This window comes from Gobio gobio, assembly GCF_949357685.1.
Source record: "Gobio gobio genome assembly, chromosome: 12".
NCBI lineage: Eukaryota > Metazoa > Chordata > Actinopteri > Cypriniformes > Gobionidae > Gobio > Gobio gobio.
This window is the reverse complement of record NC_137105.1, coordinates 39,188,982-39,456,592: the sequence shown is the minus strand read 5'-3', so window position 1 is coordinate 39,456,592 and position 267,611 is coordinate 39,188,982. Positions and strand designations below refer to the sequence as shown.

The 267,611-nt window shown below is 38.5% G+C and overlaps 10 protein-coding genes across 16 annotated transcripts; 6 read left to right on the top strand and 4 right to left on the bottom strand.

The window, feature by feature from the left end:
* Window positions 1-21,318: 21,318 nt before the first annotated feature.
* On the bottom strand, window positions 21,319-35,106 carry sirt5 (sirtuin 5). 4 transcript variants are annotated; one of them, XM_079831221.1, is made up of 10 exons: window positions 34,409-35,106; window positions 32,897-33,022; window positions 32,682-32,815; window positions 29,545-29,616; window positions 26,990-27,143; window positions 26,709-26,796; window positions 26,544-26,597; window positions 24,354-24,477; window positions 21,784-21,899; window positions 21,319-21,571 (listed from the first exon to the last, which is right to left on the bottom strand). In XM_079831221.1, exons 2-10 carry the CDS (start codon window positions 32,994-32,996, stop codon window positions 21,499-21,501), a joined length of 915 nt encoding a protein of 304 aa, XP_079687347.1. In that variant the 5' UTR covers window positions 32,997-33,022; window positions 34,409-35,106; the 3' UTR covers window positions 21,319-21,498. The 4 variants fall into 4 exon arrangements, with proteins under 4 accessions (XP_079687347.1, XP_079687348.1, XP_079687349.1 ...); XM_079831222.1 differs by having other exon boundaries at window positions 32,897-32,981; window positions 34,409-34,807; XM_079831223.1 differs by having other exon boundaries at window positions 32,897-33,044; window positions 34,409-34,643.
* A 13,194-nt stretch (window positions 35,107-48,300) lies between these two features.
* On the top strand, window positions 48,301-60,790 carry ftr85 (finTRIM family, member 85). The gene is made up of 6 exons (XM_079831210.1): window positions 48,301-48,826; window positions 51,180-51,275; window positions 51,410-51,643; window positions 51,719-51,878; window positions 58,288-58,347; window positions 58,427-60,790. The coding sequence occupies exons 1-6, from the start codon at window positions 48,491-48,493 to the stop codon at window positions 58,957-58,959; spliced, it is 1,419 nt and encodes a 472-aa protein (XP_079687336.1). The 5' UTR covers window positions 48,301-48,490; the 3' UTR covers window positions 58,960-60,790.
* A 4,598-nt stretch (window positions 60,791-65,388) lies between these two features.
* LOC307135333 (transmembrane protein 205) lies at window positions 65,389-71,428 on the bottom strand. The gene is made up of 4 exons (XM_079831685.1): window positions 71,310-71,428; window positions 69,252-69,396; window positions 67,764-67,927; window positions 65,389-66,269 (listed from the first exon to the last, which is right to left on the bottom strand). Exons 2-4 carry the CDS (start codon window positions 69,349-69,351, stop codon window positions 65,967-65,969), a joined length of 567 nt encoding a protein of 188 aa, XP_079687811.1. The 5' UTR covers window positions 69,352-69,396; window positions 71,310-71,428; the 3' UTR covers window positions 65,389-65,966.
* An 11,546-nt stretch (window positions 71,429-82,974) lies between these two features.
* On the bottom strand, window positions 82,975-95,042 carry dhcr24 (24-dehydrocholesterol reductase). The gene is made up of 9 exons (XM_079831684.1): window positions 94,583-95,042; window positions 92,886-93,044; window positions 92,557-92,662; window positions 91,132-91,250; window positions 90,774-91,037; window positions 88,515-88,658; window positions 87,243-87,440; window positions 83,715-83,893; window positions 82,975-83,567 (listed from the first exon to the last, which is right to left on the bottom strand). The coding sequence occupies exons 1-9, from the start codon at window positions 94,811-94,813 to the stop codon at window positions 83,414-83,416; spliced, it is 1,554 nt and encodes a 517-aa protein (XP_079687810.1). The 5' UTR covers window positions 94,814-95,042; the 3' UTR covers window positions 82,975-83,413.
* Window positions 95,043-99,967: 4,925 nt separating this feature from the next.
* On the top strand, window positions 99,968-101,566 carry LOC307135334 (uncharacterized protein; the record flags this gene model as incomplete). The annotated part of the gene is made up of 2 exons (XM_079831686.1): window positions 99,968-100,248; window positions 101,214-101,566. The coding sequence occupies 2 exons, from the start codon at window positions 99,968-99,970 to the stop codon at window positions 101,452-101,454; spliced, it is 522 nt and encodes a 173-aa protein (XP_079687812.1). The 3' UTR covers window positions 101,455-101,566.
* Window positions 101,567-112,026: 10,460 nt separating this feature from the next.
* On the top strand, window positions 112,027-128,794 carry LOC307134632 (uncharacterized protein). The gene is made up of 3 exons (XM_079830516.1): window positions 112,027-112,389; window positions 112,883-113,326; window positions 126,306-128,794. The coding sequence occupies exons 2-3, from the start codon at window positions 112,998-113,000 to the stop codon at window positions 126,478-126,480; spliced, it is 504 nt and encodes a 167-aa protein (XP_079686642.1). The 5' UTR covers window positions 112,027-112,389; window positions 112,883-112,997; the 3' UTR covers window positions 126,481-128,794.
* A 355-nt stretch (window positions 128,795-129,149) lies between these two features.
* On the top strand, window positions 129,150-133,218 carry bsnd (barttin CLCNK type accessory subunit beta; the record flags this gene model as incomplete). The annotated part of the gene is made up of 3 exons (XM_079830447.1): window positions 129,150-129,326; window positions 129,463-129,545; window positions 132,951-133,218. 3 exons carry the CDS (start codon window positions 129,150-129,152, stop codon window positions 133,216-133,218), a joined length of 528 nt encoding a protein of 175 aa, XP_079686573.1.
* Window positions 133,219-138,547: 5,329 nt separating this feature from the next.
* pcsk9 (proprotein convertase subtilisin/kexin type 9) lies at window positions 138,548-151,761 on the top strand (the record flags this gene model as incomplete). Its single annotated transcript, XM_079830913.1, has 12 exons — window positions 138,548-138,721; window positions 140,850-141,041; window positions 141,197-141,320; window positions 141,528-141,661; window positions 141,765-141,906; window positions 143,513-143,709; window positions 143,802-143,985; window positions 144,287-144,463; window positions 146,984-147,132; window positions 147,257-147,419; window positions 147,711-147,883; window positions 149,023-151,761. The coding sequence occupies 12 exons, from the start codon at window positions 138,548-138,550 to the stop codon at window positions 149,209-149,211; spliced, it is 1,998 nt and encodes a 665-aa protein (XP_079687039.1). The 3' UTR covers window positions 149,212-151,761.
* On the bottom strand, window positions 151,651-231,778 carry usp24 (ubiquitin specific peptidase 24). Of its 4 annotated transcripts, XM_079830909.1 has the most exons (68): window positions 231,289-231,778; window positions 219,136-219,304; window positions 218,981-219,048; window positions 218,713-218,856; window positions 217,401-217,523; window positions 216,970-217,005; window positions 216,782-216,847; window positions 210,834-210,899; window positions 210,131-210,205; window positions 207,910-208,068; window positions 207,713-207,827; window positions 205,632-205,735; window positions 204,180-204,287; window positions 204,013-204,108; window positions 202,585-202,746; window positions 201,888-201,983; window positions 199,650-199,757; window positions 199,377-199,526; window positions 197,889-198,020; window positions 197,469-197,580; window positions 197,183-197,259; window positions 196,945-197,085; window positions 196,790-196,843; window positions 196,591-196,706; window positions 195,412-195,478; window positions 193,469-193,579; window positions 193,051-193,149; window positions 191,365-191,415; window positions 189,109-189,282; window positions 188,099-188,184; window positions 187,103-187,211; window positions 186,094-186,252; window positions 184,255-184,352; window positions 184,039-184,134; window positions 183,405-183,633; window positions 183,158-183,320; window positions 181,855-182,010; window positions 181,695-181,765; window positions 181,440-181,600; window positions 181,246-181,307; window positions 178,767-178,958; window positions 178,555-178,669; window positions 178,337-178,481; window positions 176,637-176,756; window positions 175,736-175,861; window positions 174,774-174,872; window positions 174,603-174,685; window positions 174,327-174,468; window positions 174,125-174,244; window positions 171,750-171,970; window positions 169,368-169,492; window positions 168,460-168,601; window positions 168,237-168,387; window positions 167,554-167,649; window positions 167,365-167,468; window positions 166,219-166,332; window positions 164,512-164,719; window positions 163,608-163,697; window positions 163,036-163,138; window positions 160,228-160,349; window positions 160,034-160,147; window positions 159,760-159,825; window positions 159,605-159,671; window positions 159,440-159,518; window positions 157,021-157,096; window positions 156,853-156,939; window positions 154,994-155,104; window positions 151,651-154,864 (listed from the first exon to the last, which is right to left on the bottom strand). In XM_079830909.1, exons 1-68 carry the CDS (start codon window positions 231,565-231,567, stop codon window positions 154,802-154,804), a joined length of 7,929 nt encoding a protein of 2,642 aa, XP_079687035.1. In that variant the 5' UTR covers window positions 231,568-231,778; the 3' UTR covers window positions 151,651-154,801. The 4 variants fall into 4 exon arrangements, with proteins under 4 accessions (XP_079687035.1, XP_079687036.1, XP_079687037.1 ...); XM_079830910.1 differs by lacking the exon at window positions 191,365-191,415; XM_079830911.1 differs by lacking the exon at window positions 201,888-201,983.
* A 381-nt stretch (window positions 231,779-232,159) lies between these two features.
* bloc1s2 (biogenesis of lysosomal organelles complex-1, subunit 2) lies at window positions 232,160-243,116 on the top strand. The gene is made up of 5 exons (XM_079830908.1): window positions 232,160-232,718; window positions 233,094-233,210; window positions 233,297-233,416; window positions 238,179-238,283; window positions 242,487-243,116. Exons 1-5 carry the CDS (start codon window positions 232,541-232,543, stop codon window positions 242,516-242,518), a joined length of 552 nt encoding a protein of 183 aa, XP_079687034.1. The 5' UTR covers window positions 232,160-232,540; the 3' UTR covers window positions 242,519-243,116.
* The last annotated feature ends 24,495 nt before the right edge of the window (window positions 243,117-267,611 follow it).

Genomic DNA, 267,611 nt, shown 5'->3' with positions numbered 1-267,611 from the left:
AATATTTACAATAATATATTGAATTTGATAGGTGTCTCTCACATTGTCCCACAGCAACATTACAATAGTGTACATTAATGTACAATGTTTTATAATAATAATGTATTCTATTTAGTGTCCAATTCATTCATTTAACATATTTAATATTGGGGGCATCAAGTTATTTGACATATTTAAACATTTAAAAAAAAAAAGTAACACATTAGTTACTTTCCCTGGTAATTAGTTACTTTTATAATGATGTAACTCAGTTACTAACTCAGTTACTATTTGTAAGAAGTAACTAGTAACTATAACTAATTACTTTTTTAAAGTAACGTGCCCAACACTGCTTACTTTAATGTTCTCCGTGTTTACTTCCATATGACAGCATGCTTCTTGACTTTTTAACGTTCTTTTATTCACACTGGAATCTGATATTGGCCACATTTAAAACAACGTTGCTATAAAGCTATACAAAAAAATTGTATCGGAGCAACAAATCGAAATTGAGCACTAAGGCTCGCAGTGTGAACGTAGCCGTAGTGGATCAGTAAATCTACACTTTGCTGGACAAGCATTAATAATCTCAGTATTTTGAGCAGCACAAACAGTCCTAATAACTTGCCTTTGTTGTTTTGGTTGTCAAGTACTTGCGCATTTCTTATAGACACTGACACTTTAAAGTGAAGGCACTATGGAGCCATGTGCTTTTTAAACCATTTTCATAGGTTTAATGTTACATTATCAGCTCGGAAAATATGCTAAATTGACTAGAAACATCAGAGACTGGAAATGTAAAGGATAATTCCGCTATGAGTTGGGCAAGACTTCCGCATTCAGGTAAAAGGTGGATATAGTGCTGTAAAAAAAGCAGATGAGATAAGATATGGCTGTAGCAGTCTGCTATGCGGTGGTTGTTAGGTGGTTGCTAGGGTGTTGGTGGTTATTGGGGGAATTGCTAGAGGTTTGCTAGTGTGTTCATGTGGTTGTCAGGCCGTTGATAGTTTCTATGCAATTATCAGGGCATTGCTGGTGTGTTCGTGGTTTGTTAGTGTGTTCTATGTGGTTGTTAGGGCATTGATAGGTGGTTGCTAACATTTCTGGGTGGTTGCTATGGCATTGTTAGGGTAATGGAGTTTTTTGGGGCATTACTATAGGTTTGGTAGTATGTTTTGGGTGGCTGCTAGGGCATTCCTATAGTGTCGATGGTTATTAGGGCATTTATAGACATTTGATAGTGTTCGGGTGGTTGCTAGGGTGTTGCTATGCAATTACTAGAGTGTTGCTTGGGTTTTTGTGGTTATTAGGGCATTCGGGTTTGTTTGTGTGTTCTGGGTGGTTGCTAGGGCATTTCTATGGTGTCCGCCCTCCTACGTACTTCCGCTCAATTTTCATTTTCCTTCAGTACTCCGTCTGGGACTGCGGTATATTCTTAGGTTTTCTCCGGACAAATTTTTACCAGTCCAATCAGCGAACAGAGGGAGCGGCTGAGAACGATGACGTTGATGTCGTGCGCTAGTTTGAGTTGTAATTCAGTAATGGCGGCGGAGAAAGATGCGACAAAGTCATTCATTCCGTGGCACCGCTGCCGAATATCCAGAAGTTAAAGCCGGAGCAACAATCTTTTCTGAGTTTTGTTGGTGGCCATGATGTTGTGGCCCTCCTCACCACAGGGTTCGGGAAAAGTTAGATTTTCCAGCTCGCTCCGTTAGTGGTGAAGGAGTTGGCTGAAGCCCTATTTGGACGGTAATTGTTTCTCGTGGGGTCGGAAGGTATTGTCATCATTTACAGGGGCTAGTCAGTGATTTTATTGCCGTCCGTCTCCCACCACCCGCGTAAAAATTCCCGGTCGAATTACCTACTGTTTTTGACAAACACCAAGGTCGTGTAGTAATTTAATTGCTGTCCGAATCCACATCTCTGAGTTTTCAAGAATATATCACTTCAAAATGTACTGTTTATATCCTTTTTGACCACTGCAGAGCACTGTGCGGTTGCGCTTCGCTGTAATTTGGATGCATTTCTAGACTTGTATTTCTTTAAATGCTGGCAAGTATTTACAAGAGCAATATATTTCATCACCGCTCTAAAAATAAAAAGAAGAAATGCACGTAAATATTTGAATTGGGCCGTTATTTACAGCAGCATTTATTCTTATCATACCAAGCATATGACATTTTATTTACAGCATACAATCATGTTACGGACCACGTGAGCACCGTGTTCCTGATCACAAAACTCTCCCCTCCACCGTGAATAAATCACAATCCGAATGCACAAGTTTTAGGTTTTATCACTGAGGTGACGTGCACAATCTGCACAGTTATTTTTACCGACTTCCATGTGAGAAACAGAGGCGAACGGCGCATGACATATGTCACGACCAAACGTTAGCGATAGGTTATGGCAGATCCAGAGTGGCTCTGGGCAGATCCAATAGTTTTAAACTACAACAGAGTTCCCGCCTTCAAGGAAGTAAACGCTTGTCAATGGAGAGTGGCCAGACTCTCTGTACAAATGAAATATACGAGAGTCTGGTAAGACCAGGCTAGCTTTACTAGGGTGTTCTGTGTCATTTCTAGGCCAGTGATATACAGTTGCTACGGTGCTGTTTGTGGTCGTTAAAGTACTAAGGCATTGCTAGTGTGTTGCTAGTGTTTTCTGGGCACTCACCTAAGGGCCAGATTTACTAAACAGGGCAAATTAGCGTGAGACCGCAATTCCAAAAAAGCGCAGATGGGAGTGGAAAGTTCCGCGTGTGATCTACTGATGATGCGCAAATTAAAGAACAGACGCAACAGGATCATTTCCATAATGACCAACGCAATCTACCAAAAGCAGCGCAAATTAGTGTCTGGTTAAAGACATGCTTTTTTGGGCCGGTAAATAACGGCACAAATACCAGTAAATTGATTAGCACAAATCCTAGTAAATCACATTGCATGATTGAAATACTCTCCTCCCATAAATTTTGCATCTGAAAGGGAAACTCCTACAAATGCATATATGCAATAAGGTCAGCTGCAAAGATAACCCTGTCTATAATAACCCTTGTCTTTAGTAAATCCTGACAGTCGTTTTTTAACGCCAAAAAATGGTTTTGCACTGGCGCAAGCTGTTAGTAAATCCGGCCCTAAGTCTTTATGATATTCTGATTCCTAGATATGTGTGAGGACTGTTTAAAATGGAAGTGGAAATGATGGTTAAAAGGCAACATTTTGTCCTTAGCAAGCACCACTAATATATATGTCTTATATTTTCTTCCCTCAGATTTATAAGCAGTATTTACAGTGGCATTCCCTGCAGTGTCGTGCTCCCTGCAGGGCTCTCGGAACTGATGAAGGGGTATTAGCATAATTAGCTAAATGTTAGCTGCTAGCCAGAATGATGGTCCCTCGATTTGGCCAACCAACAGTACCAGTCTCATCCAGGCCAAAGAGAGGATGAGACAGTTTCCAGAAGAAAGGTAGGGGGAGGGGAAGAAAGAGAGAAGGGTTGTATAGGAAAGACGGCTGGAAAGATGCTAAAAACACATAAGCGGACAAGCAAGGAGGACAGTGGTAAGGAGTGAGTGATTAGAATGAGCAGAGGAAGTGAGTTAGAGAGAGAGAGAGATTAAGGCAGTCAGCAAGGGAGAAGCCATCTGTACTTTGAATATGTGGAATTGGTTTTGGGTCTGGAATGTCAGAATAAAGTGTGGATATGCAATGCCTCTGTCTGTACAGAGCTCGAGGGTTCGTTTAAATGTGTGTGTGTGTGTGTGTGTGTGTGTGTGTGTGTGTGTGTGTGTCAGCTTGGGTTTTGGTTCAAAATCCCACAGGGATGCAGTAATCCGCGAATGGCTCCGAGATTTGAGTCTCTAAGCAAAGCTTTTTTCTCTATTTATAAATCTCTTAATCTGCACAAAGGGCCCTGTGAGAAACACACAAACCCAAGCAGACATGTGTGTGATTCTGTGTATGTGTAATACATGTTTTTGAATAGAGCAGTGTGTTAGCTCTGACACACACACAAAGGACATTTGTAGTACACGCCACCTGGATTCAATAAGAAATGAGGGTCATCTGGGTCACAGGTCCTGCTCAAAAGTGGGATCAATAATTTTGTATGTGTGCTTCCACTTGATGCTCAGAGTCAGAAGCGGATACATAAAAGCAGAATCAAGGTGACCTTTAGAGGGGCCTTGACCACTTGACCTGTAACCTCTGAGCTAAAGCATTAAAGAGAGGAGAAAATCTAAAGCATAATTTATAAAATGACAGAGCTTGGATTTTCAAGATGCAGGTGAAAAACGTGTTCTATGGTTCTCGTTCTACAGTATCTGTTCTACTGAAGCTTCCTCAATAGTAAAATAAAAAACAAAACAATAGTCAGACAGTTTAAAATAAGAAAGGCACATTGTGTGATATAAAGTTACAATTATGTGATATAATGTCACCATTGCGATTTTCACAATTAAGAGAGATATATTCAGTCAACTGCTAAATTTATAGACATAATCATGATAAATAAATGAGCAATTCAAAAAAATAAAGATGCAATTACTAAAAATGCTAAATATAGTCATATTATGAGATATAAAGGCGCAATATTTATAGGTGCAATTATGAGAAATTAAGTCTCAATTGTAATAATTTATAAATAAAGTTGCTGTTGCGAGATAATGCGAAATGGAAAGTCACATTTTAAGATTTAAAATCGTACTTGCTAGATACAAAGGTGCAATTCTGAATATATGTGAACAATTCTTGTTCTATTTGCTGCACGTGACATGCATTTACTTGCAAATCAGTTTTATAAAGAATATAACTGTAAATTTAAATAAGGGCGACACTCTGTCCATGGCTCATTGGAAGTGTTGCCAGTGGGTTGGATTTCTCTGTCATTAGCTAAGCCTGAACGAGCTGTTGCATTTTTTCTCCCCTAGTCTAAGATCAGGACACATTTTGATCATTTTAGGCTAAAAATATAAAATTTTTCCAACCCTTTGCACATATTAGCTTATGCTATCAGCTCGATATGCGATTTGACTGTCTGACTGAACAGATTACTCATTTTATATAACCATGTCAGAAGTAGTGAGATCAGTCTCTCATTGTCTAAGTAGAGAACAAGAGGGAATATGCAGGCTCTCATTCACATTCACACATATGCTGTGATCAAAAATGGTGCCAAAATAGTCATGCCCCACTTGCTTATGTTGCATCAACTATTCAGTACAACCCTATCCTGAACTTGTCAGTTCTAAAATGCAAACAAACAGCTCAATCATCCAGACTTCACCAACATCATCATGCTTTTCCTCTGTCTATCAGTTCTCTGCTACACAGAAAGCTGCCAAACATCTTGACCTTGTGTTTACTTGAAGCCCCCACCCCCCACCCCACTCCCTCCAGTCACTGTGACTCTTCTTCATGTCGGCAATGTTTTATCTCGGTCCCACACTCTCTCCCACTCACCACCTGCCCTTTCCCACCAGATCCGTGATAGAATTTCACATGCTCTATTCATTTCTTCAACCATTGCCTCACTTTTCTCTCTTTCTTCTGACTGTGTTGGATTATGGCTTGTAAAAGGACTGTGGATTGTCACTGCCTTAGTTCTTTTAATGCTAATGGCCAATGACTTACTTCCTTTGTCACATTTAAGTATTTTCTGTCTCCATGTTAAGAACAAAGTGGTCATGAGAGACTCTTTGTTGAATGCATGTGTTAACCCCCCAAAAAGTCAACAGTATGAACATAAATTAACAGACAATAAAGTGCCTTTTTCAAGATTCCTAATAACCTGCACGGTAGAAACCAATTTTTTAAATGAATATATATATACATATTTCCACAATATATTTGTGGAGTGGTTTGTGGCGAGTTGCGGTTCTCCATTCACCATCTGGCCTGCTGAGAAAGACACCACCAGCCCCACTCCAGACTCAGAGCCCAGCCAGTCCAAGCATGGACTGTCTGCCCAAGCCCACCGCAGACCCCGAGCCAATGCCTCTTCATCCCAAAGCCCGTGCACAAGATGGAGTCTGACCAGGTGTGTGAGCCTGCTACATCGTCAATCCCTGTGGGGTTGCTTGTGGAATACGAGGGAATGTAGGGAAGCCCCGCCCACACCCCCGTCGCTGAGTGAGCCTGGCCTCTGAAAATTATTTTGAGGAATTGGAGGAGGTAATTCCCCCAAGTCTCCCGTCTCTGCTGGTCCTGCCCAGCTCCAAGTCTCTTGTATCTGCACTGGTCCTGCCCAGCTCCAAGTCTCCGTTGGTCCCACACAGCTCCAAGTCTCCTTTATTGGAGATGGTACAACCCAGCCTCCCTCTCCCACCCCCTACTTAATCTAGCCAGTCCTTCGTCTTGCCTCCTTTCAGTCTCTCGTCTTCTCTATGGGCTCCACCCTGCAACTCGGATGCGTCTTGGGTCTTCCAGTCTCCACCTGGGACCGTCATCCTTATGGCTCCACTGGGACCCCTCATCCCTACGGCTTCGCCTTGGTCAGTCGTCGCTTTGCCTATGCCACTAACATACTGGCTTCAGCGGTGCTTCATCCATCCACCCCTTCGACTCTGTCTTGGTCCTTAGTCCCAACAGCTACGCCTCAGTCCTCCGGCACCTAGGTTCCACCTCGGACATTTGTCGCTGCAGCTCCTCCATGGCCTCAGAACCAACTGTGTCGCTAGGTCTCTCTGTCTCCTCGATACCGCCTGGGTTTATACACCTGGCTCCACCATTGGTGTTCGGCCAGCTGACACCACTCTGGCTCCATCCAACATCCGTTCCACCATGGGCCTCAGTCCTGGATAGGCTTTGGATCATCCTCCTGTCTTCGTCCCTGGTTCCTCTGGTCGTTGTCTCCATGGTGTCTTCTTCAGTCTGCTCCCCGTCCTCCTCCTCTAGAGCCACCGCCCTCCCTCTTACTCCACAGTTTGGATTCTCATCGGCGCAAGGATGCGTCATCCCGGGTGGGAGGAGCTACTGTAACAGTTACGTTCTGTTTTAGTTTCATTATATTTTGGCTTGGTTCTGTTACCTCTCATATTAAGTTGACCTAGTTTCCTAGTTACTGATTAGATTCACATGCGTTTAATTTAGCTCCCTTTGTTTGCCCTGTGTATATACAACCCTTAGTTCCCTTGGTTCTTTTTTCAGTCTCGTTGATGTTTATATGGTTGTGTATCTTTACTTCTTGTGATTCGTCTGCGTGTTTTCTAGTTTTTGATTTTTTGATCTAGTTTTTTAGGATTTTGATTAGACTTCTTTTTGTGGATATTCCTATTCACCTTAATTTGATCATTACTGCAACAGCCACAACTCGTTACATTTCCATAATATATTGCATTACAATCAGTCACAAGACACACAAGAGCCGATAGCATTTTAAAAGTGATCACTGTAAAGCTGCTTTGAAACAATTTGTATTGTATAAAGCGCTATATAAATAAAGGTGACTTGATCAAAGCTGACGTAACGCTTCTTCAGGCAGCAATTTTTTAATGTGTTTGTGATTTGAGCATTACGGCTGAATTGGGCGGATGGAGACAGTAATCATTTTGGGTCTGTTCATCACAAAAATCAATTATTTGGTGTTCGAAGTCTTGTAATATTTGTAATTTTTTAATAAATTGTGGCCGTAGTTGCATCTGCTTGCCTAGTTACATCCTGTGTTTTATGTTTGTTTTTTAATTGACAAATAGTTAGATTTAGGGGTATGAATCAGGTTAGGTAGTTATAATATAAATAAAATTATTGTGGATGTTTAACTCATACCCCAACATATAGTCATAATAGCAAAATTATACCCCAATATATAATTTCATGACAATACAATTCTATGTCATTCATGTCTATGGATTGACGCCAAAGGTTTATATTTTATACTTTGTATTAATTATTATTAGTTGCACTATTCTGCCAATCCTAAATAAATGTATTGCTCTTATCTTTAATGTTATTAAAAACGCCTTAATACAACAATCCATCAGAATAGCATCACTGAAAAAGGGTGAGAAGTGAATTTTTTTTTCAATTTCCAGGCTGACAAAAAACTGCATGTTTCACCAACCTCTAGCTGAGAGCCACAGTAAAGTGTTGACTCCCTCCTGCTATTATACTGAAGCCACATCCACCAGACTGCCCTTGGTGAAAGCCTAACCAAAAAAAAAGCTCCATTACAGTACAACAGTCATTTATGCCCATTCTGTTACTCTCTATACAGCGAATGTTTTTGAAGCAAAGGTTGTCTTTCTTAAAAGTACATTAATAGTACTTTAATTGACTGCAGACTTGATTTCATGAACACATTGGCCAACTGACATCCCTACTTTGAAATCTGAGAAAGTATTAATAGTTTGTCTTCTGATTTGAACAACATTGAATTCTGTCAGGCTGAAATGAGGGCAGGATTTTATACTTTAAACTAAAAATGTCTTTTATATTTAGCTGTGTTGAGGCATGGTGAGAACAGTAGGTGGTTCACCCCAAGAAGATTGATGGAGTTGACACACTCCCACCCCCTCATAGGACAACTTAATGCTTGCAACGCTGTAGACTGCAAGGATTGATTCCAATGGAGAGGACTAAAAGCTTCAGTAAGAAAATGTTTAGACCCTTGGTTGCACTACTCTTCATTAATGTGCCCTCTTAGTGTACTAAGATGGGTCCACGTAGGTCTGCAATTAAAGTACACCCAGGGTCATGAATATACCATGGCTCTCCTTGATTATGCCACCCTCAAGGCAGCACTAATTCTTCCCTGGAAAGCAACTTCTAAAAAATATTGTAAAGGACCAAAGCCTGTAGGGGATGATGTCAAAGGTGATGGCAGTTGCTGGGACCTCATGATCCTGTATGTCCTACTTGGCATTAAAAAGAAGTGGCCCAGATGGCCACCAATTTTTCTTTTGATGCTACTATTGTACTTGGTGATCTAATAGAGGGCTTTTATTGAACCTACAACCCAAAAAAGGATTCAGGTTTGGCAACATTTCCTTACAAACGGTCAATGTTAAGACTGTGAAACAGTTGCCACTTCTTCAAATATTTGCAAATCCATTTCAGGGTCAATAAGTGGATTGCACAAGTGCCAAGGGGACACCACAGTTTGTTTGTTTTTTGGATGTGGAAAACTGTTTTTGCTCACTGTACTCTTCTCATTCACTATTGGGGAGCCCCTATCACCTTCTTTTAGATCAGGGTAGGCCTACACATTTCACTGCCATCATTCTGAAGGGCAACTTTAAAAGAACAGCCAATTCAAATTTGTGGGCACCACAAAAATAACTTGGGGGTAGGTATAGGAAGGGGTCAGTATTTGGCTGGTTTGCTTCAGTTCCCTTTCGAGGGAACTCGCACTGCATCGGGACGACGCTTTGGGGATGCTCCCTTAGCATCAGCGAATCTGAAACCAGAATGCCAACTAGGCCAATCCGATTGGCGTGCGTGATGACGTCATCGTGACGGCATACCCGGAAGTATAAAAGGGTTGCTGGAGCGTAATGGCGGTAGTTATTGCTCTTCAGCATAGCGCTATCTGTTACTGTCTGTCTATTTACTGTTGTTTGTCAGTGAAAGTGTGTGAGAAAAGTGAAATGGAAAGTGTGAGAGTGAATGAATTCAAACAGTGTGTGCATCCGTGTCCCAGGTTCATGTCGGGCTCGGATACACACCTGCTTTGTGTGCACTGCCTGGGCGTCCAGCATGCCCAAGCGGCTCTCGAGGGAGCCGCTTGTGAGCATTGCGAAAAACTGACGCTCAGGGTGCTTCGCTCTCGGCTGGCTGCGTTTGATGAGGCCGGCCAGCCTCGTGAGCCTCGTGGTTCTGGACCCGCAGTCGCTGAGGCGGCTCGGCGTCGCAGATCATGGGGCTCACAGCGGGATTTGTCAGAGGGTTTCGGGACTGCTGCGGCACTTTCCCGATCCTCCTCTGACAGTTCCGAGGATCTTCCTCCCCGTGTGGAAGCCCGCGCTGCGGCTTCTTCCCCCGGGGTGGGAGGTCCGATGCTTATTCTCTCCGGTTCCGAGGAGCCGGAGGAAATAGGCACCGAGGCGGGGGATGAAGCAGGAATTGTTTCATCGCTTCATCCACCCGCCCAAGAGGAGCTGGTCGAGGTGTTGGCCCGGGCAGTGGTCAAATTAAATATAAGTTGGCCACAAGAGGCTCCGGAAATCCAGCTACCCAGCAGGCTGGATGACCGGTTCCTCTCACACCGGGTTCAAACACCTCGCCGGGGCCTGCCTTTTTTCCCGGATCTACACACCGAGGTGTGTAGATCATGGAAACGGCCCTATTCTTCGCGTGTTTGCAATCCCCCAGTATTGGACTATTCCAATGTTCTGGGGGCACGCGAAGCGGGCTATGGGGCGATGCCTCGGGTGGAGGAAGCTCTCGCGAGCTATCTTTCACCCGACTCTGCATCGTCCCTTAAGGCTCCGGTTTTGCCCACCAAACCCTGTCGGGACACCTCATCTTTGGTGGGCAAAGCATATATGGCGGCTGGTCGGGCTGGTGGTTCCCTGCACACATTATCAATTCTGCAGGCCTACCAGGCCGACCTCCTTAAAGAGTTGGACGAGGGAGATGGTCCCTCTCCGGAGGACATTCTGGAACTGAGGAAGGCTGCAGATTTGTCTCTCCGAGTCACCAAGGAGACGGCCCGCGCTATCGGCCGCTCCATGGCTTCCATGGTGACAGTGGAGAGACATCTCTGGCTGAATCTGTCGGGGATAAAGGAGAAGGATAGAGCTTTTCTCCTGGACTCCCCGATCTCGCCTTCTGGGTTGTTTGGAGACGCGGTTAACACCGTCGTTTCCAGACACCAGGAGGCGAAGAAACAGTCAGCAGCCTTCCACCAGTATCTCCCTCGCCGCTCTAAACCTGGGAAGGCTGGCCCTAGCGGGCAGCCTCAGCCGTCATCCAGCTCCTCGCACCGAAAGGTGCAAAAGGAGAGCGTCGCTTCTAGAGCCCCTCCCCCGGGAGCCTGGCAACAGAGGCGGCGCTCTCAGCAGCAACCTTCAGCCCCTAAAGGCGATCTTCGGAACGTCCTTCAGGCGCGGAAGGCTGCTGGGAAGAAGTCCTAGCCACGGCTGGGCTTCTAAGAGCGGTCCCCCCCGCGGAGAAACAACCGAGGTTGTTTCCTCCGCGGCGCTCTGGGAAAATCGATGTGGTAATCCCGCCGTCTATGACGCTTCGGGCCACATCGATTTCCCGCGAACGCATGCTGCACCAGCCGCCTCTGGAAAGACCTGCGGCTGGTCAGCTCGCGCGTCCGCACACGGAGAACCGTTCCCAACTACTTCCTGCCGGTCAGCCGCTTCAGGAGGTTGGGAACGGGAACCGTGTAACACCCGACGCCAGCCTCGAGAGGCTGGTTCCCTTAGTAGATTATTTCGGCGCATGGAAATGCCTTCCGAATATTTCTACATGGGTCCTGCGTACTGTAGAAAAGGGGTACAAACTGCAGTTCGGTTTTCCTCCTCCACAATTCAGGGGGTTATACTGGACAGCAGTGATACCCGAGCAGGTTCGGGTAATGGAACTAGAAGTAAAAACTCTTCTAGCGAAGGAAGCCATAGAGCGTGTTTCTCCGCTGGAAAGAGAGTCCGGGTTCTACAGCCGGTACTTTATAGTTCCCAAAAAGGATGGAGGGTTGCGTCCAATTATAGATCTGAGGGTTTTGAATCTGTCTCTGAGGAGCTTCAGGTTCAAAATGCTCACTATTCCCATGATCGTGAGTCAGATCCAGTCCGAGGACTGGTTCGTCACGATAGATCTAAAGGACGCATATTTCCATATCTCCATCCTTCCATGTCACAGGAAGTACCTGAGGTTCGCTTTCGGGGGCGAAGCGTACCAGTATCGAGTGCTTCCCTTTGGCCTAGCCCTCTCCCCACGCACGTTCACGAAGTGCATGGATGCAGCTCTGGCTCCAATGAGACTTCAGGGCATCCGTGTGCTGAATTATATCGACGACTGGCTCATACTGGCCCAGTCGTACGAGGTGGCGGTTCGGCATCGAGATGTCGTTCTGAACCACATGAAATGCTTGGGGCTGAGACTCAACACGAAAAAGAGCGTGTTGACGCCGTCCCAGAGGACTACGTTCCTCGGGGTCGTGTGGGACTCGACAACGATGCGGGCACGATTGTCTCCCGCGCGAGTCGAGACCATACAGGCGATGGTCTCAGGAATAAGGCTAGGCCACAACATCACTGTGAAGCACTTTCAGAGAGTGCTGGGTCACATGGCAGCAGCGTCCAACATAATACCTTTTGGCCTGCTATACATGAGACCCATCCAGTGGTGGTTGAAAACCAAGGGGTTTTCCCCCAGAGGGAATCCTTTCCGTATGATCAGGGTAACGCGCAAATGCTCTCGTTCCCTAGCCATATGGAAGAAACCTTGGTTTCTGTCCCAAGGGCCAGTGTTGGGAGCGTCTTGTTGCCGGAAATCCGTTTCAACAGACGCCTCCCTCACTGGCTGGGGCGCGGTCATGGACGGCCGCTTTGCGAGGGGCCCATGGGAGAGCCGTCATTCCTCCTGGCATATAAATTGCCTGGAGATGATGGCGGTATACAAAGCTCTCAGGAGCTTTCTCCCGCACCTCCGAGGCCAGCACGTCCTGGTACGGACAGACAATACGTCTGTCGTAGCGTACCTCAACCGCCAGGGAGGACTGAGGTCGCGCTTTCTGTACAAGACAGCACGCCAAGTCCTCCTGTGGACCCAGGGGAAACTGTTGTCCATCAGGGCAATGTATGTCCCGGGGGTCCAAAATCAGGGAGCAGACATCCTGTCGAGGCAGGGGCTGAGGCCCGGGGAGTGGCGACTCCACCCAGAGGTGGTGGAGGCCATATGCAAGAGGTTCGGCCCAGTGGAAGTGGATCTGTTTGCGTCTCGAGAGACGTCCCACTGTCCACTGTGGTTTTCCCTCACGCATCCAGCTCCGCTGGGGCTGGATGCCATGGTGCAGACGTGGCCGAGGCTGCGTCTGTACGCATTTCCCCCGATTGCTCTGCTCCCGGGAGTCCTGGAAAGGGTCCGTCGACAGGGGGTCAGTCTACTTCTGGTAGCACCCCGTTGGCCGACTCGAGTTTGGTTCTCGGATATCATAGCTCTGCTAGCAGGTCAGCCGTGGGAGATTCCTCTGAGGAGGGATCTCCTATCTCAGGCGGCGGGTACGATATTTTACCCCCGCCCGGAGATTTGGAACCTGTGGGTCTGGCCCCTGAGGGGACCAGGTTCATAGAGGCTGGCCTATCGGCAGACGTGATAGAGACCTTACTCAGCTCCAGGGCTCCGTCTACGAGGAGACTGTACAGCCTCAAGTGGAATGTATTTTCCACTTGGTGCAGAGAACGTGAGGTGGACCCAGTTAACTGCCCAGTGGCTTCAGTGCTGGAGTTCCTCCAAGATCGTTTCTCTGCAGGGCTTACCCCGTCCACACTCAAGGTGTACGTGGCTGCCATTGCGGCTTTCCACACTCCTTTGGGTGATGGGCCTCTGGGTAGGCACCAGCTGGTTGTACAATTCCTCCGTGGGGCTCGGAGGATGAGGCCTGCGGCTCGGTCCAGAGTTCCAACCTGGGACCTGGCAGTGGTTCTCGAAGGATTGGCTGAGGCCCCCTTCGAACCATTGGAGTCGGCTGGACCGAAGGATCTGACCCTTAAGGTGGCTTTTCTCCTTGCCATTACCTCTCTCAGGAGAGTGGGAGATCTCCAGGCCTTGGCGGTAACGCCAACCTGCCTGGAGTTTGCCCCGGGAGGAGTAAAGGCCATCTTACACCCTAGGCCGGGCTACGTGCCTAAGGTGCCATCAAGGGTGGTCAGGTCATTGGTCCTGCAGGCATTTCATCCTCCGCCTCATGTGACGGCGGAAGAAGGGAGGCTTCACCTACTCTGCCCGGTTAGGGCTCTAAGAGTTTATCTGGCGAAGTCTGCACAGTGGAGGAGATCACAACAACTGTTGGTGTGTTTTGGCTCACCTAAGAAGGGATTGCCTGCGTCTACTCAGACAATCAGTAATTGGATTGTCCAGGCGATTACCATGGCCTATCAGGTGCGCAGTTTGCCTTCACCTGTGGCTGTGAGGGCTCATTCCACCAGAGGCATGGCCTCTTCGGTGGCCCTTCTTTCTGGGGTCCCCTTGCAGGATATCTGCGAGGCGGCCGGGTGGGCTACCCCACACACTTTTATCAGGTTTTACAGCCTGGATCTCCCTACGACGCCTGGTGCGAGGGTGCTCCAGTCCTAGCTGTGCCCGGTCTCCGGCTTCACACTAGGGCAGGCGCTACCCTTCGGTGTGGCCTAGTGGGTACTCGTTCCCCAAAGCGTCGTCCCGATGCAGTGCGAGTTCCCTCGAAAGGGAACTGCTCGGGTTATGTATATAACCCTTGTTCCCTGAGAAGGGGAACGAGCACTGCATCCCGACGCCACACCTTGGCGCGCCTGGAGCGCATGCTTCAGAGCAATTACTACCGCCATTACGCTCCAGCAACCCTTTTATACTTCCGGGTATGCCGTCACGATGACGTCATCACGCACGCCAATCGGATTGGCCTAGTTGGCATTCTGGTTTCAGATTCGCTGATGCTAAGGGAGCATCCCCAAAGCGTCGTCCCGATGCAGTGCTCGTTCCCCTTCTCAGGGAACAAGGGTTATATACATAACCCGAGCAGTTTTCTTGTTTGCAGCACACAGGTCTGCAACACCTGGAGAAACTTAACAACAATCCTGATTCTCCCAACCTTGCTACTAACTTTGCTTTAACCCTAACAGATACTCAGTTCTTGACACATTGTTTAAACCTACCACCCATCCTGAGCTAATAATTCCTGATGACTAATAATAACATGATTGGCTAAAGAAATTGTTTCTGGAACTGATATGAACACTAATGGATCACTCTCTCCAGGTTTATTAGACCTCCTTGGTTATGGGTAACTGCAAGGGCATGGGGATGATGGAGACAGCGCCGAAGCCTGAGGGGACAGTAGTCCAAGACAGATGTTAAGTACACTCATGAGTACATTGGTCATTTGGGTCTCACATTCCTTTAGCTAAACCTGAAAGCTAAGCTTCAAATGAGTAGCACCTCTGCAATTAGCCAAAACCTAGACAGGCGAAGCATTATTGAGAGGTTGCGAACACCAAGGGTTTGGAGTAGAGGTTAAGGCTCAAGCCTGGTAACTGGAAGGTTTCTGGTTTGATTCCCATTAGTGATGTGTCGTTCATTTTGAACGAATCTTTTATATGACTCGAGAACAACGGGTTGTCTCAGAGAGCGATTCGTTCTTTTTGTGTTGACTGCGCATGCGCAACATCCCAAATGCTCTGTACAGGAAACAGAATTTCTGTTTCTCTTGAGTCTTCGGGTTTGAGTCATTCACTCATCAAGTGCCAGCCCCATAGGCAAGGCTATATATGCAGTCACCGGAAACAGAAAAGAATAGTTCATCTCTCGAGTCTTAGGGTTTGAGTAATTCACTCATCAAGTGCCAGCCCCATAGGCAAGGCTATATATGCAGTCACCGGAAACAGAAAAGAATAGTTAATCTCTCGAGTCTTCGGGTTTGAGTCATTCACTCATCAAGTGCCAGCCCCATAGGCAAGGCTATGCAGTCACCGGAAACAGAAAAGATTAGTTAATCTCTCGTTCAACGACTCGAACGAGAAGACTCGATAGGTGAACTATTTTTTTCTGTTTCCAGTGACTGCATAGCCTTGCATATGGGGCTGGGACTTGATGAACAAATGACTCAAACCTGAAGACTCGAGAGATGAATTAATCAATTCTGTTTCCGGACGCATGTAGATCACATATGAGGCTGTCACGGCCCAGATCAGACATGATGACGGAACTAACGGCTCATACCCAAGACACGAGAGGTGAACTAAACTTTTCAGGGAACAGACGTGTTTAAATGTGAAGTGACAAAGGAAAGAACGATTTGGATCGGGAGGTGAGGTGAACTAACAGACTGCATACATAGCCTGAAGACCCAGCTTAAGCAATGAATTCATCTTTTTTATTTTCTCAAACTTTTCTCAAAGTTTGGCCATGGCTGCATAAGCTTATAGTTCATTTTTTTATTCCAAAAGTACTAAATGTGTTGAAAAATGTAGCATGTAACATTTTAATTAGATTCTGCTGAAATGAACGAAATGACTTGGAAAAAGATTTGTTAATTTTGCTGGACGAGATTCAAAGATCTGAGTCGGTAAAATGATCTGAACTTTCCACTACTAATTCCCATTAGAAGAGACCCATGAGTCATCCCAATTGTGCCCTTGAACAAGACACTTAACCCCAAGTTGCTCCAGAGGGACTGTCCCTGTAATAAGTTGCACTGTTTTATGGCCACAGAACGTGACAGTAATGGAAATAAATTCCACTGCTCCTTGTTGTGCAGAAATAAATAAAAAAATCAATTTGATTCATTCTTCCTAAATGATACCCTTGTGGCTCAGAGAGCCATTTAATTTAAATAAAAGGAACATAAAACATGAAATAGGAAAACTAAAGTGTCCCCTAACATTCCCTTGTCAGGCCCCAGGGAAGTTGAGATCAAGAAGTCACCAGAGTGCATGTGACTGCAAGACCTCGTCCTAACCTGGACAACACCATTCTCTGCACTCACCAGTCATCACATATATCCCCCATGGACCCTTTATTTTAATGTTTTATGGTTATTTTATTTATAAGAAAACACCTTTCTGAGGCCTCATACTGCATCCAGGGTTTATTTTTCAGTCCACCACAGCTCTCTAAAAATCCTTAAACTTCACAGCTCTCCAGTTCCCACAATATTTTACCAATGAATTTCCATGATTTCAGCCGCTTATGATTACTTGGCAAGGATTTTTAAAGTTGGCAACTTGGCATGAATGGAAATTGCGGCCAATTTAACTTCCATACTTTGACATGTGTCCGAGTGAAAGAGATTATCAAATAAGAATTATTATTTTTTTGATTGGTTATTGATTGGATTGGGAGCATTGCATATCGGAATTGAGACAGATATGAATGCAACTGGCTTTACTACAATGTGGCCTTGCGAACGTCAACAGAGAAGTTACATGTCATTAACATTTATTAAGAAAATAAACAGTTCATTTTGATTTCTTGCCAGCTTTAAAACCATGTTACTGCACTCACACACAACTATTTTGGTTCACTCAATTTCTAGCTGATTAAATATTTTTGGAGCAGATAATATTTCACAATAGAAATTTCAATTGGCTTTCCAAGGATTAATAATACGACTTAAATGTTTATTACATTAGCAGTGTTTTATGTTACTTCAAAGGGTTTCCTGTAAAACGAAACTAAAATGGTGTATTTAGAGACCATGTGGGTATGGGAAGCTTTTACATTTGGGTAGGCCAAATCCAAGTGGAAATGGTCCCAGAGAAATGTAATGTAAATAAGTTACTTTGTGTAAAACAAATGCAAAAGTCCAGAAACTAGACATTCTAAGCTTTCAAATGGTACCACATATGAAGTCAGAGCTCCTCCACAGACTTTTTAAATTTAAAGTATATACTTGATGATGTCATTCCGGACCCTTATCAGGGCCCTTGGTTTAAGAGGTTAAATAATAACTTTCCAGGCCAACAAATTATACATTTAAATTTCCAGGTTTTCAATGATGTGGGACCTCTGTAGATTTTCTAATGTGAAATATGACAAAAGTTAAATTATCATGCAGAAAAACAACAAGATTCGTATCACGCCATACATCTCTCCCACATGCCTCATCCTTCTATCCATCACTCCATCCCTATCCTCCTGCTCCCCCCCCCCTGCATCACTCCATCCCTGTCCTCCGACAAGCCCAGACTGGGGAGACACTCAGATTGGTGTGAAATCGATATTTAATGGGACCGTGCGTGTATGTGTGTGTAGGATTGATGTTGTGGGTCTCAGAGGATTTTAGAGGCTAAGCGTATGTCAGGGGAGATATTTATTGTGCATGTGCGCGCGTACGTCGTTAAGCTCAGATTGGTGTGAAATTGTGGTTTAATGGACAGGAAATGGTGTGTGTTATTTTTGGAGCAGACCTCTCTCATCGCCTCAGAAACTAATGAGCCACAGTCTCTCCAGGAGACCAAATGCACACACACCAACAGCGATCGGTTACACACCTCAAAACTACACACTCATTTATCATTTACAAACACAGATCCCCCATCCCCCCATCCATCTCTGACATATAAATACCAACCAAAAAAATTTGTAACAGTGTCAGTCTGTGAAGACGCATTCAATTTCTTATTCACAAACATGCATTCTGTTGCACATTTGCAACTCACTCAGCATTATTCCACAGTCCTGTGTTAAAGGAACACTCCACTTTTTTATAAATAGGCTCATTTTCCAACTCCCCTAGAGTTAAACAGTTGAGTTTTACCGTTTTCGAATCCATTCAGCCGATCTCCGGGTCTGGCGGTAGCACTTTTAGCATAGCTTAGCATAGATCATTGAATCTGATTAGAAAGTTAGCAGCTCGCTCAAAAAAAAGGACCAAAGAGTTTCGATATTTTCCCTATTTAAAACTTAGTACATCGTGTACTAAGACCGACGGAAATGAAAAGTTGTGATTTCCTAGGCCAATGTGTCTAGGAACTGTACACTCATTCCCGCGTAATAATCAAGGAACTTTGCTGCTGTACTTTGGGTGCAGCAGGTGCAATGATATTACACAGCACCGTGACAACCTGCTTGCACATGGAGTGTGCTGGGGACTATTTTCAGGTGCTGCGTAATATCATTGCGCCTGCTGCAATGATGTATGCTAAGCTATGCTCAAAGTGCTGCCACCAGACCCAGAGATAGGCTGAATGGATTCGAAAATGGTAAAACTCAACTGTTTAACTCAAGGGGAGTTGGAAAATGAGCCTATTTTCAAAAAAAGTGGAGTGTTCCTTTAACATTTAAGGGTGAATTTGTATACACAGGTAATCAGAACACACTAGTTAGACCAGGAGGTGTAAAACAAAATGCTGCTTGGTTGTACAAGTAATGACAATAAGAGACAGAGACAGAGACAGAGAGACAGAGAGACAGAGAGACAGAGAGACAGAGAGAGAGAGAGAGAGAGAGAGAGAGAGAGAGAGAGAGAGAGAGAGAGAGAGAGATTTCCAGCTGGAAATCATGGAATCTGGCATTGGACTAGACAGAATCAAGGTGACCCAATGCCACAGGGTGCATGCGCTCTAACAGACACGCAAACACACACAGACTCACTCAAACTCGCATATTGACAAACAAAATAAAACAGAACGAAACCTTGTTCTGCAACATACTGTACGCATTCCAATGCCAGAAAGAGCTTTATTTAAATTTTAATTTACTCTTTTTTTATTTTACACTGATATATTACAATAGTAATATTACTTTATTTGGTAGTTTTATTTAGTAATAATAATCATTTAAAATTAAATCCTCATCAGGATCAAATTAAATATTCTAATTTATTTTATTATAACCATAATAAAATATTATTATTATTATTATAGACTTGATCAGAGGCGTAGCAATATTTTCAAAAGTGTTGGGGATGGATGTGGTTTGTTTGTTAACAATAAAAACGATGAATACAATGACAGAAGGGTACAAAAGGTATAACATACAAGATATATAATAAATATATTATACATACCTCATTTTTTTTAACCACGGTGTTTGGTTGGGTTCTGATGGCTAGTCACATCAGTTTTTTGCTATTCTATTCTTAGGTGACGGGAACAGAAAGAGGTTAAGGAGAAAAAAAAATGCTAATTTTTTATTTTACTTAAAAGACTTGAAAAACCTTACTTAAACTTAAATCTTTACTTAAAAAAACCCTGTACACATTCCTAGTGTATAGTATAATATAAAATAAATATATATAAAGATTTACACTGGCAGCTCAGAGCTGTACAGCAGCATTTAAGTATGAAATTTAATGAATAAATGTAAAAATAAAACACTACATAGACTTCACTATAAAATAAATTGATTCTTATTAAAGCAACTGTATTAATGTTTTTCAGTCAAGAACAGAGAGTGCTTTTCTATGTCTTTTGTAGTTTTATTAACATTAAAGTCCCCATAGTAGGAAATAATATGGAAGTCAATGGCTACCATCAGCTGTCTCTGTTCAACAGAAGAAATTAATACAGGTTTGGAACAATATTAGAGTGAGTAAATAATGACATAATTTTAGAGGTGAACTGTCCCTTTAAGGACAGCGTTTTCACTAGGCTGCGCTGCTGTCAATTTAAGACGTGCATCTAATATACAGACACGCACCGATTTTACTTTCACTTTAGACATAACCGACTGTGTTTATGTTAACCTTGTGTGTATTTGACAGTATTAGCGCAGTAAGACTACTTAGTCCAGTAATCACGTGTTTGACAGGCGTTTAGTGCGCGCGCTCTGCGCGTTAAAATGGTGCATTAGCACGCGAATAACCGGCAAGGCTTTAAAACGCATGCAAATAATGAACTTTCGTGACTGTGAATAACTATAGTGTTCTGTGAGTATAACTCTCTGACACCAGCAGTGCAAGCGTGTCTAGCACTGTGTATAGTGATTGGATATTTGCTCATATCAGCGCATAGACTCACAGGCACACTGCAAAAAAAACACAAAAAAAAACAACGCAATTCACAAGCGCGTATTGAACCGTGAATGCCGTACCAAACGGTTTAATATTATAATGAGAATTGTGGCATCCCTAAAGCGTTTGTGCAAAACTGCAGAAAAAGTGTGGGTGTTGAACCCTCTCACCGGGAAAAGTCTGGGTGTTAAAACACCCACATCCCCCACGGGTGCGACGCCCAATCATACATTTAATTGACCAAATTGTGCAGGCCTACAAACAAATACAGCAAACCTAGAGCTTTAAAAAAAAAAATCACTTTTTAAATTGCAAATCACATTTTTTTATCTGAAGAATCGTAATCATAATCAATCATCATGTGCCCTTGAACACTTTATTTTATGGTCATTTAATTTAAAATAATTTAAAATTGACTGGTCTCTAGTCCTACAGAGTTCTCACAACATTTGACCAATGAATCTTCATGATTCAGCCAGTTATTTCTTGATTATTCCATATTTTACAGCGGATCATAATCAAAAATGTACTCATGATAGGACTTTCCATAAGTTTTCACGACTATCAACTTCCATGACTTTTCCATGACTGGAAATTACAAGGTTTTTTCCAGGTTTTCCATGACTGTGGGAACACCGTAAATGATCTACCTAGAAGTTATTCAACTAGAACAAATCTACTAAGAACCTCCACCAAAAACACAACTTTCACAAAATTCTGACACAAAGGCCAAGCACAGACATTTTGTCTTATTTAATTTCGGACAGATTTTGCTGTAAATCTTCATAGTTGAGCACACAAGCCATAGGGAAACCAATCACAAAAAGGCATGAACCAATCTCAGCGCCTGTTCATGTGCTCTCAATTAAAGTGCTAAATGCAGTGGGCATGAACGGATGGGTCATGCCTTCTTTCTCCTTAAATGGCCTCGCTCTCGTGGCGTTCCAGGGCGGGAGGCAGTGTGGCGCCACAAGGACCCTCAAAGTGATATCTGTTGGTGAGAAACACATCTCAAATAAACCACACGCAGGTGTTCAATTTGTCTGGTGAAATCTATGGTTCAGTGTTTGCTCAGATGTGACAGTGAAAGACGTCACTTAGAGTCCGTGCGCATGTGGAGGCTTGTGCGCAAGAGCAGCTATGCCTTTTTCTTCTTAAATGGGCTGACAGAGAGGCATCTCTATGTGTATTTGTATGTCTTACTTAAAACGCTTAGTAGCAGGTGTGCTTTCCATATTGAATTCAGCTACAGGCACTCCTCTACCCGCCACCTGAGGAGCGAACATGGCCGCTGGGTAAACTATGGAGGAGGTGCCCACCTGGAGACAGGAAAACAATGTGACGCACACAGAATACAGTTGGAGGTGACAAATTCTTTACGTAAAGCTGTCAAAACACACAAATCGGTGTGCGGAACTGATTGTGTAGTAAATGTTTTAGGTAGACACTTATGCTCTGTTCTAAAACCTAGTGAGCTGCCTTGTAGCCTAAATAGGCAGCTACCTTCTTAGGCGGCATTCTATCACAGCATCTCGCAAACAGAAGTGGGCAATATACTGGTTAAAACAATAAACCAAGAGAGAGTGATATGTTAACCAGTATACATTTTGAGAATCATTTCAATTGAGGTTATGCCAGTGTTACCTGCGATTCACAAATGACTCATTTGAGCAGCTTCATTAAATGAATCATTTTCACTCATGTTACTGGTTTGAATCCTTCCAGCATTGTCCATTTTGAAATTAAACTTTTTTTGAAAATAGAATTCCAACTCCCCTAGAGTTACACAGTTGAGTTTTACCGTTTTCGAATCCATTCAGCCGATCTCCGGGTCTGACGGTAGCACTTTTAGCATAGCTTAGCATAGATCATTGAATCTGATTAGACCGTTAGCATCGAAAAATGACCAAAGAGTTTCGATATTTTTTTACTTCTGTAGTTACATTGTGTACGAAGACCGATGGAAAATGAAAAGTTGTGATTTTCTAGGCCGATGTGGCTAGGAACTATACTCTCATTCCTGCGTAATAATCAAGGAACTTTGCTGGCGTACCATGGGTGCAGCAGGCGCAATGATATTATGCAGCGCCTGAAAATAGGCTAACTTCCGTCAACATAACCAACGTGACAACCTGCTTGGAGCATGCTGGGGACTATTTTCAGGCGCTGCGTAATATCATTGCGCCTTCTGCACCCATGGTACGGCAGCAAAGTTCCTTGATTATATTAGGCCTAGAAAATCGCAGCTTTTCATTTTCCATCGGTCTTAATACTAGGGATGCACCGAATCCAGGATTCAGTTTCGGATTCGGACGAATATTTTACAGTTTTTTTTTTAATTTCCACCAAACCGGACCCTAGGCTTGCATGACGTACGTAGGTCGAACGTAATGACGCCACCATTGATTATGGGAATGTGTTTACTAAGTGGACCGTGCGAATACAGGCTGTGAGAAAGTGAAAATGGAACTCGTGAACAGAAAACGTGTTTGGCAGTACTTTCAGTCAAAAGAAGGCGATTCAAGTCGAGCTACATGTTCAATTTGCAATGCCGATTTGTTTCGTGGTGGCAAGGACCGTTAAAACATTTGCGTGTGAAACATTCGAAAGAATACGAGTTGTGCATGAAGGAATCTACAGACAGCAGCCAAAAACAACTTCAGGTACGGCAAAGGAAGGACAGTCATCCTGGCATATGTTGCTTATTCTAAATTAAAATTAAATTAAAAATACACTGCTGTGGACGTTGTTAACTTCATTCATGTGTTTACTGTGATAATGGACTGAGGATGGGAGTAGGATTTGGTATTCGGTTTTGGATTCGGCAGAATCTTAACCAGTGGATTCGGTATTCGGCCGAACCCCAAAAATCTGGATTCGATGCATCCCTACTTAAAGCTGATGCTCTAACGGTTTACAAACAGAACTGCATGTGTCTCGCGGAAGAACATTGCAACCGGATCTACTTCTCTCTGTTTATGTCTATGGCGAGTCACGCAGGGACGGTTGAACATTCTCATTATATAATTTTTGTAAATCTTGAACACAAAAAAGTTACTGACAGCAGCTTTAATACACAATGTAACTACAGAAGAGTCAAGTTTTAAATAGGAAAACTATTGAAACTCTTTGGAATTTTTTGAACGAGATGCAAACGGTCTAATCAGATTCAATGATCTACGCTAAGCTATGCTAAAAGTTCTACCGCCAGACCCGGAGAGCGGCTGAATGGATTCGAAAACGGTAAAACTCAACTGTTTAACTTTACGGGAGTTGGAAAATAAGCCTATTCCTTTAAGCAATTTTTGCATACTGAAGGCACATGAAACTTTACTTAATGTAATTTCTGACTATAACTGATCGCACTAATTGCAGTAGAGTCTGATGTTAGCCCGTTGCTGAGCTAACAACTAAATATTTCAGTAAGCTAAAAATGCTAATTTTGGATTTCTTCAAAATAAGGTTTTATAGAAGGCAGAATAATGTTGAAGCTTAAAGTCCCTGTAAAGTCAAAATTAAATACGTGTTCTGAGTTTGTCACACTGCATTAATGGTGAAAAACTGTTTAACGGTCTAACTCCACAATTCAGTACTACACAGTTCACAGTCTTTTACACGTGTTTCAGCAATACATTTCTCACATTTATAATGTGTTAAGAAACAAATCTCAGACACAGTCACATTCTGACACAGTCTTGATGCTCAAAAACGCTTTCTAGGTATGCAGCTGAGCTCACTAGGTAGGTTTTATGCATTCATGTATGATCACTCACCACTAAACAGAGATCACACTTTTCCAGCTCCTGCTCCACAGCGGTAAGAATATCTGAATCTAAAGTCTCTCCGAACCAAACCACATGAGGCCTCAGCAAGCCGTTACAGTCCCTCCTTTCACACCTAAAACACAAAGTACAAAACTAACTAACATCTTTGAATGTGAAGCGTTAGACACATGGATATCTGCTGCCCACTGTTGGAGAAAAGGTGTTACTATTCCGAAAATCTTGATTACATGATTTCTATAGCAGGGGGGACAATAAACATAACATTTCTCAAGAGCAATTTTTGAAATAAAACAGCCAAAATCATACTTGTAAGGATATGTGTACCACAAAAAAACATGTTGTACTTATTTGGCGTTTTGGTGCACTGAAAAATTATCTGATGTCCGTTTTTCTTTTCTCGTCATTTTATCTGACCAACAACAACACAAAGCGATAGTTGTTTAAATATGAGTAAGGTTCACCACACAGTCATATTATAATTATTAAATTATATTGCGTCCTCAACATAGTATTTTTTACTATGATATTCAGATATTCAACTGCAGCAAGCCCTCTGATCTGCCACGTATTATCATATTGAGCAAAACCCAACACAGATATGACAGAGCGGCCATGCGTATATACTTTTAAGTTTAGAATTAGCACCAATTCGGGGGCGGGTTGCTTGAATTTTGGATTCATTAGTCATTGAAAAACACAGCAAGAAAACAGTACAATGACACACTCCTTTAAATAGGTGCTTTTACATTTAGCTTAGAAACCAAAGCTTCCACGATTTACGCCCCTGTTCTATAGTGATCTTTATGTCTTTTTTTAATTTACCCCTGAAGTCTGTAATGTTTGTTGAGGTTTCTTGCACCAAAACCTAATTTCGTATTGCAGATACGTATTACAGATACTACCCTCCCTACATCTCTCTCTACATTTAACAGCCTTACAGTATGTTTACAGAGAGCAAACTGCTGCTGGTCTGCATTCCAGCAGCATCGGATTAGATTTGTTGTGGCACAAGACATGATTCATGATTAGTAGGCAGGAGCGGGCGATGTTCCTAGGAGTTTTTAGTGGAAGCAATCTAAGAGTTAATAATGCCAAATGCACTACACAATTTTTTTTTTCAGAATAATATTGTGTAATATTATTACAACTTAAAAATTGCTGTGGTTTTTTTTATAATTGTATTTTTATTTACACTGAAATATTACAATAGTAATATTACTTTGTTTGGTAGTTTTATTTAGTAATAATAATAATAATTTTAAAATTCTATTTTATTTAACATAATACAATATTATTTTTATTTATTATAATAAAGAAAAATATTTGTAAAATGTATTCCTGAGGGCAAAGCTGAATTTTCAGCATAAATATGCTGATTTGGTGCCCAAGAAACATTTCTTATGATTATAATTAATGTTTAAAACAGTTGCTTAGTGTTTTTGTGAAAACCATTATGCAGTTTTTCAGGATTCCTTGATTAATCAAAAAAGCTTTTTTGTTGTTGTAACTTTTGATCAATTTAATTTGTCCTTGCTGGATAAAAGTATTAATTTCTTTCAAAACCCCAAACTAACTAGCAGTGTAATTCTGAACAAACCCATGCAGAAGGTTTTGCAGACTTCCACACAACTGTGTATATTAAACATCTACACAAAATATTTCCCCAAATAGCTACATTTTACAAGGTGCCACAATTTCTGACTTATCATCACGCTCTACTGATTTGCATTTAAAGGTAGGGTAAGCATTTTTTTATCAACAGTTTTTGTTATACTGGTATAAACTCTCTTCACTTCCTGATAGCGATTAATAATAGAAGTGGTATAAATATTAAAACGTACATACACTGATCAGGCATAACAGGTTGACAGGTGAAGTGAATAACACCGAGTATCTCTTCATCACAGCACCTGTTAGTGTGTGGGATATGTTAGGCAGCAAGTGACATTTTTTCCCTCAAAGTTGATGTGTTAGAAGCAGGAAAAATGGGCAAGCGTAAGGATTTGAGCGAGTTTGACAAGAGCCAAATTGTGATGGCTAGACGACTGGGGACTGTTCCCGGTCTGCAGTGGTCAGTATCTATCGAAAGTGGTCCAAGGAAGGAACAGTGGTGAACCGGCGACAGGGTCATGGGCGGCCAACGCTCATTGATGTATACTCACAAACACACTCACAAACCTGGGTAGGTGCTCAACTGGTATTCTGGCATCCTTGGCATTTGGGTCAGGCTCCCTGAGGATTGAAAAAAAAAGAAAGACAATAATAAGCATATATGGAGAGTGCAGTCTCTTGTGGTTTAAATATTTGATAAAAGAATGGTGATGTGTTTGCATGAGCTTGTACCCTTTCCCCTCCAGAGCAGGACAGATTGGACTCTTGTGGTTGGCTTTGACTTCTCCACAGCTCATGCAGCGAGTTTTAAATAGACTACCTAGAGAGAGATAGACAAAAGAGAGAGAGTTCGGTTGAAGAGAAGGATTGATTTTATGGAAAGAAAGATGGGATAGGGACCCACCAATTAGATGACCAATCATTTTCAGTTCTGTTAAACAAATTTTAGCCAATAATACATGTACTATAACGGTGCCATGATCCAGTCCTGGTTTAAGTAGCCGTTGTCTCACCGTGGATCTCATAGACGTGTTTGGAACCAGCACGATGGTGCAGTTCATCGATGTTCTGAGTGATGATCACAACAGAGCGCCCCTGCTGGCTGAGACGGGACTCACACTCCGCTATAGCCAGGTGTGCTGGGTTCGGCATCTTACTGCGCATTACCTGCATATAATGTTATTGGCATGCAACTTTTATTTCATGATAATTATTAGCGATTTAATTGCAGCTCCAGTGTGTAAATATCTACAGGTTACTTAAAGGTACACTATGTAACTTTTCCGTCCACTAGAGGTTGCCTATTCAAAACAAAGGCGTAGCTTGATGACACCAAGTTTGAGCGCAGAATCTTGGGACATGTTGTCTTGGGACATGGATGTGATTATTAACGTTAATGTACGGAGTGTTGTGGGAGGTGAACAAGGCCGCTGGAGCGATTGTTAATAAAATGAACGCAACACACGCCTTGTGAGCAGCGGGACTTTTATTATGCCACAGTCGCCGGCGCCATTTCCGCTTTTCCAGTCATGAGTATGAGGTAACGCAGCTCTGTTTATCATATTAGATACATTTGAGTGTTGAAAATTATGTTATGACGTTACTCTGTGCGTTCACTCGGCGGCTGCTATAACGCTTGTTGCAGTAAGAGTAAAGCGTTTCTGCAAAATAAAACCGGAAACCGAGGGTAATGCAGATATGACGCAATTGACAGGAGACTCCCTCACACGTCCCGGTTCCTTGGTTAAAAGAGCAATTTCTAAAGATTTACTTAATTCAACTGAACAAAATATATAACACTGGCCTTGTGGTTTTTGGGATATTTTACTGAAAACTTTTACATAGTGCACCTTTAATTACATGTCATGTTGAAAGTATTATATATAAGAAAAAAGTTACTTTATTATAATATAATCAATTAATTAATGTGTATTAATATTTAACCTTACACAAAAAAAGTTACACGGATGATGTTTCACTGGTATTGGTACCTACAACTGAATTTAATTGTGGTGTACACTAATAAAGCAAAAAATGCAAGCATGCAAATCATAACTGATCTACTATTCTAGTAGTAACTCCACCCCCATGTGGATGCTGTTTTAATTTCATGGTCAGAAACAAACACTACCATTCCTGGATCTTTGAGATTCCTCGCTGCAATTCTAAGCATGCAAAACATGCATAAAGGAAAACAAAAAAAAGTCTCATTTAACCCTAATCCTTCCCTCGCACTTTGTAACAAATCCTTCCTTCTCAGGTCAAAATGGCCCAAAGCCCTAAAATTATACTTTGTCCAGAAAGCTTATTTCATTTAATTTTGATAATATTTTTAATGCAATTTTTTGAGGAGATTTTGTGTTATATTTTATTTTATTTACCTTTAAATTACTAGATTTTTACAAATAAATAATGGAGCACATTCATCACATTCTTTCAACTTGAATTCAAAATTACTCAATTTCATGCGTAATCTTTTAAAAAAAAGCTCAAAATACCTACATTGGGTGTCTTTGTCGAACCTCTTGTGGAAAAATAATAATATAACATAATTTTTCATGACTCTTGCCACTAGATGGCATATAGCTCTATATGGAGCAAGCCTGCAGCACTCTAAAACTGAAGTGTATTGGTCCCAGTATCATAACCCCCGCCCCTCCGTGTATTCTAATGGAAGCAAGACAAACAAAAAAATCAAATTAATTAATTTTTTCCCAAAGTTTGTTTCTGTAATTTTTAGTTAGTTATTTGATGCTATAAAACGGGGGGTGTGACGTCATGATTGACAGCTGAGATTGACGGCTTCTCTGAGTGAAGTTGTCACTGAGGCACCAACTGACTTTTTGGGGGATTTTCGGGAGGAGATTAGAGCTTTAGCTTTAATTTCTACATTTCCATAAGTGTAGGCGGGCAATTGATATCGCGGCTCTACTTCCGGCTCTCTACTGCGCAGACTCAGTCCCAAATCTGCGCAAGATGTCAGCGCCATATTCGGACCTCCGGAGGCTTCAATTTTCTTCATCGGAAGAGAATGAAGTTGTGTCGTCCATGTTTTTTTTACAGTCTATGATATGAAGCAAATGAGCTGTTCCGCTGGGTCCTTAAGGGAGTTCTTCAGAATGCATTCAGATACACATGTAGACATTATACAATAATTTCTTGGTAAAGTTTTAGCATTTTTAGTTTGAATTTTGAGAATGTTTAGGCTTTTCTATGTGCATTAAAGCATTCCTCGCAGTCCATTCATTCCTATGGGGGTCAAATTGACCCGCTAGGGAAGGATTTGTTACGTTTTTTAAATTTCAACCACAAAACTCCAGTCAATTCTTTTTTTGTGTATTTGTGGCTCAAGTGCGACAAAAGTCATAGGGTCTTGGACTACTCCAATTGAACACTCAATTTTAAAATGACCCGAGGGAAAGATGAGGGTTAAGAATGAACCTAATTCAAATATTTATATTTTACCACATTATCAAATGTATGAATGCTACAGTGAATTGATAACTGAAAGGGAAAAAATGGCATTATGATATTGGTAGCCATTTAGTCAGTAATGTGTCTGACCCACCTCACGCCTGTAATGGTAAAATTCCCATACTAAAGAAGGATCTCGAGAGAAAGCTTGAGGGGTTGCCAAATCCTGAAAGACAAAGAGAGGTGAAAGATCAAGAGATGGTCCTTTTAAAGCAATACCAAAAAAAGTTACATATTCCACAAATAAATGTGTATTATTATTATTATTATTATTATTATTAATGTTTACTTGCGTACATGTGTTGAAAGTTTACAGTCATTATTTACAATGTAACATGTAAACTTTATAGTTTTACAGCCCCATTTGTATATAATTCTGAAACATAAATTGAAGAAAAGTTATGCAGTTGAATATACAACTTTACTACTGCAACTTTTCCATTACTTTTCAAAGTCTCACACAGATTCAAGAAGAAGAAGAAGAAGTCAAGTCAAGAAGACTGAACCAATCTCTTCATTAAGAAGTGCGTACTTTAGGCTTATTTATGTTGTGAAATAGAGCTTGGTTACTCATTGTACTTGCACTGTTACTCAAGCCTCAGGCACATATATTGTACAGATTATAATGATTTTTTTGTGGGGTTTTTTTTTTGGAAAATGTCTTTTTAGAGCCTTCAAAGTTAATGTGTGCCCTTAGATTAATAAAATATGTTAAGTTAATTATTTTTTACATTTACTAAATTCATTCTGATTCTGATATTTTGCTTATATATATATTTTTTTTAAAAATATTTTTAAAAACTTATAATAATTTTAAAAAATATATATATTTTAAAATATTCAACAAATATGTTTTTCAGATATATCTTTTTTTTAAATGTAGTATAATGATTGTTATTTCATTTTGTAAACAATTTTTACATTTAGTTATCTAAATATTATTACATTTAATATTTTCCTCACATAGTATAAATTACATTTTTACATATAAAAAATATACTTGGTATACTTGGTAAAAGTCATATATTGTAAGTAGGAGGTTAAAATAGCTTGCTGTTAAAGAAACTATTTTAACCTTCTTTTGTATATTGTCTATAGATGCACATTGCAAACATCGTGTGTGTGAGGAATGTGTGGGAGGTTCAGGTAATCCAAATGTTATGGGAACAACATGTCCCCACAAAGACGGCAATATCTGAAATCCTTGTCGTTGTTGTGACATTTTTTGATCCCCATGAGGAAAACAGAAAATGTTTCGAAACTTAAAACGCATTTTTTTGTTCCGTTTGCGTTTGTATTGTTTTACTACTTACACATTTATTTTAAGTATATCTTGTTATATTATTTACAATACTCAGCATGTTTTTTAGGGGGGGGACAGCCCTCAGATTGGGGGGGTCCTGTCCCCCCCGTCCCCCCCGCGATTTACGCCCCTGGAGGGGCGGGATAAATGGTTGTCTTTCAAATTCCCTCTGCACGCAATAGAGTGCCGAAGTAATGACGTCACTTTGTAGGCCAAAACGCAGAAGTGAGTTAGCATTTTAGCCCTACCGGTTCCCTCGCCCTAAAGTCTATGGGTTTTTTGAATGGGTTTTTGCTAAATCGCCTGAAATAAGGTCTGTGGTTAACAAAGCTTCTAAATATTTTCACGTTTTGATCTATGACATAAAACACATTAGTTAAAACCTGCTTGTGATTTTTTAAAACTTTATTGTGTCTTAAAAACGATGGTTGCTAACAAGTTGCTAAAAGGGACTACATCCTTTGGCGGGGACTTTAGACGTCATCGTGACAAACAGGCAATCTCTCACTAGCCCGCGTTTCAGCCTAGAACTGAAGAACTTATGTGGCGTGAATAAATCGCGCTATTCGCGCAAAGTTGGATGCTTGAACATTTGGAGTTTACTCTCTTCACATGTTCGTCTCGTTGAGAAATGGCTGACACGGGCTGTGTTTACACGTCTTTTTGTGTTAAAATCTACTGTTAATGTGTGACAAAACGTAGTTTTAAGACTTTTTCAGTCGATAATGTAGTTGTTTAAAGCTCAAATCTGTGGTTTATTTATAAGAAGAGTGCCTATTTAAACATTTTATCTGGTGTTTTCGGAGTTGTGAGCTCCAGTGAGTCAGCGGCGGTCAGCGCTTGTTTAGCCAGCGAGAGTTGACTTTCCTCGGCTAGTCCTTCTGACGTCTGCCGCTGGCTCTGATGTCTCTGTGGCGTCTCCAGCTATAATTAGTCTTGTGGAGATTTAACGGCCCATATTTGCTCTCATGGATCTATAATTTGTTCCCTGGCAAATCGTTTAGGCTGAGTGCAAAGTGAAGTTTCATTACTTGTTTATGTTTAGGCTATAACTGTACGTTACCGTTGTAAGTTAGCCGACTAGCACTGACTTTGAATGTTTGACTGAATTGTTTGCTTTATTTCATGTGTAGCTTATTATACGTTTTGTATTATTGATCATACATAAACTTGCGGTTGTGTTTCATGTCATTTAATGTTATCACAGTGATAATCATATTGTCTGAAAAAACATTAACAAAAGATAAATCTCAGAGAGGCACGCATAAACAAAATTAGTTTCTAACATTTTTGGAAAAAACGAATGGGCAATATTTCTCATGAAAAAGTGGATAAGTGTTCATACACAGCGCAGATCATAATGAGCGAGCGTGCTTTTAAATAAAGTTTGTGAAGCTTGATGATGACGTTGATCCGCGACCATGGTGCGCTACAACCAACCAGAGCGCTATCAGTGGTGACAACAATCACAAGCGGGTTGTGTCTGAGATGTGTTTCCCCACTAGCGGAGCTAGTTGATAGATTAAACTTTTGCCGTATCCGGTCGGCAAAACTCAGAACACATCTTCCATTTTTTAAGAATGACTTCAGTGCTGTTCTTTGTTTTTTTCTCAAAGAAAAGCTTAACTCAAGTCTTTCAGAGTCGCGGCCAAAGCCGATTCGAAATCCTGTTTCCTAGCAGCAACTGCTTTATGTTAAGCCCGCCCAACGACTCTATCCATGATGTGATTGGCCTGACTAGAGTTTGGTTTTTCAAGCTCCCAAGCCAACGGAGAGTTGCTAGACGACCCTGGCTGCAAATTACATTTGCTGCCGCTAGGGTGCGTCTAAATTTCTAGGCTAGCGATTGGTAGGTTTAGTTTCATTATATCTATGCAAAGTCCCCATAAAACATGGAAACCCAACTTGTGTGTGTGTGTGTGTGTTACCTGTGCCTGCCATTTCCTCCAGTAGCCCCCCTGCCCTCTAAAGGTTGGTACGCCACTCTCTGCACTCACTCCAGCCCCCGTAATGATAGCAATGTTCTTCGCTTTAGCAAAGTCCTTACGAAATTGTGTTAAATCTGCAAATAAATACACAGTTAGTTCACAGGCATTAACACAACATCCCCAAAAATCTCCACTTAAAAGTGCTAGTGTCCTACTTGAGCTTGGTCTGGCCATCTTTGGAGATGTCCAGTTCGGTCTGACTGCCGCACACAGATGAGAGGTCAAACCCCTACACGCCAACTGCCGCACAATCATTGAGGGTTAAAAGTCACGCTGCACAGCTAGAAAATCAAAAAAGTATACCTATAAAATAACCCAAAATGCAATGTACTCACCAGTTGACATAAACTGAATCAGAGAATGAGATTTCAGAACTTCCTCTTTCTGCAAGTAGCTGTTCATTTACTAGAAAAGGAGGCGTGTCCTAAAACTAGTTTTACAGGTTGGGTAATTCTGGAATGATATCCTTCTTCCATTCATATTCTCACAAAGTGAAAAAATGCTATTACGGCCCAAAATAAAAGGTTTGGTTTAAAGAAATTATGACAGAAACATAACTATATATACAGTTGCATGAAAAAGTTTGTGAACCCCTTGCAGAATCTGTGAAAATGTGAATTATTTTCGATATTATTTTAGATAGATTAAGAGTGATCATACAAAATGCGTTTTTTTTTTTTTTTTTTAGTACTGTCCAGAAGATATTTAGATAACACTCCAAATAACCTAATATAAATATTGTTTTCTTTTATATTGAATTTTAATTTCCATCATTTTATTTTTATGTAATGAAACCATCCTTTAGGTGAAGTATATTTTATTTGAAACAACAACAAACATCTGTAAGTATTGATTTAATTCTGATTACATAAACCCAAAGATATTACTTTTGAAATTTTGATAATATCAAAATTAACTTAAATTTGACCCTCCAATGTAAGCTAGGAACGATGTTCTTTGTGTTCTTGCCAATAAGTTAATAATGAATTATAAAAAATGTTTTTTTTAATATATAAAGTTATAGTCAATAATTCAGTGCCTGAGCTTGACCTGAGCATATTTTTGAATATGATATACTTCTTTAACATGCATACTTCCCTAATAACACAACACAAGCATATTAATTTTTAAAGTTACAGTTATCACATAACAGGACTGAGTGACCCTCATGCATAAGACTCATGGCTATGGAAGCCCATTTCCACCATATAAGAAAACAAAACCTGCTTTGTTAAATCATGATTATGAGATCAAAATTATGACATATGAGATGAAAAGCAATAATGTCATAAAGTCATACTTATGACATACTTATTAAACACACTTATGAAATTATGACATATACTAAGTCATAATTATGACATAACTTTTTATCTCAATTGACTTTTTAATATCATAATTATGACTTAGTAGGTATGTCAAATATGAGTCAGTACTACAATGTCATAATTATGAGAGTATGACATAATGTGCATAAGAAAAGCAAATGTTTGCCTTTTTTGTCTCATAATTAGATTTAACAAAGCATTTAACATAGCAATCACTATGGGACACACATCAACAACAAAGCAGCAGAATGTGTGTGTGCAATACTTGCTAATGCTTTGCTACATAAACGTACACACACAGCTCTCGTCTTACAGAATGAAAGAAGGCTTGACAGTTACCTGCGTATGTTGCGCTGCCTTCTGTCACACAAATTGTGTAGAAGTGGAGCAGAAGATGAGACCTGTATCCACTCAGTTTCTGTCATGGGTCAGTGAAAGACGGGTGCGCTGCCATCGGCTTTGAGACAAAGCTGCACGCACAACACGGACCATGACCACAGCAAATGTTACTATAACTTTCACATTAGATCACCCTAAGGGGTGTGTGGTGGTGGCTCAAACTGCTCAGTCGCCCAATGAGTCACGTTCAAATCCGTGAATTTGTTTTAGTTATTAACGATACATCTACACTATGAAATATTAATGTTTAAACAAATTAATTTCAATGATTGTTATCTGACAAAAACAAAAAGAAAAATCCGCCTACAATTATTTCTATAAAATTACTTTAGAAACGCCATACCAGTCATTACATTGGACTGTGATTGGTCCATCCTGACCATCGCGGAGAAAAGTAACTGCTACCACGAGTCGCTGTTTCAGCTGCGGTCTGGACACACTGGGAAACTAATAGCCAATTGATATTACAAAGTGGAGATTTAAAATATGAAAATTATTTTTTGTACATATTGTACTTGACCAATAATAGAAAACGTCTGGGCTGCAACACCCCGCCCATTTAATTCATTCATTTTTTTTATTTTTTTTAGAAGAACTCACCGGTAGTGACGACAGCAGCCTATGGTTATGATGAGGGCGGCCTCTAGTGTGGAGTAGAGATTACTGTATGTGCAAAAAACGTGTGCAGCGGACATTGTTGTTGTTTAAATTAACATTTTAAAAACAACTTTTCTATTTTAATTGAAGAAATGTATAAGATGATCCATGTATTTATTAAGATTAGAAAACATTGCTCTTATAATGGTAAAAATGCCCCTGGACATTAATTTAAAGGGACAAAGATAGTCCTGTAATGGGAAAGTCATAATTGGAATGAATGTGTGTTATTGATCAGAAAGTGCTCCTAAATTTTTGACTGTGCTCCTAATTTTTTTTAAATTAGGAGCACATGTGCTCCTCAAGAAAAATGTCAGCGTAGAGCCCTGAAAACATATTTTTCAGTTCATGTGAGTACGTGGTTCAATACTACTATTGAACTAGCGACGAGGATATTTTTGGTGCGCCAAAAACTAAATAAAGACTTATATAGCGATGCCCGATTTCAAAACACTGCTTCATGAATTAAATTATTAATCGTTAAGCGTTATTAATCAGCGTATCGAATCAGCGGCTCGGAGCACCAAAGTCACGTGATTTCAGCAGTTTTTGGCGGTTTGACACGATCTGAAGCATCATGATTTCATGGTTTTTATTTTCAAAAACATCATAATGAATAAGTAATAGACTAGTTTCTGCCATGGTTTTGAGGCTCGCTCAAGAAACGCTCGGTTTTAACTGGCGTGCCGCACTGAAGACTTGGAAGTAAACGCCCACGGCTAGGATTGGATAAGATTTGCATATTTTATGAGCTTCAGCTCCCGTCAGTGAAAGCGTGTGGGGGAACGGCAAATGGAATGAATCGCCCACAGGGCTCGCAAAATCTTTATCAAACAAACACAATGATTTATGTTTCATCCACCCGCGATTGATTGGAATGTTATTTTTTTATTACTTGGCCGGCCCGATCTGTGAATATAACCGCGAACCGTACACACACATACCCACACACACACACACCCTTCAAGTCAAGAGAGTGAACAACGCACATCAAGAAAGGAATGTTATTTCACCATTTAAGATAACCAGTCGGCAGGCCGGGCTTACGTTTTGGTAGCCCGTCTGGAAAACACATAGCCCCGGGCATTGGGCTTTGCGAGCCCTGGTCCATACATGTCCGAGTCTGATCCCGAATCCCAATGAACCAACAACACCACAAATAAAGGATTCTCCAGCCTGTGACAGCATGCTAAGGTATGTTCAGTTGGACACATACACATAATCAGTACGATTTGTAACAATGCAATACTATCACATAAACTTTTTTTACTCACATTAGTGTGTTGCTTCATTCATTCATGTTATCTCATCCTGTCTGCAAAACCAGTCTCTTGTTTACAAACAAATCTGTGGTTAAATGAAGGAACAGACGCGCAATGTCTTCCCCACGTGAGCTGGATATTCATTAAAAATAAAGTTCATCCATGCATTCATAATATTTGAATCCGAATGAAGCTTATGTGGTATGTTTATTTCTTAAATGTTCGATGCGGTTTAGCTCTATATGTAGGCCTATGTCATGTCAGGCACCAGTCGGTGGGCGAGGCTATAGAATCAGGCGTTGTTGTTCTTCTGTTGAGGCGGTGCTTCACAAACAATTGTTTGCTGGGCCTGGTGTCAATAAAAGCTTTTCTTTGACTAACAAGGAAGTTTTCAGCTCTGAAACTTACAGGATATTCTTATATTACCATGACCTTGTATAAAACAAAAGCTCAAGGGAAAGTTGATTTCTCAATTCATCACCCCTTTAAGTATGTTTTTAGTACATTAATGGATCTTGAGAGAGGAAATGTGCTGGCTATGCACTATGCAGGCCTCACTGAGCCTTCGTATTTACCGGTAAACAAAAATATATTAATTTGTGTTCTGAAGATGAACGAAGGTCTTATGGGTGTGGAAAGGCATAGGGATGAGTAATAAATTGATTATTTTCATGGGTGAACTAACCCTTTAAATGTTTTAGAACGTCTTAGTGATTGAAATGCTGAAATACAGGTGCTATGTGGATTAAAACATGCCCAAAACGTGCATCTTGTTCACATATTTTTGTTTTAAAGGGTAACTAAACCCTACAACAACTTTTTTTAGTTAATGATCTGCAAGACTGGGGTTTTTGACAGGCTTGTGCTGCAGTTCAATGGAGTTCTATGGCGGTTTTTACCCTCCAAGGCACCGCGACCGTGTCACGTGACTGAAAACTATGAATATCCCGGTATTTTAAAGTTATTTTAATATTTACATTTTGGTTAGACATGTGGAAAAAGTCTCACCGTGCCTACCTGATCCATTCCCATTACAGGGCTCTCAAGTGTCACGCATTGAGCGTGACAGTCACTCATTTCGGTCTTTTGTCACGCACTCCCGCCACACATTGTATTTCTCACGCAGAAAAACTATTTATCAATCATATATTTAATATGCCGCAGCGCCCAAAATGTATCTGGCCGCGCCGCTCTGTCTATGGAACCGGGCAGGAATCAAGGCGTGTCTCCCCTGGAGTTCTTAGTCGAGCCTGCCACTTATCAGCCAATCAAAAAAAAAAAGAAAGAGGCTACACAATAGCCAATCAGAAAACAGCATTATTGTATCTGGTAAGATTTAATGCAACAACCAATGAAAAAAAGCATATCCTCGTTCACCCACAGAGAAACCACTGGAGCTCCGCCTCCGAGCATCACTTTGAGCACAGAGTAAGTCATGAGCTCCTGTTTTAATGTAACAACGAATTCACAACTTGTTTGACACAAACAATGACAACTTGACAGCTGTTAGAGAATGTTTCCCAGATAATCATAATCATAACAATAATAAAAGTTTACTCTAAAATTACTATAAAATCAAAGCCACATGTCTAACCAAGTTGTGTTCCAAATTTGAAGTTGATATCACAAAAATTGAAGTCCCCATGAGATTTTGTTTAGGCGCTGTACCAAAAATAGCAACAAATGTGTTATCAACATTTCATTGGTAGTTTTTTTGATGCAGTTTCCTGTACATTTCTGTCCAAATATCACTTCGACAACAAAACAGTCACTAGACCTTTCCGGTGATATGTGTTTTGTCAAGATTAGAAAGGTTAAAATACATTTTGTAACGCAACGTCCGATTTCAAAACGGTTTTCACAGGATTAATTTTGAGTTCGTAAGCTTTCGAAGCTTTTCGTAAGCTTTTTTTTTTGATACCCAATTTAAGATAATTACTCAAATGTATGATACGAAAAAAGGCGATCAATAAAAGAGCGCCAGGCGTCCCGCCAATTGTGTTCAGTGATCCTTACCAAACACAACAACACTCCCATTGTTGTGTTTGGGTGGGGGGTTATTTATTCCTTATAATTCATAAATTGTGCGTTTTCTTGGCATTTCAAATTTTTTGAATTTTTTTTACAACCCTTAAAGCTGGTTAAAAAGGCCTTAAAATGCCCCAAATGCCTTAAACATCTCTAAAGTGCTGATAGATAGATAGATAGATAGATAGATAGATAGATAGATAGATAGATAGATAGATAGATAGATAGATAGATAGATAGATAGATAGATAGATAGATAGATAGATAGATAGATAGATAGATAGATAGATAGATAGATAGATAGATAGATAGATAGATAGATAGATAGATAGATAGATAGATAGATAGATAGATAGATAGATAGATAGTGTTGGAGATTTTCAAAGGTTAATATATGTCTTTTTTGTCCTTTTAGTAAAGAGCACAGTTAATATAAAAATTAGGTCTAATATGTGTTGGGGAATTTCACCTGAGAATATGATGATACTAAGAGCATGTGAGTGGAACACAGAGTATGAGAATGTATGAAAAAGCAGGTCTGTCAGATAAGAAGCCTTAAGATGATACTATTAAGTGTGGGATTTTCCACAATTAAAATAATTGCAGAAATAAATTGGCTTATACGTGTTTGGAGGCCTCATGTCCTTCATGACTGAGAAAAGTCTCATGGGAAAGGATAGGATTTTATCTGAAGTTGCTTGCATTTGCCATCTGCACTGATAGTGAGTTGCTCTTTTGGTTCACGTGGCCTTGGATGTGTTTTTCTCTTGATAAAAATAATGAGGCAAAAATCACTGTTTGAGACAATCCAAAAATGTTGGCCACCATTACAAAGAGATAGCTTATGAATGGTTTGACCTTGATGACGATGTTGGAGTGCTTGGTAGATTCTGGGAAATGAGAGGGAGAACAGCACCTGCAGATGAGATCACTTGTCAAAACTGTATAAAAGTGTGAGCTACAAGTGGGGAGATTCAGATGTTCAGCTGGCATCTCCCTTTGTTGTTCTGACAATAAAGTTAACCTTCTGAAACCTGGAACTTCGCCTCTGAGAGATTTTCTTCTTCACTGACTGATCTGAGGGGACACTTGGTACTTCGAGATTTGCCACGACATAATTGGCGTTGTCGGCAGGATTCGGGAAAGGCGGGCAGATCCTGTGGTGGGCGGATTGGCAGGAGGCCTCACAAAACAAAAGGGCGCCATAAAAACAAGGTAAGCAAATTTGCTTATATTTTGTTTTGTGTGGTCCCTGGTGAGCTGCTGCCTAGGGAGTCTGCCTAAAAGCCTTGCCAAAACGAATAAATTGGGGTAAGACTAAAAAGTATGCATTGTTGTTGATAAAAAGGTGTAATTTCCAGGTCTCAGAAAAGCGCGCAGAGTTTTTGTATTTAATCAGGCCCAGGGAGAGGCCAGCACAAGAGGTGCAACTGCCCAGAGAGAGGCGGCCCAGGGAGAGGCCAAGCGCAAGAGGCGCTCGCGCAGGGAGACGCGTTATATGCACAAGAGGTGCATGCGGCCCAGGGAGAGGCCAGCACAAGAGGTGCACTATTTATAGAGTGTGTGTTTGTGTGTATGTAGCGTAAAAGGAGGCTGTGTGGAAAGAAGCCTGCATAAAATTTGTGTTTTTTTGAGAACTATATTGAAAAGCTAGCAGGTGGAAGTATTGAAAAGGCCTTGTAAAATTGTAAATTTCACTGTATAAAGTAGAATAGAATTAGTTTCATATAAGGACAGGTGGAAAATAAATGACTGAAAGTGTTTGCATACCTTGGAAAAGAGTTGTCCCAATTACAGTGGAAGAACAGGGATTAGGAAGAGCAGTTTGCTCCGGTGGGAGTACAGTATTGCCTGAGGCTTTTGGGAAGAGATAAAGGGAAACAAATTGAACAAGTAATAGCAACAGATCCAGCCATATTATCAGTGGTTGCAACCATGAGTAGAAGGTCACCATTAAATAACGGGCAGACAGTTATATTGATTTTTAGTGCCCCACGCTGGAGACCATATTTGAATAGAGAAACAGGAAAACTCAGTTAAATTTTAACCAAATTGTCATATGAGCATTTGCATTCTGCAACAGCAGGATATTGTGTAAATTTATAATTATAAATGAGTGAGAAAACACAAAGTGTACAGAATAAGATAAGTCCAATAAAAACTAAAAATAGTCCAAAAAGTTGTCTGTGCCGTCTGTTTGGGCATTCTCCAAGCTGTAAGTGGTGTGATCCGGACGGAGAGACATAACCTCCGATAGTGAAAAACAAAATTAAAGACAGTCTCGCTCTTCTCAGAAGTCATCAGAAAATACACAAAAGGGGTGAAAAAGTGTGAATGTTGGCCCGGGCCTGAATGAATGTGTGAATGTGGAGTGAAGAAACATTTTGATCTAAAGTGTGCGCAGAAAAAGGCATGTATGTGTGTGTATATGTGCGCGCGTAGAGTAAAGGAGCATCTGATCTGAAGTGTGTGTGGAAAAAGACATGCTTGTGTGTGTGTGACTGTGGGGAGGGAACTCCCAGGCTGTGTGAGTGAGTGTGTGTATTTTTAGCAGAGGGCCCTGTGTGCTTGCAGGCAAGCAAGGAGAGGGGCAGAGAGAAGGGTGAGTTGTTGGAGATTGAGAAGCAGCTAATAGATGAGAGGGAAAGGAGTTAAATAAATTGTATTGTATGTGTGGCATGGCTGGAATATCAACATATATGCTTATGAATGACCACGAGCATGATCAAATGAGAAGAAGAGGCTGGGAATTAGAAGATCTGTCAAATTTTGAAGATGTTTTAGCAGAATCAAAGGGAATTAGAAATCACTTCTGGCTAGAAAAAGAATATATAGACAAAAAGGGACAAAAAAGAGAATTAACAGAGGGAAAGAAGGAAGAACTATTGAGAAAACTCACTAAAGTTACAAATTTATGACAAATTGAAAAATAAAGACCTCGGATAGAATTGGTTTTATGAGGTCAGACAATATATGACCCTGGCATTGGTAAAAATTATAAAGGTCAAAAGAGTGAGAAGGGAAAAGCAAAAAGGGAAGAACAACAAGTACAGACCTAGTTTATATCAAAGAGAGAGAGGGAGAAATATTTAAGAAACATATTTAAAAATTGGAAGATGTAAAAGTGAGATATAATGACAAAAAGAGAAATAAAACAGAAAGATGCACCACCCTATGACACTTTGGAGGAGCAAATGTCTGTCATAACAGGAACAGTAGAAGGAGGAGGTAGGACTGCTTGACACTGAAGATAAATTGATTAACCTATTAAACCTGTTAAATCATGCAAATATTATATGAGACATAATATTGATTTAAGGATGTAAAATAAATAAATTATATTTTAAAAACTAAAATGATATAACCTAATGTGCTTATATGAATACTCGCCAAGATGAATTTTAATGTCAAGCTAGTCACACATAAGTAACAGTCACATGCCCACAGTGCTGTAAGGGTGGATCACCAACAGTGGTTCAGACTGCAGGGTTGCGGAATGACTAAATAAACATCAGCAAGATTCTAGAAAACTGTACATTTCTCATCTGGAAATAAGCGCAGTTACAATAGCAAAACATATGGGAGAGCGTTGTTATAATGTGACAGTATTGTATTGCAATAAAAGCCAAGACAGAATCAAAACTAGTTAGCACATCATTTGTCAGAGAAAGCAAAAGGTGTTTTTTAAAGGTTAAATAAATAAATAAATAAATAAATTTAGCAACAAGAGAGAACAATGATCAAACTAGGAAAGTAAAGCAACTCCATGAGCCATGTATGCCAAAAACTGATTTTCTTTTAGTTTAAAATTTTTTAGACCTTTCCAAGTCAGGGGATTATGGTGACAGGTCACATCTTTTTCAGTTGGCCTAATATAATTTTGATTAATTGGATTTTGTCAATTGTGGCAACAGTCTCTTACCAGGCTTGGTCTGAAGTGGTGTGTTGAACTGGAGGAAGAGTGGTTTGACGAACTGTGTTTTTGGTCTAATCGAGGGTTTTGAAGTGTGGTGATATTTTTTATCTCTCACTGTCCCAAGAAAAAAAAAAAAAAAAAAAGGCAGTCTTTTGTTTTTGGGACTTGTTTAGCTAACACATTTTTTTTTACTTCAGCTTCACTGTGAGAAGTTTCCGGTCTCCGGTTGGGAGTTTTGTGGTGGCTGGTCACGTCTGGATTTTTATTTATTTTTTGGTTGAGTTTCTGTGAATAAAATGTTGTCAGTAGTGGAGATTCAGTTTGGCCAGTCAATGGGGAGTTTTAGATTGGAGGGGCCTGCAAATTTTTTGCAGTGTTGATGGATTGACTGTGGACAGTTGGAGGTGTTCAGTGAAAAATAGGTTTTGATTTTGGGTGAGGATCTTTGGCTGTGATTGGTGAAATGCATCTTTTTACATGAGGATGGTTGTTTGAAGGTCAGTTGTTGAGCCAGTGTGTGGTTGTCAGTTTCCACAGATTTTTCTAAAGGACACAAAAGGGGCAGGAAGTCCTGTTAATTGAATAATATGTAATAATAGGCCCACAGGGGCAGCAAGTAAGTTGTAATAGGACATTTAATTGAAAAATAATAATAAAAATTCCAAATGTATTTCCACATGTCACTTAGTATGTAAGTAGAGGATGCTACTTAAAATATTTAGGACCAGTGATCAAAAAAGCAGGAAAAAAAAGTAAATTGGAATCCATAGACAAAACTCTCAAAATTGTATTCAAAAACAGCCGAAGTACTTCGAGAAATGGAAAAAGTATAGATGTAGGATTTAAAAAAAAAAATGCTAAACTAGTTAGAATTAAAAATATGCCAATTGAACAATTGCCAAGAATTGATTAGAAATTAACCTGAATGAAAATTATAAAATAGCATGCATGTTAGTTGACCGGTCTATTAGATAATTCAATTAATAAGCAGGCCTGCAAACAGGGATTGATCCGGAGGATTGCACAAACTGGTGGCCACCAAAAACACTGGAGTTTTCTCCTTAGTATAAGTGGTTTGTGCAGTTCCCTGAGGAAATCCAAATAATTAACAAAAAGGATTATATAAATACTGATATACAGAGATGCAAATATATGGAGAGAGAGACAAGCTATAGGTACTATGACTGTATTATACATTGACCTGTTATATGAAAATACAATTTTGAAAGTCTGAAATTTTTATCTCGTTATCCCTGGGAGAAATACAATTTTATTCATTGCATATATTCAGATATTTTTTGATTATGTTAATTAAAATAACTTTTGCATTATGTTGGATGAGCAAGATTGGGTGACCAAGTTAAACAGACATTTTTAACAAGACATAATATACACATTTTACAATAATGAGAGTCATTGATTTAATCCTAACAGGGTTTGAGAGAGTAGGAATCAATATAACGAGAGATAAAACATTACAGTATATATGAGACTGAATATAAGGCACCCCAGACAGACTGAAAAGCTGCTATTTCCTGCATTCTGCAAAGAAGAAAAATGCTTGCTCTTTTCTGCAAAGAAGAACTTGCTTTATTAAAATAGCATGGGGAAACTGTTGTTATCAACCAGATGATAAATCTAAGATTAAGAGACGTTTAAAAGAGATGGTTGTAGAATTTATAAAAAATAAATCTGATTAATGCGGATCTCTGAGTGTTCAGTTTCAGGATGACACCAGATGACTTCTGGGCAGCTGCCTTGACATACTAAATGAAAGCAACTGGACAGTGCATATGGCTGCAGAGAAAAGAGGAGGCATTGATAGGCCTTCATCCTCGCTGCAAAAGAAAGTTGAAACTTCTGAGGGGCTGGTACGGACAAAAACTGAGTCAATGCAGAAATGAGGAAGAAAACATGCTGTCATTATGCAAACTGCATCCTCCATGGCTTGATCAAAAGTCAGATTGAGGAGAGGCAAAAGGACAACAGCATCCAGAGTCAAACCACTGTTACACCATGACACCAGGCCCGTGAATGCCATCAGACCAAATGCATCGGATGAAGAGGGAAACACTCAAACAGCAGCCGAACGAGTTCAAACTGATCGCTGATCCAAAGCAGGACTTCATCCTGGGCACAGGTGATACCTTTTCAATGATCACTACGGAGACCGCTTCAGATTTTACTGATTGGCAACAGTAGGATTTGATTATTCACTGGTCCAACAGCAGTTCTCTGTATTCTGTAAAGCTAACACTCTCTATCTGCTTACAACTGGGACTGGACTTACCACATGCAGTAAGGGACTATTGTATTAACCAATTAGGGGTAAACACATCATTAGATCATTGATGATGTCAAATAAAGAGAGAGATTTTGGGATCTGCTTTCAAGACAGAACTGATAAGCTTGATATGATAAATATAAGTATAATACTGAGCACTCAATCAGACATGGACTGGTCACTCCATCTTGGTCATTAGTTCATTTTTAGGGCTAGATCTTAAATAATAATCAAATTTCAAACTGATAATGTCACAAATACTGTCATTACCAGGGATTACGTGAAGCTAATATTATTGGTCATGAATTTGAGATAGTGTTGAGATCTACAGTCATAAAAAAGGCGTCTCATAAGTAAAAATAATTAATTAATTAAATGAACAAATTAATGGCAAATTAGATTTGAGAAAATTTAAAATTGCGAAATGTCCAGAGCAACCAGATCATTTGTTCTATTAGAAACTGAAAAATTTGGGGGTTACATCAGCTGTGTTTAACACAACCACATGGCAACTGATATTAGCCAGCAGTATTATTACAAAAATGTAGACACTGTCGCAAGGGGAATGCCACATTGCATATGTTCAGTAGCTTTTGTCATCAGAGTTGTGTATGGACAATTGAACATAAAAATAAAGCCATATTGATAAATCAATTAGAAGGCATAAACAGACCACTTCAACTTTTGATCGATAGACAAATGAGATATAAAAGGGCACAGGAGGACATCAGCAACACTTTTTACTATCTTAATTTTAGATGCGCATGGTTGACCATTGCGCAAGGGGGGAAAGTGGTTAGAAGAATAAAACCAAAACCGATAATTTTTTTGCCGAATGTAACATTTGTATTCAAAACAATGTCAGAAAATGTGTGTACATCGATTTGAGTGGTCACCCAAGGGAAATACCAAATGAAATTAAGTTAGAGATTAAGTAAAATCAGGTTTTGAGTATATTTCTGTGGATAATTTGAAAAAAAATTATGAATTACATTTAATGTGATCAACAGAAGCTCATCAACCACGCTGAAGATGCATAGATAGCCTAGGGAGAACAGTTGGGGACCTATAAGCAAAATGACATGGCAAAACAGACAAACATCAAATTGGTCATTCGCAGGAGAAAGGGGGTGTTTGTATAGTATTGTAACTGTTGTACTTATGTTCCAAGTAATACAGCACCTAATGGATCCTTTACTAGAGCCATGAAGAAACTGAAGGCCCTCAGAAAGGAAGTCACTGAGAATGCAGGCAGTCCAAAAACGTGGGACAATGGTTTGATTCGTTGCTGGGGACATGGCAAGAGTGGTTAATGAAGGTGGGAGTAATTGCAGCAATAGCAGTTGGTATTTTTGTTTTGTTGTTTTGTTGTGTTATGCCTTTCCTCAGAACAATGATGTCCAATGCTGCAGCCAAACAGATGATCAATATATCGGTAAAGAGATCAGGGGTGGACATTGGAGCCAATTCCGGAGTGTACCCCATAGGCCCGGAAATAGATGAGCAGGATGACTTCCTGTAATGGGCCCATCATGAAGTTAAGGAAAGGGGAGCCGCTTTTATTTTTCAATTTTATGTTGATGTTTAATACTATGTTTTTGAAGGGTTAGGGAGTTAGCCCCACTGTGTATTTTATTTTGGGAAAATAGAAAGTGATCAGAAAAAGGATAGAGTAGGCAGGTAGACTAGGATGCATTTTAAGGCCCCCTTTCCAGAACAATATATTTCTTTATGTTATGTACTCACATTTATACTCATATTTACTCACTTTATTCTGTGAATGAAGGGAATGATTGAAGGAAACAGGGCACTGTTTGTGAATGTGGCAAAAGCCAGAATTTAAGGGAATGTAAAGAAAGTTTATTTCTCCATATAAGCATGTTTTCCAAAGATATTGATAAACTGTGAATGATGAAGTAATGTGAAGTCTTATGAGAAAGCCAAAGAAGAAGAGGATCGACGAGCACAACAGTGCTTAGCAACTGGGCTAGACTCTACTGGTGGTTTAAAAACCCGCTGTCAGCCCCAACACCAAGTAGCACTCAAAGCAAGACTGAGTACACTTGGCAACGGTGGAGCAGCCCAGATAGCGCTCCAGGCCACCGGAAGCGCCTGAGAGTTCCTCTGGCATCGTGGGACATATAATCGAATCACTGATAGTACTAATCACTGAAGTATAGTTCACTGAAATGATAATCTACTGAAGTAATGCTATAACGACATACTAATTTACTTTGATGAGTGTATTACACTGAAATATTGGCTGATTTTCATCCCCATAGAGATTCTCTTAGGAAAGGGAGGTGAGGTCTTTTACTCCTCCCTAGCTAAGAAAGGGGGGAGATGTTTGGCCTCACACTCCAGTTAAAGTATGCTCACATGAGAACAGGTGTTTGGATAAGAGATGTGTGGCTACATTGGCCATAACAGAAGGAAAGGCTGGAAGGGCCTGGACTTATGGGAGAATACTTTACCATGAGGGCATAGATGTGGGACTTTTTAAGTCCCAAAGGGGGGATGGATTATGTCGTGGCAAATCTCGAAGTACCAAGTGTCCCCTCAGATCAGTCAGTGAAGAAGAAAATCTCTCAGAGGCGAAGTTCCAGGTTTCAGAAGGTTAACTTTATTGTCAGAACAACAAAGTGAGATGCCAGCTGAACATCTGAATCTCCCCACTTGTAGCTCACACTTTTATACAGTTTTGACAAGTGATCTCATCTGCAGGTGCTGTTCTCCCTCTCATTTCCCAGAATCTACCAAGCACTCCAACATCGTCATCAAGGTCAAACCATTCATAAGCTATCTCTTTGTAATGGTGGCCAACATTTTTGGATTGTCTCAAACAGTGATTTTTGCCTCATTATTTTTATCAAGAGAAAAACACATCCAAGGCCACGTGAACCAAAAGAGCAACTCACAATCAGTGCAGATGGCAAATGCAAGCAACTTCAGATAAAATCCTATCCTTTCCCATGAGACTTTTCTCAGTCATGAAGGCCATGAGGCCTCCAAACACGTATAAGCCAATTTATTTCTGCAATTATTTTAATTGTGGAAAATCCCACACTTAATAGTATCATCTTAAGGCTTCTTATCTGACAGACCTGCTTTTTCATACATTCTCATACTCTGTGTTCCACTCACATGCTCTTAGTATCATCATATTCTCAGGTGAAATTCCCCAACACATATTAGACCTAATTTTTATATTAACTGTGCTCTTTACTAAAAGGACAAAAAAGACATATATTGACCTTTGAAAATCTCCAACAATAGATAGATAGATAGATAGATAGATAGATAGATAGATAGATAGATAGATAGATAGATAGATAGATAGATAGATAGATAGATAGATAGATAGATAGATAGATAGATAGATAGATAGATAGATAGATAGATAGATAGATAGATAGATAGATAGATAGATAGGCCTACTGCACTGCACTACACTTACCCTATACGTGCACATTATCCAATATCCACACCCTTATTATGTCCCATAAATGGTGCAAACTTAATCCAGAAAGCATCTTGTGAGACGTAGTCATTACGCATTCATCAGTGGACATGAACAGACATGCACTGTAACAACCACCACGATCCCTGGATCATCTTTCCAGACGCTTTGCTTGAGTATTCGAAGCTGTGAATCATTGCTTTTTAAAGTAAAGATGAAAATATTATTTTCAAAACAACAATGATATAATGACTTAATGAAGCCTATGACTCCTCGGAAACATGGCCACAGTATCACATTACACAATGAACTCCTCCCTTTACAACCTCATATACTAGTGGGAGGCACAAAGCAAAGCAAAGCAAACGCCATACTCTCCTCAGAGAATCTGTGTCTTTTACTTTAACTGTAAGATATGGCAGAAGAAGAGGCTGGTATTTTTGTCAACCAGGAGCAGTTCAGCTGTCCCATCTGTATGGAACTCCTGCGAGACCCCGTAACCATTCCTTGTGGACACAACTACTGTATGGAGTGCATTAAGAGCTTCTGGGAGCAGAAGAACCAGAGGAAGTTGTGCAGCTGTCCACAGTGCAGGCAAACGTTCTCCCCGAGACCGGCGCTCAACAAAAACACACTGTTTGCTGAAGTTGTTGAGAAACTGAGACATACTGGAATCCGTTCCCACAACATACCTGGAGCTACGAATGATGAAGACCGTCCGGAAAATCAGTACCTCGTCATGTTCTGTGAGGTGTGTCTTACTTCTCATCTGATGCTAAAACTTTGTAATAACTTCCTAATATGAGAATGAACTTTTCGATAACACTTTACAATAATGTTACATAGTTAACATTAGCTAACGAAATGAGCTTCTACAGCATATTAATCTTAATAGCCTAAATGTTGTTATTTTTATTTTAACATTAGCTAATACATTTTTAAGATCAAAAGTCATTTCTGTTAACATTCTGTGAACTAACATGAAGTTCATGAACAGTTGTATTTTTATTAACTAACATTAACAAAGGTGAGTAAATGCTGTAAAAACGTTGTTAGTTAATGCTTTAATGGTAACAAATGAGACCTTATTGTGAAGTGTTACCATTTACCAACGTTTCTGTTAGTTTTTTCAAATGCTTACACAGTTTGCATTTGTAATCAGTTTGCATTTGTAAAACAAACTTTTTGCAAAATGCTAAACACAGTTCTCTACATTAGACACTCAAAAGCGACTGCTCTTTGATTTAGATAACACTACCATTTAAATGCCACAATCATTTCCCAATTGCATACACCAAAACAATCTTGTGTTTAAACACTTATACATAAACGGATCACTTAGAAATCAAAACTCAATGTTTTCAGAAAGAAATACATTCATTTTTAGCCTCTTGCATTTCTGTTTATAATTTAAATATACCTAATTTGATCACTTAGAAATCAAAACTCAATGTTTTGAGGAACAAATACTTTTTTTGACCCTTGCATTTCTGTTTATTTTGTAAATATATACCGAATATGCATACAAGTCAAGTCACCTTTATTTCTGTAGCACTTTACACAATACAGATTGTTTTAAATCACAATAGTAACATTTAAATTCTGCTGTAAAGCAGCTTAAATAAGCCAAAAGTGTCATTATACAGTCAGTTCAGTGTTGATTCAGTTCAGTTCAATAACTGTAAAGTTTATCAATTGTGCATAAATACTGTATATATACAGTGTATTTGTGCACATACATTTACATGTGACAAACTCCTGTAACTCCACTACACACTGAACAAGCAAAACACACAATAGAGTAGTGTTATACATTTTTCACATCTGTGTGTAGTTTGGTGTGTATGTTTCTAATCAATTAATAGTGTGTGTGTAGACTAAAATAGTTAAAATAGTTTTGAATGAAGCAAGAGATGTGTGATGTTTTGCATCTTGTGTGTATATTATGTGGGTTTGTGTGTAGAGTTTTGAGAAATGGAGCCAAAGTTTCAGAAATTGTGTGTAAGCAATTAAAAAAAAAACGTAACTTTCATGAATAAGTCAGTAGTAAACTGATAAAGATCAGTAGTTTATACACACGCATGGTCCTTCATACTTCAACCTGAATGCACACACAGACTCATGGGGACTCGTGTCACAGAGAACCTTAAATTGAGGTCCCCAATGAGGAAACAAGCTTATAAATTACACAGAATGAGTTTTTTGATAATGTAAAAATGCAGAACGTTTTCTGTGATGGGTAGGTTTAGTTGGTGTAAGGGGATAGAATGTACAGTTTGTAAAGTATACAAATCATTACTTCAATGGAGAGTCCCCACAAAGATAGTGAATGATGAATCATTCATTTATAGCCTAAATATCATACATTTTTGTCGGGGTGGGAGGAGGAAGTCGCACCAAAGACTGATTACTTTATCTTGGCATAAAACGGTTAAATTATCTGATATGTTTAAAGACTTGTAGACACACAGTCATGAGGGTCTGCAGGAATTCTCTCAATATTGCATAATTTCCTGTTTTATGTTCTTTTGTGCATGTTGGTCATACCACGTGACTTTGAAAGTTTCTCAAATATTTATATTATTTTAAAAACTGCTTCACTGCTTTTTTCCCCTTATAAATAATAATAATAATAATAAAAGAGTTTCGTCCTTTTTATTTAGTCTTTTTTTTCTTCATTATGATAAAAGGACATCTTTTGATTTTTGATGTTATGCCTCAAAATATATCAAAATGAATTTTAATCAGAAATGAAAAAAGGTGTGTTCCAACAATAAGTTATTGTACACTCTTAAGAAAAGGCACTTTATATATAGACCCTTTTAGGGGATCTCAACATGAGATATTCTTATGGATTTATATTTAATTAATTAATTTAGTTTAAAAAAATCATTTCAAAAATTCATTTTATGAATTAACAAGCTTGTAAACATGTATCATTATAAAAAATGAAATAACAATTAGGCCTAAACATGACATTTCCCTTTATAAACTTTTTGGCAAACAAAGTCATTTAAATGTTTTTAAAATAGAACCCCACTGAACCTTTTTTTCCTAAGAGTGTATGAATGTTTCTTTATGTGTGTATCACCTCTGGTCTGCAGCAAGAGCTTAAGCAATCACAGAAGAGATTCCAGCAGGTCATAAAGGAGCGCGAGACGGAGCTACAGGATCTGAGTCACGCCGTACTCTCCCTCAGGGTGAGTCCATTACTGCCAGGAGGACGTGGAAAGTCCTGATGGAGAAGTGGGATGGCGTGGGTTATCAATTATGGGCAGAGAGGTTCTGCAGTCTTGGACTCATCACTTCTCTGGTTCCGTATGTTGTCAAACAGAGCTCTGCCCTGGCAGCGGTGGAGGATACGGAGAAGTTCTTCAGTGAGCTGATTCAGTCGATTGAAGCGCTGTGTTTCGAGGTGACAGAGATGATCAAAGCGAAGGAGCAGAAGGAATTAGACGAGGCACATGGATTTATAGAGAAACTAGAGCAGGAGATCTCAGAGTTCAAGAGGAGAGATGCTGAATATGACGCGATTGCACGCCTTGATGACAAAACTCAGTTCCTCAAGGTAACATCAGCGCTTTTGGGCAACTAAGTACTTGTCATCTGTGATTTAGGTCTAAGATTTCATTATATTCCTCAGAGTTATGAAACACTGTGCAGTCTGCCAGAGTTGGTGACCTCTCCTGCAGTTCTAGTCAATCCAGACTTCTGTTTCGAGATGGTGTCAAGAAAGCTCGCAGTTCTGAGTGAGGACATTAAAGATCTATGTCAGAAAAAAATTGTGAAATTATCAAAAAAAGGTGAGTCATCAAATGAATTGGTTTGGAGTAGCATGCTAACTATACTTTTCTTACTGTTCCTGCAGTATGCACAGAATACTTGGATGATATTTTATATTTCATCCTCTGGTGCTCTTCGTTTAGGGGTGGCATTGGTTGTCTTCCCGGTCATAAGTGACCGGACACCAAAAAATGTAACTTCCTCCACCCCAGTAAAACCAATGCAATTTATTTTTCCTCAATAATATTTTTTATTTTTATTTTTGTATTTTGAGATGATTTGATGGTATGTTTTAATATTTATGCAATAATTATGGTCTATTTTTGCCATTGAAAAAAAAATATATATATTGCAGTATTTCAGGTTAAAATAGAGACTAGGCCTTCGAAATATTTTTTTTGAAGGCAGATTAGCGCCCTCTTTCGGAATTATTTAAGAAATCATGCAACCATGGGTGTAGTCACTAGAGGTCTCTATGGAGAGGCTTGAGAATTCCCTAGTTCTGTTTTGAACACATTTAATGATTTTTTTTTTTTTTGATGGATTTGAATATATATTTAAAAAAGCTCAAAGACTATTTATTATAAAGTTTTAGATATTTTTTTGTTTTTGTTAGAAATATAGATTTTTTCTGTGAATTTGTGTTTTTGAAAAATTCCAAATGTGGTTCATAGGTTCAGATTTTCATAGGTGTGTGTGTGTGTGTGTGTGTGTGTGTGTGTGTGTGTGTGTGTGTGTGTATAAGTGTGCGTGTGTGTGTGAGTGGATGTGTCAATATCACACTCTTGATGTTTTAGAGTGTCACCCCTTTACTGCTGTGTACTTTTTTCAGCATTGTGGCCGATTTGTAGATTGTACACACACAAATTCTGTGAATTTTTGTGTTGTTGCAGATTTCCCATTCATTTCCTATGGGGGTCATTTTTGACCGAAGAGCACTCAATTTTTTTTTGTGTTAAAGGGGCTATATGCAACTTTTTCCCCAAAATAAACGTAACAATAGCCTTTTTATTTTACCATTTATGACTCAAACATCTCCTGATGAGCATACTGACACCTTGTCCGCTCACAGTGGGTGCACCTATAAACCTGTATCCTATTTTTCCTATTTTCTGGCGGGTAGGTTTTTCCCGCGCTGTCTGCGGATGTGACGTCACCACCGCTGCGAGAGCGAGCAGAAAATAAGAGCAGTTCTATTTTTTGGCCACAGGTGTCAGTCGCGAGTTTAAATTTCAGAAAAACGCATATAGCCCCTTTAACATACCTAATGCTAGAAAATTCACCAAGTTTCATATTTTTCCGATGAAGCTGTGATTGAAAAAAATTCAAAATGTGGTTCATAGGCTCAGTTTTTCATAGGTGTGTGTGTGTATAAGTGTGCGTGTGTGTGTGAGTGGATGTGTCAATTTCACAGCATGTCAATATTTCAGCATTGTGGTCGGTTTGTAGATTGTACACACAAATATTCGGTGAATTTTTGTGTTTTTGCCGATTTCCCATTCATTTCCTGTGGTCAGTCATTTATGACCGAAGACAATGAACGCTACTTTTTTTTTTTTTTTACGACCAATTAGCATGCTCGAATCATGACCCCAATTTTTTTTGTGTGTTTACATACCTAATGCAAGAAAAGTCACCAAGTTTCACATCATTCCGTTGAAGCTGTGATTTTTAACATTTCAGAACAGAAAATTTTCTGGTCAGAAATGACCGAAGAGCACCAGAGGGTTAAAGGTGCAGTAAGCGATTTCTGAGAAACGCTGTTGAAAGTGGAACGGACTGAGATGCGATGCCAGGCATGACGCAAGTGTTTTTTGGTAGTTTCAGCCTGACGCAGTTATCATTTTCACGTCCAGCGCCACGTTGTTTAAATAGCAAATGGACACCCATATGTTCGCCCATGGGTGTGGTGTGCTGGTCTGAAAACAAGGTGTGTTCATATGCATTGTTTGCGCGTTGCTATTTTGTCATGGAAAAATAGGTGTGCTCTAGACAGTTTGGCAGCATGTCTTGAGGAGGTTCATTTCAAGTTGTTGTTTTTGACCCTTCAGAAACCAGGCCAAAACATGACCTTGACCTTGGATCTCTAGATCTATCTATCTCTCCCCAAGTACGGAATTTAGGTGTAGTTCCCTCAAATTTGATAAGCAAATTAGTAGTGTCATTGGATCTAGCTTTTTCTATCTTTCTATCTTTCTATCTATCTCCCAAGCGCTCGTTGGAGACTGCGATCCATGCTCTTATCACCTCGCACCTGGGCCCGGTTTTTCAAAAGTAATCCACTAGGATTTTGGATAACGGATTGGATCAAATCTTGAAAATGTGTTTTTCAAAAGAAAAAACGGATTACATAATCGGATTAGATCACGTAATCCAATCTTGGTTTTGATCCGGATCAAACCTTTAGTTTGGGTTTTTCAAAACTTTCTTGTAGGATTTGGATCACTTTGATCCAAAAAATCTGGATTAAACTGATCCCATCAGAAGGGTGGATTCAGCGTGGATTTCATGCCCAAAATGTAATGAAAACTTAAAAAATGTATCAAATAATACTATATTTGGATCATGCAGTATCTTACAAGATATCCTTTTATTCAAAAGGTTTTAATTTTATCTGTTCATCCGTCAGGCTACAGTGATTATGTAGGCTTTAACGTATTCAGCCTTTCAGTATAGGCCTACAGCAAAGTAGAAAGAGTTTGGCCTTATAAAATAATCCCCCAAACAGCTGTTAAAATTGAGCAAAAACAATACATTTTATTTTGTCACTAATTGATATATATATATTCACTACAATCGAAAATATTTTTGTTTTTAGAATATTTATTAGTGATGCATGCAATGATTACAGAATAACCCAAAAAATGCAAAGAATGGCAATCACTGATTTTTGAAATCCAAAACAAATCCAAATCAGAAATAGTGTCTAACTATTGCGTCCCTTGTTGCACGTCCTGTTTGCTCGTTCTGGCAGAATGCAGGAGGTTGGTTAGGGTCTCCAAGGGGCTCAGGTGCATCATTGTCAGCACAGAGAGGGACATTGCGCTTAATAGCGATGTTGTGCAGGACAATACAGGCAAGGTTTTTTTTTGTTTTTAGTTTTTTTTAAACTGGCTATTCTACTTGTTGCTCTTTACATATCTATAGTTCTACATTGTGATTTCCTATCCTGTTTGAGCACTGGTTATCCAGCACTGGTTATCCAGATTTGGTGATCCTAAAAAGTTCCTATCCGGATCAGATTGATCTAATCCGATGTTGCTTTAAAAAACTGGCTCCAAAAGTAAGATGGATTACGTGATCACGGATCGCAAAAAAAGGATTACTAAATCCGGATCAATTTTATCCGGATTAAACCTTTTGAAAAACCGGGCCCTGGACTACTGCAATTCCCTTTATTTTGGTATATCAAAATCCCAGACATCGCGCCTGCAGGTTGTTCTAAATGCTGCGGCTAAATTCCTGAAGGGAAAGAGGAAATTTGATCATGCCACCCCACTTTTGAGATCCCTCCATTGGCTTCCAATAAATTACAGAATTGAATATAACATATTATTACTGGTATATAAATCTTTAAATCATTTAGCACCTTCTTATCTGTCGGACTCAATTTATATTCTCCCACTAGAAGTCTTAGATCTGAAACGAAACCTAGAACCCGGTTAAAATCAAGGGGCAACAAGCTTTTGAAGTGGCAGGCTTCCACTGTATATCAGATCGACTTCCTCTCTGTCTGAGTTCAAGTCATGTCTTAAAACGTATTTATTTTCTGTTGCTTTTAGCTCATAAGAAGTATTGAACTGTGTTTATTTTTTATCTGTGTTTCTAGTTACTATTGGCTCTGTTTTATATGTGTACAGCACTTTGGTCGGCCAGTGGCCGTTTTTTAAATGTGCTCTATAAATAAACTGAACTGAACTGATTTTGAGGCAACTGAAATTGACTGTGCCATTGACCAAGAAAAACCTGGTCTAAAGTCAATAGCACTGTATTCTTTGTGTTATTTAAAGGGCGCGTTATTAAAATGCGCCTATAGGCGGGTGCGCAATGCACATACACTCTGCTTGGTTTATAGCACATTACGCCCAAAACACACCCATGACTCATTAAGAGATTAGCTACAATCCTTTTGGACGATGCGCCTGGTGCGCTGTAGCCTGGATGCCAGCCGAACTTAGCCCAGCCCACAACATTTTTACTCGGGCAGTTCGGTCTGGACTTGATCCATAGAGAAGTAATTATGCCCCGAACAGAAACTGTTCGGACCAATGAAATTGTCAGGGCGGGCTTTAGACGATGATGGACAGATGATGAACAGTAACGTAATCATCCACGTCATCAAAGAGCGCTTGGGTTGAGTTTGTTCTAATCCTAAACTGAGAACTTGTTCGTATATGCATTCACCTTTACTATTTCTCTCAGAAATGATGATCGTGTTGGAAAGTACTCTGTGTATCCTTAAATAATTTTTTTACAACACCGGCAAAGATCGTTTACACTCATCTTTTTTTCTGACGTTAGGCTACTTATTCCAGCGTGCGTGCAGGTACAGGGTTGCCAAGTTTTTACAACAAAACCCGCCCAATTGCTAACGTTCCTCAAAACTAGCCAAAAACAAGCCCAATAGCTTTCCAGGGGGGGTTCTCCGGGAAAAAAGGCATTTGGGGGGTAAAATATGTGTTATTTTGGCAAGGCTGGCAGCTAAAAATCGCATTCCTGGGTCTGTATCACATAATTGGGGTTGCTTCAACCCGCGGACATGGCAACACAGTGCAGTTGAGTTCTGTTGACATTTGACAACTAACGTTATGCGTTGCTCCGTTGCTCTGATTGGTTGTAGGTCTATCCAATTGAGGTCTTTCCTGGTTCGGTTGAAACACGCCCCCATAATCACAGCCCAACGGAGCAGTATCAGACTCATATTCTGACTAGAATTGAGTATGACGACGTCAGGCTAGGTGCGCTGACCAATTTTCAACACCCTGAGTGCACCTGCGCCATGCGCTTCAGACCATTTGCTCAGATCGTTAAAATAGGGCCCATGAGCAAGAGGGAGATTTGAAGAAAGACCGCAGAAAGAGAGATGGCTGAGAGACATTTCAAAAGAGAAAGGTCAGAGTAATATCACTGGAAAAAGAGTAATATCACTGATCTGTAGGGATGGGCGATATGGACTTCAACTAGGCTTTATCCTTATTATCGCCGGAAGACTGATTCTTATCGTGGGGAGAATATTTACCGGTATATCGCAAACGATAAGATATCGCCCATCCCTAATGATCAGGCAAGATCTTTAGGACCCGTGTTAATATTAGAAAACTTTCCATCCCTGGAGAGACCTAAGCGGGAAGACCTGAACTTGGACGCAGAGGTTGCGTTGTATCTGCTCCATACACGAGTAACATGTTTCACATGCTGTTTCACAGAATCAAGATATGTTGTAATGTTGTTGTAATGCTAGCTATAGTAGGACAGTTTTGAGTGTCATTGTTTGGCTGGAGCTGCTGGCGACTAACAACCAAATCTTGTGTACTGTATGTTACATTTTTTTTTGTTCTTCCTTGTCGTTCGTTAGTCATCTTCGCTTTATTTTTGCCTTGCATTGTGTGTTGGTGCATTTTGGGAGCGGAGCAATGAAAGGAGGGGTGTGTTTATTTGGGTTAATTTCAAATATCAACAGTGTTTCTTACCGCACCTTTAACAAAACAGGCAGTTTACAACAGACAATCCCACAATGCACGACTTGATCGTACATTTCCAATGTGACAAATGAACCAGAATCCTATTTTATTCATTATTTGATAATATAAGTAATGAAAGGAGGGGTGTGTTTATTTGGGTTAATTTCAAATATCAACAGTGTTTCTCAGAAATTTCTTACTGCACCTTTAACAAAACAGGCAGTTTACAACAGACAATCCCACAATGCACGACTTGATCGTACATTTCCAATGTGACAAATGAACCAGAATCCGATTTTATTCATTATTTGATAATATTGGCATAAGTCTAATTTGATTTTACACATTTTTTAAACTTACAAACATTAAAAATAACTCCTTATTTACCAGATGAAAACTGGATGCCACATGTGATGAGGTCATTTGACCACAATGGTGCATACTATTGTTTGAAACAATTACCATACACTAATGTGTTTATTTATTTACAAATTAAATGAAAAATGATTGACAGCTGAATGCTAAATGTGATGAGGTCATGTGACGACTGTAATGTTCGAAATGTTTATAAAGGGTGTTTCTCTTACTATAACTTTAGAATAATTGTCAGTATCTAGTTCATACTGGATTCAGTAAATACATGCAAGTATTCCAAACACTATAAATAATAAAAGACGCTGAAATAAGTTGAAGTACAATATGTATGAATGTTAAAAATGCATGCACTGATTACATTTTGTCTTAATAGTGACAGACCTCAAGTTTATTCCTACCCCTGAACCCAAAGTCAGGGAGCAGTTTTTGGAATGTAAGTTACAGACACAGACACACACACACACGCAGCAGAAATCTGTACAATTGAGTTAATTTGCGTCTTCGAATTTCAGATTCGGGTCCCCTGACTCTAGACCTGAACACCGCTCACAAAAACCTCAGCGTTTGCTCAGAGAGTGGAGAGGTGACTTTCATCAAAACATCTCTGTCCGTTCCTGACCACCCAGAGAGGTTTGACGGCTATTACCAGGTCCTGTGCAGAGAAAGCGTGACCGGCCGTTGTTACTTCGAGGCCGAGTGGAGCGGGAAGGTTCCTGTGCACATTGCAGTGTCCTATGAGGACATCAGCAGGAAAGGAAAGAGTACCCAGTGTGCATTTGGACACAACGCCCAGTCCTGGAGTCTGGTGTGCTCTGAGGATACCTACACATTCTGGCACAATGGAAGGGAAACTAAAATTCCCAAAATGCAGGGGGCTCACAGGACTGGCGTTTATGTCGATATATCGGCAGGGATTTTGGCATTTTACAGCATCACAGACTCAATGAATCTCATCCACAAAATTCGGACTGCATTTGCTCAACCGCTCTATCCTGGCTTCAGGATTAACACTGGGTCCAGTGTGAGACTTTGTTATCCACTTTAATGGCACAGAATTAGTTTATTCAGTGCCTGATCAGTTATTAATAGTGTGTATTATAGCAGTTGGCAGTGTGTAGTATTTATGAGGATCTATTGACAGAAATGCAATATAATATACATAACTATGTTTTCAGTGGCTTACATAATGAATCGTTATATTTTTATTACCTTAGCATGAGCCATTTCTATCTAAATACACCGCGGGTCCCCGTACAGTGAAATCACCATTTGGCACCCCCATTTTTGTACTGTAGCCCTAAACGGACAAACTGCTCTACAGAGCGCAAGCTACTCTCTGCTGTCTCAAATGACGACATTTTTGTCCTGTGTCGGCCACCTTAGCTTCTCTATGTGCTTTGAAAGGGAGGGGTGAGCGGCGGGCAGTTGCAGTTCGCAACCTAAAATTTACTCACTGCACCTTTAAGTTTGCTTGTATTGTGAAATCCATCTCCATATACCGGCACTATATACAGGGATGGACCGAGAATCAAATATAAATTAATAACACACTATTATGGCATTTCATAACGATTTTACATTTTAGCGAATTTGTAAAAATTTGTATAATCATATTTTAAAATTTTTGCATGATCTGCTTACACTCCACAGACGGTTAGGATTAGGGGTGGACCTTACGTTTTTATGTTTTTAAAGTCACCATGAAATCGAAATTAGCCATTTTTATTTCTTATGGAATATTGCAATCATAATTTTAATTTATGTGCCCTCGTAATCTTTAATCAAAATAACTTCCCCTCCCTCTTGCAGTGACATCTCTTCTCTGTTGACGTGTTTACTGGCGCGAGGGCGGGACAACACGTTACTCAAATGAGATCGACCAATAGCAAACCATCCAATCAATTCCCCATGGACAAAATCAAGTCCTGCCAGACATTTTTTCTTGTCTGATAAGTTGTTGCACGCATTCATCACAAAAGGGAAGAAATGACTATCGCAACTTCCGTTTTATGTTGAGTTTAAATTAATCACATTATACGAATTTATACAAAATAATGTTTTATTAACAAAGTTCGGGAGGAACACAAATGATCTATCCAATCATGATGTCATTCTAACCAGCTGTCTACCCAATCAGCACAAGTGAAGGACTATATAAATACCCAGTCAACTCACTAATGTTCATTGACAGTTTTTCAGCATCCCTCCACCACCCCATCTTCCTCACACTCACCTGGTAACTTTCCTAACCAGAGATACGGGGGGGAGTACTCTGGGTTCGGGCCAAATACCGAGCTCGGAGCCCTCTCCTCGGACAGCACGCCAAATACACATATTACTACGCATACTATTTACTATCTGATTATGTGTAAGGGTGAACTTGTGAAATCGCCTCCTCGTAAAAAAGGTTACATTTTCCCAAGAGACCAGGTTGTAAATTAGCCTGGTCTTACCAGACTCTCGTACATTTCATTTGTACAGAGAGTCTGGCCACTCTCCATTGACAAGCGTTTACTTCCTTGAAGGCGGGTACTCTATTGAAGTTTAAAACTATTGGATCTGCCCAGAGCCACTCTGGATGTGCCATAACCAATCGCTAACGTTTGGTCGTGACGTAAGTCGTGCGCCGTTCGCCTCTGTTTCACACATGGAAGTCCGTAAAAATAACTGTGCAGATTGTGCACCCCACCTCAGTGATAAAACCTAAAACTTGTGCATTCGGATTGTGATTTATTCACGGTGGAGGGGAGAGTTTTGTGATCGGGAACGCGCTGCTCACATGGTCCGTAACATGATTGTATGCTGTAAATAAAATGTCATATGCTTGGTATGATAAGAATAAATGCTGCCGTAAATAACGGCCCAATTCAAATGTTTACGTGCTTTTCTTCTTTTTATTTTTTGAGCGGTGATGAAATATATTGCTCTTGTAAATACTTGCCAGCATTTAAAGAAATACAAGTCTAGAAATGCATCTAAATTACAGCGAAGCGCAACCGCACGGTGCTCTGCAGTGGTCAAAAAGGATATAAACAGTACACTTTGAAGTGATATATTCTTGAAAACTCAGAGATGTGGATTCGGACAGCAATTAAATGACCACACGACCTTGGCGTGGCGTGGAAAACAGTAGGTATTTCGGCCAGGGATTTTTACGCGGGTGGTGGGAGACGGACGGCAATAAAACCACCACTGTAAATGATGACAATACCTTACGACCCCAAAGGAAACAATTACCATCCGAATAGGGCTTCAGCCAACTCCTTCACCACTAACGGAGCGAGCTGGAAAATCAAACTTTTCCCAAACCCTTTGGGGAGGAGGGCCACAACATCATGGCCACCAACAAAACTCAGCAAAGATCGTTCTTGCTCTGGCTTTAACTTCTGGATATTCGGCCGCGGTGCCACAACGGAATGAATGGCTTCGCTTGCATCTTTTCTCCGCCGCCATTACTGAACTACAACTCAAACTAGCGCACAACATCAACATCATCGTTCTCAGCCACTCCCTCTGTTCGCTGATCGGACCGGTAAAAATTTGTTCAGAGAAAATCTAAGAATATGCCGCAGTCCCAGACGGAGTACTGAAGGAAAATGAAAATTGAGCGGAAGTACGTAGTAGGGCGAAGCCAGGCTAGTTGTAAATGCCCACGAATATTAGACTTGGTTGGGTGTGCAAATTAGCCTAGAAATCTAGACGCACCCTAGCGGCAGAAAATGTATTTTGCCGCGAGTGTAGTCTAGCAACTCTCGGTAGACCTGAGAGCTGGAAAAACCAAACTCTGGTCAGACCAATCACAGCGTGTGTAGAGTCGGTGGGCGGGCTTAACATAATGATGGCACGTCACAGAGTTGCGGAGGTTCTGCGTGCTACTCGTAAACGAAGAAGCTGACGAACAGCGGCCTTTTGAATCGGCTTTGGCCGTGACTCTGGAAGACTTGGAGATAAGCTTTTCTTTGAGAAAGGAACAAAGAACAGCACTGAAGTCATTCTTAAGAAAAGAAGATATGTTCGAAGTTTTGCCTACCGGATACGGCTAAAGTCTATCAACTAATGTTAGCTCGGCTTCACCTTCTTCTTTGCTCAGGTTGGTTGTGGCGCTCATGGCGCTATTTAATTGCGTGCAGAGGGAATTTGAAAGACAACCGTTTATCCCGCCCCTCAGATTGAGCCCTGTCAAAGGTGAGTTTCCAGACCCAACATCTTGATGTGGTCTGGCTTGTCAGGCTATATGCAAATGTGAAATCTGTAAAAAAATCAAATTAAAAAATAATTCCAACATCAACGTTTTTTCCCCCTTGATATCTCTGTTAATGTGTTTTTGTATTCATCAGCATTACTGCCCTTCTTATGGTCATAAATATGGAGATAAATATCTGTTTCACATGATACCAATCAGCATCTGGGAACAGAACTATTGGTTAAGTGAACCGATATTTATCATATGTTCAACATGTTCTTTTGTAGTTGTTTGTGGAATATATTTGCATTTAGATACCAGTAAAATATTGTAAACTCCAAGTACAAGGTCTCCTTGATATCTTACATTTACAGTGTGGCCTTGTTAAGAACAAAACACATAAGAATCTAAACAATTTTAGAGTTTATTTGGGGGGGGACATTCAACACATTTCCATACAGTACACAATATAACTGCCACAGCTTTACATTCATCACAGATTCAGACATTAATCTTCATTCTTGAAGGTGACGTGTAAATTACAAAAGGAATAAACATTTTTTTTGCAATTGCCCTCTATTCAGACAGAGCCAGCTAACAAAAATGTTCTAAAATATTTTGCTAACGTTTAAAAATAACGTTTTTATAGCTTAATGTTTTAAAAATGTTTTTTTCATTGTTATGTGAACATTAAGGGAACATTCAATTTAATCATTTTGCAAACATAACTGAATCAAGTAGTAAGATTTAAACAATTGTCCTAAATTAATGAACTAAAAACATTCTATGAACAATGTTTTTTTGTGAACATTATTAAAGTCAAGATAACTTTGTAAGAATGTTTCATTACTATAAGAATGTTCGTTCATAACTTTGAGAGAACCTTGCCACAACGTTATCTAATATTCTGAGAATGTTACCTGTTAGCGGAGCTGGTAATGCAAACATTTCTTACTTCATATCCAGACAAAAATGAAACTTCAGCTTAAAGTCCATGGAGCTTCAATGACACAGTATAAGCACAAAGCTGGTCTGTATTTCATTCCTTTGACCATGTTATACTAGATTATATTTAAAGCCTTCATAATTTAAACACACTAAATATAATCATTAACAGGTTCACTGGGGCTGTTATAGCTGCCGGTTCATTTGCATTGATAAAATATAGTCAATACCTAAAAAAGCCTTTCCTGGGCACTGTCTTACAGTACTGAAAAATGGAAGATATCGCTATGCAAGGCACTGTATAGTAACTGATATAAACATACACAAATATGATGGACAGACAGCAGAAGTGTAAAGCGACTGAACACAGACGCTACATTCCATAGCAAGGTGTAGACATTATAACAAAGGTGCTTATTATCTGAATGCACATCATTTTATATGACTAACACATTAGTGAGGCGCATCACTTGTTTCCCATAAAAAATGACTGTCAATTTGTTGTGTACACCCAGTCCGGTTTGCTGTTGCTTAACACTTGCAAAAGGCAAAGGCACAGGGTGCAAAAGTGGTCAAACAGGAGATAAACTGGTTTCTGTTGAACCTGCCTGTCATGACAAAGGTCAATTTGATGGTTTCAGATAGAGGGCATCGACATCTGTAAATGTCTCTGAACAGCAAATATGAATAAAACAATGCCTCATTTTAAAACATTGAACATACTTCATGAACCCAGCTGACATAAATATAGCGCGCAAAAGTTTGAGGGTGGTAGGATTTTTGAATGCATAGTCTCTTATACTCACAAAGGCATTCCTTTGATCAAAAATACAGAAAAACAAACATATTGTGAAATAGTTACAATTTAAAATAGCTGTTTTCTATTTTAATATATTTTAAAATGCTGCTCAAGAAACATTTCTTATTATCATCAATGTTGAAAACAGTTGTGCTGCTTAATATTTTTGTATAAACCGTGATATGTTTTTTTTCAGGATTGTTTGATGAGTGGAAAGTTTAAACGAACAGCATTTATTTGAAGTAAAAACTATTTTTAAAACATTTTAAATGTCTTTACTGTCACTTTTGATCAATTGCATTCCTGCTGAATCAAAGTATTAATTTCTTTAAAAAGTTAAAAAAATTAATTAAAAAAACTGACCCCAAAAAGTAGTGTATATTTGACATATATGTATGTATGTGTGTGTGTGTGTATATATATATATATATTTATTGGTGGCCAAAATTATTAGAACACCTGACAGATCTGAAAATATTTACCTTTTTTGGTCTGGTCAAAACATGATTTAATTTCATAATGTTCATGAAACATGCAGATGGTTGCTCTGGATAAAAATATTATGACACACTTCATCTGATATGTGTTGTATATCAGATGAAGTGTGTCATAATATTTTTATCCACTTTTAACTTTAATATTTTAATATTAAAGTTAATATTAAAATAATTAACTATTAATTTTAAATATATTTATTTTAAACTGATATTAAATATTAATATGTAATATTAAAGTTAATGTTTTAATATTAAAGTTAATACATACATGCATACGTACGTACATACATACGTACATGTGAACCTACATACGTAAGTAGTCATACATACATACGTACATAATGCATACGTAATGCATACATAATGCATACGTATATGTATGTACATGTGTACATACATGTACGTAGTCATACATACATACATACATACATACAAACATACATACATACATACATACATACATACATACGTACATACATACATACGTACATACATGCGTACATACGTACAGTCATACATACGTACATACATAATGCGTACATACATACATACATACATACATACGTACATAAAGCATACATACGTACATAAAGCATACATACATACATACATACATACACATACATACATAAAGCATACATACATACATAATGCACGTACATGCATAGGATGGCTTTATTCTATGGTTTATAAAGCATAATCATGATTTTGTAGATATTTCATTAGTTTTATGGTTATTGTAATGGCCAATTCAAGAAAAACAACTGAAACCTCTTAAATATGCCAAGTGTTCAAATAATTTTGGCCACTATATATTATATCATATATTTTGTGTGTGTGTGTGTGTCAAATATATATACATATATAATATTAAAAGTATGTATAGGTACACAGACTATATTAGTTCTTAGCAGATTGTCATAGCTGTAGTCAGTGCACTAATAAATACTACACTGTATACATCGCCAATCAGTATAAAATAAGAGTATTTGTTTGTGAGTCTGCTGAAAGTCATTAAAATACTTGTATAACATGCATGACCACAGTCTGTGGTACAAATGGTGCTGGGCACATTTTATTTTATCTCTATTTCAACATTTAGGTGAGAGTATAATTAGCAAATTCATCCATTAAAACGTAGAAGTGAAAGATTGTGTGCGAACAGAACACGTTGATATATATTCACACCCAGTCCAGGAGAAAAGGGTGAGGCTGGCTGTTGAAACAGAGAAATCAAATCATTTGATAAATCAATTTGTTTTGTGATAGAGTGAGGTTGCTTTTGTTCATTTTTGAAAATATAACTCCACTTCCCATTTTTTTTTCATTTCAACTCTCGTGTCATTTTTTCTCATTCCTCAAGCATGCAGTGTAACATCTTTTCATTTAAATATGCAAAGCCATCATCTATAACATTTACAAAAAATATTCTCTATACATCATTAATCTATGCTGAAACTAGCACAACAAAGATTAAAAAAGGCAATTCATAACAAGAATGACCAGATTTGTCAGGAAATAATCCAGTACCTGAGAGCAGGCTGTCGCTGCTGGAGTCTTACAGACACTAACCGAAGGTTTTGCATTGCACTGTGGGAGGAGAGCTCCACTATAAGGCAGGAAGGTCATCAGAGTGTGGTGAGGTTTTCTGCCAGGTAATATAGGCTGTATCCGTTACATATGATACAGCAGAGGTTACAAAGGGAGGACAGCATGTGGTACAGCCACAGCCGACCACTCAGCTTTTTATACTTGTGGTCCGTCTCGCAGAGCTTGGCGTAGGCTTCCCGATTGGACGAGAGTCCGATGTCCTGACCCAATCCACAGGCCTGCTCAATCAGGTGCATGTCCGCCATTATTTCCGAGGTCATCTGACCGAACCACTGGGCATTTACTGCCGCCACAGTCACACACACAAAATAAATGAAGATCTGGGGAGAAACCAGAAAGCTGGAGTCAAGAGAGAGTCCGTCACCTTACATAAAGGTGAGTTTACCCAAAAATCATTACTTATTCACCATCATGTCTTCCATTTGTCAAAAAAGAACATATTTTGAAGAATGTGCTGGCCGCGCTTTTACATGCAATGAATGGACACAAAAAGGACACAATAGCATCATAAAAGTACTGAATGAGAGTAGACTTTTATGGTTTCAGAAGAATATACTGTGGCACACAATAGCTTTGTGTGAGAACCAGAATTTAAATCTTAACCTTGAATTTAATTGAGATGCTCGATTCATGAATTATTGTCAATCATTCTTATGACTTTTAGTCAATAAATCAGCTGAGACGGTTCACAAAACAAATGATCTGTTAATGAATTCAGTTTAAGTGTCGAAGATTCAATCACAGCGGTTTTCGGCTCACTAGAAGGGAAGATTATCAATGATGTGCTGTGTCACTCATAATTTTTTAAGACATACAACGATCAGGCATAACATTATGACCTAATATTGTATTGGTCCCCCTTTTGCTGCTAAAACAGCCCTGACCCGTCGAGGCATGGACTCCACTAGACCCCTAAAGGTGTGCTGTGGTATCTGGCACCAATATGTTAGTAGCAGATCCTTTAAGTCCTGTAAGTTGCGAGGTGCGGCCTACATGGATCACACTTGTTTGTTCAGCACATCCCACTGATGCTCGATTGAATTGAGATCTGGGGAATTTGAAGGCCAAGTCAACACATCAAACTCGTGTTCCTTAAACCATTCCTGAACCATTTTTGCTTTGTGGCAGGGCGCATTATCCTGCTGAAAGAGGCCACAGCCACCAGGGAATACTGTTTCCATGAAAGGGTGTACATGGTCTGCAACAATGCTTAGGTAGGTGGTACGTGTCAAAGTAACATCCACATGGATGGCAGGACCCAAGGTTTCCCAGCAGGACATTGCCCAAAGCATCATCGCCGGCTTGCCTTCTTTCCATAGTGCATCCTGGTGCCATGTTTTCCCCAGGTAAGCAACGCACACGCACCTGGCCATCCACGTGACGTAAAAGAAAAAGTGATTCATCAGACCAGGCCACCTTTTTCCATTGCTCCGTTGTCCAGGTCTGATGCTCAATTTGGAAATCACATTTTTTCTGCTTCTAACACATCAACTTTGAGGACAAAATGGTGGCGTGATGAGGAGATAATCTGTGTTATTCACTTCACCAGTCATAATGTTATGCCTGATCGGTGTATATAAATATCATGCTCAAGTCTATGGTGATCTTGTGTCCTTTCTGAAGCTTAAACGCTGCAGTCGCCATTTATTGTAATTAAATGGATAAAAGTGACAAGCACATTTTTCAAAATATCTTCTTTTTTTGTTCCAAAGAAGAAAGGAAGTCATACATGTTTGGAATGCCATTCATCATTTTTGGATGAACTATTTAAGTAACATCTTTTCACATATCTGGGATCATTTTGTTCTGAATACCTGGAAGGCCTCTTTGTCATCCAGCATGTTGCTGGGATGGTACATGGCAAAGATGGCGAGGTTGAAGAAAGCGCAGGCTGAGCCGATATGCAGGTAAAACGGGAAAAGCCGGCTCTGGATGAAGCCAAATGTGTGTCGGTTTAGATGGTTGTCCATCACAAAGCCTGAGCAAAATAAAAATCAAGTGAATATTATAAATCTTGTTTATATTTGCATAAATGTATTCATGTATAAATCTACCCATGTGAAAAGGAAGTACACTTAGCTTGCTTTTAAAAAGAGTACTTATTACAGAAATCATATCCTTTCAGAGAGTATACTTAAAGCTGCTGTCCGTAACTTTTTTTGTGTTCAAGATTTACAAAAATGTACAACATGAATCTATTTTCCAACCCGTGTTTTTGTCTTACCCTGAATCATTATGGTACACTTATAATAAGTGTTTATATTGGGTCTATTTCAGACCGGTCTGGTAGGAACCGCTGCGGAGGAGCACAGTCCCTGCGTGACTCGCCATAGACATAAACAGAGAGAAGTAGTTCCGGCTGCAATGTTCTTCCGCGAGACGCATGCGGTTCTGTTTGTTAACCGCTAGAGCGCAAAAAATTACGGACTGCAGCTTTAAGTGTAAACTGAATGTAATGTTTTAAGACACTTGACTGCATATTATTTACAATTAAATAATTTTGTTTGGTTTAAAAGGTGCACTGTGTAAATTTTAGCAGCATCTAGCGGTAAGGTTGCGAATTGCAACCGCCCACCGCTCCCTTTCGAAGCACATAAAAAAGCTACGGTGGCCAACACAGGACAAAGATGTCGTCGTCTGAGACAGTAGGGAGTAGCTAGCGCTCTGTAGAGAAGTTTGTCCGTTTGGGGCTACTGTAGAAACATGGGGCGCAAAATGGCGACTTCACTGTAAGGGGACCCGCGGTTTATGTAGATCGAAATTACTCATTCTTAGGTAATAAAAACATAACGGTTCATTATGTAAGGTCTTTATACACCACTGAAAACATAGTTATGTATATTATATTGCATTTCTGTCAACGGAATCTCATAAATATTACACACTGCACCTTTAAATGTATATTAAATGCAATTAGCTGAACTTTAGAGTGCTTTATGATCCACTTAAGTTGGACTTAAGTACATCTTTGTGTAATTTCATAATTACTTCTACTGTCTTTGAAATTATTGCAATTTAGTCAATTTAAAATATTTTAAACTTGAAACATAATATTGAATAGCATAGTCAACATATAAAAATAAGTGTACTTCTTCAAAGCACTAAAAATAAAGCAATGATTCAAAATGTAAAACTCTAAAGTAAAACTTTTAATTTGACTATTACAAAGTGCATTATTTATTAATCTATTTTTAAGTGTGTTAAGAAACAGTCATGAAAGTGTACTCTCTTTAAGTATCTAAGTGGCCTTTTATTTCCTTAATAAATTAAACAGTGAAAAAAGAAACAGTGGCCACACCTACCCGATATGAAGGTGACCCATATCTGCATTCCCCAGAAGGTGGAGAGAAACATGAGGTGAAGGAGTTTAGCAGTGACGGGAGGCTCTCTGTCTGTAGACATTGTCACGGGCACACTATCGTCTTTCACCCCCCTCACTCACTGTCTCTGTGATGTTTAAAAGGTGTGATGCCAAAATGTTAGTTTTTTGTAAGACAGTATGTATTTTACAAGTCTTAAATCATGTACTTGACACTCAGCACAAAACTATGGAAGCTTGTTTCTGCCACAGAATAAAAAAAAACTGATGTTTTTTGTTTTGTTTTGTGTCATTACATTGTTTAGAGCATAAGGAAAAAAAATGGAAAAATATTTTTTTTTGCAAAATTATATTTTGTTCATATGTTATGCCATGTCCTCTGTAGAGGACTGTATATTTTTCATAAAAAGACATGAATAGACATGAATAAGCAAAAACAATGGGATTTTTTTTAATCACCAATCAATTTTTAGGTTGCAGTATTTTTTTTTATTTCAAACTTTGTATAAAGATTATTCTCAATTATGTTATGAAAGATATAACAGAATGATTTGATATATCATTTTGATTTATGCAATATGTGTGTGTAAAATGGAGGGGTTTCCCATTATACATTTTATGATATAATTTATCTTCCTATTCACTGAAATAAATGCCCTGTATCGTAACAGAATGTCATATTTTGATTTGAAACCGGGTAACATTTTCCTGAGATGTTGATTTATGACAGACAATTAAAAAAGTTGTCCGATTTAAATGATAATTACAAAAGATTATCATATTTCCATAAGTGTTAAATTTGATCACTAAATTAATGTCAGTCATTTTTAAAGTCCAATGAGAGGCAGTTGTCATTGTGAAACTTCCAAACAGTATCCCTGAAAAGCCATGAATGTGCTCTTTACATGACATCCAGACTTAAAACTGACATTTATGGTGTCAGAAATTCATTTAAAAAATATATATATAATGTCCACTACAGAGGATGACCAACGTACTATTTCTTGGTCCCAGGGGGTTAAAAACGTCTTTTTCCTCAGAGAATTTGACTTTATAACTCACATTGCGAGTCACAATTCTGAGAAAAAAGTCAGAATTGCAACATATAACGTTAAACTCGCAAATGCCAGATGTAAACTCGCAATTGTGAGATTAAAAAGTCGCAATTTCCTTTTTAAATGTTTTATTCTGTGACGGAAACAAGCTTGCATACAAAACACACTCTGCGTTGGAAACAAAAGAGGTGGAGGCGCTCACCTTTCACCCACATGAGTAACAGAGCATACAATAATGGAACAAACTTTCTTAAAATAATATCTGCCAGTGCCATCTAATATAAATCATATCAGGCACACGCACTGTGAAAGGTAAAACAACTTAAAGGGATCGTTCAACCCCTCCAAATGAAAATTGTCACCTCACTAAATTATTCCACCTAACCCAGAATGACAACCCCAGTCACCATTCACTTCGATTGCATAGAAATGTACGCCAAGAAAGTGAAGGGTAGCCTAACTGAGGCTTTCAACCTGCCTACATGTTTTGCGTTCCATAATGAGGGTAAATAACTGGCACATGTTGAGTGAGCTGTCCCTTTAAGAATCGTGAGAGTGTACTGCACTGCTTGTGCTCTTTTATTGTGCAAAGGCTGATTCACTAACGCCATGTCCAGAATGAAGGCTGTCTCAAAACCTACTGAGCTCGCTGCCTACCTAGACTGCAGTTTCGGTTCGTTCCGAGCATGCACGCATAAACGCGTCTATATGACCCAACAGTGCTGAATATGTAGGCGGCTCACTAGTTGTTGAGACACAGCCATGGTGTCCAAAAACCTCCAATGCTTCCGATTAAGCACCGCGACTCTTTCCAACTGAGGGAAATCCCTTAATTTTTGAACTGGCACCAATTTGACAGTACAAGACATACAAGCTCTCGCAGCACGTACTTTTTGTTGCGTCATGTGGAAGCTACAGCTGTAGGGTTATGAAAGGCTGGATATCATTACAGCTACATGCTGTCACCATGATGTCGATCTACTTACCGGACGATCACCCGTCACTATGTAAATCGTCGCTGGCCGGTTGCGGGTCACGGTGGGTAGAACACCATAAATGTACGATAAAGGAGGAACCGGTCTGCAGCTGTAGTAACTCTCGTACTGGCCAATGGGCGGGGTTTACGCGATCGGAGTGGTTTGATGGGCGTGGTTTGTGTATGTTCTCGTTATTGCTGGGCGTAGTTTTGTATACTGGAGGGCGTGCTTTATACGGATGCTTTTGGTAATTCTTGATTAAGGATCAGGATTTTACACACACACACCTTAAGCTATGGTGACATTCCATAGACTTCTATTGTTTTATATACAGCTAGTTATAGCCAAACAAAAAATGTACTGCATTTTGAAAAACAAACAAACATAAAAAAAACTCTAAAATCCTAAAACAAAACTAAAAACTAAACACCTAAAAGCTACATTAAAGGGTTAGTTCACCCAAAAATGAAAATTATGTCATTAATTACTTACCCTCATGTCGTTCGACACCCGTAAGACCTTTGTTCATCTTCGGAACACAAATTAAGATATTTTAGTTGAAATCCGATGGCTCAGAAAGGCCTCCACTGGCAGCAATGTAATTTGCACTCACAAGACCCATAAAAGGTACTAAAGACGTCGTTACGAAGTCCATCTCACTACAGTGGTTCTACAATAACTTTATGAAGCGACGAGAATAGTTTTTGTGCGCAAAAAAATAAAATAAAATAACGACTTTATTCAACAGGTGCTTGTCTTCCATCTAGGCCTCTGATGTGAACTCACAAAGCACATAGGCGGCATTCTGACACATGACCCAGAAGCGAGGAGCTTTGTTTACAAACAGAGGAAGACGCGCCATTTCTAAGCCAAGGGGGTAATCCAGCACCCGGAAAGCATACCTTCCATAGGGGCAGCCATTGATAACCTAGCCATCACCTGCTGTTAGCATCCCATTGACTCCCATTCATTTTGGTGTCACTTTGACAGCGAATGACTTTGCAACTTAGGCATTTAAAGACTCCATTTGTCCATTGTTTATTTCTAAAGAAACACGACAATGTATAAAAGGCTCCATTACCTTGTAGCTTACACTATCGACACATAGAAGCTGTTTTTGTAAAAAATAGGCTAACGATTGCGTCATAACCACGCGACTCTCGCCGTGCAGTAGATAAATTACCGTATAGACAGGAGGAGAAGCTCGCAGGCAATCTTTTACTATCTATGAGGCATTCGGGGGGACGTGGAGGCATAAAGTCCGATAAAGGGTAGGGAGAAGCATGTGGAGAAGCCCATAGAGAGCCAAAAGCAACGGGACAAAATCCCGTTTCAACAACGTGATTCAGATTTCACTTTGCACAACTACTAGAAGACTTACAACTGTCAGACAGGTTGCTCACGTCACATCTACGTCGTCAAGCTCAGTCTGACGCTGCGCAGTACGCTCAGCCATTAGAAAGTGAGTGCTTCTAATTTATTTCATTTTTTCTTTTTTTAGGTCTTGGCATAGTGGTCAAAATCAAGGGGGTAATCCAGTACCTGGAAAGCATACTGTACCTGCCATAGGGGCAGCCATACACCCTTTTCACAGACTGTGATGACGCGTTTTAACGGTCATCAATATCGTAAATCCTGCAACGTTTTTTGTATTTTAATTTTTTTTAAATATATGTACATTTATAACACGAATACTACTTTGTATTTTATTATTTTTGCATCAAATTACAAAAAAAAGTTACAGCTGCTGTGAGGGTGTTTGTAATACAGCGTCTATGGGAGTGATGGTAAAATTTAACATATTTCTCTCTTTTGACTGCCGTTATCAATCTCACTCTATTTTTTCCCTCTTTTTGAAAGTTGTGAAATCACTATTGTAGCGTTTTTCTTTTGCTGTTTGAGCAAATGGGCACACAAAAAAATATTTAATGTATTCTCTCATTTACAGCTATAATATTTAACCCAACTATGACGACTTCCGCTCTGAGAAACCCGGAAATGTGAAAAGGGTCTATTGCTAACCAAGCCATCACCTGCTGTTTGCATTCCATTGACTCCCATTCATTTTGGCCTCACTTTGACAGCGAATAACTTTACATTTGAGGCGTTTAAAGACTCCATTTGTCCATTGTTTATTTCTAAAGAAACACAACAATGTTTAAAAGGCTCCATTACCTTGTATCTTATTCTATCGCCCTGTAGAAGCTGATTTTTGTAAAAAAAAAAATAGGCTAACGATTGCGTCATAACCACACGTAGAGAAATTTCCGTATATACTCGTATAGACAGGATGCATTAACTTAAAATGGCGTACTGGCGTTAAATTTTAAAATAAATAAATACTATGCAAAATGACAAAATAATTAATCAGAATACTTACTAAAAGTTGCCCCTGCTCACGCTCTCCGTCTCTGCAAGATTCGCTGATTCAGATTTCACTTTGCACAACTACTAGAAGACTTACAACTGTCAGACAAGTTGCTCACGTCACATACGTCGTCAAGCTCAGTCTGAGGCTGCGCAGTACGCTCAGCCATCAGGAAGTGAGTGCTTCTAATTGACTTCACTTTTTCCCGTTGAAGTCTTTGGGGTTGCTGTGTCCATTTCTTTTAATGTCTATGGTCAAAATGGGGCTAAAGTGTGCATTTCCTGGATGCCCGAACGCTGGCTCTACGTCATATTCTCACGCACATCGTGGTGCTTCATGAGTTCACATCAGAGGCCTAGACAGAAGACAAGCACCTGTTGAATAAAGTCGTTATTTCTTTTATTTTTTTGCGCACAAAAACTATTCTCGTCGCTTCATAAAATTATTGTAGAACCACTGTAGTGAGATGGACTTTGTAACGACGTCTTTAGTACCTTTTATGGGTCTTGTGAGTGCAAATTACATTGCTGCCAGTGGAGGCCTTTCTGAGCCATCGGATTTCAACTAAAATATCTTAATTTGTGTTCCGAAGATGAACAAAGGTCTTACGGGTGTCGAACGACATGAGGGTAAGTTATTAATGACAGAATTTTCATTTATGGGTGAACTAACACTTTAAAAAAAAAAATACATATTAAAAATAGATTTAGCTCACTTCTGGGTACACATTTGTCCTAAAAAAAATGGTTAAGTACAAACACATACACATTTAGCTTTAAATTTGGGACAAAACTTTGGCAAAAAGTGTATCTTATCATTATTATTATTATGAATTATTATTAAAGTAAAGCTATTTTTGTACAACACGTTTGATGTGACAGTAGTTAGGGCCTACTCACCGCAACAAAGGACCAGTTAAAGCTACACTATGTAACTTTTCCGTCCACTAGAGGTCGCCTGTTCAAAACAAAGGCGTAGTTTGATGACGCCATGTTTGAGCGCAGAATCTTGGGACATGAGGTCTTCATCTCATGGAAAAGAGTCAGGATAGGACTCGGGCAGAAATCATGTTCATGGATGCGATTATTAACATTTCTGTAGTCTGAAGCAGAGCAGGACCGAGTGTTGTGGAGCTGAGCAAGGCCACAGGAGCGATTGAAGAGTGGGACTGTTATTATGGCATAGTCGCCGGCAGGACTTTTATTATGACACGGTCGCCGGCACCACTTCCTCTTTTCCAGTCATGAGTATGAGGTAACTGTTGTGTTCTCTTCAGTGTTGTTAGAGAATGCATTGAGTTCGTGTTCAGTGATGCATAAAGTTTGATTGTGCTGAAGCATTCTGTTATGCCTGACGAATGGATGGGTTCGTGCACTTGGGTCTGGAAGGTGCGGGAAAATAAAAGTAGAGACGATAAGTCGATGCAACTCTCTGTGTCTGTGTAATCCTTACCCAAATATAACATTGGCGACGAAGATGGCTGATATTGTACTACCACCTCCTGCTCCTTTCCTTGCTCTTCCTGGCGAGCCTCCGATTCCATGGACTCGCTGGTTACGGTCCTTCGAGACTTTCATCTTGGCAGTGGGGCTGACTGACGTGAGCGCAGCCCGCAAAAAGGCGCTGTTATTGCATTGCTTGGGAGCTGAGGGTCAACGTGTGCTGGGAACGCTTGAGTCGGACACCATAAGCGATTATGACACAGCCGTGGAACTATTAACCGCACACTTTGCGGCCCCACAGAGCGCACTCTTGCGCCGTTTTCTCTTCCGCCAAAGACACCAGCTGCCCGGTGAGTCTGTGCAACAGTACGTCGCCAACTTGCGGGGGTTGGCCAGCTCATGCAAGTTCGGTGCGTTGCAGGACGAAATGATTCGCGACCAGTTAATTGAACATACCAACAACGCAAAAATACGTGAAACTCTATTATTAGAACCGGATGATTTATCACTGGCCCGAGCAATCACGATTGCATTACAAATAGAGAGTGCAGCTGCATGTGCATCAGCTTTGACTAAACGGCAAACAATCACGGACTGCCCAGCCCCCTCCCCCATGCCCCCATCGATATTACAGCCCAGCCAGAACGACACATTGGCAGACGCAGACTCCTCTGTAGTTATGCAACTGAGACGCCAGCAGCGGTCTCGGCCACGCCCACAAACACAAACATCACGGCCCTGTGACAACTGTGGATCTTCATCTCATCCATCTAGAGCACAGAACTGCCCAGCCCGTGGCCAAACGTGTCACAACTGTGGTAAACGCCACCATTTTGCTTCAGTCTGCCGCTCTGCCCCAGCTGAGTCAGTCCAAGCACCCACTATCATTCACAATGTTTACTCTGGACCAGCCTCATTTAAAGCATGCTCAGTGCGCCTAAATGATGTGTGTATTCCACTGCTTTTGGACACCGGTGCCAGTGTGTCTCTCCTGAACATGCACACATACAACATTTTCTTCAGAGCGCTACCACTTTCGGCACCCTCTGCTTCACTCTGTGGCTATGGCGACTCAAAGATTGACCTAGTGGGTTCCCTGCAGGTGACCGTAGGGTATGGCAACAAGATGGTACCCAGCTTCACCTTCCATGTCGCCCGTCGCGGGGCCAACCTGATGGGTCTGGATTTGTTCTCGGCTCTGGGATTCTCCCTAGTGGACACAAAGGGAGCTGCGATCCTGACAGTCTCCATACCTTGGCAGCAAAAGTGGCCTTCCCTGTTTGAAGGTTTGGGTTGCCTTACTGCTTTTGCCCACAAACCTCTCCTGAACCCTGCCATTAAACCAGTCATCCAACCACTCCGCCGCATCCCCCTGGCTTTCCGTGATGGTGTCTCAGCTGAGCTTAAGCAGCTACTGGACGCTGGCATCATCGAACCAGTGGATGCATCGCCCTGGGTCTCAAACTTGGTGGTAGCTCAGAAGAAATCAGGGGCCCTACGGGTGTGTGTCGACCTGCGAGCAGTGAATAAGGCAGTAATCCCGGACAGGTTCCCACTGCCTACTTCAGAAGAGCTCATTGCTCAGTTCTATGGGTCAACCGTGTTCTCTAAACTGGATCTCAGACAGGGCTACCTACAAGTACCTCTCCACCCCAGCAGCAGAAACCTCACAGCTTTCGTGACCCATGCAGGTGTGTTTCGCTATACGCGTATGCCATTCGGACTTAGCTCCGCCCCCAGCTGTTTTCAAAAAATCATGGTGTCGGTGTTGGCTGGTATACCAGGGGTGGCCATTTACCTGGATGATGTGGTTATCCATGGGTCCACTCCCGAGAGCCACGACGAACGCCTCAGCAGAGTCTTTGCAGCCCTAGCTGAACATAAACTAACAGTCAATGCTGAAAAATGTGTTTTCTCTGCACCGACCATTGAGTATGTGGGTTTCCGGCTGTCGGCGGATGGCGTCACACCGCTTCAGTCAAATGTAGACGCCATACTGGCAATTCCCGAACCCAGCTCAGCTGCGCAGGTCGCCTCCTTCTTGGGCATGACCGGCTACTATCTGAAGTTCCTCCCACATTATTCTGCTACCACTGCCCCACTACGGCGTCTGCTGCGTAAGGATGAGCCATGGGTGTGGTCACAGGCATGCTCTGATGCGGTGCGTATGCTCAAAGTGCAGCTCACCACAGCTCCAGTGTTGGCTCACTTCGATATCTCTAGCCCCACCTTAGTGACCTGCGACGCTTCGGCCACAGCCATAGGAGCAGTGCTGTCACAGATCCAGCGGGGCGTAGAGAAGCCCATTGCCTTTGCGTCACGGGCCCTCAACCAGACGGAGCAACGGTATTCGGTGGGGGAACGTGAAGCATTAGCTTGCATCTGGGCCTGCGAGAGGTGGCACTTATATCTCTATGGCCGTGCCTTCACCCTAAGGACAGATCACCAGGCCCTGACTGCACTGCTTTCCACGTCTGGGACAGGCCACAGACCACTGAGGCTACACCGCTGGTCTGACCGCCTCCGCCAGTATAACTTTGACTTGAAGTTCACCCCTGGCAGGGACAATGTTGTGGCTGATCTACTGTCCCGCTCAGCTCCACCCCACCCGGACACACACACACACGCCGACACGGACCGGATGGAACGGGACATTGTCCAAATGTTACACACACCCCTCCAGGCCGTCATATCATTGCAAGAACTGAAGGAGGCATCTGAACAGGACCTGGCCCTTTCCCAGCTCCGTGTATATATCCTGAACGGGTGGCCTCAGGAGGTACCAGAGGAGCTGGCAGCATTTTCCAGAATAAAGCAAGAGCTGTCCTGCTGGAACGACACCTGTGTGGCACGCGGCCTCTGCACAGTCATCCCCAGTACCCTGCGTGCACGCGTCTTGGCAATGGCTCATGAGGGCCACCTGGGTATTGTGAAGTTGAAGCAGCGCTGCAGAGACCGGGTTTGGTGGCCAGGGATAGATAAAGACATCGAGGCCCTGGTGAAAGACTGTGCCGCCTGTCTCTTGAGCGGTAAGACGGGTCACCAGGCCCCCCCACCCTTACAACCTCTTGCTTGGCCATCGCAGCCCTGGGACCACCTGCAGCTGGACATATGTGGTGAGATACAGGGAGTTCCTCATCACCAACGCTTCCTAGTGGTTGTCTATGACCTGCACTCGAAATGGCCCGAGCTCATTGCCACCAGCTCTGTAACCTCTCAGGTCATAATTAACTTTCTGGACTCTCTGTTTTCCCGCTGGGGCCTTCCAAATACCATCACTACTGACAATGGCCCGCAGCTAATCTCGGCTGAGTTTACCACATATCTCAAAAACAAGGGTATTCGTCACATACGCACGGCATACTATCACCCCCAAGCTAATGGTGGCGTCGAACGCTTCCACCAGTCACTGAAAAACAGTCTCAGAGCGCACTTGTTCCAGGGTTGGACCTTCTCACAGGCCATCCGTCACACACTGCTGCACTACAGGGCCACCCAACACTCTACGACGGGGGTCTCTCCAGCTTCCCTCATGCTTGGCCGTGAACTCCAGCTTCCCCTCGACAGGCTCAGCCCCTCACTACCTCAGGAACCACTACCGAGAGTTAAGGCTGCTGTTGCTCGCCAGCAGAGGCGGATGAAGCAGAAATTTGATCTCTCAGCACGTGCTAAGGTCCCTGACATACAGGCCGCAGATTGGGTCAGGGTCTGCAGGCCCCACAGAAACAACAAACTCGCATCATATTGGTCTTCCCCTCTCCAAGTTACACATCAGCTGGGCCCAGTCACCTTCCTGCTCAGTGATGGCACGCGGTGGCATGCAAGCCGCCTCCGCAAAGTGCCGCGCCCGGCACATACAACGGGTATCGCATCTCAAGCCACACCCCCAGCTTGGCAGGACACCCCAGGGTTTCAGCAGACACCTCAGATAGCTCCTGCACAGGCTCCAGACATGCCTATCAACCAGCCAGCTGAGATTTGTGCCTGCCCATCACAGGCTGCCCAGCCTCATCCACATGTTTCCCCACGGCCTGTTCGCACTCGTTCTCGGCCGGGGCACTTACAGGACTTTGTGTCAACATTTCATGTTTGAAACCCCGTAAGAGGGGGGGAAATGTTGTGTTCTCTTCAGTGTTGTTAGAGAATGCATTGAGTTCGTGTTCAGTGATGCATAAAGTTTGATTGTGCTGAAGCATTCTGTTATGCCTGACGAATGGATGGGTTCGTGCACTTGGGTCTGGAAGGTGCGGGAAAATAAAAGTAGAGACGATAAGTCGATGCAACTCTCTGTGTCTGTGTAATCCTTACCCAAATATAACAGTAACGCAACTCTGTTTATCGTATTAGATATATCTGAGTGTGTTGAAAAGGAAGTTATGACGTTCGCTCGGCGGCTGCTATGACACTTGTTCACACTGCAGTGAGAGTACAGCGGTTCTGCTAAATAAATACGGAAACCGAGGGTAACGCAGATATGACGCAATCGACAGGCGACTCCCTCAACCACATAGCTCACACGTCCCGGTTCCTTGGTTAAAATAGCAATTTCTCACGATTTACAAATAGTTGGAAACATTTGGAATATTCTAAGTACTCAACTGAACAAAATATATAACACTGGCCTAGTGGTTTTTGGATATTTTACTGCAAAAAATCTTACATAGTTCACCTTTAAAGGGATAGTTCACCCAAAAATGACAATTCTGTCATCATTTACTCACCCCTATGTTGTTCAAAACCTGTATGAGTTTCTTTCTTCTGTTGAACACAATACACAAAAGAAGAATGTCGGTAACCAGACAGTTGATGGGCCCCATTGACTTCCATAGTAACTTACTTCTTTCTGGTTACTAACATTCTTCAAAATATCTTCTTTTTAGTTCAACAGAAGAAAGAAACTCATACAGGTTTGGAACAACTTGAAGGTGAGTAAATGATGACAGAATTTTCATTTTTGGGTTAACCAGGGCTTGACATTAACACCTGCCATCTTGTCAAATGTGGGTGGATTTCAGCAATGGCGTGTAACGCAGTCACTACTAACCACTTTGGCAGGTTGAATTTTATATAATATATTATGGTGACCTATCCCTTTATCTGATAAAGAACTTAATTATAGCTGTTCTTCGAACTGTAAATAAGCAGAGGGTTCACTCTCTCACTCTCAGCCACAGGGCATGTTCAAACTGGTGGATTAATTAGTGCTCAACATGTCATTGGTCTTTGTTTAATGGGTGTGAATGAGTAAAGGACAGGGTAACTCTCTTGGGCCCTTTCTTTACTGTTGTCCCACTGCTTTGATTAACAGTTGTTCAGGGCAATTACAATGTGCAACTGAAGGAGAACAAAATCAGTGATTCCTAGAAACACCGGGGACTTCACAGACATTTGTGAGTGGATTTGTGAATGTAAAAGGAAACTTGGGCCAGACTTGTAAAATGTAGATACCATGATAACTGAATTCCAACAAGCTTAGCGTGTCAAAAGTTTGGAAACATTACAATTTTTTATGTTTTGAAAGAAGTCTCTTATGCTCACCAAGGCTACATTTATTTAATAAAAAATATAGTAAAACTGTAATATTGTGAAGTATTTCTATTGAAAATATTTTTAATGTAATTTATTCCTGTGATGTCAATGGCAGAAGACTCCAGTCTTCAGTGTCACATGATCCAGACAACATTGGACTTAATTTTTTTTCCAGCCTCTTAAGACAGTGTTTACAATTAATATGAGCAACGAAAATTATGATTAAAATCGAACTACTTCACACAAATTCATAAAATCCATCACCATGTTGGTTTTAGGTCACTGACAAAACAAGCACAAAAATTTCAACCAAGTCATGGGACCCATAATAAAATATTATCATTATCAAATATAAATCATAATATGGTTCCTTCAAGGGACTAAAGAGTATGTATCATGTGGTGCACATTGCATGTTTAAGGGCTAATATTATACGTAACAGTGCCCACTGTTGGTGCTTTCGGTGGTGGACAGGGGTCAGCATGGGCACCCTGACTGGTCTGAGGCTATGCAGCCCCATACACAACCAGTTTATTCTGACACCTTTCCATCAGAACCAGCATTAACTTCTTGAACAATTTGAACTAGTAGCTTGTCTGTTTGATCGGACCACACGGGCCAGCCTTCGCTCCCCACGTGCACCAATGAGCCTTGGCCGGCCATGACCCTGTCACCGGTTCACCACTATTCTTTCCTTGGACCACTTTTGATAGATACTGACCACTGTAGACCGGGAACAGTCCCCAGTCATCTAGCCATCACAATTTGGCCCTTGTCAAACTCGCTCAAATTCTTACGCTTGCCAATTTTTCATGCTTCTAACACATCAACTTTGAGGACAAAATTTTCAATTGCTGCCTAATATATCGCACCCACTAACAGGTGCCGTGATGAAGAGATAATCAGTGTTATTCACTTCACCAGTAATAATGTTATGCCTGATCGAGATATATATATTTGTTACATTTTGTTATGAAGACATTTACACATTTTAATTTGTAGCTTAAGTGTCAAAGTACTTTTTGGGGGTCACAGTGTATCTATATATATTTTTTTTACTCCAAAAATAATAAGTTGGTTCATGTTCCTGAAAAAAAAAAATCACCAACTTCATTGAAGACCTGAGAGTTTCATCATGGGCATGTGGGACCATGAAAGAAAAGACTTGAAGGTATAAATCAGTCACTAGAGGGAGACATGGCCAGTGATCCATGAATTCAGAATAATCTGTAGGCTAAAAATGTTCACAAAAAAATTGTTATTTAACTTATAGATATATAAGAAAGAGGGAAAATCTTTCTTCATTCATGTACATTTTAATGACTGATTATAGATATTAGCAAAGATTTGTATGATGGCTTAGTTTTGAGGGTATAATGTTGCCAGAAAGAGAAAAATGTTCTCTTGAAGTAAAGTCAATTAATATGACATGGTGGGGACTGCTGAACAAGGCATTATCATAATGTGCCGGCATCATGTTACAGGGAGAGACTGGGAGCAGTTAATGTTCATTTGCACCAGATGGATGATAGTTTTCTATGGCATACTATATATTCCTCAGCCATAAATACACTTCCACCCAGCCATACACATTAAACACTGCCATTAACACCAGAAAAACTCTGCAGAAGCTCCATTATTAGAGAATGAACATTTTTTATACTGATCAAAGCCGAATTCAATGATTTCGACAGCAGGACAGCCAGTAGATGGTTTAAATTATTTATTTGAATGAGTATATTGAGACTGCTAAGTATGTGACATTCACAGTTTCAGCACACAGAAAATACAAATACAGAACATATATTGTGAACACAGTATAAAAGAGCAAAAACAAGTTCAGAAGGCCACAAATATGATTTTTTTTAATGTTTTTACTTAAAATACTAACTTATATAACTGACAATAACTGTACTAATGACAAAAGTCATTTCATAATTAGTACAAATATATGTTTGATAATAAAAAGTGTATTAATGGATGTAAAAAGTACATTAATGCTTAACACATTGCCAGGCTTATTTTAAGTGCTTTAATGTTTTTAGTATATAAAATATCCCTTTCAACACACCTCAAAAATAAATCATTTATGTTAGATATTGTTAAGACATCTAGTGTGAGGTAGGAAACATTCACAATGTAGGAAAATAGACAATGTTCTTATTTTTTATTATTTATTAAAGCTTGTTTGTCTATATATTAAGCTATATCTAGGCCTCTCTCTCCTCTCTCTATATTATATATATATGTATATATATGCATTTTTTGTTATATATAGACATACATTTTTCTTAGAATTGTGAGACATAAACTCTCAATTGCAAGAAAAAAAGTCAGAATTGTGAGATAAAAATTTTTTTTTTATTGTTTTATTACGTGGTGGAAACGCTTCAATAGTAACTATTTTCATAATAATATTTTGTTAAATGATGCTTAACAGGTCATTAGTCAAAGTACTCTAAAATAGTTAAATGTATAATTTATATGTATTCACATTTGAATGTACATAAACTACTTATCTGTTAAGCACTACATATTGTTTAAATTAATCAAATTGTGTTAAACCTTAAGAATAATAATGGCCTTTATATTTTGTCTCAAATATAGACATGGGACAAGGGGGTTGAACTTGAAATTTAGCTGGTGCTCCTTAAGGAAAGAAGAGTATTTGCTTTTTAAGTGTATCTGCCCCAATTTGCTCATGTTCTTCAGCAAATGGGTTGTACAGTTTGTTTGGCTGTTCAGCTGGTCACACCTTTCAGGTTTGATTGGATTCAGTGTCTTGCAGACTTGCAGATTTTGTCAAAGACTTCAGGAAACGCATCTTTACAGTCGAGTTGCTCTCTGAGTTTATGATACAAAGTTCCATCGAACATGTCCCAGAATTCCTGTCGCTCCATGTATACATCCGCATACAGCATCTGGAATCTAGATATGGAAGTGTTGTGTTATAAAATACCCTATGACAATAACGTTTTAAAGACTTTTATCACAGACAATTTGGCTGAATTTCAAAGCTTGGTTATTTAGGCCAGTCTTTACCAATTAATAGAAAGGTGAAAAGTGATAACTGACCCATGAACGTCTCTAACAAACTTCTCCAGCTGGCGCGTGGATGATCTGGCTTCAAAGTGTTTGACTTTGGGCTCTCCATACGCTCCGATATCAACATACAATTCATCTTCATCTCCTTTAGGATGCACCATTCCCGGCTGGTTGGGCAGCACGAAGGGACACAGCCACAGAGGATACACCTACAACACGCATAACCATGAACAAATGCACTAAAAGCAATACAACAAATATACACTATCATTCAAAACGTGGGGTCAGTCAAGTTTTAAAAAAAAATTTTGAAACAAAAATACAGTAGAAACGGTAATACTGTGAAATATTATTACAATTTAAAATAACTGCTTTCTGTATTTTTGTGATCAAAGCTGAATTTTCAGCAGCATTACTCCATCGTAGTTTATGCACGTTTTTTTATCGGATAAAAAATGTATCCTCCTGCAAGTGAGCGCTTGCTTTTTATATGCACATTTTTAGAATTGATGCTCATCAAATGAATACTTGTATTCAATAAAGACATTTGTAATGTTACAAAAGATTTCCAATTCAAATGAATGCTGTTCTAACTTTCTATTCATCTTGAAAAAAAAATATTAAGCAGCAAAAACTGTTTTCAACATTGATAGTAAAAAGAGCCATTATTAATAATTGAGCACCAGTAATATCAGATATTAATTGAGCAGCAAATCATCATATTAGAATGATGTATTAATGATGTAATGATGCTGAACATTCAGTAATGATGTAATGATGCTTTGCCATCACAGGAATAAATTACTCTTTAAAATATATTAAAATAGAAAACAGAAATTATCAAATGTAATATATATATATATATATATATATATATATATATATATATATATATATATATATATATATATATATATATATATGTGTGTGTGTGTGTGTGTGTGTAATAGTGGCTCTTTTTACATTGTAGACATTGTTCTGATTTGGCTGCTTTAGTGCTGTTCAGTTTGTAGTCTGGAAGAGAATAAGCTTTTTGAGTCATGAGTTCCCATGAGAATTCCTAATGTGTTTTCAGAATAGCAGCTTTCGATTTTTGTGTAAAATAAAGTCTGAGCATTCCTGGAACAGACTTTCATATAAATAAATTATATTTTGATGTCTGCTTTTTTCAATAAATAAAGATTCCTGCATTGAAACTTTAGCATTTTAAAATAATAATAACAAAAAAATAACAGATTTATAATTTATAATTATACATATATTATATTATAAATAGTACAGATTTAAAAGAATATTGGTAACCAGACAGTATTTTTTTCCCCTACTATTGAAGTCAATCGCTATTGTGAACTGTCCGGTTACCAACATTCTTCAAAATATCTTCATTTAGTTTGACAGAAGAAAGAAACTCGTAGAGGTTTGGAACAACATGAAGGTGAGCAAATGATGACATAATTTTCATTTTTGGGTAAACTATCCCTTTAAAGACTGATATTATACAGTGATCATAATATCCTTACCAATAGTGATATTAAAACACATTTTAGGCTTAATAATAAGGAGCATTGTGCAATAAAGAAGTACTCCAAATAAAATTTAATTATAATATTTATATCAGTAAGTCGCAAGCATGTCAGTAAATATGTTCATGGATTTGTAGTAGAGCTGTAACGATTTGACCAAAAATAATTGAACAATTTACCTCGATTACAATTAATGAACGATTATTTTGCTCTTTTTTTTTTGCTTTCCTTTTTTTGCCCTCATAGTCCACTGATAAGGTTTGTACTGTAAATATTTTCTACTATCAAAGGTGGGATTTTTTTTCTAATGAAAAAGTGAATTTCTTTGTGATTTTAAAATACTTGAAGCCTACATTACATTTATTTGAATGCATTAAGGAGAGTGATTGTGTGTGTGAATTAGTCATACCGTCTCGATTAATTATGAAGCTCTGGTTTGTACTTACTTGCTATAACGGTTGAGTTTCTAAGCAACTTTAGTGATAAATCACAGGGCAGCGTTGACAATGAGTTTCTGCACTCCTCTCTGCGCGCGATCTTCACGCGATGTGCGAGCTACTGTCTGTGAGTGTTCGTGTGTCACAATCAGGCATTAGTTCAACATAATACACATCTGATGGTCTAAAATCGCTTCAATGTTCAAACTGGCAGGCCTTAAAACACATACAAATGACAAAGCTTTGTGAGGACGCAAGTGAGTGATCTGGCGCCCGTTGTCAGAGACACGACACGGCTCGGCTCTCTGTCTCACAGAAAAAAGCTCATGAGCACTGAACGGAGAAGTTTTCCATAACGTTGTTCTTGAATATTGCGCAGTCGTTTTAATGTTCAAACTGGCAAGCCTTTAAACTTCATGAGGACGCAAGTGAAAGTGATCTGGCTTCGGGGCTTGAGCGCGGCGTCTCTGTGTGTGTATCAGCGCATATAAGAACGGCGATTAACTTACCTGTATAAACTGTGTAAAACATGCAATTACCATAGTAATTCTGAGCATAATATAATATATATAAACAACGACAACTGCTCCTGCATCTTTCCGTGAGCCTGCAAACTGCACTTGATGTGACTGAAAACCGAAATAACCGACATGGGAAAATTGCGTCGGTTAGAGGTTCTAAATTTCGGTTTCGATTCGTTTCCGGTTAATCGTCCAGCCCTAATTTGTAGTATACTGTGATTTAAATATTTTATATAATGGCCTCAGAAGTGGTCAAGGGGTTATTTAACATGAAACTACAGAAAAACGCAGGATGTTCAGGCCAAAGACCATGTAGACTAACACAAAAAGGTGCTTAACACAAATAGAACCGTAGATCATTACGAACCAATCACCAGAACAAATCACAGTGAAGGTAACTTGAGTGGCATTGATTTTCACTCAACTGTAAAGTTTAAATGTACATGTATTTTTTTCTGTTTGGGAGACTCATTTGGTTGTTGTGACCAGTGATCTCCCGGCCGTGAATAAAACGTCCTTTCTGCAAAGAGCAACTTGGGAGTCGTGTCAGGTATATATGCTGTGCAGCTGAGGAATAGAAGTACTAAAGATTCTACGCACAAAAGACCACAGCGGAGACAGTGATAGTGTTGAAAGACTATAGAGCCGTTCTCAGGGTGAGGCTGTAATACTTGGAGTTAGTATTAATGATCCTGTGTTGGACCGGTGTACATCTGAGAAGGATGGTGAGAGTGTATAGATGCTAAAGACCTGTGTGCTCGAGTGATTGGGGTAGTGATAGTAGCTTCTCGACGGGACGCCGTCACCTTCGGGAGGGGGATTACCTCGAAGTATTGAGTTGTATTAGAAGTATTCGAGAAGGGAATTACCTCGAGGTACTGTAGTATTGTATCGGTACTGTAGTATGGAGTTCGTTTATATTAACAACTGGGAGTTGTTTGAATTGTCCGTGGTGAAGTCAGATATTCGTATTGAGAATTTCCACGACAATACTTAGTGTGAAATAAATGTATTTTAAACACAACCTTCGTAATAAAAAAAAAAGCTATACTAAAATGTGTCTAAAAGGTGTCTCACCTGTATGTCCTCGTGGAAGCGTAGGATGGCGCTCTTTATGTGCTTCATGGGGACCAGCATGTCCTGCACCACATGGTGCTGCTCGTACAGTTTGCGGATGGTCTCTCCCTGTGTGAGCTTCAGCAGGGAGATCTTAGGAGGAACCATCCAGCCAAACACATACCTGAACAACGGGTTATTCCCAAACGGAATGATGTCCTGAAAAACAGACAACAGGGAATGGTGGACGGAAATGAGATGGAAAAGCAAACAAAAGTTTATATGGATGGTAGATGAAAAAGTATATACAAGATATAGAATAAGACAGAAAGGAAATTGGCTGACCAGATCAATATGTTTTACAGGATTTTTACAGGAAGTGCTGTTAGAAAGTACACAGTGTGCACACCATTCTTTATGATAACAAAAGTCAAGTTTGAGAGTCAAAGCACACTCCCGTCCTGACCTTGTCCATCTCAGCTTTAGCTGCATAATTTATTGAGTAATGTTATACTAGTGCTGCCAAACAACAGACAACGCATATTTCCTGTAGCTAATGGAAGGTTTTAGTGGATATAATGCATCAAAACTGTGTGAGTATGTTTGAGACAGAAGGGTTAAGAGAAAGAGCGAGACACGTGGCTTGATTAAGATGGAAGAAAGGGATGATAGTTGTCTCTTTAAATATGCATTATGGGACAAGTGAAAAATGATAACGCTAATGCAACCCATAGAGGAGGAAGTATGTGTCTGACTAAGTGTTTCAAATTCTTGATACACTTTGAGTGTACAAACCAAAAGCCAAATTGAACGTTAAAACGTGTAACAGGCTGTCTCAAAAAGAGTCAAATGCAAAGTAAGATGATTACAGTTCTTGGAAAATACATTCCCTAGAGATCCAGTACAAAATATAAAATGTTGGGATAACTGTGGAGATAGTCATACTTGGATACTACTCTCCTCATGTTACCCTGGATTAGATCAATATAGATTAGATAAATCTATCAGACTAGATAAAATCACAGAATATATCAAATGGTTGTATTATGGGATACTATTTGAGACCCAATGTAGATGAATAATAGCATATGTACAAATAGATATAAAGATATATACTCTCCTAGGAGTGTGATCTTGAATAGAACTGACTTCTCACAAATCACATTCAAATTTGCTGCTAAAATTTCTTAGAATGATTTAAAGTTTAAATGATTTATTAACCAAGCTCTGGGGGAAAAAAGGCTTATAATTGGGTAATTTTGTTTGTGAGTGCAGTTTTTCAGAGTAATTTACTTGTAATTCCCAGAAAATGCTGCGGGTGTGTCTGTGGTAGTAGTGCCGGAGAGGAATGTACTCCACTGCAACACGGTCCTGCTTGAGGAAACCCTCCACATGCCGAAAGAACCACGGCTTGTAATAGTGACCTATACAGTTAGTCTAACAGACAATGGGAAAGACAGAGAGAAAAAGAAACTGTATGATAATATAATGGTTTAACTGTAAATGTTTCATAATAAACACACACCAGTGTCATTGAAAAAGTGGGCCATTGCCAATATGTAGAGAACAGGCAAGTGGGTATAGAAGCTTGTTTCCTCAAAGGAATGAAATTTTTTTAAAAAGTGACATTTTATCCCACAATTATCGTAATTCCAAGTTTATATCTTAAAATTCTGACTTTTTTTCTCATTATTGCGAGTTTAACACTCAATTCTGACCTTTTTTCTCGCAATTGCAAGTTTAACATGGAATTCTTTAACATTCACAATTCTGAGAAAGAAAAGTCAGAATTTAGTGTTAAACTTGGAATTGTAATAGTTTAACACTTAATTCTGACTTTTTTTCTCGGAATTGTGGATTTAACATGGAATTCAGACTTCTTTTTTATCACAATTCTGAGTTTATAACACAATTCTAACTTTTTCACAATTGCAAGTTAAACGCAATTCTGAAATGTATCACAATTCTGAGTTTAACACGAAATTCTGACTTTTTTCTCGCAATTGTGAGTTTAACGTGGAATTCAGACTTTTTTTATCACAATTCCAAGTTTAACACTCAATTCCAACTTTTTTTTATTTATCACAATTGCAAGTTAAACACAATTCTGAATTTTTTTATCACAATTCCAAGTTTAACACGCAATTCTGACTTTTTTCTCACAATTCCAAGTTTAACACGCAATTCTAACTTTGTTTTATCATAATTTTAAGTTAAACGCAATTCTGAATTTATCATCACAATTCCGAGTCTAACACGCAATTCAGATTTTTTTCTCGCAATTGTGAGTTTAACATGGAATTCGGACTTCATCACAATTCTGAGTTTAACACTCAATTCTTACTTTATGACAATTGCGAGTTTAATGCGCCAATCTAACTTTATGACAATTGCTAGTTTAACACTCAATACAGACTTTTTTTAACCACAATTCCAAGTTTAACAGGCAATTCTAATATTATCCCAATTGCAAGTTTAACACGCAAATCTAACTTTATCCCAATTGTGAGTTTAACACACAATTCTAACTTTATCACAATTGCGAGTTTAACACTCAATTCAGACTTTTTTAACCATAATTCCGAGATTAGCACGCAATTCTAACTTTTTTTACCACAATTGAGTTTAACACTCAATTCAGACTTTTTTCTCACAACTGCGTGTTTAACACTCAATTCTGACTTTTTTCTCACAACTGCGAGTTTAACACGCAATTCTAACTATTTTTTCTCACAATTGCAAGTTAAACGCAATTCTGAATTTTTTCTCACAACTGCGAGTTTAACACGCAAATGTGATAAAATAAAGTTAGAATTGCAAGTTAAACGCAATTCTGAATTTTTTGTCACAATTCCGAGTCTAACACGCAATTCAGATTTTTTTCTCGCAATTGTGAGTTTAACATGGAATTCAGACTTCATCACAATTCCAAATTTAACATGCAATTCTAACTTTATGACAATTGCAAGTTTAACACACAAATCTAACTTTATGACAATTGTGAGTTTAACACTCAATTCCGACTTTTTCCTCACAATTCCAAGTTTAACACGCAATTATAACTTTGTTTTATCACAATTGCAAGTTAAACACAATTCTAAATTTATCATCACAATTCCAAGTTTAACACGCAATTCTGAATTTATGACAATTGCGAGTTTAACACTCAATTCAGACTTTTTTAACCATAATTCTGAGTTTAACACGCAATTCTAACTTTTTTCTCACAATTCCAAGTTTAACACTCAATTCTGAATTTTTTCTCACAATTTTGAGTTTAACCATAATTCAGATTTTTTTTTCTTCTCACAATTGCAAGTTTAACAGAATTCAAACATTTTTTCTCAATATTGTGTTAAACAAGCAATCTGACTTTCTCACAATTGCGAGTTTAACACTCAATTCTGACATTTTTCTCAGAATTGTGAAAATATCAACTCGTCCCAATTACCTTTTTTATTAATCCATGGCAGCAACAAGCTTCTATAAGTGGGCCATAGAAAAAGTACTAAGAAAAACAGATTTCTTTTATTACAGAATGTTCATTATCACCTTATCAGGCTCTGCATAATCTGTCATGGTGCCCGTCATAATCACGGCCTCGTCCCGAGAATACTGCAGTCCCTCCACAAACTGGTTCTCCTTATTGGCTGATTCCTCTGCAAACTTCTTGCAAATAGCATCCAAGCCACGAACAGGTTCGTAACAAAGCTTCACCCATTTTCGAGCTGGAATTATCCGGATCTCTGCCGCAACCAGGAACCCCAGAGTACCGCAGGACCAAGGAACGGCGTAGAACAGGTCCGGGTTTTCTTTCTGAGAGCAAGAATTTTGTTTTAATATAGATTTGTAACATGTCTATGTTTGTGTGTGTGTCTGTATTTTATATAATCTGTAACGATGGACTCACCTCAGTGCAGCGGACCAGACTACCATCAGCCAACACCAGCTCAAAGGCCACACAAATGTGCTGGAACAGGCCGTAGATGTGAGATGAAGACTCAATGCCTGTTCCCATTACCAGCCCACCTGAACGGAACGTGAGACAATCATGAGAGACAGTTTCAAACACTTGATGGGGATGACCTCTATCACAATAAACAGCCCCAAAATACATTGATAATATATATTTGGAATGCAAATTTAATATTTAATAAAAAATGTAAGGTTTGGGGTTCTTATGCTCCCCAAGGATGCATTTATTTGATCTAAAATACAGTAAAAACTGTAATACTGTGAAATATTATTACACTTATATAAAAATCTACTTTATTCACGGCAAAGCTGAAGTGTCAGCATCATTGCTACAGTCTTCCGTGACACTTTTTTTTTTTTAAGTAATGGGACAGCAAATGATATCTTGTTGGGAAAAGTTCCAACTGGAGGCTACAAAGGAAGGATCAAAAGTCCAAATGACTGACCTTTGCTTGCAGATGCACAGCTCTAAACTGCTTTTAGAAATGGTATCGTATAAAACTATTGCTTTGATACGGTGCTTACGGTTTCAAAGATATAGGGATCAATACATGTGGCCAGAAATATCTCCTATCGTCCAACGCTTTACAAACACAACACACCTTTCCATTGTCTTATTACTAAGCACTGTGTCTCTACAGAATTACAAATGAATTTGAAGGAGAGTCCGTATAAAACGTATCTCCGCCGATGAGCGCTCTTTTCTAGGATCTATAAACACTTTCAGCAATAAGACCCGTATCCACCCTAATCGAATCTGCCTCATTGAAACAGGGACTATGCTCATCCATAACCTAATTAGGAGCAGCCTCTGATGCACCACACATGGCATATAATATTGATCAGGAGAGAACGTTATGCTACAATTAAAGAAAGCGAATATCTGCAAGTGCTCAGAGACATTAAACAAATCCCTCGTGGAGCGTGCGGAAAGAAAGGGAGAGATCATCCAGGTCAGGGATGATGATTTACAATCTTCATCTAAATGGAGAGAAATGTTACCGTGTGCTGAATGCATCTAGATGTTTGCTGTAATCTGAGACTCGGTAACAAACAAGCACAACTAGGCTTAACGCACAGATGCTGGGAAAAGTATGTGAACCCTTTTACGCAGATAGTCATAGTATGTGCATGGGCTCACATACTTTTTCCTGCAAATTGACCAAAATTACCATAGCTGAATTTCAGCTCCGGAGGCTTCCTCAGCACTTGTGGTATGAACAGTAATGATGCAAAGCGGATTTGATTTCAAAGCACTGACAACAGCGTCTCCTTCGACAACACAAACCTACGTAGGTTCGTGCAGGAAGCATGACTGGAATTACTAATGACTCGTTTTCACTTCTCTCTCATAACCTACCAACTGTGAGGTCATCAAGTTCAGGCAACACAGGCAGTGTCCAGCCAATAGAGTTGAGCAGAGCGGTCACCTGACCCATGTTAGCTAAAGGTTCAACACGCACCACCTGGAAAATTGGCAAAGTAAATGCTTGATTTGTTTTTTGTAACAATTGTAAATTTCCTCTCTCTTTACATTGCATTATTTCAATAATCACATGTGATGCAAATTGAAATTCTTATCTTAATATATTTTTACTGTCCACTGAAAGAAATCTTTCCAAACTTTTAATGAGGAGACGATATCTAAACAATTTTTCTGTTAAAAAAAGCATATTCGGCAACAGCCACCTGGCGTTTTGTGTCCACTTCCAGGATGTCCATCATGTTAATCATGATGTTCTTGTGCGTCTTCTTGTATTTTCCCACCCTGAGGGACACAGTCAGCCATCCTGGACGACCTGTGCACATATATTTTTTCTCTTTTCCGTCTTTTTTCCATTCTCGCACCTGGAAAATTTAAATCGGCATATTTTATTAAAATCAAATTGCTTTGAACTCTCATCAAGTTATATGCATTCTTATTTATTTATTTATTTATTTATTTATTTATTTATATATATATATATATTACTACTATGTTTCAAAAATTTAATTTTGATTCGGTTCGGTTGTGACCAAAAGTGATGTAATTTACTGTGTAATTAGTCTATTTTTATCAGTTTGACATATTCATATTTGTGCACCTCGGTGTTATTGTAGTATTATTCATATAATATTATAGTATATTTATTAATATTTTGAATTAGCTTTCATTTTTAGTTCAGTATAATTTTTCCTTTTAATTTTAGTGTGAGACATATTCATATTTGTGCACCTCTGTGATATTTTAATTTTATTTATATAATATTATAGTATTTATTAATATTTTGAATTAGCTTTCATTTTTAGTTCAGTTTCATATTTTAAGTTTTCTTTTTCCTTTTAGTGTGAGATATATTCTTATTTGTGCACCTCAGTGATATTTTTGTTTTATTTATATAATATTATAGTAGCCTATTTATTAATATTTTGAATTAACTTTCTTTTTTAGTTCAGTTTCATATTTTTAGTTTTCTTTTTCATTATAGTGTGAGACATATTCATATTTGTGCACCTCAGTGTTATTGTAGTATTATTTATATAATATTATAGTATTTATTAATATTTTGAATTAGCTTTCATTTTTAGTTCAGTATAATTTTTTCATTTTTCCTTTTAATTTTAGTGTGAGACATATTTATATTTATGCACCTAAGTGATATTTTAGTTTTATTTATATAATATTATAGTATTTATTAATATTTTGAATTAGCTTTCCTTTTTAGTTCAGTTTCATATTTTTAGTTTTCTTTTTCATTTAGTGTGAGACATATTCATATATATATATATATATATATATATATATATATATATATATATATATATATATATATATTTCTATTTAGCATTCATTTTTTTGCATTTCAGTTTTAAGTAACTTTAGTACATCAACTTATTTCTTTCAGTTTAAATTTTTCCTAAAATATTTAGATTATATTTTAGCTTTATTTTAATGATCAAAAACGAAAACTTTTTGTTGCCTTGATAGGTGCACAAATGCTGTTGCTGTTATGTCGAATAGTAGGCTAGGGGGCGTGTCAATAACTTTTCGCCACGCCCCCAGTGTCATCACCTCCAATACAACAGCATGTAGAGAAGCTGCTTGCTACTTTTTATTATACCGTCTTTTTTATTTTATCAGAATTCTTTGAAGAGGCACTTCCTCCCTAACTTAATAGATCGGGCACATTTCATGCATATTAATTTCTAATTTGTATGCAGAATGCAATATCAATCTCAGTGTACTGAATAAATATTGGACAGTAAAATGCAATCAGATCCTGATTTGCTTTAGAGCGATATTTAAGTATATGAAATACTACATTGTATATGAAAGTACAGTTTAAATCCCACGCTCAATCTATTACTGAAATAAAGCATGATGGGGTTTTTTGTTATGCCTTTACCTGTCTCTGAATGTCTCTGACTCGCTGGTCGTGCTGCTTGGGCGCTGAGCACATCTTGAAGATGATCCACGCGCGCAAGTAATAGTACACATCAAAGATGACGGATAATGGGAGGAGAAAGAGGCAAACGAAGATCCATCTCTGGTTTACTATCACGTACTCCAAGCCCTTCACTTTAATCCATAACAAAAACAAAACAACTAGCCCACCCAAATATAACAACGGATCCATTCCGACAGGTTTTTAAATCACGAGTCGCCTAATTTAAAAAAAGCATGGAGCTTGTTGCTTGTCTTTTCTTTGGCAATTGCTTTTTAAGTGTATTTACAACGGACGAAGAAAAAACACATGCATTAACGCGGTCTAATAAACTGTCATTTCATTCTTCTTCTTGTATTCGTTAAGCGATAAGTCTCACCACTTGCACGCGTACGAGTTGTCATCTATATTTTTGCATACCGTCTAGGAACTTGTCCAGGTGGTCTGAGCACCGCCCCCAGCGCGCGGTGATTGGTCAGTAGAGCGTCAAATCAGATGACGCCAGTGGTTTCGTATCGCCTCTTCAGCCAATCAAGAGAAGGAATCACCGTCACACCATTGACTCAGTGCGATGTGTTCATTATCATGCAGCAGTTGAGAAATGAGGTGATGCAGATCAGATAGGCACGTCTGACCTTCTGCCGAGTTTATCTCTTTATATTTTCAGTTTACGAGTTTGTCTCTTTTTACTGATATCATTTAAAAAAACGAGTCTAATACTGTAATGTGCTATTTATATCGAATTCTGTCCAAGGTTTAGAACAGCAATTTCAGCATGAGGGTTTCTAATTTATGAATAGCCTATAATGTCTATGATAAACATTAGGCTACTTGAACGTTCTGAGAACATTATCTTAATGGTTGTAAAATAAAAAAGGCACGTTCCTAGAACATTTTAGCAAGTTATAAATTCAAACAGGAACCACTATTGCAGAAAAATGCTAAAAAGGAAAGATTTAAGTTTATCTGCTTTAAAAATATGGCATGCATTAATTCTTATTTAGCAACAGCTTAGCAACTTCATATCTTAAAGGAACACTCCACTTTTTTTTTGAAAATAGGCTCATTTTACAAGTCCCCTAGAGTTAAATAGTTGAGTTTTACTGTTTTTGAATCCATTCAGCCGATCTTTGTATCTGGCGGTTGCACTTTTAGCATAGCTTAGCATACATCATTGATTCTGATCAGTCCATTAGCATCTCATTCAAAAAATGACCAAAGACACTTTCAATATTTTTCCTATTTAAAACTCTTCTACAGTTACATCGTGTGCTAAGACAAACTGAAAATGAAAAGTTGCGATTTTCTACACCTATATGGCTAGGAACTACGTTCTCATTCCTGCGTAATAGTCACGGATCTTCGCGGCCGTACCATGGCTGCAGCGGCGCAATGATTCGTTGGTATTCTGTGAAACATGGTGGTAGTATACCTTCGACTTACTATCACAGACCTTTACAACACACAGAACCATGGCTAATCACACAGGTAAATCCACAACACAATTTGTCGGCTGCAAGCCTGAAACTCTCTCTGCAACTACACAAACTTAGTGCCGGTCACATTGAAAGTTACCTAGCTGGGGGCTACTTTCAGGCGCTGTAATATCGTTGTGCTGCTGCAGCCATGGTACGGCCGCGAAGATATGCGACTATTACGCAGGAATGAGAAAGTAGTTTCTAGCCATATAGGTGTAGAAAATCGCAACTTTTCATTTTCAGTTGGTCTTAGCACACGATGTAACTGTAGAAGAGTCAAGTTTAAATAGGAAAAATATTGAAAGTGTCTTTGGTCATTTTTTGAATGAGATGCTAATGGACTGATCAGAATCAATGATGTATGCTAAGCTATGCTAAAAGTGCTACCGCCAGATACAAAGATCGGCTGAATGGATTAAAAAACAGTAAAACTCAACTATTTAACTCTAGGGGACTTGTAAAATGAGCCTATTTTCCAAAAAAGTGGAGTGTTCCTTTAAAGGGTTAGTTCACCCAAAAATCTGTCCGTCATTAAAGGGTTAGTTCACCCAAAAATGAAAATTCTGTCATTAATTACTTACCCTCATGTCGTTCGACACCCGTAAGACCTCCGTTCATCTTCGGAACACAAATGAAGATATTTTAGTTGAAATCTGATCTCGCTGATTCATAACGCTTCGAAGCTTCATGATGCCTTGTTTTGAAATCGTCATCACTATATAAGTCGTTATTTAGGGTTTTTTTGCGCACAAAAACTATTCTCGCCGATTCATAAAGTAATTTTAGAACCACTGTAGTGAGATGGACTTTGTAACGACGTCTTTAGTACCTTTTAAGGGTCTTGAGAGTGTAAAGTGCCATTGTGCCAATGGAGACCTTTGAGAGCCATCAGATTTCAACTCAAATATCTTCATTTCTGTTCCGAAGATGAACGGAGGTCTTACGGGTGTCGAACGACATGAGGGTAAGTAATTAATGACAGAATTTTCATTTTTGGGTGAACTAACCCTTTAATTACTCACCCTCATGTCTTTCAAGACCTTCGTTCATCTTCGGAACACAAATTAAGATATAAATAAGACCCCTCCATAGACAGCGAGGCCCAGAAAGGTAGGAAAGAGATCGTTAAAGTGGTTCAACTTTACTTTTATGAAGCAGAACAAAAATATCGACTTTATTCAACAATTTCTTTACGACTGTGTCAGTCTCCTATGTTGACATAGGGTGCATCTCAATCAGCTCCCTAGTTCAGTAGTCAGGGCAGTGGGAATCAATCAATGGGCTGACAACCTGATCAGTGCTAGGGAGCTGATTGAGACGCACCGATAGTAAATACAGTGCAGCGCTTCCGAGTTACGTCAGAGCTACACCAGAACGATGGGTTACCATTGGCCGATGCTGTTCACGTGAGCACCACGACGCATGCGTGTGATGCCGACAGGAGCTGGCCAACGTAAACAGCGTAGGAGACTGACATAGACGAGAAGAAATTGACGAATAAAGTCGTTGTTTTTGTTTGTTTTTTGCGCACAAAAAGTATTCTCGATGCTTTATAACATTATGATTGAACTAGTCACATGGACTATTTCAACTATGTTTTTACTACCTCTGGGCCTTGAAAGTGGTGATTACATTGCTGTCTATGGAGGGGTCAAACCCAGAGAGCTCTCAGATTTCATCAAAAATATCTTCATTTGTGTTCCGAAGATGAACGAAGGTCTTACGGGTTTGGAACGACACGAGGGTGAGTAATTAGTGACAGAACTTTCATATTTGGGTGAACTAAACCTGAAGTCTCGTCAGGTTCACGCATTAATTTACTTATGAAATAAAATAAAAACCATAACGTTTTCTCTCGTATTGATTATTGCAATGCTTTGCTTGCAGGGGCCTCGAAAACGACCCTAAATAAATTGCAATATGTCCAAAATGCAGCTGAATCCTGACAGGGACCACGTCTAGAGAGCACATCACTCATTTTGGAATCTCTATACTGGCTCCCTGTCAGGTTCCATAAAATTTTGATGCTTACGTAAGGCCTTGCATGGTCTGGCACCAAATTAATTATCTGAACTCTTAACTGTTTAACAAGGTGTGATCTCCGCTCCTCTGACTCTAGCCTTCTGACTGTTCTCTCAACTCGCTTACATTCTATGGGTGACCAGGCTTTTTCCTCCCCCAAAACTCTGGAACTCTCTTCCGTATTGGATTAGACATGCTGACTCCTTTATTGTTTTTAAATCCCTTCTCAAAACTCACCCTTAGACTTTCTTATATGTGATTTCGTATTTAGTTTTTTGTATATTTTGTATATCTTGTGTATCATGTTTGTAGTACATGTTTAGTAGTCCTATATTGTTTTGATATTTTTATTCCTCTGTTTTTTGTGTATTTTTTTTGTAAAGCGCTCTGCGAAGTAGGAAGGCACTATACAAAATAAAGTTTATTATTATTATTACTAAATTTCAGAGCAATATTTCTACAAATATATATATATATATATATATATATATATATATATATATATATATATATATATATATATATATATATATATATATATATATATATATATATATATATATATATTCAATGCCATGAGAACAAGAGGTATTTCATACTCATAATATCACATTAACATTAGCTGCCAGGAAATGAAACACAGAAAAAAAATAGTTTTTACATATTTTACATATCAAATTTTACATAAAGTCCAGTACTTTCAAAGCATTACATGTTTTCATCGCTTTCTTGTTTTTAGTTTGTTCCAAAAGTTTTACATATAATTTAAAGTCATTTACAAAATGTGAAAAACTTGGTTTACATTGAGCCCACTTCTTTTTATGTACGTATATGATGTTTTCCTAATAAAATCAATAATAACTGTATAATATGTTGTTCTTTGTATTCCAAATTATCATTCAGAGTATAAAAAGGACATCGAATACACAAATGTCTATCATACAATTCAGTTTTCCATTAATAAAAGTTTCTAAATCTTTCCAAAATAATCTTGAGTAAATGCAGTGGAAAACAAACAGATGCAAAATAGTTTCTTTTTCTAGTGCACAAAATTCCCAGGTATATGAAATATTTAGCTTAAATCTTTCCAAAAAATGCTTAGCAGGATAAATTCTGTGAAGTATTTCGCAAGACACTTCCTTAATTTTGTTACTAACACAAAACTTATTTGGCAATTTCCATGCTTTGACCCAAGAGATATCACCATATAAAGAAGACCAAAATAATCTTGCCACAGGAAAAGACACAAAGAACAAAGAGCATTTCTTATGTCCTCATGATTGAGCATCTCATGAAGGGTTAACAGGCAAACAAACGATTCACACTTAATATAGGCTACACCGAATGTCTATCAACTGGATTTTTATTTGAACCTGTTTGTGGAAATCTATTTTTAAAACGTTAGGCTGCGCCATGTACAACAAAATAGTCCTATAAAGATCTTCACACGTCTTCTTGTTGGGATCATAATTTTAAATCCATGCCAATAACCATCTGGCCTACAGACGGCTCTTGGGTGGGGCATGAACTCTAATGATGCTCTTATAATGACAGAGGAGTTTGACAGCGAAGCAGCTGCGCTCATTTGACAGCATGGACTAAACCTGATGCGCGCGAACAGCAACTCGATCGAGTGAAGGCTATGTTACATTTGTATAATGCACTTTCTGTCCTTTTTTTTGTTAGCTAAAAGTGCCTAAATCAAGACACTTGGCATATGAAAGTAGAAGTGAACCAATGCAGACCCGTTTGAGGAACTTGTTTCACCCTGGAGTCTCGATATCATCCTGAAGCTGGACGATGCGCGCGGACCATTCCAGATAGATCAATGCTATGAACTTGCATTATGCCTTCACTACATCATGGCGCTATTTTTATTGGAGTATTTTTAATAGTCACCGGTGGCTCCACCGCTTTTCTAACTTCGAATCAAAGTCGACTCCAGGCGTTCAGCATGTGCTGTGTGGTGCTCGGGGCGGTGATGCTCATATTAGGACTTTTCTGGGCTATGAACGGCAAGAGAACCCCGGTGCCTTATAATGAAGAGTACAGCCACGACTACAGTCAAGTCATGTTCACCCCACCGACCGGAAACCTCCCCGAATCCCAGTCCGTCTTTCTGCACGGGTAAGTGGGGAGAATGGCATCATAAACGAACTAAATGGCTGCGATGATGCTTTGATAAAATGAAATCAACGCACGGGAGATAAAATCAGTTTAGGGTCGAGTCATAGAGGAGGTTCCATCGAAACATTTGCAGTCTCTGGGACCCCAAAGTCTGATTTTCTCAGTAGCACTTCATAATAATTAAAAATTTAAAAACAATGTTTTGTATTATTAAAGTATCCATAAATGTGCACTCACATAAACTCTTGTCCATTATAATGCAGCTTTTTTTTTTTGTTACAAAGTATATACCCCGTATAAAATTGCAAATAGAAATAAATTACTTTGTTAAACATTACATGAATAATACTCTTACCGGCATATATATTGGCTATTATTGTTCTTATTCCAACACCCATAAAGTTAACTTAATCTCTCGGAACTCAAACTTCCTCTCACAAACCTTTTAACACATATTAAATCAATACACTAATAATTAGAATATATTTAAACAAACATAAAAACAAAGAGGAGACCTGACCTAATATAAAAAGAGCGGCCTGGAAAATGCTCCTCTATCATTTTCCAAAAAGTGAGCCATATATGAAGGAGATAACATCATTTACGTCAATTAAATAAATGCATACTTTTTAATGCAGCTTTGCTCAAGTCTTAATGAAAATCATAAGTAGAATTTAGGAGCAAACATGGAGATAATTGTACTTTTCCAGCCATTGTGCCATATCTCTTTCCTTTCCCCCTCTCTCCCACCCTCAGATGCCATTAAAAATCACTTAGATGAGAAGTCTAAGAACTGCTGCTGCTCCTCTGCGCTGTTATCTGATACTGAAAGGCCCTCTAGTGTTGATCAACTGTATAAAACCTTTCATTTTGGTCCCAGTTATCCAGACCTGTAATACTTCACGCATACTGTATATTGTAGTTTGAACTTATTAATACTAATAATGTGTGATTGTATCTTGAAGGACTGTGCATAGGCGAGGTGTGTATGGTGACGATTTGGACTATCCCCCCATGGAGCCGACATGCTTCAGCCCTACCACCCGGGGTCGGCCGCCTCACTGGGACTTGGAACCTCCTCCGCCTTATGAGGTGGCCATCAAAACCACTAGGAGCTCCACACACCTGAGGCGCAGCTACTCAGACACACAGCTGCTCACTGAACCTCTGTTTGGACGCTCACGGGAGATCAGTTTCGAAGTGTGACATCTGTTCCTCTCTTGAGACCCGAACCGAGGAGCTGGATACCCACCCTGAAATATTCCCAAACAAGTGTTGATGAAGCTACAAAACAGGCATTGACAATCCACAGCTTGCAGAGGGGCCTCTTGAGATGGTTTTCATCTTAACCATGTGTTAACAGCCTTTTCTCAAATGAAATGCATTATAAATATAAAACATATAAGCTACTGGAAATAAGTGGTTAATCTCTCATTAAACATAATGTAATGCATTTTACAAGAGATGTGGCTTTAATTTTAGGTAGGCCTATTGCCTCCCACCCTTTCAATAACTGATCACTCATATTTTAGAAAATATTCTAGTGCCTGAATGTGTGAAGCACACCTTATACCTGAAAAAAAAAATCATTCCTACATATGGGTGCTTATTCAGACCGCCAGAGCCAGTGAACCGAAATGTCAAAATAAATTACTATGTGACCCTGGACAACAAAACCAGTCAAAAGGGGTCCATTTTTTAAAATTGAGATTTATATATAATCTGTAAGCTGAATAAATATGCCTTCCATTAATGTATGGTTTGTAGGATAGGACATTATTGGCCGAGATACAAATATTTGAAAATCTGGAATCTGAGGGTGCAAAAAAAATCTAAATCGCCTTTAAAGTTGTCCAAATTAAGTCCTTAGCAATGCATATTACTACTAATAATACATTTTTGATGTATTTATGATAGGAAATTTACAAAATATCTTCATGGAACATGATCTTTACTTAATATCCTAATGATTTTTGGCATAAAAGAAAAATCGATAATTTTGACCCAAAATTAATTTAGAATTTTGAATATTGCTAGTTATTGCCAAAAATATACCCATACGACTTATGACTGGTTTTGTGCATGATCCAGGGTCACGGTCACATACACACACACACAAACGCATATATATATATATATATATATATATATATATATATATATATATATATATATATATATATATATATATATATATATATATATATATATATATACACACACACACAGACACAGAGTACATGTTTTTGTTAATATTGGTGGATTTAATGAACCAAGGGAACATGTTTATATACAGGAATTATTTCCTGGGATGATATATATATATATATATATATATATATATATATATATATATATATATATATATATATATATATATATATATATATATATATATAAAATGGTGTATTGGATTTACATGATTCAATTAAGTTAAACAAACATAATTTGTTCACATAATTTCAACATAATGGAATTAAGTAATTTTTAAGTAACCAAATTGAGTAGTCTCACAATGATTTTAGTATGGCTCCCTAACAACAGTGGTGCATACTGGGGCTTAAGACCCTGCCTCTTTAATCAAAACACATGTTTATTTTCGCATATTTTTGTTGTCACTTGACTGATCTATAACACAGTACTCAGTAGCTTTCATTATATTTGCCAGCAATAGCACATCATATATGAGCTAAGAGAGAAATGCTCTTTCATGACATGTGCTGATGAGTCGGTCCACAGCCTAAGCAATCGCTCCGCTCTTCTCCACTATGGTAACCCAGTGTAATTTAAATGGTTCGAATAATTCCAACATAATTAAACATTAAACACTAATAAACAATAAAAAGTCTCCCCCTTTTTCTAATTTTGCCCAAAAACACATAAAATAACACTAAATTTCAACAATTTTACTCTAGTCGTCAAGTCCCAAGCAAAGCATGCTGGGAACTACAGTTTCAGCAAAAATCATTTTCGAGTACTTAATTGGTTCACATTCACCCCAAATAATTTAATCTAGTAGATTGCACATTTTAGAGAATTACATTAATCGAAAGCAACAAAATCATGTTTAGAAGAGAAACACAAATTTGTTGCGTAGATCACAAATAATACGATTAAGTAAATTGGACAACATGTGTTTTCCTGTTTTTTCAGTGTATATATATATATATATATATATATATATATATATATATATATATATATATATATATATATATATATATATATATATATATATATATATATATACACATACACACATACATGTTAATAACCAATATTAACAAACAATATAAAAAAAAAGTTCATATACATAAATCAATTCAATAGTAATATTCACAAAACATCAAAATCATTAATAATTAATAAGATTTTCCAAAATATTTAACCAGCCCGTGCACTTCCTGGCATCCAAATTGCTTTCCGGCAGTGATGTGGATGATTTTCGAAAAGCGAAAATGTTTTGTTTGTATATTTATTGATTATTTTTTTCTAGACTCTCAGGGCAAAATATTGTGTTTAGTCAATAGAATATTTTCATGGGATAGCCTGCATGAGCACACAATTTTCACAGATTGAAAAAACCTCACGGTCAGGTCACTTTAGAGATCTGGCCTGAGAGATGATTTATGCATAAGGCACACATTGTGGTGGCTGATAATGGGAGCACATCTCTGCTGAGAAAACCACACAGCATTACTGAGTTTAATGATGAACTAATGCTCTGTTAATATTGTTTGGAACACTATAAAAACATGGCATTCGCGGCCACTACTTCCTCTGACTCACCCATTATAATGGTATTCATCTTTTAACAAAGGCACTTCTGGGTATTCTCTACCTTCTGAGTATTTACTGTGTTTCCTTTGAACTACAATGAATAATCTACCGACCGAGGGCTGTTTACATCAGTTTTGTGTGCATGCAAGTCTTTTTTTTAGAATGCTGTCCTTTTTTTGTTGTTGTTGTTTTAATGTAAACAACTAAAGCATAAACCAGACTCCAGTTCCTTTTTTGTATGTGGTATGATTGAAAAGTAAACAGTATATGATTATAAACTTTTGCTCTATAGTGCAGAATATTTGATATGTAACAGGTGAAGATCTTACCATCAGTGACAAAGTGGCAAAAAAAATTACGTCATGCTCTTTAAATGTCTCTTACTTTTTTAATACTTAAGTGAAGATATTTAAATTTTTAAACATCTGTAAATCCTAGGTTGGTTGTACAGAATGTCAGTGTAAAATTTAAACGGATAAGTATGCAATACACACAATGTATGACACGTAAAGGTACACTATATAACTTTAAAAAACCAAACTGTATGCATTTTGCTGAAGAACATTGCAAATTGTTTTTGTTGTTCAATCAACATTGAATATTGTTATCTTGCTCATAAATCATTTACTACTAGACCAAGAGATGTAAACAGTTTAGATAGAAAGGTTTTGAAGCTGACCAGCTGAAGACAACAACCATAATGAAATGACACTTCACAAGATGCTTTACAATGAACTCTGTTAGAGAGCTATACAAGGATTTATCTGTTCAATAAAACACCTTACTCACCTGTTGAGTAATAAAAACGCTTTTACAACATTTCAAATCCCTCAGTTCTCGCCATCTTTCTCACTTGCACTCTCAAAAAAAACGAGTACAAAATTGTAGTACCTTTTAAGCTACAAGTGGCCATCACTGGGGTGGTTCACCCAAAAATTAAAATAATGTAATTTATTACTCACCCTTATGACGTTCCACACCTGCAAGACCTCCGTTCATCTTCGGAACACAAATTAAGATATTTTTTGTTGAAATCTGAAGGCTCAGTGAGGCCTGCGTAGGCAGCAATGAAATGTCCACTCTCAAGATCCATTAATGTACTAAAAACATATTTAAATCAGTCCATGTGAGTATAGTGGATCAATACTAATATTATAAAGCGACGAGAATATTTTTAGTGTGCCAAAAAAAATTAAATATCGACTTATATAGTGATAACCGATTTCAAAACCCTGCTTCATGAAGCTTCGGAGCGAATGGAATCAGCAAGGCGAATCATGATTCGGACAGTATGTCAAAATGCCAAAATCACTTGACTTTGGTGCTCCAAACTAAATCGACTCGCTAATTCGATACTAGCTTCATGAAGCAGTGTTTTGAAATCAGTTATCACTTCAGATTTCAACAAAAACTTCTTAATTTGTGTTCCGAAGATGAACATAGGTCTTACGGGTGTGGAACGGCATGAGGGTGAGTAATAAATTACATTATTTAAATTTTTGGGTGAACGAAGCCTTTAACACTGCATTCACACGGGGCGTCTGCGTTAACGCTTGGCTGAAGTTTCGTGCTGATGCGACCATCATAGTGACAACAGCCAATCACACGTCTGCTCTGGGGTTGCATGAATGCAATTGGCCAATGTCTGCTCTAGGGTATTTACATAGGGCGATCTGATTGGATGACGCTTGCGTTGGCGCTTGAAAAGAAATCTTCAACTTCTGCCGCTTGCAACGCGAGTGAAGCGACGAGACGGAACCCACAATTCGGTTTGGCAATGCATGACGTCACCCATTCAAAGTAAATGAGAAGCGTTAACGTAAGGGTAGGCTACATTTTTGTACCTCTAAGTCAGGGGTAGGTAAGTTCGGTCCTAGAGGTCTGATGTCCTGCAGAGTTTAGCTCCAACCCTACTAAGCGACCACAGTATTAGTGATGTGTCGTTCATGAACAATTCGTTCATTTTGAACGAATCTTTAATAGGACTCGAGAACAACGGGTTGTCTCAGAGAGAGCGATTTGTTAATTTTGTGTTCACTGTGCATGCGCAACATCCCATATGTTTTGTACAGGAAACAGAATTGATTAGTTCATCTCTCGAGTCTTCGGGTTTGAGTCATTCGCTCATCAGGTCCCAGCCCCATAGGCAAGGCTATGAAGTCACCGGAAACAGAAAAGATTAGTTCATCTCTCGAGTCTTCTCGTTCGAGTTGTTCGTTCAAGTCCCCATAGGCTGAATGCAGAAACAGTTCATCTCTCGAGTCTCGTTCTTTTGTCACGTGACATGATAGCCGTGTTGGATACACAAATTAGTTCATTCCTTTACAGTCTATGGTTAATTCAGATAGTTTTTAGATAGTATAATTGATTTTCATATGAAGCCTGGAAACGGTGGGTTGTTCAGAACGGATAGGCATAACAAATGTGTATTGCACTTATCTTCTGATGATTTTATAATAATAAATATATTACAACATGCAGTCAATAATATGACTGTAATGTTGTATATGTTGCGAGACACTGAACAGGGAAGCGGTCACGTGAAAAAAGAATGAACGACTCGAACGAGAAGACTCGAGAGATTAATTAATCTTTTCTGTTTCCAGTGACTGCATAGCCTTGCCTATGGGGCTGGACTGAACGAATGACTCAAACCCGAAGACTCGAGAGATGAACTAATCAATTCTGTTTCCGGACGCATGTATATTACATATGAGGCTGTCACGGGTTTGGAGTGAATTCTGTGCCATAATTGAACAAACAAATCCAGCATTTTGCAGACAAACACAATCTGCTTTGCAAAGGAAAACTCGACTCGCAAACAAACAGAAAGCGATGTGCAAATACAAAGGTCAGTTTGAGGGAAAACACAGAGTAACAAATATATGTATTGTGTTTTGCAAATAATAAATGAGTGAGCGTAAATCAAATTTCACAAATAAATGCAAACCATACTAAAAATTGCATGTAATCTTTGAACAAATACCAAATCTAGTCCATACAAATGCATTCCTGTCTGTTGCACTCTGAGCTTGATTTTGTGAAATGCTGTTCACATAGATTTTCTCACAAATGCAGTTCGCGTAGATTTTCTCACAAATGCAGTTTGCGCAGATTTTCTCACAAATGCAGTTGAGCAACTTCCTCTTGCAAAACAGCAGATGGCGCCTTGGGTCAATTAACGCTAGTCCGAGAGAAGCCCTGAAAAACGTTTTCAGCTGACGAAAATGAGCGGTGAACAGAGTTTCTGTCTTACTGTATCTATTATTAATCTTTTTGAGATTTTCACTATGCCAACCCTATTTCAATATAAAAAATCATAATCATTTAAAGATAATATTGTGACCGATCAGTGCAAAATTAGTGACATGGCTGAAAACATTTAAGCTAGGGCCAGTTTTTTCTCATTAAAATGCATGCATCCATCCTCCATACCATTTATCCACTGTAGTGTAACAGGATATAAAAAATAATTAACTTTTATGTCATTTGTACATATGATGATAACATTTTTGTCGCAGAGAACATTCAAAATAATGTAAGGGTGTGTATCGCGTCACAATATATTACAATACAAAAATGCAACAATGTATTGTGGATTAAAGTTTAGACAGATTTAGTTTGTATGAGATATTTTAATGTCACATCAAATATGGTAAATCCTGAAGGGCACACATTTGAGCTTCCATTTTTATTAAATATTTTTAATAAATTAAAAATAAAATATATTTTAAGCAGAGTAGGCTATATATTATAAGCAGAATGATGAATATTTATTCTCTGCTGTCACCATTTCCTTCGGGAGAAGGACCAAGTCCAGCCTAAGTTCACCTCTGATATAATATAACATTTAGCACTTTAATGAACTGTGTTAAAAGTGTTAAAAGTAATCATTAAAAACTACAGCCTACCATATTAACTATTTTGGAATTGTTCAAAGTATTGTGGGTGTGTATGTATTGCAAGATCAGTATTGTGTATCAAACTCAATTGTGAGATGAATTAATTATTACATGCCTGAAATCTGCTGTTTTGCAAGAGGAAGTTGCTCAACTGCATTTGTGAGAAAATCTGCACGAACTGCATTTGTGAGAAAATTAAGCTGAGAGATTGTAATAGACAGGCATTTGTATGGACTAGATTTGGTATTTGTTCAAAGATTACATGCAATTTGTAGGATCCTTTGTATTTATTTGTGAAATATGATGCAACTTACTCTCACTCATTTATTATTTGCAAAACACAATACATATATTTGTTTCTCCTCTGCATTTTCACTCAAACTGACCTTTGTATTTGCACATCGCTTTCTGTTTGTTTGCGAGTCGAGTTTTCCTTTGCAAAGCAGATCGTGTTTGTTTGCAAAATGCTGGATTTGTTTGTTTAATTATGGCACAGAATTCACTCCATAGTCACGGCCCAGATCAGACATGATGACGGAACTAACGGCTCGAACAGATTACGTGTTTTGTTAACACTGTAACAAAAACCACATACCCCATAAAACGCCAAGAGTCAAACCGCCCAACTAAATTAAACACTTCCTCAATAAGAGCTTCTATAGATGTCTTTCAGGGTTGGAGCCAAACTCTGGAGAACAGCGACTCACTAGGACTGAACTTGCCTACTCTAAGTAGAGGAAAACAATGGTATAATTGTACCCTAAGGACCAATTCTGTACCTTTAAAGGTACAGTTATACGTTTTGTTCCCCAAGGAACAAAATTGTACCTCCACTGGTAACTTTTTTTCTGAGAGTGTGTAGTGACCACTAATCTATGCCACTACCTCCGTAGCCGGAGCAACTTTTCTCTATTTAAAGGCACAATATGTAAGATTTTTGGATTAAAATATCAAAAAACCAGAACAATGTTATATATTTTGTTGACTTGTGTACTTACACTATGCTAAATGTTTACAAGAATGTTTAAATGTGAGCACGTGAGCATTAGAACTGGACCATGGAGCAATGGAAGAAGGTGGCCTGGTTTGACATATCCCGTTTTCTTTTACATCACGTGGATGGCAGGGTGCGTTTCTTCCTTTCAACACACTCAAATGTATCTAATATGATAAATCAACTCTGTGTTTGTTACCCCACATACACATGACCAGAAGAAGCGGAAGCGACCGACTTCGGCATAATAAAAGCTTCACTGCTCTCGAGCCGTGTGTCGGGCTTGTCTCTCATTAGCAATCGCTCTAGCGGCCTCGTTCCACTCCAGCGGCTTTCAGTGCCACCCTGCTTCTAGTAACGTTAAAGGGTAACTAAACCCCAGCTCAGAGCTTAACTCCACCCGCTGGCAATTTTTGAAAAATGCTGGAAAAGTGGGCAGAGCCCAGCGGAGACAGAGGGGACGAACCGAGGGCGGAGCTGAGCGGAGGGCGTGCACCTGAGACCCGCAGTGACGGATTGATTGACAGCAGTCTGACTTGCTAGTCACAAAGATGGAGAATGACTGGAGTGACGCCAGCTTTGCAACAGAGCGGTCATTCTCCTACCTTCACCTGAAGTGGAGGAGGGTGAATTGTCTGTAGACACAGACCCAGAGCCTTATCAATGCGAGCCACTGGCTCAAACTGCGTTAACTCCCGATGCCGACGATGCTAGTGAAGCAGCAGCGCAAGAGAACTGACCTAATCTATGAACAGTCAAATCCTTTCCTTATACTGAACGCCACTAAAAATAGATCAGATATCTGATATGCATACGATGTATTTTCATTCAAATTAACTGAATCAATAAGCCAGCACGTTACGGTATTGTTGTTCGTTACCAAGGCAACCACTTGTGTGTCAGGGTTTGAAAGTGCGTCTCATGTATGAAAATTATCTGTACACATGACGGGCGGCAATAAAATCGCAAGAAAATCCTGACGTGTACTGACTACTGCATTATTTAACCGCATTTTCTTAATTACAATGTTAAAGCAAGTGTCAAGTAAGTTTCATTCATAATGTTTCTACTTCATGTAACATGACAGTTTATACTGGAGTGAAGCCGTTCTCATCATGTGGTTGGGGAAAACATTTCTGAGGGCGTGGTGAGCTCGTGCCAGGGGCGCGGATAGTGAGCCGTTGTAAGTGCCATCCTACGTCACGATGTACCACAATAGGAAAATTCAACTGCAGTAGCCACCATTCAACCTTAAGAGGGCAGCACTTTGGCGGTTTTACACCATATTTTATAGAATTAAAACACTTTATACTCAAATGTCAAAACATTTACTTGAATCAATGAACAGCATTAATAAAGCCCCAGTATTACAGATCATTAACTAAAAAAAGCTGGTTTAGGGTTTAGTTACCCTTTAATAGGCCTACATTTAGCTCATCCATGAATTAGGATTTCTGCCCGAGTCCCGTCGGAGTCTTTTCCACCGGCTGTAGAGGTGAAGACTACAACTCCTATGATTCCGCGAATCCGAAGGAATCATCAAGCATCAAGAAAATTACATACTGTGCCTTTAAAGATATGTCAAGACACGTGCGGACAATCGGGCAAGTACTCAACTGTATTCAAAATTTCCCGCAAAAACCTTCCTGACAGGTCTAAAATATAAACACTAAGACAAAAACACGTTTTGGAAAATGGATTGATGATGTATTGACTCATTATTTAATTTTAAACAAAAAAGTTACAGTAGTGTCCCTTTAAACATATTCAGATCGTTTCCAAGAATACAACCATCTTAACCATGTAGGCCTGCATGATAAACAACACCCATAGCCTGCTGTTTCCAACTAACATGCCGACACTGGCACACCAATGAGAAATAATGGTTAGGAGGAATTTCCCAATTCCTTCCAATCTATTTCCCATAACATGTCAGCCTTGAAAGCTTAACATTTTATACAGATGTGTACTGAAGCTATTTTTGAGAGGAGTGCTGCAATTCTACAAAACACACTAAGACAAAAACACGCCAGCAGACTCTCCTCTGTTCATTTTTTTTTATGTAGCCTATTTTATTTTTATTTTTAGATTTATCGTGCTCCATGTCAACCTTTTTGTTTTTATCTTAGTGTTCTTTGTCATAGTTTTATCTGATCTGGACCAGTTGTGTCCCTCTCTAGTGGATAGCTTAAGTGGCCCTGCAATCATGCTTTAAGAATTTAGTCTGAGTCATAACATGAGCGCATAGGCTATAAATCAGCATGTAATTATGACGAAATATTTTTTTTAATAAAGCTGTGTATGAGAAATCTCTGAACATGGGAGTTCCTCCACGCCCAGCCAGGACTGGGCGACTTCCTTATCGACAAGTGATGGGAAGCCATTCCGCGAGTCGGTTCTTTCGAACAGTTCATTTAAAAATGGTTCAAAATAGATTCAGCGATTCTTGTAGGCTACATCAAGGCGTAATCACGTCATCGAGTGTTGCCTGACAAAAATCACCTTTACAACCAGCTTTCTTTCTTTTATGTGTTGTTTTTATTCGTTTTATTTAAATGATCCCTTGTTATTATTGTTTCCGTATAGGCTGGTAGCCTACCTGTTTGTTTATTTTTTTACTTTCACTTATCCTCTTCATATATAATTAGCCCATCTTTACTTCTTTCTTGATTTCTATGTGCTAATGCTAATGTTCACCTGAAGGTATTTGTATATTTTTTATATTTTCATGTTTTTGATTTAAAAAAAGACAATCGTATGATATACCTTCCTAATGTTTATTCTAATGTATAAAATACCCATTTATACTGTGCGAGTAAAATATTAAGACAACATTAATTAGGTTTTATATTATAGTCGAATTCTGCAAATATAAAATCAGGCTGTTGTTTAAAAATATGATTTTCAATAACATTTTTGTGATTAATTGATTAATGTTTTCCCAAAACTCTTTATTAGAAAAAGTAAAGACAAAAATGCAAGCAACCCTAATAATATTAAATTCTGTAAATGGCCTCTCAGCCAAATTATCTGTTCATGAACCGGTTCACCCAATTCATTGAAAAGATTCGATATAAAAGAACGATTCACGAATCGGACAACGCTCCTAAGTGGCATCAACCCCCGCCCATAAACGCTGCCACTTCCTTTTCTCGTTTAAATAAAACCACAGAGACTCAAACAGATGGCATATGTACCGACAGCGATGACTGTGGGAAGAATTAGATTTTCCATTAAGCATTCTTTAAGGAAATGACTGGCTGAGTCGTGATTTCCGCGATAAAGGGAAGAGCTCGGTGGAAATGATTATCCTCGTGGAGTACAATGACAGAAGCAGAGCTGGACGCTCTTTCAGGACGTGCAGATGTTGAAGACAGTTCATTAGAAGAAACGTTTACACTCATCCACTCATGTTCAACTTCACGGTCAAAACAAACGCACGTCGGACTGCTTCAAACCGACAAGGTAATGTAGCCTATATGTATTTTAATATAACGACGATAAACAGGAAAACTCAATAGGTCTGATTTTTTGTTTTGTTATACATTAGACTGAAAAAAAGAGAAAACAGTCAGTCACAATATTAACTCATCATATTAGACTATAATAATTGCAATGCCTTTATTTATCTCTTGTTTGGACAAGACTGTATTAGGTGTTCTATTGATAGGGAAGTTGTAAAATGCAATTGGTAGGATCTATTTTTACTTTAACCCTTACAGTGACAATTTTCTAGTCTAACTAATGTAGTCAGTTTTATTCTGTCATATTATATTTTTGACTTCTGAACAGCAGATGTTAACATATTTGTTGGTTACCTGGATTATTATTATTGTAATTTTTTGCATTGTACTGTACTAGTACAAAAATACAATTAAATCAATGTAGGTTACATATTTTCTATCTGTGGTGCATGTAGTAGCCTATAACTCTCTTTTTTTTTCTGTTCTATGTGTAGGATGGTCTGTAATCTCTTTCTAGGATCTCCAAGGATATGAACTGACACCAGGTCTGGACTGACTTTTGTGCTGTGCTTTTTGTGCAACGCAACTTTCTCAAACTCTTATACACACATGCACGGTGATACGAACGGTGTTACAAGGGAGGAAGACAATGTGCCTACTAGTGATGGCGTAGCCAGAAGAAACAACATGTCCTTCCAGCACAAAGGGCAAGTTTCATTGGGGATCATGGTTGTGGTAACAGGCATGGTGCTCTTCATGACCATGCAGTCTTACATTGTTCTCATTGGTGTGGCCTTAGTGTTTTTGGGCCTGTTCATCCTTATCCATGCCTTCTGCAATGTCATCAAATCCAGTCATGTAGCCTTGGCAGGTCACTTTCTTCTACACCCGCGAACGGGCACCCGTTACACCCACCATCAAGCCATTGCGGTGCAGAGGTAAGACGCAAATATTACACCAATTTCACACACATTTTGTGACCCTGGACCACAAAACAAGTCATAAGGGTCCATTTTTGGAAATTGAGATTGATCACCATTTATGAGATTTACACCATGTCAATAAATAAGATCTCCATTAATGTATGGTTTGTTAGGATAGAACAATATTTGGCTGAGATACAACTATTTGAAAATCTGGAATCTCAGGGTGCAAAAAAATCTAAATATTGAGAAAATTCTTCGTGATCCAATTTTTCAAACTTTAGTTAGTGTGTAATGTTGCTGTTAGAGCATATATAATACCTGTAAAATTATAAAGCTCAAAGTTCAATGCCAAGCGAGATATTTTATTTAACAGAAGTTCCCTTTCAAAGCCTACAGCGAACGGCCGGTTTGGACTACATCCCTGTATATCCTGCTTTAATTACGTCAGTAGAACAGTTTGTTGACTAACCTCCGCCCACAAGAATACGCAAAAAAGGGGGCGTGGTCTTGTTGCTCTCCCTCGTGGAGAAGAGGAAGTGTTGCGTTCGGTTGCGTTTGTCGCCATGTCGTCCAGACGCTGTTATTTTCATCCCGGAGTCAAATCACCTTTGTTTGGCCTTCAGGGACGCTGTAGTTTGAGCGCGTTCATCTCCCCGTTATGGTAAGAGGCGTGACCTTTCCAGGCAACGTGCGCTAAGCTGCTGTCGAATCACAACACGGGAACCGCTGGCACAATCAGAACTCGTTACGTATTTCTGAAGGAGGGACTTCATAGAACAGGGAAATCTTTCAAGCCGTTTTGAGGACAGTGAAAACAGCCATATACAGATAAGTAAATTGTCTGAAAAATACTGTTTTTTTACACGTGAAACATGAACACATGTTATATTGCACACTGTAAACACAATCAAAGCTTCAAAAAAACAGGAAAAACGGGACCTTTAAAGTTGTCCAAATGAAGACCTTAGCTATGCATATCACTACTAATAATACATTTTTGATATATTTACGGTAGGAAGTTTACAAAATATGTTCATGGGACATGATCTTTACTTAATATCCTAATGATTTTTGGCATAAAAGAAAAATCTATCATTTTGTCCCATACAATGTATTGTTGGCTATTGCCTCAAATATACCCGTACGACTTAAGACTGGTTTTATGGTCCAGGGTCACATATAATTAATTTATGAGTGCAATTAAAGAGAACCAAGGGTTTAGCCAAAGTTGTGGCAGTTGTATACAAAATAGACAAGTGTCTTGAAGTATGTAATTGTCAAACTGTCAATCAAGTTTCCGGAACAGTGTGAATAGATACAATATAAACAGAGAGGCTAAAGGCTGAAATACACTACATGACCTTTAAAATCAGAAACAGATTTTATTATCTGCAGACTGCCTCTGACCTTTGGCTACTAGCATTGACTGTAATTCGGGACAAAAATACGTACAGAATTTGTAGGGTAAATGGAAAATACCAAAATCAGGTTTTGAGAGGTCAGGATTCAGGAACCCACATGGATCAGTTTCATAGCACTCTTTTTTCTTTTTTTTGTATCTATCAATTTTTCAAAAATACTTTGACTTGGCTTTTATGATGAACATGTCTTTAATACAGAAATTATCATACATTGGATTCTTTTCGAATGCATAAAATCAACATTGTCAGGATGGTACATAGACATGTGGCAGTATATGGTAATACGATTTATCACAATAATGAACATGCACGATATTGTTATCGTGGGCACTTCAAAATACCATGAATAATTCTTTATTACGAATTATTCAGATTATTAGAATGCATTTTAAGAATACTTTACCCATCAACCGTTTAAAATGAACAACACGTCAAAGAGGAACGCACATTTATGTAAACAAACCCAACATGCATGAGCAGCACATGGCGGAACAAGTGAAGGAGATGCGCTGAATGAATATATGCACATTCACTCTCAGACAGCAGAGGGCGCTGACGGAACAGCAGAAATGCAGCCGTTTCCCCGGTAATCCTCGTAAACAAAACACTCACAGCCATTCAGATTTCTGTATTCGCTACATTGCTCATCACGTAACCAAATACTTAAAGACTTAAGGCTATTCATTTTCACATTTTCAAAAACATTTTATATTTTAATCTGGACTACATGCCCTAGATATTGTTTGAATATGTTCGGATTCTTTGTTGTTCAGTCACACACTTTACAATAAGTCTCTATTATTTAACATTAGTTCATTCATTAACAAACTGACAATGAAAAATACTTCTAAAGCATTTATTAATCTTTTTATTAAGTTAAATGTAAATTTCATAATTTAATAACACATTAAAATCAAAAGTTGTAACTGTATTATTTAATGGACCTGAGCTAAAACTAACAGTTGCTTTTTTAACTAACGTTATCAAAGAACAATAACTTCTGTAAAAATGTGCTTTATTGTATTTAAATGTTCGGTTCTTTTTGCTATAAGAAAGTTGTTAAACCTGTAAACACTTTTTTTGCAACTTATTGCAATACCGTGATAATACCGAATACCGGGATAAAAGCTTCAGCAATTAATCGCAACATGAAAAATGTATACCGGCACATGCCTAATGCTGCGTTCACACCGAATGCGAATAGAGCGTCTGGCGCGAGTGATTTCCATGTTAAGTCAATGGAAAGGCGCGTTGACGTGCGTCTGGAGGTCCTGCGGCGCGATTCCGCCTCATTCGCACGTCCAGTTCGCGATACATGCGTTATGCGCGAGTAGGGGTGTGCCGGTTTCAGAATTGGTGATGACGGTTATGATGTGAGTCAAACAAACAAATCCTTAACAACAAAAAAAACCTTTGCAATGAACATGCTATGTTTTATATAAATCACACACAGTAAACTAATCCTTTAAAACAAGTAGGCTACTTAAATTCTATAAGAGCTGCATAAAAATGAATGAGTAGCCTAGGCCTAAATTACAAATGATAAAATCTACATACCTTTACCAAAGAAAAAGAAAAAAGTCGAACAACGACTGTTGTGATAATACCTTAATTAAACTAACTAAATACAGGAAACAAAAAAAGTGCAATGACATTTTAAATTCCTAATCTTTTTCGACTTCCAAGTTCCGTGACAGGAACACCATGTTCACTTTACTTGGTTTTAGTGACGATCTGACAGGGGTAGCTATGTTACCCGCAGTGCTAAAAACTCGCTCTGATGCTTTGCTTGTAGCACAAATACACATGTATTTACGTGCCAATTTTGCTAAGAGCGGATAGCGTGTTTCATTGTCTCTCCACCATGCTAGTGGATTAGCCGTAGAGTCAATTGGTTGTTCTTGGAGATAGCGGGTTAACTCCATGTCAGCGCGCGCTCTGATCGGTAAAGGGGCAGAGATTTCAGACCTCCGTTTATTAAGGGGATCTCCAAGATTTCTCTTCTTGGTAGGGGGTGGTGCACAGACCTCTCCCGAATCATATCCAGCAGTAGCAGCCTCCGAAGCACCACTAACTCCGCCTCCGTTTCCCTCGTCAGCTGAGGGAACCTATCTAAAAAATGTTTTTTTTTTTTTTTTTTTTTTTTTTATGTTTGTAAAAAATATTTTAATAACACTGTTTTGGCGGTTATAGAGTTCTAATGACGGGGTTTAACTATAACTGTCGGTCTCACGGTTATATACTAACCGTCACACCCCTATGTGCGAGTGGTGCTTTTTGTGCATTCACGCGTTTGAAGCGGATTCGCGTCTGACGCCGGAGTTGAAAAATCTCAACTTTGCCGTCAATTCGTGCCGCGTTAACCAATCAGGAGCCTGCTTTCTGCTGTCACGTGGTAAAGTGACGTGATGAGAAACCCTGCATAAATTAAAAATACTACTATTGTGTCACAAGTACTATTGTAGTTTTAAGACTTTTTCAGGTGGGAATGTAGTTGTTTAAAGCTCATATCTGTGGAGAGCGCCTATTTAAAAAAAAGAAACTTGGAGTTGAGTTTTTGGAGTTGTGAGATCCAGGCGCTCAGCGTTCATAAACCCCGGCGTGAGCAGCCTTTCCTCGGCCAGTCCTTCTGACGTTTGCCGCTGGCTCTGATGTCTCTGTAATGGTGCATCTTGTGTGGATCTAACTGGCGATCTTTGGTGTCATGAATCTATAATTTGTTGTCTGCCAAATCGTTTTGACTGAGGGCAAAGAGAAGTTTCATAACTTTATTTTTTTAAGGATATTTAAATATACATGCAGTGAAGATAATGTAGGAGTTGCCTGGACCACATTTGTGTGGCTATTAATGCTTAATATATATTTTTAATGAAAATGAAAAGAGGCAGAGTGGTGTTTTATGACATATTTCTCCTGGAGCGCCTTGAACCAATTTGCCGCGGACGCGCGAATGGATTCAAACTAGACGCGGTAGACGTGATTTTGACGCACTATTTGCGTTTGGCGTGAACGCAGCATTATGGTACAGCTGTCCTGATGTCATAATGAAGAATATATATATATTGCTCACTGCTTTTTAGTACTTTTTCGCAACATGCAGAGACATGCAAAAAAACTAAACCAAACCCCACACATAACAGGAAATTACATCATAGAGTAGACACCCTACTAACCCTGACCTAAATAAGCAATCATGGTGGTTATGTGCAACACACTTCAGATTGTATAATTTCCTGTTCAGGTCTTTCATATGTGCTCTGTTAATAAATATAGATCTGTTTTACTCAAGAAACCAAGAAAGCGAGCAAAGATGAGCATAACCGATCCATCGCAAATGCAGATTGATATCTGCTTCTCAGTAGCATTTACATATTTAAAGCTGCAGTACATAACCTTTTTTGGTTAAGCATTATCCAAAATCTATTGCGAATCCGTTGCGGTGAATGAATGACAGCCACACAAACTCCTCAAAACATTAGATTCATCCGCGCTGAGGAGCCGCGCAGACGCACAACCCACGTACAGATAACTCCACAAATAACTGCAATTGCAGGTTTCAAACAGAGATGACGACACAGAGGCAAAACTTACGGACTGCAGCTTTAAAAAGAATAAAATGGCAACTATAAAAATAACTAGATAGGTTAGCTGATTACCTTAAAGGTCCCATTGCATGGCATTTTTCTATTATTTTATAATGTTTCCTGAGGTGTACTTATATTGTTAGTATGATTTTTACATTAAAAAATGTCATAATTTTGAAATAAAAGGCATTTTTTCTATACTGTTATTACCCCTCTGGCTGAATGCCCTGTTTCAAGGGGCGTGTCTGCTGTGAGACTTCAGTGAAAACGCCCACTGTTGTGATTGGCTGACATCTTTGCATTTGAAATGAGTGTTAGATTATGTTGCAGAGGAAGGGGAGGTAACCTTTCCTGGTATGACGTCATAACAGGAAAATTCCAGATCAGCTCATCTGAGCTCTCATTTTCTCAAAGGCAGAGAAAGACAGCCAGAACTCGGTTTACGCCCATCAACATTTCTAGCCACTTGGGGACCATATACAGGCTAGGGGAACTCATATTAATGTTGAAAAACCTCATAAAAATGAAATTTTCATGCCATGGGACCTTTAAAGCATTAGTTCATCCAAAAATGAGAATTCTGTCATTAAATACTTACCCTCATGCCGGTCCAAACCCGTAAGACCGTTGTTCATCTTCGGAACACAAATTATTTAAAAGATAAAAAGTTCTGTTTTAATGTACCCAAGTGTACCTAAAATAAAGTGTTTAATATACAGGTATGTGGCTCTTAATTTCTTTTTAATTACCCACTTGTAAACTCATGTTTAATGTTCTTTTTTATAAATATAGTATTTGTATTAAATCTATATTCATTGAGTTGAATCAATAATCGAAATCGAATCGAGAATCTAATTGAATTGGAACCCCTGAATTGAGACCCAGCCCTAGTAAATAGTAGGCTACAAGCAACTTAATTAACTGAATTCATAAAAACAACCATATAAATGTTTTTAAATTTCATTAAGATTTCCCACAAATTCTGTGTTGTGTAAAATGAAAACATAAAACATAATTTAGTTTATCTTTTAATTTAATTAAACACTTTTTTATCAAACAAAGTTTCATTATTTCATTATAAAAATAAAAATTGTGATTTATTACTTAAATTATTTATTATTTATTTATTATTTATACATTTATTATTATTACATTAGTGTTTTACATTAGTGTTTAGTGCTTAAGTGACTCTCAGAGCGGCTCTGGAGATGACGTTCGTGTGTTCATGTCCTCATATGAGACGGCAGAGATGAATTGAAGGTTGAACCACTGTAGTCACATGGACTATTTTAATGATGTCTTTACTACCTTTCTGGGCCTTAAAAGCTGCAATGACTTTGCTGCCAATGTGTGGTTCAGAAACCTCTCGGATTTCATCAAAAATATCTAAATTTGTGTTCCGAATATGAACTAAGGTCTTAAGGGTTTGGAACGACATGAGGGTGAGTAACTAATGACAGAATCTTCATTTTTGGGTAAACTAACTCTTTAAAAGTCCATAGATATCGCCGTCAGTTCGTACTGGCGTTAACACTTTCTCCAACAAGCGGATGCGCTAAGACCTGTTTTCCTCTTTGCCCATGCGACGTTCGGCATAAAGCCTATTGGGACAACAGGTGGTTGGTTTACTCGCTTACTTTTACTTAGTATGAACAATAGTAACGGTAATAGTGATGTTTTGTTTTGCACACACTATATGACTGCTGAAAAAATGTAAACATCAGTTGTGAAACTTATTTTGTATACACTCAGTATTTCTCTGGCTTTCAGTTGATAAAAATCTGCAAACTAAGAAGGTGCTCTGTCTCTTCTCGACCCACTCTTAGTTTGAAAGCCAAAGTTACGCAGATGTAACAAATGTTCTGATTATAGAAGTAGGTCAGCAGTGAAAACAGTGAGAGTCTGCAGTGTTAGATGATGGGTCTGCTGCACCCCGTCCTAAACTAACTCATGTCTCCACCATTTACATCTATTTTCACTGTACGATGTACTAGTCGTCGGAAGGCAAGCTTTACATTTTCCTCTTATAGCAAGAGCAAGGAACCATATATCCAATATGCCTTTATATATGAGATGCTGGTAGTTCATTCATACTTCACACTTCAGCTTTATCTATTTATTTACTTTTTATAATTCCACTTTAATATGCAGACAACTGTGTGGTGCTATCAAAGCATTCCTCGTTGTTTGTTGAGCATTTTTGCAATTTGTTTGGTGACTCTAGTTATGCAGAAATTGCATACTAGATTTTTTAGGGTGTCATTCTGTGGTGCCCATGTAAATGACAGCTCAACACAACAGTGTTTTCCATGTAATATCGTTGTGAATTACAGTAATTAGTTTAAGTGTTTAAACTGACTCCCCTTTGTCAAAGCAATCAGAAACCTTTTTCAAACGTGTCAGCGCTTGAATGCAATCATGAAATGTAATTAATGGAGAAACTGAGAGAAAATGTTAAGGCAAGGTAATGTTTACAGACCAAGTGAAGACTGAACAGCTGCTGGCCGCCAAATTCTTTCAGTGTTCCATGTCTGAGGGAGAGAGAGAGAGAGAGAGAACAAGAGAAAGAAAAGGCCCATTGCCATGTACATACTAGTAAGTTGCTGGTACTTCATAATGATCTCAGTTTATATACAAAAATATATTTATGGGCTTTTTGTTTAGAGAATCATGCGTGGAAGATAGGAGAATCAAAGAACCAAGAATCAAAGGGAGCAGAGCAGTTTATTCTGACCACATGATCAGGACTACAGATGTTAACAGAAAGCAGTCAGCATTGTAAACTAGCCCAGAAAAAATGAAGAGGGAGGGCTCGAGAGGAAGAGAGACGAGATTTTTGTTTCTTGCAACATACTGAAGCCATCAAATCAGTGCCTAGGGGTCTCCCCCTTCTCTCCACCCCTTGTCTTTTTGGCAACTGAAGTACAGTAGTTTAAAGAGAATAATGCTAAGCGTCTTTAAAAAAAAAAAGAAAAAGTCTTTGGTTTTGAACTCGAAGTTGGATTCACTTAAAAAAAAGAATTGCATAAACAAATGCAAGCACAATCTGGGAAATTCCCTCTGAAATTAATGTTGTTTCCATAATTTGTTAACCTAAATGTCCAGATTAGTTGCTAATTAAAGGGGGGTTGATTATGATTTCACTTTTTTAACTTTAGTTAGTGTGTAATGTTGTTTGAGCATAAAAAACATCTGCAAAGTTACGTGTTCAAAGCAAAGGGAGATATTCTCTTTCAAAGAAATGTGCGCTTGACTGTGCAAAAAAAAAAAAAAAAAAGAAGTATATTTTCAGCTTTAGTGACATCACTAACCCTAAAATTTACATAAACCCTGCCCCTGGCAACGTGCAAGGGGGTTAGGCCACGTTGAGGAGAGTATATGTTGTTGTAGCAGAGCACATTTGGGCGTCTGCTCAAGGTTTCGCATCCGTCTTTTAACATTTATTGCAATACAATACATAACACAAATGCAATAGCATGTCATAAAAGCAAGATGACAACATAAGTTATAACCGTAATAAACCGTAACTAAACTGTTCTATCTTCATGCAGCATATTCTCTGGCTCTGTAGGCATCTTACAACAGTTTCCACATGAGCGATTTATAGATTATTGTGACCGAATATGCTAATCAATGACTTGAAGATAGTTAAAGGTGAACTATGCAAGATTTTTTGCAGTAAAATATCCAAAAACCACTAGGCCAGTGTTATATATTTTGTTCAGTTGAGTACTTTGAATATCCCAAATGTTTCCAACTATTTGTAAATCGTGAGAAATTGCTATTTGAACCAAGGAACCGGGACGTGTGAGCTATGCGTTTGAGGGAGTCGCCTGTCGATTGCGTCATATCTGCGTTACCCTCGGTTTCCGGTTTTATTTAGCAGAAACGCTGTACTCTCACTGCAGTGTGAACAAGTGTCATAGCAGCCGCCGAGCGAACGTCATAACTTCCATTTTAACACACTCCGATATATCTAATACGATAAACAGAGTTGCGTTACCTCATACTCATGACTGGAAAAGTGGAATAAGTGGAAAAGTCCTGCCGGCGACTATGCCATAATAACAGTCCCGCTCTTCCATCGCTCCTGCGGCCTTGCTCAGCTCCACAACACTTGGTCCTGCTCTGCTTCATACTACAGTAATGTTAATAATCGCATCTATGAACATAATTTCTGCCCGAGTCCTATCCTGACTGTTTTTTACCGGCTGTGAGGTGAAGACCACATGTCCCAAGATTCTGCGCTCAAACGTGGCATCATCAAACTACGCCTTTGTTTTGAACAGGCGACCTCTAGTGGACGGAAAAGTTACATAGTGTAGTTTGAACTCCACGTCAGCTATTAAATTCATCAACTAATCATTCAGAAAGTCCTGTTGCATTCTACATGTAGTCACTTCTTCTTGAGTCTCTCCATCATTTTCCAACTCCGGTTTGAACATAAAAGGCTGAACAGTTTCTGACATTTTCAGTGTGTGTCTGCTTGAGGTAATCGGAGCTGCTAACATGAGCTCTTAAAGCTCCGCCCTCTTCTAGAAAGGGGCCGGGACCGGGAGCAGCAGCTTATTTGAGGGACTCACAAAACCATCACGTTTTTGCTCGCCCTCAAAAAGTGACAATTTTAACATGGTATTAAAATCTGTGGGGTATTTTGAGCTAAAACTTCAGAAACACACACCAGAGACTTATTTTACATCTTATAAAAAGGGGCATTGTAGGACCTAATGGAGAAATGGTATGCCTAAAGTAAAATCGAAGAACAAACTGGTGTGATGTCATTTCAAACAAAATCAGGCAAAAATGAACTTTGTTGTTTGGAGTTTGTTTGTTTGGAATTTTTTTCATAAAAAGTTTGCTCCGGCTGGTAAACACATTGGTCCAACCCACCATTTGTCTGTGGTGATTACATAATAAGGTGTGGCTCTGAGGCTCCGCCTTCTTTGGTGTGGAAATCTTCTCCGGCTCATTTCTTGTATTCAGTCTATCGAGTAAAAACACGGACACACTGGAGAGCCGCTTTGTAGTAAAACTTAAAGTTGTAATTCTATAATTTAAAGCGACACTGACACTGTTTTTCATGCATAATACTGCAAAGCTGCTTGCTATAAAGGAATCTATTGTATAAAGTATCAGATGCTTTCTTATGGTGCGTTCACACCGGACGCGAATGACGCGATTCGCGCAAGTGATTTACATGTTAAGTCAATGCAAATACGCGAATAGACATTCTGCGGTGCGATTTGCGTGAATGAGGCAGCACGAATGACGCGATTCGCGTGAATTGAGCGTTTGACGCGTGATTCGCGAGAATGCCGCGAATCGTCCGAGTTGAAAAATCGGAACTTTGGCGGATATTCGCGCCGCGTTAACCAATCAGGAGCTTGCTCTAGTAGTGACAACAATGAGGAGAAAATCTGTACAAAATCTTAATATCTGGTTCAGACAATATGATTATCACTGTGATAAAATTAAATGACATGAAACACAACCCAGTATCTTTTTGTTAAATGCAAGTGTATGTATGATCAATAATACAAAAGTATAAGTAAAAGGTATGATAAGCTATACATGAAATAAAGCAAACAATTCAGTCAAACATTCAAAGTCAGTGCTAGTCGGCTACAACTGTAACGTAAAGTTATAGCCTAAAAATAAAAAAAGTAATAAAACTTCAGTTTGCCCTCAGCCTAAACGATTTGTCAGGGAACAAATTATAGATCCATGAGACCAAAGATCACCCGTTACATATACACAAGACGAGTTATAGCTCGAGACACACCACAGAGACATCAGAGCCAGCGGCAGACGGCAGAAGGACTAGCCGAGGAAAGGCTGCCCTCGCCGGGGTTAACGAGCGCGGAGCGCCGTTGATCCACTGGAGCTCACAACTCTTAAAATGCCAGATAAATTTTTCAAATAGGCACTCTTTTTATAAATAAACCACAGATTTGAGCTTTAAACAACTACATTATCGCCTGAAAAAGTCTTAAAACTACGTTTTGTCACATATTCACAGCCCATGTCAGCCATTTCTCAATGAGACGAGCCGGCCGGCCGGCAGAAGCCCCTCCCATGACGTGAATTTGCATCTGTTGTGAAGTGAATTTCACGCGCGAATGAAGCGAGTAAACTCAATGTTCAAGCGTCCAACTTTGCGTGTATAGCGCGAATTATTCGCGTCCGGTGTGAACGCTACATAAAAATTCTGGTGCTGGACATGATTCGAAATGGTTAAAGCAGCACTAGGTAACTTTTCAACCTTTATAATATATTTTGAAACCTCTTGTGATGATACATCGACTTACAATAGGTTGAATGACACGTCAGCCATAGCCTGACGGGGTCTCTATCATTTTTAATCGTACTTTTAAACTTCGGGTTTCGGGTAGTAACCCGAGAAAAAAAGAACTACAAAATTCGACTGCTTCACGGCATATACGTCACTTCCACCACCACGCCCACTTCCTTAAATTCGGACGTGCGAGCCAAACTATTATTTGTTTGCCGAATGTTATAGTCATGGCCGAAGCAGCACAGAAAAATAAGAAAGCAAAGGTTTTGTCGGAGGAAAGCAAAAAGAGTAAACGAGAAAGTGATCGGATTAAAGGCAGGACGAGGATAAACATTGGGCCGGTGTTTGCTCGCGGGCATGAGCTGGAGGAGGAGGGGCTACATTCTTGCAAGTAAATACACATGATAAGACGTACAAAATCATATTTTAGGATACCTAACATGTCTTTGATATTGGTTTATTTGTCTTGCCTCAAGCTATAATGCAAATCGATTTTTCACATTTGCAGATTCATCTATGGTAGCTTGATATTATAATATTGACGATATATGGTGATTACCTACCACTCAAACATTGAATTGAAGTATCATATAGATTCTGTAAAACTGGAAACAATAGACTAGGCTACTATAATGACGCTGGCTTGTAAACGTGAGCATCGCGATCATTTGGCGTTTGAAAAAAATAAAACCCATGAAATTATAATCGTATGACATGCTGAACATATGCCACTGTACCTGGGATGAAGACATTTCACACGCGATGCAAGCAGAACACCTGCATGTGAACTCCATAGACAGGTGAACTCCTCCCGCAGTGTTCAGGGCTATCATGGTTGTCATGTCAACAAAAGGACGTGCAATGCATCCACTGATGTAGAATGACAGTTTACGACAGTAGTAGAGGACAATACTGTTTCCCAACTGTAGGGGGACCCCGAGAGCAAAAACTACCTAGTGCTGCTTTAAATGGTCCTGAAAAAAATAGTCACAAATGAATCAAAAATGACTGCATTGGAATTTCATCTATTGGAAACATTTGGTACTGCGCACAAACAAATTCTTACTGAAAGCAAATTTGGAACACAGCTTAGATTTATGGCTCTGATTTTCACACAGTTTTTTGGAAAATATATATTTCATATAAACATTTAATTGTATTTTTATGCGTTTTTTTTCATTATAACTTTTTTCAAGTTCACTCTTTAAAACTATTTTCAATTCAGCAATTATCTGCCAAGTGTTGTCTTTAAAAAGAGACCAAACTTAGTCGTTCAAGATTTATGACAGTTTAAGTTGGAAATTTCTTAAAACTAAACCATAAAATCACCTAAAAATACAAAATATTGAATAAAAAAACAATATCAAGCTAAAAAATAGTGCAATCATTTCATTGAAAAAAAAAGAAGGATTCGGTCATTTTTGACAGACAAGCGAACAGTACCAGAGGGTTAACTGCTGCTGCTTTCTCACCGTTGTCATTTTTGTTGTTTTTGTTAATGTGAGGAAAGTGTGCGGTACATATTTATCTAAATGCCACAACAAAGGTATTTCAAACTCCTTTTACCCCTTCTTTTTAAGCGAATAATAAAAAAGAACTTCACTGTGAGTATATTGGGGCATTTTAAGCCACATACTCAAACGATATTGTGATACAGGTATTCATGCGGCACTGCTCTTCCCTTTCCCCAGGAGGCTGGATCGGATCCGGAGGGCTACGGCAGAGAATCAAAGTACAGTCCAAGTGCCTCCCACCTCAGACGGCAGTCCACAGAGCCTACCTGCAACACCACCTCCCTGGCAAATGGAGCCGCCGCCATCCTATGAGACTGTTATGAAGACCACTACAGCTGTGAACCAACCTTAACTACTGCTGGGACTGTGGACACCAACATTTAATGATTGAAAAGCTGGGGGTGCACAGATATTAAAATCCATCCGATTCAGATAAGCCAGTAATGATTTTCATGTTAAGATAGCCAATAAATGTCAGATATTAAAATCCATACCATAAAAAGCTAAATACTTTTAAATTCTACAACCGAATGTAGGCATCAAAACGTTGTGAAGTATGAAAGAAGGATAAGTTTTTATTTTTTATTTCTGCTAAAAAATGACAATAATTTAACTTATTTTTCATGCATGAAGGCACACAGCTCTGCATGCACTTGTCAAGATGATGCACTTAAAGGGAATTTTTTTTATTTATTCCACTATCCCTTTAAGTTATTGTTAGATACAGGCTGCAAAAATAATCTAAAAGGGAAACGAGTTCACAAGCAAATACACAATATTGACTGATAAATAAATAAAAAATTCTGTAATGTCTACTGATAGCAGATATATCGCGCAGCTCTATTTCTATCTCTAATATGTTCTAAAAATGAAGTGCCTTGAGTGATAAGAAACTTCAGTTTTTACATTTTGTACTAATACTTTGGACTTCCAACCTAAAACTGAACTAGCCAATATTAGTGCTATTTGTTACATGTAGTTTGACAGAACATGCTAGTTTCCTATTTCTTAGGGATGCACTGATATGGCAATTTTGGCCTACGTGATAACCGATTTTTTTAATGTTTTAAAACCGATAACTCTATCTCTACATGCTTCAAATGACAAACTGTGGAAAACGGCTTTTAAAACATCTTTTTTATCTTACAGTCACAAAGGATTTGTAGGCTAATTTTTATAAACCATTGGAAAAAAGAAATGATACATGCACATGGTCAACTTTTATGCATTTAAAAATGGGTAGTCCAACTAGAAATAATGAGTCCCATCATTAGGCTAAAAATATATATAGCAGGCTATTTTGTTTAATTGGTACTGAGTACATACAAAAAAATCATGTTTATTGGCTGATAACTGGTAACAATGACTTAAACATTAATATTATTTATTTTACTTTTGTATAGCTATATATGTGGATACTGAAATGGAAAATATACTTAAATTATCTGACAGTAAATCACAGTATAAATGTTATAAAGACTGGGGTCTGACAGACCCCAATGCCATTACAAAAGTTCTTACTACTACTACTTGCTAACCTAAGTAGTTCCTACTAACTACTTTCCAATGTGTTTTTACTTGGAACAGTGTTACTAGAATATAGATACCAGTCACATTAATGATCATTCAGGGGGTCAGTAATATCCGTTGAATGGGTTTTGAATAGGATTAGATGGACTTAAAGGGAATCTGAAAGGGAAACAAGATATGAAAAATACATTATTATTTAATATTACACATACACTACCATTCCAGTTTTGTCTGTAATATTTTTAAATGTTTTTGAAAGAAGTCTCTTATGCTCACCAATGCTGCATTTATTTGATCAATAATACAGTAATATTTTGAATATTATTACAATTTAAAATAACCGTTTTCTATTTGAATACATTTGAAAATTAAATTTTTCCTGTGAAGGCAAAGCTGAATTTAAAAAAAAACATTACTCCAGTCTTCAGTGTCACATGATCCTTCAGAAATCCTTCTAATATGCTGTTTTGCTGCTCAAGAATTTTTTTTAAAATTATTATTATCAATGTTGAAAACAGCTGAAAACAATCTATGAAAGTAACTACTTAATATTATTCTGGAAACCGATCAATTTTTTTAAAGATTCTTTGATGAATAAAGTAAATGTAAATGTATTGACTATTTTGATCAATTTAATGCATCCTTGCTGAATAAGAATTACCTTCTTTAAAAAAATAAAGGTAGTGTTTATTATTGGGGGATCTGGGACCCCAAATATAAAGTCTGTCTGAACAGAACATGAAGGTTAACACTTTTCATGGCATCGAGTACCTCTTTATCAATAAGCTGAACCAAAATTTTAATTGTGCCTTGATTTTTGTTAATGACCAGAACATGTTTTGATTAGAAAGATTTAGAAATGTCATAATGTATATAATCTTATTTTTGGTAGGCTTACTTTTATGTTGTATAATTTAGGATTGAGGAAATGTGCCTCTCTCCAGAATGTCACGTTCACTGTCACTTTAACAGGCCTACCAGAAACTATTATCTCTGTTTTGTGTGTATGTATGTTTATTATTTCTATATCCCATAATGCTGCATATGTCTATTTTCTGTCATGTTTTGTCAGTTACACGTGATTTTCTTTGTGTATTGCCTGGCTATCACCTGTGCATATAAACACCTTATGATACAAAAGCTCTGTTGTTGATTTGTATATAACCAATAATATGATCAAACTAAAGGTTTTTTTATGCACTTTATCTTGTATGACTTCTACTATATTTAGTTAATATTCTGGAAAGGAACATAGTAAGATTACTTAAGCCAATGCAACCTTTACCTGGGGGAAGGTCATCTGACTAAGGCCCATTACAGGTTCAATGATCTGGATCTTGGTTCTCCACTGGCTCTGCGTCCTGTCAGTCACTCCTGCCCTCTCAGTCTGCCCTTCACCTCTATGGGGACACAGTCATAAAGCTCCACACTCTCACCGGTTCTTTCCTCTGTTAACTCAGTTAACCACTGCTGGATCTCTACGCTTCTTCTATGGCAGAGAACAAGCCGTACCGCTATGGGCTCATTGTTCTTGGGATGGCGTTTGTGGCATTGGGTATGTTCATGATTTCTGTAGAGGAACCACAGGTGTTCGCCACGTTCTGTGCTATGGGAGTGATAATGGTGGGCATGGGGACGGTCTGGTCGGTGTGTCAGTGTTACCCCAGGGTAAGGAAAGTGGGCTGTTCCCACTGTTCAGTAATAGATGGATTATATTTTTTATGTTCATAGCATTTACTTTGATTATAATGTGCATATAATTTGACAGAGTGTGTTACATTAGAGCGTTTCCCCTGTCCAACAGGTGACTGTTATACTGGCAGAGAAGGAAGAGCTCTGTGGGGCTGAAAAACAGGACTTGAGTGCTGAAAGCTTGGATGAAAAAAGGTTTGAGCAGATCACAACACAGAAGAAAATATTTTAAATACAACCCCAAATCAGAAAAAGTTGGGACAGTATGGAAAACGCAAATAAATAAAAAATTTACTTTGACTTGTATTTCATTGCAGACAATATGAACACAAAATATTTCATGTTTTGTCTGGTCAACTTCATGTCATTTGTAAATATGCATCCTTTCCTGTCATTTAGACCTGCAACACATTTAAAAAAAAGTTGGGACAGTAAAGCATTTACCACTTTGTAATGTTGCCATTCCTTTTCACAACACTTAAAAGACGTTTAGGGACTGAAGACACCAAGTGATGAAGTGTTTCAGGTGTAATTTTGTCCCATTCTTCCTGCAAACAAGTCTTAAGGTGGGCAACAGTACGGGGTCTTCGTTGTCGCATTTTGCGCTTCAAAATGCGCCACACACTCTCTATTGGAGACAGGTCGGGACTGCAGGCCGGCCAGTCAAGTACCCGTACCCTCTTCCTCCGCAGCCAGGACTTTGTAATGTGTGCAGAATGTGGTTTTGCATTGTCTTGTTGAAATATGCATGGACGTCCCTGGAAAAGATGTCTTCTTGAAGGCAGCATATTATGCTCCAAAATCCTCTATGTACTTTTCAGCATTAATGGTGCCTTCACAGAAGTGCAAGTTACCTTTGCCAAGGGCACTGACACAACCCCATACCATGACAGACCCTGGCTTTTGGACTTGTTGCTGGTAACAGTCTGGATGATCCTTTTCTTCTTTGGTCCAGAGCACACGGCGTCCATTCCTCCCAAAAAATACCTGAAATACTGATTCATCTGACCACAGTACACATTTCCACTGTGTGATGGTCCATCCCAGATGCCTCCGAGCCCAGAGAAGTCGACGGCGCTTCTGGACACTGTTAACATAGGGCTTCCTTTTGGCACAGTACAGTTTTAACTGGCATTTGTGGATGTAACTACGTATTGTGGTACTTGACAAAGGTTTGCCAAAGTAGTCCTGAGCCCATGTGGTGATATCACTTATAGATGAATGACGATTCTTGATGCAGTGACGATTCTTGATGCCCTGAGGGATCGGAGATCATGGTTGTTCAGCTTAGGCTTGCGCCCTTGTCCTTTACGCACTGAAATTCCTCCAGATTCCTTGAATCTTTTAATTATGTTATGCACTGTTGAATGTGAAATATCCAAATCTCTTCCTATCTTTCTTTGAGGAACATTGTTTTTAAACATTTCAATAATTTTCTCACGTATTTGTTGGCAAACTGGCGATCCTCGGCCCATCTTTGCTCCTAAAGGATTAGACCTTTCTTGGATGCTGCTTTTGTACCAAATCATAATTACAATCACCTGTTGACATCACCTGTTTCAAATCACATCATTATTTAACCATTTTACCTCATTACTAGCCCTAAATTGCTCCTGTCCCAACTTTTTTTGAAATGTGTTGCAGGTCTGAATGACAGGAAAGGATGGATATTTACAAATGACATGAAGTTGACCAGACAAAACATGAAATATTTTGTGTTCATATTGTCTGCAATGAAATACAAGTCAAAGTAAATTTAGAAATCACTTCTTTTTTTTTTTTTTTTTTTTTTCGTTTTCCATACTGTCCCAACTTTTTATGATTTGGGGTTGTAAATTGCATATAGATATTAAAGGATTAGTTAACTTTTAAATAAACTTTTGCTGATAATTTACTCACCCCCATGTCATCCAAGATGTCCATGTCTTTCTTTCTGCAGTCGAAAAGAAATTAAGGTTTTGGATGAAAACAGTCCAGGGTTTTTCTCCATATAATGGACTTCAATGGGCTCCAAATGGTTCAAGATCCAAATGACAATTTCAGTGCAGCTTCAAAGGGCTTTAAACGATACCAGACGATGAATAAGTGTCTTATCTAGCGAAACGATCAGTTTCTGCGAGAAACCGAGCAGTATTTATGCTATTATTTTACTTATTTTCAGACGAGCGTGATCATCTCTGAGCTCAGCCATAACTTCCGGCAAGTGAGGTCAAATTTGATCGTGGTCATAGATATATCGATAGCCGCAGCGGTTCCTACCAGACCGGTCTGAAATAGTGCCAATATAAACACTTATTATAAGTGTACCATAAGGATTCAGGGTTAGACAAAACACTGTTTGGAAAATGGATTCATGTTGTACATTCTCATTATATAATTGTTGTAAATCTTGAACACAAAAAAAGTTATGGACAGCAGCTTTAAAAGCATACATTTTCTAATTGGAATCTTAAACTTAATTCAAGAAAGCACGTCTATTTTTATTCTCTTGTAAATTCGTTTTCTAGAAAATACTCAAATATTTATCTATTTTTTGGCAATAAAGCCTCTACAAAGCTCATTAGGAATGAGAAAAGGACTTGCTGGATTGTAGGAAGCTGGGTGTTAACTAAATGGATGCAATTTGAATGCCAATTTGCAGTCACTTGCGGAATATATTTAGTCTCACACCTCATGAAGAGAATAAATGTCATTTTGAGGGAAAGGTTAAGATTTTTGATGATAGATTATGAGGAAATACATTTAAAAAAATAATTATGTGCATGGACAAATCATTTATATTAAACTGCAACATTCTGTAAAAAAAAAAAGAGAGATTTGTCAATTTTGATTTCATGGTGATTATAAGAGTGAAAGGTTAATGTAAATGATCTCTCCACATTCATTCATTCATTCATTCATCCATCCATCCATCCATCCATCCATCCATCCATCCATCCATCCATCCATCCATCCATCCATCCATCCATCCATCCATCCATCCATCCATCCATCCATCCATCCATCCATCCATCCATCCATCCATCCATCCATCCATCCATCCATCCATCCATCCATCCATCCATCCATCCATCCATCCATCCATCCATCCATCCATCCATCCATCCATCCATCCATCCATCCATCCATCCATCCATCCATCCATCCATCCATCCAGTCAACTCAGTGAACTTTCTTCTCGTTCTGTCATTACACTGAAGTCTGTGTGTGTGTGTGTTTTCTGAGGACCCATCAAGACTCATTAAGTCTAAATTCACTCACTCTGTAACTGGGTTAAGCGGCTAGATAATTGAATCTTAGAGAATCTTACCTCTTCCAGAGAATGTAATTATGCTGTACGTGATGAGATTATTTTTGTAAAAATCTTAAAGAGACAAGGGTTCAATTTTACAACTCAACAGCCTCTAAGAGCTAGCTCAATACCACAAGGGTGTTAGATTGTGCGCTCCGCATGATCGTCAGTTTTATGTAAATTGCATGGATACTAGTAAGTTTAACTCTTCACAAAAATACAATTTATTAAATCTTTTTTAAATTAGCACCAACTACAATATGCACCTTTAAAATTGCATAAAACTCACATGTATTTTCCTGTTACAGTCCACCGAAACCAATAAGAGCTCCCTTGGCTGACTTCTGTGATGAAGAAAAAGTAGAAATATCAGCAGATCCAAAATTCCACACTGAGCACAAACACGGTGAGCGTGTCATCGTCCTCCACACATGTCGAAGTTCTCCCAGTGTGCTGGAATGTTCTAGCACTCCACTGACGGACAGAAGAACCACAGGAACAAACCCGAACCGAGAGATGTACTATGGGAAAATGGAGGACTCCTGTTACTACACATCTGAGCTGGACAGTGAATAGTGCCTGATTAATGTCCAAAATCATTATCTACATCTGACATAAAGATTTGCCAGACAACTTTAAAAAAAATATTTTAAATAACTTATATCAATATGTTTAAAGGGGACCTATTATGACTCTTTTTACAATACAATAGTGTCTCATGTGTCCCCAGAATGTGTTTGTGAAGTTTCATCTTAAAATACAAACAAGATCATTTAATATACCATGTTGTAAATGCCCATTTTTGAGTGCAAGTAAAAACATGCTGTTTTTGTGCATGTATCTTTAAATGCAAATGAGCTGCAGCTCCCCACCCAATTTTCCAGGAGAGGGCGGAGCCTTTACAGCTCTTGCATTGGATACTCTGCCAAAAAACTAACAAAACATCTGTTTGGTTTTGATTATCATCTCTATCGTGGTCACGCTCACATGACATTGCTGTTCTACAGCATAATGAAAGTTTATTATCTGCATGCGTTTTAAAACCATATCAGTCTAAACTTCTGATATATGGTTTTCTGAGCACACACATCTGAAGCACGCACACAGAAAGCTGAATGTCAGAAGGCACATCCTGTGAGTATTAAAGGCCCACTGAAGTGCCTTGAAACGCAGCATTATTCAATGTGTTGACGTGATTTCCCCTGAAATGGCAGCCAATAGCGTTTCGTTAATACAACAGTTTGACTAGAGCCTTTCTGTTTCTGTCTGGTAAAGCCAGTTTCCTTCTAATCTCTAACCGTTTATCATCATAATCTCCTCCATATCGCTTTGAAATACAGCATTCCGTGCAGAATTTAAATGGGTCCGATATGTTTTGTTGTATGCACCGACTCGTGCATATGATCCGCTCGCTCTCGTCTCTAGTCAACGGCTCTGGGGCCTCATTTATAAAACTTTGCGTAGGATTTGCGTCAGAAGTGGCGTGCGGATGAAACATAGGACGTGCGTACGCACAGAAATATTCGGATTTATAAAACCGTGCGCACGCACATCCTTCGCAGTTTTCCCTTAATAAATCCCAATCAATTCTAAATGTAGCGCAGCTTTTGCGGCTTCATGTCACGCCCATATTTGCCCATAAATAGTCCGTGAAACGCCCACAAGTTAATATTCATCGATTGCGAAATCATGGCAAATACAGAGAGGAAATCAAAAAAACATAACTTCACTCAATGTGAAGTAAAAATTATCGTTGGCGAGGTGGAAAAGAGGAGAAAAATATTTTTTGGAGTGACACAGTGTGGGCATTACTAATGAGTACTACTTGAGTGGCAAAAGGTTGCAGACGCCGTAAATGCTGTAGCCTCACAACCTCGGACCATAGCCGAAATAAAAAAGAAATGGTCGAGAAAAAGAAAAGATCTATCTATCTATCTATCTATCTATCTATCTATCTATCTATCTATCTATCTATCTATCTATCTATCTATCTATCTATCTATCTATCTATCTATCTATCTATCTATCTATCTATCTATCTATCTATCTATCTATCTATCTATCTATCTATCTATCTATCTAATTGCATCTATATCTGCTCCGCCAGACGGACACATTGACGAGAATATCAGTTTTGTACATTATTTCGTTCTGTTTACCATATTATTTATGAGGATGAATTGTATAACATGCCAATATTATTGCAGAACATATTTCACTTTTTTTTTTTTTGCATTTCTGTTGTAATTTTCGTTTGATTTTGTTTGTTTTACACTGCAGATCGATCAAACGGGTGTTCGTGTAGGCTGTTAATTGTAATACTTGCTTTGTGAAGTCTTCATGTTATTTATGAGAGGCAGTATTGCCATTTCTTTTACACAATGGTCAACAGTTTCACACACTTTCACGTGTTTCTTCCATCTGCCGACGGTGTCGCCATTTCTCATTTCACCCGTTTTTGTGCGTACGCCTGGGTCAGAGCTTGCGTGAAGGACCGCACATTTTCCCGTCAAGTTTGCTTTTTATAAATACAAATTATTGCGTAGAGAGTGGCGTACACCTTCTTTTGTGCGTACGCAACGTTTATAAATGAGGCCCCTGGTCTAGACTGTGTGTGCGCTGCTGCAGTGCGCGTGAAACTAACGTGAAACCAGACTTCATTCGCCTCAACTGAAAGCATATTTACACTGTCTGAATCGTTTCCTATCGCATGTATAGTGCGCTATGTGCCTTTCACCATGTACAAATTAGTAAATGTGTGAACAACAGACCGATTTCAGACGCAGCTTCAGGGTCTATTTATAGTGTAGAGGACGGGACGCTTCATATTCTAGCGAGCATTTGATTGGACAGAAGATTTGATGAGAAGGTGAAGTCTGCGATGATGTCCTCATTCATTTTTACAGAAGTGAGAGACTGTAAGTTTTGAATATCTCCTAAATGCAAATTTTGTCATTGTTTTGGAGCACACCAGCATATTCCTAACCTTAAGGCTAACATAGTCATACTAAAAGCTAAAAAACTTCAATTTTGATTTCAGTGGGCCTTTAAACTAAGTTCTCTTTCACTTGTTATTGTGTGTCACACAATAACACGTGAATGTGATGTGATGTCACGCTGGTGTGCTTTTCTGAATGGCTCATTTTGAGACACTGTTTCAGATTTATGGGGAAAATAACAAACAGAGTGGATGGATTTTTGCTACAACAGGGTGGTTGTGTACACACTGTGGACACATAAATGTTCAAAAACAATATAAAAGTAAATTTTGCATAATAGGTCCCCTTTAAGTGTGTATACAATCACATTTTACATTAGGCATGTTAATGTCACATGGTCTGGCCATGACTTGTCACAAACATATGATAAGGATCGTTTCACTCTCAGGCTGGAACATTAGGTGAAGTTTAAACATTAGGTGATGAAATACTTGTGACCTTGACTCATGTATGCCACCAAGACCAGAGGACACTGAAAGAGGAACTGCCTGGATTCTGGAATGTGGAATTTTTATGCAGGATAAATAACCATATCTGGATTGATGTCTGATTTTAGATGATTTACATGTAGCATTTTATAAAAATTCTTTAAATGTGTTAGGGATCATTGCTGAGCCAGTTATAGCTATTTTAGCTATGTAAAAAAAAAAAAGTCTACTGAAATGTGAATAATCTGGCCCACAAAGTATGTGCAACACACGCTTGTTTTTCTGTCATGTTGGGGACTTTCCATTTATGAGGTTATGAGGTTTGTGCCAAAAAGGAGTTGACTGCTTTGTACTTGTAGCCTACTTATACATTTGTCCATGTCTACAGATAAATTGGTAGTAGGCCTATTTGTTGTTGTGTTCTTTCGTTTATGGAAGGATTTCTAGAAATTATGGCATTTAATTGCTTCATAAGTGCTATGGTCTCAGCGAAAGTTCGGTAAATGTATTGGTGACACTTTACAGTACGGGTGCACTAATATGCATTAATTCATGCTTAACTAATGCACAAATAATCATGAGTTAATGACTCATGACGAACTAAACCATTTATTAAATGATTACTGCATCAGCAACTAATGAACATTCTATTAATAGATTAAGTAATATATGAATTGCTATTAATTAAATATGACATGTATTAATTTCCTAAAAACATATTATATTAACCAATAATGTAAATGAATGTGTTAATTACCACAATGGGTCAAAGCCATGCATTTCAACTACCAGCTGTCTGCTTTAATTAATCAAATTAGCTAACGATTGCAAAGGTATCATGTTATGACTTTACTTGTTGAGGCACATGAATATTACCTAATTGTTAAGTAATATGTCATTGTGGTTATGGCTTTTGAATTAATTTTGAATTAGTTTATGTCATGTGCATAGTCATGTGCCTCAACAAGTAAAGTCATAACATACCTTTGCAAATCATAAGCTAATGATTAATTAAAGCAGACAAGTTGAAATGCATGGCTTTGACCCATTGTGGTAAACATGAATTTACATTATTAGTTAATATAATATGTTATTAGGGAATTAATACAATATGACACATTTAACTAATAAAAAATTAATGATTACTTAATCTATTAATCATATAGAATCTAAGTTGCTGATGCAGTAATCATTAATAAATGGTTTAGTTCTTCATAAGTCATACAACTCATGATTATATGTGCATTAATTAAGCATAAATGATATTAGTGCCGTATTGTAAAGTTTTACCAATGTATTTTACAGATATCCAGGTAAACAAATAGGACGTTTAGATTTTTTTTCAATAGCCTATTGATTTTTATCAACAATACGACAAAGCACGAAAATTAAAATATGAACTATTCATTAAAGCGTATAGGACAGAAATATTTGGTATATACAAGTTTACGAAAACTCGTTATTGTTCTGTTTAAGATCTGCAGAATGTGTTTCGGAATGTTTACATTTCTGGGGAACTTTGCTTCCCATAAGACAGGCCTATGCAAAACTTCAGTAAAAGTTTGACAGCCAGTTATATTTTTCCATTTTTTCACACCGGTCTCATTATAATTATTGAGTAGGCTATGCAACAAACAGGCAACACAACTGGAAGAAAAGAAAAAACCAGGCCTGGCTATTTTAGGATCAGCATGTCAGCGGTAGGCCTAGCCATTTTAGGTGCAACTGTTCCGTTTTCTCACAAACTGTTTTTTCCCTAAACTCAACAGAGGTCAACACTGCCAGAAAAAAGGCTGCTTTCACATTATGGATTGTATAGTGTTTTGCACGTTTCATTCGATTACGACTCTTTTATCTCTTCAACAATACCAGTATCTGGCCAACAGAGGACGACATGAATCTGTATTTGGTCAAAGTGCAGCATCCGACACGTGCAACTTTTTGACTCTCACGGACGCGCGCAGGTGACATGTGAGCTTATGTTCTTCTGTGTAAAAACAGTAAGACGTGCGTCTTCTTCTTGCCTAGTTAAAAAAAAACAAAATAAAAAAAAACATAAAATGTCACTAATTTGCTTAAGCCAGTTCGCTTTGTTAGGCAGTTTGTAGCCACCTCTAAATCATTCATTGACACTTTCATTTTTTTCACATTCACAAGTCTGTGAAGGAATAGTAATAGTAAGCATATAATATGTGTGTGGGTGGACTGTAATCTGACTCCTCTTCTGCTGTATTTATTACCGCACATCGTTCGATATAAGGACAGAGAAACGTCAGCAGCACGCCCCACCTCACTGCATTCAGTCCGTCAGAGAGATGTTAAATGACATGAGGATACACTGCAGCTCTAAATCTCTCTGCTTCACACGTCTGCCTTACCACATGACGAACAACAATCCAAAAAAGAGAATTTTGAGCAATATCACTTGAACTACTTGTTTTATATTCTTCACCTAAAAGCACAACAAGTGTCCACAGAATGAGAAGCCTCGTGACGGTGTGCTGCCTGAGTTTTCTGCTGGGTCTTGTGACTATAGTTGAGAGTGAAGACTACACTGAGGATGAAGAGATGATCCTGTCTCTTATTCTGCAGGATGACACCCAGCCTGAAGCAGAGAACAGGCCATCCGCCCAGTTTTACAGGTGCACTAAGGTAGGCCTACTACCTGCTAAATGATCTAACAAACTAATAACTGTATGGGCTTATTACCTGATATTCATTTTAAAAACAGTATTTTTCCTGAATTAACATTTATTTTTATTTGTATTAATGCTTAGGGGATAAGTGTTGCATATTAAATAGCAAAACTCAATAATTAAGTTGTGTCTTCTGTGTTCTAGGCTTTTAATCACATGAAATGGTTCTTTTTAAGAAAGTAAAGGAAATTATTATATGAAAAGTGTGTTTTCTTTTAAATCAAGCAAAGTGCTTTTACTATGTCTACAGGATGCAGATTTTATTTAATAGTTGTATCAAATGAAATAAGAAATAATGCAATATTTGAATAATGTAAAATTACAAATTTCCAAGGTAAAACAAATAGGGGTGTAACAATATATTGTCACAATATATCACAATACAAAAATGCAACAATATGTATTGTGTATAGTTCACCCAAAATGAAAATGTGTGAGAAAATAAATCACGTTTACAGAGTTTTAGTGCCAGTATTACATTAAACTACTATACAAAATGTTGAATATAATGTTTAATAATGCAATGGGGGATTATTTTTGAGTCCTGATAATGCCAAATGTCTGATGTTACCAGTAAAAAGTGGCCTAAATTATTTTAAATATATCTAGTCAGTGACAAAGTGCAAGTATATTTGTCTAAAATAATTCTGTATTTTCAGCTTCAGAATCATGAATAATTTTATTCTGGTTTCACCATTGTCCTGTGCATTGGGTTACCAGCACCGAGTCAGCCTATTAATTTCCACCCCCAATGTCATACCAAATGTAGCATTTTAATCAACAGTACATTTTTGCTAACCTTTTACCATATCTTTGAGTATCGCAATAATATCGTATCGTGAGTTTAGTATTGTGATATGTATCAAATCGTGACATGAGGGTATTGTTACACCCCTAATAAACACACGGTATTAGGTAAGTTACTCTAAAAAAGTAATTCATTACTAGCTACTAATTACATCTCCAACAGTGTACTAATTACTCTCTCTCTAAAAAAAGAATTGGATTACTTATTACTAATTACTTTCTAAAATCTCATATCAACCTTGACCAGTTGAATAATACAAAGATAGACATGAAACTAATAAACAATATATAATTGCATAAATTATTCCTGATCTTACCAAAGCATGTAAAGGGAGAAGGTTACATTAAAACATACATTTTAACATTACATTTTGATGTTAAATCCTGTTTTATACAGAATTGTTGTATAGTCTATACAGTATTCAATGCAATTACATCAGAAGTAACTAATTAAATTAAGAAAAATTTGGGGGCAATGGGGTGTTGGAGATTGTGCAGTGGTGGGGGCATATATGTCCCACCCGCAAATTACGGCAATGCTTCAGGTAAAATAATGGACGGACTAAATATTCAGGTCATTTCAATCTTATTTTCTTTGATCCTATTGAAAAAATAAATCGTAGAACACAAACCTAGGTGTCACAAACGTGCCCAGTCAGCGTCACTGTCAACATAGCCCAAAACTGCAGCTACAACCGGTCCACATACAATACATGAGCAACGGTTACAACGCACGTTAGACACTTTATTTCCACTTTTCGAATATTTTCTTCATTTTTATTGAAAATAAACACCTTTCCGATCTGATATGTGATAGGAAAAGGAAGTAGAGCGAGTGGGACAAAAGGCGGATTCGAACCTCAGGTCGAATTGCGTCAAAACTTAAAGGATTAGTTCACTTTAAATTGAAAATGTCCTGATAATTTACTCACCCCCATCTCATCCAAGATGTTCGTGTCTTTTTTTCTTCAGTCGAAAAGAAATAGTTTTTGAGGAAAACATTCCAGGATTTTTCTTCACATAATAGACAATGGCAACCAAAATGTTGAAGGTCCAAATCAATGCGGTTTCAAAGGGCTTCAGAGGCTCTGCACGATCCCAGCTGAGGAATAGGGTCTTATGTTTTATTAGTTGTGTACAAACACTCACAAGTTGTCCTGACAACAACATCACTGTTGCCATAAGCCAAGAATGTCTAAAATGAATGTTTTGTACGTGTGGAATGAGGAGGCTACAAAAGCACTGTGAATCACATACTCTGCATGTTTTACACACAGGACGCGTGGCGTATGCCGGGTCAGTATATAGTGGTGATGCGGAACGGAACGCACGTGAACCAGGTGGAGCGCACCGTGCGCCGACTCCGCGCAAAAGCCGCAAAACGCGGATACCTGATCGAAATACTGCAGACTTATTCTGGAGCCTTCCACGGGTTTCTGGTGAAAATGAGCAGCGATGTTCTTCACATGGTAATTTATAGACACTGTTACACAATAATGCTCTCAGTATAAGTATTTTATACCTAGGAATGTTTGAACAGTATTATGGACTGAAAAAAGAGAAAACTTGAAATGGAATTAAAATAATTCAGTCTTTTTCATTCCATCGCTTGTGTTTTTGGCAGGCAGTAAAGCTGCCCCATGTGGAATACATCGAAGAGGATTCCTCCATCTTTGCCCAGAGCATCCCATGGAATCTGCAGCGCATCCTTCAGAGCAAACATGAGCCTGGAAAATACTCACCACTCAGTGAGTTTAAGTCTCCTCTCTACACTTTCCCAAACTCTTTAATGTAACTTCTAAAATGATATTCTGATATCCTGAAGTGGCAGATTTGCCTTCTGCACTGCTTTTTATGGTAATAAAATGTTTAATCTTGAATCTTCAATCCTTGTTCAAGTATTTTGCCATTTATGGTTCTTTATCCGTTGAACCGCCATGCTTGTGTGTATGTAGATGACGGTGCAAAGGTGGGAGTGTATCTTTTAGACACAAGCGTTCAGGTGACTCATCGTGAGGTTGAGGACAGAGTGATGGTGACGGACTTCAATAGTGTGCCAGAGGAGGACGGGGTCAGAGTTCACAGACAGGTTGGTAAATGTTATTAAATGTTTTATAACAACTGAACAGTTTTTAGTGTAAGTGCTAATGAGAAGCATATGTCCATCCCTTTCTACGGTCTTATGCCCACAGGCTAGTCAGTGTGACAGTCATGGCACGCACATAGCAGGAGTGGTCAGTGGACGGGACTCGGGTGTAGCTCGAGGTGCCAGTGTAAACAGTGTCCGAGTATTGAACTGCCAAGGCAAGGGTACCGTGTCAGGAGCTTTGTCAGGTAAACCAAAGCATAAAATAAAATAAATTGATTCATGGTATATAACATAAGTTTCTTTTATATAATATGTGTATATATATATATACACCGATCAGGCATAACATGAATTATCTGATCATACCTAATATTGTGTGGTTCCACTTTTGCTGCCAAAACAGCCCTGACCCGTCGTGGCATTGACTCCACCAGACCCCTGAAGGTGTACTGTGGTATCTGGCTCCAAGATGTTAGCAGCAGATCCTTTAAGCCCTGTAAGTTGCGTGGTGGGGCCTCCATGGATCGGACTTGTTTGTTCAGCACATCCCACAGATGGTCGATTGGATTGAGATCTGGGGAATTTGGAGGCCAAGTCAACTCCTCAAAATCGTTGTTTTCCTTAAACCATTCCTGAACCATTTTTGCTTTGTGGCAGGGTGCATTATCCTGCTGAAAGAGGCCATAGCCACCAGGGAATACCGTTTACATGAAAGGGTGTACATGGTCTGCAACAATGCTTAGGTAGGTTGTACGTGTCAAAGTAACATCCAAATGGATGGCAGGACCCAAGGTTTCCCAGCAGAACATTGCCCAAAGCATCACATGGCCTCCGCCGGCTTGCCTTCTTCCCATAGTGCATCCTGGTGCCATGTGTTCCCCAGGTAAGCGACGCACACGCACCCGGCCATCCACGTGATGTAAAAGAAAACATGATTCATCAGACCAGGCCACCTTCTTCCATTGCTCCGTGGTCCAGTTCTGATGCTCACAAGCCCACTGTTGGTGCTTTTGGCGGAGGACAGGGGTCAGCATGGGCACCCTGACTGGTCTGCGGCTATGCAGCCCCATACACAACAAACTGCGATGTACTGTGTATTCAGACACCTTTCTATCAGAACCAGCGTTAACTTCTTGAGCAATTTGAGCTACAGTAGCTCGTCTGTTTGATCAGACCACACTGGCCAGCCTTTGCTCTACACGTGCATCAATGAGTCTTGGCCGGCCATGACCCTGTCGCTGGTTCACCACTGTTCCTTCCTTGGACCACTTTTGATAGATACTGACCACTGCAGACCGGGAACACCCCACAAGAGCTGCAGTTTTGGAGATGCTCTGACCCAGTTGTCTAGCAATCACAATTTGGCCCTTGTCAAACTTGCTCAAATCCTTACACTTGCCCATTTTTCCTGCTTCTATCACATCAACTTTGAGGACAAAATGTTCACTTGCTGCCTAATATATCCCACCCACTAACAGGTGCCGTGATGAAGAGATAATCAGTGTTATTCACTTCACGCCATAATGTTATGCCTGATCTGTGTAAATATATAAAAAATATATACTTTATGTTAGATGTGATTAATCGATTAAATAAAAATAAATAATACTATTAATATTATATATATATATATATAATATGTATGTGTGTGTGTCAGGTGCTTTGGCAGGTAAACATAAGGCATAAATAAAAATAAATAAATACAAATTATATATTAGTAAATAAAAGGAAAAATAATAATGAAAAAAATATTTATTTTTAAATAATAAACACTTTTAGGAGCTTTGGCAGGAAAACAAAAAAAATCATAAATATTATATGAGATGAAATTATATTTGAACTCTGTTGCAGGTCTGGAGTACATCCAGTCATCTCTGATGTCTCAGCCTATCAGACCTGTGATCCTACTGCTGCCATTTGTAGGGGGATTCAGTCGCACCCTCAACGCTGCCTGCAGGAAAATGGTTGAATCTGGCGCAGTGCTTATTGCTGCAGCTGGTAACTACAACGATGATGCTTGTCTGTACTCACCAGCTTCAGAGCCTGAGGTACCACTTGAGATTACAATGGGTTGAATCCTTCAGAAATGCATTTGCTTGTCAACATAATCGGTTTGACATCATTTGTTCCCCTGCTGCAGGTGATAACAGTAGGGGCTGTTAATTTCGCTGACCAGCCGTTGAGCACTGGGAAGACAGGCACCAATGTGGGCCGCTGCGTGGATGTGTTCGCACCCGGCGATGACATCATCAGCGCATCCAGTGATTGCTCTACCTGCTTCACTACCAAGAGCGGAACGTCACAGGCAGCGGCACATGTCGCTGGTTAGCGCACACACACATACAAGCTAATGCAGTCGGCACCAATAGCCTCGTGGGCAGTGCGCTGACATATAGCGCTGTTGCGCCTCGGGCGACCCGAGTTCGAGTCCCGGCTCGTGGACCTTTCCCGATCCCGTCCCCCTCTCTCTCTCTCCCACTTCGTTTCCTGTCTACCTACTGTCCTATCATAATAAAAAAAAAACTTAAAAAAAAAAAAAAAAAAACATGCTAATGCATACAATTTATTAGTGCATGTTTTATCAGTCTGTCCATATAACCAGCTGTGGTCCGTGTGTGTTTTCAGGTGTAGCGGCGGTGCTCCTGAATCTGAGTCCAAACTCCAGCTCTGCTGAGCTTCTGCAACAGCTCCTCTATCATTCAGTCAAACAGGTCATTAACCCAGACTCTCTGCCACAGGACAGCCGCCTCACTACACCCAACATGGTGGTCGCCCTGCCCGACCCTGCCTCCACACTCACAGGTCAGAGTTCACGAGAAAAGCTTCAACACAACAGTAATAATATGGACTGATATTAGTCTAACGTATGATGATTATTTTAATACTATAATTAACAGATTGCAATACATTTTTTATATGAACCTTTAATAATTTAATTCTATAATTAGCATACTGCAATGAAATTATTTAATAAAATATAAAATATAAAATATAAAATTAATATAATATATTAATAATACTAACCTTATTTATTGTTTTGCTTTACTGGTTTATTAACATATTATTTGTGTGTTTATTAGTGAAATTCATCATGTAATGTTTTATGTAATATTATATTTATTTTAATGCACTGAATAATATAATAATTATAATATAATATAATATTAATAATACTAACCTTATTTATTGTTTTGTTTTACTGGTTTATTAACATATTGTGTGTTTTATTAGTTATATTCATTTTGTAACGTTTTTTTAATATTATATTTATTATACTGCACTGAATAATATAATAATTATAATATAATATAATATTAATAATACTAACCTTATTTATTGTTTTGTTTTACTGATTTATTAACATATTGTGTGTTTTATTAGTGATGATATTCATCATGTAACGTTTTTTTAATATTATATTTATTATACTGCACTGAATAATATAATAAATATCATTAATATAATATAATATTAATAATACTAACCTTATTTATTGTTTTGTTTTACTGATTTATTAACATAATAATTGTGTGTTTATTAGTGACATTCATCATGTAACGTTTTTTATATATTATTTGTATTATACTGCACGGAATAATAAAATACATATAATAATATAATATAATATTAATAATACTAACCTTATTTATTGTTTTGTTTTACTGGTTTATTAACATATTAATTGTGTGTTTATTAGTGACATTCATCATGTAATGTTTTTTTAATATTATATTTATTATACTGCACGGAATAATATAATACATATAATATAATATAATATAATATAATATAATATAATATAATATAATATAATATAATTAATATAATATAATATAATATAATATAATATAATATAATATAATATAATATAATATAATATAATATAATATAATATAATATTAATAATACTAACCTTATTTATCGTTTTGTTTTACTGGTTTATTAAAATATTAATTGTGTGTTTATTAGTGACATTCATCATGTAAAGTTTTATGTAATATTATATTTATTAAACTGCACTGAATAATATAATAATTATAATATAATATAATATGAATAATACTAACCTTATTTATTGTTTTGTTTTACTGGTTTATTGACATATTAATTGTGTGTTTATTGTGACATTCATCATGTAATGTTTTTTTAATATTATATTTATTATACTGCACGGAATAATATAATAAATATAATATAATACATACATTAATATAATAATATAATATAATATAATATAATATAATATAATATAATATAATATAATATAATATAATATAATATAATATAATATAATATAATATAATATAATATAATAAATATAATATAATATAATATAATATTAATAATACTAACCATATTTATTGTTTTGTTTTACTGGTTTATTAACATATGAATTGTGTGTTTATTAGTGACATTCCTCATGTAACATACTGTACATAAAATTGGTTAATTTATTCCATTTTATTCTTCCCTGGAACAATTTGGAGCAGTTTAACTTCCAAAATGGTATTAAACCATTTTTGGTAGTCTGTTACTGGCTGGTTTAGGCTGGTTTAGGTAGATGCTTTTGCAGGTAGACCAGTTTAAGACTATAGACTAGCTCCATTTCCAACAGTTAAATGACAAATAAATGCATACTCTGTGAGTCCTCCACTAGATATGTTTGATTACACCATCTGGATGCTCAGAATTGATCGGCTGAATGCACATTTTAAACAGCTTATTGTACATGCAAGTTAATCGCCGCATTGCAACGTACACACTTACAGACAGTAGCTCACACATCACATGCAGATCGCGTGCACAGAATCATTCAGTAGCGCAGAAATGTATTGTCAACACTGTCCTGTGATTTATCTATAAAATAGCTTAGAAACTGAAAAGTTCTAACATATATTTCTTAGTAACTAAAACCCACAGCTTCACTATCGCTGCCAGGTAGATTTAATCCACACGCAATCATGCTCTCACTAATGCATTCATATAAACGTAATCTTTACAGGAACTTTATCTGAATCTGATTTAGAACGAGCAGAAATCTGAGAAATATAACGACAACTGATAAAAATAAGCTATTATGTAGGAGCAATAGCCTCATGGCAGCGCTGTGTCATATGCGGTACACAAGGCGACCCGTGTTCAAGTCTCAGCTCAAGTTTCAGGCTTATTTGTTCATTAATGATGTCATCAACGACTAGTCGACATCGACTTTCGATCACATACATGTCGACTTAAAAAAAAAACTGCAGTCGTTGGTGGCTTTAAATGCTGTTTGTTGTGTATTTTTGACGTAGTTGCCACTACATGTGTGTTTTCTCACAGGAGAGGATCTGCTCTGTAGAACGGTTTGGTCTGAGAGGTCAGGCGCTTCAGGTTTCGCCACAGTTTTGGCCCGCTGTCGCAACGGTGAAGAGATGCTGAGCTGCTCCAGTTTCTCACATAACGGCGCGGGAGCTGGAGAAAGACTGGAGGTCATTATCAGAGAAAGTTTGTTCAGTGTCCTCAAAAAATAGTTTAAACCGTCAACCTGATGCAAGTCACTGCTCTACACAAGAGAGTGAGTAAAGTAATGTTTAGTAATTTACTTTCTGACAGGTGAGAGATGGGCAGAAAGAGTGTGTTGCTGTCAATGGGAACGGGGGGCAAGGTGTGTACGCCGTAGCGCGCTGTTGTACAGGCCATAAAGCTCAGTGCCAGATGATAGAGAGTCCCGAGAGAGGTGCGGATGCAGAATGTCCCCCAGACCACCAGCTGACAGGTGACAGATGGTTTTTGCACTGCAGCGTTTTTCATAAATTCAAGAAATTATGATTCATTAATGGAATGTTCTGGGTCAGTGGAAGTTAAAGTGTAAAAATACGGTTAATAATATGAATAAAATGATCTTACATATGGACATTTCAAGACCTTTTTTATTCATGTGAATTTTTTATTGGGCTTTTTTTGAGAGATCTAATCTCTAATCTCATGCATTTGTTTTGAAATTATGAGTAAAGTTTCTGCTGTCAGAATAGAGTTCTTATCCTAATGACAACACGTTTCTATTCAGGCTGCAGTTCTTCCTCTTCATCTGGAGACGTATCAGACTCCGATCGACCTCTACATGGCAGCCGCAGGGCATGTCCTGCTAAAAGGGGTGTAACGTCATATGCCTCCTGCTGCCACACGTCCTCTCTGGAGTGTCAGCTGAAGGAACACGACCCCACAGGTCACAGCGAGCAGGTGACTTACTCTCACAAAACAAATGCACGGCTTCTAACATTCATACAAGTGGCAGTTTAACTCCTGAATCTGTTGTACAACTGTGGATTCATTGACTTAAAGGGTTAAGGCCTGTACACACCGGGATGAATATCGCGCGCGCTTATCGCCAGCGTTTTTCGTGCCGTTTTTCGGCGCGTCTTGAGTGTTCACACCCAAGCGATTTTCACTGGCGCTGCGCCGAGTGAACGTGCACATTCAGTCGATGCGCTCCCGGTACACAAGATGGTGCTGCGGCACTTTAAGCCTCTGACACTCGCTTGTCACACAGAAGGAGAAGAGAGACAGTATTTACGTGCTTGCCAAAACCATAGACATATTATTTATATGGACAAAACCATTCACACACTTTTTGCTAACTGGCAAGCAGTATTAGCAGTTCATCTTCTTCTTTGTCTACTTACTACTTCTTCGTCGTATCAATGTGTGCTCGGCAAGACCGTTTTGTGCTCGAGCGCCACCAAGTCGTGTTTTACTGTTACTTCAGCAGCTCCAGGCACGTGAACAAAAGCGCCGATCTCATTGGTCGGACAGTTTTTTACGCGCCGCGTCAAAATAAAAAAACGAACCCGAGGCGTTTTTTTTAAAATGACGCTTTTACGCCTGGCGTTTTGCGCGTCGTTGTGAACACTCACATTGGCGCCCATTGTTTAGTCCCGAGGCGTTAAACGTCGGCGATAAACGCGTGCGAAAATCGTCCCGTGTGAACAGGCCTTAAGTTCACCCAAAAAGGAAAATTATTCACCCTCATGTCGTTTCAAACCCATAAGACTTTCATTCATGTTCCGGAACACAAATGAAGATATTTTTTTTCATAAATGCTTGAGCTTCGGTTTACCATAGTTAAGTGCTCTAATGCACGTTCTCCGATCAGTGTTTGTCTAACTAAAAGCCAACATTAAATCAGTTCATCTTATAAAGCGATCATGTCTCTTTAGAGGACTTGGCTCAAACCACTCGATTCATTTGGATTTCTTTTGAAAGTGACTTCTATGAGAGCGTGGCTTCATACTTTGCTACACTATTGATATTTTGCAGAAAATTCCCTAATATTACGGAACCTGTACCTAAACAGAACTAACCTGCATTATTTCTTTTAGGTGGAAGTTTCATGTGAGGACTCCTGGACACTGACAGGCTGTCAGGCTCTTTCACGTGGTTCTCCGTCTCGAGGGGCATTTGCTTTGGGAAACACCTGCGTAGTTCGTACATCTGGAGGAGATAAAGGAGCTGCCGCCATCGCCACCTGCTGCAGGCACCGCCCGTCCCACCAGCCACAGGACCACTGAAGACTGCGTGTTCCTCTTTCCTCCCTTATCTAAACACGTAACCAAGGACATAACTGCAATAACACATAGAATAGTTGGAGGCGTGACACAAGCGAGTTAAATTCCGCCACTACGGAATATTACACGATGGAGAAGAGCATTGTAACTGGATATAACCATAACCAATCTACACGCTAAAACATTTTAAAATAGCCCTTTAAACTGCAAAACACATTTATGCATCTTAAATAAGGAACACATTCGGAACAGGGAGCCTTAGATGATGGGAAATCTAAATGTAAAAATGAAGAACGCAATGATATTGGCCGATATATTTACAATATGGACCAATACTGATAAATTGACAAACCTCCTCCAATATTGCTAACCGATAATAATAATCGATAACACAGTGTAGTAAAGGTGCAATAGGTGATCTGGGAGATGCCAACATGAGCCTTCTAGCATTGAAAGCATATGATCCCACCATCCCTGCAAATTGCTGTCCAAAGCCACTCCTCCTCCGAAAACACATGAACATGCACAGATCAGTAGCGAGACGACCAGAGTCATTCACCAGTGAGAAAACTTTACAGTGAGGGGAGAATCAAGTGTTTGCTTGCATGCATAAGTATGTGATCGTGAAATGACTTCAGTTCAGAAGTTGACTTGTTGACAAATTAAAGAATGCACTGGATTTCAGCTTTATTCATATGCAATTTCCGGATATCCTCCTGGGACCCACAAATAGACTTTTGTCCACTGTAGTGGACATTAAATTTTAGTGAATTTCTCTGACATCATACATGTCACAGTCTGGATGTCCTGTAAAGAGCACATTCGGGGCTTTGCAGAGATACCAAATGTTTGGAGGTTTCACCAGAACAACAACTTATTGGTCTTTAAAAACGGCTGACATTAATGTTTAGCACTCTTATGGAAATAGGATAATATTTTTTTATTATAATTTAAATCATATTAATTTTCAAATTGTTTAGTTTTAAATCAACATCTCAGGAAAATGTTATGGGGTTTCTAATCAAAATATGACTTTCTGTTACAAAACGGCATTGATTTCATAAATGTCCACTGTAGTGGACGCCAGGATTTAAATCATGTTTATCAGGCATTTTGGACACATAAGTTAATAGGGAATTAAATTACATATCAATATTCCTATGAAATATTAGATATTATTATGAAAATGTTGCTAATTATTACTCCCATTATTAAAATTATTTTTCATTACATGTTGCACCAAGAACACATTAATATGCAAATTAGATGCAGTGTATAGATACATTGTATTGAATGGGAAAATCCAAGTATGGCCATTTTACCCACATATTTCATAAAGTAAAATGGTATCTCAATGCATTTCATTATATCTTTCATAACATAGTTCAGAATCATCTTTAAACAAAGCTTGTTTAAAAAAAAACCTGAAACCTTAAAATTGATTGGTGAATTAAAAATAAACCCATTGTTTTTGCCTATACATGCAATTTCATGTCATTTTATTTTTTAAACAACTGAGTCCTGGTGTCAACTACAGAGGACATATCATAACATATGGAATAAAATATAATATTTCAAAAAGGTTTTTTTTCCCCATTTGTTTCTTATGCTCTAAACAATGTAATGACATGAAAAAATACTAAATTCAAGACACTTTTTTTTTCTGGGTCCCAGGAGGATATAGCGGCAACAGTTGGATCTCACTGAATTATCTGCAAAGTCAGCAGTACATAGAACTGTACTGTCATACCTGAAATGTAGACACTTGCCACTTGTGGTCGGTTTAGAAGGAAAGCCATTCTCGCACTGTCTGCACAGCGTACATGAACGCGTTGATGATGTATGATGTCTTTGTGAACAGGCTGCACAGTGGTATGCAAACACGTTGACTGACAGGAAACACATTCTATAATTTCATTCGGACCGAATGCAATGATTGAACAACCATTTTATAGAGACGCAGCGCATTTAGGCCACGCCCACGCTGGGGGTGGGTGTGAGGGTGGGAACAATTCAATGCCTCCTTGTCATTTCTGACTTATAACAAAAAACAGAACAATGTCTAAAAGCTGCTATGTGGGTGTAGTTTTCAGATTATGACACGTGGCGCTCTGTCTCTATGGTCCTACGCCTTCCACAGAGGATATATATTTATAAAAAATGCATCTAGACCACCTAAAAGTGATTGCCATTAGGGGACTTTCAACCAGCATAACAAAAAAAAAATATATATAGAGAGAGAATCACCTATTGCACCTTTAATATTTACATTCTGAATTAAACAAGATCAATTTTTACTATTTTGGAAAGAGCATTATCTATTATTATGCATGTGCCCTGTTTATAAGAGTATAATTCTTTTTTATAAATGTATATTTTTACATAACTTTTATACAAACTTTATGAGTAATGGTCTAAAATCAACTGCAGACTCGACACGTACAAATGTCACACAATCTGTGAAAAGTTGTGCATTCCAGTTTTTCCTTTTTTATATCAAATGATTTCATTGTCAAACTCTGATGTACAAATTAAAATGTGGTTTTAACATGCATTAACAGATTCCTTTACACATCTTTACACACTCGCAGCAGAAATGAATCAAAGAATCCCCAGTTATTAAAAACTCAAGCATCTTCAACCCCGTCCTGACACCCAGCTTAAAAATGCAAGCCTCGTCACAGATCTGCCGAGTGGTTGGTACAGCATCTACAGGTGTAGGAAAGGTTAAAAAAAGGTTGATCGGAGGGAGGAGGATCAGATTTGATGATGGTTTTATCACACCCTGTTCACTCAAGTACACAGAATATAAACAAACTCCGTTTTTATGGGCTCCTTTAGTGAAAACCATTTTAGGCAGCTGAGCTGAAATTAGTGTGATATCTTTGCGAATGTGCGTATTCATGCGAAATAAGAAAGATGCCTTATGTTCAGGCACTGATCTGATGAATTGTCCCCTCAATCGTCACTGAACCCTGTGCCTTCAGCCCGATACATTTCGAAAAAAGTCCTAAAACCTGTTTAACCCAAACACTAATCACTTCTACGGCGATGAATGAGCAATGAATCATTTACGCCAAAGTATAAAGGCAGTTGTGTTGTGAGTGCTGCAGTGTTTCGCTGTCTATTAGAGGATAACACCAAGAGAAAGAGTCAAAAAAGTCCAATACCCCTCTGAAAAAAACTGTTTAAACCAGCCTCAACAGGTTTGCTGGGTTTACCTGGTCACCCAGCCTAAACAATCTTGAGTTAACGTGCCCAAAATCACTCTAAAACCAGCAAACCAGGCTGACCCTGTTGAAAAAAAAACATGTTAAACCAGTTCAAGATGGTGTGCTGGTTTTATCTGATCACCCAGTGCTCGAAAAAAACCCAAAACCAGCTAATCAGGCTTTCCCGCTGAGAAAAAAAATCTTAAACCAGCCTTAAGTTGTTTGCTGGTTTTACCTGGTCTCCCACACTGATAATTCTCGAGTCAAAGTTCCCAAAATCACTCTAAAACCAGCAAACCAGGCTGGCCGTGTTACCCCCCCCCCCCAAACCAGTTTAAGATGGTATGCCGGTTTTACCAGACCAATCAAGAGTTTAAGTGCCCAAAACCAGCTAAGCAGGCTTGCCTGTCTAAAAAAAAGTCTAAGCTGTTGGTCTCCCAGTCTGACCAAGCTGGTCTGTTTGCTGGTATTAAATGGCTTTTGGCCACTAAACCACCTGAACACGGCTAAGCCAGACTGGGAGACCAGCATAAACCAACTGAGACCAGCATACCCGCTTAGGCTGGTTTAAGATGTTGTTTTTTTTTCTCAACAGGTGGACCAGCACGTTTCAGCTTCGGCCAGTTTACTCAGTTCTTTTCCTTCAAGAGAGTCTCTCAAACGTACAAACACGCGAAGAAGCACGTCAAAAAAAAGCATCAATGTGAAAGCTTCTGAAAAACCAAGCAAAGGGCAGGTGACTGTGAGGTAAAAAGCAGCACTACGGTTCACTCTTTCAGCAAACATTTGTGTGAGGTGGTGTCGAGGTCTTTCCTCTGTAAACATTGAAGCGACGTCGCTAAGTGTTTAAGTCTAAAAACAAAATGAGCAGCAAACGGCAGATGAATCACCCTGCGGACTCCCTGAAAGAGAGACATCACAGGCCCGGCTCAAACAAGCGGCTATGACGCACGGGACACCAACAGTGTCCTCATATGGCGCTCCGAGATGAGCGCGGCCTAGCGGATGTGTGTGCGTTGTTAACGTAATGTCGAGCGAGTTCAGGCATTTGTGTAGCATGACGTGTCCACTGGTTAGTCTCAAGACGAGGACGCGAGCAGTGTAGGAGACGAGACGAGTAAAGGCACTTTACTGCTCTGTGACAACTTCCCATCCCTTTAACCACCTCTTACTCTTTCCCCTCCCCCTTCATCCCCTTTCTGCCCGATCCTCGCCCCGTCATTCTATCGCATAAGGCAGACTGAATGGAAAAAATGCAGGCAAACGAACAACAACAAAAGAAAAAGGGACAAATTTGGCAAAATTAACCCTGAAAAGTGTCTTCACGTCCTAGACCTTCATACCAGAGCGGCACAAGACAACATCAAAACAGATGAACAGAAAGAGTGAGATGACCCACTGCTGATTGTAGCACTCATTGTCTTTCAGGAGGAAAAATCGTTCATTGGACAGTAGCGTCTCCGTTTGTTGCATATGTGTCTTAGGACGCATCTGCTGATGCGATGTGTCTTCCGCTGTGAGGTCTGTCCCCCATGTCCACCGTCATATTTCTCTGTCTAGCTCTTGCGTAAACAGCTCGTGTCTTCTGCTGCACGCTGTTCCTATCCAGAAAGTCAAGGACGGACAGAGAGCAGCGAGGGACATGTCTGTCCAATTGTCTCCACGTGATGAATCTGTCACAAACTGAATTCAAATATAAAGTGCATTTTAAAAATACCAGCAAAAATGAGAAGGGGGGGAAAAAACGGTGTGATTATTTGACTCTCAGAGACTTGGCAAGTTCCTCTTTTTTTCTCTCGAATAGATTTGAGGCACCTCTCAAACAGATCCAGAAAAAAAAATAAAGAAAATCAGTAAAGGATTCTTAAAAATATTATTTTACATTTGAAATTACACTTATGGAACACATCTTTACATTTCTCATGAATAGTATCTACTTAATTACATTGGCAAATATACGCTGACTGATTTCTTTTAAAACACCCCGTCTGGCACCATAGTAGTAGTAGTTCTGCGTAAAAACGTCAAGGAAATGAAAGCCTCCGTTTTTAAAGTCCCATTCGTCTGACAGAACTCATCGAGGCAGACGAAACATCTAAATTACTTGCAAGACATGAACTCTAATTTCTTCCAGCCAGGCTTTGACCACCAAAAGAAGAAGAAAAAAAAAAACCCTAGATATTCGCGTCTGTCCACGTCTCCGACGAGGCGGCTTGAAGAGCGAGCGCTCCGACGGGCCCTTTGGCTGCTTTCTGTCGCTTTATTTCCAGTCCCTAGAAGATCAAATGCAGTTTTCTGATTGTGTGTTTAGAGCCACAGCATCTTTCCGTCGGAGGGACATTTTTTTGTGTTGTTTTCTTGCGCACAAACAATGAGAAACGTTAGGGGTCCACGTCTTCTAGATCACTTCGAGAATCACCCAACATCATTGGGGATTCGGATCCCTGAGAGAAAGAGAGGGAGAAATGATAAAACGGTAAATATAATTGTTCATTAAACACAAGAATGTTTTATTATAATGCTGCCGACTGTTTTATGATATAATTGATGATGGACTGCTGAATTAATGAGACCTGTCTGAGGCTTCGGTCGGAGTTCTCATTGGCCGGGCTGCCGTCTGATCCATTGCTGCTGCCGGACTGCTCCTTCTCGTTCAGTAAAGCTGTGGCATAAGCCAGAGTGTCCTAAACACAAAACCATCATTAATTGAGCTCCATTGAGCAGGTCAAATGCAGTGATTCTCAATGGCTTTTTTGGATATATTTTAAAATGAAAATTCTGCCATAATTTACTCACCCTCATGTCATTCCAAACTTGTAAGACTTTCATTCATCTTCGGAACACAAATGAAGTTATTGAAATTAATGAAATCTGAGAGATTTCTGTCGCTCCATTTATAGTCCACTCAACAACCAGACGCTTCAAAACGAGTTCGTAAAACGTATCCATATGAATCGAGTGGTTTAGTATACATTTTCTGAAAATACACGATTGCTTTATATGATGAACAGATTGAATTTACGCTTTTATTCATCCGTACTTGCTTGACAAACCTCGCTGGATCTATCGGAAATTCAATCTTGCTGCGTTACTCTAAAATGAACCTCATTGGTTCCTGCGGAAGCTCAAACGTGCTGCGTAACACACGAGAATGAACCTCATTGGTTCTTTTTGAAGCTCAAACTTGCTGCGTAACACTCGAGAATGAACCTCGTTGGTTCTTGCAGAAGCTCAAACGTGCTGCGTAACACACGAGAATGAACCTCATTGGTTCTTTTTGAAGCTCAAACTTGCTAAGTAACACGAGAATGAACCTCATTGGTTCTTGCAGAAGCTCAAACCTGCTGCGTAACATACGAGAATGAACCTCATTAACACAAAAGAATTAACCTCATTGGTTCTTGCAGAAGCTCAAACGTGCTGCATAACACGAGAATGAACCTCATTGGTTCTTGCAGAAGCTCAAACGTGCTGCATAACACGAGAATGAACCTCATTGGTTCTTGCAGAAGCTCAAACGTGCTGCGTAACACGAGAATGAACCCCATTGGTTCTTGTGGAAGCTCAAACATGCTGTGTAACACACGAGAATGAACCTCATTGGTGAACATCAAGTGTACCTGCTTGAGCTTAGTTGATGAATAAAAGCCTAAATTGAATCTGTTCATCATACAAATGATTGACATTTTCAAAAAGTTCATGAAGAGTTTTTTTCTGAAAAGACAGTGGTAGTTGCATAGCTGTTAATGGAGGGATAGAAAGCTCTCAGATTTCATTAACATATCTTCACTTGTGTTCTGAAGATAAATGAAAGTCTTGCGGGTTTGGAACGACATGACGGTGAGTAAATGATCAGAGCAATTTTGGTTGAACAAACCCTTTAAAATAAAATACAAAATCTAAAAATAAGTTTAAAAAAAATTAAGATAAAAGTCTTCTGTAAATGTTTTAAAATACAATCTTAAAATCTTTTCAGTGATTAAATAAAAATATTGTACAGCAGGAAATTAGCACTTTTGTATAGTTTTGGGGTTTTTTTCTCTCAAAGAAAAGCAAAACATTAAGGATGCACAAAAGTCAGGGAGAGGGAAAGATAAAGAAAAATAGGAGCTTTTACCCCCAAGATCTTTACAAATCACACTTGTATTTCAAAACAACAAATTTCCCTTAATGTGTTGTTATTGTTAACTTAAAACTAAAACTACTAAAAATAATTTGCGGCAATTGAAATAAAACGTAAATCTAAATAAAAGATGAAAAACTTTAAAATGAGAAATGTGGCCTTCTCAACCAAATTAAACAAGTTTAAGTACTAAAATTACATTTACATAATTACAATTACATTTCCCCAATGGAGTCCCTGCATTTCAATCATTTAACATGACATCAAAACAGTTCAGGATGGACATAAACGCAGCACAATGAAATGTACCTGTGCTGAAATGGTGCGCTGGAAGGTTTTAGCCGTGGACGTCTCGTTTGATACGTTACTCTGAGGCGTCCAGTAGTGCTCAGACATCTGAAAGAGGAGAGAGGGGGAATTTAAGAAATGCACAATAAAGAAGTACTAGTGTGTGAGTGCGAATCTGTGGTCTCTCACCTTTTTCTGAAGCCACTGCACTGCCCAACTCCAATGTCCTGAGAGCTCTTTAAAATAGTCCTTAGCTGGAGAACATCTAACAGAAACACAGAGGCTTTTAACATCACTGCTGCCGGAGACACTGACAGTTCATCAATCACACTGTATCTAAGAATGCATCATTTAACTGTGACCATAATTACTAGGCGGACACTGGAAGAAGACAATAGTATTTTTTTTACAAAACTGTACTAAAGAATTATGCATCTTTTCTACTGTACATTTATTACATTTTGTGAGGAATTATTGTAGAGAGAGACATTTAAAATATAAACCCTAATATTGGTTATTGCCTCATCATATCGTAAAAACAATAAGGATGCACAAATTTTGGCCGTTAATGATAAGTTAATAACTATTTTATCATTCAATCAATCAGCTTGGCCAAGTATGCTTCACCAGTATAAGGGCGTCCCACATGTATATGCAGCGTATTATAATAATTGCAGATACACTATATTGCCAAAAGTTTTGGGACGCCTGCCTTTACATGCACATGAAATTTAATGACACCCCATTCTTAATCCGTAGGGTTTAATATGGAGTTGGCCCACACGTTGCAGCTATAACAGCTTCAACTATTCTGGGAAGGCTTTCCGCGAGGCTTAGGAGTGTGTTTATGGGAATTTTTGACCATTCTTCTAGAAGCGCATTTGTGAGGTCATGCACTGATGATCGACGAGAAGGCCTGGCTCGCAGTCTCCGCTCTAATTCATCCCAAAGGTGTTCTATTGGGTTGAGATCAGGACTGTCAAGTTCCTCCACACCAAACTTGCTCATCCATGTCTTTATGGACCTTGCTTCGTGGACTGGTGTGCAGTCATGTTGGAACAGGAAGGGGCCATCCCCAAACTGTTCCCACAAAGTTGGGAGCATGAAATTGTCCAAAATGTCTTGGTATGCTGAAGCATTAAGGGTTCCTTTCACTGGAACCAAGGGGCCAAGCCCAACCCCTGAAAAACAACCCCCCCTCCACCAAACTTTACACTTGGCACAATGCAGTCAGGCAAGTACTGTTCTCCTGGCAACCGCCAAACCCAGACTCATCCATTGGATTGACAGACAGAGAAGCGTGATTTGTCACGCTAGAGAACACGTCTCCACTGCTCTAGAGTCCAGTGGCGGCGTGCTGTACACCACTGCATCCGACGCTTTGCATTGCACTTGGTGATGTAAGGCTTGGATGCAGCTGCTCGGCCATGGAAACCCATTCAATGAAGCTCTCAACGCACTGTTCTTGCTCTGAAGGCCACACGAAGTTTGGAGGTCTGTAGCTATTGATTCTGCAAAAAGTTGGCGACTTCTGCGCACTGTGTGCCTCAGCATGCGCTGACCCCGCTCTGTGATTTTACGTGGCCTACCACTTCGTGGCGGAGTTGCTGGTGTTCCCAATTGCTTCCAGTTTGTTACAATACCACTAACAGTTGACCGTGGAATATTTAGAAGTGAGAATATTTCACGAATGGACTTATTGCACAGGTGGCAACCTATCAGGGTACCACGCTTGAATTCACTGAGCTCCTGAGAGTGACCCATTCTTTCACAAATGTTTGTAGACGCGTCTGCATGCATAGGTGCTTGATTTTATACACCTGTGGCCATGGAAGTGGTTGGAACACATGAATTCAATGATTTGGAGGGGTCCCAATACTTTTGCCAATACAGTTCACCAAATACAACAACAAAATTGTTAAATCATAATATTACACTTATGGCTAATAACTGACAAAAGGCAGATAAATACTATTTTGTCTAAATAAAGGAAATGTAAAACAATTAAAACTAAAACCAATCGGATAACACTTTTTTTAAAGTCCATATTTATAACTCATTAAAAAAATATTTGAATGCATTAATAATGCCTTGTAATGCACCTTATAAAGCATCGTATGGTCACATGAATAATTGTAACCAAAGTGAAATTACATTATAATACTTAATAATTATGTTAATAATAGTGTTTTAGTGCGTTATAGTTTCTAAAGGCGTGACAACCAATTTCAGATGCAACAAGGAATTATAATGCATTTTAATGTACATTTAAATGCATTAAATTATAATGTAGAATATGAACAATTAAGTTATTTTGAGATTTTCTATAGATAACATTTACTAGTGTTATTAAATTATTAGTGTATTTAAGACTATCTTTAAATGAGCGTTAGATGATGGCAAAATCACCCAAATGTAAAAACAGAAGAAATGATCATGAACAATTAAATATCCTACACCAACATCACACAGATACGGATAAATTATCAAAATAATGGGTGATAACTGAAATTATGCCATTATATCATATATCTCTACAACACAGTTGCAGAGATATATGATAAATATCTATATTGTGCATCCTTTGACTCCAGTCTTCTACACTCACTTCTGTGCCAGGGTGACCAGGAACTTCACACACTGATAGCAGCGACTGCTGTCCACATTGTTGCTCTGATGCATTAAAGCTGTGAATAAACAACAAACACATTCAAATCAGTTTAATCTTACATATATACTCGTGCTGATAAGATCCAAGTGATATGGCTCTTACCCAGAAGGCCCTTTTCAGATTCAAATGCATATTTAAGCCTCTGGGACTGCAGAGGGTCCTCAACCATCTGAGAGGTGACAGGAAAAGCGGCGTTACATCATCACACCCTACTCGAAACTAGTATTTATAACAGCACACGCACGCCCATCACTCACCAGGATCTCTAGCAGCATCTGAAAAACGTTCTTCAGTTCATGAGGAGGAGCCGTTTCCAGATGATTCTGGAACATGAACATATTGTCAGGTATATTTGTATTGTACAAAACTACAGGCAGGGATCAGCTTTTCAGAGATTACTTTAGATTTGTATGATCATTTATTACTTTTATACATACAACAATATTTTCCCCTAAATCATTTGTATGATTATTCTTCTACATGAAGTTTAGACATCTACCCTGGAAGGTTTAAACTAGTCATGTTACCAACCTTGAGTAATTGCAGGACTCCCAGTGAGAAAGGTTCATTACAGAATGAGCAATATGTGATCATCTCTATGAGAAACGACAACGGGCCGGACAACTCGCGCATGGCAAACATCACCTGGAAGACACGTGCCTCAGTCAGTAGTGTGCAATACAGACAGACAGAGGCAGGAGAGAGTGAAAAAGAGATAGTGTTACCTCCATGAGATACACCTGTCCTTCCGCTTTAAAGAGCAGCGTGTTGATGTCTGAATGTAGAGGGAGGAGGGGTGAAGATGGAGCCACCAGTCCTGAGGACGCGTGCTTGAACACTCCTTGAGCTGAACACACACGGGAACAGAATTAACACATCAGTGTTACCTCATCAGTCACACAGACAACCAGTAATATCTAAACACAAGCAGCAGACTACACTACTGAATAGATGTAGTGGACTTTGTTCATTAAATATATATATTTTTAATAATATAAACCACCATCCAAAAGTTTGGGGTTCGGTAAGATATTTTAAAGTTTTTGAAATGCTAACCAAGGCTACATTTATTTGATAAAAAAATACAGTGAAACAATGATATTGTGATTTACAATTCAAAATAACTGTTTTCTAATGTATTCCTGTGATGGCAAAGCTGAATTTTTATTATTAACATTTTGACAGTTGTACTGCTTAAAGGAACAATATGTAATTTTCGCCGCTAGAGGTCGCTTATTCAAAACAAAGGCGTAGCTTGATGACACCTTGATTTCACTCAATCAATGGATTTGTTGTCTTCACCTCTACAGCCGGTGGAAAATAATCTGATGGGACTCGGGCAGAAATCATATTCATGGATGAGCTAATGTATTAAAGATGTATTAATGTTACTGTAGTATGAAGCACGGAGTGGCTGAAAGCCGTTGGAGTGCTTGCTAATGAGAGATAAGCGCGACACACAGTTTTTATTATGCTGCAGACGGCCGCTTCTTCCGGTCATGTGTATGTGGGGTAATGCAGCACTGTTTTATCATATTAGATATATTTTTGAGCGTGTTGAAAGATGTTATAATGCTACTCTGTGTGTTCGCCCGGTGGCTACTATGAGACACTTGTTGCACACTGCAGTAAGCTAGATCAATATTAGGCATGGTAAAACATGGTACTCGCGGTAAATCAAGAAAATTAGATTTAAACAATAAGACTAACTGTGTTGAGCTATATGTGATCCGTTCTGGCGAAATTAGTCAGAAGTCACAACGTTCTATTTTAAGATACGGGCCGATAATGTGGAAAAACAATGAAAAATCAATTTCAAATTTCAAAGAACAGGCATTCAAAAATACTCTCCCAAAGTTTAGTAGTCCAGATAATTGAGTAAAGGTATTTAAATGACTATTAAAGTTGATGAAGTTTTACTAAATTCGCTGGAAATTTCTTTTCTCAACTCTCGTCACTTCTGAGCATTTCACTACATTACAGGGATCACCTAAAAAGTAACTATCTCCAAATATGGTGTTAAACGTTGTCTAAAACCAATCAAAAAGCTTAGAAATGTACAAAAACACTGATCATTTTTCAATGGGAAGCCCCGTTTCGACTGACCGGCACGCGATTGGTCCAGCCATCCCTGTCAGACCAGCAGCGCTCTGTGTCAATAAGCTAGCAGATCTCATCAGAAAGATAGTTCAATACTGTGTAGTGTAGTATAATGTAGTATACTGTGTGTAGTTCTTTTTATTAATTTGAGAAATGTCGCTGTCAAAAGAGAGCAAAGTGACACACACACACACACACACACACACACACACACACACACACACACACACACACACACACACACACACACACACACACACACACACACACACACACACACACACACACACACACACACACACACACACACACACACACACACACACACACACACACACACACACACACACACACACACACACACACACACACACACACACACACACACACACACACACACACACACACACACACACACACACACACACACACACACACACACACACACACACACACTCTCTCAAGCAAAAACGTAGCACCTCTGTTCAATCTTTCTGATTTTAGTAAATCTTTGTTAAAGTGCTTGTAAAAATACTTTAAAATAATTTGAGTTTCAGTCTGGTTTAATAGCTTAATTTGACCAAAGACATTTGTATATGAAAAACGGGCAAAAAACTTTAAAAGCGATTTTCTCAGGTTTTCAACTGGAAAAAGAGGGCAGACGACCATAATCCAAATGGTATATCTTTAAAACCATTCAAGATATGACTCTGAGTAGGGTATCATTTTAAAGTCTCCTCTTACCATTGATACCAATATCTCAATTTTAAAATTTGGGTCACTGTGACTCATTTTGCTGGATCAGGTCACATATAACAACGATTTCTGTTGATGAATGTATCCAAACAATTACTCTTCTGTCTAACAAAACACATAATATATTAAAGCGTCTTTGGTGTTTCCATGGTTTCTACAAAATAAAAATTTGAGGGTAACGCGTGTATGAACTGAAGTCATTGATAGGCGACACGACACGGTCCATGTCCTGGTTAAAATAGATTTTTTTGGAAACATTTGGGATAATACAAGTACACAAGTCAACAAAATGTATAACATTGTTGTAGTGTTTTTTGGATATTTTAATCCAAAAATCTTACATATTGTGCCTTTAATATTTTTATGGAGCTGTTGCAAATTTTTTCAGGATGAAACGTTTTTACTGTCACTTTTGATCAATTTAATGCATCCTTGCTGAATAAAAGCATTAATTTCTTAAAATCTTATGTATTTTCAATTTTTTTTATTTATAAAATAAATAAATATAAAAAAGTGTTTTCTCTCATAACTTAGTGCACATTTGTATTTTGCAAATGTTTCCATTCGAGTTTAGTTCAAAATATTTGTTTTGTCTTTTGCATTTTTATGTCATTATAAAAGTTTTTGTTAATGCTAATAACTTTGGTGTGTGTCCAGAAATCATTGTGTGTTCTTACCCTCCGTCCTCTGAGACGTGAGGTCTGTGTGCAGCACTATCAAGGCCAGAGTGTTGTGGAGATGCAGGAACTCTCGAGCCTGTGCTGAACTCCAGCGCCGGTGCTAAAACACACAACGAGCAGAATGTCATTAACACAGACATTAAACAACAGAGGTTAACATAAGCGCTTAAGCAAACCCCAATATTCACAAGACGCAGAACACTTAAAGTGATAGTTCACCCAAAAATGAAAATTCTGTCATCATTTACTCACCCTCAAGTTGTTTCAAACCTGTATGAGTTTCTTTGTTCTGCTGAACACAAAAGATGATATTTTGAAGAATGTTTGTAACCAAGCAGAGAGAGCAACCATTGACTACCATAGTAGGGAAAAAGTACTATGGTAGTCAATGGTTGCTCTCTCTGCTTGGTTACAACATTTTTTCAAAATGTCTTCTTTTGTGTTCAGCAGAACAAAGAAACTCATACAGGTTTGAAACAACTTGAGGGTGAGTAAATGATGACAGAATTTTCATTTTTGGGGTGAACTATCCCTTTAATGAGGTGTTAAAAAAACGGCGTCTGCAATACCTGGTTGTTTTGCCGGTTGGCTCCCAGGAGGAAGACTAGCATCCGACGGTAAGCTGAATGTTTCAGCAGCAACTGACACGGTCCGCAGCCCTGAAACAGATTATCAGTGAACAACTCAAATCAGTTCATTCTGTGGCTTCAGAAGACTTAAAGGAGCACGCCACTATTTTTGAAAATAGTCATTTTCCTACTCCCCTACAGTTAAACAGTTGAGTTTTACCATTTTTCGAATAAATTCAGCCGATCTCCAGGTCTGGCGGTAGCACTTTTAGCATAAATCATTGAATCTGATTAGACCGTTAGCATCTCGCTCAAAAATGACCAAAGAGTTTCGATATTTTTCCTGTTTAAAACTTGACTCTTCTGTAGTTACAATGTGTACTAAGACCGACGGAAAATGAAAAGTTGAGATTTTCTAGGTTGATATGGAACTCTTTGGTCATTTTTTGAGCGAGATGCTAACGGTCTAATCAGATTCAATGATCTATGCTAAGCTATACTAAAAGTGCTATCGCCAGACCCGGAGATCGACTGAATGGATTTGAAAACGGTAAAACTCAACTGTTTAACTCTAGGGGAGTTGGAAAATGAGCCAAAAATAGTGGCGTGTTCCTTTAAGGTGCGGTCACATTTACAGTTTTCACCATTCTATTGAACTCCATTCATTCTAATAGGAATCTGCATGATGGGGAGTTTCATGTGAGGGTGAAAAAGTTTCCTGTGCAGATTTTGCTTGTGTTCAATTTTTGCTTTGTTTGAAAGAGTTTATTTGTGAGCAGTACACTCCTTTTGTGTGGGCCACTTTTTTGGTGTTTTCTTGAGCTTACTTTATATTTTCTTTATGGAAAAGAACAGCATGAACATTCTTCAAATATACTGTCTGGCATCCATAACATTGACTCACCCTCTGAGCAAAGTTACTGAAGAGGCTGAAGTACTGAGAACAGTTCTTGCAATTGTCCGGGACATCCTTATCCAACAGAGAAAGCAGCATATCCAAAAGACAGTCCAGCCCAGGGTCCTGGAAGTACAAAGCAGTCTCCAGGGTCTTCTCCAGGATGGTGGCCACCACGACACGGACCTCCCGAACACTGCATTCCAACAGACAGATCCTACAGAGAGAGAAAAACATGTCCTTCATGAGATTCGCCCATTAATTTGAGAATGTTCTGTGAATCCGTCCCGTTTTCTACATTTTGCATGAATATGTGGTAGGAGATGCTGGATGTTGGCATATCTGAGCTGGTTGGGAGGTTCAGTGGAAACTCTTCCTGCAGAGCCAGCTCTTTTGTTCTTTCCAGGGGGGGAAAGTGTTTGCAAAATTATGGCCCCAGGTCTCCATTGATAAGGGAAATGGTTGCTTGTTTTGTTGGAAGTGTGTCAGAGCTAGATCATAAAACAATACGGAACATTCCCTGGCTTCGGCTGCGGTGTGGAGTGATAATCGGGGCAGCCCTAACATCCGATACGAATCCACCAATCGTGTAACAGGACTGCGAATCTCCAGATCTCGCGTACACGCTCTACACATTAACATCCCAGGACTGGCCACCTTTCAGGATGACAAAAAGCAGCTGTGGCCGTAGCCCAGACATGTGCTATTGATTTTCAGCAATACAGTTACAACCACACACTTACACAAACACAGGTGTTTTTGGTTTTGGGGGAACTGGGCACTAGCAAAAACAAAAATGAGGGAATATCTTAAAACCCTCATGGTCTTCTGGGACAGTTTACAGCTCTCCATGCATTTCTTTTTACTTCTTGCGGTATAAACCTCTAGCGATTAAAAAAACAAAACTACATGCATTTTGTGGAAGAACATTGTTTTGGTTCTGCTTCTGCTTTGCGGATGAATATGGCTATCCTAATGCTCATAAAACATTCACAACTAGGCTTAAGAGATATAACCAATTTAGATGGAATGGATCTCAAGCTGACTAGCTGAAGACATTAATGTATAAAAACACCATCTCAGTGTTGCTTACAACATTATGAATCCCTCAGTTCTCGCCATCTCCGAAAAGCCAAGCCAATGTTGATTCTTGTTTTATTCTTGTTTGGCTTTTTTTTTTAACAGGTGATTTCCCAGAGGTTTGAAATTTAGCATGCTGCATGTCAATCTTTCTCACTCGTTGTAACACTGACTCACTCAACTAACCTATGACACTCTCAGACCACCCGTGTCAAAGTAGCCGGAGCAACTTTTAATCGCAATTCCCGGCAAAAAACATTCCGACAGGTCTAAAATATAAACACTTATAATAGGCTTAGCAAAGTGAATCAGGGTTACACAAAAACACATTTTGGAAGAAGGATTGAGGTGTTGACATTTAAATCTTGAACAAAAACTAACATCTTGAACAACAAAAATTACAGTGTACCTTTAAGTGTGGTACCTGTCAATGTATCTTTGCTTATGATATCAACCCTCTTCATTGTGAGTAAATCACTCGCACGTGTGACTTAATTGCACTAGGCGACTATTTATTAGCCACGAGCTAATAAATTATTAGATTTCGCTCACCAGTGATTGCGTGACAAAAATGTTTACTAGCCAATGGCAATTATATTGCCAAAGTGTGCAGAGGATGATGGATGTGATGCTCACTTGATGATCTCCCGTCCCTCAGGTGACACCAGGTACTGGACCATCCACTGACACGCCTCGCTGCTCTTGGACAACAAAACCTCCACGGTAGCAATCCACTCCTCTGTGTCCACCCTGAGAGAGAAGACGTCAGAGTTGCAAAGGGATAACATACACGATCAGTCTAAAGTCACACTTGGGAGATTAATATAATGAGACATTGACTACATTTTTTTGTATATTTTGTACATTTCAATGAAATTGAATATTTTTTCACCACTTCTTCTCGTCTTTGTAATAGTTCAATAATAATAACAACAACTGTAACAAGCCAATCGATATGATTTTATTCCGATTTTAAAATAATTGCGATATGCTGAGTATTTCAATAGCATATTAATACGGCCATTATGAATGGCATTTTACTTTCACTTTAGAATTAGCGCCAATTCGGGGGCGGCAATTGCTTGAAAGGTGGGCTCGTTGTTATTCACTTAAAATAGGCGCTTTTACATTTCGTTGAAACCAAATCTTCCACCGTCGTCTTGTCATTCATCTCCTCACTCTCATGATTAATGAAATCTGACTCCTGCTGTTGGTCTGTGCTGAGACTCTCGTTCGGCTTACGCTGCATGTTCAGTTTTTAATTGTAGTGTCTGTTCTCTAACTGAACTAAATGATTTTTACTACTATAAAAAAATATAAACAACGTTGGGGCGGTGCCGTGTTAACGGTAACACCGACTCGCAAGCAAGCCTATTGTGTTGTAATGAAAGAGTGCGCTGACAGCGTAGATATGGCATAATATAGACAGCTTCTTTGATTGTAATTGCGAGCAAAGTTTTGTTGCATTGCCGTGAAGCTGGCGTGCATTTATGTGTCAAATGAACACGTAACTAACACATAATCATGGACAGAGCTCGTCCACGTTCTGAAAAATATGCGAGAATGCGCTTCCGGCACACACAGCTCACTGCGCACGTATATGAGCGAAAGTGATGTGCTGTTTGTGACATTACAGTCTGAAATGTGTCTTTGCACAACACGAGCTGAAATTCAGTCCCTGAAAATATCGATACTTGCCGTCCTTGTATCGATACAATATCCCCACTCAAAATATCGTTATAGTATGCTGTATCGATTTTTTTCCGCCACCCCTAGTCTCACCTGAGTTTCTTTTTGGTGCGCAGGTACGTGTGGAAAAGGAACTGGACGGCCAGCTGCAGACTGGTTTTTGCCATGGCCTGATAAGATGGATGCTTTAACTTGGTCTGTAAAAAGATAAAGCTCAAATATGAGTGCAAGGAACATACAGAGTTTATAGAAGATGCAATAATCAGATGAATGAGAGTTTACCGCATTGACAGAGGCCAGAGACAGCGTGAAGCTGAAGTAATCGCTGTTGTAAACATCTCTGTTCTTCATAAACTTCAGATTTTCATCTCTCACCATCTACAGGTCCAAAAATCGGGAGTGTGTCAAACTTGTCAAAACAATATTATCAGGGGGACACATGATGATTCTCTCAGCAATTTATATATTTTATTCCTGTGATATAAAATCTACCAAGATTTTCTCGATAGTACCAAGATTTTCTCAGTGTAAAACAGAAAAAAACATTCCGGTTAAAACAAAATGTATATGAACATCTTTACTTCTTTTATTTAGAAGCTTCTAAAAAAAAAAAAAAAAAAACAAAGAATAATAATTTAAAAAAAATTCCTTTTGTAAATAGGAAGCATTTGGAACACTTTTGGAAAAAATACAATAATTTAGCATGAAATACTAAATGATTTGTATAATTATTTATACATATTCTTTCGAGGTGTTAAGGTAAGTAACAGGTTCAAAGCAACAGGTTTATTTATTTTATACCAGTATTTATTCAAAATCATAAAAAAAAAAAAAACTAAAACTGAGGAACAACAAGTCTAAATGATTTTCAGTAGTAATTGCACCACAAACGACCTCAACATGTATTGAACCCCAGAACCTTTCGTTTAGTTACCTCAGACGTGAAAAGGCCTTAAAATCTCTACCTGATATATCCTGGCGGGCATCTTCTCCACAAACAGACCCTTCTTCTCTCCTTTCTTGACCAAGCGTGTGAGCAGGCTGAGACGGTCGTTGTTGGCTCTGGGGGGCCGTGGGGAGGATTGGGGTGAGATCTCCGGAGAGGACGGGGCTGACCTGAGATGAAGGATTATGAAAATGTGTCCATATTCAAACATTGATGCAGGAGGAAGTAAGACGTTAACTCACAGGGAGAGATCCTCTGCCTCCTGCCTCATGATGCTGACTCGACTCTTTTTGGGCAGGACGGGGGAGTTCTGGTCACTGATGCGCTGGTAGAACAGCATGTAGGCGTTCCAGTAGCGCCGCCTCACATCCGGGTAGGGGTTCGCTATAGCATGTGAACATAGGAACCCCATGAGTGATAATGACGTGAATGTAATCTATCTAGAATACATTTAAGATGTACTGTGTATGCTGTAGTTTATAAATTAGGTTAACCAAAAATAAATATATAAATAAAACGAAAAATTATATTCTTGCTAATAACAAAGGGGTAATATTCTTTTACAATTTTTTTTTTTTTTTTTTTTTTTAGTGTGTAATGTGGCTGTTTGTGCATGAAAAATCACAGCACACTGATCCAGCCATCCAATCAGAGCACTGTGCATTTCAGAAGGAGGGGCTTCATAGAGACAGGAAGTAAACAGAGTGTTACTGACAGACCGGGAAGAGAGGTGTTGCAGCAAAAACAACTATTATGCCCTTTTCAGTTTGATAATAGGTCCTCTAAGTAAACTTGAATGCTTGAAGGTTTATATATATATATATATATATATATATATATATATATATATATATATATATATATATATATATATATATATATATATATATATATATATATATATATATATATATATATATATATATATATATATATATATATATATGTTTTTTTTTTTTTAAATTATAAATTCTCATTTTATGTATTTATTTTTTATTTTATAGCTGTTCAGTTATTTTTAGGCCTAATTCTGGGTTCATGTTCAGAGGAGGTACTACCAGAACAGTTTATTTTACTGACTTGGTACTGAAGCGCTGGCACTTTTGAGAGAATTAATTTATATGGATTTAAAGAAATATTAATGACTTACACTGGTCGTAGACTTTGGGTCTGTATTCTCCCCCAAAACACTCGTACTCCAGAGTCTCATCGTTCATGTCAAACTCTTCCACAACATTGTCGTTAAACTTATACCAGCGTCCTCGTGCACTACCCCTAAAAGGGAAGAGAGCGTTGGAAAAACATGTTACGGATCTTGCTCAGTTCACCGTGATCCCTCAAACATTCCTTCATTCCCAAAAAAGCGCTGGTTAAAAGCACCATCATGCCGCCAAGCATCTGGGACAGTTTAAGGCTCTAATAAAAACACTCTTGCCAAAAACAGAAGCACGGCCCCCCCTGAGACCCATAAATACACATACATACACACACAGAGGGGCAAAAGACCTCCCACGAAAATTAAGCATATGTTTCAGATACTGCGGTTGCTGAAGTATTATGGAAATAGACTCTGCAGAACTTCATAAATGTATTGTTCAAACACAAGCTATCCGAGATCTTTTAAGAAAAGCTTTATGTAACATTACAATGCATTCTGTAATCTATTTTCATACTTGATATTTGTTTCCTAGTATTAAACTCGAGTACTAAAACCCAATACAGCTCATCTCTCATCATTTGTGTAGACCAGGAACTCCCAAACTTCTCTGTCAGCTGAACCCCTTTGACCTAAAACATTTATATATAATTTATAGTGCGGTCAATCAATAAAAATACAAAAATAACCAATTTATCTCAATTTTTTCCCCCGTAATTTAACGCGATTATGTTTTTACTTTTTTTTATACTTTAATATCACAGTTACTCTCCAAATTAATGTAGAAACAACTTTAAGACAGTATATTTGTTGTAATAGCATCTTTTTATGAATGAAGGCCAGTATCACTGATACTAACACTGCTACTTATGTCTCTATGAAATTTATTTTTTTAAACATTAATGATAGACATTCAACTTTACAGTATAGTATAACTGAAAGCTATCAATGTCAACATTTATTAGACTTTAAAAAAATAACAACTTTTAATTTAAGTGCACTTAAAACAATCTTCACATAAACCCATTATAATAAATGTCATATTTACTTGTGGTCTTCATATATAATCAACACACAAAAATGTAATAAAGTTATCTTACACTTAACAGTCTGAACTGCATCAATAATAAATTAAATATAGATTAATCCTTATTAAAGCAACTTTTTCTGTTATCTTTGATTAACATTAAATGACAGACATTCAAGCAACTGGTTTATTAAGTCACTTTAACCCCCTTGAGCGCGACCGGCTATCTTTTTTTCTTATCAGTGCCCAAGAGACTCAAATAACTGTCCTTTTTTATCATTCAGGCAAGTGTTAAACATCATTATAATCTGTTAAATTTAAAAAAAATTGTGTAGAGTAACAATAAAAACAAAATGTTTTGCTTTTGTGCAAAATAAAGAAAACAAACATGATGCGCGATCTGCAGCCTCTCTGTCAAAGATGTTCATTCAGATAGTCTTCAGAAAAGGAGCTCTAGCTTAGTGAATACTTGTCTCAAAAACATGAGACGCATGTCTAAAATGTTAACCAAATCGAAAACAAATATTCTGTGTTTATGTAATCTGTGTGAAAAGCGATACATGTCAGTCACCCGCGAGCCAGTTCATTATCCGCTAATAATGCCGTACATGACGTGGATCTGATGTATCTCAATTCTTTATGTTCATTTAAGACGTTATTTAACTCATTTAAGACTGTTCTTATGAGAATACTCGAAAAACAGGCATTTTGGTATAATTCTGTGTTATTTTTCGTTCAAGCGCGAAAGAGAACTCGATTTTTGCAACACTTCTTTCTGTGCGTCGTGTGTGTTGTGTGTCGTGTGTCAGGACATTCACAGACATCACATTCTCTTTTGTCTTGTCACGCTTGAACGGTTTAAAAGCATTTGCATGAATAAGAGCGTTATCATATAATGTAAAGCTAGCCAAAGAATGACAGAAAAAACAGATGCCGTGTTAATTGCGTTAAATATTGTTAACGAGTTAAACTGAAAAAAATTATTGCATGCGTTAACGTGCTAATTTTGACAGCACTAATAATTTAACACATTTATATGTTCATGATTATCTGATATTTGTTAATGGTCACATGACAGAGGTAAATAAATAAAATAGTGTTTTATTTTGATGGTTTTCGTTTAATTGTTTTTTTACTTTGACATTTTTGTATGTAATTAACTAGTTATCTATTCAGCAACTCGCAAATACCTAGGTGAACCAGACAAATCCTGTGAAAAGTGATCAGACAAATGATAAAACTATCTCTTCTGACTTGGGCCAGTAAGTAAACACCAGAACACCCCACAAACCGCACAGCAACATGCAAAAAACACGTTAACAGACGAGGTCTCTCTCGCCATTCCTCACCGCCGGTCTTTGATGAACGAGTAATAGTGTCCCGCGTGGGCCTGTCCGCTGTGAACAACCACTCCCACCAGTTCGTAGTTTTCAGAGATGGTGACCTTTTTCCGAGGTGACCCCCCGGATCCGGCCTCACCCCCTCTCCCGTTCTCTCCATGATCTGCGCTTGAATCCTGACGGGCCATTCCTGACACCGTGTATGGCTCCATGTTCAGCACCCAGGGGAACTAAGAGCACATAAAGTGAACACAAGAATTGATATGGATGCAAATACAGGGTTCTTGCAGGTTTCAGAAAGTCAAATTTAAGACCTTTTTAAGACATTTTAAGACCATAAAGATTGAAATTTAAGACCTATACGATGCATTACCAAAATTATTTAAATCAAAGAAATAATAAAAAAAGCAATAAAGCAATGACATTAGTAACCCTCCACAGCCAACAACGTACCAAATGCCCAAAACCTTAGGCCCAAAATGAAAATAGGCTAAAACAAACTTGCCCTCAAATAGAATAGATTACAAAACAGCATATTAATAGCCTAATAGAGATTGAACAGGGGATGCACTAGGGTGATAGGATAAACTAGGGATGCACGATTTGGGGAAGATTTCTAATGGCGATTATTCTGGTTAAAATGCAATTTTTATTTTTTATTTTTTTACAAATTAAAAGTGTATGCATATAACATTTTATATATTAATGTTTATATATTAACGAGACTAATAATAATTATTATATTCAATAAATACAAATATTTAACAAAATTAGAAATATTACTATTACAATAACATTTTAATTTTAATTATTATTATTTTTTTTTTAAGTATTTAAGAATAAATATAATATAATAATAATACTAATAAAATAAAATTTATATTTTACAGAAAACTTATTTTACAAAAAAAAACCTGCTGGGTTACCTGTTAATATGCAGACAGCCTATGACTAAAAATCATTAGAAAGGTCTAAAGATTTATTGTAAAAAATAAATTAAAAAATAAAGAAATTCTGTGCTTTTTATCTGTGATAGAAATGTGCATCCACTGTGGGGGAAAAACTGTACATTGGAGAAAAACATATGGGTTGTCATATAAATTTATTTAGAGAGAAGTATTATTTTTCATATTTGTTACCCAAACGTTTAATTCATACTGGAAGCCAGAGGGCGCCCTCGAGCAGAAACTCCACATTTCCCTCAGAGAAGTAATCCTTAGCCCTAATGTGAAGCTAGCGATGTAGGATAAACTGAAGATAGAAACGCTTTGGCTGAAGAAACAAAGACAATAAACACGACTGCATCAAGATATGGTGTATTTGAGTTCTTCAAGCCTTCACTATTGTCATAATAATAAGGTATGCAGTGCTGATTGAGTGCAGACTTTATCACTGTTTAGAATAATATAAAACAATGCATGTCTGCCTCATTCTGTCCAGAAAAATACAACGTTATTAAATGTAGACGTATTTTGCGGGCAGGTAATTGCATTTATCACGGGATTTGTAGTTTTATCACCGAGTACGTGTACCAACACCCCCAGAAAGAACTACAACACCCCGAACGAACGCTCTGAGGGCGGCGCAGCAAAGACTCTAGAGCTCCTCTTTCGCGATTCGATACTTTTTTGCTACAGTGTAACGTTAATAACTTTCTGCAGGATAACACTTTTTTTAAGACCTAACTACATTAAATTTAAGACCTCGGGCGAAAATCTGGCCGTTTTTTAAGACGTTTTAAGGCCTTAAATTTAAAAAAAATAATTTTAGACATTTTAAGACTTTTTAAGACCCCGCGGGAACCCTGCAAATAGATTATACATAGCATTCAAAAGATTGGGGTCAATAAGATGTTTTTTTTTCACCTTTATTGAGAAAGGAGACAATAAATTGATCAAAAGTAAAATTGAAGACATTTATAAATGTTATAAAAGATTTCTATTTCAAATAAATGCTTTTGAACTTTCTATTCATCAAAGAGTCCTGAAAAAAACTTATCATGGTTTCCACTAGAATATTAAGAAGCACAACTGTTATTAAAAATAAGAAATGTTTCTTGAGCACCAAATCAGCATATTACAATTATTTTTAAAGGATCATGTGACACTGAAGACTGGAGTAATGATGCTGAAAATTCATGTTAAAATAGAACATTTTAAAATAGAAATTAAATTAAAATAAAAGGTATATTAAATTGTAATAATATTTCACAATATTGTTGTTTTTACTGATCAAATAAATGCAGCCTTGTTGAGCATGAGAGACGTCTTTAAAAAAAATGTTTTTTTTTATATTACCGACCCCAAAGTTTTGTGTCGTAGTATATAAAGAAATAATCATTGAACTTTAAATTATTTTATTTGAAATGATTTATATAATCTTACTCGGATCTGCTCGTCGTATTTGATGGACCGGCCGCTTTCCCAGTCGAAGCCGAATCGCATGAGGTGGATGACCAGCACGCTGGGCAGAGACTTTATACAGGTCCGCTTCACAGTGGTCCGCTGCAACACAAAATATGTGAGCACAAATGTGCATTGATACTTCCCTGCAGTTCTTTACGGAGGAGAACAAATCCAGCTTTACCTTCTCTTTACATTTCTCGCAGTAATAAGCATTGCTGCCATCCAGGACCTCTCCCCTGACGAACTGATCGAGAGAGATCTCCAGACTCTGACAGGACGTCACCCCCAAATTCAGAGCCATGAATGTCTCCTCACGCTCATACCTACAAAACCATAACCAAACACGAACTCAAGCCACTGTTAAGAAGACTACTTAGAAAAAAAATAACAGAATGTGTGTTTGAAATGAACAAACAATGCCAGACATCTTTGGATGAGCTGTTTCTTTAAGGCTCACCTGTGTGGGCAGTCTTTGCATATCTTCTGATCGGAGAAAATGCCCTGGAATGTGTTCTTGAAGATCTGCTCTCGACCAATTTTCTATAAGGGAGACATGAGGAGAATTACAAACACACTTCAGACTGTGTGTGTACACTTGAGTATGCAGGGGACTTCAGGTGAACTGTACCTTTAGATGTTCATCAAGCTGATCCACCAGACTGGTGAAGAACTCATAGGCGTCCTGCTGTTCTCGCACATATAATTCTTTATTCCACATCTTAAAGATCTACATCAAGAGAATAACCATGTGAGGAGGATGATCAAAATCTTGCTCTTAATTCTGATGACCGGAACACGGTTATTTATTATCATTAAAGGGGTACTTCAATGCTGGAAAGATGAATGTGTATTTTAAATTGGGGCATTTATGTAGTAGAAATGTGAAATTATTTTAGAAGTTGGTGCCTTCTAGACTGAGAAAAGCCAGAAAATATATTTTTGGCTCATATGGATGAAAGACAACAACTCCCAGTCCCAGAATGCACTTGCTTTGCTGTCCTACGAGGCCACTGCCAAGCCACGCCTACCGGTTAGAGCACCACCCCACCGTCATTTTGATATTTATAGTAATAAAATAATTTAGTTCAGTTAGAGAACAGACACTGCAATTAAAAACTGAACGTGTCTGCTCAATACAGCACGAGCCGAACGAGAGTCGCAGCACAAAAACGCAGCAGGACAGGAGTCAGATTTCATTCATCACACGAGTGAGGAGCTGACAGACCAGATGATCGTGGAAGATTCTGTGAGTGAGATGGGCGGGTGGAACACATGCAGAACTAACTTTACTACTGGCTGTAGTCTCTAGCCTCTGGCCAAAAAAGGCTTTTTTCCAGACATGAAATACATAAATCTCTCGTCTCAGGGGCTTATGAGGGGGGAAAGCACGATCATTCGAATATACTACCGGGTTTCTACTGATACAAAGCTTAATGCTAATCGCTGAAGTAACCCTTTAACTAAAACTTAAAGAAGAATATACGGTATCTAAAATAAAGGTATATGTATAGTTTAAAGTACTAAACTAACTAAAACTAAACGCTGTGTGCATGTGGATAGTCCCAGACAGATCATAAAGGTGGATCTCACCTTCCAGAAGTTCTCAGGTATGTAGTACTGCAGTTTGCTCTCCATCAGGTGACCAAACAGAGACTGAACCTGACAGAATACACTCTCCTCTGGGTTTTCAGCGTCGTCTTCAATAGACAAGACAGACTACAACACACACAGACACAAACACAAAAAGGTTAATATCCTTACCAAAACCTATTATGAAGACAAACATTTTTAAATGTCTATGTTAATATATTTTAAAATACTTTATTCATATGATGGCAAATCTGAATTTTCAGCATCATTACTCTAGACTTCAGGTCACATGATCCACCAGAAATCATTCTAATATGCTGACTTGCTGCTCAAGAAACATTTCTTATCAATGCTGAAAACCGTTCTATTGCGTAATATTGTAGGATTCTTTGATGAATGGAATGTTGGGAGATTGTAAAAGAATAAAAGAATGAAAACTAAACTGAAACTATAAATGTGTGGAACATAGAATTGCATAAAAAAGCTGGTCTGATTTAATTCATCTGTCAAGTCTGACTGCTGATAAATGTTGAAGCATTCCCTGCAGTACGCAGTGTTGCTGAAAATTCGACAAATAAAACAAAGTTTGACAGTCTAATTTTGAGTATGATGCAGTTTATAATAGTGCAAGTCTCATCATAAACAGATGGAACAACTTGGGGCGCTAATGTCAAAGAATTATACAAAAAAAAAGTACACCAAAAAGTCAAAAAAATACAAAGAACTTAAACAAAACAAACTATAACAACACACAAAAATCATCCTTTGTTTAATAACCAAAATGTGGGGTCAGTCAGGCAGCTACAAACACTGTACAGTTCACTCCTACTACTTTTAGGTTAGGGCGTCACCTAGTGGACAGAAACTGTGCTAACCGTACACTAGCGATAATAGAGTTTACCTCAGGCAAACCAGGCTGCATGTAGAGCTGCTGGAACACTGCATTCATATAGCAGGTCGCACCTCCGTTCTTCAGCCCAACAAACCCAGACACAGAGCGACTGTCTACGGGAGGAAGATACTGACAACACACACAATGACAGAAATTAATGCAAGTACAATAGTGTCATTATTCAGCTCAAGTCATTTCAGTTCAATAATTGTGTGAAGTTCATTATGAAAAGAGTTTAATTTAGCCAAAAGCAGCTCTACAAAAGACAATAGTGTCGTCAGTTAGCTCAAGTCAGTTCAATGCTATGGAAGCTTGTTTCGGCAACAGAATAAAAAATAAAAAAGCTAATTACGAGTTATCTGACTTTTTTCCCCCGCAATTCTACAATTTCTGCAAAGATATAAACTCACACTTCTGAAATAAAGTCAGAATTCTGAGTTATAAACACAGTTGCGAGAAATAAAGTCAGAATTATAAACTCAGAACTGCAAGATATAGTCAGAATTGCAAAATATAAATTCAGGATTGTGAGTTATAAATTCAGAATTGTGAGAAATAAAGTCAGAATTATAAACTCAAAATTGATATATATATACATACATATATATATACATACAAAATCAGAATTGGAGATATAGTCAGAATTGCAAAATATAAAGTCAGAATTGTGAGGAACAAAGTTAGAATTGACTGTTCGCAAAGACCCGCCCCCTTTAGTTACTGTTGCTATGTCCGACAAGCCATGGCGGAAAATACATTGCGGAGCAAAGAGGATACTGACAACACGCCGACAGACAGGACAGAGCAAGTTACTTGTGATATGAAACAAAGTCTCAACTGTAAAATGATGTCTTTTTTAGAAATGTAAACCACAAATAGCATTTTGTGGCTCGTTAATGTGTCACGATCGCTGTAGCGCCTCATTTAAAGCTGCTCGTGAACCGATCATCTCTTCCTTCTAGTTCATTGATAAGCATCAAATTAACATGAATGAACATTAAAAGAAATTGTTTCAACCGCGGAAAGACGTCAGTAAACACCGTTTATCAAGTTCAAGTCCACTGACGTTAATCTACTAACTTTCCTGACTGCTTTGTCGGACAAACCGGCAGATTCTGCGATGTGATTGGTCAGATCGCCTGTCAATCAAACTCGCGGCGAAGGATGAATTGCAAGAAAATCAGAATTGTGAGAAATAAAGTCAGAATTGCAAGAAATAGTCAGAATTGTGAGAAATATAGTCCGAATTGCGAGAAATATAGTCAGAATTGTGAGAAATAAAGTCAGAATTGTAAGAAAGTCAGAATTTGCAAGAAATAAAGTCAGATTTATTAGAAATCATGTCAAAATTAGCTAGAAATTAAATCAGAATTGCAATTAAGTCAGAATTGTGAGAAAGTCAGAATTACAAGTCAGAATTTGCAAGAAAAGGTCAGAATTATTAGAAATCATGTCAGATTTTTTAAAAATAAGTCACAATCGTATAAACTCACAGACTTTTTAGATATAAACTCAGAATTGTGAGATAAACTTGCAATTGCGATAAATTAAGTCAATTGTGAGATAAAGTTGTAATCACCTTTTTTACTTTGTTATTCGGTGGAAACAAGCTTCCATACAATGTTTATTCAATTCAGTTCAATAACACTGTCTATATTGCAAAATTCATCAAAAGACAGAAGGGCCGTGAGGCTTATGAGGGCACTCACATCGAATTCTTTGGTGAGGGATGGGTCAGACTGATGGTGCATGGACAGCAGTTCTTTAGTGATGAGTTGCAGGTTAGTTAGAGAGCTGTCAGCCAACATGACCAGCACCTCATATGCCGCCAGACGACTGCTGACCGTACTGCACCTGAGACACACAAGGCAATTTTAGCAACTTGCATGTCAATGTGTGTGAATGTATGCAATGCATTTCATCTTACTTTGGGTGAAAGTCGTGGATAGATGCTATGGTGCTAGATGAGCTGTCACTGTTCAGGATGATTCGAGAGGCTCTGAACAGGAAGTCATCCAACAGCTGCTGGATCAGAGAAGGACCTGTAGCACATTAACAAGAAAAATCATTCTAATCCACATCCGAATCTCCATATGCATCACATCATGCTGTCATATTCATCGGAAAAAATTGGCTGACCAAACTGCTCTTTCTCACTGCCGCAGAGGGACAGCAGGGTTTTAATGAGGCGCAGGTGTCCGGCCAGCAGGATGTTGTCGGCCTCGCTGGTCTCCAGCTCGGTGGTCCAAGTGGGCTCGAAATTATCAAGCCAGCTGATCTCATCTTCCAGCATGGCCGCTGGGCCGATCTGAAGCTGCTCCATTTCTGATGCTGAGAACACGAAACACATGGAGCTGAGCTTTTCCGAAGGAATCGAAAAATTATTCTTAAATTCCTTAAGCAGAACTAATGCAAAGGACAATTTGGAAAATTGTTACATTTGGAACTTTCCACATACAGTAAAAGGAACAAAACAGGGTTGAGCAAATGGCTTAACATTCAGAAAATATTGATCATTACAGTAGGCCAAAATAAATGTATTTAATGAGCTTTTTTATTTTCGATTCATGTTATATGAAATGTGCAAAAATTATACAGTTTAAAAATTATATTTGTGTGAGAGATGCATTAAATTGATCAAAATTGACAGTAAAGACTTTGTTTCAAAATATTTCTATTCCAAATAAATGCTGTTTGTTAAAGGAACAGTTTACCCAAAAATGAAAATTATCCCATGATTTACTCACCCTCAAGCCATCCTAGGTGTATATGACATTCTTCTTTCAGACGAATACAATTGGATTTATATAAAAAAAATGTCCTGGCTAATTCAAGCTTTATAATGGCAGCCCAAAATTTGAAGCCCAAAAAAGTGCATCCATCCATTATAAAAGTAATCCACACTGCTCAGGGGGTTAATAAAGGCCTTCTGAAGCGAATGGATGGGTTTGTGTAAGAAGAATATCCATATTTAAAACTTTATAAAGTAAAATATCTAGCTTCCGGCAGACCGCCTTCCGTATTCAACATACGAAGAAAGTGTAACGCCTCTCGCAGTTCAAAACGTTTACGCTACGTCCAACAGCAGTTATGCTTTTTCCGTAAGTTGAATACGAAAGGCGGTCTTGGCGGAAGCTACATATTTTACTTTATAACATGTTAAATATGGATCATTTTCTTATGCAAACCCATCGATTCACTTCAGAAGGCCTTTATTAACCTCCGGAGCCGTGTGGATTACTTTTATAATGGATGGATGCACTTTTTGGGCTACCATTTACTGCCATTATAAAAGCTTGGAAGAGCAAGGACATGTTTTGATATAACTCTGTTTGTATTCATCTGAAATAAGAATGTCATATACACCTAGGATGGCTTGAGGGTGAGTCAATCATGGGGTAATTTTATGGGTGAACTATCCCTTTAAACTTTCTATTCATCAAAACAACGACTAGCTAGTTTGAGGCCAAATGTTAATTAAGCTGATGATAGAATTACATTTGCCATAGATTAAACAGTAAATAAATATTTGTCTGCATTTTCTAACAATAACTTGGGTAACAGGGTTGAAGAGTGCAGACAGCTAGAAAATAGAATCAGAAAGAGTGTCACAATTTCCTGATTACATTATAATTTTCTATTACAATAAATGTAACATTTGTAATGTAAAAATGTGGGAGGAAGCTAAATGTTTTTTTGGTAATTCAATAAAAAATTAACAATACACTTAAATGGATAGTTCACCCAAAAATTTAAATTAGCCCATAATTTACTCACCCCCAAGTCATCCGAGGTGTACATGACATTTTTCTTTCAGACGAATAAAATCTGAGTTATATTACAAAAGTCCAGGCTAATCCAAGCATTAGAATTTGATTCATAGTTGCTCTGTTTTTGAAGTCCCTAAAAAGTGCATCTGTCCGTCAAATAACGTGCTCCACGCGGCTCCGGGGTGTTAATAAAGGCCTTCTGAAGCGAATCGATGCGTTTGTGTATGAAAAATATCCATATTTAAAACTTTATCAGGTAAACTTTCACCCGACCGCCTTCCATGGAAAAGTGTTGAATGTTGAAAGTGAAACTCAAGATGCGTACGTGACGTCATGACGAGCGTACCTGGTTAGTCTTTCGATCGGCAGGGGAACTTTCAACAATTTTTCCATAAATTGAACACGGAAGGCGGGCGGTCGAAAGTTTACTTGATAAAGTTTTAATTATATGGATACACAAACACATCGATTCGCTTCAGCAGGCCTTTATTAACACCCCAGAGCCACGTGGAGCACGTTATTTGACGGACAGAGGTACTTTTTATGGACTTCAAAAACAGAGCAGCTATGAATCGAATTCTAATGCTTGGATTAGCCTGGACTTTTGTAATATAACTCCGATTTTATACGTCTGAAAGAAGAATGTAATATACACCTAAGATGACTTGAGCGTGAGTAGAATACAGGCCAATTTTCATTTTTGGGTGAACTATCCCTTTAACAATATGTATTGTAAACGAACATTATGTGAACAATTAGAAAATAAATAACGGGAGACTAAAACATCTTTATTTGTGGAAATGCCATTTATATTATATATTTCTATTGAAAACAAGGAAGACACTCACTGGTCAGGTCATCCAGTAGTTGGCACCTCAGGTCAAAGTACTCCGTGCATTGTGAAAGCAACCTAAAAACATGATCATCATTTTAGCTCAACAGATTTACAAAGTTTACACAACATCATCTTTAATTTGTGGGCCTGTTACAGTAACAATCCTTGTTTGATTATTTAATTTCAGCAATTTCGTTTAGGTCTGACCTTTGGTTAACACCCCTCATGATGCTGGTAGGGGACCAAAGAGGAAGTTGGGCTGTCAGAACCACCTTCAGCAGGAAGAGGTTGGGCTTCTGGAGATCAGGGTACGCAGATGTGTCCGACTGACTGAGAGTGTACAGCTGATCACACGCCACACGTCGGATCTGTGAAAGGACAAGACATTGGACAGCTGGACTCAGAAGTCATTCTTAATAAAACAGGTTTAATTTTTGTCAGGAATACAACACAGGCACTGACCTCTCCACTGGACGAGCCCAGCAGAATATCAATGATGAAATCATTCACAGAAGGCAGATTGTAAAATGAACCTTGAAAAAGAACAAGAAACAAAGTGACTCCAAGCGTTTTTCATTTTTGCTGAATTTTCTTTAGCACATGAGCGTGTTTTTTTTCTTACATAGCTGTTGGGAGCGTAGCTGAAGGCATGTGACAAGTAAAGAGAGCGCTTCTCGTGCGATAATAGTGTCTTTGATGGACACACACAGCTGTTTGACACATATCCCAGCTTGTAATGTGGTGATCTCTCCCTCACTGCCGGAGCTGCAATTACTTCCTGTAACACACACACACACATATATACGCAAGAACAATGAGAGAGATGCAATGACTGAAAGACAGAAGTATACACTACCGGTCAAAAGATATTTACGTTTTTCAAGTGTCTCTCATGCTCAACAAGGATGCATTTATTTGATCAAAATACAGTAATCTAGTGAAATATTATTACAATTCATAAGAACTTTGGTAACACTTTACAATAAGGTTGTAGGTTGTATTAATTCATGCATTTGTTAACATGAACTAACCACTAACAACACCTCTGTTCAGCATTAGTTAATCGTTGTTAACGTTAGTTCATAAAAATCCAGCTGTTCATGGTTTGTTCATGTTAGTTCACAGTGCATTAACTAATGTTAGCAAGATTTTAATAATGCATTAGTAAATGTTGAAATTAACATTAACAAAGATAAATAAATGCTTTATAACTGCAGTTCATTATTAGTTCATGTTAACTAATGCAATTAAAAATGCTAACTAAAATGAACTTTTTTTTTTCATTTTTTTTCAGCATCATTACTCCAGTCTTCATTGTCACATGATCCCTCAGAAATCATTCTAATGTTATGATTTGCTGCCCAAGAAACATTTCTCATTATCATCATCAATGTTTAAAAAATATGTTCTGCTGCACTTTCTTAATATTCTGTGGAAATCGTGATACACTAGTATTCAAAAGTTTAGGGTAAGTAAAATTATCTTTTTAAAGAAATTAATATTTTTATTCAGCAAGGACATTAATCAAAAGTGACTGTACATTTCAAATCAATGCGGTTTTAAAAAACAACAACTTTCTATTTAGAGAATCCTGAAAAAAAGCAGCAAAATCTATTTTCAACATTGATAATAAGAAGAATAATTGAGCACCAATAATAATTGATAAAAAAGTACCAAATCAGCATCAAATGATTTCTGAAGGATCATGAGACACTAAAGATTGGAGTAATGCTGCTGAAAGTTCAGCTTTGCCATCACAACAATAAAGAACATTTTAAATTTGTAATAATATTGAACAAAATTACTGCTTTACTGTATGTTTGGAGAATAGGGGAAAAAACCTTTTCCAAAAAACAAACTATTAAGATTAAAAAATCTTAATTATTCCAAAATTCCGACCGGTTGTGGAGTGTGTAGAGTCTCACCTGTGCTGCTGACCCTGCTGCGTACGCCTAGTGGAAGCAGCGAGTTGGTTGTCTCTCTGATTGGCTGACTGTTGCCAACTAGGTCCAAACGGCCTGCGGCTGCCGCCCAAGTGAGCCTCATGAAGCATGCCACTGTGGATGTGAAGTCTCCCACCTCCATTGTCTGAAACAACAAACCATTTGAGTCATATAGGGTGTGGAAAAAATCTTTTCGAAAACACTGAGATCACTGGATGCTCTCACGCACCTGTATGGCAACACGGGCGGCCGGGATGATTTCTTCTACTCTGATGGAGGATCTGTCAGACATGGACACCTGCCTGTAGGAGGATTTTTCCGGAGTTCCACAGACGGAGAGCTGCCGGCCGCTTTGCCGCCCAGCGTTACGGAACGGCCGAGAGGACAGAGTGTCGTGACCGTCCTTGCTCAACTCCTCATCGAGGATACTAGGCATAGCCTGCCCTACCAGCAGAAACCTACAGGGGGAGACAAAGAGCAAGTTCGTTGAACGTTAAAGCCAAATGTGTACTTCAGTTTGGACGTGAGCAGTGTAGGCATACAGCCGAATGCATAGTCTTTTTAAGTACACTAGCATGCGTGTACACAGGTACCTGACACATGCACACTAGAAAGTTTCATACTTGTCAAGGGTTTGTGCTATTTCTCTCAATAAGCGATAGACATGTCTGTTTAAATTAGAGTTTCAGGTATGTTCTCAAATATGCATGTCAAAAATGACCTGAAGAGAACACAAGCGTTTTTAAAGCAATATTATCATGCTGCCTAAAATCTGGAGTGGTGTTTCCGAAGAGAGAGAAAAAGAGAAAAGTACAAACTAAATAGAGAAATAGGAAAGAGAAGACTGCTAAATGAGACTGCACCTGGCCAGCTGCAGGCAGATGGAATAGACTCCCTGTCTGGTCTCGTAGTCCACCTCAGAAGGGATGGAGTCTCTCTGCATGACGTTAACCACCAGACTGAGACAGAGAGACAGACAACGCACCGTTGAGATAATCAATGACTCAAATATACAGACACATTAAGACTACATAATTATCCACATGCAGAGGAAAAGTGGGTAAAAAGCAGACAGCTACCTGAGACCTCCTGCTTTGAGGAAGTTCTCACAGAAAGATTTGACACTGGTCTTCGCCATTTCGTCATCAGATGTGGGCATCAGCTTGGAGCTCAACACCTAAGAGAATGGATGGAGGAGAGTGAGTAAGTGAGAGAGTGTTTATTTTTTTCTTTACAAGAAATAGTTAAAAAAAAAATTTTTTTATCAATTTTCTGTATGGTTTGTAAAAAATGTGGGGATTTGAATTCCCAAACTCCGTTTTTATTTGCTAGTAATAAACAAAAAATACCTGACTGGTCTGTGGCTATGCAGCCACAACAACAAACTGCATTCTGACACCTTTCTATCAGAACCAGCATTAACTTCTTGAGCAATTTGAGCTACAGTAGCTCGTCTGTTTGAACGGACCACACGGGCCGGCCTTCGCTCCCCAAGTGCATCAATGAGTCTTGGCCGGCCATGACCCTGTCGCCGGTTCACCACTGTTCCTTCCTTGGACCACTTTTGATAGATACTGACCACTGCAGATCGGGAACACCCCACAGGAGCTGCAGTTTTGGAGATGCTCTGACCCAGTCGTCTAGCCATCACAATTTGGCCCTTGTCAAACTCACTCAAATCCTTACGCTTGCCCATTTTTCCTGCTTCTAACACATCAACTTTATCCCTATTCGGACGGTAATTGTTTCTCAAGGGGTCGTAAGATATTTTCATAATTTACAGGGGCTAGTCAGTGATTTTATTGCCGTCCGAATCCAGAATGTCAGTGTTTTTCTCTCATCACCCACGTAAAAATCCCCGGTCGAAGGAATTACCTACTGTTTTTGACAAACACCAAGGTCGTGTGGTAATTTAATTGCCTTCCGAATCCACATCTCTGAGTTTTCAAGATATCACTTCAAAATTCACTGTTTATATCCTTTTTGACCACTGCTGAGCACCGTACGGTTGCGCTTCGCTGTAATTCGGATGCATTTTAAAGATCTAGCTTTTTATTACTGAAATGCTGGCAAGTATTTACAAGATCAATATATTTCAACACCGCTCAAAAAATAAAAAGAAGAAAAGCACATAAACACTTGAAATGGGCCGTTATTACGGCAGCAATTATATAAAATAACCAAGCAGCATTATGTTTACCTCATGTAAATAAGAGGCTGTATTAACTTTTTTCCGCTCATTTCCACGTGGAATAAAATTACATTCTTTATTTTGAGATAAAATACAAGACAGAAAACCATTTAAACTATAATATGCGTCTATATATCTTCATATTTTTAAACAGATTTAAATAATTAAATAATAATAAGGATAGTATTTTCCTATTATTAAATTAAATATGCATTTATTCTTATTATACCAAGCATATGACATTTTATTTACAGCATACAATCATGCTATTGACAATGTGAGCTGCACGTTCCCAGGTGCACAAAACTCGCTCCTCCACCGTGAATAAATCACCATCTGAATGCATTTTTATCACTGAGGTGGCATGCAAATGCATTTTTACGGACTTTCACGAGAGAAACAATTACCATCCGAATAGGGCTTTTGAGGACAAAATGTTCACTTGCTGCCTAATATATCCCACCCACTAACAGGTGCCGTGATAAAGAGATAATCAGTGATATTTACATCACCTGTCATAATGTTATACGTGATTGGTGTATGAAATTAATGATCGCATGACATTGATTGATCCAGAAGTTAAGAAAAACAGAGCAATGTTTTGAAAGTGCCAAAGAGACACATTAACCACACTGTTTAGGGTAGTCAGCCTATGACTGGCTTACATATTGTCTTTGCACATGAAATTGGAATATTATAACTTCAGCATGAGAAATGCATGACAAACCTCCAGGTTATAGAGCACTCTGAATGTAGACATGCCCGGGGCAGAAGAACGAAACAGAGACTCCAGGATAGATGCTGCACTCTGCTGGTGCTGCTGTTTACTGGACAGAGATGGAGACTTTGAGGCTTGCGAACCAGACCCCAGTGTAAACAGAGTTTTCTGATGAGACAGAGAGAGAAGCTATTTACTAGGTATGCTAGAGGGCACTGTCTTCTGTGTGCATCCTGCTGAAAACAAAACACTGTCACATGACTTGTATAGCTCTCAAAATGCTGAGTCATCCAGCCAGTGATCACCTAAATAACCAGTCACACCTACTCATTCTTTACTATTACAATTTTCCACATCTGAGAATAATAGTTAACTGCTCAAAACCAATAAATGATTTCCATCATTTTAATTATATTATGTATTGAGCACAAAATGTTAAACAAATCAAAGCTACACACTACCAAAGTTTGGGGTTAATACGATTTTTAAAAATAAATTGTCATCAGCAAGGGCACATTAAATTGATCAAAAGTGACAGTAAAACATTTATAATTTCCTATTCATCAATGTATTCTGAAAAAAAAAAGCTAAAGTATCCATGGTTAGCATGGTTTCCACACAAATGTCAAGCAGCATAAGAAATGTATCTTGAGCAGCAAATCATAATATTAGAATGATTTCTAAAGGATCATGTGACACTGAAGTCTGGAGTAATGATGCTGAAAATTCAACTTTGCCATTAATAAATTACATTTTAAAAGATATATAAAAAAGTAAAATGTACTTTGGTTTTACTGTATTTTTGATCAAATAAATGCAGCCTTGGTGAGCATAAGAGACTTCTTTCAAAAATCATACCAACCCCAAACTTTTGAATGGTAGTGTATATTTGTCTACAATATTTTTTGTTTAATAAAACATTTAAGGATAAGTCGTTAGATCAATAGATTTTTAAGAACATGATAAACACAAGTTCAGTACTATTTCAAGGAGAAGTCAAGGAGAGGCGTTCAGGTACCTGGTGACTCCAGACGCTGGACTCTTTTGGCACAAAGTTATCAAGGGCGTCCTGCACCTCTGGGTCAGTCGGGATAAGCAGCAACAACTTCCTCACACGCAAAGTTATTCTGGATAGGAACAAGATGGCCACACAGTCATTACAAGTCAACTGAAAACACAAAATACAATATAGCCAGCAAAGCAAAAAGATTCCCCTGTGAAGTGAAATCAACCATTAAAAGATTTAAGGGGTTGGTTGGACGTATGACGGAGTATTTCAGTTCCAAATACACTCCTTCAGTATTCGAAGTATGGCCATGTATTACGTCAAAAAGGGTGGAATTCCTTGTATGGGCACATGAGCGTGTGTGCACATCAACGTGATTCGTTCAGGTTACGGGAGTCGTCGGCAGCTCTGTCATTTAGACCGTTTGTTTTTCCGAAGCAGTAACAGAGTTGCAACGGAGAAACACACTTCAAAAGTGTGTTTGTTTGTTCCCGGTCATGAGTCGTAACTGCAGGCGGTGAGTGAAACTGCATCAAATGTCTGTGTTTTGTTGGCAATCGGCACGTACATGCAATAATATAATATAATATAAACAACACGAACTTATAGTGAATCGAAAGTTATTCAGGGATAATGCCATGATGTATTGTGTGTGTGTGTGTGTGTATGTGCTTGTGAGTCTTTAGCTCCGCCCACTACACGCCTTCATGAGTTTGGCTGTTTTCGGAAAGAATCGGTACAGTGTATCTGTCTTTTATAAATATGATAAAAACTAAAGCCTCTTTGGAGATATGAAGGATGCAATACTACTCTATAGGTACTCAAGATAAACATGAGATTGGCTGAAACTGTGTGTGTTATGACCCCTTTAAGAAAAACAGCATGCCCGTTTGGAACAACATGAGGCTGAGCAAACAAAGACAGAATAAACATTTTTGGGTGAACTATGCCTACTGAACTACTTCAAATAAATAATAGGATAACTAGCAGTCATTGTGGGTTGTTTACCTGGGTTCCTCCAAGTTGGCAAGTTGATAAAGCATCTCAAAGACATTACACACCAACGCCATGACCACGCCAGGAAGAGATTTCTCCTGCAATCACACACACAAGTTTGATAAAAGTAGGTTAATAGATAAATAAAGTATGTTGATGAGTTTTATAAAGTAGTTTGACATTTTCTTTTTCTGTTGCATTTTTTGGGAGGAAAGAAAGCTAAATTACTTAATATAATTCAGCAAGGACATATTAAATTGATCAAACATAACACTACGTCAATGTATATGTTACAAAAGGTTTCTATTTAAAATACATTTATATTCATTAAAAAAAGAATCCAGAAAAAAAATTGTTTCCACAAAAATGTTAAGCAGCACAACAGTTTTCAACATTGATAATACTAATAAATGAGCATCAAATCAGCATATTAGAATGATTTCAGAAGGATCATGTGACACTGAAGATTGGAGGAAAGATGTTGAAAAATCTGCTTTGCCATTACAGGAATAAATTACATTTTAAAAGATATTAAACTAGAAAACAGTTCTTTTAAATTGTACAAATATTTCACAATATTACTGTTTTGATTATTTTTGATCAAATAAATGCAGCCTTGGTGAGCATATCACTGCAAAAAATGCTTTTCTTGTTTCCAATTCAAAAATCTAAACATTCTTAAATCAAGATGCATTTACTGGACAAGACAAAATTAAATAAGTTTTGGATTAAAACAAGCAACTATCTGCCAATGGAGTAAGAAAAATAATCTTAATTCTTAAGCAAATACTTACTTAATTTAAATATCTTATGCCATTGTACTTCTTCTTAATTTAAGAATTTTTAGATATTTGGACTGGAAACAAGACAAAAATACTTTGTTTTTTGCAGTGACTTAATACATCTTACCAACTGCCCAATTTTGCATATACTTGAAACAAGTGTGTACTTGCACCATTTGAGTGCACTTGAGCCAATAAGTACCAGACATTTTGATAAGTCAGATCAATGTGTGTATGTACCTGCTCCAGAGCGTACGCTGAGTTGAAGACCCCGCTGCTGCTGGAGCTGGCCGAGGCAGAGCTGTCCGCTGAACTGCCTGACGGCGTGCCAGTTCCTGAGCTCTTCACTGTCAGACTCTGCTCATCAGAGAAACCCAGCTGATTCAACAGCTTCTGGTCACGATTCATCGTCAGCTGGAATGCACATTTAACAAGACGACTTAGTATGACTACTACTACACACAAATGTAGTTTATACGAAGAGCTTGTTTGCTTTAAACTTTCATTAAACACAAAAGTGCTGCATACATTTTTGGTTTTAATTATTCTCATTTTGTGTTGCACAATCTATTTTAGATTTATTTGCTCTAAATTAAGTCTCAATATTTTTTTTTATTTTTTTTTAAATGGTAAAACAAGTTTAATTGAACTTTAAGAATTGAACTTAAGTCAATAAATTCATAAACAATTTACAATAAGTAAAAACATTTAAATCAGGGCTCCAGACTAACATTTGAGCGCAGCAGCACCAGTACCACTAAGTTATACAGATTTGGGGGAGGGGATTTTTAATCATTAAGGTAATTTAATCATAAAATTACTATTATTTTGCATTAATAAGTACAGTAATAATAATATAAATGTCTATTTATTGGAAATGCAAGAAATTGCAAAGCACTGAGCTTGAGTTGAGATGCAGAGAAACTTAAGTTTTATAAAAACTTAATTTCTATAGGGAAATATTAAATTTTTTTCATTTTTGGTCATCACAATAAAAAAAAAAAATTTAACGGTGCACTGTGTAAATTTTAGTGGCATCTAGCGATGAGGTTGCGAATTGCAACCGATCACCCCTCCCTTTAGCTAGTGCTCTGTAGAGCAGTTTGTCCGTTTAGGGCTACTGTAGAAACATGGCGGCTCAAAAAATGGTGACTTCACTGAAAGGGGAACCTTAGAATTACCCTAGAATGAGCCATTTCATAGAAATGGCTCATTCTAAGGTAATAAAAACATAATGGTTCATTATGTAAGGTCTTTATACACCACTGAAAACATAGAAATGTATATTATATTGCATTTCTGTCAATATATCCTCATAAATATTACACACTGCACCTTTAAATTGGATAATATTTAGAGCTTTGATGTGATAGAATTTCACCCTCAAAAGGTTGTCCGAACCCTGAGATGAATAATGTAAAAACATTCGACTCTTTATGGCACAATACCATGGTTACAGTTAGCGTTACTAAATTAAATCCGTGGTGAATGTTGGTGATTTGTGGAATGAAAAGCCTTCTATATCTTGTTTGTTCATGGCAGAATGTTTTCTCCTGTTTTCCACGTCAGCGATATTTGTTCTGATATCTATGGTTTATAACAGAAAACTAGATATTGCAGCAATGTTATTAATTCTGCGTTCAATTCAAATACTTTCTCACTGGATCTCTCAGCGCTGTGCAGCCTAACAGTATCGCATGATCGTGAACGACTCGTGAGTAAACCTGTTCTGAGCTATTATTGGTCCGAGCTAATACACGGTCTTCAAACAAGAAGTGTGGTTACGTTCTTCTTTCGTTTAGTTTCCTGCTATCGTTTCATTTGCAACAGAAACAGCAGCTCTTATCAGTTGGGCAACAAGGTGGTGGCACCAGTGCGACCTCTAACAAAATTTTGTTGTTCGCAGTCTGGAGCTCTGAAAAATGTTCCTTTATAGTTCATGTTAGCTCAGGGCCATTAAATTACTTTTGATTTTAATAATATATTAGTAAAGGTTGAAATTAACTAAGATAATTACGATTTAGAGGTATTTTGTCATTCATATTATCTCATTTAATTAACTAATATTAACAAATGAAACAAATGTGTCAAATAATTTAAAAAAAATGCACTCTGAAGTTTAGGGCCTGTTTACACCTGGTCACTTCATCCTTTTTCTCAGATCAGATAGCTATCCAATCGTGAAAAGACCAGGTGTAAATGCCATCCGAAACGCTTTCGAGACAAATTTCAATCCGATCACTCAAACCACTTCGGGAGGTGGTCTGAGACCAGACCAACCTGCAACCTTGTTAAAACCCCATGTAAAATCTTTACATGTTATAGGCTATATGACATGTTATAGCCAGATATGATAGCGCTACTGCGACACGCATCGCCACAGCTGAGTATCTCTTCAGCAAGTCGACGTGCACACTGCCGCAAATGAAACTGAAAGTGTCGCAGACGCTCAACACACAATCATCTTCATTAAAAGTAGTGACTGAATGATCTTACCAGTGCTGATGGTGCTCTCTCTCCTATTGCAGTCTTTGATCTTGAAATTAGCTGATGATAAATAAAATGCAGCTCATATCTGTTGCTTTTGTTGACGTGAACTCCGTTTAAAATTGAAGATCGGATTTATATCCGTTTTGCGGAGACACATTTATGTGGCCAAGTGTAAATGGCAACGTTTTAACTGCCCGATCAGTAAAAACACATGAAGTGACCATGTGTAAACAGGCCATTAGACCTCTTAGACAAATGTTGATCATTTCAAAATGACAATTTATTGGCCAAAAGTGTTATTGTTAATTAAAACTATTACTAAAAAGAAATATTTTTTTAAAAATAAAAAGTACAAAAGCACATGACAAGACTTTTGAGCTAAAATTAAAATGGCAACTGAAAATATAAAACTAAAAGCTAATTCAAAATATTAAAGTACCCCTATTATGCTGTTTTGGATATTACCTTTCATGTAGTGTATGATAGAGCTGTTTGTGAATGTAAAAGATATGCAAAGTTTTATGTAGAGAACAATGTATGTACATGTAAAGTTTTAAATGTAGAGAAGACACCGTTTTCACTTTGCATGCACTTCAAAAGGATGAGGACTCGGGCTCAAATTGATACGGTAAAACCATAGACTGTAAAAAAATATGGACGTAGTATCCGTGACGTCACCCATAGGGTTCTGAAGCGCAAAGTATGGACGAGCTGGCCGTTGCCATCTTGGCAGCGCCGCATCGCTCGTCACTCCCGGATAACAGAAAATGGGCAAAAAGGCGGGACGTGGGTGGAGCTTAAGTGAGGCGATGACTAACAGACAGCAGATAAATGGCTATCCACCTGTCACTCGAAGTGGCCACGCCTTTAAGGCTTTATATAATGTAAACGAAAAATTCACCCCCCTCACAGTTGTCATGAAGGGCAAAATTAGCCGTATAGACCAAAACCACAATTTGTACCAGGCTGAAAACATGTTTTATTCTGCTGTAAAGTTGGCCATTTTAACATGGGGCTCAATGAGATTCTGCTCCCTTCTGGAGCCTCGCAGTCGATGAATTGCAGTTTGAGGCACTTCCGTATTGGCTTCAAGAGAAACTGCGGTAGGGTTGCCGCTTGGGTAAAACACACACTGTCATTACTGTTCGTATCACTGTATATCAAGCGCTGAGGAAGTCTCTGGAGTTGAAATTCAGATATGTATTGAGCATTTAATTTCCAACACACGCTGTAAGTGGTAGACCAATTACAACAGACTGAGCCATCTGACCAATCAGAGCAGAGTAGGCTCTCGGAAAGGAGGGCTTTAGAGAGACTGAATCCTTTATCGAACCATTTCAGACACTGTGAGAAAAGAGGTGATGCTGCGATGTATATTATGAGAAAATGTAAGTGTTTTTTAGGTGCATGTAAACCTGTTGTAGGAGAACCTTTAAAATGGCACAATAGGGGTACTTTAATAAAACAATAATAGTATATAAATACTACTAAAATAACACTACTAATAGTAACAATAATCAATATGAATATACAATGTTAACTCTCTATAACTAGTCTGAGAACAAAGGCTCCACATGCGGTCATAATAGCTGCCGCAGTCTCAAACAGCGCTGGCCTGTGCTGTAGGAGTGTTTGGCACCTGTGCACCGCTTGGGTATGACTGCGACAGATCACAGTTAGTGTTTGACTCACCATGCTATCATTGGCAAATATCTGCACATTGTCCACCGGGCAGCTGAGCTGCTCCGCTATCTTCCATCTGATGCTGCCTATAGTCTCGTTGCTGTGGGCCTGCACACATTCACATGTACACAAACACATAAGGGCCATTTTGATTCATCCTTTCAAATAAGGCAAAGCAAATGACAGTCAGTCAGAAGGAATGGTCACACAACAGGCCGTTGTGTTTGTGAATATCACATTCCGTATCTCATGCCAAACGTCCACCTGTCATCTATCAATGTTCCTCTATTCTCCAAATAGGGAGAATGTTTGTCTAGCATTTATATCAACCCTGCTCACAATCTGTCTTAAGTGTGTGCGTCTGTGTTGAGGGTGCAAGAAGGAAAAGAGGGTTTTGTCTCAAGGAAGTGTATGCGTGTGGCTTTACCTCCAAGGTGAATGTGTCTTTGGTAGATTCGTAAGTGACATGAAGTGTAACCGGATGGCCGTGGAAAGACGCTCCATGAGGTAGAATCGTTCGAGGAACAGAATACAGGTCCTGAAACAGATTCAGCGATTCAGACACTACTGTTTCAAAAGTTTAGGGTAAAAAATACTTTTTTTTTTTTAAGACATTAACACTTTGTATTCATCAAGAAAAAAAATAAACCACAGTTTCCACAAAAACATTAAGCAGTACTACTGTTTAAAAATGTAAACACCAAATTATCATATTAGAATGATTTCTGAAGGATCATGTGACAGTAAAAGCTGGAGTAATGATGCAGAAAATTCCGCTTTGACATCACAAGAATAAATTACTTTTGAAATATACTATAATAGAAAAGAGTTATTTAAAATTATAATATTTCACAATATTACAGTTTATTACAACATAAATGTAACCTTAGTGAGCATAAGAAACTTAACAAAAAAATAAAAAAATTTAATTATATAATGTATATATATATAATATTTGATCCCAAACATTTGAACGATAGTGTATATAAAATTTATATATAAGATATACATAAATAAAATTAGTATATTAGTATAATATATAAAATATATTATTAAGAATAAGATAAAATCTATTGGATCACTTTGCTGAGGTAAATGTAACATTGATACAGTTGCAAAAGCATATCTTACAGCAATAAATCTGCCATTACAAATCAGTTTTCCATGAATAAGCATTTCATCGAATGGGGTAATGAATGCCAGAAAAAAAGCTACTAGGCTTTTTATAACATGTTTTACTCAAATTCACATATTAGACAAAATGCTACAGTCCAAAAGCACTTCCTGCCTCAAATGTCTGTCAATAACCGACCAATTAGCATCTGTTAGACTGAACGAGTGTCAAAATGTCTGCCTCTCTTTCTGAATACACACAGGAATCAACACCATATCGGATCACTTTCACTGTGTCCTGGGATGATTGTTCCTGAATCTGCAAAATGATGTGACAGACTCAATGCCAGATTTCAGTACGGAATTGAACAGCTGGAGAAACGAGGAGACGGTGTGTATTGCAGTCAACCATCGTTCTACAGCTGCAAGTCTGACAACTATAACACATTAAGAGAATTAATTAGCAATGATGTTACATCTGATTTTTACAGCTTGCTGGTTCTTTGCAGAGACTGACTGGGGCTTTCAAATAAAGATAAACTAAGCTATTTAAGATAAATATTAAAGCAACAATCATAGAAGGTACAATACAGGATGAACTTAAAGGGTTAGTTCACCCGAAAATGAAAATTCCGTCATTAATTTCTTACCCTCATGTCGTTCCAAACCTGCAAGACCTTCGGAACACAAATTAAGATATTTTTGATGAAATCCGAGAGGTTTCTGAACCACACATTGGCAGCAACGTCATTGAAACTTTCAAGGCCCAGAAAGGTAGTGAAGACATCATTAAAATAGTCCAGTAGAACTCGGAAGTGCTGCACTGTATTTACTATGTAAACATTGTAGGAGAATGACACAGACGAGAAGAGATTGTTGAATAAAGACGCTTCATAAAACCACTGGAGTCACATGGACTATTTTAACGATTTCTTTGAAAGTTGCAATGACGTTGCTGTTTATGGAGGGGGTCAACAAGCTCTTGGATATCATCAAAAAATAACTTAATTTGTGTTCAGAAGATGAACGAAGATCTTACGAGTTTGGAGCGTCATGAGGGGGGAGTAATTAATGACAGAATTTTCATTTTTGGGTGAACTATCCATTTAAGCAACATTCACAGGAGGTACAATACAGGATGAACTTGAGCTAATAAAGTTTTGCACCTATATGCATAAAGCAGTGTGTAAAATGAGTGTATATGCCCCAGTGTGTGTGTGTGTGTGTGTGTGTGCGTGTGTGTATATCAGCACTCACCTCTATTGTGATAACGTAGCGCTCTGCCAATAACAGAAGCCTCTCAATGATCACCAGTTTACTGGACCTGAGGACAGATGATTATGAATTTCAATGGGTTGAATTTGAAATGTCAATTTTGATATCAAATGATGTCAGAACAAGCTTCAGATCAATGAAGACTTTAATGTTGCATCAAGTCTGATGCGACTAAATGACAAGGTAAATGTGGGATATGAATAGACTGACAGATGTTGGGTCTCGGAAACACACCATTGGCAGGGCACAATCCGAGGGTCTTTCAAATTCCCTCTGCACGCAATAGGATAGGGCTACAACCAACTAGAGCAACGAAGAAGGTGAAGCGGAGCTAGTTGATAGATTAAACTTGCCATATCCGGTCGGCAAAACTCCGAACACATATTCCTTTCTTAAGAATGACTTCAGTGCCGTTCTTTGTTCTTTTCTCAAAGAAAAGCTTAACTCCAAGTCTTCCAGAGTCGCGGCCAAAGCCAATTCGAAAGGCCGCTGTTCACCAGCTTCTTTGTTTTCAAGTAGCATGTGGAACCGCCGCAACTCTGCCGTCATTGTGTTAAGCCCGCCCACCGACTCTATACACGATGTGATTGGCCTGACTAGAGTTTGGTTTCTCCAGCTCGCAAGCCAACGAAGAGTTGCTAGACTACCCTGGCTGTAAATTACATTTGCTACCGCTAGGGTGCGTCTAGCTTTCTAGGCTAGGACATGAATATAATAACAATATAATAACATAACAAAAAGAAAACAAAAAGACATGTTGCGATTCTGCAAAAGTTTGTTATTCTACCAGACTTTCTGCTATTAGTGATCAACAAAAACAATATTTTATAAACCGAACTGACTCAAACGTTCCCTTTTAACAATTATGCTACAGTAATGAGTCTTCAAACATATTTGTTAATTATAATTCTTATGTTATAAATTACTTCAACACTGCTATTAGTTAATTATTGTACAATTAAATCCCTCTGCTCCAGCTTTGGTACTATTCTCCTTGTATTTTTCCAATTTTTTTTATAAATTGCTCTGGACTCTTAAATTTAAAAAAGTATGTTTGAATGCTTTCATGATTTTAAGACAATGAAAATGCAACCAACAACATCAGCTGGATGTCATCAACTGATCTGAAAGCTGCTCAACTAGCTTAAAAACTAGTCATACCTAGATGGAGATTGCACTGATGTGGCGACCGTTGGCATAGCAGTGGCTGTCAGCATCTTGGTTGCCCGGGTAACAGCATGTGTGAGGGTCGGGCCGCCCAGCGCAGAGCTAGCAGCCTGTGTGTGATATAAGGATGAGTTATCACAATTATCATCACAAGGGAGGAGGGGAGAGTGTCATTTCACACTGTAATACTCACCTCCAATCTCTTATAGCAGTCAGCAATGAATTTCTTATGTAGAGATACTGAGTCCTGTAACAAATACACAAAGAAAAGGGTTATTAAGAGAGAATTATGGAGAAACTATGTGCACTGGCAAGATTAATAAAGAAAATCAGGGTTTGACTGCTGACCTTCTTCATTTTGGGGTTGAGGTTTATGTAGCTGTAGGTAATGATGAGCTGTATGGCTTCATTTGCGATGTCCTCGTCTGGAGATTCCATTGCGATTCTCCAGATGAAGTCCATCCCAGCCAGATCCAATCGCTCCACACACTGAGAGAATGAATCATATATAAATATATGGCCAATCTAGACTTTAATGCTGGATTTTCCCATCAATTTTACTGAGAATAAGCAGGGAATCTCATACCAGTTGTGTTCCCTGCCGTTTGAGACGGTGGTCACTGAGGTTAACATTCTCAAAGAAGGTCTTGAAGAGGTTAAACCCTGTAAGACATTGATGAAACCCACAGGAAACTTACATACTCATTGTACCACTTCATGCCACTCCACCCCATGGTGCCAACGAGGGTAAATTTAGCACAGTGGTTTCCTGCAGATGTACAGGATGCAATACCTCGAGGTGCTATACTTAATGTGGAATTGCTGTGGTTTCAAGTGGAATTGGTGAGTGAACTCTGTGGTTGAACTCTTACCATTCATAGTGATCTCATAAGGCTCCAGCTTGAGGATCTTCTCTTTAAAGAGCTGCTGTTGAACGTCACTCTCTAGATCATGCTGTCCCTTAGTGAACCATTCGAAACACATCTACAGCAGGGAGACGAACATCATCAAAACAACTACATAGCTTGTTATAATGCAACCAATTTATACACTACAGAACTGAAAAGCCATTAAATAGACTTTAATGTTTAAAAAAACAAGTTACTTAAAACAATGGGATTTTGCTTTAACCCAAAGCATGTGGGGCTCTTGGCAGCTTTTCTTTTCAAGCACCCACATAGAGTTGTATAAATGGCATGATTACAATTGAAAACAAAACAAAACACAAACCAAAACCAAAACCAAACCAAAAAACGCAAACCAAACAAACAAAAAGACCAACACCGCCACACCTCTCGATCCATCTCGCACACATCCATGCCGGACACTAAGCATTCCCAGATCTCTTTGGCTCTATTCCAGACCAGGTACAGACTGGCCTCTTGCAGGAAGAACGCGAGGAACTTCAAGTGACCCTCCAAATACTGAAAATATGTGAAAAAAAAATCAGGTAGTCAAAACCACATTTCTCTTCTGGATTCTTTTTAAATATGAGGCAAAACATGAGTCACCTCTGTAGTCTACAAATATATATTTTGTTCTGTGCCAATTCTTCAGCCAAATAACAATATTACTCATCTGTGAACCAGAGGAAATTACTAGACTATTTACACTGTATTCCTTAACTAGAAAATAGAAGTTGATTTATTTTTATAATAAGACGCTAAACCCCCCCCCCCGATGTAATATGTTGCAGATCAGTATTCCTCAACTGGTTTGGCCATGGGACCCACATTTTCCCATGATCATAAAGCCGTGACCCAAATTTGTAGGAATTTGAACCAAGCTAATTTATTTCTCTAAAATATTTAACACACACACATAAGTACGTCCCACTTTACTTAACACACACAAATATTGTAAGAATTTCACAAACACTGATGAATAAACAGTATCATAAGGTAAGGCTATTAAATATAAGAGCCATCAGAGTCCTCAAAAATATAGAATATTTTGGATTAATGTAACAGAAACTAGTTACCACGGTAAATTCACAACACTATGATGAACTGTTAAAGGTCCCATGATGTGTATTTTTTAATTTTTTTATAATGTTTCCTGAGGTGTACTTTTTTTTACATCATTTTTACATCATAAAATGTCATAATTTAGAAGTAAAAGGCATTTTTCTATCCTGATCCTTTGCATTTGAAATGCGTATTACATGTGGAACCCTTCTCAAATACTTTTACTACGTTTTTTTACTATTACAGCTGTCGAGATTAACGGATCATGAAAGTGTTAATTATAGCATTATTTGGAAAAATGGAAAAACGCGTTCTGTCTGAAAGAAGGGCAAAGTCTTTGCAGAAGAGTCAAAAACGCTCATGCTTTCACGTCTTTCAAAATAAGAAAAACGGTTTATTTTAATATATTATATAATATCTACTACATAAATCATTCTAATATGCTGATTTGCTTATTGTTAATGGTGATAAATGCTTTTGTGGATACCTTGATACATTTTTTCAGGATTTTTTGATAAAATAGAAAGTCAATACTGACACTTTTGATCAATTTAATGCATCCTTGCTGAAGTATTCAATTCTTAAAACAAAAAAACACTTTTGAAAGGTATTGTTCTAAAAATGTAATGGTCCATAGCACTTAAAAAAAATAAAAATAACATTCACTCTATGTGATAATAATAACAATGCACTGTATTCACACCTTTCCCACCTTTATAATCATTTCAGCAAAAATCTATTAATCATTCGAGCTGTAATATAAACATCAAGTTCTCAGTATGACTAAAAGAAAATGGACATGTGGCAGCGTACCTCCTGATAGGTGTACCGCCCATCAACCAGTGTGGACGCAGAAAGACCATTGGATCCAGCGACGGACACGGCCAAGCGATGACATGACACCAGAGAGCCTGTGATCAGCTTCACTATCTCAAAGTTTTTCTTCAGGTCTTGGATTATACTCTGAGAGAAAAGATGACAGAGTATAAATGCAAAGCCATTTAAAGAAAAAAAAAATGTATGTAGCGGCAGTTGTGTGAAAAATTAACAGGACAGATGGTCCGTCTGGATGCTGTCTGCACCTACCTTGTCTTGTTTCTGGTAGGTCTGTTTGATAAAAGACCGGGTAATCTCGTGAAGTTGCCGCAAGGCAGGAACCACCCACACTGTCTGAGGGTTAGTCTGCTGAGATGACTACAATACAAGCACAAAAATATAGATATTAACACACAACGACATCAACCATAACACACATGGTGCATTCATTGAATACAGCAATCTCCATCTGGGTCAATGACGTATAAGTATGTACTTTCATATGGTGCAATAAAACCTTTATATAATTTTCAATTTAATAATTCTAAAAATGTTATGTGGTGTAATCATCAAGTAAAATGTAATAAAATAAGGAAATAAAATAAAGTTTTTTTAATCTTCTCCTTGGGTCATTTTGACCCAAAACAACTTCATTTTAAAGGAACACGCCGACTTTTTAGGACTTTAGCTTATTCACCGTATCCCCCAGAGTTAGATAAGTCCATACATACCATTCTCATCTCCGTGCGTGCCATAACTCTGTCTGACGCATCCACCGCTAGCCTAGCTTAGCACAAAGACTGGAGGTAAACGGCTCCATCTAGCCTACTGCTCAATAAGTGACAAAATAACGCCTGAAAATAGTCCCCAGCACGCTCTCTGTGCAAGCAGGTTGTCACGTTGGTTATGTTGACGGAAGTTAGCCTATTTTCAGGCACTGCGTAATTTCATTGCACCGCTGCACCCATGGTGCGGCACAAAGTTCCTTGATCATTACACAGGAATGAGAGTATAGTCCCTAGCCATATCGGTCTAGAAAATCGCAACTTTTCATTTTTCATTTTTCTTAGTACACAATGTAACTATACACATCACAACATGTAAATAGGAAAATGTTGGCGTTATTTTGTCACTTATTGAGCAGTAGGCTAGCTGGAGCCATTTACCTCCAGTCTTTGTGCTAAGCTAAAGTCCCAAAAAGTTGGCGTGTTCCTTTAAGCGTTTATCTGAGTGGTACAAGTCTTTGCTTAATTTGACCGCACTTGAAATTGGAATGCACACCAAAAGTTTGACTAGATTCTAGGTATTTTTATGGTTGTAAAAAAGAAAAATTACTTAAAAGGGATAGTTCACCCAAAAATGAAAATTACCCCATGATTTACTCACCCTCAAGCCATCCTAGGTGTACATGACATTCTTCTTTCAGACGAATACAATTAGAGTTATATTAAAATATGAAAAAATGTCCTGGCTAATTCAAGCATTATAATGGCAGTAAATGGCCTTGAAGCCCTTTATTAACCCCCCGGAGCCGTGTGTATTACTTTTATAATGGATGGATGCACTTTTTTTGGGCTTCAAATTTCGGGCTGCCATTCACTGTCATTATAATGCTGGGATTAGCCAGGACATTTTTAAATATAATTCCGATTGTATTTGTCTGAAAGAAGAATGTCATGTACACCAAGGATGGCTTTAGGGTGAGTAAATTATGGAATAGTTTTTATTTTTGGAAGAACTATCCCTTTAATCCTCTCCTCGGGCCAATTTGACCCGTCACAGGAAATTAATGGGAAATACAACAAAAAGATAATAAAATAATCAAAATCTACAACAGACACATAAATGAAGGGATGAGACTATAGAACATACCCAAATATTTTTCAAGTATTTTTCAAAAAGATAAAAAAATTTCATGAATTATTAAGTCATGAAGAGTCACACCACATTACATTTTACATGGTAAAATGTACAAATAAACGTACATTTTATGGTAAAATTATCTGAAATTTTAAGAGACTTATTGACAGAGTCATGAGGTTTTGCAGGGGTCCTCTCTATGATATAATTTCTTGTTTAATGTTTTTTTGGTTTTGTTTCTCTGAATGTTTTTTTTTTCTTTTAATGAGGATTTATTCTAGTTTTAATTAAGAAACGTTATTACACATGTGAATTATTTATTTATTTAATGAAAGAAACAAACAAATTAGCATCACGTCATTGACCCCTCTATTACCCCAGGCTTTGGTTAGAGTCTCTGATTTCCAAACGATTCAAATCGTCCAACAACAGATTGAAGCCAATAGACAACAAGTCATTAGTTAATAATTGGATTTGAAGATCAAACCCCTAGAGGTGGGTGCCCTTTGTAAATCACACATATCTTTATAGTACTTCCCCATGAATCAAGTGGCAATCATCAGTTTGTAAATAAAATTCTTTTCATGTGAGATTCAGGATGAATTATGATTGGTCAGTGATAAACCAAAGGGGTGGGTCTTCTCTTACTTTAGCCAATGAGCTCGGTTTCTTCTTGCCCCAGGAGCCAGTAAGAAAAGAGACCTGTGACTCGCTGGGAGACTTTGAATCCTCCTGTATTTGCATCTAAAGAGATAAACTTCAGTTGTATTCAGTGAGTGCCACTAAAGAGTTTATGCGGCAGACGCTGCACCCAAATCACACCAGAGGCTGAAGCGCAAAGATTGAGCAAAGTGAATGCCTGTGTGTGCGCGTGTGTTTGGGGTGAGATGAGGCAAGCTGAAACTAGAGTGCCAAAAATATACATCTAGCACTAGAGACAGAACAACACCTTTATACTCCCAGGATCAGCTCTTAAAATAGCCCACTGCACAGATTCTAGCCTGAAAGAGAAGCCAGGAAGCTCAAAAATGTGTGTCATTGCGTGTCTGTGTTTATTTCGTGTTTACGGTACATAACCTTCTGAATATGGATTTTCAGAAAGGAGCACAAAGCAGATGGAGGAGTACAGGAGATTTGTGTGACAGTGAGAGACTCTCACTCCAATTCAGACCACCAGAAGCAAGCCAGACAGTGAGTTTCCATAATGACAGGAAAACAAAATAATAATGTAGCAGAGTCGCATCATAAAAAATTTATCAGATTCCTGTTAGTTGATTAACTGAAACACTGAAGATTAAGAGTCCGGGCCATTATTGGAAATTTGAGAATTATGGTCTCGGCTCACCTTCTTGATGTCCTCGATGCATTTGATGATGTAGTTCCTCTTCACGGTTTCTTTGACTGCATATGCGTCGCTGAGGATGGTCAGGTGTTCTTCCAGGGCCTGTTGCACTAGACTGGTAGGTAAGGTGGGGAGATGTGCCAACTCCCACAACACCTCCAACACCTGACACACAAGCCACAAATAACACACAGATTAAGGGTGGGCGGTAGACTAACTGGTAGAAATGTGTCAACCCCGTCTGTCAACCGGTAGAGTTTTTGAACTTTCATCTCTATCACCGTTACGCTCATGTGACCTTGCTGTGCTGCGCGGTCACAAAGCTTATCGTTTGCATGCCTTTTTAAGCATCGTTGAAGCACAAATATCAGCGAAAGCAACTCCTTTCGTTATATGCACACGCTCTCTGAGAGAGTTTCTCAGCGCAGTATGAGAGACACACGCGCGACATGAGTGCTTTTTGCCACATACAGTATTTGGGCTTGAACGTTTAAATACACATACCTATGTGTCAAAGTGACCATGTAACAGTCATTTGTCTTAAGTGAACGTTAAAAGTATATTGGATCCGTGCAGTAGGTCTTAAAGTGACAGCATACAAATTACCTGCTGTCATTATTAATGCTAATCAAAAAAAAAAAAGAGAAACTCTCTCACTGCTCTTGACTGAATCACTTTATTAACTTTAATAAGAATAAATATGTATTTAATTTACACAGTACAGACTATGCATTGATTTTTATACATTTGATTACTTAATACATTTTATACAGTATTTCTAGTGCTTGAAGATATTGGTGATAAGAATTATGAAATTTCAATGGTATCAAAAATGTTGATATCATAAAAACCTTATTTAAAAGCAAAAATAACTATAGTGATATATATTGTTAAATATATAAAATTACTCATATAGTGATATATGGTGGTCATATCGCCCACCTCTAACACAAATACGGTTTATTTTTTGTCATGCTCCGAAGTCTCTTATGTTCACCAAGGCTGCAATTATTTGATAAAAAATTCTGAGATTGTGAAATAATATTACAATTTAAAATAACTAGTTTTCTATTTGAATGTAATTTAAAATGTAATTTATTCCTGTGATGCAAAATAATATCTGCATCATTACTCCGGTCTTCAGTGTCACACGTTCTTTCAGAAATTATTCTAATATGCTGATTTTGTGCACAATAAACATTTCTTATTATTACCAATGTTGAAAACAGTTGTTCTGTTTAATATTTTTGTGGAAACAGTGATAATTTTTTTCTTTGATTAATATAAAAGTGAGAAAAAAAAAAAAAAATGCTTCAATCACTGCCTTTCACATTTCCGCATTCTATCTTATTAACAGCTAGGCAGGTTTAAAGCCCAACTTTCAGGTGAGGGACAGAAATACACATGCAGGTTAATCCTGACGACATGCACCTTTCCTGTGGTTGCCTCAGAGCGAGCCTCCCTGCCGATCCGTCCAATAAGACTCAGAAGTTTCTGTCTTACGCGATCACTCTCCACCTCCCAGCTCTGAAAACACACAAGGTAAAGTCAAAAACAGTTCACAATGATGAAAGAGTCCAGAGGAAGATGGAAAAGACCTTCTGTATGAGGACGAAGAGGTGGCTGAGCTGGTCAAAGTTGAACTTGACAGCAGCAGCGGCGATGATGGTGTGGATGTTCTCAATCACAGTGGAGGACTGACCAGCCTGTACACAAAATAGGACACATCAACTTTTTGCTCATATAACTAGACTATATAAACTTAATTTTTACAGCAATTTTATAATAAAAAGCAATATACACAATTTAAATGCAATATAATATAATATAATAATTATATATACTATATATATTTATATATTTAGGCAGACTAAGCATGCAAGGATGACTGAGTTATTGCGTTATTATTTTTTCCTTGTTTTCTTGTGATAACTCAAGATAACTGGATTTGTTTTGATACCTTTTAATATATTAAAATCATGAAAAAAATTATAAGTGATCTTGAGACCAGTGTTATTTTTGGGTCCGTTTACATGACACCATTTTCAACTAAAAACAGAAAACTTTAAATACATTTTGACCCTTCATTTACACCATAACGCCATTTTGGGAGCTGTTGTCCATCATATTTTTGTGTTGTGTAAACGGCCCCTTAGTATCATTGATGTACTAGTAAATTTTAAAAAGTTGCACTCGTGCCACCACCATGATAAGACCAGTCATTTCTCTTGCTAATGAGAAACATCAAGCAGCAAACTACATGAAAGCAGGACGAAACAATGCCTCTCATTTGAGCTGCCCAGCGAATACTGTTTTTGAGTACTTTTTGGATCTGAGAGATCCAGTGAGAAAGTGATTGAATTTGCTGCAGTATTAATAACAACGGTGCAATATCAAGTGAGAAGCAGAATGGAATTTTGTTATAAATCATAGATATCAGAACAAAGTGCTGACGTGGAAACCAGGAGTAACATTCTGCCATGAACAAACAAGATATAGAAGGCTTTTCAGTCCACTAATCACCAACATCCACCAAGGATTTAATGTAGTAACGCTATCTGTAACCATGGTATTGTGCCAGAAATAGTCTAATATTTTTATATTATTCAGGGCAAAAGCGCTCCTTTTATATTCACTGAAGCTGTCAGTCAGTTCAGTATGATACTGTATAAGAACATTTATGCATGGTACATCTAATAAGAGTAGAATGTTTAAATGTTTCCCTTTTTTTTCAAAAAATTTTTTTGCATGTTACTGTTGTTAATAAAGTTAATTTTATCTGCATCTCATCTCAAGCTCAGTACTTTACAGTCACGTGCATTTCTAAGAAATAAACATGTAAGAGTATTAGTAACTGCCCTTAGTACATCAAGTTAAACTAAATGATGAAGTCCTTGTGTTATGAATAAATCTCAAGATTGTTCACAGCTTAATTTCCATCCAGAGAACAATGGAAATGCAGATGGACACCAATTGAAATGCTCTCGATTCATTTCAGTTCATGCAGCTTTGATGGAGCACAGAGTAGATGAATATCTATAAAAGCTTACCTGTATTTTCCATATTTTGGAGAGTTCATCTAATGAGAGTTTACTGCCCAAGAGCTCAATGATTCCCTTTATTCTGTCACAGTACTGGGCCTGGTCAATGTTTCCTACAGCACACAGAGAGAGAGAGAAAAATATTTTACTCATTTTATTAATTCTTAAGACTTCAAAAATCATCACAAATACGTATCGCTTGCTCCATTTCTGCAAATCCATTTAATGAATGAATGACGCATTGCTCTGGTCTTTGTCAACAGCCGCTTGCACCACCTGCTGGTGAGGTTGACTAACAGCAGATGGAGATTATGCTCGGTAATTATGAATTTGAAAAGTGAAATAAAATGGACCGAAAATTGTCTGTCGAATATTATCGGTTGTATTTTTAAACAGAATAAATATTTTGGAAGTGAAATCTGAGAGGTTAATATGGATTATTGAATTTTTAATGAAAATGTGTGTGAATTTTTTTGAATTGATATATTTACATCTTAAATATGATTGAATTTCAGACAAATTTTTTTTACAATGCATTAAAATGCAAGCATTGCAATGCATATTTTTTTAAGTAGTGCAATTCAACAAGCTTTTTTGTTTCAAAAACATTTGGCATTATTTTACTTCCATATTAAACTTAAAATAAATGTTTAAATGTTTTACATTGCACTCAAAAAAAAACTTAAATTAGCACCATTAGAACCCCACAAATGTAACAACCTCTTAAAAGTTATTTATCTGTAAATAATAATAAAAAAAAACATATTTTTGCTTTTAATCTCAGACAAAAACTTCCCTTTTTATCCTCAACTTTACAATCAGTTTTTTATAAATTGCGTTTAGCTTGTTTTTTTTTTAAAGAGCAACCTGAGGACCGCACAAAAGCTTTGAAAAGGAAAAAAAAACAAACAAAATCCTTATGAAAATTAAATACATAAAAAACATCATAAATTCCTTATACATTTAAACAAAAAACAGATGGTTTCCGTCATTCCACAAAAAATAAACATACTGAGGACATTTAGAACAATAAGAGAAAGAGAATAAGAGAGAGAGCACAAGTGAAAGAGAAAGTTGTCAAAGAGGTATAGAAAAATGAAAGTAAAGAAAAAGAGAAAATAAAAGGAAGAACGCAAAGAGAAAGTTAAACCAAATAAAAGGCATTAAAGTGAAAGAGACGAGCAAAAGAGAAAGTGAGGGGATAAAAAAGAAAGTGCCATGAGATATGCAAACAGAACAAAGAGAGAAAAGACAATGAGGTGGTGTTAAATAAAGACAATTGAATAAAGAGATGACACAAATGAGTGGGTGAGGTGAAAAGACTTCAGACACAAAGCAACAGTTTGAGATTCTGGCTTCTGAACAATTTAACACAGAGGATTCGCTCAGTGGGAGCGTCCCGTCCACATACACAAGGCACGTCATAGAGCCATATTTGAGGGACTGTATTCTATGCTTTTGTAGCTTTATATACAGTAGTAGTTTTTTTACCTTCTCTTTGACACTTTTTAAACAGGCTTAAGACATGAATATGTTAATGTCCTCTGTGTGATTGGCTAACCTCTTTGCATATTAAATAAGAGACTACATCCCTGCAAAATGACTGAATATCAAATAAGCATAAATATATAAATGTGGGAAGCTTGGAATTATAAATAATGTCTACATTGTAGACTCAACTCAGGGTTCTTTAAGTATCATTAAAATACCAATTGATTAAGTTTTTTGTAATATTTTTAATTCGATTTTTTATTTTCACTTTAATTTTGAAATTAGTGTTTGCTTTTTTAAATAAGTCTATATTACCATTATTACTTTTTATTTATTGGTTTAGGTTATTCTAGTACTTCAACAAAATAAGCTTTTTTAATATTTTATTTCAGTAAACGTTAATTTTATTTACAATAACAATTATTTATGGGTTTATTTTTAGATAATGACCCTGACTACATTTTATCACAAAACTGTTTTCTTTATTATTTCCCCTGTGTGGTAAAACATGATGAAACCGGAGAAGATTAACAGGCCCGATATGGATTTGATATGAGATTAATTGTTAATATGTTAAACTGGATCAGGGAACTCCTTACCTTCTAAAGCTATTGACAGGACTGAGTTTTCTACAAGCCAATCCAGAAGTCGGTCTGTGTCAATGGCGTTCTTCACAGTCTTGGATACTGTGCTTTCCTCAATGAGTTTCGTGACCTATTAGAGCAAAGAGCCATCAACACAAGGGAAGAACTCAGGCGTGAACTTTAAGCACTAATATGTAGAAAGGAATTTGAACCTCTTTGAGGGAGTTCATCTTGGCACTGAAGTGGGGCGTCTTGAGCATTCGGAGGAGGATGTCCAGCCGAAGGTCATCCACGACGTTCACCAGCTCCCGCTGGAAACGCATGCAGAGCAGCTTGATAGCCGACAAGAGCTCTGGAATACTCACCAAACGCTTTAGAGAGAAAGAGACGTATATAAAAAGAGAGAAGAAACAAGGGAGAGTCAAAGACCATTACTGGAATTTTAAACGGCCAGTTCAACAAAACAGTTCAATGAGCAACATCACATTTTTTACAATCTTTATTCACAACAACACAATTGTTTTCAAACAGGTTTCCCAAGCACTTGCCCATTTGTCATTGGTCAGTAAAGCAGATAGTCCCACCCCAAACTCGCACCATTGGTCAGGTCAATGCTACTGTGTTACTAACTATTTTGATAGTGTAACTGAGCCACAACAGTTAAATTTAGAGGGGGGTTGGAGAGAACAACCCATAAAATATATTTAACATTAAAACAAAATACAACATTTTCAGCTTTAACCCTCTCGAGTCGGCAGTTGCACTGGCACGATCGGATCTCTTTTTTTCTTATCAGTGCCAAAGAGACTCAACTGTCGTTTTTTTATCATTCAGGCAAGTCTTATACATCATTATAATCTGTTAAGTTTCTATTTTTTTTTGTGTACAGTCACAATAAAAACTAAATGTTTTGATTTTTGCAAAATAAAGAAAACAAACATGATGCACGATCTGCAGCCTCTCTCTCAAAGACAGATAGTCTTCAGAAAATGACCTCAAGCCTAGTGAATACTTGTCTCAAAAACATGACACATATGTCTAAAGAAACGCTGAAATGTCAGGTTTTAAACAATGTAAACCAAATCGAAAACAAATATGCTGTGTTTATGTAATCTGGTTGAAAAATGATAGATGTCAGTTTTCGCGAGCCAGTTCATTATGCGCTAATGCGACCATGCCCACGCAGCACGCGCTCTATTGAGATTCAAATACTGAGGTGATCCAGAGTCGACGCCCACACATCAACTCATACAAACACATCAAGTACTGATATAGCCTACTTCAGCTACATCGTTTTGACACGCGTTGAGAAGAAAAGCTCATGAAGAAACCTCATGAAAAGCTGTTAATTTCTTAAAGCAAGGACTGATTGTAAAGTAGGCTTTATTCTGTTAAGTTTATTCAGTTAGCATCTGTGAAAATAAACGCAAAAAGACCGTTTAAATATGAATCCTGCAGCATGTCATACACGCAAGACTGTTTAGACAAGATTTATGTGGCTTGTTTTGGACAGATTCTAACGTGTTTATTGTAAAAGAGCCTGTCACAGCAATAAAGCTTTTATTCACAAATGTCTGCTCAGATGCTATAAATATAGTACCAGTATTAACGTATTTTTCTTCATATTGATGTTTAAATATTATAGCCTAATGTTATTTTTTTAATTTAATAGCAAGGTTTGTTTTATTGAGTTAATATCGAGTTTTGTTGTGTAGAAAGTGATTTTTTTTTGTTTTGTAGAAAGTGAATTGCTTTCTTTAAAGTGAATTTCGTTTTGTATAAATTGTATCTTAATTTTAATGATTTATTATTTAATTTATACAATATAATGTCCTTTGTCCTGCTGCTCTCAGTCACATAGGCCTACCTGAAGCTCATTCATTATGCAGCTCATTATGCAGCTCATTATGCGGGCTATTGTGTTATTTTGTTATCTCATCATTATTCATTAGATATCACGCCTCCTCGCATATGGGCTTTGTGAAGAAAAACTGTCTTACAAATGTTAAATCAGTGTATTGTTTTATGTGAATGAGTAGGCTCAATGATTCTCACATCAGTTTGAAGCAAAAACTTAATGCAAATACACTCATTAGTCAAAAGTCTTGTGAACACATATCTATTGTGTTTTGAGGCCTTAATTTTAAAAAAATGTTTTAGTTTTTTCAAAAATCAACATTTTTCTCTCAAAAATACAAGCATGTACATACATGTTGCTCAGATATATTGGTACCCCAGTTTGTGCTGAATACAGTGTAATTACACTTTGGCCATTGATATGTTTATAAGGAACTGAAAAAAACACAAATGTCAGAGCATGTCAAAACTTCTAAAGGGCCCCAAAACAGCTCAGACTCCTAGGGGTTAAAGCTGTGAAAATCTCACACTGCTGCACACCACACACACAGTGAATAAAGCATGCAGGTTCCTCACCTTGTCTTTCAGGTCTTTCTCCTCCAGGTTCTGCACGTATGTTATCATCTTATGGATGACTGGGTCCAGCATGGGCTACAAAATACAACAACACCAACCACTTTAAGGTAAAGGTCACATGACAGTGTCTTTGAAATTTTGAAATAACCATTGCTCTAAAACATGTTCAATCAAATGTATTATTTTTGATGTAATATATTTTTCAAAACACCACATAATTTCTGTCTTTCTATCTATCTATCTATCTATCTATCTATCTATCTATCTATCTATCTATCTATCTATCTATCTATCTATCTATCTATCTATCTATCTATCTATCTATCTATCTATCTATCTATCTATCTATCTATCTATCTATCTATCTATCTATCTATCTATCTATCTATCTATCTATCTATCTATCTAGTCTGGATTAGATGCATTCTTGACAGTGCTTTTTTTTTTTTTAAATGGTTACTTCTTAAAAACAACTACAACAAAAAAAAACAGCCAAAGATGTTTTACAAAGTAACAATTTAAACAACAGAGATTTTTTTCTTTATTAGCACAACTAGTTTTTCTAAATAAAATAAAAAAAGTTTTCAACTAGTGTAACAAGATATGAAAATACCCAGATAAACTATTAACTGACCAATCAGAATAAAGTATTCTATGGATCCATGTAACAAAGTGAGAACAGATCAGTCGTGGAAACACTCACCTGCACCAGGCTGGAGTTGAGGTATTCTGCACACACACCAAGCGGCTGAACCAGAGCTGATACACACTGAGGAAACACACACAAACACATATTTTTTACTCTGAATATTACCACAAAAACAAATCAGTAATGAAACATCAAATACATATTTCTTCGCCAGTTAAAAGCAAAATGTTTCTCCAAGCTGAAGACATGACAACAAGAGGTGAGACAACTCTTAAAGAGATAGTTTGACAAAAAAAAGAAAATTCAGTCATCATTTATTCACCTTCATGCTTTTCCAAACCTGTACGACACTTTCACCAGTGGCATAAACACAAAATCTCTGCAGATCAACTTTGGTTGTATGGAAAAACACTTTCAGTTCACAATTTCAACATACACATTTAGGGCCCTATCATACAACCGGCGCAATGCGATGGCAGGTGCGACGCAAGTGTTTTTTGCTAGTTTCAGCTCGACGCATCATTTTCACATCCAGCACCACATTGTTTAAATAGCAAATGCACTCACGCACATCTGTTCGCCCATGGGTGTGCTGGTCTGAAAATGAGGTGTGTTTTGAGGCAACTGAAAACGACTGCCCCATTGACCAACAAAAACCTGGTCTAAAGTCAATGGCGCAGTATTTTTTGTGTTAATAAAGGGTGTGTTAGTAATATGCGCCTATAGGCGGGTGCACAACGCGCATACACTCTGCTTATTACACACACAGGGACGCGCAGCAGCACACAAACATTTTTAAATATTAAAAACAAAAGGATTCCTCTCTGGAGAAGTGTTCAGTCTTTTTGCTCGCAAATTCCGCCATGTAAATAGCGAATCTGCCATGGTGCAAGCGCAACAGGCTTTTAAAGGGAATTGGAGATGAGACTCTGATTGGTTTATTGTACGTTACGCCCAAAACACACCCATGACTCATTAAGAGACAAGGGACAACCCTTTTGGACCATCCGTCCTTAAAGGTCCCGTTTTTCGTGTTTTTTTTGAAGCTTTGATTGTGTTTACAGTGTGCAATATAACATGTGTTCATGTTTCGCGTGTAAAAAAACACAGTATTTTTCACACAATTTACTTATCTGTATACTGCTGTTTTCACTGTCCTCAAAACGGCTTGAAAGATTTCCCTGTTCTATGAAGTCCCTCCTTCAGAAACACGTAACGAGTTCTGATTCGACAGCAGCTTAGCGCACGCAGAGCGCACGTTACCGGAAAGGTCAAGCCTCTCAACATAACGGGGATGCATGCGCTCAATGATCTCTAAGTACAGCGTCCCTGGGAAAGCCAAACAAAGGTGACTTGACTCCGGGATGAAAATAACAGCGTCTCGACGACATGGCGACAAACAAACTATACAAACGCAACCGAACGCAACACTTCCTCTTATCCACGCGGGAGCAACATGACCACGCCCCCTTTTCGCGTACTCTTGTGGGCGGAGGTTAGTCGACAAACTGTTCTACTGACGTAATTGAAGCAGGATGTACAGAGATGTAGTCCCAACCGGCCGTTCGCTGTAGGCTTTGAAAGGGAACTTCTGTTAAATAAAACATCTCGCTTGGCATTGAACTTTGAGCTTTATAATTTTACAGGTATTATATATGCTCTAACAGCAACATTACACACTAACTAAAGTTTGAAAAATGGGATCACGAAGAACAGGACCTTTAAACTAGCAAAAGTGGATTCTGACACGCCCTAAGAGCACCTGCGCCATGCGCTCAGATCGTTAAAAAAAAAGAGCCCATGGAGTGACATGGGCCGGTGAGCAAATCCAGTTTTCCATTTTTAGGTGAACTGACCCTTTCATGGTCACTCAGAGGCACCTGATTAAATACTGAGCCATAACTACAAAATCAGGGATTTTTATACAACATTTATACAACATTTCTCTGCTGGCATACATCTCTTTAGAGCTATTTGCCAACAGAGAGTGAGCACAGATGAATCACTCCTCTGTTCATCTAATGACTTCTCATCCATTGGAGAGAGTGAATGAATCAGTCCAGTCAGTGGAGGAAAAAGGCAGCGTCTTTCTCTTGTGTTCTGGCTTTAATTGACTCCTACCCTCACTACGGATTAAATGGTTACTGTAGCAGGGCATCCCTTTATGTCTGAGATTAAAACATGTCTGGCGATGAACCAGCGGAGTTTCCTATACGTGCCACAGCAGGTTGTGTGTGCCCCTGAAAAGAATTTCCCTCCCTACGCTCGCCTCAAACTTCCTGTTCCTGTGTAAAGGCCATTAACATGCAAATCCCAAATCAAAGCATCTTTTCCCTGTCGCCAGCTCTATCTCTCAGCCCTGGCACCCAGATCATGCTAATGCCCACCTTCAAAAGACAAGCGGGCGGAACCAAAAACAAGGCAGCTTCACAGCTCCAAGACAAGGGGGAGCATTTACACACTTGCACTAAATGGGGGAGCGGACACCTCTTCTGCTAAAAATAATGAAGCTGTCAAACATTCTGAGTATCTATCTGTCGGGCTGTCTCAGACCAGATTAGAGCTTTTCAGCCGTTCTTCTTTAATAACAAACAAACAAACACAGATGGTAGGAAAGTTTGAAAAACGAATGAAAAATAAACCAAACCACAGCTAGTTGACCACCCTACCCATCACTACCATCTATCAGTATATCATCCTTTATATAAAACGTTATTAGTTTGTGTTTGACATTATCCCACTAACTCACTTTTTAATGTTTTTCAGACAACTGCATTACCTCAGAGGGCTTGATAAGAAATAGCGTTTAAAGGCAATTCTGTTAGTGCATATCTTAACAACAGGCCTGAATTATCTTTTTTTCTGCCTATAGGAATGTGACATCTCATTCTCCCTCTCATCCCCCTGCTCTCGTCTCTTTCTCACTGTCTGCTGTGTAGGATGCTCTACGTGATGGTGATAAACATCCTGAGCTCTTTAGCGCACATGCTATAATAGAATCTGCCCTCGTTCAACTCTCTCTCTCTGCATCTCACTTATACTGCCTCTCTTCATCCAGACACGTCTTCCTCACTCACTTGCTCTGATGACACATGAATTGGCCATTCATTTCTTTGCCATTCCAATATGCTAACATAATCTCAACCCAAAGATAACACGTCCTGTTCATATCTGGGATATCTAAACTCATAGACTGTGTGAAATTGCAACAAATGTTCCTTTACATTTAAGGTGTGGTATAAGGTTATGTGCCTTGTGCCTTGAAACGCACAGCACCATTCAATGTGTTGACAAAATTTCCAGCAAAACAGGAAGACAGGGTGGGACATATCGATCAGCTCCTCACATTTTTTTAAATAGCCAATAGCATTGTGTTTGTATATCACAACTCGGCCAGAGCCGCTGAGCTCGGTAAAGCCACAGTTTCTTCCTAATCTCTAACCGTTTCTCCTCCTAATCTCCTTCATATCGCTTTAAAATATACCATTCTGTGCAGAATTCAAATGGGTCAGATATGTTTTGTGGTCCGCGCTGACTCGCGCATTTGATCTGCTCTGTGCTATCATGTCTCTGGGCCGGAGCTGGCTGTGTGTGTGCGCGGTCTGCAGTGGTTCATGTGACGTGAAACCAGACCTCATTCGCCCCGATGGAAAGCATATTTACACTGTCTGAATCGTTCCATATCCCCTATATAGGGCAACATGTGCCATTCACCATATAAAAAATAGTAAATGTGTGAACAAGCTGACAGATTTCAGGCACAGCTTCAGCATCTAATTATAATGTAGGGGGCGGGACAGTTTAGATTCTAGAGAGCATTTGATTGGACAGAAAAACTGATGAGAAGCTTAAGTGCAGAGTGGAAGTGAGAGGCTTTAAGTATTGAATGCTTATATCTATACTCTAACAGGCAAATTTTGTCATTGTTTTGGAGCACACTAGCTTATGGACTGTACGGCAAACATATTCATTCATAAAAGCCCAAAAACTTCAAATTTGATTTCATGGGGACTTTGGTCAGGAGTGTGTGACGTTTCCAACACGTGTAAGTGTAAGTTGTAAGTGGTAGACCATTCACAAAAGACTGGGGCATCCGACCAATCAGAGCCGATTAGTTTCAACAAAATAATTTCTATTGCTTGATTCTCGTCATTGTAAAACAAGAAACCGGCAGAATGTTATGACAACGCTCTGACAGTCAATGCAATTTCATTTGTGCCAAGCAAGCCATAAGCCACCATCAATAGACCTTTATCAGTCGGAATTGATTATTGGAAATGCTCGTCGAAGCAGTATTGATTTTTCCGGTTGTGTATATTTTCAATGTGCTGTTAAAACCTAGTTGACTAAACGGCTCTTAAAATGAGCATCCGCAGGATGATTTCAAAATCCGGACAGAGACAGGAGACAGGAGAAGAGATATTTTGATGATTACCGTGTTACAGGATGTTCCAAACTCAAAGGAACTTGTAGTTTTTAATCCAACATAAGCTGATGCTTATAAACATACTGACTATATAACCACACGGTGTCAGTGCTCGTCTAAATAGTGACCACGCCAATCAAAATAAACATATTTATTTTTATTAAATATAAGTAATTATTCTGTCAATTTTCATTGACAATCATTTCCATGTATGTAATTCACAAATGTATGCCATAATTCTTATTTAAAAAATTATATTAAATGCAGTCACGCTGTTATGCGTTACTGTTTAAGATTAATTCAATGTTTTAGCATTGTTACATTTCTTTAAGGCAGTTATATTTCATAAATTATATACGGCTCTTAAAAAAATTAACCATAGTTTTACCAAAAATAAAACAAAAAAACATGGTTATTGTAGTTTAAGGTGCAGTGTGTAGTGTTTATGAACAGAACAGAAATGCATTATAATATACATAACTATGTTTTCAGTGGTGTATAGAGACCTTACATAATTAAATGTTATGTTTTTATTACCTTAGAATGAGCCATTTCTATCTACATACACCGCGGGTCCCCTTACAGTGAAGTCACCATTTCGCGTTGCCGCGCTTCTACAGTAGCCCCAAACGGACAAACTTCTCTACAGAGCACTAGCTACTCTCTGCCGTCTCAGACAACGTCATCTTTGTCATGTGTCGGCCACGATTGCTTCAATATGTACTTCGAATGGGAGGGGTGAGCAGTGGGCGGTTGCAATTCTCGGTCGCAACCTCAACACTAGATGCCGCTAAAATTTACACAGTGCACCTTTAAACCCTGGTAACCACAAAATCAACCATGGTTTTGCTACACTAACCATAGTTTAACCATGGTATTTTTATATGTTTAATATAAAATATGTTTAACATGGTAACCATCAAATCTTAATCAATCCACAAAAAAAACATGGTTACTACATTTTTACTATAATAAAACCATGGTTCATTTTCAAAAGGTTGTTTATCAGTCGAATTCATTTAAAAATGTAAATTCAACAGGTATAAAATATGATCAGTAAGAGAAAAAATAACTGTTAATGAGAAGACGAGCCCTGGACTTTATTATTTAGAATGCACATTTGGATACACTTCGAAATATATTAATTTAATATTGTGTATAATTAAATATATTTATAGGAAAACGTCAGCAGGTTGAAGATATGAGATGTAAACTGCATAGGTCTACTATACACGAACGTACTCCCGTGTATTATTTTAGAAGAAAGACCTTCATCCCGCTGTATCAGTCTCACCCATGCTTTCCTAAATTCTTTTTGTGTCAGGAAATCATGAAATCTGAGGTAAGGGTGTCGTTGTTTAGAATTAGAGCAGCTGGATCGCTGCAGTAACACTGGTGAGAGGACTCAGACATTAGTTTATGATTGTGTTGTGATTCTACCGGAAGCAGTGATTCTACCTATGTGCAATTGAGAAAGTCAGTTCACAAAGGATAATTATTATAATAATACCAACAATTGTCCCATTATTATTGACCTTGGGCATTTGAGGTAAATAATTATAGTGCACGGTCTTACCCCAATCTCTAATTCTTCTTGGTTGAGCTTGCACTGAATTGCTGTGAAGCCTCCCATCTCTCCAAACTGCAGATATAAGAAAGAGTCATACTCAGAGGTATCAAATACCCCATAGATTTTTCTGACGTCTAATGCGAGGTAATATAATATGATTCCTTCCATCAGTGACTGAAGACTGAAGCTCTTACCCGATTCACTAAGTCCACCAGCCAGCCGTGAGGCTCCTAGTCCAATCAGAACACAGAATATGAGTTAAATTTCTTGAAAAAATGTAGTATTTACTTCACTTATGCGAGTATGTTTCTTTGCTAATTATATCATTTTATCTTAGAGAATATAATTAGAAAATTACTCTTTTTTGCATAGCAATTAACAGGCTTCTTACTTGCAGGAATAAAACAACAGTCATTGGCATCATGAAAGTACAATTTCTTAATCATAAACTTGCACATGTGCAAAAGGTATTTCTGAAGAAAGAAAAAAACCCACTGTGCCACTTTTTTCCTAACAACACACGTTCATCTACAAAACCAGTTTTTCTGTCCATTAACTAGGACTTTCATGTCAACCGTCAAGCCAAAAGCACACGCACACACCCATACGTGAACATTTGCAGTACCTTCTGATAGCTGGAGCTGGGAGAAACAGCGAACATGCTGTCCTCTCCAAACACTTCGGCCCAGTTCCTCTGACAGGCCTTCATCCGATTCTTAAAGTGATACTCATTATCGGGGTTAAAAGCCTGTCAGTAAAACAACACCGGGGAAAAAAAGTTAACCCAAAGATAGTCTGACGTAGGGCTATCCATATACTTGCTGGTGATATGAAATAACAAAACACGGACCAATACGTCATTGCACTAGTTTTAATCTTTCAAACTAAGAAATCCTGTAGTTTCCTAGATATACTCAGACATAGTGCAGACAGAGATGTGTTAAAGGTCACCCATTTTTTAAATTCAGACTGAAGGCTGACATTAACCAATCACGGATTGTTTTGTTCCGCATCATGTTTAGGGGCGTGAAAATGTGAAGTCGACATCCCTACGATAACAGACCGAAGTGCATCTAATAAATAATGAATATTAACGAACGTTGTGCAAGTTTACTGCAACAATGGTGCCGTGAACTTCTCAAAATGTTGAAAAGCTTTAGTTGATCCTCATTGTGTCATTGAAGCTCATTGTTACTGTTGTAAACATAACGGCTTAAAGAACGTGAAACACACGTCTCCTGGAAATTATATCAGTAGCAGTCGTAGTATCAGTGATACTAGCCTTCATAAAAAGATGCCAAATATACAGTATTTAAGTTGTTTCTACATTCATTTGTAGAGTAACTGTGAAATTATTACAATATAAAAATATTAAAAATGCAGATTTTTAATTGTGTTAATCATGATTAAATACAGGAAAAAAAATGTGTGATTAATTAGTTAATTTTTTTAATCAACTGACAGCACTAATAATATATATATATATATATATATATATATATATATATATATATATATAAACATTCATTTATATGAACCAATTTAACAAGTAATGTATTTATTATGCAATGTATAATACATATCATTAAAATGTTATGCTTTAATATGTATATTTATTTACAATTTACAGTAATACATATTAATATAATACATTATTTATATATATATATATATATATATATATATATATATATATATATATATATATATATATATATATATATATATATATATATATATATATATATATATATATATATATATATATATATATATATATATATATATATATATATATATATATATATATATATATATATATATATATATATATATATATATATATATATATATATATATATATATATAATGCAGTCGTAGTCCTAGCAGAAGCTAACCATAGTTGCTAGAACGTAAACTCAAAAGGGTATGCGTACCATAGTAAGAACTCCCATGAGGCCAATGGGTATGGGATCCTGTTTGACTCTCTCCGCGACCAGATCCACCAGCAGCATCAGCATGTTATAGATGCCCTCATGAATCTCAGTTCCCCATTTGTGCACCGCACTGGACGTCAGCAACTACAACACCATTTAACATCTGAATTATTCATCTCATCGTCACATCTCGTTATTTATAACACTCTCTAACAAACACCTGGAAGAGCTTGTGCGTTTATATGCCTGCTTATCCAAACACACAAACCTTTTTGAAGGCCTCAGGCATGCAGCGGTCAATGAACCTCTTACAGTTCTCATCTGCATCAGCCAGGCCTGGAGAGAGGAATCATGATTTCAGATGTGACATTTCATCCAGAGTACACAAACAACCAGATATTAAAAAAATCCATAAGAACTTACCCAGTCTGGCCAGGCAGGAGGAGGCGATGAGGCACTTGCCGAGTGATTCCTCTCTCTTGTATGGGATGGACCAGTGATCAGTGAACACTCTACTCTCCAGCTCATACAGATTAGTGGTGGGGAACTCCATACTGTTCCCAGAACAGTTCCCGTTCTCATCATTACTCCTCTATAAGAGAGAGAAAGAGAAATTTTTTCATATATTCTATATTTCATTTATTTACAGCCTTTTAATGCTTTTTTTAACAGGACACGTCGAGAACAAGAAACTATTGGAGAGAGATCCAATCCAGCAATACCAATTTGTAGTGCAAGAGTTTGTGCACTACATACTGAACCACAACGTGGGGTTGTTGAATGCTTGAATCTGATTGGTTGAAGGGATAGTTCACCCAAAAATGAAAATTCTGTCATCATTTACTCACCCTGTATGAGTTTTCCACAAGCTGGAAACAAAAGAAGATATTTTGAAGAATGTTTGTAACCAAGCAGATCCAAGCAACCATTGACTACCATATTTTTTCCCTACTATGGAAGTCAATGGTTGCTTGGATCTGCTTGGTTACATTCTTCAAAATGTCTTCTTTTGTGTTCAACATAATAAAGACATTTCTACAGGTTTGGAACAACTTGAGGGTGAGTAAATGATTGACAGAATTTTCATTTTTGGGTGAACTATCCCTTTGCCGGACGTTTTAAGGTGTGTATCTTCAGGGAAACGCACGACTAAAGTAGATCCAGGCAGGTTTTGACCGCATTACAGTTCCATATCACTTTGCAGAATGATTTTAGTTATTTCAAAAGGTCACAACGACACTTAATTATGTGTTAATCAAGACACACTTTTCAATGACAAGTATGCTGGCCAACTCTATAGGCCTGCATAATACAATCAAATTCAAGCAGCAACACAAAACATTATAAATACCCCAAATTGTTGATATTTTTAGACAATACTTCAGAAATATTAAAAAGGGCTAACAAACATATTAGCCAGATTAATTGATCTGATATTTATTATTTCAGTCTCTTTCTCTTCATTTTAAGAAAGTGTGAGACTGACAGATGTCCTTCAATGCTGTGCGACTACCACATATCTCATTTTAAATGAATTTAATTTATTATCTACGTCATCTGTTTCACATGTATAATTAACGTTGCAATCTGGAACATGGTTGCCCAAGAAACTAGCACAGATTGTTGTTGTTGAGTGCAAAAAGAGATTAGCTTGGCGATTGATTTCTGAGGCTATTTGTGTTCAATTTTCACTGCAATTATATCGCAACTTTAATAGCCAAATATTTCAATGGGTGTTTGATGATTTTCAGCATATGTGATGCAGTAGATTACTGCATTATGGGTCACGGACTCTGCGAACAGGAAACGGTTCTGCCAGGGGAATATTAGTATACAAGACATATGTTTGCCCTTGAGTGAGTGGAATAAGTGAATGTGCAATCAGGTCTGGAAAGACTGAGCGCAGCAGCACAGAGTGAAAGTCACCTTCTCTCTATTTGTTCCTCAGGGGAATGTCAGTTGTCTGTGGCATTCCCAAGAACGGGAAATCTGTGATTTTTTAACTCTGAGAGGGAAAACCATGATCTGATTTAGACCTGGGATTAGGAGTGAAAGCCTCCCTGTGGGCAGGTTCTGAGTTCAAGGGTTAAATTAAGCTTCTTCTGACATGACTGAACTTCAGCTGTTATTATTTACTTATTAAAAAGCCATTATAAAGCAGGTTTAACACTGAGCTCCTACTGAGAGCAGCGACTGTGAAAGATGTTTCACAGGGTATCTACAGGGCTTTAAAATCAAATTTAAGGCTTTTTAAGACCTGCAGAAATAAAATTATTTCCGTATTTGCCTGGGGGGGGGGGGGGGGGGGTCAATGTTTAAGGCAGTGGTGAGGCTACAAAAGGGCCAGGGTTGTACTGACCCATTCAGATTGAGGGCTGGTCCACCAAATCAAATAAGTGTGTGGAAATTAAAAAATAATAATAATAATCGCTTAAATACATGAATTTAGTGGATGTCACTCACAAAATGTATGGCCTTTGGTTTATATTTTGATTATATATATTGGCAAAAAAAAAAAATAAGGCACACAAAGAGTGGTCCCTTTATAATCACAAAAAAAGCAGTCAATTTAAGGCCCCGTCCACACGGAGACGCATTTAGCTGTATACGTGAAAATGTTGTACCATATCAGAGTTTCAACCACACGGATCCGGCATTTAGGGAGCATGAAAGTAAGTAGCAAATGTATTTATTGTTATTTTATTGTGAGATTTTGCCTCACTTCCTACCATTGCTGTACCCCTTCTAGCCACAACTCTTCTTCTCCATTTTTTGTGTATTTCTGTGGGAGAATTACAGCGCCACATACTGGCCTGGCACGTATACTACATCGTTTTGAGTCGGTTTCAGTGCTCTCGTGTGTACGCAGATATTTCTTGAAACGAGAAAGAAAAAAAAAAGATTGGATAGGGAAAGCTCTGGCTTCTTGTGGACGAGGCCTAGATGACCATTTCATTTTCTTCAGCTGTTACTTCAGCGGTTACTAATTAGCTAATTATGATGGGTTGCCGTAGCCTAGAAATCTAGACGCACCCTAACGGCAGAACATTTATTTTGTCGCGACCTGATAGCTGGAAAAACCAAACTCTGGTCAGTCTAATCACAGCATGTGTAGAGTCGGTGGGCGGGCTTAACATAATGACGGCACGCCACGGCAGAGTTGCGAAGGTTCTGCGTGCTACTTGTAAACAAAGAAGCTGACGAACAGTGGTCTTTTGAATTGGCTTTGGCCGCGACTCTGGAAGACTTGGAGTTAAGCTTTTCTTTGAGAAAATAACGGCACTGAAGACATTCTTAAGAAAAGAAGATATGTTCGAAGTTTTGCCTACCGGATACGGCGAAAGTCAATCAACTAAAGTTAGCTCGGCTTCACCTTATTCTTTGCTCTGGTTGGTGGTGGCGCTCATGGCGCTATCCAATTGCATGCAGAGGGAATTTGAAAGACAACCATTTATCCCGCCCCTCGGATTGAGCCCTGTCAATGGTGAGTTTCCCGACCAAACATCTTGATGTGGGTCTGGCTTGTCAGGCTAGGATTGCCGTGAAGATCTTTGAGTTTCTGTGGGTGTTTGACGTAGGATATGATGTTTTTTTCAAATGAAATGGTAAAATCGCTCATGAAGGGACTCAAAGCAGCACTGGAAATAAAATTCCTGCATTCGTGTCCACATTCAGTGAGGCGGCAGATGCAGAGTACCACGCATGATTCAGTGTGTGTGTGTAGTAAATGAAACATTCTCTCACAAGGAGACATGCAGCAAAGTACTACAGAAATGCTGGTATCGTCACATTTTCAAAATTTCAGAAGTACCGGTACTTTTAACACATCCTACCCCACACATTTCTAAATATTTTGAACGCCCATAATTGCATCCCAAATCTTGTGTATTAAATATTTTTTATTTAACCCATTATAATGCACTTTTCACTTTTTCATTTTACATATTGTATATGCATTTTAAATTAAATTGTGTTGTGAATTTTATACTTACTCCTTGAAGGTTACAAATACCATACATATTATGAACAAATCAAGGTCTTATACAGCGATTAAACACGTCCCAAATTTTAGTAACAGGGTTAAAGAAAATAAAAAAAATAAAGGATAATTAACTCTTTCCCAGCCATTGACAGAAATGTCCAGCTTTCCGTGTTTTCACTGTTATATGGTAGGGGTGCAATTGTACATCTTCTGAAAGAGTACTGTTAAAAACACATGTGAAGATGACGCAGAAACAAGTGATACATGTAATAATATGCATATGTAAAATAACGCGATCATTAACATTGAACAGAATGAATATAACTCAAAACTGCCTAATGTTATTGAATGAAATGTCAACCCAGAACGAGCTATAGGACTGTGCAAGCATTAGAGGTGTGGATGGACTCGATCTACTCCATCTATGTTTTGATCATCGTTCGGAATCTTCGTTTTTCTCAGCTTTTTGCTCAACATGTTGCTTTTTTAATGAAACTTACCCAAAACTTTTTTACTGATTCACATTCTAATGTGCACCCTATTAGTGAAAAGTGCCACAACCTCACGTTATTAATGTCGTTGAGGTTCGAATTTACAGCAGTTGTTATGAGATCTCATTACAATCAGAAACATTAAACGGCTGTAGAGGAGCGATTGATTTGTTAAAGATCTGTGCGTTTCTGTTGACGGAGTCTGACAGCTTCTGTGTTCAGGAGAAATAAGAAGCGCTGAGCAATGTGAGAGGAAGAGGCAGCGCTGGGAAAGCAGAAGAGAGGCAACAGGAACAAATTACTTATTCTGTTCTCTGGTGGAGGCAACCACCACCTGCACTGTGAGGATCTCAGAAAGAGACAGAAATAGAGACCACGGAAGTTGAGCTCTGACCTATTTTAACATTCTGATCAAATAAATGTGTTTATTAAAAATATAAAGACCGCTATATATGATCAGAAGACTGGAAAATCTCTATTCCTATCTGAATATTTGAAAACTGTTCTGAGGAGGAAAATATGCTAATTACAACCCACCTAAAATTAATTTGCATATATTTATAGTACATATTAAAACTCTCTTGTGACCTATGTTATTTCAATTATGACAGGAGAAGGTAGCTACTGACACCTGGCTTGTCACCTACATGTCGTCATTTACAGTTGTGGCTGCTGATTTCAAACGACAGTCGCCTCAGGAACTGTTGAGTGTGAAAACATAACCTATGTCATGTGACTTTAAAATTGAGAAACCAAAATTTCAAAGAATAGCAGGGAAGTGGTATTTGTTGTATGTTAACCTACTAACACGGTTTCATATTATGATTATGCCAAAAGATAAAAAGGTGTTCCTTTTTAGTTGCAATTACTGGATAATATTAGAAGAAAATAATGTGGGTAATGTGGTTTCATATTTTTTTTTAAAAATCACCTTTTTGAGCAAAAAGCTGAGAAAATCGCATTTTTGTGAAACTTGTTAATGGTGGGGAAAGAGTTAAGGTGCGTTACATTAGACCGCAAGTGGACTGCGAAGTGGACTTCAAAGGGTACTTCGCCATCTTAAGTGAGATTCCAATCCAAAGGGAGTGAACAAGTTCAGTTTGAAGGGTACTGCGAATGGCGTAGGGAAGAAGGGAACATCAATACATCACTTCACAGGAAGAAGAGAGTGAAAATCACCCAACTGTCATTGCGCGTCACATCACCAGTCTGAACTAACGATGGAGCAGAGCCCCGTTGGAGAGAGTTTTTAAACAGCTCTGCGATGGAGGATTTTACATATGCATTTGAATATTCCTAGTTATTATACAAACTAAAAATGTATTTATGAATGGTTATGGCAAAAACTGTTACATTCGCAGAAATTAAAAGTGTTGAGAAGCAGCTGAGGGCTGTCATTTTTTTTATATTCCCTCAGGAATGTTTACTTCGCAGCTGCGCATTGGAAAGAAAGCGCACAAGATGAGACTGCTACAAAGACCATTGATTAAAAATACATTTATACATAGTTAACCAAATCAAAATGTATTTTCATATTGAATGAAAAGTGCAAATCTGTTCAGAGTTAATTAAATATACAGGTATATGTAAACTAATAGACAATGTTTTGATTATATTTTTTAGATACATACTGTTTTTTGTAAATGTATATGCTTATTTTATGGTTTTAAATTTGAAAGTAAAGTAAAGTATTTATTTATGTTATATCATAATCTGCGCGAGCCCGTTGTTGCCTTTCTTTGATGACCTTGCAGAGCGTTCCAAATAAGCGATTATTGTCAGCGAAGTCCACTTAAACTGATATACCGTGCTCAGGGAGTAGGGAGCAGTGAACACTGCGTAGGGACCCTGTCGAATGGAACGCACCTTTAATGTCAGTCTAGTGACAAATTGGGTCCCCCGAAATCGGGTCTCCTTTAGGACCCCACACAATCCCATTGGTTCAAATTGCTTTTAATAGGTACTCTCTTTAGCGCCTGGTTACAATTCCTACAAATTCATGACCAAGCGGCAACCTCAAACAGTTTCTCTTGAAGCCAATATGGAAGTAACTTAAACTGCAATTCATCGACTGGTCGCTAGGGACAGGCTCCAGAAGGGAGCAGAATCTCATTGAGCCCCATGTTAAAATACCCAACTTTACCGCAGAAAAAAAACATGTTTACAGCCTAGTACAAATTGTGGTTTTGGTCTATACGGCTAATTTTGCCCTTCATGACAACTGTGAGGGGGGTGAATTTTTTTATAACTCATTCGTTTACATTATATAAAGCCTTAAAGTCCTGCATAATTAAGGGCGTGGCCATTTTGAGTGACAGGTGGATAGCCATTTAGGACACTACAGTTAATTTATGTAAGTGAGGATAGCAAAAAAAAGTAAACCGACAAGTAAAGTGACATATTATATCCAAAATTTCTTCATACAGTGACTACCAGTAAAATGTATAAAAATTTGGGACCAAAATTATTCAGAGACTTTGACCTGACCATGTTTTGCTTAAGTGTTTTTACGCGGCTACTATCAAGATGAATTTGTTCTGACACAGTTTATTTTTCTTGTTCGTCATATTTTATTACCGTTTTCTAAACTATAGGGATAACGTGAGAAAATATTGAAGGTGTCTGAATAAATTTTGGTTTGACTGAAAATTCTCAATCATCTTTAAAGTAATTTTGTGTTAAATGTCCAAATATTTCAGTTATATATAAAACAAATTAATAATGTTAAATTATTCACTTAATTTGCTATTATTATTATTATTATTATTTATTAATTAACCGTTAATCAAGAGTATGAAATTACATTCAATTGGTTTTATTTTGCACTATAATGTGTTTATAAAATATAAAAATGTGACCAGTTAAAATCTACTAAATAACAACATATAAAAAAATATTCTTATTGTTCAGCTCTACAAGCCTTTAAGTCTGCATACTTGTGTACTGTTCTTAAAGGTCAAGAATCCCATAAAGTCAAACATAAGAGTGCCTGATTATGGAAATAAACGTTGAGCATGTAACTGGACACTTGTTATATCCCAGCATTTCAATGCAGTATTACATTTACCGACGTCGATGGAGATAATAATAATTTCGCTGTGCAAACAATCTGTGCCCATTCAGAAGAATTCTAGTTCATTTTTGCCATGTGTAATATCTAGGGCTGGCGTGCTGTTCATGTGAAATGATCTAAAGAGACGAGAGAAAGTTTGTGTTGTTAGGAGGCCTCTGGCCTTTGGGCCAATGTAAGGTCACATGGCACATTCCAAACTTGTTGCCATGGCACGAATAGGGTGGTGTGTGAGTGCACGGTTTGTTGCCTGCTAAACATACAACCTCAGAGGGTTCGAACCTCCCTCGGCACAAACTAATGGCTCATATCCCATGTATGGCATTTGTGTCTAGGTGGAACGGGTTGGTTGTTGCCCAATACCTGGAATGCATTTCCCTTTAAAGACCTACCCCTTATACATTTCCAGCAACTGTACATGTAATCCTGCCAGTTGTGATTTGAGCAAGTTGTTTGTTGTTCCCCACTGCATTGCGCAGTGCTGGGCGGAGTGGCTGGGTAACTGGAGACCCCATCTGTGTGTACCAGAACCCTCCAGACCAGGCCTGCTGGCTCTATTTATAGTCCCGATACACAGTGTTTGCAACTTGCTATATGCAAGAACAGGTGTAAACAAAGCAGCTAGGCATGTACTTTAATTAATGGTTCAATCTAATCGAATCAATTGAATTCAAATTTTTTTTTTAACAATTTAATCATTTATTAAAATTAACAATAATAGTGCCCTATGAAATATGTTTTATTTTTTCCTGATATTCTGAGTTGGCCATTTAGTTAATCTTTGAAAATGTAATCGAATGAAATTTGAACAATTCCTTTAGTTTTTGTGGCATACTAAGTACTGCACGAGCACAACAGGATGGAAAACTGTGATATTCCTTAAAAAAAAAAATTTAATTAGGGGTGTATGAAAATATTGACACGTGATATCACAATATTATGTTTGGCGATACTGTATAAATTCTCAAAACACCATATTGATATGTATTTATTTGTTTACATCCAAGATTTGTGTCAGTGGCTTGGTGTTCAGTTTAAACCCAACCGCTAGACTTGCTGCTTGCTCAACTTCCATAGAATTCCTTGAAAACACTTGCTTTGCTCCACTCCTTTATAAATGCCTGAGCAGCGGTGCGCATTTTACTTTCGGTTTAGAATTAGCGATTTTAAAGCCCACTAAATTTTTTTGTACAAATTTTAGAGCTCACTAAACATCCTGATACCATCCTCAGCTACTGAAAGTGGCGTTACGATAGAATATGCAAAATATGTACTGAACGCTTTCCTCTCAATAAAAAAAACACAACAAAAATGACAGCTGTGAGAACAGCAGCAAGAAAGCATCTGATCATAGCAATGTGGATATGTTTGAACAAGCTCTGCAATTCAGCACTCCAGTGAAGCACTTTTACAATAGATGTAGATGCTTTAAAGCAAGCAGCTTTACAGTATATAAAAAAGTGTCATGCAGTGTACGATGCACTATAAGTGTATACTGTATACCAAAAGAATCCTGCAAGCACTTTATTATTTACCCTTTACTTATATTGCAAAAAAATAATGATTTGCGATATAAATGCAAATACAGATCCAGAAATGCAGTTTTGATTAAATAAAATAAAGTTTTTGCTCAGTTTTTCTTAAATTAGATCCCTTTCCAAAGAAAACAAGAGATATTGCTATATATCGCCTTTCTGACATCACTATATATCGTATATATATCATATCACCATATTCTTGCCAATTTTAATAAACTGTATAATACTACTACTAATAATAATAATTATTATTACTACTATTACTTTGAGAAGTACCTTCTAATGTAATATATTGCCATATTTATTTGTGGACTCTATGGTGTGATTTTATTTGCTTTTTGAGAGGCATACTCAATATTGTCAGATTGCATATCGTTAAAACAACAATTACGATATTACCGTAGACAGTATACATCTTACACCCCTAGGTACAGTAAGCGATTGCTAAGAAACACTGTTGATATTTTAAATCAACCCAAGCAAACACACCCCTCCTTTTATTGCTCCGCCCCCAAAATGCACCAATACACAATGCAAGAGTCCCATCATGAGTGGACACACGCCCTACTGCTGATTGGCTTCAAGTGTGTTGTGCTGCTCGGTCCGATCCACTTTCAACAGCGTTTCTCAGAAATCACTAACTGCACCTTTCAAATAATTTTAATTCTGTCCCCTAGGAGGACAGAGGTCCACCCCACAGTCCTTGGTTTCCTAATAGTTACCACCCTTCCAAAAGACACGTCTGCCAAAAGCATTACACAACAACCATTTAGATTTGTCAAACCTGCTTGTCATCCAACAACACATTTCAGGCAGAAGAGGCAAACCTAAGACACAGAGGGTGGATGACAGGAGAGGACCTAGTTTAAATGTCATCTGGATTTCAATGGCATTTCTACATGAAGCAATTACAAACAGGGCTGGAACAGAACGGCTACATAACATTTCCGTCCAGTCATAATGGCCATATATCAGCCCATCACATCTGAAAGACGACTACAGGTTAAGCTTTGGTTTATTCAGTCAAAAACAAACCATAGTAATTGGCTGAAACCAAAAGATGTACCTTATTGACATAAAATCATCCCTGTAACTACACTCATAATACCCAATATATGAAGGAGAATAACGATTAAAAGTAGTGAGGCTTAAACCTTCCCATGCTGTTGCGGATCATTTTTGACCAAATTGATGTTTTAAAGTCACCATGAAACAACTGTTTTATGGAATGCAGTGTTTATTATAAATGATTAACACATGCACATTTAATCTCTCCCTCCAGCAACTTTCACTCACATGAGATTGCAGCAATTAGTAAACAAGAACATTTTAATCAATTCTCAATGGACGAAATTAAGTCCTAATGGTCTGCGATATCGTCTACGATAAAATCGTGATTGTTGTTGTAACAATTTGCAGTCTGACATAGTCGAGTATATCTCTCACTTCGCAAAAACACTCAGAGAGAGTGCACGTTATTTTACGTCTGTAGTCTAGCAGGTTAGAGTAGGGCATGTGAGTTTTTAGAGATACTTTTGCTGCGTGATTTAGTCTATTAAAATGATTTAAGAAAATTCAAGATAAGGGGCAAAAATGCCCCTGTATGACTTTTATATTTATATCATTTAATATAGTTAATATCACACGAAGAAGTCAAGTGACTTACAATTTAGACAATATCCTTGTCATTGCTCCATTTTGCAAATGTAAATATACGGTAGTTCAAAACAAGCCACAGCACTGTTTCTGAGCAACAGGGCGGTGTTTCGTTACTGAATGAATCAGCCATTTGAATGATTTGGTTGAATAAATGATTCAATGACTCATTAAATGCTTTGATCCTGAATGAATCAGCCGTTTGAATGAATCGGTTGAATCTCAATGACTCACTTATTAATAGTGACTTGCTGCCAACTACTAGGGCTGGGCATGGATTTTGTTTTTTTAACGAAACCAGTGCCAAATCGAAACTTTTAAAATCTGGTGATGTGCCTGAACCAATATTAATTTGTTCTTCGATTTTGAGGTATTCACAAAAATGATCATTATGTCAGCACGGGTCACATATAAAGAACATCAACTGTCCACGACAGTCCTAAACCTAAGGTACCAACAACCACTGCGCAAAATGTCATCTGATTATCGTTAGCTATTAACAAAAATCCCAGAAAATACAGAGATGTCAATTTTTGTCAATATCACAGTATCCAATATAAAGTCCAGCCCTATTTTTTTTTCCTCATTCGAGAAGCAATTTCCTACGTCAAAATAGGGAAGAAAAGACCAACAGCATCTACATTTCATATTGACTTTCTTCTGCTTGACGTCAACCATTTAGCTTGAAATTCTGACTAAACTTCTGACTAATTGGTCGGTGGACCTTAAATGAGAGCAATGACTGTAAAGGGACTATTGTAATTGGGTATAAATGTAATATAATTATTGTTTATTCTGTGCTTATGTTTTTTAATTTCCATTTTTAGCAATTTAAGTGCTTTTTAAAAACGACCATTCACCTATTTCACTGTAGTTTAACTACTTTTACAAGCTAGAGTTTTTACAAGCTTTCTCAACACTGATAAAAACAATAGTTGTTGTAATGTTTGTTACAACAGTTAATGTAATGTTTGTGTACACATGTCAGGTCTGAACACACTGACCCACATGGATATTTTAAATCATTGCACTTAGTGTTTGGCTCTGAATGCGGTTGACCAACAGGTCAAAGAAGCCATGAAGGAAATAGCAAAAGAAACACTGCAACAGTTGGGCAATAATCACAAAGCCTGATGGCCACATGTCAGACTCAAAAATCGGACGTGCTTTCTGACAGAATTACATATAAACAACTATTTATCCACATCTAGAAAAATAACCATTAGAGACCAATGGGAAAGATTTCAAGCACAGAAAAGTGATTTCATATTCACATGCTAATATACAGCAGCTTCTTATCAGCCTCTTTAATTTAACCCAGCAACATTGGTCAAAATCGCCTGCATCTGTTAATACAACAGATGACATTTGATGGTTCAACAATCTGACATGTAAATGATCAGCCATGTTTCCTGTTATTGCTCAGCTGTAAAGAAAGACCCTAGTTTAATTATTAAAAAAGAGGAAAAAATACCCCATTGGCTTAATGATTCACGTTCAACACGATAATAAAAACGTAAACTCTAACAGGTCGTGCATTTAAAGGCAATCTACGACACCCATCCCCCAAGATCCTACAACTTCAGCCGAGGCATTCATCACATGGCAGCAGAATTCACTCGTAATCTGCTCCTGCATGCACAAGGAGCCTACGGTTAAGAGACAATATCTTGACATCCTCGTCAGGTGTTGCGCGCATATGCACAACAGGTAATGCATGCACATACAGGGGCGATAAAGGCGAGCGCGCGCCTTTCCCTCCGGTTTTTGACAGCCCCAGTGGTTCCGCCTCAAACAGCGGTGCAAATGAACACAAATGCATGCGTTTCATAATCATACCTCACTTTCCACGACATCGTGATAAGCAGGCGGAGGATCAAATCCTCCGGTGCCCGTGCGCCCGCTGTTCTCGCCGTCTCCGCTGAGGCCGGAGCCCGGGGAAGTGCCGCTCTCCATCGGCTCGTAGCCGTATCCGAGTCCCGGGCTTTCGTTGGTGAGCAGCGCGACAGCCTCGTTGATGTCGTTTTTGGCCAGGCGCAGGGCTTTCCGGATGGCCACCGGGTCTGGGAAACCCATGCATAACAGCGTGGTCATATGCTGCTCCTCCTCCGTCTCCATAGTGGAAGTGTATCGATGATCGGGGCTTCAGTAAGGGGGCACATAGCACAGGCATCCGGCTGTGCATGCCGCCATGTTTACAGTCGGTGGTGCGGCTGGTATCCTGTCACGATGGATTCCCGTCACAAGCAGAGGGCAGCGGGGCTGAGAGCGGGCCGCGCCAGGCCTGTGAAGCTGGCGTCTCCACTGACTAGCTAGGTGGGTGTAGACTGGGATGCTTTTCAAAATAAAGGTCAAATTGAAACGCGCATTCATAATAATAATAATTATTATTATAATAGGTACTTGCAAATGAAATTGCATGTGTATATAAACATAATGATATAAACAAAAATAAGTAGGAACTCAAGCAAGTAACTGAATAATAAAAATACAAATTAAAACGTTAGTTCAGCATCTTAAAGTGTGAATGAAAATATATCCCTTATCCTTAATACGTGTGTAAAAACTGTAAATTATGGCTCAATGTGTACTATACAATATGTACTCAAATAAATTAGACACGAGGGCATGAATTCCGATTTAATCATTATTTTGAAATGCATTTGACCGGAAATACATCTTATAGCAGCTCATTATTCGTTGCTTCACTCTTTTTAAATTGGCAGAGTTGTCATGCAGCCCCACCCATATCTGTATATAAAACATGTGTTTTCTGACCTATACTTTATTTATTAGAACACTTAGGCCCAGATTTAAATTTCACTTTTCTAATTTAGGAATTTAATGACATGCACGCCAAAAAAGAATATTATATACAAGAGAAAAAAGAGCAACAGATAATCTGAGCACATTAATATATTTTTTTTTTCACAATCCTCGTCACACTTCATATATTCATCGTATTCTGTACGTTTCGTTTCACCAGATTTTCTTTTTTTTAAAGTACTCGGTTTCATTTCACTTCATTTTCAAGACGGAAATGAGAAGTCACGTGAAAGTGGTTGTGGTCATGTGATCATGTGAGCTGAAAATGGCAGCTACGGGGGAGGAGGCCGCAGCGATGGACAGCATCTGTAAAGCACCCGCTCCTCCGACCGACCTCAACCTCACAGCCGAGCCCGAGCCTGAGCCTGAGCCCGAACCCAGGAGAGATGCGGCCACAACCGATGCGACTGAGACGCAAAAAGCCAAAAGACCCAGTAGTAACAGTGAGCTGCTGCTTTTGTAAACAATTCAAGCTGTGTGCAAGTCACTGCATACTGCAAGTTCATCTGTAGTGATTATCTAGCTTTCCAGTGCTGCTATTGATCGTGTTGTGTTCGTCTCATAATTGTTTTTAGCTAATGCAACATGTTTCTGGATATTTGCAACCTGTTTCTCTTCCTGTTTCTGGTTATTTGACTTGTTCTCTTCCCACTGAGATGAATGCGTTTTGTGTACAGTGACTAACTAGACTGTGTCCGTGTCTGTAAATCTAATAAGCTGCCTACCCAGGCTGCATAGGCATTTCAAATCCACATTTAATGCCCAGAAGTTCTGCCAGGGTATGGGACACCACTAAAAGCTTTTGCTGTCTGTAACAGATGAGGGAGGTGTGGAGACAGCTGAGGAGGCCACTGAGCCCGCTGAACCAGATATCAATGAGCTCTGCAGAGACATGTTTGACAAAATGGCAGTTTTCCTACAGGGAGAGCTCACTGGTAATGAAAATAGAATAATAATGATGATGAATCTGTTTGTAGACTTCTAGATCTGTGTGCGTGATTGTTTTGTCCTGTTTACTCAGCCACTTGTGAGGACTACAAACTCCTCGAGAACATGAACAAACTCACCAGTCTGAAGTACATGGAGATGAAGGACATATCCATCAACATCAGCCGCAATCTGCAAGATCTCAATCAGAAATGTAAGAAATGTGGCTCCGATATTGTTGCTGTTTGGATAGGCAAATGCTTAAAAGTCTATGATTGGATCATTGCAGTGATTATGTTTCTAGCATGTTATATGTCTGGCAACAGTTCTTCTAACCCTAATTGATGGAGTGTGTAGCTCTTCATTTCTTAAACAACCATGTAGGAAGACACATCATGGTCATGTTCCAGGATGACAAAGTCAAGATTCATCGGGCTCAAATTGTGAAAGAATGGTTGGGAGGGAGCATGAAGAATCATTTGCACACGTGAATTGGCACCTCTGAGTCCAGACCATAAATTCAGTGAAAGTGTTTGGGATGTGCTGGAGGAGACTTTACATAGTGTTTGACTCCTGCATTGCCAATACAAGGTCTTGATCAAAAATTGACGCACCTCTTGATGGAAATAACATCACAACATTTATTTCCAACCATTCTTTCACAATTTGAGCCTGATGAATCTTGACATTGTCATCCTGGAAAATGGCCATGATGTGTCTTCCTACTAGCCTGACGTCATCATACTCAGGTTCTAGTCTGATACTGCTCCATTGGGCTGTGAGGCGTGTTTCAACCCAACCAGGAAAGAAAATGCCTCTGCACTCAATTGACCTATCGGTAAGCCCCGCCCCCCTTAGTTACTGTTGCTAACTCGTTGCTATATCTTACAATGACAGCTGTCAGTGTGCAAACCTTATCCTAAGATGTTTTTGGACACAGAATGTTGCGGAAATCCCGTCTGAATGATGGCCAAACTTTACTGATGGTTTATCAAGTTTATTATGTCCTTTTTCACTCCAAAAAAATCATCGTAAGAGCTGAACAAACAAAGCATAAGAAGTGCGCTACTGCATTAACGTCTCATTCACAAACTATCTCTCTCCGTTGCATTACCATTAACATACACAGCAAATGACACAAAAACACATACAACTAACAGTAAACAAACATATACACAGACCGTATGCCTGTTCGAGGGTGCAGTTAATAACTGGTAAACTTTGTATCTGCATAACAACTCCGATAAACTGCGTGCGAGATCTTCCTTTCACTACGTTACCCGTAGTCTATAATACCCATCAAAATAGGAGTCCTCCTTAGCAGGACAGATAATGTAGACCTTAAATATATCTAAAATTTAATTAATTTACATATAACTAGTTTAATATGGAGAGACACTGAAATGTAGACCTTCGTGTTTTTGACTTGCAGTGTTAAGTTAACGTTACAAGACGTGAGAACAGTTAGTTATTACGGTTTGTATGTTAACAGGGACTTTAATCGTAACTTAACTAGAGTATGACAAACAGAAAATCCTCTCAGGATACGTGGAATCAGTGTTACTGTACCTCAGGCATGACATTTTAGCATTTTTGTGGCATAAACACCATCAAACCGATGAGAGCTTCGGATTTTCCAATGTTTCTCTATGGCGCTGACACCTAAAGATGTCCGAGTTCTGGTCCCAGCGCAACTGATACTCAACTGCTATTGGCTCATCTGCGTTCGAGGGGAGGGGCTTACCGATAGGTCAATTGAATAGACCTACAACCAATCAGAGCAACGGAGTAAGTAGGGGTGTAACGATATTCAAAATGAACCGAATAACCGCGATACACCACCCACGGTTCAAACCGCGATACTCTCATGTGGAACTGAAAGTGCCCTGCCCCTTCCTGCTGCCCCAGCCCAGCTCTCACTTCACCTTATGCCACAAAATATTTTTTTTCTTCCTTGACATTAGATTAAACAGTAATTAGTACACTTTTAACAACTAATAAGCTGTATTTTTGTTAAATATTTTTATAATAATATTATTTACTAAGTATACACTAACTTTTGTCTTCCAAGTGCATGTCACGTCACTTGGGTGATCGCTCAAGTTGCAGCATGGTGGAAGGACAAAGAGAGCCAGTTTCCCAAAAATGCTACCTTGAAGTCCCAGCAACATCGTCATTTTCGTAGCTTGTTACAAAATAAAAAAATCTCTCACCTCAGAAAACCGCTTTCCTGTACTGTAAGCAGTTATATTGCACTCGTAGCGCACACTCTTTAGGCGCGTGCGCGCCCTATAACGCCGTATATTATAAGACAGGGGTTTTCAAACTTTATAATGCCAAGGACCCCCAAATATGATGAACCTTTATGAGGGACCCCCTTCCTAAAATCCATCTATTTTTATGTAAGAGAAAATGTTTAAGCTGTTAGATAAATAGTAAGTATGACATTATAAATACAACATTGTTTCCCCAACTTAAATTGGCTATACTTAATGTTGGATGTATAAACCTTCAATTAAAAATGATTTGTATAAGCAACTTTCACAATAAATGTGTGCAAGCAGCTTACGTAGCGCGTTAAGAATACCGCCTCACAACCCCAGTGAGCGAGATGAAGGGGACTATAGTAAGGAAAACTCACTAAAGATACAATGCAAACATATTATATTAAAATATAATATTTACAACCATATATTAATTCTAGAAAATATGTATACGGCAATAAAGGAGAGAAACCTACATAAGAGTAGACTTTTTTAGACTGGTTTGACGTGTGTGAGCTGGGAAGGATTTGCATGCAGGTATTATGTTCATTCTGTTTATCAGGAGCAGTTTTCATGTTTCATTAACAGTTCATGAAGTATTGTGTATTCGCCATGGTAACTGTTGTCAGGGTTCCCACGCTTCTTGATATTAATATATAATATTTATAACCATATATTAATTCTAGAAAGTATGTATACGGCAATAAAGGAGAGAAACATAGAAATTAAACAGTTAAGAGTAGACTTTTTTAGACTGGTGTGACGTGTGTGAGCTGGGAAGGATTTGCATGCAGGTATTATGTTCATTCTGTTTATCAGGAGCAGTTTTCATGTTTCATTAACAGTTCATGAAATATTGTGTATTCGCCATGGTAACTGTTGTCAGGGTTCCCACACTTCTTGAAAGTACTTGAAAGTTCTTGAATTTCAGACGCATGGACTCAAGGCCTGGAAAGTACTTGAAAACAAACATAGGTCCTTGAAAGTGCTTGAATTAAGCATGAACTGCATTTTGTTAGAGTAGCATGGTGCTATTACAAAAATTGGCCTTCATGCGCTGCCAAAGCCAGAACAAAACAGCATTACGGGTGGATGCTATTTCAATATATTTCTGCTGTTCCATAAGTGCCATCTACTGTCAAAAGCCCTATTCGGACGGTAATTGTTTCTCGTGGGGTCGTAAGGTATTTCCATCATTGACAGGGGCTAGTCTGTGATTTTTTTTTTTTTTTTTAATTTTTTTATTGCCGTCTGAATCCAGAATGTCAGTGTTTTTCTCCCACCACCCGCGTAAAAATCTTCTGTTTTAGACTAACACCAAGGTCATGTGGTGATTTAATTGCCGACCGAATCCACATCTCTGAATTTTGAAGTGATGTATTCTTAAACTCACTGTTTATATCCTTTTTGACCTCTGTGGAGCCCCGTACGGCTGCGCTTCGCTGTAATTTGGATGCATTTTAAAGATCTAGACTTTTATTACTGAAATGCTGGCAAGTATTTACAAGAGCAATATATTTCATCACTGCTCAAAAAATAAAAAGAAGAAAAGCATGTAAACGTTTGAAAAGGGCCGTTATTACGGCAGCATTATATATGTTAAATATAATATACAGTATGTGCAGGTCTTAAAAGCCTTCAAATGGATTTAAAAAAAGGTACATGTACAGGTGATTTAATAAATAATTTTGCATATTTTTAATGCCTAACAATTAACTTGTCCATATCTTTTTCCATGTATACAATATTATCTCTATATTTTGATGTTTTAATTAAGTAATGATTTATAAAAAAGAAAACTAAAACTAGTGTGAAATAAATGTTAAAAGCAGGAATAAGAGCTGCAAACTGCGTCTTGTACACCAGCCTCTTTCCTCATTGGATTTTGTAAAATTGGAAATTTTTCCTCATTGGAAATTGTATTTTAGTTGTCAGTATATGCTTTAGCGTTACTGCATTAATGATAGACACAGGTACAGTAGGTATTTGATATACTGTGCAGATTGGCAGTAACACACCCACCTTTATCGTATTTATTGTGCTTGATTTAAATTAAAAGGTGCTTTAAAAAGTCATTGAATGTCCTTGAATCTGGTGTTCAAGAAAGAGTGGGAACCCTGTGTTGTTTACATAACCTCAAAATGCCACTTTATTTTAACTTTGTTTTTTTGTTTATTTTTAAATTAGTGTGGTGGCTACTTTTATAGTATTAACAAAAACAGCTATTTAATATCTTTAACTTATAGGCCTATTTATTCATCAGTATTAGTCATATTCATACAATTAATGTATCCAGGCTATCTTCCTGCATGTTTGTTTAAGAAATGTAGAGCTACACATCCCATCCATTAGGGTTCGAAGAACTGTCACCAAACATATAACATGCTAGAAACATCATAACCTCTGCAATAATGATCCAATCATTGACTCTTGAGTATTTTCCTTTTTAAATCCAAACAGCGACTTTTTATTTTGGCTGGGCAGTGGATAAAATCAACCAACATATGCGTTTATTCATGTTAATATGACAGTGTTTTGCAACCACATTATCCTGTCACAATGTTCTTTTAGAAATAAAGTACATTTAGGACCGCTTCATTAACGTCATCGTTACATTGCAAGTGTTTATTTTGTGTTTTGCTGATAAGTGAATATGCAAGCCATATACTGTATATTGATCATATTAGAGTATGTTCTCGTTTTTGGCTTTAGATGCCGGTTTGCAGCCTTATCTGGATCAGATTAACCAGATCGAGGAGCAGGTTACGGCTCTGGAGCAGGCTGCATATAAACTAGACACATATTCAAAGAAACTGGGTGAGTACAAACACTAAGAACACTGTGGGGAAAATACTGCATGTTTGAAGTAATGTTTTACTATTTGCTTTTATATAGACATGTTTAATTTGATTATAAATTATATTATTTTTATTAAAAAATGATTAACCAGACATAGAGAAAACAAGGTTTTTTTTTAATCGTTTTTTGGTTCCCTCGACAAAATACCAATAGGATTTTTCCATTGGCCTTTAGACTATTGCAGAAAATAAGCTCTGTGACCAACACAAGTTTATGATTCTTACACATTTTATCATGATAATCGTCACAAATGAACACAACTTAAGAATTTTGAAGCCTAAATGCAATCAGCAGGAGTAAAAAGCTAATAGTAGGCTATAAATTAACTACAGTCACATGTGTCTAGTCTTCTGTCAACTCTTTCAGTTTCTGGTTAAAAACATTTTCCATGAAAGCTTGAGTTTACAAGAGCACAATTACAAACACAAGGCTGTTAAAGTGGACCAGTGAGTTTATCTGTAAAGGGGCACTGTAAATTTTAGCGGCATCTAGTGGTGAGGTTGTGAATTGCAACCATCCACCGCTCACCCCTCCCTTTCAAAGCACATAGAGAAGCTACGGTGGCCGACACAGGACAAAGATGTCATCGTCTGAGACAGCAGAGAGTAGCTAGCGCTCTGTAGAGACGTTTGTCCGTTTAGGGCTACTGTAGAAACATGCCAGCGCAAAATGGTGTCCTCATTATAAGGGGAGCCGCGGTGTATGTAGATAGAAATGGCTCATTCTAAGGTAATAAAAACATAACGGGTCATTATGTAAGGTCTTTATACTCCACTGAAAACTTAGTTTTGTATATTATATTGTAGGGGTGTAACGGTACACAAAACTGACGGTTCGGTACGTACCTCGGTTTTGAAGTCACGGTTCGGTACGAATTCAGTACAGCAGTTTTACAAAATTGCTTTTTAGTAATTTTTATTCAACAGTGGTTTAATGAAAAAAAAAAAAGTCCTTAAATTAATTCAGTTATAACTAAAAGTTTCTTAAAGATAATGCTGTACTATATAGGGAGCCCTTACTTACATATTGCTATTAAAGATTAACAACAGAGCCCAAACTATTAGCCTAAATTCAGTTGCTATTTATTTTTTTGATATAATAATCAACACTCATAAGCTTCACATAAGGCAGTTTTTGCATTAACTTCTAAATCTAATTATTATAATTTTTTTCGCCAATTTGTTGAAATATAATCATTTAGTGGCTGTAATTTTCATGACCGGTTTATTTAAACATACATTAAATAAACAAGACATCACAAACAGGCTAAGTAGTAAATAATGAAAATATAGGCTAATATAGTGCATGTATTCAGTGAAAGAGTTAATCTCTCTAGTAAACTAACAGCTGTGGACACTGAATGACTTCTGAGGTAAACGTGATTCTACACGACATTGTTTACAGCTGTTTTATTGTAATTCCGCGGTTGAAACACAGATGGGGCGATTACACAACATATGATACGTTTCAGTAAGTTGTAATGTATCCTTAACATACCTTAAGATATTAATTTATATTTATTCTTTCTCAAGCGGCAGCGCTCGGTGCGAGAGTGAACGCGATCATCTCCGATCATTCCTGATCGCGCGCTGCCGCTTGAAGTTGAACTGATACACGTCTATCACTCACGTCACATTATCGAGCTTTAAATGGCATTTATCATTTGAATTTCGTGATAAAATGGACTGAATACTCAATTGTTCGTGTGGGAGCTAGGATTGAAGCGGATTGAAGCGTGTTCCGTGCTTTAAACAAGCCGACTGTTAACTGTTAAAGATTGCATTCATAACCGATCGGTACACGCGCACACCGAACCGAGAGCCCTGTACCGAAACGGTTCAATACGAATACGTGTACCTAGGGGTGCTCCGATCGATCGGCAACCGATCTCGATCGGTCGATAATCGCTTTGGGATGATTGATCGGCGGTCTCCAAAAAGGCCGATCTCATGAACCGATCGCATGCTGAAGACACATAAAACCCGCACCTGCCGTGAGAGCTAGGGCATGATATGCAGCGACACCGTCTCATTCTCTTTCCAGCGCGGGTAAAATAATTATAATGCTGAAGGTGAGGTACAATTCATATTTCTATATTAAATAACTTACGCAGTCATTTGAAAACGTTCTGTGGGACGTAAGTTCACAAACAGCGCGTGTGAATCACCGCGTGCGCGCGTGCTCTCTCTCTCCCTTTCAAAATGCTCAAATGGCTTCACATCAGTGCATCGCATGTGCACTAAAAGCGAGCTGCACAGTTGACACAGGATTTGCCACTTTGCACAATCGAGGCAGTGTCGCATCGTCACTAAAGTTTATCATTTGCATTTATTTTTAAGTCTTGCCAGTGTTCAAACCGCACTCGCGAGCACGGTCTGGAGAGACACACACACACACACACACACACACAGGCCATCTCACAAAAAGCTTGCGAGTACAAATTGCGCTGAAATGGTCAGATACACACAAATGTATGTACTAAATGACCGTCTTGACGAGTGTGCACGTAAACCCCGTCGTGACTCGCGAGTGAACGTTTGTTCAACTGCATGTTACCGTATCCGTGTTCGCTCTTAAAGTGACAGCTGTCGAATAAACTGCTGCTGTCTCTGAGTTTCTCTTTGTTTTGTGTTGTTTGATGAACCTTTATGACACTCACTGCTCTTGAATGACTAACTTTTGCAACCTTAAGTGTAAGGATTAATCTAATTTAATTTATTCAGGGAAGACCAATATTCATTTACATTTGATTTCTTATTAAATGTCTTTAGTATTTCTTACCTCAATACTAATGTTAGACCTACCTGAAAAATTGTTTTTAAAAACAAAAATGCACTGCATGATCAAATATTTAGGTGAGTTAAGTTGCAGTAGCCTTAAGTTATCTCATTTTCTAAAATAAACACTTGGTGGTTCTTCAAGATCTTGACTCAGTTAATTTAGAGTTAGTTTCATTTCTACAAATGGTGCAAACTCTGCAAGATTGTAGATAAAAGATTGCCATTCTGTGATCGGCAGTGATCGGCAATCGGCAGATCATGATCTTGGTGATCGGTAATTGGTGATCGGCCCCAAAAATGCTGATCGGAGCATCTCTACGTGTACCGTTACACCCCTATTATATTGCATTTCTGTCAATAGATCCCCTAATAAATATTACACACTGCACCAACCTCTTGAATCCCATTGAGCCACTAGTTAACAACCGCCTTTTTCAAGACTAGTACAAAAAAATCACAAGGGTGTATTACTTATGTATTTTATGCCATAGAATAAAATGTGAAAATATCTTGAGCTTGTGTTCACTACAGACCTTATTTCCCATTCATTTGGGACTATAGAACCGGAACGGCTAAAACCCAGATAGCAAATGACATCTGGCCCAGTTGTGGCCCACATCTCCCACAGTTTTCTGGCCCACATACCGCATGGAAGGACAGCGGTGACTCAACCATACATACCCTCATCTGGGCCAAATATGACACGGGTCACATGAGCCACATCTGGGCCACACACAGCAAGCCACAACTCACACTAAAACCGGCTTGATGTGCGTGGGCCAGATACGGCCCATGTGACCTTTGCCGCTGCCAGTACTGTGCCATAGTTGGCTGTCATCCCTGCAACACTCAATGGAGAGCTGCCTCCACCATGTCTGGAAGAGCGTCTTGTGATGAAACTAGTTCCATCTCCTATCACAATCAATAGAGTTGTCTACTCTGTAGGCGCCCATTTCAGATGACACGCACCTCTTTTCTATTTTTAAACTGCTGTGCAGCTGCTTTTATTACCATTGAACTTTTGCAGTTCAACTGAGATCAAATTATTTTACAAATAGCATATGTATTGATTGCAAAGAACTGTATATTTTCATAACCTGACCATCATTCAGAGATCCAGCTTATGATGTTTATAGTTTTTGATCTACTAATTTTACTTGTGCTATGTGTAAGATTATGAGACTGGACTTAATAAATAAAAAAACCTGAATTAATTGCTGAAAAATTGATGGTTCACTGATTAAATGGACATTAGATGGCGCTATTAGACCAAAATAGATGCTTGGCTCCTCTTCTGTTATAGTAGATCACTCAGATATGCAGCTTTCAGTATTTTGTTTTTCACTTGTGTAATAACTTCTATTTGTGTGTTTATTTACAGAGGCCAAGTTTAAGAAACTGGAGAAGCGGTGAAAATGGCCAGGCCCTTTTTCAATGTAGTCATCCTCAAAATGTTTCTCAGAGATTGTTTGTTTTATGCACTAAACAATCTACAGAAGGATATCACTCACACACACACAAATGTATGATACACTCTATGGTATTGTCATAGTCCCTAGGTTATGGACTGTTCAGCAAGTAACAATAATACGCATATTGAACGCTCATTTATTTATCAAAAGCTATGCTTTGGTTTTGGATTATCCGGGCAAGACTGCAAAGGGCAGGAGTATAAAGTTTGAGATGTGTTCATACTGACTCCTGATCTCAAAATACATATTTAAGATTTCAAAAGGCATGAATACAGATAAACCTGTACAGTGTATTTAAAATTGCTTGTTATATGTTGTTAAAGATGATTTAGCCATTATTTCTGTTTATGACTTTTTTGTATGTTTGCCGTTAGAAAAGCGAATGTTTTGTTAAACATTTGTATTTGTATTGCTGTCTAATTATTTTCAAAATCTTAACTAACCTAACTAAAATGTCAATTTGTGAACTTTTTGAATAAAAAAAGTGAATGCTATTACATATTTTACAGTTTTCCTCCATCAATTTGACACATTTCTCCAAACTCAAGTCTCTGTTCTCAATTTTTTACTAAACACACTTACCTAACAGATAACTATACAGCACTGTATTTATTTCTGGTTATGCATTTATTAAGTAAATGCTATTGATTTTATAGCATATTCAGCATAAATACACTAATGAATATAGCAGCAATCATCAGGGTCCAAGCATAAATGCCCCAGTTATTTCAGTCTAATATAATTCATATAATATAATTCTGTGGCTTGGGATGGACTCCAGCCATACCACTACACTACAGAGGATAAAGTGGTTGGAAGAATGGATTGATGTCTGGCTATAATAGATTTTGTACAAATTCTTATATAATAATGCGGCAATAAACGAATTGTCACTACTTAAAACATGTTAGAAAAAATTACATAAATCCTGTAGAAATACTATAATATAGGCCTATAGTTTCTTAAAAGAGACAAATAAAATTGCCGTAATTTTAAATGTACAGCAATAAAAATTAATCATGTCTGGTAACTTGACAAATGTTATGTTTGTTTGATTTTATCGCGCACGGTTGTGGCATTATTAACAAAAATGTAAAATTGCATATTATAACGCCACCATAAGGCCAATTGTCACACAATTTGGAACACATAGGCTACTCGGTTTTACACAATCTATGAATTTCAATATGTGCAATGGTAGGCCATTCAGATTTGACGTTATTAGCTGCTGAAATTTGATTGGCTGCTTGCGGCCATGTTTTTTAATGTATCTGAGTGAAATTAGAGGATATGTTGGGACATCCACCAAAGAAGATGTATGCCAATTTTCAACTTTATAAGCCATACAGTTATGGCATTCTTTTGTAGCGCCCCCTATGTGAAATTTTGACGTGTATCCACAGAATGTTCTCGTCAATGGCCTGGCTTCACATACATAAAATGCCTTTTATGGTCACTATACACATGTACAATGAGATTAAAAGCAAATCCTTTTCCAGTACCAGCAATATAACCACATATAATTAAATAAGTAGTGCAAAAGGCGAGGTCAATAGTATCAATATTACCAAAAAAAATTAATATTGCACAGTAAGTGAATAGAAGAAAGTCTGAGGGTTGGGGAGTTAGACTGAGAAGTCAGTGCATATGTGAGTTCAAAGTAATTATGGCTTTTGGAAGAAAAAAAAAACTTCTTAAATCTGTTTAAAATACAAGGTTTAGATGAAGCCAGGATTAGGCTAAAGTAGCTTTAATAAACGTGCCTTAGAAAAAGAACATTACTGGTGTGCATCTTGAGACAAAACAAGACACATATTTTAAGATATGTCAGTGCAAGCTGCTTGCAGTTAAAACAGCTCAAACATGCATTTTACTCTGGGACTAGCTTAAGCCTTGTCTGTTAAATTGGGGGTATGTGTACCAAGTTTCGTTAAACGGGTCTATGCGCCTGTAGCTGTTGGGATTTCTGACCATCCCATTCCCACCAAGTTTGGGTTCTTTGTACACTCTTAAAAAACCCAAAAAGGGAACAAAATTGTGGCCATCGAGTGGTACCCTTCCCTTAAGGGTACATTTTTGTACCTTTAAGTAGTAGAGGATAGTGTTGTAGTCAAGACCACCTAATCCGAGACCAAGACCAATGCGTGTTGAGACCAAGACAAGACCAAGACCAGACCAGCACTCATTAAACTCCTGAAATGACTTATAACTTATAATAAATTAATTAGAATAAATATAATTAGAATAAGACACTATATAGAGTTGTTACCAATCAAATGAAATCATTAACAACAAAATTCCTCTTTGCGCTATAGAGGTGATTGAAGATGCATCTGAATTGGTAAATTACAAATGCATAAATAATGTTGAGGATAATGTTTAAAAATATTAGTGAATGTTTGTTAAAGCAATATCATGTTTGCAGTCATGCTCAAATTTGTGAACATAGCTCTCTTGCTCTTGTGATGCACTCTAAAAAAAAAACGTTCTATATGGCACCAAAAATGGTTCTTGGCTCGTAGGGGAACCTTTTTAAGTGCTATATAGCACCAATTTTGATGCTTCAGTTGTTCTTCAGAGGTTCTTCACCGGTTCTTTGACTAAGGTGCTATATAGCACCTCTGAAGAACCACTGAAGAACCACTGAAGCACCAAAATTGGTGCTATATAGCACTTAAAAAGGTTCCCCTATGATTACGAGCCAAGAACCATTTTTGGTGCCATATAGAACCTTTTTTTTTAGAGTGTATTGGTTAATTATATAATAATTAACCAATACAATATAATCTTCAATTTTGTGAGCATTTGTATTAATTTTTGGTGACATTTTTGACACAATACCTAATTAATTTCTGAATCGGCACAATAAATAAATCAAATTAGAAATAAGTTATTGATTGATCATTCAATGCACTGGCAATTTTGTAATATCCCAGTTGTGGTCTTGACCGGTCTTGAAACTAAATCCAGAGACCTCTCATTCTGAGACCAAGACAAGACCGAGTACAAATGTGGTCGAGGCCGAGACAAGACCAAGACTGTCAAAAAATGGACCGGTCTCGAGGACTACAACACTAGTAGAGGAAAACAATGGTATAATTGTACCCTAAAAACGTCTCGGGTTATGACTATAACCCTTGTTCCCTGAGAAGGGAACGAGACACTGCGTCATCGTGACGACACTTTGGGGAACGCCCCTCGCGTAAAGCGTCTGAAGAAACTGTACAATCAGCCCAATCCGATTGGTGTTGCGTGATGACGTAGTATGTGACGGCATACCCGGAAGATACAAAGAGACGTCTGAACGAAACAGAGATAGCGTTCTTTGCGATGAAGCGAGCGCTCTGATGATTGGGTGGACACGAGACGCAGTGTCTCGTTCCCTTCTCGGGGAACAAGGGTTATAGTCATAACCCGAGACGTTCCCCTTCGAGGGATCTCGAACTGCGTCATCGTGACAACACTTTGGGGAACGAGTACCAACTATCCCGCACCAATCATACCCACCCTAGTGTGAAGCTGGAGACCAGGCACAACTAGGGGGCGAGCACTCTCGCGCCAGGCGTCTCAGGGAGATGCAGACTATAAAAACGGATGAAGGTGTGAGGGGTGGCCCACCCCGCCGCCTCGCAGATCTCCTGCATAGAGGCTCCAGAAAGGAGGGCCACAGAGGAGGCCATGCTCCTAGTAGAGTGGGCCCTCACGGCTAAAGGTGAAGGCAAGTTGCGCACCTGATAAGCCATGGCTATAGCCTGGACAATCCAACTACTGATCGTCTGTTTGGACGCAGGCAGCCCCTTCTTGGGTGAGCCAAAACACACCAACAACTGGTCTGACCTTCTCCACTGAGCAGACTTCTCCAAATAGATCCTCAATGCCCGCACGGGGCAGAGGAGGTGAAGTCGGCTCTCTTCCGCCGTCACGTGAGGTGGAGGATGGAATGCCTGGAGAACCACTGACCTTGCCCTGTTAGAAGGCACCTTGGGCACGTAGCCCTGCTTGGGATGCAAGATGGCTTTAACCATGCCAGGGGCAAACTCCAGGCAAGTCGGCGTGATCGCCAAGGCCTGGAGGTCCCCCACTCTCCTCAGAGAAGTGATGGCAAGGAGAAAAGCCACCTTGAAGGTCAGTATTCTCGCCTCAGCCGACTCCAGCGGCTCAAAGGGGGCCTCAGCCAACCCCTCGAGCACCACTGCCAGGTCCCAGGTTGGGACCCTGGAATGAGCCGCAGGCCTCATCCTCCGAGCCCCACGGAGGAATCGTACAACCAGATGGTGCCTTCCCAATGTCGCATCACCTAAAGGTGCGTGGAAAGCCCCAATGGCAGCCACATACACCTTAAGTGTGGACCGGCGGAGAAGCGGTCTTGAAGGAACTCCAGCACTGAAGCCACCAGGCAGTTAACTGGGTTCACCTCCCGCTCTCTACACCAAGTGGAAAATACATTCCACTTTTGGCTGTACAACCTCCTCGTGGATGGAGCTCTGGAACTGAGTAGGGTCTCCACGACACCCGCCGACAGGCCCTCTGCTAGGAACTGAGCCCCCTCAGGGGCCAGACCCAGAGATCCCATACCGCTGGCCGGGGGTAGAAAATCGTACCCCTGGCCTGAGACAGCAGTTCCCTCCTCAGAGGAAAAGCGTACAGACGCAGCCTCGGCCACGTCTGTGCCATGGCATCCAGCCCCAGTGGGGCCGGATGAGTGAGGGAGAACCACAGCGGGCAGTGGGACGTCTCTTGAGACGCAAATAGATCCACTTCCACCGGGCCCAACCGCTCGCACATAGCCTCCACCACCTCGGGGTGGAGTCGCCATTCCCCGGGCCTCAGCCCCTGCCTCGACAGGATGTCTGCTCCCTGATTTTGGTCCCCGGGGATGTACATCGCCCTGAGGGATGACAACTTCCCCTGGGACCACAGAAGGACCTGATGCGCCAGTCTGCAAAGAGGGCGCAACCTCAGGCCCCCCTGGTGGTTTAGATACGATACTGCCGACATGTTGTCGGATCGTATCAGGACATGGTGGCCGCGGAGGTCCGGGAGAAAGCTCCTCAGAGCCTTGTAGACCGCCAGCATTTCCAGGCAATTGATATGCCAGGAAGAATGCCGGGTCCCCCACAGACCCCTGGAAAAGCGGCCTTCCATGACCGCGCCCCAACCAATGAGGGAAGCGTCTGTTGAAACGGACTTCCGGCAACACGATGCTCCCAACACTGGCCCTTGGGACAGGAACCAAGGTTTCTTCCACATGACGAGGGAACGAAGGCATCTGCGCGTTACCCTGATCATGCGGAAAGGATTCCCCTTGGGGGAAAACCCCTTGGTTCTCAGCCACCACTGGAGGGGTCTCATGTAGAGCAGACCGAACGGAATCACGTTGGCTGCCGCTGCCATGAGACCCAGCAGTCTCTGAAACTGCTTCACAGTGAGGCTGCGGCCCAGTTTCACTCTCGAGACCATCGCCAGTATGGACTCCACGCGTGCGGGGGACAGCTGTGCCCGCATCAGCGTCGAATCCCATACAACCCCCAGGAACGTAGTCCTCTGGGAGGGCGTCAACACGCTCTTCTTCGTGTTGAGTCTGAGACCCAAGCACCTTATGTGGGCTAGAACGACATCTCGATGTCGAACCGCCATATCGTACGACTGAGCCAAAATCAGTTACTTCTTGCTCCATCACCCGCACCTGCTCGGGACCGACCACAGTCCGAACCACCCCGTTGAATTTCGGGGGAGGGAAACTGAACTGCAGTCTGTAACCCCGTTCCACAGTACGCAGGGCCCACGCAGATATACCCGGAAGGCATGACCATGCGCCGAGATAATCTACTAAGGGAACTAGCCTCTCGAGGCCAGCCTCGGGTGTTAATCGAGCCTCTACCCCAACTCCCTGAAGCGGCTGACCGGCAGGGTGCCGTCGGGGAAGAGGTCCGTAGGGCGCACGCGGCTGCTGAACTGTCGCAAGTCCTAATGGAGGCGACTGGTTCAGTGCGCGCGCGCAGGGAATCGATGCGGCCCGAAGCGTCTTGGACGGCGGGAGCGCAGCAACGATTCCCCGAGAGTCCCAGAGTGGGAACGACCTCGATTGCTCCACCCCGTGGGGGACGACTCTCAGCAGTCCTGCCGAAGCTAGGACCGCTTAGGAGCCTTCTTAGCCTGGATGACGTCCCTCAGGTCGCTCTTAGGCTGAGAAGGCTTCCTGCGAGAGCGCCACCTCCTTTGCCAAGCTCCCTCAGGAGGGGCGCGGAAAGCGACACTCTGCTTCTGCACCTCGCGGTGCGATGAGCTGGATGAGGGTCCGGGCTGCCCACCCGGGCCTGCTCTAACTGCAGAGCCTGAGCGGCGAGGGAAGAACTTCTGGAAGGCGGCTGACTGCTTCCTCGCCTCCTGAAACCTCTCGACGACAGTATCCACTGCCCCGCCGAAGAGGCCAGAAGGCGAGATCGGGGCATCAAGGAGAAAATGTTTCTCGCTCTCCTTGATTCCCGACAGCGTCAGCCAGAGATGCCTCTCAACACATACCATTCCAGCCATAGAGCGGCCCACAGCGCGAGCCGTCTCTTTGGTAATGCGGAGAGACAAATCCGTTGCCCTCCTGAGCTCGGTGACGTCATCCGGAGATGGTCCCTCGCCCTCATCCAGCTCTTTGAGGAGGTCGGCTTGGTATGCCTGCAGGACCGCCATGGTGTGCAGACAACCAGCAGCACGACCTGGCGCACCAAAAGCCCTGCCGACTAACTTGGACGTGTCGCGGCAAGGTTTAGTGGGCAGCGACGGAGCCTTCAATGATGCAGCGGCCCCGGGTGAGAGGTGGCCCGCAAGCGCCTCTTCCACCTGTGGCAACGCTGCATACCCCAACTCAGCCGTCCCCAGCACATTAGCAAAGTCGAGTACTGGGGGATTTGCTACACGGGCTGAGAAGGGTTTTTCCCACGATCTACACAACTCGGTATGCAGATCGGGGAAAAAAGGAAGGCCCCGCCGTGGAGGTTGAACCCGACGCCTGAAAAAGCGTTCATCCAGCTTAGATGGTGGCTGGATGTCCACTATTTCTTGTGGCCAATCCAAACTCAGTTTGGCCACAGCGTGGGTTAAAACCTCCAACAGCTCCTCTAAAGCGGGCGTGTGGGGTGGCGAAAGCCCCACATCATCCACCTCGATCCTCAAATTGCGGGAAGAAGCCGCATCGCGGGCTTCCACACGGGGCGGGAGGATATCAGAATCGTCAGAGGAGGATAGGGAGGATGCCTCAGCAGTCCCATATCCTCTTGACAGATCCCGCTGTGAGCCCCACGATCTACGGCGCCGCGCTGCCTCAACAGACGCAGGCCCAGAACCGCGTGGCTCACGAGGCTGACCGGTCTCCTCAAAGACGGCCAGCCGCGAGCGCAGCACCCTCAGCGGCAGCAGTTCACAATCACCACAAGCCGCCCCCTCAAGAGCGGCCTGGGCGTGCTGCACACCGAGACACTGCACACAAAGCTGATGTGTGTCCGTGCCCGTAATGTAGCGCGGACACGGGTGCACACACAGCCTGAAACGCTCGCTCGCCATAATACACTTTAAACACTTTGTTTCACGTTGCAACAATACCTTCAGACTGAACAAACAGAGCGCTCACGCTGAAGAGCAAAAAAGCTATCTCTGTTTCGTTCAGACGTCTCTTTGTATCTTCCGGGTATGCCGTCACATACTACGTCATCACGCAACACCAATCGGATTGGGCTGATTCTACAGTTTCTTCAGACGCTTTACGCGAGGGGCGTTCCCCAAAGTGTAGTCACGATGACGCAGTTCGAGTTCCCTCGAAGGGGAACCAATTGTGTTAAAAGTACAGTTACGTTTTGTTCCCCAATGAATTTTTTTTCTTTTCTCTGCCTCACAGGCCTCTATACCGTTGTGATTTGTGGTATTGATATGCTCGTATTTCACTGAAAACAAACTGGGTCATCCACTTCAGTGTTCTTGAACTTCAATTCTGAAAAATTGACCCCAATCTCTTTCTCCCTGTTCCACTCTTCCTCTTCCTCTCATTACAACCATTCCTCAACTCTCTCCACCACTCTTACACCCCCCCCTTTATACAGTTTTTTTTGTTGTGTTAAATGTTTGTGATTTTTGTAAAATCAATAAAAAGTGCTGCAAATGTTTTCCTGATATAGTAAAATTTAGTGTGAACTAATGTTTTCCTGATATAGTAAAATTTTGTGTGAACTATATAGTGAACACATTTGAGAATTTTGTACACAATGTTTTGAGAAAATTATGTATATGATTTGTAATTTGTATGAAATGAATGAAAACTTACAATATGTTTAGGACAATTACAACATATTCAGATCACGATGTTAATTGTTTTGGGAGCAGTGATCTGAGTTTGGAAAAATGCTTCAAATCGATTGAGGAAAATGCTCCTAACACATATGCCTCACATCTTAACTTTACATACTAATGATTTTGTGCCGTCATGATTATTGGCTGCTTATGTTGGATGTTGATGCAAATGAGCAAATGTTGTGTGTGGGGCTTTTTTTTATGCTTATTTTTACCATATAAATGAAATGCTATGTTTCAAACCGCTCTCTATGCATCCACCAGAGGGCAGGCTAAGCCCACACATAGTCTGACTCAACCTTTAACCTGAATTTGACTATGTCCTCAGTGATAGATTCAGGGCCATGTATGGTGAGGTGCTCATCCACAGAGATAGTGGACGATGTAGGGTATCATATGTTCAGGCTCTAATGTCGGGATACCAAAATAATCAGCATGGAGCCATTTAATGCACTTGATAGACAGTTTAACAGTCCACAACCTTATTGATTTCTGTTCATTTAAAGGGATAGTTCATCCAGAAATGAAAATTTTGTAATTTACTTATCCATGTTTTTCCAAACCTGCTTGAGTTTCTTTCCTCTTTGAACACAAAAGAATTGCCATTGACTTCCATAGTAATTTTTTTTTTCCTACTATGGAAGTCAATGGCTACTGTTTGATTACCAACATTCCTGTCTTCTTTTATTTTCAACAGAAGAAAGAAACAGATATAGGTTTGGAACAACTTGAGTGTGAGTAAGTGATGACAAAAGGTTCATTTTTGGGTGAACTATCCCTTTAATAACTTGCAAATACTATAGTGTCATATTCAATATGCAGCATTTACACGCAATATGATATCAGCATGATTTCTTGATTTCACAATGTGATTACAGGGCAAACCAAATTTATCTCTTGTTCTCACTTTGATTTTGACCACACATACACATAGTCTAAACTGTGTAACAATGTTATCTAACTTCCTAGAAAGATATTCTCTCTTGATATATTTACTCTTTTAACCTAAACATACTCAACGTGTATATTTAAGTTAAAAACAAAGACTGTCTCTTCTAACTCATAGCAGGTTTTCTTTATCTTTTAAAGTGGTAAGCTGTCCTTCACTTGTTATACAACTCACAGAAATACTTTTTTATTTTGGTGCAAGTCGATGTTTCCTTGGCCACGTCTTTTTTTCACAAACATGTTCTGCTTTGCCTTTTTAAAGCTGCACTATGTAACTTTTCCGTCTGCTAGAGGTCGCCTGTTCAAAACAAAGGCGTAGTTTGATGACGGCAAGTTTGAGTGCAGAATCTTGGGACATGTGGTCTTCACCTCACAGTCGGTGGAAAAGAATCAGGATAGGACTCGAGCAGAAATCATGTCCATGGATGTGATTATTAACATTACTGTAGTATGAAGCAGAAGCAGGAGCGATTGTTAATAAGAAGAGCGCAACACAAGCCTTGTGAGCAGCGGGACCTTTATTATGGCATAGTCGCGGCGGGACTTTTATTATGCCACAGTCGCCAGCGCCATTTCCACTTTTCCGGTCATGAGTATGTGTAAACGCAGCTCTGTTTATCATATTACATCTGAGTGTGTTGATAATGATGTTATGAAGTTACTATGACGATGTTGTGCGTTCTCTCGGCGGCTGCTATGACACTTGTTCACACTGCAGTAAGAGTAAAGCGTTTCTGCAAAATAAAACAAGATATGACGCCATCGACAGGCAACTCCCTCACACGTCCCAGTTCCTTGGTTAAAATAGCAATTGTCTCACGACTTACAAATAATTGGGAACATTTGGGATATTGTAAGTACTCAACTGAACAAAATATATAACACTGGCCTAGTGGTTTTTGGATATTTTACTGAACAATCCCATATATGGGAATATATCGCCTTATGTATTACATTATATTTTCCAATATACTGTAATATATTTTTGTTTCGTAAGGGATAGCATTAGACATCTGTAAATTTGGATTACACACAGACATTTTCCAGTAAAATGATCTCTGAGGACTAGATGAGTAACTTCAGTAACTTGGGTCATTCAAAATGATAACTCTCATTATTAAAGCAGAGCCGAAGCACAAACAAAACAATGTTCTCCCACAAGACGCATGCAGTTTTAATTTTTGGAATAAAAAAGATTTTGAGTCATATAACCTAGATCTTTGACCGATTTAAACCAGTTTCAGAGGGTTAAAGGTGCACTATGTAAAAAATTAATATTTTCCAATATATTGCAATATATTGAAAGCGGCAATCATTTGTATATTTTGCAATATACTGCAATATATTACATATATTGTATATATGTACCATCAATATATTAACAATATATTATAATATATTTCAAGTAATATATTGGTAAATATATTTTCCTTTCGTAAGGATTCTTGTGTGTATGTTGTGATTACAGTAATTAGATCCAAGAATGCCGCTTCTAACACCCACTTAAAAGCATAGAGAAAGTAACTAAGCACTGTGACTCATTATTCAACACTTCCTCTAGTCCACAGTACTTGTACAACAGGATTTATGCCGTTAGTGGGCCTTGGTGATGAGAGATGCTCATTGGTTAGTTCCCCCACCCTTTAGGTCTCTGTTTCTCCAGTGTTTATATGTAAAACACACTTAGTTTCAAATGCAGAGCATGTTTTTCACAAACATCTGGCAAATATCTATGATTGCTGTTCACCATGGCTGAACTGGGTGCTACACCCTCCTAAATAGTTTTAACATTGCGGGGCAAATCCCGGGCAGAGCAGCAGAGGTCATGGATACAGCCATTTGTATGCATGCGGATATAGTGCTTAATCACATTTTTTGACAAGGCTAATTATGAGCCCCTTTTCGAGTGGGTAATTAGTGTTGAGTGGTGCTAATGTTCTATAGTTGCCTCCGGGGCTTTTAAGTCTGCTAACCTGCTTCACTTTACTACATGCTTTCAATTACTGCCAATACTGGGTTTCTGGCATTATTCAGGCCCAGCACATTGAGTAACATACATTAAAAAGCTATATGTTTTCATTACATTATATACATTTATACGTTAAAGTGTTCCAATTATGCTCTCCTAATTTTTTCTTGGAAATCTCCGATAGGTTTACATGCATCCGAGGTCAAAAAACACTTTATACATTGCAGCATCACCTCTTTTCTCAGTGTCTGAAACGCTTCGATAAAGGATACAGTCTCTCTAAAACCCCTCTTTCCGAGAGCCTACACTGCTCTGATTCGTCAGTTGGCTTGGTGTGTTGTGATTGGTCTACCACTTACAGCGCGTGTTGTAATTTTCCTCAGCACTTGTATGCACAGTTATACGAACAGTAACAATGGCTTCTGTTTTACTGTATCAATTCGAGCCAGAGTCCGATAATGAAACATTAGAAGAAGTATCCAATCAACCCAAACCACCATTGCGTATATGAGCAGGTGATAGACATTGTTCACGGGCAGTCAATGAACACTATAGGCATTATGCAAATTTGTTACAAACCTAGGTAGGTTCGAGCAGGAAGTAAGACTGGAATTACTGACGACTCATTTCAGGCAGTTCAGAATCGGTACTTGGAAGACAATGACTCTGATCTCTCAAACTTTGCAGACCGTTTACATTCATGAACAACTATATAACGCACATGAAAGGTAATATCTGAAAAAGCATAACTGGGGCACTTTATGAATATATGTATATATATATATATATACACAGAATATTGTGTTGGTCGAAGTACACGCACCAGGCCATTAACTTGATATAAAAGAAAACGGGATCAGACCAGGCCACCTTCTTCCATTGCTCCGTGGTCCAGTTCTGATGCTCGTGCCCACTGTTGGTGCTTTCAGTGGTGGACAGGGGTCAGCATGGGCACCCTGACTGGTCTGAGGCTATGCAGCCCCATACGCAACAAACTGCGATGTACTGTGTATTCTGACACCTTTCTATAAGAACCAGCATTAACTTCCCGAGCAATTTGAGCAACAGTAGCTCGTCTGTTTGATCGGACCACACGGGCCAGCCTTCGCTCCCCACATACATCAATGAGCCTTGGCCGCCCATGACCCTGCCCTGACCCTGTCACCCTTCCTTGGATCACTTTTGATAGATACTGACCACTGCAGACCGGGAACACCCCACAAGAGCTGCAGTTTTGGAGATGTTCTGACCCAGTCGTCTAGCCATCGCAATTTGGCCCTTGTCAAACTCACTCAAATCCTTACACTTGCCAATTTGTCCTGCTTCTAACACATCAACTTTGAGGACAAAAATGCCTAATATATCCCACCCACTAACAGGTGCTGTGATGAAGAGATAATCAGTGTTATATACTTTACCAGTCATAATGTTTTGCCTGATCGGTCTATATCACAAGCAGTGCTGACCACTAGCGCGATTATACAGTATTGCTTTGACAACACAGTTCAATAAACAAGAAGTTGATATTTAGTATACATTTTGGGGAAACAATTGCAACTGCAAAAAAGACAAAGTCAAGGCAGAATCAACAGCGATGGCGCATCTCCGCAAAGTAGAAGATCGAGTTATGATATTCTAAATGAAAATGATGAGGTCAAAAAAATTACGTTACAAAATGAAACATGCATGGATGAATCGTTCACAATAAGATGAATTATATGCATTTAAAAAGATAGGGTTCATTTTAATTGCATAATGCCGACTTTAAAAATGCCCACAACCCATTACACATGCACAGACCGATTTTTCTGAAACAAACACAGACAAGCAGAGTGATAACTGTTGAATAAATTAAGTTCAACGACAAATCCTAATGTGCTTTCTACTCTCTATATGAAACATACTGTACATTAATACTGACACATTCAGTGTCATAACACTGAAAAAAAGCGTGAAAAGAGGATTATTTCACTCAAAACATGGACCATTCTGTGCAGAGGCCAACACAAATTCTGTGTCTAAACTATCTAAAGCGTATTTCAAAGAAAGAAAAGGCTGATATGTCTAAGAGAAGAGGATTTCTGTGTTGTAAATGGCCGATTGCCGATTCCGCCACAGAAAACACATTAGTGCACCACAAATGTGACATGCATGAACTCCTTCAACCTCAATAGATTTTTCACCGATGGGCTTAGAGCAAACACAGAGCTCGTAAAGTCGTGCTGTGTTCACGAATCATTCAGAATCATTGTTCCTATTATGGGACACTTTGGAGAAGATGTGGCGAAAAATGAAGCGAAAACATATTCTTCAAATTAGGCATTTTTATTATACCTTTTACTTTATCTTTGGATAAACTTCAAGTACAAATAATGCTTTTGTCTCATATTTGTTCCAAAAACTGATGGCAGTAGTGGAAATTGGGGAAGTTTATTATGTGAACGACAACCAAACCATGCCCATTCAATGGTTTCTGCCTACATACAAGCACCAAATATGTTGGTTGTTGTGGACTTGCCGGCATATGAATCACCATCCGACAGTTGTGTTTATTTTGGGACATGTGTGATGCTAACAATATGCTAGCCTTCCTTTCATCAGACAGTTCTTTAGTCATGGCCTTGTGAAAAAGACGTGCGCTTATCTGCAAGTACGCCTATTTTTATCGAAAAAATATACTTTTAAGATTTGAAGTAAACTACAAGTACATTCGATGCAATTATGATATTATTTAAATAAAATGCCACTTAAGTTTACTTAAAGAGATTACACTTTCATGTCTGTTTCATAACACGTTATAATAATGTTCATTTAGAAGGTTTATTTTAAAGTACATTTGAATCATTATGTTTTAAAAGGGCCCTTTTTCAAAGTTTGATGTAGTTTTTGTGGTCTAACTGGTTTTGAGGCTTGAATGTTCAAAAAACACATTATTTATCACATTTTTACACTGTTGCAGCACCTCTCTTCCCAGTCTGTAATGCTCTGTGTAGTTCCTGTTTTTATGAAGCCCCTCCTTCTGAAAAGCTAATGTGCTGTGATTGGTCAACAGTTTCAGGTATGTTTCGGAAATGTCAAGCCCCTTACCATAACCGTGAGTTTCAACACACTACTAACGCAACGCAACCAGGCCTTATCCCTTTATTCTGAGCCTTGGGTGCGGGAATTATTAAAATGAAGAATATTGTGACGTATTCGTTCCCGAATGAAAACTCAAGACTGCAATCAAGGTGTTTCATGGAGTTCAGAAACAATGCTTTTTAATATAGAGATGAACTCCCTTTCCAGTAGATTTTGTGCTTTGTAAATTTGCAGACCTTTTTCACGCTCAAACAGCAACATTACACACTAAAGTTGAAAATGTAAAAAAGCATAATAGGACCCCTTTAATGAATTTTGTCATGCTTTAAATTGATGTGCTGACTAACACACTGTGCGAAGTATTTGATTATAATCTTAACTGTAGTGTTTTTCGATATTACATTTAAATATAGGCCTTCTTCCATGACAACAGGTATATAAAATCGAGCACTTAGGCATACAGACTGCTTCAACAAACATTTGTGAAAGAATGGGTCACTCTCAGGAGCTCAGTGAATTCAAGCATGGTACTGTGATAGGTTGCCACCTGTGCAATAAGTCCATTTGTGAAAATTTCCTCACTACTAAATATTCTACAGTCAACTGTTAGTGGTATTATAACAAACTGGAAGCAATTGGGAACAACAGCAACTCAGCCACGAAGTGATAGGCCTTGTAAAATCACAGAGCGGGGTCAGTGCATGCTGAGGCACACAGTGTGCAGAAGTCGCCAACTTTCTCCAGTCAATAGCTACAGACCTCCAAACTTCGTGTGGCCTTCAGATTAGCTCAAGAACAGTGCGTAGAGAGCTTCATGGAATGGGATTCCATGGCCGAGCAGCTGCATCCAAGCCTTACATCACCAGTGCAATGCAAAGCGTCGGATGCAGTGGTGTAAAGCACGGCACCGCCACTGGACTCTAGAGCAGTGGAGATTACCCCATTATATATATAAGCGTTTTGGTGTTTCATAAGTGTTAAGAAACAGACATGAAAGTGTAATTTTCACTTTTGGGTGAACTATCGCTTTTAAGTGTGTTAAAAAAAAAAAGAGTATTAGGTAATTTCATTTATAAAAAAATGTAAACCATTACACATTCTCATTTAATTGTAAATAACAGGCAATTAGGTGTCCAGAAACATGACTTGGGTTTGTGGTGGTCCTACTTAAAGTATGCTAAAGTGTACTTCTTTTACACAAGATGCTCCAGAGCAAGAACAGGACACAAACATAATAATAACCCTTCAAAACACCTGGGAAAAGAAATGCATTTCTGAGTAAAAGAGTAAATTAGAATACACGAGAAACTAAAGCACATATCTCTTAACAAAGTAGTGAAATTAAGATCCAAGATATAGCCTAGACTTTCTTTGATGAGAAGAAGCAATAAAGAGCTCCTTGGAATTGTGCGGTCGGGTGTTTGAATTTGTGGTGAAAGAAATTCCTGGTTTTCCTCTGGGAATGCTGAACCCTACAAGACCACAGGAGACTGCCTGTGTTGAAGTAAATAAACATACATAAATCTAAGTCCTTCCCCTGGGAAGCAGTCAGGAATTGTGTTTGTGAGTGAATGAGCAAGAGAGAGAGAGAGAGAGCGTGAAATGTGTTTGTGTGTAAGAGTTGAGTGATTGGATGGATCTCTTTCATATCTTTTTCTAAATCGCAGTGAGCGAGTATATGATAGATTTACTGGAATGTTTGGACCGGCTTAATCCACTCATAAAAATCCTCAGCTGCTTATATCTGCTTCTGAGTCATTGATGTATATGTGCTACTTTATTTAGACAAACTCCTCCAAACTGGGGATCACATTAATGATTCATGGATAAATTAACAGGATAACAGCAGTCATGTATCAATCCATCAGTCTTTATTAAGTTTTTATGTTTTTAGAACTAGAAAATACATAAATCCTGCGCACAACTTGCATCATCACAAAAAGTGTTTATTAAAGGCACAGTATGTAAGATTTTATATAGTGGATTAAAATATCCAAAAACCACTAGAACAATGTTATATATTTTCTTGACTTGTGTACTTACATTATCCCAAATGTTTCCAAGAATGTTTAAGTCCAGAGAAATAAGCAATTTTAACCAGGACACAGACCGTGTCCATGCTTTGCCTATCAGTGACATCATAGTCAAGTCAAGTCAAGTCAAGTCAAGTCAAGTCAAGTCAACTTTATTTATATAGCGCTTTTTACAATGCAGATTGTTTCAAAGCAGCTTCACAGTGTTAAATAAGAAAATAATGCAACAGAATTTGATTCGGCTGTACAGCCTCTCTGTAGAAATGGTGATGTCATCTAGCTCATTCCAATTATCATACAGTGACAATGTGGGCAAATCAGTAATTTAGTTGATGTATTTAATCTAGTTTAGTAATTAGATTTATTTGGATATTTAGTTGAAAATGTGGTGTCCCCAACTGAGCAAGCCAAGCCAAAGGCGACAGTGGCAAGGAACCAAAACTCCATATGGTGGCATAATGGAGAAAAATAAACCTTGGGAGAAACCAGGCTCAGTCGGGATGCCAGTTCTCCTCTGGCCAATTAACAAACAGCGCGTGATTATTATGTTGGCAACTTTACAGATCAGAGGTCATAATAGATCGGAATATTCGAAAGATCGGAGTCATCACGCCAGAGACGGGTTTATTGAGGATGGCATGTCGATTAACCAATTATTAAATAGGAATATTCGAAAGATCGGAGTTATCACGCTGGAGACGAGTTTATTGAGGATGCCGTGTGGATGAGGCAATTTCAGGGGAGTCTAATTGACACGGTCTCTGCAGACACTTCAGGGATGCGTTGGTCATGTCTGGACGCAGGTCCACCATCTGATCTGGATAAGGCCCAGATCTGGCTGACTGAAGTAAACCTCGGGATAAAGAGACTAACATTAGCGTAGATGCCATTCTTTTTATGATGTAACGAGTACATCAGGTGTTATGGGAAGTGTTCCCGGTTTCGGCTGACCTAGCTAATGCAGCCTAACAATCATTTAATTGAAAAAAAAAAAAAAAGGTTTTATGTGTATGCCATAGTAAAGAGATGTGTTTTTAGTTTAGATTTAAACTGACTGCTTCCTGAACAATGCTAGGAAGACTGTTCCAGAGTTTAGGTGCTAAATAGGAAAAGGATCGACCTGCAGTTGATTTTGATATTCTAGGTATTATCAGCTGGCCAGAATTTTGAGACCGCAATAGATGTGATGGAGTATAATGTGTTAAGAGCTCGCTCAAGTACAGGGGAGCTAAACCATTTAGTGATTTGTAAGTATAAGCACGATTTTAAAATGTATGCAATGTTTAATAGGGAGCCAGTGCAGTGTTGACAGAACCGGGCTAATATGGTCATACTTGCTAAGTGAGCAGGGCAACCACCCAGTAGAGCATTACAATAATCTAGCCTTGAGGTCATGAACGCATGAACTAACTGTTCAGCATTTTGCATTGAACGCATATGCCGTAATTTAGATATATATTTATATACAAATAAGATGGTAGAATGCAGTTTTACAGATGCTAGAAACGTGGCTTTCAAATGAAAAATTGGTATCAAAGAGCACACCCAGGTTCCTCACTGACAACGAGGACTTAACAGAGCAGCCATCAAGTGTTAGACTAGGTTTGGTTTTTTTGTCCATTAATTAAAAATTCAGTTTTTTCTGAATTAAGTTCCAGAAAATTACTAGTCATCCATTTTTTTTTATATCAACTATGCATTCCGTTAATCTTGTGAATTGGTAAGTTTCGTCAGGGTGTGAAGAAATATAGAGTATCGTCAGCGTAACAATGAAAACTAACGCCATGCTTCCTAATGATATCTCCCAGTGGTAGCATGTACAGGGTGAAAAGCAACGGTCCTTGCGGTACTCCATACTGAACTTGTGATCAGTGTGACATCTCTTAATTGACTGCTACAAACTGATAACGGTCAGATAAGTATGATTTAAACCATGTCAATGCAATTCCACTAATGCAAGACAGCCTATAGAACACTGTAAAAAAAATCAGGTCTCCAATTGAAAATTTTCTAGTGACTGATCACTAGGGTTGGGTACCGAAATCCGGTTCCAATATGGCACCGGTACTTATATAACCGGTATGTACCGGACCGAATCAGAACGCAGATTTCGGTTCCTCATTTCGGTGCCAAAATTCAAACGTGCTTTCGCGCTTTGGCTGAGCCAGAGACAGACGCTCAGCGCTCGTCACATCACAACTCATGACAACTATTCAGTGTTTTCAACGACATCATGTTTATTTCAGGTTTCAGACATTTAAATGCTCATAAGTAGGCTACTAGCAACAAAACACACACTGATGTCTATGAAAGCGGCTATGACAATCCTTTCAGACGATTATAATTTGACTAACGTTACATGTTTTATTCACATCAGATACATGCACATTATATAGTAACTATAGCGTTTACTCTATTCTTCTTCCAGTTCACTGGTCACTTACTTTCATGTATTTCGTGAGACGAGAATGCTCTCAAGTGTTGTAAATCCGACAGATCCGATTCTGAGGCGCAAACTAACATGGCGCCGCCCATTGCGCTTTATAGATCAACTAACATACATTCACTCACACATTTGAACATCAGATAGTTCGTGACACAGTTAAGAAGTTTGTGAATATTTTGAATAAAAAGAAAAAACGAAATAAACCCGATACAGCTGAGCTGTCAGCGCTATTGCGGCTGCTGTGTCATCATGTGAGAAACATGACGCGTCGCCATAGAAACATTAAGACGATGCGTTCTAAAATATTTAGCCAGAGAATATATTTAAAAAAAGAGCTGAAGCTCGAAGCTGGTTAGTAGCATACCAAGAATACAGACTACTGCTGTTATTATTGTAATTAAGAGTTATATTAGGCTTGTTGTAGTTGGGTTAGGTGGCTTAGGTTTTACTGTGAATTTGTAAATAAGTCAATTGTGTTTTGTATTTATTTATATTCATACATTTAAGTATACATTAAACTTTTAATAAATGGTTCAATTTAAATAAAAAATAAATAAATAAAAAGCCATTTAATGTCATCCACCTCGTTTTGTGGCCTTTTTTTTTATTTTAAAAGTATCGGTTCAGGCACCGTTTAGGCACCGGAACCGTTTTAAAAGTATCGGTTTGGCACCGGAATCGAAAAAAAACCAAACGATACCCAACCCTACTGATCACATCTAAATTTTTTAGTTGGCCAAATTGAATTTCTATTAATTAAATTGCATAAATTCACAGAAATTCAATTTGGCCAACTGAAAAATTTAGATGTGATCAGTCACTAGAAAATTTTCAATTGGAGACCTGATTTTTTTTACAGTGAAGGCATCAGTTCCCAGACGCAACCATGGTCATACTTAAAAGTTAAAATTCAGAAGAGCAGACGTGGATAAGTCTGAAAAAGGGCGATGACACGAAAGAGAGCTCAATTCAATCCGGATGTGCACACAGAAAGCTGCCTCTCAGACGCCAGACCACAAGTACTGAATTTTAGTCTATTGAATCTACTAAAATCTTATTATAGTCAATTAAAACTAGACTAAAACTAAAACAATTCAGATGCCTAAAATGTTCTAGTCAAAAGACTATGACTAACACTAAATTAAAATTGCTGTCAAAATGAACACTGGTATGAAGTATGGTCGGTCAAATTATTTTTTAAGGATTTACCCGCCAAGTTGCCATAGCCTTGTGGATACAGTGCTAACACATAGGTAACGTTCGACAATGACGTTAGTTAGCTTGCAAAACTGTAGTTGGGTTAATAATGTTAACTGAAGTCCTTTCAGAAATATGTTTTTACATAATCCTGTCAAATAAACACAATGTAGAAACCTTTCTTTTCTAGTATGATTTTGAATTTGATAAGAGCTTTTTTAACTTTTAAACAAGTATTTAAATGAGTTCAAGGTAGTCCTATCCTAGCATGTCAGATGGAGCATGACTAACTGGCTTAAACTACCATGATGGCACAGCGTGCATTCATACAACAATGTAACAATAATAAAATAATGCATTCACTTGTACTTTTGATACTTAAGTACTTTTAAAAGCAAGTACTTCTGTACTTTTACTCAAGTAAAAATCTGTCTTTACAACTTTTACTTGTAATGGAGTAATATTTGACCAGTGGTACTTTTACTTTTACTCAAGTAATGGAGTTGTGTACTTTGCCCACCTCTGATGACAGGAAGAAGCGGAAGCGGCCGTCTGCGGCATAATAAAAGCTCCTTTGCTCTCGAGCCATGTGTCGTGCTTGTCTCTCATTAGCAATTGCTCCAGTGGCCATTAATACATCTTTAATACATTAGCGATTTCTGCCCGAGTCCCATCAGATTCTTTTCCACTGGCTGTAGAGGTGAAGACAAGAACTTCCATGATTCCCCGAAATCAAGGCGTCATCAAGCTACGCCTTTGTTTTGAATAAGCAACCTGTAGTGGTGATAATTACATATTGTGACTTTAATTACACTAGCAATGTTTTGGTCAATGAACCTTCCTCTGGCATATAACACGTACGCAAGATTTGGGTGTGCGAGGCACTATACGAATATGTATAAATGCACTATATTGCCAAAAGTTTTAGGACGCCTGCCTTTACATGCACATGAACTTTAATGACATCCCATTCTTAATCCGTAGGGTTTAATATGGAGTTGGCCCACCTTTTGCAGCTATAACAGCTCCAACTCTTCTGGGAAGCCTTTCCACAAGGTTTAGGAGTGTGTTTATGGGAATGTTTGACCATTCTTCTAGAAGCGCATTTGTGAGGTCAGGCACTGATGTTGGACGAGAAGGCCTGGTTCGCAGTCTCTAATTCATCCAAAAGGTGTTCTATCGGGTTGAGGTCAGGACTCTGTGCAGGCCAGTCAAGTTCCTCCACACCAAACTCGCTCATCCATGTCTTTATGAGCTACCCATTCTTTCACAAATGTTTGCATGCAGTCTGCATGCCTAGGTGCTTGATTTTATACACCTGTGGTCATGGAAGTGATTGGAACACCTGAATTCAATGATTTGTAGGGGTGTCCCAATACTTTTGGCAATATTGTGTATATACAGTAAATATATGGGTGGTTGCTTAAGATATTGCTCAAGCCTCACCAATGTAAGTCTATGGGTTTTTCCAGCCATTATATAATGTGCCAGACAAAATTTGTATTTTGACCACTTAAAATGGTCATATGATTCATGTCCTCGAGATAACTACTGGGTTATGGAACAAAAAATCAGTGATAGTAATAGTGATGCTTGCATGTGCATGCAGTTCATTGCCATTACTTCTTAGTACAGTACTTAATACATAAAATGTTATTTAAAACTTTTTGACCTATTTCATTGAATTGGCATTATAGCTTTGTGCAATAAATACAGCTTTTGATTTCGAAAGTCTCAGAGTATCCTTCCCCTACCGCTGACCCACAGCTGGATCCCTTCGGCAGGAGAGAGTGGATTATAGGAGAGGATATTGGGATACTTTAGACCAGAACCCAAATGCTCTTCATGCTAATAAGAAGCAGACTGCAGTTCTCCAGCGGCCCGGTCACTACCCCTGCCTTCCCCATCACACACAAGCACACAAACAACCCTACCCTCATCCCATTTGACGTACAGTGTTGGGGCTATGGTCTCCGTGCTCTGCTGCAGTAAACACTAGAGCAGCAAGGGGTTCATAACGCATCCCTCCCACCAGGCCAGAGTAATAAAAAACAGCTGTTGTGATTAGCAGGGATCCCCCTAACAGCACAAAACCATTATTTATGCTTTTGTCTTATTAGCTTTTTTTTTATCTTTTTCCATCACACTGTCCATCTGTCTCTTGAGCATGATATGAATTACTCAGGCTTTTCTGCCTGATAAATGAATATGCATGTATCTTAAGTTGCAGGGAAGCCGAACATGCAAAGGGGCCCATTTCTGGATGATAACGAAGAAGACTAATGGATCACACACATACAGGACATGCAATCATACACACAGAGGGCAGTGACTGCATTGCTTTTGGTTGGCCTATATACTTTGGAATGCCAGAACTGGTATAAGGTCCGACTCACACTTTGTACTATGCAGAACAAACTGTTTGCTGATATTTCAACCTGATTTCACAGAATTCCGTGAAAAGAACACGGGCCCTTTACCTCAAAATCTGTGGTAGTTTCATGGAATCGCCGAAAATTCTGTGATGGGTCCACGGAAGTGATGCCAATGTAAGTCAATGACAGTATACAGACGCATTGGGCATGGTTATCGTCATGAAACTATGATTCTGCCATTATGACATGGAGTGTGATTCTCGATTTAATCAGCCAGCATAATTTTATTTGCAGTTATTTCTTTTTTTTATTTAGGGTATTCAGACACGTTTTGAACACGTAACTCAATACCTTCCCTAAACCTACCCATTTGTGTATTATAAAAAACAGGATATAACAGGCAGATACGACTGCAGGCACAATTTATTCAAAAAGTACACAGATTCCAAGTGTTCCGAGGCTAAACAATTGATTTGTGTGAAGAAAATCCCCAAAAGCGTCAGCATCTCCATCCGCCGAAGATCATAAACACATTTCAAATTTTACTGCTGGAAGAAACGTTACGTCAGGTTTAACAGCATTGGCTGTGATACGTCTCGTGACCAATTGCATCATTACGTCAGCTTTGATTGTAAAATACCATTGGCTCTCGTGTGTCTCGTGACCGATCGCGTCATGCTCAAGAGTTGTGTGTATTATTTGAATGAGATATATGAATGAGTGCGTGCACGGAGCTGCGGGATCATCATTTCAGCGATTAAAACATTAAGATCAACTCTGTTCTTTACATGAAGATATTGTATGACGTTAGAAGACTTGGAATGCAATACTGTTACTGTTTTGGGTCAGTTTTTGCAATAAATACATGTGACTGTACTTTTATTTGCCTGTAATGTGTTTTATATTGTTGAGAGTGTGTAGGTTTAGGGTAGGAGTTGAGTTAGTTGCTCCAAAATATAAAAGTAGCCTATAAATATTCATAAAATCATACTTTTTACTGTCATTGACTTACATAGGCATCACTTCCGTGGACCCATCACGGAATTTCCGGTGATTTTGAGGTAAAGGGCCCGTGTTCATTTCACGGAATTCTGTGAGACCAGGTTGAACAATGTCTATGATATAAATGAATTTGGTTAATTGAATATTAAATGTAAATCCAATAGATCTGCAATGAAAAAGAAAAGCACTTCACAAAATGCTACTTGACAGTGAGGACACATAAAAGAGAGCACTCAATTTGTCCCTGCTCAACATATACTCAGTAATATACACAACAATTTTGATCAAAACAAATTTTTAAAAGATTTATTCACAGAGTGAGATGTGTTCTAATCTCTTTTCCATCACACTGTGAATAAAACTAACCAACCAATGAGTCACACTTGTGCCCAGAGGTGCTGCTGTTTTAGGATAGCATAATTATATTTAAATGAATATATGACTTGTATTACCTCACAGCTTTATATTATTGCCAAATGGAAAAGTTTTTTTTTTTTTTCTCCCCTGATGAGTTTGGAGCCTCTCAAGGCCTTTCTCTTAATACCTCAAGCACTATACAAATCTGGCAGTTTTTTTTTTCCAGCATCAGTGTTTTGAACAAATTGGTTGAGTGAATGATTCAATTACTCACTCATAAAGACAATCATTTATGTTTCTGAATGAATCAGTATTTTTAATTAATTGGTTGAGTACATTCTTTATCGGAGTGTCTATTCACACCAAGTGCAAATAGCGTGCCTTGTTGGCAAGTGCTATTCGCACTAGTTCCGCCTAACAATGCCTGGTTTGACTAAACAAGATTTAAAAAAAAAAAATGTGCGTATTTCAACGTCTTTAGGTGGCGGATTCAGTAAAGCGTTAGACTTAAGGATCTTGGTTTTGACTCGATCGACTCTGGTTCGAATACGCCTTTTGCAGAGCTTATAAAGGTTTGTGGCAAGCAGGGCATGGGAACGGAGCGAGACTGGTGGTGCGAGTGCTAATAAGGCCTTGTGTCTCTCACGGAGGTGCTCCGGAAGGATAAAAGATGGAGTGACGACAGTGAAGGATGAGAGAGGACCAGGCCTGGACTATTTTATAAATTGGGGCTGCCACTTTACTTTCGTTTTGATGTTTGTTTATTTTATGATTATAGTGTGCGAAACATTCACTGGTTCCTGCCTCCTTCTTACCTGAACTATTAAACATCAATACATTTGTCTCGAAACCCTGGAGGAACGTTTTGTCAAAGAGCCCTCACCACTGTGCAAAATCTGCGGTGCCATCGAGCTGAGACTGAGTGCACTGAGTCTGCTGCCATGGACGCTCGAGGCGGTGGGCTGGAGTAACTTGTCGGGGGTGCGGAAGCAAGGAATTGGGGACTCGCTGTCGACTGCCCATAGCTGGAGATAGAGGGCCATCCACCAAGGGGTATCCAGTGTCACTGCCAGGCATCGCGGAGGAGTTCACCCAGCTGGTGTAAGACCAGATGGCAGTGCGTTTTGTGAAACGGACCAAGAATTTTTTATTTTTATTTTCTCTTTCCCCCCTTCTTTTGTCTCTGTCTCTCCTCATTTTTCCATCTCCTTTTCTCTCGCCTCATCTGCCCTTACCCCAAGGTGCTGTGGCTGCCGTGACTGGCTCCCTCTCATGGGTGGAGGGGGAAGGGT

Bases quoted from the DNA above. Each gene is read 5' to 3' on its own strand.
- dhcr24 (XM_079831684.1), bottom strand. From the start codon at position 94,813: ATGGATCCGTTGTTATATTTGGGTGGGCTAGTTGTTTTGTTTTTGTTA. The intron at 93,045-94,582 runs GTAAAGGCATAA...TAAATTTTCCAG, and splicing joins TCAGAGACATTCAGAGACAG to GTGCGAGAATGGAAAAAAGA. The intron at 88,659-90,773 runs GTGATAATGAAC...ATTGTCTGTTAG, and splicing joins ATTATGCAGAGCCTGATAAG to ACTAACTGTATAGGTCACTA.
- usp24 (XM_079830909.1), bottom strand. From the start codon at position 231,567: ATGGAGACGGAGGAGGAGCAGCATATGACCACGCTGTTATGCATGGGT. The intron at 178,959-181,245 runs GTGAGTGTCTTC...TCGTGTTCTCAG, and splicing joins ACTACTGGATGACCTGACCA to CATCAGAAATGGAGCAGCTT. The intron at 154,865-154,993 runs GTCTCATTAATT...TCTTTCTCTCAG, and splicing joins CCGACCGAAGCCTCAGACAG to GGATCCGAATCCCCAATGAT.
- ftr85 (XM_079831210.1), top strand. From the start codon at position 48,491: ATGGCAGAAGAAGAGGCTGGTATTTTTGTCAACCAGGAGCAGTTCAGC. The intron at 48,827-51,179 runs GTGTGTCTTACT...TCTGGTCTGCAG, and splicing joins ACCTCGTCATGTTCTGTGAG to CAAGAGCTTAAGCAATCACA. The intron at 51,276-51,409 runs GTGAGTCCATTA...GTTGTCAAACAG, and splicing joins ACGCCGTACTCTCCCTCAGG to AGCTCTGCCCTGGCAGCGGT.
- LOC307135333 (XM_079831685.1), bottom strand. From the start codon at position 69,351: ATGTCTACAGACAGAGAGCCTCCCGTCACTGCTAAACTCCTTCACCTC. The intron at 67,928-69,251 runs GTAGGTGTGGCC...TATTTTGCTCAG, and splicing joins ATGGGTCACCTTCATATCGG to GCTTTGTGATGGACAACCAT. The intron at 66,270-67,763 runs GTATTCAGAACA...GTTTCTCCCCAG, and splicing joins ATGACAAAGAGGCCTTCCAG to ATCTTCATTTATTTTGTGTG.
- bloc1s2 (XM_079830908.1), top strand. From the start codon at position 232,541: ATGGCAGCTACGGGGGAGGAGGCCGCAGCGATGGACAGCATCTGTAAA. The intron at 232,719-233,093 runs GTGAGCTGCTGC...TGTCTGTAACAG, and splicing joins CAAAAGACCCAGTAGTAACA to ATGAGGGAGGTGTGGAGACA. The intron at 238,284-242,486 runs GTGAGTACAAAC...GTTTATTTACAG, and splicing joins CACATATTCAAAGAAACTGG to AGGCCAAGTTTAAGAAACTG.
- sirt5 (XM_079831221.1), bottom strand. From the start codon at position 32,996: ATGATTGTGCGGCAGTTGGCGTGTAGGGGTTTGACCTCTCATCTGTGT. The intron at 27,144-29,544 runs GTGGGTCAGACA...CATTATATGCAG, and splicing joins TTTACCATTACAGGCGTGAG to GTAATGCGCAGTAAGATGCC. The intron at 26,797-26,989 runs GTGAGACAACGG...ATCTCTCTCTAG, and splicing joins ACACGTCTATGAGATCCACG to GTAGTCTATTTAAAACTCGC.
- LOC307134632 (XM_079830516.1), top strand. From the start codon at position 112,998: ATGCACGGTGATACGAACGGTGTTACAAGGGAGGAAGACAATGTGCCT. The intron at 113,327-126,305 runs GTAAGACGCAAA...CCCTTTCCCCAG, and splicing joins CAAGCCATTGCGGTGCAGAG to GAGGCTGGATCGGATCCGGA.